Source organism: Trichosurus vulpecula, chromosome 1 (genome assembly GCF_011100635.1).
Source record: "Trichosurus vulpecula isolate mTriVul1 chromosome 1, mTriVul1.pri, whole genome shotgun sequence".
NCBI lineage: Eukaryota > Metazoa > Chordata > Mammalia > Diprotodontia > Phalangeridae > Trichosurus > Trichosurus vulpecula.
The window spans coordinates 55,753,584-56,038,612 of record NC_050573.1 but is presented as its reverse complement, the minus strand read 5'-3'; the positions used below and the strand labels follow the sequence as shown (position 1 = coordinate 56,038,612).

Sequence of the window (285,029 nt, the reverse complement as noted above, 5' to 3'; positions counted from 1 at the left end):
GAAGCACATGAGGTACCTCCCTTCCCCGTCCTCCTAATCCCACATACCTGGTTCCGGATGTGCTGGTCTGGCGCAGTCACGAGACTGGCACAGCTGAGCCACAGCATGACAAGCACAGAAAAGAGGAGGCAGGAGGCCAGGATCCACTTGGGCAGTCCAGAGCGCCTACATCACAGCCCCCCCCCAAAGAAGGCATGGACTCAGACAAGGCTGTGAGCAGGGGGAAGGGCCAGGCCCTTTTCTGTCACATCAACAACATGACAAAGGAAGAAAACCAAGCTGAGAGTCTGGGATAACTCTGTCCTCTTGGTGGGCTGGGGGCGGGGGGAGAGGGGGCCAAGGGTGAATCCTTTAAGGTAGTCTATAAACTTGGGGAAGAGATAACTGAGTATTAATCATGGAAGTAGGGCTGAAATAAGTCAGTTTCCAATTAATCATCGGGAGGGGGTGAAGACAAGTCAGGGACTAGGTCTAAGGGGAGAGGAGGGGCAAAATAATGACTCACTTTCCCCCCAACTCTGAGAGACAAGAGCAGCCCCATTTTACAGAGGAAAACCTTGAGGATCAGAGGTTAAATTATTTGTCCAAAGTCAAAGAGGTAGTAAATGGCAGAGACAGGATTTGAACTCTTGGCTCTTGGCTTCTTTCAGCTATAATGGTGCTGCCTGATACTGAGAAACACAGCTAGACAAGATTCAGTCCAGGAATCACAGGACCAGGGTATCTTAAATCCAGAACTGGAAGGAACCTCTGAGGTCATCTAGTGATGAGAATTTCTAGCCCAACCCCCTCATTTTACAGAGGAATAACCTGAGGCTCCACTGAAAAGTTGTACCTACTTGGACATGCAGCCCAGGAAGTTGTGCTCTGTCTGGGATCCGGTGGAGGTCTCCTGGGTCATTTTGCCTTTAGTCTTCACTTTTTTCTCTTTAGGACCTAGGAGAGCAAAAGGACAAGGTGCCACTGCTCAGTGGGCCCTTTGAAACACATTCCAATGCTCAGTCACACTGTAGGGTGACAGGGTTCTAGAACCCGAAGCTACTGGACCCTGAGACCCTCCTGGGTGATGAGGCTGGAGACTCTGGGACCCTGAATAATAGATGGTTGAGAGGTGAACAAGTGATTGTCTGGACAACAGCTGGGCCCCATGGCTTCTGCCTCTCTTGCTCTGGGAGGTGCGGAAAGAGGAACCCTGAAAATGCCCAGGGACATCTGCCCTTTATTTCTCACCTGAATGGAGATCCACTGAGGAGGTCATCTCAGCACGGTTTGGAGTTGCTTCTGGCATGGGTGCTTCCATCTCAGGCTGTGACTAGCCAGGAGGGAAAAGACAGGCCAGGAGTGCCCATCGGAGGGCACAGAGGGCCTGGGGCTACCCTCCCATGAACCAGCTGAACCCATACCCAGGCTCAGTGTCCTCAGGGTGAGGTGTCTTTCCTATCCCTCTCATCTCTCCCCACTCTAAAACCACAGGATCTAGGAGTCAGGAAGGACATTAAAGAGCATCTAGCCCAGAAACCCCCTCCTGCATCATCCACATTGTCTGTCCAGTCTTTAGATACCTCCTATGATGGGAAGCTCACCACCTACCTTCCCTCCACTCTCACCTGGAAAACTACCATTTTCCCATTGTCTGCCTGTAGATAATAGGTCCAAGTGGAGGAGATGAAGCTTTGGGCTGAGCTGATCAACTTATTACACAGATTGAATAAAACATCCATCACTGAAATGGCGTCAGGTGGACGCACTGGTCTCTGTCTCTGGATTGTAGGGGGGAGGGATGGGAGAGAGGAGGAAAAAGAGACCCAAGTCACCAGATTATCACGGTAGCAATCATGCAACCACTTAAATAGGACAGGCTTTTTATAGCAGAGACGACCTGAGACAGAGAAAAGGGAGAAAATGGTTTTCAGTGGGTAAGTATGGGGGCCAGTAAGGAGCCCAGCTAGGCTGGAACACTAGATGCATACAAGGGAGCTGGGAGAGAATAAAGGAGAGAGGAAGGTTGGACCAAACCACCAAAATGGGGACCATAAACCTTCTCCTGAAGTCCAGGGGAAGCCACAGAGAGTATTTGAGCAGGGCAGGGATGGTATCAAAGCTGGGCTTGGTAAAAATGACTGTAGCAACCTTTTCAGTAGGGTTGGAGGCAGAGAGGCCAATTAGAAGCCTATTACAATAGTGCAGGCCAGAGATGAGGAGGTCTAGACCAAAGTAGGAATCATTAGAGGAGAAATAGGGGAATAGATGGGAGAAATGCTACAAAAAAAAAAAAAGCCTGGCTGCCTGTGAAATTGAAGGGAGGGTGGGAGCATTGATCAAAGCTAGAAGAGGCATCATTTCTCTGCAATGTCAGAAATGAGAGACCTACTAGCTTCAACCCCCTCATTTTACAGATGGGGAAGCTGATGACTAGGGTAGGAAGTGGCTTGACCATGGTCACCAAGTCATTTATTAGCAGAAAGTGGGCTCCCTTCCCCTGTACCCTGCAGCAGAAATGAAGCAAATTTCCCAGGGACCTGTCTTCACACCTCATGGTACTCAGGTGGAGGTGAAGGTGAAGGTGTAGGTAGAGGTGGAAATGAAGGTCTCATCGATTCAGGCACCTGCCTCAAGCATCCTTCAGTGCATGCCCACTGTTCTAGAGCCTGGTCATAGGCCTGCAGACAGGCTTCGGGAGTGAATGGTGGAGGATTCTCAATGTCTGGCCAGGCTGCATGCTCCCAGCCTAAGGAAGGGCCAGGCTGCTCCCCAGTCTGGGGCTCACTTAGAAGATTTAGAGCTGAAAGGAAACTTGGAGATCGTCTATTCTAAACCCCTCTTTTGTTTCCAAAAATGAGGCCTCCAGAAAGGAAGTGAGTAGCCCGAGATCACACGAGTAGCAACTAACACCCCATCCCACAGGTAGTGGCCTCCCTCCATCCCTACTCCCCATCGCAGTCTGACCAGCTCCACTCCTTGCTTCTCTGCTTCGGGTATCCCCTCCTCCCCACCCCCGCCCCACTCCTCATCACCTGCTCTGCACTCGCCCAGGGTGACGTTGGCCTCGGAGCTGCCCGTCACAAAGCGACAGATGGCGAAGAGGCGGCAGCCCCGGGCGCAGGCGTCCCGCAGCTCCTCCTTTGGGCAACAAGAAAGGTGAAGGGGGAGCCCAGGCCCGCGGGGGCCGCAGGGGCCTGAATGGGCCCCCGACAAGCGCTAGTCCCCCCAGCTCCGCCCCGCCCTGGGCCCTCACCTCCCATCGCAAACACGCAGCTGGCGGAAAATGGGACGCTCTCTAGCCCCGGCCGACCGGGGCCTGAAATTCGCCCGGCCGCCGGCGGGCCCCCTGCCCTTATCCAAACCCGCGCCTCTCACCTGCACTGCCGCCCCCGCGTGAGGAATCCAGAGGCTGCACTGCAGCTGGCACGAGCTGGTGGGGCCCAGATGCTGAGCGAACGGGTCCCCACGGGCGGCCGTGGCAAGCGGCAACAGCCCGGGGTACAGCAGCAGGAGTAGCATCAGGACCTCGGCGCCAGCCATGGCGAGCGCGGGGATTGGGGTCCGGGGGCGCGTGGGGTCTGGCCAGAGACAGAAGCAGCAGCTCAGTGAGGGGCGCGCGGGGGGCTGGGGTGTGACGTCATCGTCCCTGAGCAAGGGAGCTTGGGAGACAGTGGGGGGGGGGGGAATAGGGAGAGATGGAGACCAGGAACCAAGAGGCAAAGAATTTGGAGAAAGCGAGGAGGCTAGAAAGGAGCTAGGGGACCCCTTGCGTCCACTGATCCCTGCCTAACTCCTCCGCTTGAAGCCGGGGGGTTTCCATCGCTGCCTGCAGAAGAGTTGAGAGACTCTAAGAGAAAAACGAAGGGACTTGGGCCCGAGGGCATCTCTCGGCTCTTCCTCGGATCCTTGAGTCAGATGGATGGGTGGGGAAATATGACAAATTAAGAGCAGGGAGAGATAGAAGCGAGGGACAGAGACATTCGCCCCAAACGAATTCTTCCTCTGCCCACCATGCCCGACAAGAGTATTTGTACCTCGCAATATGTCCTGATCTGGCCCTAGACGCTAGGAAGAGTACGGTCTTCCCTATCCCTAGCCCTGAGGAACCCTTCACTCTCTTTGCTTCTAGGGCGGCGGGAGACCTGGACCTCCCTGCCACCCCCCGCCCTAGGGAAAATGAAGCCCCTGGACGTTGTACGGCCTGCCATGGGAGCCGCAGAACTGGACAAGGTGGTCCCAGTTCTGCGCAGAACTGGGCAGGGGCTTCCCAGACCTTTTCAGGGCTGGCCTCAGGCTCCAAAGGGGTTCTACCGCCCGCCACGTGCGCAGGTGCCGCCCCTTGATCTTCGAGCCAAGACTTTTGACTCGGGACTCTGAAGGAGATGCCCCAGGTCAGAGGCCGCCAAAGGTGCCTCCGGCTGAAGGGAAAGCAGAGGAAAGGGGCAGACTCCGGGCGGGAGCCCAGGAGTACTACCCCCTCCCCCAGCCCAGCTCCCGCCTTTCATCTCCCCCCGCCCAGTCCCCAGATGGCTTAATCAGCCGCGGCTGTGTCGGGCGCAGCTGGAATGTAACCTGCAAGCCCGCACATCTGGCTTTGGTCTCCTGTCTCTCCCCAAAGCGGCGGGGAGCGGGAGTCAGGAGTTGCGTGGCCCTCGGCCTCCCCAGGGCTCGCGGCCTCCCCCTGCTCTTCTCATCATCAGCTCCGGGACCGTGGAGCAACTAAGAACGCTCCCTTCCAAGCACTCCCTCCCAGTTTCTGTGATTGGAGTCGAGCGCCTGGAGAAGGCATTGAAGAAGCGTTCCCTTGTTTCCTGCCTCAGTTTCCCTGGTTCACGGATTGGCCTAATGTGGATCAAAAGTGGGTGGAGAACTGCGAAAGGAAGGGACCCTAAATTCCGTGGTCCTGGGCTCAGGTGAGCTCTCCCTTCCCCCCAGGCAGCCGCAGCAGCTGCCTACCCTCTGGCCGGCAACAGCCTCCCTTTCCCAATTCACCGCTCCCCCCCCCACCCCCGAGAGCTAGTCCAGGTGAGGGGGGCAGGGGAGCGCTGCGCGGCCCCAGGGTCGGATTTCAGGAAATCCGCCGACATTCCTCAGGGGCTTAAGAGGGAAAGTTTCTTCTGCGCCTCCCCTCCCCCCACTTCCTACCCCCAGGGGCGCCTCGCCCGTTTCTGAGCTGAAGCAGGGTTGGGGGCCACTAGGTCCTTGGAGAGTGGAAGACCCTATCAACTTCTGGGCAAAGACCGTCTGCGACGGCTCTGGAACTCCAGAACCAAGGCTGCTTTTGGATCTCTTGCCACTGGGCTTTTTCCCAGGCAAGTAACCTCGGAGTCGTGCTTCCAGAGGAATATCTGTGGACAAAGTTGCACGTGTCCAGGCGTCTCCCTGGGGCCGCGTCGGGACGACACAGTCAAGTCATCCGGGAAAAACCCGGGTGTCTCCTTCCCGCCCCTTCCCCCACGGCTCCAGCCTAAAGTTGATGTCACCCTTTGGGAGGGCAAGCTCCAGGATCTGGACAAGCCACTCTTTGTCCAGCGCCCGCGTCCTGTCCTCCCTCACCCTCTCTCCTCCAGGCTAGAGTGCAGACAGCCCGGGGGCAGGGGTTGGAGGCCCGGAGCTTTGCCCTACCTCGGCGCCATTCACCCAGCCCTCGGACAGCCGGCTTAAGAAGTGAAAAGGAGTGGAGAGGTCAGAGAGGAGCGGTAGCCACCCTAGGACCCAGAGTAGGGGTGGGGGGAGGGGCGGGAGCAGAGGCAGACCGAAGTAGTCACTTCGACCTCACCTGCCCAGCTTGAGCTCTTCTCTCCAGGATCCCAGATGGGGCGCGGGGGGGGTGGGGGGAGAGAAGAACTCAGCCTCTACCCCCTGCTCGGGGCCTCCAGCAGCTTTGCGCCTCCCAAACGCACGTAGTCCCCGACGCTTCCCCCGCTTCCCCCCTGCTCCTCCGACCTCCTGCTTTCACCAGCCTCCACCGCCAGGCCCTCTGGCTGGCTCTCTCAATCAGCAAGAACCGCTGAAGAACCTAAATCGCTCCAAAACCTAGTCTCGGTCCTAACCCCATAATAGGAAGAGGCTCCACCCGGGAGAGCTCAAGGCCCCGCGGTATCTGCGGGGTCCCAAAGGCGATTTAAAGGCTCCAGGGGCCTGGCGGGACTTTCCCAAAGAAAGAAGCTGAAGATGGTGCCCTGCGGGCCCTCCCCTAGCCAGCCCAGTAGCGCTGGGCCCCTGCTGGCACAGCAACCATCTTATTTATAAAGAGACTTGGGGCGGGTGAGACTTACTTAAGGTCACTCGCGCAAGCCTGACCAGACCCAGGCCTAGGCTCTTTCCCCTACTGGCTCAGCTGAACCCTTGATTTGCGCTACCGGGAGAGAAACCTAGGAACCTGAGAAGAGGCATCTAGGAGTCCTGGTCCTTTACAGAAACCTCGCAGGTTCCTAGGTCCTCCGACCAGGATCTGGAGCCAGATATGACCTCTCTTGGGGGGAGGGCTGGCGAGAAATGGGCAGTGGCTCTGGGTCGGAGTGGGGGCGGTGAATTCCTCCTAACTAGGGACCAGGCTTCGAGGACTTGGGTCATTATTTGAGGAATTTCTCCTACTCCCTGGGTTCAGTGAGGAGGGAGGGGTTAAGCAACAGGCTCCAGAGGTCGAAAACTCAATCCACCCAGCCACCCCTCTAGTCCCAGACTAGTTTGAAATCCATGGCAAGAGGAAGAAACCCCGGAGCACAGCGAAAAGTCATAGCAGCGGCAGGTCGGGACAAGCCAGATTTGGTGAAAGAAAAGTAGCAAGACCCTCTACTAGGAGAGGATATTGACCATGGGTAATGATCAATTGCCTTACTCAAATGAGTCTAAGTCATGGGGGCGAGGATTGATGTTTTATCGGTTCAGAAACGACTTTTCCTGACCCCATTTGGCGTTTCTTGGCAAAGATACTGGAGTGGTTTGCCATTTCCCTGTCTAGCTCATTTTACACATGAGGAAACTGAGGCAACCAGGGTTAAGTGACTTGCCTAGGGTAACATAGCTAGTAAGCCTCTGAGGCAAATTTGAACTCAGATCTATCTTGGCTCCAAGCCCAGTGCTCTATCCACTGAGTCACCCAGCTCATTATCAGGATAATAAGCATTTGGGAAACCTTGCTGGCATTTAGCAGGCAGACCCTAGAACAAGTCACTTGAGAGACAGAAGGATCCCAGAGTGCCTAAATTTTGCCTCCTGTCTGAGGGGCAGGGGTGTGGCACAGCAGGACAGTGGGTGAAAGTGAGGTGGGAAGAGGCAGGAAGAGCTCTTGTTTCCTGGACTTTGGAGATGGCTGCCATAGTAGAAGAAAACTGAATTTGCAGAGAGAGGACCTCCAAATTTGGACTCTACCTTGGGCAAGTCACCAACCTCTCTGAGCCTCAGTTTCTTCATCAGTCAATGAGCATTTGTCAAGCACACTTATTAAGCACATGTGTCAAGCATTATAATGGCAGCTGGGGATACAAAGAAAGAAATGAAACTAAACATTCTTGCCCTCAAGAAGCCATCTATATAAAATGAGGGAATTAGGCCTAGGTGATCCCTAAGGTATCTGCCAGCTCTATTATCCCATAAAGCCTGAGGCTTATGAACATACAATCAGTCCAGCCTCTTTTTACACACATTTATAGTTGATTAATAAATGTTGTTGAATGGAACGTTCCTTGAAACAACATTTGCTTTTCAACAAGACCTTAAAAATCGACTATTGATCCTAGGTAGGCTCTTTGAACTTGGAATGTCAGATCCGGAAGAGTCCTCTGAACAAAATGTCAAAGTTGGAAGGGGCCTTAAAATAACAGGACACTGAGTGGCAGACCTGAAAAGGACTTCAGAACATAGACTGTCAGAGCTGGGAGGGCCCTTAGAATACAGGTCAGAGCTGGGAGGTTCCTTAGAATGCAGACTATGAGAACTGGGAGGAACCTTAGAATGCAGACTATGAGAACTGGAGAGACCTTGGAGATCATTCAGTTCAACCTCTTCCTTATACAGAGAAGGAAAAGCAAGTCAAACAATGAACTCCAGCATTTAAGTGCTTTCTCTAGGGCTTCAAGGATCACTCCTGTGACCACCTATTGGGTTAGGCCCAGCCACCACTGCGCTCCCTCCTTCACCTTCCTTGTGTTTCTCCTCAGTAGAACGTAAGCTCCTTAATGGCAGGAATCTCTTTGGCTTTCCTGTTTTTATCTTCAGAACCAGCACAAAGCGGTCACTTAATAAATGTTTGTCGAATTGAATGATCATTTCTCATTGTTTCAGCTTCACTTGATTTCAGGCTGGGGGGAAGGGGGGAGCGCCTCATTTTTCTCCTTCCCTTCTCGCTTTCTTAAAGATGATCCCGGACCCGGGAGTTTCGCTGACTCCAGTAGAGGGTGCTGTGTCCGCCCCGGTTTGCTGGTGGTCACCGCTGGATGGTGCTGGCAGTGGGATTCACGGAAACCTCGATTGGAGTCGTGGCTCTGCCTTTGACTCACAGTGTGACCGCTGGAAAGCCGCTTTCTTTCTCTAGACCTCAGCTTCTCTATCTGTGAAATGAAGACGTTGGACTAGGTGATCTCCAAGGTCTCTTCTAGCTTTATGAATGCATAGACAGGGTATTCTCCCCTAAGCTCTGGCCGCGGTTTCTAAACCCGAAGCGCTCCTAACCCTCGGACCTCTTGGTGTCCTGATTCTACAACCCCCCCGCACCCCCGCTCTCGCCTCCTCTGGGACCCCTGGCCGCCTCCATCTTCCGGCTCTTTCATAAGACACGGCTGCAGGGCAAGGTGCCCACGAGTCTTCACGTCAGCACCGCTGACCGGCCGGGACTAGCGCGCCCATAGTTCTCCACTGACCCTGATCTCCACTCTCCTGATCCACGAGGCTGGGAGAAAAAGAGGGGGAATCTGCAGGGTCTGAGCTGGGGAAATGGGGAAAGCCTTGAACGTCTGTACGATCTAGCCGTTTGGCGGGTGACTGACCGCACTCAAGTCTCCGAGTCCCTAGCTGCATCTAGCTCTCTCCGAGCTGAGAGGGAGGGGCTCAAAGTAAAACCTCTCTTCTAGTCTCCCCATCCCCACCCTAGGCGGCCAATCCTAAAACCTATGGCTCTAGGCTGTGGCAGGGGGCAGGTGCCCCAAGAGCGCGCTCACGAGTCTGCCTGTTCCCCCTCGCTTCCTCCCTCCCATCCTCCACACCCGGCTGGCTGGGGGTGCGCTCCAGGCGGGGCCCTGCTAGGACCCAGCCCGGGGGGCCGGGGCCGGGAGCAGCCACGTCAAACGGAGGGAAGCAAGCCTGCCTGGGTCGAGAACCTTTCCGGGGAACGGGCTAGATGCAACGGGCGTGTATTCCAGGGGAAGGCGTGGGCAGGCAGCCTTTGCGCCAAACCTCCCCCCACCACAAACACACACCCCGGAATGGGACTAACTGGGCAACTTGAGGGGGAGAACCCAGATGGAGCTGTGTTCCCATCGCCCCTTGGGGTCACTGCTCCGTGGAGCTTTGGACAGAACTGGAGGGGGTGTTATTAAAGGGCTGCAGGGACCCAGCTAAAGGCGAGGAGCGGCCGGGAAATCCCCCTCCCCCCTAATGTTTGTTTATTGCAGAGGATTTTGCCTCAGAGTCGGCATCCCAAGGGCCGGAGGACAAGCCGGGGTGTGGTGTATGCGTAACGGAGTAGAAGGGTATGGGGGTCCCGGACTCAGAGGAAGAGACCTCGGGCGGAGAGTAAAATCGGGCGGAGGTGGGGGCGGGGAGAAAGTAGAAACGAAAACTTTTAAAATTTTTAAGAGGGAAAAAAAACGTTGCTCTGGGCTGTCGGTGCTACCTGCAGTTAGGGTGTGGGTGCACCTCCTGACTATTACTCACCTGCGCGCCACCCCCGGCCCTGGCCCTTACCCGGCCCGGCCCTCAAGAACCTTGCTGAGTGGATTTTTCCGAGTGGGGAGGGAGGAGAACCAGAGCCCAAGCACAGAAAAGGAGAGGGCTGAGGGAGAGGGGAGAAGCTCGGCCCAGAGGACATCTTTCCTGCAGGAACCCCCCGCCCCAGCCTTGCTCCTTGGGCGGGCCCAGGGGTATGTGTGTGCATTGGGGTGTATATGTTTCGGACCTCTTCCCCGAAGGCAGCCGGACCTTAAAACCTCTAGCAGAGCCGTCTTTCGTCCGGGGCCTGCGTCACGTCGGGGCCGCTTGGACTGAGGTAACAAGAGAAGGAGCCACTCAGCTAATGTCACTAAGTGGGTTTGCACTTTTCTCCCTCCCTTCTTTTTTTCCCCCAAGTTTTGTATCTTTTTCTCCCCCCTCTCCAGTGAACACCCCCCCACACACACCCCATCAGAGCATGTCGCTGGGGGGAGGGAGGGCGCAGGGGGAGGCTGGGCTGGGGGTTGGGGGGAGGCTGAGGAAGGGGAGGAGGAGAGAAAGGAGGAGGAAAGCGGGAGGGGGCAGTGGAGAGAGGGGGACAGTGAGAGGAGTCTGGAGTCCCAGCAGTGGAGGGCTTGTTAATTTCAGGCCCCCCCGGGGGCGGGGCAGGGCGGGGCCAGAGGCGCATTAGCAGCTTGTCAATTTCGGTTGCTCAGACTTGCCCCGAACTCTCCGAAACTTGTTGCGGCTCCGCGCGCCCGTCTCCTGCTCCCCTGGCCACTCGCCGCCTCCCGCTCCCCCACTCCCTGTTCCCGACTCCCCGTGGACCTGCTTTTTCCCCAGAGCTCCGGGGCCGCCGGATGCTGAGGGCTCCGGGCGGAGGCTCGAGGCAGGGCGCTGCCCTCCCCACGGCGCGGACCATGCTAGCCTTGGCGCTGCTTGCCTTCGGAGCGCTGCGAGCCGGATCTGGAAGCTGTGAGTACCTACCCCAAACCGTCCCCTACCCCAGGCACTCACACTCACACTCCCCAGCTCCAGGAGGCGCTGGGGGATGCTCCGGGCCAGGCTGGAGCCCAGCCTTCTCTCCTCCGTCCCCCTCCCGGCCTGCGGCACCTGGCTGGCCCGGGAACAAAGGAAGGGGCCCCAGGGAGCCCCCGCTGGGCCCCGGGACAGGGGGGAGGGAGGAGGAGGAGGCGCCAGCCCAGGGCGAGGCGGGATGGGCAGGCCCGTAGCGCAGCGCGCCTCAGGCGAGCTCAGGGGGTCGTCTTCTGGCTAGGGTGGGAGGTTGCGCTTAGCCGGGTACCGGCAGGGCACGGCCCTGGGCCTGGGCGCAGAAGATAAGACCCTATCCCCCGGCATTTTTCCTCCTTCAGCGGGTCCGCACCACCTGCGAGGCGCGCTAGACTCGGGGAGCACCGACCGGGCGGGGTTAGGGGTACTGAATTGGAACGGGGCAGCGCCTGGGGCCCTTGAGACTTCACCTGGTCTGGCTTAGCTGAGCTGGCGAGTCACTTCTGTCTCCGAGAAACGGGCCTCTTCCCTGGGCAATCCCCACCCCGCGAATTCCCCCCTCTTTTCAGCTCGAGGGCAGTCTTTGAGCCTTCCGGGGCTCCCTCTGCTGCTCGCTGCGGGAGTAAGGGGTAGGGGAACGCATCGCATCACCCCTCTTTGTAGCCTAGGGTCTCGTTCCGGCCTTGGTCCCCGGGAGCCGGGCCAGACCCTTTATCGCTGCCTCTCCTTCTGTCCTGGGCTTGGAGTACACCCGCTCCTTAGTCCCCCCAACTCTCCGACACCCATACTCGAGGGATCGGATTGAGCCCTTAGTCTCCCGATCTAGAAGCAGGGAGTGGAAGGGTGGGGGAAGGGGACCCAGAAGTGAACCGCGCCATGGACCGAGAGCCTTGGAAGGGGGGTGGGGGAGGTAGGGTGATGCTCAGCCTGGTCTGCCCCCTCCCGGGCTGATGAGATGAGCTAGGGGAAGGGGCAAGACGGGACAGTGCTGGGGGCCCTCTCTGGGCTCCGACTCCTGCTCCGCCTGGCTCCAGGCCCAGGGTCCCTGGGGATGAGCCTCTCCAGAATAGGGCTGCTTCCCCCATTCCTCCTCTCTGCCCGCCTCTCAGCCTGGGCAGTTTTATTGCCCAGATGGTATAGTCCTGAACCAGCATTACCCAACCTCATCCTTTCCTTCATCTTGGGGTTGGGGCAACTCCAAGATCGGTGCATTTCTCCATGCTGAACCTGTGAGACTGAGTCTGGGGCTGGGTGGGCACATACCACACTCAGACTCTGCTCAGTCACACCTCAGCAAAGGCATCTCCGTCCAGATTCACAAATGAACATATATACAAACACTCATCTACACTCACACAAACACACTGTCACACACAGACCCACATACCCTCAGTCACACACAGTCACCAAACACAAACTGTATTTGGCTCATACACACTCTTGGGCCAACATAAACTTTTACACACACTCCCACAAAATCCCATTCAGATTCAAATGTTCAGATAAACACAAACTTGGACACACAAACCTAGACACACACATAGGCATACAAATCTAGGCACAAAAAGAAAAAAGAAAAAAAACCATTGCACCCTCTTAGACACATTCTCCATCACCACAAACCCATGTCCTCATTAGCACCCTGAAGGGCATCAGACATTCACACCCTTCAAAACCTTCCTCAGCCCTGTGCTCACACCCCACCCTTGACTTGGCTTGTTCTCAGTGCCCTTCCCTATACCACTAGTCTACACTGGACCAGGTCTCAGTGGGAAGCTGGGAGAGAGAGAATCTGGGGGATGGAGGGAGAGGTTGGGGTGGCCTGGCCCTGGTAAGTGTCAGAGAAGAAGTAAATGGTGCAGGCAGGAGGGTGGGGGGAGCTTGGCTAGGGTTGGAGCCTCAAGAGAACCCCCGTAATCCAAGAGACAGTTCAGCCTACCTTTGTTCCCCTTCCTCTGTAGAGGACCAGAGGGAGGAGGAGAAGGGGACTGTGTGTCTCTGCAGAGGGGGTTGTTGTGTGTTTTCTTTAAGAAAAAAATTAAATAAAAGATCCTCACACCTCTACAATGTGTTTCGACTTTATGATGTGACTTAGCACCTGATCAGCAATCTGGTTTTATAGTCCAGTCGTAAAGTGTCCAGCAGGTATGGACCCAAATTCTGGGCTTGCCCTGTCTGTCCTGGGCCTCGCCAGCCCCCCTCCACCCGCCTCCCTGGCCCCTTCCGCTCCAATCTGAAAACTTCACACTTTTCCCTTTTAAAACACATGTTCTTCCTTTTTAATAACGGGCCAGGCTGTGGATCGGAAAAACATTGTTAAAGTCGCTGGCCCCGGGAGCCAGCAGTCTGCACAGCTCCCTTGCTCCCTCGCTTGCTCAGCTCAGCTCCCATCACTCTGGGTGGAAGGCTGGGGCGGGTGGAGGAGGGGGGAGATGGAGAGAGAGGAGCCCAAGCCCGAGAGGAGGGGAGCTCCCTGCCAAGAGAAGGGGGGTTGCCTCAGCCCCTGGGCCAGAACGGGGCAGAGGGAGGCCGAAGGAGTCATTGGTCCGACTTCTGGCTGCATTGGGTTCAGCCAGGTCGGGCAGGCAGTGCCGTGGGCTCTATAAATTTGTGGTTCCCCACCCCACCCCCGGGCTCTCGGCCACCCAGCCTCGTGGAATGTCTCAGCCGCCTCCTTTCCACGTCGGGAAATATAGTTTTTATGCATTGTTTATGCTCGATCTTCCGTTTGTTCTTTCTGGGGGCTGCTCTCTCCCCACTCTCCTCTCCCCCCCCCTCCAGCAGCAGGCCACAGGCCAGCCTGGCCGCTCCCCTTCTGAGGGACCCCCAAGCCAGTGCCGGAAGGGGGTGTGGGACTAGGGAGGGCCCAGGAAGCACTGGGCCTGAAACCCTCCTTCCTCCCGCCAGCTGAAGGAAAACAAGAGACACCCCCCTTCCTCAGCAGGCTTCTGGCTGGCACTGCCCACTGGTGCCCACAGATCCACAAAGGGAGGCCAAGACCCCCGACGGCAGCTGTGGCATCTGGGAGAGGCGCCACGTTGGGGTTGGGATAAGACAGAGGAGAAGAGGAGCCAAAGCGGTGCTGGGGAGTGGGCAGGACTAGAGTTAGGGAGGGCTTTGGCACAAATAGGACCAGAGACACCCCCTCATACACACACACACCTCCCACCAAGAGGGTCTGGACCCCCCAGAGAGCCCCCTCCAGTCTGCCTCCAGAAGGCCTCTCTTCCGAACAGCTCCCTGGGTGCCCTTGACCCTGAGTGGGCCAGGGCAAGAGGGGTCCCCAGGCCAACCCCCCTGGGGTGCCCCCGCCCCTGCCCGAGAGGCAGGAAGCAGTGGGTGGGCTGGGCAGAGGCGCCGGCAGGCGGGAGGGCGAGGGGGCTTCCGCGTCAGAGTTTCATGCTGAAGGAATTCCGAATTAGCGAGGAGGCCGGCTCTCTCTCGGTAACGCTTCTCTCACTGTGACCTCCAAACCAGATTACTGGGGCGGGCTTGGCTGCACACGGCTTCCCAACATGTTTTTCTGCTGCTCTGTCAGAAACCTCCTGTGCAAGCTGCCCTCCTTAACCGGGAAACCCACCAGGGCCTCCCGGGCCCAGGACCCAGGAAGTGAAGCCCCTTGGGGAGTGCTGCAAGGACAGGGGATTCTGCCCTCACTGGAATAGGGCTCTGGCCCTCCTCCCTTCTGCTGCCCCTCCTCTGCTCCAGCCGCCAGCCAGCACATCCGTCTAGCGCACCACTCGCAGGGATGGCTCAGACTTCAGGCACTCCCTGGACAGAGCCCCAAATTCAATTTATATCTCACGCTCCAGGGAGACAAAGCCCACTGCCAAATCTGCCCATAGAAATCCCAGTCATCTCAGATGTTTTCGGCCAGAGGATTGGAAGGAGGAGGCAGCCGCATCAGCTGGCTTGTCCCCAGTCCACCCCCTTCCCAAGCTGAGGGAGGATAGTGAAAAGGACAGGATTCTGCCACCCCCCCGCCCTCCCCACACACAAGAGAACAAACAGTAGACTTTCAGTAAGGGCTTACTGTGTGTAGAGTCCAATAATTGGTGCCTAGAGGAAACAGAGGAAAGAGAAACAAAGTATAGCCAAGATAGGCTCCCTGGCTGTCCTCAAGAGGCCCTCAATCTAGCAGGCTAGATGTGACTCACACAGGGGATTGGAATGCCCAATATTACATAATAAGGTCATCAGAAAGGTACAAAATAAATCGACTCTTATGTGAGAATTGAGGAGGGAGAGGTTATGGCATTTGACTTGGGTTTCAGATACTGGTTCAATTCACTGAACATGCCTTGCCCCATGGAATCTAGAAATTAGTTTCGTTCTCTTCTGGTGGGGATGGGAGGTGTCAGCCATGTGAGAGACCATGCCTACTCGGAGGATGGGTGAACAAGCAAAAACCATCCAGCCAACCTGAAACATTCTTGAGCAAGGCTGAGCTGTTAGGGTCTGCTAGTGGATGAAGGAGGAGCTGGTGGAGCAGTGTAGACCATGGGGATCCTACTGTGCTGGTGTGTTACAGTATCATCCCGAGTGGAGACTTAAATGACCTGGAGTCATTGTATCTTGGACCTGCTAGAGATCAACTAGTCCAATGCCCACATTTTAGAGATGGAAAAACTAAGCCCAAGAGAGAAATGACTTATTCAAGGTCACCTAGGAAGTTAATGGCATAGCCTCCAGGACATGAACCCACAGCATCAAAGAATTTTGAGCTGGAGAGGGCTTTGAAGATCATTTAATCCAATTTTACAAGTAAGCAAACTGAGGCCCAGAGAGGAGGATTTACACAGGAAACACAGAGCTGGAACTCCTACACAAGTGTACTGACCTCCATCCCAAAGTTCTTTGTGCCTTACTAGGCATCTTCCCTTAATCTTTTTCCTTAAAGCCCAAGCCATCTCTGGACTGAGGCGGCCCTCAGAGGCCTTGGGTTGAGCCCTCTGTCCCCCAGACCCCCTGCACTCCTGGCAGCAGGCTCCTAGGCCCCTGGGGCTGATGGGCTGTTGTTTCTCTGACCCCAGACCTGGCTGTGATCGTCCCCCAGGACCCGACGCTGCTCATCGGCTCCTCCCTCCACGCTACCTGTTCAGTGAGCGTGAGCGGCAGTGATGCACCCACGGCTGAAGGGCTCTACTGGACCCTCAACGGCCGGCGGTTGGCCCCCGAGCTGTCCCAAGTCCTCAACGCCACCACCCTGGGTCTGGCACTGGCCAACCTCAACGGCTCCAAGCAGCAGTCAGGGGACAACCTAGTGTGCCACGCCCGGGATGGGAGCATCCTCGCTGGGTCCTGCCTCTATGTTGGCTGTATGTGCTCCTCTGCCTTTCACCTTTCCCACCCAACCATCAGGGATGTCCCTGGGCACCCCCACTAGTCCCTATCTCCCATCCCTTCTGACCCCATGGGGCTCAGGAGACTTTAGATGCCCTGTTCCCGAGATGGTTTGAAAGGACTTTTGAAGTCAACTCAACCCAAATACCCCATCTCTGGAGGCATCTGAGACTCCATGATGGGGAAAGGGGGTAGCTCAGACCTGATCTGGTCATTCTGAGGTCATAGGGAACCTAAGAGTCAGGCAACAAGAATGACATATTTCCATCCTCCCACAAGAAGGAATCTGAGCTGCATTAAAGACCAGACTGCTTGCGCTTTCTCCCCTTTTACTATAAGCATAAATACTTCTGTCTGAAGGAAATACATGCCTCAGTGCCTTGCTGGGAGCAAGAAAGGGCTTTACATATCCTCTGAGCCCTCAGGGAGTGGGAACTTGGTCTGGGAGGCAAGAGATGCTGGCCCTTGGTGAAGGGCCTCGGTGAGACTGAGAGCATGCACAGATAATAGGATCTCAGTCCTCCTCCTCTGCCTCTGTTCAGGCCCAGAGCCTCAGACTAGCCTTCGAATCAGAGCCCTGGACTAGACTCCTTGATAACACCAGGACAGCCCCCCAGTTCCTGCCAGCCCCCATCCATATCCAGAAAGAACTTGGGCTGGTTTATATTTGTCATGTCCCAGTGTCTTTCAGGGAAATGGTAATTTGCAAAGGAACGGACACTGGCCTCTTCCTCTTCCCTCCCAGGGAGCAAGCGCTCCAAGACCCCAGCACAGACCCCGACACTCCGTAATCGGATCCTAGGCAGGGTCCACGGCTGCAAACACGTTTCCTTGAAATAAAGGAGGAATAAATCAGGAGGCGTCGGCTACCCCGGTCTCAGGCCCAGCTCCTTGGGGAGCCTTGTTCCGCTTTTGCCCAAGCCCTTGGCCCCTCCTCTAGTCCTCCATTCCTAGCATGGGGGCCAGGCTAAGATGGGATTGGGGGCCTGCGCTCTGTGAGAGTTCCTCTCCACCTTGCTCACCTTCATTTCCCCACCCTACCCCTAGTGCCCCCTGAGAAGCCTGTTAATATCAGCTGTTGGTCTAAGAACATGAAGGATCTGACCTGCCGCTGGTTCCCAGGCACCCAGGGGGAAACCTTTCTCCATACCAACTATACCCTTAAATACAAGCTTCGGTAAGTATGTGTGAGAAGTAGGATTGGCATTTCCCAAGCTACAAGGGGGACTGGGCTGGGAAGTGAGGAGTATGCATGGAGCCGTGGCCATGGAGCCATTGCAACTGTGGGATCCCACAGGGAGGGGAAGCCCGTTAAGGGTGGAAGATATCTGGGATTCCCATGAGCCTAAGCAGGGGCACATGGAAAGGGGCCATCCAGGAGGAACGAGTAAGTCTAGCAGAGACAGGAGGCAAATCCCTGGAGGAGGGGAACATAGGAAGGGGCCCAGGGAAGGGATTTCCTGGCAATGGGAATCGAGGAAGGTGAGGGGATACCAAAGGTGGTAGGACAGCCTGGGCTTCAGGGTGTGTGTGTAGGGGGGTGTCATTTGTCTCCCTAAACCAGGTGGTACGGGCAAGATAACACATGCCAAGAATACCACACCGTGGGGCCCTATTCCTGCCACATTCCCAAGGACCTGGCACTATTCACGCCCTATGAGATCTGGGTGGAAGCCACCAACCGCCTGGGCTCGGCCAGGTCGGAGGTGGTCACATTGGACATCCTCGATGTGGGTGAGGCTTTCACTAGGCCCTAGCCCCCTCCCAGGCCCCTGTCTCTTCATTCCCTCTCCTCACCTTGAGAGGACTTTGCCAACAGGATTCTAGGCCTCTGAGGATGGAGGACCAAGATGAAGTGGGACCCGTTGCCTCAGCAAGGCCCTAACTGGAGCCAGTCTTTCTGACCATCTGCTCCACAGGCCCATTAGGACCGTGTCTCTGCTCCTTTGGCCTGGCTGTTTGCTCCTCTCTTCATACTCTGTCCCATGTCTGTCAGCTCCCGGCTCACCCCTGTGTTTTTCTATTGGCTTGGTCCCCCACCTGAATCACTCTCTGATTCCCAGAACCCATCTGCCCCACTCTACTACTCTCCCTGGTCCCCATCCATCTGTCTCTGTACTCCCCTAGTCCCTCAGCTTTTCTCCACCTCCACCGCTCTGCCTTTCTTCCCTCCCTCCCTGGGAGGCTAAGTTCTTGCTTGGCTGGAGGGGGGGTTGGGGGTGGGGGGGTTGGGGCGGGGCATCCTAGTCTCGATCCCTGTCCTGGGGCCCTGGACACCCCACGGAAAACACCTGGCTCTGGTTTGCCCTCGGGGTGGGGCCCAACTCCTTCCTCTGAAGCCCCAGGTCTCTGCCCTCCCCCTCCCCCCTCCCTCCCTGATGGGATGGGGCTATGGCTGGGGCTGGGATTGGGCTTGGTCTCTGGGCCCCTCCCCCTCAGCCCAGGTGTGGGGGGCCCTTTGGGAGTGGGGAGGGGAATGGGAACAGGAGCCTTCAGGTCAGGGAGGAGCTGGGGAGACCCAGCCCTGGCCCCCTCCCTGGGAAGCAGCCGGACCTGGTCTGAGGGCAGGGGGGAGGACCGGAAGGCAGGAAATAGATGATCTGTGAGCAGAATTGGTCCTAATCTAATTAGGATGTTTCTCAGCCTCCCTTTCCCCCAGGCAGCCCCCAGTCCTTAACCCTTTCAGTGCTGGGGGTCCCCCCAACACACACAAGGGGGCAATGTTGGCCTCAGCCCAGAGCTCCTGAAAGATGTGACTGTCGAAGGAGGAAGGGGGAAAAGGGGACGGAGAGATCACTCCTCCAGGTGCAGAGAGCCCTGGCATCACACCCCACCTTGCAACCTCCTTGTCGCTTGAGCCAGCCCCTCAGAGATGGTTTCCTTATCTGAAAATAGAGGCAGTTTTCTACTGTATCCTTCAAAGAATTACGGGGAAGAAAGCTCTTTGTAAACCTGTAGAAATCAAGGTTGTGATCATGCCAGTTCCCAATGTGGGGCCAAGAAGCGTTCAAGTCCCAAGGTCTCGGTTCCATCCAAGCTCCCGGGAGTCACCCCAGTCCACTGTGGGGCAGCAGTGGTCTGGAACTCCCTTACTGCTATCTTTGTTGATTCCCATTAGGGTACTCCCCCAAGCAATACCAAGGGTCCCAGCCTAAGGTCCCAGTATAGTGTCCAACTGGTCAGGGTGTGGCTAGGGGGAGACCCAGCCTGAAAGGGATTAATTCACCCAATTCCTCACCAGTAACAACAGACCCCCCACCAGATGTCCATGTGAGCCGAGTGGGGGGTTTGGAGGACCAACTGAGTGTCCACTGGAACTCCCCACCAGCACTCAAAGACTTCCTTTTCCAAGCTAAGTATCAGATCCGCTACCGGGTAGAGGACAGCGTGGAATGGAAGGTAAGATGACATTTCCCGTCTGACCTTCAACCCCATCCCTCTGGGGTCTGATTATCTTTTTCTGTACTTTCTACACAGATACCAATCTCACAGCTTCTCTCTTCCTTCTCCTCTCTACCCACTCTTCTCCTTCCCTCTCTCTTCCTCCCTTCCTCCCCTTTCTTATCCTTGTCGTCTTCTCTCTCTCTCCTCTGTTTCTGTGTCTCTCCTCTCTAAGTGTCTCTGCCTTTCATTTGTCTCTTTCCTGTTTCTCTCTGCCTCTGTTTCTGTGTCTATCTTTCACGTCTCTGTTTCTGTCTCTTTGCCACTGTCTCTCTGTCTCTGTCTGTCTCTGTGTCACTGTCCCCATCTCTCTCTTCTTTCACAGAAAGCAGAATAACAGAACTGGAAGAAATCTCATGAAAGAACAGGATTAGAGTTAGTCGAGACCTTAGAGACTAATCCAACGTCCTCGTTTTACAGATGAGGAAACTGAGTCCCTGAGAGACTTAGAACATAGAAAATTGCAGAACTTGAAAAAACCTTAGAAAAACAGCATGAGGGTAGGGACCATTTCATCTTTGCCTCTGATTCTCCAGCACCTAGAACAGAGCCCTTAATAAATGCTTCCTTATTTATGAATATGGAAGAGGGAGGGACCTCATAACATGGAATATCAGAGCTATAAAGGGCTATAGAGAGACTGCCTAGTTCAGTTAATCAACCACATAGTTCAATAAATCAATAAAGAAACATTTATTAAGTACTTACCATATGTCTGGTACTGGGCTGGGTGCTAGGGATAAAAGATATAAATGAAGCAGCTTTGCCTTCCAAAAGTTTACATTCTGTGGACAGGGAAGGGGAGGGAGAGATAGAGTGAATATATATATATATATGTAAGAGCATATGAAATAGACACAAGACAGTAGGGGGAGTCGATAGCAGCTGAGGGGGTCAGGAAACGCTTCCTGGAGAAGGGGGCACTGAGCAGAGTTTTGAAGGGAACGAGGGGATTCTAAGAGGCAGAGGTGAGATGGGCATCCAGGCATGGGGGACAGCAGTGCCAGTGCATGGATGTGGAAAATGGAGGGTCATGTGTGAGGCCAGTATGGCTGAATGTTGTAGGGTAAGAAGGGGTTTAATATGCAAAGTTAGAAAGGTAGGTTGGGGGCGGCTAGGTGGCGCAGTGGATAGAGCACTGACCCTGAAATCAGGAAGACTTGAGTTCAAATCCAGCCTCAGACAATGACTAGCTGTGTGACCCTGAGCAAGTCACTTAACCCTGATTGCCTTAAAAAAAAAAAAAAGGTAGGTTGGGCCAGGCTGTGAAGGGCTTTCAAAGCCAAACAGAGGAGCTCATAACTGATCCTATTGGAAATGGAGGCGGGGGGGGGGCAGGTGGGGAAGCGTGTCAATAGACAGAGGGGTGAGCTGCGAGCTGAGATGATGGACAGGTCCAGGGGGTATAAGCAGAGAATGAAGAGATGGGCAGATAGGCACTGGAGTTTATTGAATAGGAGAATGGCACGATCAAATCTGTGCTGTAGAAAGATCACTGTGATAGCTGTATGGAAGATGAACTGGAGTGTTGGGGAGACTTGAAGCAAGGAGGTGCAATAGCCCCGGTAAACCGTGATTCAAGGCCTGAACTAGGGTGGTGGTTCTGTGAGAAGCGAGAAGCGGGCAGATGCAAAAGATGTTTTGGAGGTCGAAATGAAGAGACTTGGAAATTGATTGGCTATATGGGATAAAGGAGAATGAAGAACTGAGGATGACATGAAGGTTGTGGACTTGGGTGACTGGAAGGATACACAGCAATGGGGAGATTCCAAAGAGGGGTGAGTCAGAGGAGGGAGATAATGACATCTGTCTGGGACATGGGATGTTTGAGATGCCTATAGGGCATCCAGTTCAAAACAGGCACTGAGTGGTTAGACGGGAGTGCAGGAAAGACCAGCTATATAGATCTAGGATTACCTATATGGAAGTGATCTTTGAATCCGTAGGAGCTGAGGACGGAGTAGAGAAGACCCGGGACGGAGCCTTGGTGGAGGGGAAGGTGGTTATGATTAAATGAGATAATCATTGGGAAGCATATCGCGCAGTACCTGACATATAGTAAGCACTGTATAAATATTAGTTGTTATTATTGTATTACAAATAAACAGCCCCTCTCTCAGTCAGTTTCCACATCTGTAAATTGGAAATACTAGCATCTGCCTCATAGGGTTGTACTTGTCCAGTGAGATACCACAGGCAAAGTACTTTGCAAACCTTAGATCATTCTAGCATTTGCTAATGAGTACAATGACGGGAGTTTGTGATCTGATAAAGGCATTTTGGAATTTTGGATCTTACAGGTAGGACATTGTGAGTGACGTAAAGATCGACAGTGTATAAGCATTTCTGGGTATAAGCTAAGATTGGGTGGAGGTGATGGGACCTGACGAATTGAGAATGTTTCAGGGGAGCAGGGAGCCAGAGGGGAGGGGAAACTGAGCCGACTGCTGAACTCCTTGAGAAAAGAGGGAGAATGACATGGGGGCTGGTAGATAACTGCCATTGGAATCTCTCTTGGGTGAGAAATCTTAATTGGAATGAACCTCAAAGGAGAGATTTGGGGGGGGGATTGTGGCAAACAGAGAGTGAAGTGGCAATGGGGAGCCAAAAAGTATTCTAACTCCTCCCCCAGTACCAGGGATATAAGGGGCAGGGGGGAAAGGAGGGTATGAGACCAAGTGCACAAAATGCTAGAAACGGTAGCTGACAATGCAATGCCATCGGAAGCCAGGTTTTTCTGCATGCCAGAAAATGGAAGGGGCAGGAGAGGAAAAAGTCTGAACTGGAGGGTATCTCATTAATTAAGAAACAAGAATTCCAGAAGGCACAGGGAAGGGGGCAGGAAGAAATGAAATAAGGCAATGGAAGAGTTTGGCTGAGGAATGAGAGAGCAGGATGGGTTGAGGCAGGGGATCTTCCAGATGGAGAAACTGAGGCCCAGAGAGGGGAAGAGAATCTTCCAAGAATATACAGGTAGCCCGGGATGGTGCCCAGAAGGCCACCGCCTTGACTCGTAACCATGACATGGAACGTTTGCCCATGGTCCATTCCCCCATTCTCTGATGAGCCCTGACCTGTTTCCACCCCGGCAGGGAGTCTGGCGTTTCCCTGACCATCTTCTTTTCCCACCTCCCCCCCCCGGTCGCAGGTGGTGGATGATGTGAGCAATCAGACCTCATGCCGCCTGGCTGGCCTCAAGCCGGGCACAGTCTATTTCGTGCAGGTGCGCTGTAATCCCTTCGGCATCTACGGGTCTAAGAAGGCAGGAATATGGAGCGAGTGGAGCCACCCCACGGCAGCCTCCACCCCCAGAAGTGGTGAGGGAACCCCACTCCAGATCCACCCCACACCCACGGAGAGGGCTAGCAGAACGACAGAGGCTTTGAATCAAAGAGGCCGGGGGCTTAAGAGGACCTTAGAACATCGAATGTGAGGGCTGGAAGGAACCTTAGAACGTAGAATGTGGAATGTTAGAGCTAGACAGACTTAGGACTTAGAATAGAAAATGTCAGAGGCCTTTAAAATGGAGAATGGCAGAACCTCTAGGGAGGACCCTTAGAACCCAGAATGTTAGGGCTGGGGTGGGGGGGGGGCAGGCCCTTAGAGCACAGCATAGCAGGACCCTCAGAACACAGAATGTCAGAGCTGGGGGGGATTTAGAACCCACAATGTCAGAGCTACGAGGGCCCTTAGAACCCAGGATGTTAAAACTGAGAGGGCCCTTAAAACCCAGAATGTCAGAGTGAGGAAGGGGGCCCTTAGAACTTAGAATATCAGAGTGAGGAGGGGGAGCCCTTAGAACCCAGAATGTCAGAGTGAGGAGGGAGCCCTTAGAACCCAGAATGTCAGAGTAAGAGGGGGCCGTTAGAACCCAGAATGTCAGAGTGAGGAGGGGGCCCTTAGGACACAGACTGCCAGAGAAGAGCCTCAGCTCTATCCTTCCTTAACACCTGGGAGGGGGACAGGAGGGAGCTGGGGGGTGGTTCGGACTGGGAGGTGGATGCACATGGCTGCAACTCCACTCCATTCTTCTAACTCTGTTCCTGAAAGGCCCTGGCTGGGTGGGGAGTGCTGTGGAGGGGGCCTGGGGGCTGGGGCTACAGCCTTGGCCCGCCGCGTGCCCAGCACCTGCGTTTCTTGCAAAGGAGCCAGCTGGAGGCTGATTTCCCGCCGGGGAGGGAAGGCCTCGGCCTCCCTCGGCCTCCCTGCTGCAGGCAATGCCAGCACTTGTCAGCAGGTCCCCCCTGTTATTTATGACGTGAGGCTGATGTCCTTATCCGTCCGAGCGGTCCCTGGCCCTAGCTCCCACCATAGTAACCCATGTAGCCCAACCCAGCTCAGCCTAGTCCAGTCAGGGGGAGGAGACCACCTGCCAACCAAACACCAGGCCTTCACTACAGGATGGACAGTGCTGGGGGGGCCTGCTGTGAGGGGATCCAGCTGAGTTTGGATGATGGGCAGGAAAAGGGCCAGATAGCTCCCCACTTCTCTCAGTCCCTGAAGAAACCCTTGAAGCTAGGCATGAAGCCACAGGGCCAACCAACATGTTGTCTGGAGGTCTCCCTTGCAATGGTCCGACTTCAGTCCTCCCTTATCCCCTACTCTCTATTCCCGTCTCTTTTCCTTTCACTTCTTCCCTCTTTTCCTATGCCTCCTATTTTTTTCATTCCCCTCTCCCTATATATCTCTCTGTCCTAGCATCTTTCCATGTCTTCCTTTCAAATCTCACTATTCATTTATTCCTGAGTCTCTTTTTCTGCCTGATTCCATCAGTCTCTTCCTCTCCTTTCCGGACTGGGGCCTGTTCCCCCCCATCCTCTCCTCTCTCCCTCTTCTCTTCCTCTCTCCCCCTCTCCTCTCCTCTCTCTCTCTCTCCCTCTCTCTCCTCTTCCTCTCTCTTCTCTCTCCTTCTCCTCTCTCTCTTTCTCTCTCTCTTCTCTCCCTCTCCTCTTCCCCCCCTTCTCTCTCTCACGTGTGCGCGCGCGCACACACACACACACACCTGGGCTCAGCCCAATAGGGACTTCTGTTCTTTCTTTGTGGAAAGCTTAAGAAAGAAATCCCTTCAGCTTTTCTCAAGCCCAATGAACAAGGGAGTGAGGGGGAGATGCATCCTGCCGTGCTCATTCATTCACTCACTGCCCCCCGCCTCCCCCCACCTCTGGGGAGTTGATGTACACACAGGAGCTTAGACTAATGTGGACATGTGTGTCCATGGATACCTAAGCATGGCGATCAATGTCTCTGCACATGGACGTGGACACACGTGCACAGGGATGGAAGGGCATAAATCCACAGGGTTGGTAGGCACAAACACAGGTAAACATGCCCATGTGTGGGTACCTAGCCATGCTGGCATGCTTCTCATCCGGAGATGGGTAAAGTGCTAGGTCATATCTCACCTCATGATGTCTGCCACCCTCTCTGACCCCGCCCCGAGGAAACTCATCTTTTTTCTCCCTCTTTTCCCCTCACCTCATCCTGCTCTGTCTCTCCTCCCTCCTCCCCAGGCTTAAGCCCAAAGCTTGGAGTCTAGATCCCAGACAGTGAGAGCCTACAGCCCACCACTTTACCTGGGGCCTGGGTGGTCCCCTAGCACAAAACCCATACAAGTTTTTGGTGTGGAACCCAGGATAACCCAGAGCCTACCACAGCCTAGCCCTAGAACAACAGCCAGACCCTGAGTCCATGGTCCAGATCCCAAGACATTGCACAGGCCAGGACAGAAGCCAACCTAGGCCCTCTCTACACAGTACCTTCTACCTGATATCTCCACCCCTTCTCCCCCATTCCCCAGAGCGGCAGGGCTCCAGTGGGGCCTGCGAGCCTCGGGGAGGGGAGCCCAGCTCCATGCCAGTGAGGCGGGAGCTGAAGCAGTTCCTCGGCTGGCTGAAGAAACATTCCTACTGCCCCAACCTTAGTTTCCGCCTCTATGACCAGTGGCGAGCCTGGATGCAGAAATCCCACAAGACTCGCAACCAAGTAAGTGTGGCCCAAGGCCTATCCCCTTCTCTAGAATATGCCCATTGCCCTGCCTCCTTGTAGTCTCAGGACCCTTCCCACTGTGCAGCCCTACCCTCTACCTCTCCCCTAGGTGAAGCCTTTAGAAACAATCTCAGATCTTAAGATATATAATAGTAGAGCTAGAAGGGATTTGGGAGATCACCTAGACCACCACCCTCCCCATTTCAGAGATGGAGGCCCAGAGACTGGAGATCACCAGCCCGAGGTCACACAGCAAATCCATTCTCTCTACTGTTCCTCAGCCCTGAAGAGAATCAGGACCTCAGAGGCTAAATACTGGGGCCAGCTGTGGAGAGGGGCACCAGACTATTGGCTTCTGGCCGCTATTTCTGTGCCAAGGGCCAGCACTGACCCCTCCTGCTTTAAGACAATCATTTCTGGACCCTGGGCATGGAAGCACAGTGATCTTGGAACACACCTCCTCAAACATCACTCATGTTCTTTCTAGGCACAGGACGAGGGGCTCCTGTCCTCGGGCAGACGGAGCACAGCAAGAGGTAAGCAGGACTCCGAATGGGTGAGAGGGCAGGAAGGAGCATGGGATCCACACATTTCCCCAAAACGTGACGTGCCCATAAACATGTGCTTCCTCCATGCAGCCCAGATTTGCCTATTGCCTCTAAGTCCTGGGGTTAATAACACTCTCATCATGGACCCTGAGGCTGGCGCCTACAAACCAGGGTGGGCACTCTGCCCCCACCCCCATGTTCATCCAGAGCTTCTTTCCCTCTCTGCCTGTAGGTCCTACCCGGAGATAAACTGTAGCCATCGTAGGTCCTGGGCCAGGAGGGCATCTGCCTACCCTAATGCCACCTCCAAAGAGTCTATGAAATATGGAGGGAGGACATCTGGTGCTCCTCTACTCTAACCTGGGGATCCCCCCCCAAGTTTGAATCCAGGACACAAGATGCCCACCTAAGCTACAGCCCCTGCTCCTTGCCTACCCCTATGTTGCCTGGGCCCCTGTTCCCAAAATGGGCAGCCCAGGTATCTGTGGAGCCACCAGGCATCTCCTGCTGTCTGGCAAGGAGCTGTCCTTAAGGGCAGTGCAGGAACAGAACAAAGCAGGGCTTGGGGGCTTGGGGGCGTGGGGGCGTGGAGAGTCCAGGCCCCTGCCTCTTGCAGTACCCACAGCCCCTCCTGCTTCTGCCCAATTCCCTGTCAAAAGATTCTTATAAATAAACGACTTATTTTTGGTGAAGCTGTTTGTGAGTGACAGGGGGTGGGAGAAGACGAGGCATCTGGGCCAAGGCTGCTCTAAAAGGAACTCGGAATGCTAAAATCTCTGGGTCAGCATCTCTGCTGCAAGCTCCCTGAAGGGGATTTGGCTGGCCACTGCCCGAAGGCCTACAGCGACTGAACGGGGCAGCAGGTTGCACCTGAGGACAAAACCTTCTCCATTCTTTCTGGCTCTGGGAGCCTCAGACTCTTCCAAGGTTAGGGTCATGGAGGAATGGAGGGCCTAGTAGCACAGCAAACCTCAGGGATCAGCCCTGCCCCAGCCCCCATCAGATTCATCCTAGAGAGCTCCCCCCACATGCAGGTCCAGCCTTACTGCCCATTGAGTCAGAACAGACTAAGCCACCCCATCCCACATCCCCAGGCCTGCCATCAAACAATGGGCTCTAAAACCCAATCCGGACACTCACCAGGTGATCTTGGGCCAGTCACCATCCTGCTTAGAGACCTATGATTTTCCTCCACTGTGAGGTGAAGGGCTTGGCTCCAAGAGCCTCCAAAGTGGAGTCTGTGTTCTAAATCTATGCTCTCTCTCCCCTCTACTATACTTGATGTGTGAGCTGAAGACCCCCACCTAGACTTGCAGCCAGATCCCAAGAAGAAGGAAAGAAAAGAGGGAGAGAAAAGAGAACACTTTATTGTGGCAAACAGATGGGACCAGTAGGAGCCCAATGGGGACGTTGCCCTAAGGGCCAGAAAGAGATGGCCTCCTCCCCCTGCAGGGCAAGGTCACATCCAGAGGGGGTGAGGGCCCCGAGCAGGCCCTCCCATCCCCCAGCCCGGAGCCCGGTGACCCCAGAGGAGGCTGAGGGGCGCCTCTCCTTCTAGCGTTTCCCATCTCCCTTGGGGCCAAACATCACTCAGCCTCTTCCGAATCATACTTCAGGTCCTGGACAATCTCACTGATTACCTCCATGGTTTTAATTATCCTACAAGAGCGGATGGAAACTATAAATAAGATCCAGATGGATCGAATTATCCCGACCGTGCAGCTCGAGAAGGCCTGTTTATGGAACGCTCGGCCCTGGAGAAGGCTATTGAGCCCTCTGCAGGGTGGTAGCGCTAAGCAGGCCTGCCCGCTGGCCCGCCCACACCACCCTGGAGCCATGTGGGCCTCCTTCAGCCCCTCATTAGGAGGGCATCCCAGCCCCGAGCTGGGTTCAGGGGGGCACAGAAGGGCCGTGGGCACGCAGGGGATGGGGGTGGTATGGAGCCGGGCCGGAGGAGGCAGCTGGCTTTCTAGCTCTGTGGAGGGTGAGAGAGCTGTGGCCCCAGCACCCGCCCTCCCTGGGCTGAGGGCGTTGCACAAATGGTGCCCCGGCCCCCAGCCCACCAAGTCAGTGGCATGTGAGATGCAAGGAGGAGGGAGACAGAGAAAAGACAGAGAGACACAGAGGGGGAGCAACACTGAGAAGAGGGAAGTAAAGAGAGAAGTGGGAGACAGAGTGGAGAAAGGCTAAGAGCCAGAGCCAGGAGAGAGATGGGAAAGAGATGAGACAAGGGTCTGAGGAAGGACAGCTACACACAGGGATGGAGGGAAGACCCACAGAAAGAAACAAATCCCCCAAGGCAGAGGAGAGTGGAAGACCCCCAGAGTGGGAGTGCCAGGGGCATTCAGGAGCAGGAGTGTAAGGACAGGATCCAGCACCCCCCACAGTCCCCCAAAGAAGGAAGGATGTGTGTGTGTGTGAGTGCGTGTGTGTGTGTGTGTGTGTGTGTGTGTGTGTGACAAGGACATGATGTTGTTAACTGTGTGTTTGGGGGGGAGGTTATGTACATGTGTGTGTACAGAGAAGTGTGTGTGTGTGACTGTGTCAGTCTCTATATGTATGAAGAGCACTCATGAAGGAGGTCGTGTGCATGTCTGTGTGTACGTGTGTGTGTGAGACAAGCACATGAATATTGGTGACTCAGAGTGTGATTGTGGGGGGGAGGTTGTGTATGTGTGTGCACAGAGAAGTATGTATGTGTGTGTGTGTCAGAGTTTACGGATGAAGGAGGTCGTGTGCATGTTTGTGTGTATGTATTCATAAGGGAGAGACAAAGGGAGGGGAGGAAGGAGGAAGAAAGAAGGGAATGGCCATGGACTTAGAACATGCCAGGCCTTTTTTGTTCCACCCCAGGCCTGGACCAGCTCAGTCCAGCCTCCCCAGTGCAGCAGGTCAGCCCCCACCTCTGGCGCAGCTCCTGAACCTCCTCTCTGGGGGCTGCAGCCCCTGGCTCCTCTTGGGCCTTCTGCCGGGCCAGCTGAAGAGCTGCTGTCTGGGGAGAGGAGGAAAGCTCCCTGAGTTTCTTCCCAAGGACACTGCCCCCATGCATACCCACCCCTGCCTGCCTGGCCCCTTGCCCACCCCAAGGGAGTCTAGGGAAGAACCTCAGGCCAGTCAATGCGAAGGGGCCCCTGGAGAATGAAAGACTACAAGTGAAGGCAGGGTTAGGCTGAGGTCAAGGGTATGAGGGTCCAGAGGGATGGAGCAGGGCTGAGCCAGAACTTTTGGACTTAGGGGCTGGAGAGGAGGCTGACCAGCTCCAGGCGCTGCTGTTCCTGGTCCTGCAGACGGGCCAGGTGCTGGGCGAGGTCAGGCCGCCCATGGGTGTCCCTGAGCTGCTCCTGGATGGCCAGCACTTCTCGGGAGATGCCGGCAAAGGCCTTGGTCACCTCGTGGACCAGCTGCCGGTAGCGAGGAAAGTCATAGTGTGGACCACTCCTCAAGTAGGCCTGGTGACCCCTGCAAGAAAGGGTGGGGAGGAAGTGGGTGAGGGGGAGTGACAGGGTCTAATCCAAGCCCCCTCATTTCACGCAGGGGGAAGCAGGGGCCCAGACAAGCTAGACCCCAGGCAACCACAGTCACAAGGCATCATCACTTCTGCTCTGCATTTCAGCCTCCAGTTCCCTGGCCCTGGCTCCCGCGGGTCAGTCCCAGGCCGCTCCCCCTCCCCAAAGACCCCTGACCCTGACTAACTGGTCCAGGAGTCCAAAGGCCTCGGAGCGCTCTGCCTGAAGGTCCTGAAGCTGCAGCAGCAGGTCCCGCACGCCGGCTTGGTTCTGGGGGTGGGGGGGAGAAGTGGGAGGGCTCTGACCAGCGCCCCTGGACCCATCTCACTGACGGTTAACCCCAGGGAGGCGCAGTGACCTTGGGAAGGCTCTGTCTCCTTCCCTCCCACATCCCATCAGAGACCTCAAGAACAGGGATCTGCGAAAGGAGTCAGCCCAGGGAGTCTGCAGTCCGTCCTTCCCCAGGACTGGGGACCCCTCCTCATCCCCGTTCCCAAGAGGCGCAGCCCCCGCCTGAGCACGGGGGACAAGGGCAGTGGGTGGGGGGAACCCCAAGGAAGCCCAGTTCTAGGCAGGATCCTTGAGAAAGAGGGGGTGGGATGCCCGTGGCATCTCGATGGCCTGAGTGGGGGCAGCCGACAGCAGGCTGGGGGGGGGGGCGAGGCGCTGCGGCCAGTTCGTAAGGTCAGAGATCTGGAGCAGAGGCACCTCGTCTAGTACCACCTCCTCATTTAGCTGAGAGGGAAACTGAGGCCCAGAGAAATCATTAACTTGGTCAAGGTCACGCAGTCGTCACAGATGGGGTTAATTGGTCCCGAGGCTGCGAGGCTCAGCACTCTTTCCACAGCAACCCCAGTGGGCAGGGGGAGCTGCAATGCCCACGAGGCAGGTGGGCTGGGAGCAGCGAAGGTAGGCACGCAACTTTGCTTGTAGCGGCCACTGGGGGCGCTAGAGAGAAAGGGCGAGCCGGTACTGAGCCAGAGGGAAGGGGCGCGCAGGGACTCGGAGGCACAGGAGAGCCAGAGGAAAGGGGCCGGAGGAAGAGCTCAAGCGACAGCCACTGCGGGGCGCCAGGGGGAAGGGGCCCTCGGGGTCTCTCGCACAGCGGCCACTCGGGGGCGCCAGAATGAGGCAGCGGGTGGGCGGGCCTGTCAGGCAGGGGCGCACCAGAGAGGAGCCGGAGGTGGATGTCAGGCGGCCGCCACTGGGAGGCGCAGGAGCCCGGGGGCGGCCGGGAGGGGTCTCAAGCAGGGGAGCGGGTGAGGAAGAGGCCCAGGCAGGCCATCCCCGAGCTGTGAGCGCGTCCCTTCCCCCCCCCCCGTGCCCCTTCTCGGCGGCGGATTTCCCCCTCCCCTCAGCCCGCTCCTCTACCCTGGCCTCCCCTCCCCTCCTCTTCGCCCCACCGGCTCACCCCGGCCTGGGCCGGCTCCTGGGGCCCCGGGCCGCCCGCCCCTCCGCCTGATGACGCCGGAGCCTCTGCCTCGGCGCTCGCTCCCGGCATGGCAGGCCCCATAGACGCCGCGGCTCGTCCCGGCCCGGACGGCCCTGGCAGACTCCGCCTGCGCCCTCTGCAGGGCGGGAGGACTCCCGACATGCTGGCACGGTTGGGGCCGGAGGTCATCTGGGCCAACCCCCTCCACCCCCAGCCAGAGCTTGATTACCCTGTATCCGCACGCACCTGGATAACCACGTGCTCGCTCTCCCCAGTGCAAGGATAACAAAAAGGCAGCCTTTACATTACGCTTTTAAGGTGTGCGAAGCACTGCACAGATATCAATGGATCCTCCCAACAAGTGGGCGGAGGGGGGTGTGTGAGGTGTCCGGTGCAATTTCAGTCGGGGAGGCAAAGTTAATTACTCAGGACTACGCTGCTATTAAGCGTCTGCGGGAGAATTTGAACTCAGGTCTTCATATATCCATTATCCACAACAGGTGGCAGTCCATTGTAATGTGTTGTCCCTTAAGAACACATTCTAATGCATACATGTGTTTTTCTTTGTACCCCCAGATTCTAACACTGCTTGGCCTATGTAAGGGCTTAATAAATACTCGACTGACCAATCAAGATAAGATACTCACCAATAAATGAAAGAACAGGGACGGAGGAAACAAACATTTATTAAAATGCCTACTGTTTGGTTATGCTAGGTATTTTGCAATTATCTCACAACATCCCTATGAGGTAGGTGGAATTATTATCCCCATTACAATTGGGGAAACTGAGGTAGACAGAGGTTAAGTGGCTTGCCTAGGGTTACATAGCTAGTGTTTGAGGCTGGAGATTCAGCTCTCCCATCCTCCAGGCCAGCACTAGCCAATCGACCAACATTTATTGAGCACCTACTATGTGCCAGGCACCGTACTAAAAGATACTATCCATTGAACCATCTATCTAGCTGCCTGCAACAGTAAATACTAAATCTGGAGTTTGAACTCGGGTTGTGCACTTTTCATGTCCTCCCTTCGCTCCTCCTCCCCACACACAATGGTGCTTTTTCTGATTCTTAGAAAACAAAGGTGTTTAGCCCCCTTACTTTATAGATGAAGAAACTGGGGAACAGATTTGACAGCACCCAGCGCTGTAATTGGGAAACCAAAACAAAAAAGAAAACGAAAAATACTAGAGGGCCTGAAGGCAAACAGGTAATTCACTGTTGGAGTTATGAACTGGGCCAGCCATCCTGAAAAGCAATTGTCTTGTATGAACAGATGCAAAGGGAGCAGCAGAAAATATACAGTAATACCACAGACAGCATTGCAGATATTTACAATAAAGACTTGAGAGCACTGATACAATTCCAGAGGACTCCTCATGAAACATGCTGTTCACCTTCTGACCAAGAGCTGAAGGACTCAATGCAGACTGAGGCTTTTTTTTTTTGGACATGGACAATACTGGAATTTGTTTTATTGATCATATGTATTTATTACTCATGTTTGTTTTTTTCTTTTGCAATGAGGGGGTGGGAGGTTGATATTTATTTGAGAATTTAATTTAAAAAATTTTAAACAGTGGATGGTTGATTGCCAAAGTTCAGCCATCTCTTCAGCTGGGCTGGGATAACGTCTCAGCTCTCAACTTGAGGAAACAAGTGGAGGAGGTAGGGCTCTGAACTTGGAATTGGGAAACCTGGTGTTTTATTTTGCACTCAATGTGTGACCTTGAACAAGTCACTTTCTGCACCTCTACAATCCAAATGATCTTACTCCTGAGCCTCTTTCACAGGACAGTTATGTGTAGATTAAATCAAACAAGCATTTATTCAGCACCTACTGTATACCAGAGACTGTGCTATGTGCTGAGGATACAAAGAAAGGTAAAGTCTCTGTCATCAAGGGGGGGAAACATAAATAAAGTTACCTCCAGATTAGTGAAAGATGCAGGATGGCCTAGTAGAATAAATAAGGATTGCATTGGGAGTTGGGACACCTGGCTTCACATTCTGGCTCCAATACATACTAGAGCTTTCTGACTGGGAGTAAGTCACACATAAAATTAACCGTTAGAAACCTTGTGTTTTCCTCAGCATGGGGAAAGTAGTGGAAGTTGAGCAACTTGCCCAGCAACTATTCTGTCAGAGGCAGAATTTGAACCCAGTTCTTCTTAACTTTAAACCCACCTCCTTTATCCACTAGGCCAGTGGTGTCAAACTCAAACAGAAAATGGGGGCTGCCAACCTGTACGAAAAGTGAAAGGCCACATGTTGACTTAGAAAACTACACATATGAACATGACCTGTGTTGTGTTTGTTCCACTTTAACCGGCTGTCCTGGGCTCAGGAAGCAGCAGTGGGCCATACGTCTGACATGCTAGTTAAGGATGGCACTACCAACTCCACAGATCCACCGTGACCAAAAGGCTCCATAGAGATCTTGGCACCCAATGGCTGTACAAGTGTCACCCAGGATGAGGCCACAGGTCAAGTTAGAGCAGTAGAGCTGGAGAGTCCCTTCAAGATCAAGTCCAACCCCTTCATGTCATAGCCGAGGGCAGTGACAGGCCTGGTGACACAGGACCAGGAACCAGGAGTTTCCTATTTCAATGGGAGCTGCTGGCCCCATCCCCTCAGTGTGCCTGCTGTACTTCACAGTGTGACTCAGATTGCAGAGCTGTCACTAAACATGGGATGGAGGCCAGAGCTCAGCCTGCCCTCTTGGCATTGAGAACCTAGGTCTCTAGAATGTTCAGCTGGGGGACTTTTTTTATCCGTGGGAATCTCCCCCAATGACCTATCCAGGGACCCCGGAAGCACATTCAAGCATGGAAGAGGCACCCCTGGAGAAGAGAGACTCTTGTAGTCACAAGGGCCCTAGCTGTCATTTTCAGTTCCTGATGATCAGAGCTGTCCCAAAGTGGAAAAGATGCTCTCAGGTGAAGACTTCTCCCCACCAATGGAGTCTTCAAAGTGGGACCTGAACAAAGGCCACTTGCTGCTTTTACATCAACATCACAGGAATCTTATTAAAGGGCTTTACAAACAAGTACCTGTGTACTCCCAAATGCTAGGTACTATGTCAGAGTCCAGCTTGTTTTATCCAATGCAAGGCTCATTTTCAAGCTTAACAGTGAAGTTTTTCTTCGGTTTGGGGAGATCAGAGGATGTTGAGCACATGGGGCCAGTGGAGAGGGGTCATTCAAACCAACCCCACCCACAAGAGAAATCCTCTTACTGTATTTCCCAGTCTGTTACTCAGTCTCTCTGCTGAAAGATCTTGAGATAGGCACTCATTCTAGCTGAAGGGGTGGGAGGGAATGCTTGGACCCGGCTCTCAGCCACTGCTCATACCTCCAATGGTAGGACCTGGTCACATAAAGGCCAGGCCTCCTACTTTAAGGAGCTCAAACCTGGGGAAGCTAGGTGGCGAAGTGAGTAGAGCACTGGCCCTGAAGTCAGGAGGTCCTGAGCTCAAATCAGGCCTCAGACACTTGGCACACTTACTAGCTGTGTGACCTTGGGCAAGTCACTTAACCCCAATGGCCCTGCCCTCCCCCTCCAAAAAACAAACAAAAAAAAGGCCCAACCCCACCTTAGAGTGAAGGAAATAATTTGGCCAAAGTAAGCAATGGTGGCACAACTGAGACTGTCACTAACTTGTGTTACCAACCCCTTTCCCATTTTACAAAGTAGTCAAAGCCAAAGGGTAAGTCGATCAGAGGCAGGGCTACAAGAGAGGCCTCCCAAGGGCACAGAACTCTTCCGGACAACCTGCAGCAGGAAGCCAGGGCTGGCTGTAGTGGTCTCTTTCCCAGTCACCCCTCCAGCACCTTCCCACTCCTCTTCCTCCCAGAGGCTCCATCCATCAAAAACTACAAGTACAGAATGAGTTGCACAGACACAAGAGCTCCTGCTTCTCAACTAAAAGGGGATTTTATTGATATCACAGCCCCATTAAACCCAGGAACAAGGCCTTGTTACAACAGACTACTCAAGAGCACTTCATCAGTCAGGGGAGCCAAACCAAAACTGGGTCCCGAGGCTGGTCTTTATTTGACCTTCTTCTTGGGGCGCAGATTGTTGGTGTGGCCGCACTTCTTCTTACGGCAGTTTACAGCGCGGGGGTGCAGGCGGGCATAACACCTGCAACAAGGAGAAGGACGTTCACTTTGAGGGCTTCCTTCCCACACCTGTATGGAGGACAAGCCATGCCAGGAAGCAGGACGAACCCTCCCAGCCCCGCCTAGTCCCAGGCATACTTGCGGCAGATCATCTTGTCACAGTTGTACTTCTGGGCCAGCTGGCGAAGGGAAGGCTCAATGATGCCCCCTCGAAGACGTAGCACCAAGTGCAGAGTGGACTCTGACAACAAACAGAAATGCTTGTAAGTACCAATGATGTGCACGGGACCAAAGGTGGGAAGACTGCTCTCAATCTGATGGGGGTGGGGGAGGGGAATGGGAATGAGAAGCATAACACCAATAATCGTAATCTATATCAGGAGACAAGCTCATAAGAGGATCCCCAGCACAAGAGCACACAAGTGGATGGAGCCCTGGGCCTGGAGCCGGGAAAGACACAAGTCTGGCCTCAGACACTAGTTTTGCTACACCAAACAAGTAAGTCACTTCACCTGCCTGCCTCCCTCAGGCTCCTCAACAGCAGAGCAAAATAATAACACCTTACCCCTTACCTCCTTCCCCGCCCCACCCCCAGCTATTTTAAGGAGCAAATAAGATATTTGCAAAGCACAGCACTTCACCGTACTTAAGTACTTCTTCTTTCCTAATAAGTACTTCCTGCATTTACAGAAAAAGGGATGAGAATTCACAGTATGTTTATTTGAGGGAGGGATCTCCCCTGCCCAGGATAATAAAGATATGCTACCTTTTCAGGATAAGTTTCAATTAAATCAGTGTGAGATCATTGACCTTGGGCCACCTACTATAGGAAATACAATAAAAACACAAACACTGTCCTTATAGAGTTCATAGTCTATTGGGAATTAAAGGAATAAAGATTTCTAGAAAATCTTTTTAACATGTTCTTTCATAATACCACAAGATTGTTCCCCAAACCATTAAAAATGTGTTCTACAGCTCCAAAAAGGCTTTTCTCCCAATAGCCTTGGTGAGGTAGATCAGCACAAGTGTTAGTGGCTCAGAGAAATGACTTGCCCAGGATCATGAAAGTATTTATTTAATAGGTGCTGCTGGCTACAGAGTTCTTTTTACTAAGACCATGCTGCCCCTGTTTCGTGATCCCGAGGATATTATAGGGCACAACCCCCACCCACTACCCTAGGCAAAGACATAGTACAACCTTTCTGGATGTTGTAGTCAGAAAGAGTTCGGCCATCTTCTAGCTGTTTTCCAGCAAAAATCAGACGTTGTTGATCTGGTGGGATACCTAGGACGAATACCAAAAGCATGCTGAGTAAAATGGATCGGATGGTCCATCTCAGACTAGAGCAATTCTGCTCTGAATGTCCTATAATGGGTCCACAAAGGACAGGTAGGAGGGGGAAGAAGGTCCAAGGGCCTGATCTTCTGGAAGCTACACAGATGGGACACCCAGAGCCAAAGCACACTCACCTTCCTTGTCCTGGATTTTGGCTTTGACATTCTCGATAGTATCACTTGGTTCGACCTCAAGTGTGATGGTCTTGCCCGTCAGGGTCTTCACAAAGATCTGCATCTCTGCAACGCTGTGCCCGCTGCAGGAAGGTTTGCACAGGACACAGTGAATGGCTGACAATTTTACCAGCTACCATTCTGAGCTGCCCCTGACGGAACCAGCCAACAGTTTATTCTCTACCCTGGTCTCTCAGTTTCCTCCCAAGTTTCACCTGGTGCAGCCTCTCACCAGGGACCCTCTCCCTACTTTGGCCCTAACCTGAGCTTCTTTTTGTTTCCTGGAAAGTCCCGGCCTCTCCTCATCTAGGTCCAGCTCCAACAGGTTTCTGTGCCTCTCCAACCCCAGGAACCAGACACCCCATAGCCTCTGTGACATTCCGTCCTCTAGTATTAGCCCTACCCAAGTTCCAGCTTTTTCCCAGAGATTTGCCTCGATCCCGGCTCTAACTAGCTTCTCTACATTTAAGGAGTTTAGGATTGTCCTTCACCTTCAACACCAAGTTTTTACCTATTTTAAATGAAATCATAATGAGAAAAGAGACAGAATGCTATCGTGGAAACTAAATGTGTTGTCAGATGACTTGAACTCAAATGTACCTGTGGTCTGGTAAGTGACTTAACCTCTCTGGTTTCCTTAGCTCTGTGAGTGAGTGGGGATGGGTTTCTAAGGTTCAACTCTAAATTTTCTTTATCCCCACCCCCACCACAGCTTTTCTACATTTACTGCCAGTGCCCCTCTTCCTCCACGGATAAGGAACGGGTTCCATTGGTTTCAGGGCCCTGGGAGGTCCTTTCCCAGCCCTCTCACCCCACCCTCGCTCCGGTCCAGCCTGGCTTGACCACAGTGGCACTGCTGAAAAGGGCCACCCCTCATTTTACAGAGAGGGGCCACACTGCTGGGGTCCCTCTCCCCTCCCAGACCTGGACCCGGCTTCTCCATCCTGCCTTCTAGGAGAGGGAGAAGCGTGGGTCTGGTGATTTCACCAGTGACTCATCCCAGGTGCTGGCAGGGACAGCAAGCCCGGCCGAGGGCCGAGAAGGCACGGCAACGGAGGCTCAATGCCGGCTGGAGCCGCCTTGGTCCTTCCGACCCACTGCTAAACCATCCCGATGAGATATCCCCAAGTGGAATGGACTGCCTTGGCAGGGAGTGAGCTCCTCGTCCCTGGAGGGCTCCGAGAAGAGGCCCCGAGTGCAGAGGTGAGGTCCCAGAGAAAGCACCCGGGCCTGTCCCTGCTCGCCTCCCCTGCCCCCGGGCCTACACGGGCCTTCGCGCCGCCTGCCCGGCGCGGCCTCAGTCTCAGCCTCCCCACCCGGGGAGGCTGCCTCCGCGTTTCCTCGGGCACGGCCCAAGTTCCCCGCGTCGCCGCCCTCCCCGGGGCCCGGTTCCTGGACCCGACTTCGTGTCCCCCGGCCCAGATGCCCACCCCGACCCCGGTTACCAACACGCACCCGCTTGGCCACCTCGCCGAAGAGAAAGAGGCCACCGGAAGCGGAAACCGCTCCTTCGCTGCCTCTCCACGCCTGCGCGCCCAAGCCCCACCCCGCCGCAGGGAGCCGCGCGTCACAATCCAGCCAAGCCCCGCCCTCTGGGCCTCATTTCCGCTCCCACCGCGGCCATCTTTGAGGCGGGCACGTGACGCCATCCCGCGTCCTGGAGGAGGACTTCCGGCCTGTAGAGCTGCGAGTTGAGCGCACGTGAGAAGCTTCCCAAAGCAGCGTGAGACCCTAGAATCTTAGATTTTAAAGCTGGAGGGAGCCTTACAACTCACCGGGTTTTACAGGTGATGAAACTGAGGCCCAGGGAATAAGTGACATGTCCCAGACTTTGGGGTTATATTCAAACCCAAGTCCAGCGGTCTGTTACAGTACACGACTTCTAATAGGTCATTCACTCCAACTCTCCTCATTTTACAAACGAGGAAACTGAGGCTGGGGTAAGGGACTTGACCAGGGCCGTATGTGGCAAAACAAAGATTCAGACCCAACACCTCTAAATGCAAATGTGACAAGTACCAATGCGTGCTTCCAACTCAGAGATCTCCCATTCTTAACGGGGGAACTTTTCTGGGGGTCCTTGATGATCAGTTCAACAAGCGTTTATTTGTCAAGCTACTGATATGTACAGGAAATCGTGTTTAGGAATACAAAGACAAAAGTGAACCTTAGTCCCTGCCTTCCATTAGCTTACAGGGAGAAAGTATAAATATATACAAGATAGAGGCAAAATTGGCATAATTTTATAGGGGTAGCAGGAGATGGCTAGATTTTCAGGGCGAGTATTTACACCTGAGAAATGCGCAAATACTACCAATCAGGGCTGCATTTTGTTGTTGGCTGGCTGTCTAGACTTCAGCAAGTGATGGAGAAAAGTGTGCAGTCCTTGTAGAGCTGGTTGTTAAAACAGTTACAATGTATCCATAGGGGGTAAACGCTAGTAAGTGGGGAGAATGTGTAGGTTCACCATAGGCTCAGTGTCGAAGGTAACATTCATGCTTAGCCTTGAAAGAAGCTAGTGGCTGCAGTGTATTGCAGGCACAGCTTGAAGATGGGGGGACATGGACTACTCTCCAGTCCCCAACAAGTAATGAGTTCTTAATACAGTAAGCAGCACTCTGCTAAGTCCTAAGGGGGAAGGGTGTGATACAAAGAAAGGCAAAGAATTAAAATTTAAAAAGAAATGGGTCCCTGGCTCTCACAGAGCTCACAATCTAATAGAAGAGATAACATGCAAATAATTACAAACATACAAATCAAATCAACATGTCTTGAGTTCTTACTACATACCAGGCACTTGTATATATACTATATAGTATAAATGAAAAAAAACAATTTTCCCATTTAAAATTTTTTAAATTTTATTTTATTTTGGGGTTCTCTTCTCCCTCCCACCTCTATCCCTCCAACTCCTCCCTTTGAGAAAGCAAGAAAAACAAAAGCCTCGATTATAAAGACATAATCAAGAAAGACAAATTCCCACATTGGTCGTTTCCAAAAAAAGTCTCAGTCTATACTCTTGAGTCCTTCTTCATCTCTCTGTCAGAAGATGGGTGGCTTGTTTCATCATGCATCCGGTCATTGGGTTAATCAGAGTTCCTAAGTCTTTCAAAATTGTTTGTCTTTATATTGTTGTTACTGCATAATTTGCTCTGATGGAGGGAGAAATTGTTCCATGGGGAGGGAAGAGGGAAAAGTATCCTGCAGAATGTAGGATTTCAGGTTAAGGGCCCCTCTATGAGGTCACTAAGGTGGCTAGTTTGGCCCGACTATACATACGAAGGGGAGTGGTGTGTCACGGGACTGGAAAGATAGATGAGCCACCCAATAGGGGAATGGCTACATGGGAATCAGCAGGGCACATGGCAAGATGCCTCTATTGGGTTAAGCCCTGGTTTCCAGGTGGATGGCTGAAAGGGTCATGAAACTCGGCCATGGGGTTAAAGAAGTCACTCACCCACTAATCAAGAGAGCTGAGCCCCAGCCTGCTAAACCTGCTCAGTCACACTGAAGGTGCCAGCTAATATTCCTAGGGTAGGAGGGCAGCCATAGGGCAGATAGCAAGATGCCCCTGCTCCAAGGCAGGCTGGGCTTCTAGGTGGCTAAATGGGAGATGAAGCGTAGTCTCCCCAGATCTCTGCTATCTCTGCCTAAGGGCAAGAGAAGGAGGGTGAAAGCAGCCACTCTGAGCCTATCCTTAACAATGAAGTGCTCTGACATCGCTTCCCCACCCCAAGCACGAACTGCTGCTCCTCTAAGCCCTTTAGCCACCGAGTCACTGGAACATCCCCCTGGTCTGAGCCTCAGTTTGCTCACCTGTAAAATGGGGGAGTTGGGGCTGGATGGCCAGCTCTCAAATTCTAGATGATGTCCTTCCTAACCCTCCAGTCATTCACTCCCGCCTCCCCTGGTCATCTCCCCAAAGCCCAGCTGTCATCGTGTCCTTCCGCTGTTCAGGAAATAATTACCAGGGGATAGGGTGGGGGTGGAGGGGAGGTCCAGACTGCTCATTCTGGTATTCAAACCCTGCAATGCCTTCCCTCATGACCCCTTCTTCCTGGACTCCCAGCTCTCCCCCTTCAAGGCTCACCTCAAGCTGTACCTCCTCCAAGAAGCCTCCTCCCTCCCCACGGTTATTGGTTCAAGAATTCCATTCACCTTGTGTATAGAGCCCTTATTTGATAATTATGAACATGTTGTATTCCCTCCCTTCCTCCCTTGCCGTAAGCTCTCTGAGGTTACGGACGGATTTTTGTCAGTCTAGCCTCCCACTGACACATCCTAGCTGTATGACCCTGGGTAAGTAACAGCCTCTCGGCACCCTCGGGCAATTCTCACAGGTTTAAGTTACAGAAAAGGTGAAGACCTGCTTCAGTAGAGGGGTTCTCTTCAAACCAGTGAAATCCCAGGTCCCAGTTCCTATTCCTTCTCCCTGTACAGAGCACAGTGCCAGGTACTTCATGTTGATAAAAGCCTCAGCTTACCTGTCCAGCCTAATTTCCCACAACAGTCCAGTAAAAGGCTTCTCTGGAGCAAACCATCACAGGGGCTGGAAGAATGGCCTCCTAACCCCAGCCTAACACTTGGTGCCTTGGCCCGATCACATACCGAGCACAGACACAGTGAAACCCATTCTGACAAAACCAGACTCCTTCCAGTTACCAGCTCTTCAGGCTTTAGAAGCTCAACCTTTGGGCTGCCTTCCATCTGCTGCTGCTGCTGTCCCCAGCACTTTACTGGCAGTTCCAAAGGTCCTTCTGGTTCCATTGTTCTGCCCACAGCCCAGAACCACCCCTTTGTACCCACTCCCCAACACCCATTTGCTCCATTCTTCCCTGGGGGCACAGTAAGGAAGCAGGATACATGGTTCGGACTGACCCTCGTAGTAACAGAAAATTTTATTTATTTCCCCCATAGGATTTGGAAACTTAGGGTACAAAAATAAGTCAATTCAACTTTTATTTCCAAAGATGTCCCTACCCGCTGGGCTGAGGGCCCTGAAAGGGGGGTGGAGAAGGAGGCAGCGGCTTGGTGGTACCTTCTCCTCTCTCGACAGGGAAATCTATGGTCGCTGCTCTCTGTTCAAACACTGTCCGTAAGAGTAAGCAACTTCCTTTGAATTCCATCTCAGAAATATTACTTGTTTCAAAAGAGCCCTAAGGGTACCAACAGAAGAAAATACTTGGTGTTCAATCTGTGTTAAGTGTTTGCGCCTGTGTGAGCATGAATACACATATGGATACACATGAATACACATCTGTGCATGTGCCCGATAATGTGTTCTATGTGCCTGGGAGTGAATATGTGGATGGATGGATGGGTGTGTGCACATGTGTGGATGTGTGTGTGCGGACGTACCGTGAAGGAGGAGGTTTAGTGTAAGCACAGTTACTGGGCCTCTCAGAGTCAGGCCTGGCTCTGGGTTTCCTAAAGGGAACTACTTCACAGAATTATTGAGAACCAGCCTGTGAGCCAGGGCTGGAAGGGGGCATAGGACATTGCCCAGTCAAGTCCATGAGCCTCCTTTCTCGCACAGGGCTCAGAATAAACCTATGGGATGCTAAAACCCAGAGATGTAGGTCTGGAAAAGCCCAGGCTTGGTTTCATATGTGCAGAAATACCAGGAACTGGGGGTGGGGGTCAGGGAGGAAAGGAATTTGGCGAGAAAGATACCAGCAGAAAAGCATTAGCCAAAAAAAAATCTGGGGAAACCCACACCATGACCGCTCCCCAATGAGTCTGGCCTACCCCCCCATGCCTGGCTTCGTGCCAGGACCGTGGCTCCACGGCCCCCAAAGGCCAGATGAGAATCTTTTCTGGAGCTGTCTCCCCCAGGTTTGTTGTTCTAAGCCAGGGGGCAACCAGCCAGGACCACATTTCCAAGACACTGGAAGGTGGGAAGGCCCTCCTGTGTACCCTATGGTGCATTGACTCCTTGGGACCTGCGGTAGAAGGTAGCCCTTCCTACTCCTGGGCCCTCTCACCACCACCATCATCATCTTCATCATCACCTGTGAGGCTCTCTCCATTCACAGCTGGAGAGTCCAGCCGGCCTTGGGATAAATCTTCAAAATCGGGGCTCAGGACTGGGGAGATGATGTCTGGGCTCGTGTCACACGACCCCGTACTCTGCTCTGAGGTAGCAATGGTGGTAGCTGAGCTGGCCAGGATGGGGTCCACATCATCATCTTCCTCCTCCAGAATGGGAGACTCATGGATATCTGTTGAGGGCAGAGTCATCAGAGGCAGGTAAGTCACACAGGGCTAGTGAGGAATTCCTGCTGGAGGAACTAGAAAAGTGGGTTCTGGCATAAGGCCAAAGCTAAGTTACCCCTTCCTAAAGTAGGAAAGAAGACACAGGATCCATCCAAAGAAGCCTCCTAACTCTTCCCAGCCAGGAGGGAAATCCCTCAGAAGGAAGCCAAGAGGGCAGCGCATCTGCATCCACAGACTCAGCGCTATACCAACTTGGGCCCTGCTCTGGAACCTTGTAAAGAATCTATTCAGGTTAGGACTCAGAGTAAGCTGGGCTAAGATAGGAACAGGTACACCTTGGAGGGCCTGATGATGGAAAGTCATAGAATTCTACAGTGGGAAATGACCTTTGAGATCTTCTCTCCCTATCATTTTACAAACAAGGTAATCAAGACTTGCCTGAAGTCACAGTGTAAACTGTAAGTAAGCTGGAATATAAAATACCAGAACTGGGAAAGCCCATAGTCTACAAGCTGTAGGATTTCAGAAGAGGAGAGGAAAATTCAGAAAGGAAATTTGGAACACGGAAAGTCAGAGCCAGGAGAGCCCTTAGAACAGGGCTGTCCAAAATGTGGCCCACAATGTGGTTTATGCGGCTTGCCAACAAGCATAGAAATATACATAAATGTTTCAGTAAACGAAGCCGAGCTACCGCAGAGCTCTCACTAAAATGGCAGATCAAAATATATTGTCTATTGTTTCAATAAAAACCTAAGGTTGGACAGCCCTGCCTTACAATATAGGGTGTCAAAGCTTGGAAGGGCCCTTAGAACACAAAGTGTCAGGGTTGGGGAGCTGGAACCAAGATCATAAAGGGTCAGAGTTGGTTGAGCCTTAGAGACACTTACGACTAAAAGCATCTGGGTATTGCTTTGACAGTTTCGTTTTCAGAGTCCTACAAGGAAAAGGAGAAAAAAAAGCAACAATTTAAATTCTCCATCAAAGTCACTCTGGCGTCCCCTGTAAGGAGAACGCTCTTCCTCGCCCAGCCTATACTGTCACAGGCTTCTACAGTCTTGGCTGGGAGTTGAGGCTCCCAGGGCCAAAGTCCCCCATCCCCTCTGGGAGGGCAGGGGGACGGGGCAGAGCTAGACACCAACCTGAGCCTTCGGAAGATACTGTCCAGATCCTTCTTCATCTCCATCAGTGTCCTGGTATGGTGTGTGAAGCGCTCACTCATCTGCTGCATGCGGACGTTGGAGAGGTTATTAAAGTTCAAGAGCATTTCATTGGTTTTCTCAAATCGGTCCAGCCTGAGGGTGGGAAGACCAGGGAAGAAGGGAACCAGATTAGCAGGCCCTGGACCCATCTGAGCAGCCTGGATGCCCGGGTGGGAGGCAAGGTGGAAGGGGCATGGGGGAGCTTGGAATCAGGACCACATTCTGATAAGACCTGCTCTCAGATCAGTCTCCTGGGCAGAGTGTGATTAAATGCCCAAGATAATTGTGAACTGATCTTTGAAATTCTGGGAAGGAGAGGTCACATAATTACTTGTTTCAGGACCCCAAGAAAATCCCTCAACCTCTCTAAGCCCCTGTTCCCTCAAGCTGTAAAATGCAACTACTTGCATGACCCAGGATTGCTATGAGAATCAAATAAGAGGAACAAAAATTTTAAAGCACGATAAAATGCTGGATATCATTACTGCTGTTACTATTACAAATTGTGATTATCTATATTTCTGTTTTTGTTATCACACACACAGAACATACCCTGCCTGCTTGTCACTTTGGGTAGTACAAATCTTGTCATTATTCCCTGTTTTACAGAGGAGGAAATGCAGATCACAGAGGTCAAGAGAGAGAACAGGCCCTGTTGTGCCTGAATCAAATCATCAGAAGCTGCTGGTTAGCAAAGTGGTTAGAGCGCTTACCCTGGAGTCAGGAAGATCTGACTCCAGACTCAGCTTCAAACACTCACTGGCTGTGTGACCCTGGGTGAGCCACTTGGCCTCTGCCTCAGTATCCTCAACCGTAACACGGGGGTAATAAAAGTAGCTACTTCCCAGCGCTGTGCGGATCAAATGAAACATTATTGTCAAAAGTGCCTACCCGCCTTTCTTCTTCTTTTTGTTGCGCCCTCCGCCAGGCTCTGTCTGCTCTCTCCTCCCACTCCCCAGATCCACTGGCTGAAATCCCACTCATCCCTCCTGGCTACTGTCACATCCTGTCCCCTTTTCTCCGCCTACTCCCAGTCAAAATAATTAATAATAATAATTAATAGTAATATAAGCAACTGACAAATTTTTATCAGATTTGAGTGTTTTGTAAAACACTTCTTCATTCGGGCCTCCCAACAACCCTGAGAGACAAGGTCAGGCCCATTTTACAGAGCAGACTGAGACTCTGAAGAAGGATATGACCTTGACCTTTCCTTCCCAGAATCTCAAAGAGCAGTTCACAGTTCTCTTGGGCATTTAATCACACTCTGCCCACAGCTGCAGGAGATGGATCTGAGAGCGGGTCTTATCTCCCCTACTCATGGGAGGTCAGCCCACACTTTTCCCAGGAAAATCAAGGTCCCTCACTGTGAGCCTCACTCCCTCACCTCACCAGCTGGGACGCCTTGCTTCCCTTTCCTCTAGTCCCTAAGAATGAGGTGTTGCTTCTCCTGGATGAAGCAAGGCCCTCCACACACTCCCTGCCTCCATCCCCTTCCCTCCAGCAGACTGCCCCCACCACCATTCTCCTCCTCTCTCTCATCTGCAGTCTCTGGCTATCTACTGGCTCTATCCTGTCTGTTTACAAACAGAGCCACGCTTTCCCCATCCAGCAGAATCATCAACATCAGTCGCTGAACGCTTCAAAGTTTGTAAAGTGTTTTACACTTAAAAGCCATCTCATTTAATCATCGTATCAGCTCTTGTGAGGTAGGTGTTATCATCAGCCCCATTTTACAGATGAGGAAACTGAGGCAAAAAAAGTTAAATGACTTACCCAGGGTCACACAGCTAGGAAGTACTGCAGGCATTAAGATGAGGCATGAGGATCAGAATTCAGGTCTTCCTGACTCCAGGGCCCACACCCTCCTTAAAAAATATTCCCTAGGAAATATGTTTAACATGACTGTACATGTATAGCTTATATCAGATTGCATGTCCTCTTGGGGAAGGAAGAAGGAAGGGAGAGGGAAAAATCTGGAACTCAAAGTCTTACAAAAGTGAATGTTGAAAACTAACTTTACATAGAATTGGAAAAAATAAAATACTGTTAGGTGAGGGAAAAAATTAAAAAAAAAATTCCCTAGGGGGCAGCTAGGTGGTGCAGTGGAGACAGCATGGGCCCCCTGGTCAGGAAGGCATGAGTTCAAGTCTGGCCTCTGACATTTACAAGCTGTGTGACCCTGGACAAGTCATTTAATCATGATTGTTCCTCCCCCCCCCCAAAAAAAATAAGAATACGTACGAGGCACTAATCTTTTTCCAGTCAAATTCCCTGAAAAAGTAGGGGCAGCTAGCTGTCTCAGTGAATAGAGCACCAGCCCTGGAGTCAGGAGGACCTGAGTTCAAATTTGGCCTCAGACACTTGACACTTACTAGCCATGTGACCTTGGGCAAGTCACTTAACCCCAATTGCCTTGCCTTCCCCCCCTCCAAAAATGAAAACAAAAACAAAGAAAAAGCTGTAGATACTCATTGGCTCCACTCCCTCTCCCCTCAATCACTCTTCCTGACTTTGCAACCCAGCTTCCAACCTTACCACTCAACTGAAAATGATTTCTATGAAGTTAACAATGAAAAAAAGCTGCACAACAGAATGGCCTTCCCTCCATCCTCATCTTTCCAAACCCTCCTTGCAGCATCCACACTGCTGACCATTCTCTCTTCCTGGCTATCATCTCCCCTCTGGGTCTTTTCGATGCCTCTCTCTCCTGAATCTTCTCCTCCAATTCCCCCAATTGTCACTGCTCAACCTCCCCATCTCATCTGGACTGTCCCAGACCCTCTTCTCTTTTCTCTCTATACTTGACCTCATTGCGCCCAAGGATGAGGTGTCCAATGAGCATCCCTATGCAGAAGACCTACCCATGCAGCCTCAGTCTCACTCTGAAGCTCCAAATGGCTACTGAACTTTTCCAAGTATTTATCCTACTGATATTTCAAATACATATATCCAAAACAGAAATCTTAGCTTTCCTGTCCCCTCCAACCCACCCTTCTTTCAAATTACCCTATTACTACTGATAAGGGTTCCTCATTCTTCCAGTCGTCTAGGTACCCAACCTCAGGGTTATCTCTGCCTTTTCCACTGTTACTTAACCTTGATAATTCACTCAGATACCAAACCTTGTCATTTTTCCCCCCACATCAAGTGGGTCTCAAATAAACCTCCCACTTACAGGGCTACCATTCAAGCATAGGCCTTCATCAACTCTCACCTGAACTACTGCAATACCATCTTTTGTCCATGTGACTTAACCTTTTTTTTTTCTTTTACATTATAGACCCATCTGGCAATCTGGTGAATTCAGCCTATGGACCCCTTCTCAGAATAACATCTGTTGCCTACATTTTATTGAAATAAATGCCATATTTCAATTAGAGGTTAGTGAAAATAAAAATGTAATTTTTTTCCATCCAAGTTCATGGATCCCCAGAAATCTAATACTATAAGGAGTTTGGTTTTTTTTTTTTATTTGACTATACATGTATTTTTTCTTACTTTTTCAATGGAGAGGGAGGAAGTGGTGAGAGGGAGAAGACACAGAGTAGCAAATAAAGTCAAACTGAATTTTGAAAAACCTATCCAATCTATCTACTGTTAATCTCAGGTTAATAAACTCAGATCTAGTCTCTCCCCATTCCAATTCCTCCTCTACTCAGCCAACAAGGTGATTTTCCCTAAGTACAGATCTGACTCCGGTGGGCCCCTACTTTCATTACTGTTCAGTTGTGTCTGATTCTTCATGAACGCATTTATACCAATATATGCATATGTTTTCTTCTCCATTAGCATGTAAACTCCTTGAGGGCAGGAACTGTTTCTTTTCTTTTTTTTTTTGTCTTTGTATCTCCGGTATCTAGCAAATTGACTGGCACACAGCAGGTAGGAGAAGGGGGAGATGGAGAAGGATAAGCATTTATATAGCATCTACTACCAGCACTGTTTTAAGTGCTTGTTTACAAATATCATCTCATTTGACTCTCACAACAACTCTGCTAGGTAGGTGAAGTTATTATCCAATTTTGCAGTTAAGGAAACTTGAGTCGAACAGAGGTTAAGTGATTTGCCCAGGGTCAAACAGACAGCAAGTGTCTGAGGCTGGAACTGAACTGTGGTCTTCAGGTGCTTACTAAGTGCTTCTTGGTGGGTGGATGGATGCATGGAAGGATGAACATGGATGGATGACTTGACTCACATGTTCTTCTGGGCCTGAATGATGGCATTTACATCCTCCGAATTCACCATGCTGAGGATCCGGTTGCAGAACACCTCTGAGGCAGAGTCGGGAGATTCCATCTCCTCCTCCTCCTCCTCCTCTGCGGCCTATAGACCAGCCAAAGGCAGAGGTTACTGGGACCGGCCAGGCAGACATGCATGCTCCTCGCTGACACTCTCACTCTTTCTCCTGACAGTGTCCTCAACCTGGAACTGTCTAGACTAGACTTTTGTTTTAGTAGCAGACTGCGTCCCCCAGATTCTGGGACTTCCCAACAGGCTGTGGCCCTGATAGGACCAGATGGTCCCCGCTGGGTTTTCTAGCCCTGCCAGCAGGCAGGCTGCCAGGAGGGGACTCTCTGAGCAAGGTCTTGACAGAGAAATCCCTGGGAGTGCCTGGAAACCCCAGGACTCCCCTAAAAAGACTTCCTCGGGACTTAGTATTCTTCTCTGTAAGTGGGGAGGAGGATGGGAAGTGAGTTTGCACTCGGGACACGCTCCATGCCGAGGACCCTCTTACCTCTGGCAGTTTCGGGGTCCTGCCAGCTCTGTCTTTCCCTGTTCCACGTCCCTTCCACCTCTGCCACTCTATGTTCTAGGGTCCCTCCTCGTCTGACACCGTATAAATGTTGGTTCTGAAGTCCCTTCGCCTTCTGCCAGTCTAGTCTAAGGGCCCTCTCGCCTGACCTCCCATATGTGCAAGTCCCTTCCCCGCAAAGACCCCACGCTCCATGTCCGGAGGTAGTCCGACCCCGACAGCCTAAGCCCACGTTTCAGAACTCTGTGACTCTTTCCAGGATCTCTCGGATCCTCAACGGACCAAGCACTTCCTATTATCCGGGGTCACAGCCCGCCCCGTACCGGCTCAGGAGGGAAAGGGCTGGGGACCGTCGCCAGATGTGTCCGGGCAGAGGTGCACAGCTGGGCGCCCCCACCCCCACTCCGCGCTGGGCCCCGGGAGGCAGCGAGCACTGTCCCCTCCCGGACCGCCTCCTGGCCTCCCCACTCCATCTCCCACCACCCCCGGACTCAGCTGCAAAGGCGGCGGCGGCGGCGGCTGTGGTGGCAGCAGCGGCACCTGCACATCTGGGAGCCTCGCACTTCCGGGATGGCGCTCACGCGCAGCAGCCTCGGCGCGGCCCCGGCGGACGTCACAAGCCGGGAGCCGGGCCCGGTGGAGGGGCGGAGCCGAGGGGGGGGGGGTCTAAAGGAGGAGTCAGGGGCGGAGACAATAGGAGGCGTGGCCCGTGGGAGGAGCCAGGGAGGCGGGTCCATGAAGGGGGAGGGCGAAGGAGGAGCCGGAGAGGGGCGGAGCCAGGAGGCGGAGGGGGTGGGGCTAGGGAGGTGCCAGGGGCGGGTCCTGGGAGGAGCCAGGACAGGAGGAGAGAGAGGAGGTGGAGCCGGAGCCAGGGAGGAGGGAAGGAAGGGCGCCGCAGAGGGGCCAGGAGGCCAAAAGGTGGGGAAGTGGCCTAATAGGATGCTTTTCTCCTAAGGAACTTGTGGCCAGTTCTTCCAGGAAACAGTTAGTCGTTCGTAGATGGCGTAGTGGAAAGAGTCGTGGGCCGGGAGCTGAGAAGAGTTGAGTTCAAAGCCAGCCTTAGGCACAGCTTAGTAGTTGTGTGACCTTGGGCACGTCACTTAATCTTTTTGTAAGGGTTAAATGAGGCAATGTTTATAAAGCTCTTAGTTGTTATTAGTATGATTAGATTATTTCCTTATCTATCAGATGAGAACATTGGTCTAGGTTTCATTGGTCTTGGTCCTTGTTTTATGTCATTCACCCCTTTGTCAATCAATCAGTAGACATTTATTGAGCTCCTACTGTGTGCCAGGCACCATACTAAGTGCTAGGGATGCAGAAAGGCAAAAGACAGTCCTTGCCTCAAGGAGCTTACAATCTAATGAAGGAGACAACATGCAAATAACTGTATCCAAAGCAATCTACAGACAAGATAAATAGGACATAATTAGCAGAGGGAAGGCATTAGAATTAAGAAGGATTGGGAAAGGCTTCCTGTAGAAGGTGGGGTTTTTGTTGGGACTTGAAGGGAGCCAGAAAAGCCAGGAGGCAGAGGTGAGGAGCAAGAACATTCCAGGGAAGGCAGACAGCCAGAGGAAATGCTCAGAGCCAATAGATGGTCTTGTTCGTGAACAGCCAGAGGTCCATGGAGTAAGGTGTAGGAAGACTAGAAAGGGAGCAGTCAGGTGAGACTCCCTTCTCAGCATAATGTTTCTAGGTCATTTAAATACATAGGATTACAAAGGAAGCCCTTTATATATATGCATATAGTTATATACAGTTATATATGTATATAAATATGTATATGTGTGTATATATGTATATACAATTATAAAAATGTTTAAAAATGTTACTGATCCCAGGTTAAGAATTTCTGGACTAGATGGTCTCTAAACTCCCTTCCAGCCCTGATATTTCATGTTCTTAGGGGGAAGAGAGAATAAGCATTTATTAAGCACCTACTATGTGCCAGGTACTGTGCTAAGTGTTTTAAAAATATCTCCTTACAGCAAACTTGGGAGATAGGTGTGCTACTATTATCTTCATTTGTAGTTAATGAAACTGAGGTTAAATGATTTGCTCAGGGTCAGACACCTTGGAAGTGTCTGAGACTAGATATAAATTCAACGCTCTATTGACTGTGCTCCCTAGCAACTCACCCTACCAGCTCACACATTGTCTTCCGGGTTCTAAGATCCTGATGTTCTGTGTTCTAAGGACCTTCTCAGCTATGAGCTTATCATTCTGCAAGATGAAATCGACTCTGAAGCTCATACCTCCTCAGCACCCTCTCTCCAAAAGTACCAATGATCTCTTAATTGCCAAAGTCAGTGGCCTTTTCTCTGTCCTTATTCTCATCGACCTCTCTGCAGTCTTTGGCCCTGTGGATCACTCTCTCCTCCTCAATACTCTTTTCTCTCTAGGTTTTCAGGACACTGCTCTCCTGGTTCTTCTCCTTCCTCTCTGACCACTCCTCCTCTGTCTTCTTTCCTGGATCCTCCTCCAGGTCATGCCCTCTAACCATAGACATCTCTCAGGCAATCCCTCAGTCCTGGGCCTTCTTCTCTTCTCCCTCTATACTACTTCACCTGGTGATCTCATCAGCTCCTATGGATTTAATTACCAGCTCTACACTGACGATTCTCATATCTACCTTTCCTGCCCCAGCCTCTCTGCTGACCTCCAATCTTATATCTCCAATTCCCTTTCAGACATCTTGAGCTGGATGTCCAGTAGAAATGTTCAATTCAACATATCTAAAATGAAACCCAGTCTTTCCCCCTAAACCCTCCCCACCTCCTACCTTCCCTATGACTGTGAAGGACAACACCATTCTCCTAATCCCTCAGGCTCACTACCTAGGAGTCATTCTGGTCTCCTCACTATATCTCACCCCCATATCCAAGTTGTTGCCAAGGCCTGTTGATTTCACCTTTGCAGCATCTGCTACCCCTCTAGTACAGCCCCTCATCATTCCACACCTGGATTATTGCAATAGCCTGCTTCGGGGTGGGGGTAGGAGTGGGATCTTACCTGCCTCAAGTCTCTCCCCACTCCAATCCATAGTCCATTCAACCACTAAAGTGATTTTCCTTTAGATCTAAACATATCACCGCTACCCCATTGCCCCAACTCAAAAAACTCCAGTGGCTTCCTCTTGCCTCTAGGATCAAATACAAAATTCTTCTTGGCCTTCAAAGCCCTTCATCACCTAGCCCCCTCCTACCTTTCCAATCTTCTTAAACCTGACTCTTGACAGGTACCCTTCAATCTAGTGACTAGGCTGTTCCACTGACAAGAGCTTCCATCTCTCAGCTCTGGGCATTCTCTCTGGCTCTCTCCAGTGCCTGGAATGGTCTCTCTCCTCCACTCTATCAACCTCCCTGGCTTCCTTTAAGTCCCAACTAAAATCCCACCTTCTACAGGAAGCCTTCCCAAACCCCTCTTCATTCCAGTGCCTTCCCTCTGTTAGTTATTTCCTATTTAGCCTGTATAGGGCTTGCTTTCTATATATATGTTTGCTTGTTGTCTCTCTTTGAGGATTAGATTAGGAGCTCTTTGTCCTTTGCTTCTTTTTGTATTCTCAAAGCTTAACAGGTCCCTGGCAGGTAGTAGGCACTTAACAAATGTTTTTTTTGTTAATTTATTTTTAGTTTTCAACATTCATTTCTACAAGATTTTGAGTTACAAATTTTCTCCCCATCTGTGTCCTCCCCCCACCTCAAGATGACATGTATTCTGATTGCCTCTTTCCCCAGTATGCAACCCTTCTATCACCCCACTTCCCTTTCCCCTTACTTTTTTGTAGGGCAAGATAGATTTCTATGCCCCATTGCTTGTATATCTTATTTCCCAGTTGCATGTAAAAACAATTTTTGACATTTTTTAGAACTTTGTGTTCCAAATTCTCTCCCTTCTTCCCTCCCCATCCACCCTCCTTGAGAAGGCAAGCAATTCAATGTAGGTTATACATGTATCATTATGCAAAACACTTCCATAATAGCCATGTTGCAAAAGACTAACTGTGTTTCCCTCCATCTTATCCCATCCCCCCTTATTCAGTTTTTTCCTTTGACCCTGTCCCTTTTCAAAAGTGTTTGCTTTTGATTACCTCTTCCCCCAATCTGCCCTCCCTTCTGTCATCCCCCCTCTTATCTCCTCCCCCCCTACTTTCCTGTGGGGTAAAATACCCAATTGAGTGTGTATATTATTCCCTCCTTAAGCCAAATCCAATGAGAGCAAGATTCACTCATTCTCTTTCACCTGCCCCCTCTTTCCTTCCAATAGAACTGCTTTTTATTGCCACATTTATGAGATAATTTACCCTATTCTGTCTTTCCCTTTCTCCTTCTCCCAATATATTCTTCTCTCACTCCTTAATTTTATTTTTTAGATATCATCCCTTCATATTCAACTCACCCTGTGCCCTTTGTCTATGTGTGTGTGTGTGTGTGTGTATACTTACAAATATCATCTTTCCAGTAAAAATGTAAACAAAACAGTTCAACTTTTGTAAGTCCCTCATGATTTCTCTTTCCTGTTTACCTTTTCAAGTTTCTCTTGATTCTTGTATTTGAAAGTCAAATTTTCTATTTATCTCCGGCTTTTTCATCAAGAATGCTTGAAAGTCCTCTATTCCATTGAAAATCCATATTTTGCCTTGGAGCATTATACTCAGTTTTTCTGGGTGGGTGATTCCTGGTTTTAATCCTAGCTCCTTTGACCTCCAGAGTATCGTATTCCAAACCATTCAATCCCTTAATGTAGCAGCTGCTAGATCTTCTGTTATCTTGATTGTGTTTCTACAATACTCAAATTGTTTCTTTCTGGCTGCTTGCAATATTTTCTCCTTGACCTGGGAACTCTGAGATTTGGCGACAATATTCCTAGGAGTTTTCTTTTTGGGATCTTTTTCAAGAGGTGATCAGTGGATTCTTTCAGTTTCTATTTTACCCTCTGGTTCTAGAATATCAGGGCAGTTTTCCTTGATAATTTCTTGAAAGATGATGTCTAGGCTCTTTTTTATCATGACTTTCAGGTAGTTCAATAATTTTTAAATTATCTCTCCTGGATCTATTCTGCAGGTCAGAGGTTTTTCCAATGAGATATTTCACATTGTCTTCCATTTTTTAATTCTTTTGGTTCTGTTTTATAATTTCTTAATTTCTCATAAAGTCACGAGCTGCCACTTGCTCCATTCTAATTTTTAAGGCAGTGTTTTCTTCAGTGGTCTTTTGGACCTCCTTTTCCATTTGGCTAATTCTGCCTTTTAAGGCATTCTTCTCCTCATTGGCTTTTTGGGGCTCTTTTGCCATTTGGGTTAGTCTAATTTTTAGGGTGTTATTTTCTTCAGTATTTTTTGGGTCTTCTTTAGCAATTCATTGACTCACTTTTCGTGATTTTCTTGCATCACTCTCATTTCTCTTCCTAATTTTTCTTCTACTTCTCTTACTTGATTTTCCAAATCCTTAAGCTCTTCCATGGCCTGAGAGCAATTCATATTTTTCTTGGAGGCTTTTGATGTAGGATCTTTGACCTTGTTGACTTCTTCTGGCTGTGTATTTTGATCTTCTTTGTCACCAAAGAAAGATTCTATAGTCTGAGTCCTTTTACACTGCCTGCTCATTTTCCCAGCCAATTGCTTGACTTTTGAGCTCTTTGTCAGGGTATGACTGCTTCCAGATTGGAGAGTGCTTTGTTCCCAGCTTCAGGGGTTTTGCACTGCTGTTTTCAGAGCTACTTCTATTCTGAGGTGGTATGATACTCCTCTCTTGGCCTGTGCTCTGGTCTGTGAGTGCGAGCACTCCTTTCTGCCATGTCACTACCAGGAGGATTCCCTCTCCACAACCACCACAAGCTCTGCCACACCAGTGCTCCTCTGCACCCAAGGACCACCAACCAGGACTGTGACCCAGATCCAAACAGGGCAAAGGAAGAGAATGCTGCCTCAGCACCAGCAAAGAGATCCCTGCATTCTGGCTTCTGATCAGCTGCCTGATTCTCCCCACTGTCTGTGGGCATGGAGCTCCAGAAGCAGCTGCTGCAGCTGTAGCCACCTCCACCCCCAAGGCTGGGGCCAGACTCTGCACTTCTCTCACCCAGGCCCAACAGTTTTCCCACTGACCTGCTCCTTTGTCTTTGGTGTTTGTGGGTTGAGAAATCTAGAAACTGCCACAGCTCAGTGATTCAGGGCCCCAATGCCTGGTCTTCTCTGGCCTGGTCTCTTCTGGCTCTGCTCCCAGCACAGTGCAACAGACCCTTCCCAGCAACCCTCCAAGCTGTCTTGGACTGGAGACTTGTTTCACTCTGTCATTTTGTGGGTTCTGTAGCTCTAGAATTTGTTTAGAGTCATTTTTTACAGGTGTTTGAAGGGATTTGCAGGAGAGCTCAAGCAAGTCCCTGTTTTCATGCAGCTGTCTTGGCCCCACCCCCCAACAAATTTGACTGACCGACTGACCAAAGGTCTGTCTTGTTTCTCAGGGCATTTAGATGCTCAACTGTTGTGAACAACCAGATGCCAAGTAGCCCTCTGGACCTTTCAAAGTCACAAGATGGCTGACTCCGCTTCCTTCACTGGTTACTTAGCAATCTGGAGTTCACTGTGGCAAAAAGAAAAAAGAAGGCGGAAGCTGGCAGGCCTTTTTGTTTGCTTGTTTACATTTAATTTTAATTTTTCTCAATTATATATAACATGTAAAATTATATGTTACATGGAAAAATTATACATTGTGTGTAAATTACATATTACACGTAAAATAACATGTGTTTTTATATAAAATCACATGTTTATATAAGCATATATGTATATATTCTATATAGTGTACACATATACATTTATATGTATACATATATGCATATATACATATAATTATATTAAAATTATATATTATGTGTTACATGTAAAAATGTAAACATTTTTAACATTCCTTTTTTTTTTATTTTGTGCTTAAGATTCTCTCTCTCCTTCCCTTCTTCCTACTTGAAAAGAGAAGCAATTTGATATAGATTAAACATGTGCAGTCATGCAAAGCAGTTCCATGTTAGCCATGTTGCAAAAGAAAATGTGGAGCAAAAAAAACCCCCAAGAATAATAAAGTTAGAAAAAAGTGTGCTTCAATATGGCAGGCCTTTTTGAATGTCTCCGTAACCAACCAAAGAGTTTGTTGTTCACCAAATGGTTAGCTGATCAGAACTAGTTACAGAATGTCTACACATGCCCCAATCTGTCCCTCCAAGGTGTTTCCCTTACTCATCATCACAGTTCAACCAGAGGTAGCTCCTTAGCATCCATGCATGGAGATACCATCTGAGACATCATGACACGATCACCAGGGCATGCACTAGCCTCCATTACACCTTACTCTCCATTTCCTCATTCTACTCAACTTCCATGACCTATCCCTTCATTGACAGCTCGGCTACACACAGAGATGGTCATACGTTGTACTTACCATCACCCACAAGCATTCCATTGCCATGCACAAGAACCCTGAAATTCCTTTATCTGATCATAATTTGAAAATTCACTCCGTCTCTCCCCAGTGCCTTAGTGCCTCCAACCCTACTCATTCTCACCATGATCTCCGGTCCCTCCACCCTCGGTACTTTTCCAGGACATCATCTCTGCCATCTGACTATATATACACTTTTCCTTTCCCAATCTAACCCATTGGTGAATTTGTTCAAAGATATGTTGTCTGCTACTTTTAATACTTTCTCCCTTGTCCTGTCATCATTCACACTTTGTCCAATCCCAATCCTGGATTGCACGCATGCATACATACACACACACACACACACACACACATACATACACACACACACACTCATTCCCCTATGTCCCATCAACTGTTTCCCTTCCTTCTACTTACATGCCACCGAGCCCAGTTGGAGGAAGTCTGGGTCCACCACAAATTTATTTCATCTAGTCTCAACAAGTCCTGCAGTCAAACAAAACAATCCTATTCATTAATTGACTTTCTATCCCATTTCCCACAACTATTGTTTCATAAATGTTCTTTCTTTATGCCTCTGACATTACACACTTCTGTCCCCCTCCCAGTTAAGTAAAGACCTGGCCTCATACTTCAATGAAAAACTGAGACTGTTGGCTGTGAGCTCCCTTTTTTCCCCTTCTCATCTTGTAAACCCCACCCCCCACCCTGCCAGCATTATCCTCCTTAACTATCTCCTCCTCAACTCCAGCCTTTGATGAAGGCCCCTCTCCTTCCCAAGGCCAAGCCTACTAACATGTGGTCTTGTTCCTATCCCTTCCTAACCCTGTCTTCTCCAGAAAATAACCTTGTTGTCAACTCGGTAATTTTCAGTCTCCATGTTTGGTTCCTTTCTTCCTCCCTACAAGCAGTCCCAAGTCTCTCCAACCCTTAAAAACCCTCTCACTAGACAAAAATCAAACCCACTCTCATCCCTATCTCTCCTTCCTTCCTTCCTCAGTCAAAATCCTTTAATAGGAGGGAATTGTATGGACAATGCAGAGCTGAGATGAAAGTGAAATTCAGGTCCATCGGTTTCACAAAATGTCTCATATTTTAATGCTTTAAATATAGGTTATGTGTTCCTCATTGGTTGTCTAGATGGGGCTCACAGGGAAGTGTACACACACACACACACACACACACACACACACAATCCCTACTTTTCTCCAAGGAAAATTTTGATTCTTTCCTGGAGGAAAGCAGAATATGCCAGTAGGCTGGCTGCTCTGCTTTCCTCAGAGAGTTGGTGTCAGACTAGGATTACATCTATCTTCTCCCAAATATTGCTAGTCTTGGAAATGATTCTTAGGTTTAAGCTGCTTCCCTATTTCTAGGTGGCAGTTGATGGATCACTGGACCCAGAGTCAAGAAGATCTGAGTTCAGATTCATCCTCAAACACTTACTGGCTCTGTGACTCTAAGTCACTTAACCACTGCTTGCCTCAGTTTTCTCATCTGTAAAATCTCCTTTCTCTCTTTTCTCTGTCTCTCTCCTCTCTCTCTTCTCTCTCTCTCTGTCTCTCTCTGTCTCTCTCTCTATCCTTTCTCCCTTTGTCTCTCTCCTCTCTCTCTTCTCTCTCTCTTTGTCTCTCTGTCTCTTTCTCCTTCTCTTTCTCTGTCTTTCTGTCTGTCTGTCTCACCTCTCTCAAGCTCTCCCACCAACTCTGATTCCTGTGCAGGTACCAAGTGTTCTCTCATTCTCCTCTCTACCAATGAGAAGCGTGTTACATAAACTTTCCAGACTTGAACCCCGGCTTACAAAAGTATCAAGGTCTCAGGAGAGCTTAATGCCACTTATGTAATTACTTCACGTTCAGGTTTTTATCAGTGTACTCTTGTGAGTCTTTTGTGTTTTTGGAATTTCTTCTTGGGCAGAGGAAATAAATAGCTGTCCTACATTTGATCTGCATGATACATTTGGACACCTTTCTAGTCCCTTTTTGGGGAAACCCTAGATATGAGTTAAAACTAAGCTTTAGGTGATTCTTTTCAGGCTGTGGGGGAAGGGAAGAGGAAGGTGTGTAACAACTCAGAGCGAAAAAAAGTCCCACCTCTCTCTTTAGTGGCTAGGCTCCCTCAGTCAGGGAGGGAAAGAAATAAGCATTTGTCAAGTGCCTGCTTTAGGCTAGGTACTATGCTTACCAATTTTACAAATACTATCTTGGTTTGATCCTCATAACATCCCTGGGAGATAAGTGTTATTAAAATCTTTATTTTACCAAGGAGGAAACTGAGGCAGGTGGCAGTACAGTGACTTGCCCAGGGTCATACAATATCTGAGATCAGATTTGAACTCGGGTCTTCCTGACTATAGGCTCAGTGCTCTTCCTCTGTGCCACCCTAGTCACTGAGGGGCCCCCCTCATCTTGGAGCTCATGCTCCCAGTCTTGCTGGACCCAAAATCAGGTACATCATGATCATTAGTCTCTGATCTATGTTCAGAAAAGGAAACAGAAAGACCAAAAATAAAGCATGCAGAAATTGGAGGTATAGAAACTCCCCTCTCAGGCTTGTCTGAGCAAGCTAAGCTGTTTGCCATATGTTTTTCCTGTAAGCAACAATTTTCTACTCATGTGGTTGTAGCTCATGCATGATATGAACCCTCTTATTTTCTGGGATGACTCTCTCACTTTAATTTGAACTTATTCTGGTATGTTTGAGGTTCCTAAAGAAGTAGTATTCCATGTCTACGTGGTCTTAGGGGTAACTGGGTTTGATGGGGATATAGGCCCACTACTTGTACCTGCAGCTCCTGAATCCCTACCTCAGCTCATGTATTTCCCATTTACATAAAATCAATCACTATAATACCATTAACTCTTAAACATGAAAATTTACTAAATAATAAGATAAAAGCAATAATAATCCTAACATTTATTCAACAGTAGAAGACTCAATGAAAATAATCATGGTCTGTGAACACACAAACCTGGGTTACATTCTACCACCAATTAATACTATCTAGGGGAGAGTGTACACACTTAATCATGTCTATAAGGAAAATTGGGCACACATAGAAACCTAACAGAAGCACCCAAGTGGAGAAACCCACACGCCTCGGAAAACTCACAGATCTGGTCTTGACGTTCTTGATCCTTTGATGAACAGTCTGTGCCACATGAATCCAGTTCTCTTCTAGGTGCTTCTCTTCTGGTCCTCACCATTCTCCTGCTGGATAAAACTACTCTTCTGCTCTCCAGCTGATGAAGTAAATGATGAGCTCTCTTCACTCATAGCCACCCTTAACAGGGCATTGATAAGAAGTTGTTATGCTCTTTCAGGAACATACAGTTTCCTTAAGCAAAAATACAGACTCCTAAGATATGAAAATAGTAAGGGATTCTGCTTTGTCCAATCAACTCCAAGCCTCCGTTCATAGCAAAACATAGCTCACAGATGAAAAACCTATCTTTCCTCTTCTGTTTCTCTCAAACCAGAGGGCACTAGAGGCAACAAGATGCAACACCATTGTCATCCCTGAATTTTATTCCTTTCTCTTGCATTTTAGGAACACCGTTCTTTACACAGCATCAGTATTTGACTCTCATCCAATGGGCATCCAGCAGCTGCTCTAGCCTGTCTCTAGACAATCAGCAAAGCAATGCTTTTCTTCCAATCAGCAAATTTCCAGCAAGGCAACTAAGGAGTCAGCTGTCACTGTTAGAAACCTTTTATATTTTCCTAGCTTCTGGTGTCCCTACCTGCACTCAACTCAGTCTTTGCCTCTTTTGTCTCTTCACATAGCTTCTTAATAGCTGAGAATGCCTCAGCTTAGAAACTTTTAGCAATCAGTGACTCATCTTTTCCTTATGAGATAAAACTCAAGGAACTCAGCTTTCTGTCAGGTCAATAGTCATTATGTAACATTTCCATTGTCCCCAAACAGTTCATTTTTTTTTAGTTGCCAACTTCAAAACCCTAAAAACTGTCACATGCAAACAACCTGATGGACCACAATGCCCTGGAACCATCACTGTTTCTGTCATCGTCTGACCTTCAAATAAGACTTCACAGTGCATTCATTTGAGGGGAAGTTTTCTTTTTGTTCCTCACAACAGTATGTGTCTCCTTCACAATTTAAATTTGGATTTCTTCACATTAGATTGTGAGCTCCTTGAGAGCAGGGATTATTTTGCCCCCTTTGGCAACCCCAGCACTTAGCACAGTGTAAGCCCATAGTAAGTCATTTTTTTAAACACTGAATTTTTATTTTATTTCTTCTCAATTACAGGCGAACAAAGAATTTTAGCATTCTTTTTTTTTTTAAATTTTGAATTCTACATTTTCTCCTTCCCTCCCCTCCCCCATCCTAAGTGCTCAATATTTATTGCCAACTGATTAAAGTTTATTTTTTATCGTTTTTCTTTACATAAATGTTCCTTTTCTGCCCCTTAGATGAAGGGAAGAATTCAACTCTTCCTCACACACACACACACACACACACACACACACACACACACACCCTTGGTATACCATGGTCTGGTCTATATGTCCAAGGAGGTATGGGGAAAAAAAGGATAAAATAGAGAGGGCAGATGCTCCCTATAAATAGTAAATATCTGTCCCTCTCAGTTGCCAAGCATCTTGTAGGTGGCTCCAGTCTCTAGGGACCAACCAAAAGAGTTCCCTATGTGCACTCAGTAAGGGACTAGGCTGTATGTCTACCTCCGTGGGAGGTGTCTTCCTTGACTCACTCTCACTCTCCACATCCAATCAGTTGTTGAGTTCAGTCATTTCTACCTTCATAACATCTCTCACCCATCACTGCTACCATTGTGGTACATAGCCTTCTTGACTCCAGGACCAGCTCCCTATCCATTGTGCCACGTAGCTGCCTCAATTCTAATTTGCCATAATTAGAGACTTCAGGAAATTTCTCTTTGGATGCAATGGTAGACTCTCTTGATTTAGCTGAGATATCTCACTCACAATGGGAGAGTTCATTCACTATGTGTATTTCCTGGCATATTCTAATCTGCATAAATTCTCTGATTTCCATTTGCCATTGGTTTAGATAAAAGGCTTTGCTCATCATTTATTACTTGTGATGGTCTTTTCTGTAACTAGCATTTGGTAGGAAGTGAGTCAAGCTTTCAGATACAACATAGGACGCTCCTTCCCCATTAAGGAATGGATTTAACTAGGAAAATCTGCTTGAATTTAAAAATGATTTCACCTAGATTAATCATATTTAGTGGGGCAAATAGATATAATACTAGATAGTATTTCCTGTCTGAGGAGAACATAGCAGATCAGCCTCCTCTCCTGTCCTCCTCCTGGTAGGAATCAGTCTCCTTTGGAGAGGAGTGCAAGAAACTCTGGAGATATCTATTCACACCTCCTAACACCTAACTCCCATTTAGACAGAACCATGTGGATATGCCGAACCTAAGTAGGCAATAGACACACACACACACACACACACACACACACACACATTTTACATTGGCATACTTTCAAAGAATATGGGAGGGGACAGGATTAAATCCATAAATCAAAAGGTTGGCTTCACTAAGGAAAATTGCCACCTTTTCCTTGGAAATGGAAGCAAAGACAAGGAATTTGAAGTATGGAACTGAGGAGGTGAGGCATAGCCTCTTTTCAGTGAAGTGTGAGGGTAAGGCTTCCACTGAGAGGTAAGGGGAAAGAGGGTTGACGAAAGGAAAGAAGTTTTGGAATAGGCGCTATGGGGAGTGGGGAAGAGTTAGTCAAGGAAGAGTAAAAGAATTAACATGAGGTATAACGGAACCAATAACATCCCCCATCTTGTTCAGGTGTTTCTGGAAGAGTAAAGAAAGTGAGTAGTCGGAGAAAACCTATTCATTTTGGGGAAAGGATGAACGGTGATAAGGCAAGGAGACAAATGACTCACAAATTCAAAGAAATATGGGAAGACTTATATGAAATGATGCTGGGTGAAGATAAAAGAAATAAAAAAAATATTGGCTCCAGCCTTAGGGCCAGGAGATACCTGTGAGGTCATCTAGTCCAACCCCCTCACTTTTGCCCCCAAAAGGAGAGATTCTAAGGTGAAATTGATCCTCTCAATAATGAACACAGAGGACTAGGTTAGAGCCAGGGAGAAGCTCAGGAATGCCCAGAAGCAGGAAAAAGGACCAGAGAAACGCCTGTAGAAAAAAATGTGACTCAAAGTGCCAACAATAAATAACTAGATTAGAGGCATGAATAGCAGCTAGGTGGCACAGTGAACCTGAGTCAGAAAGAATCATCTTCCTGAGTTCAAATCTAGCCTCCAACACTAGCTGTGTGACCCCAGACAAGTCATTTATTTAATCCTGTTTGCCTCAGTTTCCTCATTTGTAAAATGAGCTGCAGAAGGAAATAGCATTTTTCATCATGAGTCCTTTGGAGTTGTCTTGGATTGTCATTTTGCTGAGAACAACTGTTATTCACAATTCTTCATCATACAACATTGTCATTACTGTGTATAATCCGACTTCTTTATTTGGCACAACCTTAGTACCAGCAGAGATAAGATGATTTGTGGAAAGTCATATAAGTAGTAAGTTGAAAAGACAGCATTTGAAACCATGTTCTCTAACTTCACATCTGGTCCAGACGAATTCATACTATATCCTTGGTAAAGAAGGTCTAAAACTGGGGTGGGGAGCCTGCGGCCTGGAGGCCATATATGGCCCTCTAGGTCCTCAAGTGTGGCCCTTGGACAGTGCATATTTACTTTCCTCACTTTCTTTTCTTATGCTCTTTTGCTCCATGTAACTCATCAATTTGACCTATATGACATCTCTTGAATATGCTCCCATGTCTCCTCTGATGCTACCACCACCCTGGTCCAGGTCCTCATCCCTCTCATCTAGATTACTATAGTAATCTGCTGGTTGGTCAGCCTCCCTTAAGTCTCTCCCCACTCCAATCCACCTTCCACTCAGTTGTCAAATTGATCTTCCTAAACTGAGGGCCTGATTATCATTCTCTTACTCAATAAACTCCACTGGCTCCCTATCATCTGTGGGATCCAATCCAATAAATCCAATCCAATAAATATTTGTTAGCTGGGTGACAGGTAACATTTAATTTAATTTACATTACATTTACATTTAATACAAACTTGATGGGCTATCCAGATAGACCTGGATGGCTCTGCTATAGTTAGAATTGTGAATTCAAATGCGGTTTCAGATACTTACTAGCTGTGTGTGTTGGTAAGCAAAATGGCCTTTGCTTTCTTTGAGTAACTCAGTGTATTTCATTGAGCCTTGCTAGGTGCTAGGCCCCAGGCCCAGAGCCCCATTAGGTGTGGAACCTATGTGGGTGCAGATTGGTGACTGGGGTGGGGCCCAAGATGGGGCTAGCTAAGGGGAGGTGTTAACTCCAGAGCCATGCCCTACTGGGTGTTAACCTAATCTATGTGGATGTGAACCTCCCAGGGTCCTAAGGCCAACTCAAGAACCAATCACCAGAGCCTGGGCTCTGGTCATTCAGACGACCCTTGATGACGTCAAAAACTCTATAAAAGGAGAGAAGATAGCTTGAAGATCCCTTTTCTGTTGGAGCTCTTTGCGGCAGCAGTGGTGGCGCATGACTCTGGGCCAGCCCTTGTTCTGAGCTCTCGGGCTGAACCTAGATGTTGGTAACTATGAATTGTATTGGGTCTGTCTGTTGATGTTTGTAATCTGTTTCTATTTTGTTCTGAACTTCAGGGTGCCGGATTTTTCCCCTGAACTAAGTGAATGATATTTGTATGCTAAATTAAAGTAAGCTTGTCGTGGGAACTCTTTGCTGCAGCAGTGGTGGCATGTGACTCTGGGCCAGCCCTTGTTCTGAGCTCCCGGACTGAACCTAGATGTTGGTAACCATGAATTGCATTGGGTCTGTCTTGATATTTGTAATTTGTTTGTATTTTGTTCTGAAGTTCAGGGTGCTGGCTTTTTCCCCTGAACTAAGTGAATGCTGTCTGTATGCTGAATTAAAATAAGCTTGTCAACTCCTTCACCTTGCTTTCCTTATTAAGGCAGATCAAAAGAACCTGTGCTTTCCCAGCGTGCCAGCAGCTTTCTGGGTTCTGGCTGTGGGTGGATCTTACACCCCCACAGAAGCTGCTAGCCAGATTGTTGCAACACTGTGTGACCCTAAGCAAGTCATTTAACCCTGTCTGCCTTGGTTCCACATCTGTAAAATGAGCTGGAGAAGTGTAATGTTAATGGGATTTGAAGATCTTCCACACCCATTAATAGCCTTCAAGTGGAACCCATTGGGAGAGGGACTTGCCTTAGGGAGAAGCTTGCTTGTAGGAAGGCTCATACCTTTTGCTAATTTCAAATTAGGCACTGAGTAACAACAGTTGTGCTGCCCTCAGGCTCTGAGAAGGGTATATATACATGCTGAGGTGAGGTTTTGCTTTGGGGGCTCACTCATTGGAAGAATGTTTGTGTGATTTGGCAGGACAAGACTCTGGATAGCCATTCAGGAGCACACACCGCCCCCCCCCCCCCGCTTTGAAAACACAGATGTTGGTGCTTCTCTCTCTGGTAACTATGTATGTATTGCTTTGGTCAGACAGTTAGAAGCCCTGTCTGTTGCTCTGTGCTATTTTCTCTGCTTGTCTCTACATTCAGGGTGCTGACCTTTTCCCTGAATTAAGTGAATGATATATATGTTGGATTAAAGTAAGAGTGTTGACCTCTTTAAAAGCTATTTTTCCTTTAAAAGCAAATCAAAGAACCTGTGCTAGCAGGTTATACTAGGGTGCTTGCTATTACGAGAAGAAAATGGCAAACCATTCCAGTATCTGCCAAGAAGGGGTCACGAGGAGTTGGACACAACTGAAAAATTGACTGAACAATATACAGATACTGCGCTAAATACTAGAGATAAATTAATAAAAAGAAAGACAGTTCCTGTCTTCAAGGAGTTTACAATCTGAAGGGGAATATGATATACAAAAGGAGGCAGGAAGGGGGGTGGGGTGGGGCAGGATAGGACACCAGAGGGTACCCAGCCCAGGGCCCTCTTGTTCTGGGCAGTTGAAACCAAACAGAACTGAAGATGCAAAATGAGGTGGGGATCAAACACAAAAAAATCCTCTTTTTGACTGGCTGACTAAGATAGGCCTGTGTGTCCCATGAGGTAGGAATTTATAGACGCATCCAAAATGTCTTACCTTGCACCATGTTTCAGAAAAACACCTCCACCTTTGTAGAGATTAGGAAGACAGAAAAGCTGGTCATAAACACTCTTATTTTCAGGTCCTCCTGACTCCAGGGCCAGTGCTCTACTCACTGCTCCACCTAGCTGCCCCCTCACTCTTATTTTCAAAGCTGGTATGGGACTTGGAATTATAGTTATCAAACATCAGATGTTTGCAGTCTAGGGTACGATTTCTTGAGGGGTTTTCCTGGTTGAGGGGTTTTCCTGGGGAAGCAGGAGAAGGGGGAAGTAGTTCTACCACAGACCTAGAGGGTAACAGCTTAATTTGGGGCAGCTTAGCTTTCCCTCCTTATTATACTCTTATTACACAAAAGACAGTCCTGGATAGTGAATAGACATATTTATCAAGGCAAACAGCAAAACATTCCTGGGGAAGCCATACAGTTGTGAGGCCCGGGGCCTGCCACAAGTGGCACCCAACATGGGGCCCGAACCCACGACCCTGAGATTAAGAGTCTCATGCTCTACCGACTGAGCTAGCTGAGCAGAGAACCAGAAGTTCCATGTGCTCTGACAAGCCAGGCAGAGAACCGGAAGTTCCATATGCAACAAGGGCAAGACCCTTCCTCCTGGTCCCTTCCTGTTCCTTTCATATCGCAGGTCCCCAAGTTTACCTCGGCAGGCCCTGGACGCAGAGGTCCGAGGAGGGCAGGGGTCGGCTCTAACTCACCCCATTACACCATACAGACTAGTTTACCTGACAAAATATACAAGAGGAAAGGGGATTCTCTGACCTAAGAGGGAGGTGAAATATCAGCTCAAGTATGGAGAGAGATCTCATTGTAGTTGTCTACTCAGTCTCTGGGGGCACACTTCTAGAAGGCAAGAGATATGGGTGGTGGGTTACCGGTTAGACAGTCAACAAGCATCTAATGAGCACCTACAATGTACCAGGCCCTGTGCTAAATGCTAAGGACACAAAGAAAGGCAAAAACATGATCCCTACCTTTAAGGAGCTCACAGTCTAATGGGGACAACCTGCAAACAACATGTTCAAACAAGACGTTTGTATCTGTTTGTCATCAGATAGATTGGGGATAATCTTAGAGGAAAGGCACTAAAAATAAGGAAGACTTAGGGAAGACTTCTCACAGAAGGTGGTACTTTATTTTTCCCCTTATTTATTTAGTATTTTATTTTTCCCCAATCACACATAAAAACAATTTTCAATATTTGTTTTTAAATTGAGTTTCAAATTCTCTCCCTCCCTTCTTCCCCCCCCCATCAAGAAGGCAAGCAATCTGATATAGGTTATACATGTGTAGTCATGCAAAACATATTTCCGTATTAGTCATGTTGGTAAAAGAAAACATAAACCAAAATTAAAAACCCAAGAAAAATAAAATAAAAAAGTATGCTTCGATCTGTATTCAGACTCCATCTCAGTTCTTTCTCTGCATAGCGTGGATATAATTTTTCATCATAAGTCAGAAGGTGGCACTTTAGCAGAGACTTGAAAGAAGCCAGGGTAGCCAGGAGGTAGAGATGAGGAGGGAGAGAATTCCAGACATGGGGGGCAGCCAGGGCAAAGGTGCAGAGTCTGGAGATGGAGCATCTAGCACAGGAATCATTGGAGAGGCCATGTACCCTCATATCCTCCTCCCATCTACCTCTACTTCCAGGAGCCTACAATGTAACATCCAAAGTTCACACCTTGCCTCTCCTTCCCCATTTCCTTCCCTTCTTACTTTTGCTTCTTTCTCAGAAGCCCTTCCTCCAATAAGGAATCATGTCACTTTATACAGTGTCACTCAGCTTCAGAGGGACTGCTAGACAAACCTCTTACACTTATATTTGTATACCCAAATTTGTCTACACAAGTCAAAATAAATGTAGCAAGAGAGTGGGGGTTGGATTGGAGCATTTCCCATGGATCTGGGCCCTTTCTGCTGAGATATGTTCTCTGGTCCCTTACAAAAGGACATTCATAATCAGAGGCTCCTGGTTGGTCTCCGTGATGGGGGGCAGGGGGAGCTACATCAAAAACGAGCCAGGAAAATCTACCCCCTCAGGAGACCAGATAGAGGAGAGAAGAGAAAAAGCTTTCCTACTTTAAGGCTTTTACATTGGGATACAGTCAATGTCATCTTTTCCTTGGACTTCCCAATTTAGAGGAGGAAAGGATTTTTATTCCCTACCCACTCCCCAGTAGCAGCTACAGTGACTACAAGTTACCTGATGCGCAGAGCACTGCACTTGCCTGGATTAGCCTGGAACTGGACCCTAATTAAACACCTGGCTGCTGCTTCTGCTCTGCATTCTTCCCTGTAACATAGGGGACTAAATAGCTATTGTGAAAGATGGATGTCTGTTTCTAGCATTAGCTGCCATTCCATGAAAGGCCTATATTCATTGAATTGGTTGCCCATTGGGAGTGCTCCCTACAGCTTCTAAGAACATGACTGCCATGAGTTCTGGGACCTAAGTTGATGTTCAGACAATACAGAATATGTATTAACATATTCCCTCCCTCACTCCCCACCCCTCTCATTGAGAAGGCAAGCAATTTGATATAAGTTATACACATGTAGTCATGCAAAACATATTTCCGTATTAGTCATGTTGTGAAAGAAAACAGACTGAAATTAAAAACCCAAGAATATTCCATATACATTTGGCAGAAGAAAATGATGGCTCAGATTAAAGTCTTTCTGCTATTGTCCCTCCTATTTATCATCTTGATGTGACTTAAAAACTGTCAAAGGGAGTTTGACCAGATTGCTAATCTCCCAGGGAAACAAGCTCCCATTAGTCAGCTCCCTCCCCATTTTCCAGCCTCACACTTGTTACTGGATGGCACTTCCAACTTTCTCCTGATCGTTCAACATCCCAAACCCTACCAGTGAGGCTAACATCAAATACAAATCGGGGTTAATGTCTGCTAATAGAGGTTATATACACTCAACAGTGGCAAAGGAATGGACAAAAGTCAAAGGGAAGAAAGGGCAATCTTTGTGGGTGTATGTTGACTAGGCATAGCCAGCTGCCACAGAAACCAGAGCTTTCTTGAATTAACCCCTTCCATTCACAGAGTAGTGGAAACATTATCTTTATATAGTTTCTTTTATGTACATAGTCATAAATACTGGTCAGACTGTCCATGAGCATAAAATGTCATTATTTTATATTTAATCATTATATTAGTGTTTAATTTCTTGTGGTCATTGTTAATGTTTGTTAAATTTATTTAAATTTAATCTTTATTTTAATGAGGCACTAATTCTGGAAGAGTGTTACAAGTAAGGACAGCTGCCTTCTGGGCTCGGGAGAGTGGGAAGAAGAAATGGTCTTCAGGGGTAGCAGGATGATCATCTCACTCATCCTGGTCCAAAAGGCTTACCATTCTCTGGTCATAGCCATTCTCACCCATCTTAACTGGACTGTTCAGCCACAGACCGAGCAGCTACCCCTCTACTAATAAAACCACTTTTTTAGTCTTTGGAGAAAAAAGCCAAAATGCATAAATCCAATTCTAAGTACTTGTTTCTTCAAAGTCCACATGGCCTCAAGATAGAGGTGTCTATCAGCCTCCTCTGGGTCACAGATTGCTCCTGCTTGTTCTCGTGTCTTTCTTCCAGAACTCTCTGAGAACAATCCCAGAAGTCTTCCAACACAGTTCATGACCTCAGTGACCAGTGAAATTCTGGAAAAGTGTCTGAATCTTTTAAGTGTCAATACACACACATACACACACACACACACACACGTGTGTGTGTATATATATGAGATACCCTGTTTCCCAGAGCTAAGGCCCAGCAAGCAGGCTGTGCACTGAGCTTGGCATAACAATAATCCTTTGGGCTCTGGATGATCTCACCCTCTGGTAAAGCGTACTGCTTGGGCCAGTACCAGGTGTTCACTGAGGGATTTAGCTCCCCCAGTTTCCCAGGGTCATCTATCACATGTTCACAATCCCTGTTTCTTGTAATTGCCAGGCACTACACTCCTGTTCCCATCACAGAACTCTGGTTCTGTACTCTGTAGAGTAATTATGACCCCCGAGACTTAAGACAACAACTATTCCCAAGGGACCCGAGAATGCCTGCATTGTCCCAAGAAATGCCAACCATGAGAACTGTCTCAAGACCTAAGAATGATTGTGTTGTGGTCCAACCCCTTTCATGTATATAAGTGGCCCCAGCATTAGCAGCGTTAAACCCTCCTTCTTGGGGAGTGGAGAGATGGAGGGGTGGTCTGGCCCCACAGCCAGTATTCCCTGAGCCCAGCCACCTGGAACTACCAGCCACACCAGTCTCCCTCTGCCACACCCCCCAAAGCCCAGTCAGCTGGTGTCTCCAAGGTAACCTGTCTCTTGGCAGGTCCTGCCCAGCTGCTGCCTGGACGAGTCTGGATGTCCCTGCCAATGCCTAGATGGCAGTACAAAGTGGGGGAGCCAGACAGCCTCTGCCCTCAGTAAGACCACCCTTCTCTATTCTGGTTGCAGAAACTTATTAGCTATGCAATCTTAGACAAACTATCTTATCTCTGTTTGCCCCAGTCTCCTGATTTATAATTTTTATTATTTCTTTAATTGAATGTAATTGTTCCATGACTAATAACTCTGAAGTGGTTTAAAATATCAAAGGTAATAAGATTAATGATTTTTATATATGATAATTTGGAAATGTAATTGATATCATCTGAAGTTTATTGTCTGAGTTATTATTGTATTTCAAAATTGTATTGTATTTCTAAAAAAATTTGAGAGACCATTGCAAAACACATACGGCCGGACAAAAACTTCCCTTTTAATTTGGATGCTGTTACACGTGAACTGGGCTTTTAAAAGAATGTGATAAAAAGTGGCTATTTAAAAACTGTTAATTTAATTGGAATATAGTTATAAAACAGGTAATATTTATTATAGTTGCAGATTTTCATTTTAAAATCTTGGGTATTATGAAAGTGTATAAGGTGGTTTAAAGATGTAGCTTTAACATATTAATGATGAGTCGACTATTAGGTATTTGCAGTATGTCTGAAGCCCCAGAATACGGGTAGTTTTAATTTATAAGTAAAGGATTAGTGAAATGTTAACTGTTAGGAAAATATCAGGAAGATATTCAAGCCCTAAGCTGAGGTCAGTGGAATTTTGCTATTTAAGGTAAAAAATTCCTGGGACTATAATTTATTTTGAGCTTTGATTACTGGGATAGTTGTTTAAAATGTCATAAAGCCAATAGTAGAAAATGGCATGTGCTGCAGTGCTGCTTAAAGGTGGATGCCTGTGCCTGGGAAAGGTTGTGGCAACAACCTAGGACACGGCCTAGTAGGAGCCTTCTGACTCTGTTTCCCCATTGTGCTGTTTCTTTCTGGAAAGGAAAATTCCCACCTGGTTAATCCTAAGCCTTGCTTTTAACACTCTGTGACTCCGTGATTGGCTGTTAGATATGACTCACTCTCTCAGACCAAGGGCTGGCTGCATCTCGCCCTGAGGGTTCTAGGGGACCCTTTGAAGGGTCAGAGTATATCTGTTTTTAAAACTAAAGTCTTAAAGCCCCTATGCTGATGTATTCTACTGTTAGCCACTAGTTCATTTGATTAATTAATATTGATTAGCTTTTACAAAAGGATAATTACTTTGTACAAGGACAAAATTATAAACATTTTCCTAATACCTGATATGTGGGGCACACTCCTTTTACGTCTACCTAATCAATTCACTGGGGTGTTCAGGAGGACTAGCACCTCTGGTGTAAGGGCTTTCCTGAACCCTTTTCAAGGCTGCTTATCCACCTTTGGTCTCCTCCTTTCACCCAACTCTCTTACCTGTGGCTCCAAAAAGCACGCACAGCGGCCACACCCTGGTAAAACCATCTTGGCAGACAGGCTATACCAGGATGAGAGCAACCAACAGGCATCAAACCTGTCAGTGAGTTAGGGGGGTGTGAAGACTTCTGGAGGAATGGGCACATGAGAACAATTTATTTCTGCTAAGGTCATTCACTGCATCCTGGGACCTCACCAGTCCTCTTGACTTCTGTCCTGTTAGCGGACTTCAGTGACTCTGGAAGAGAGAATGAGGCTGATGACTTTGTGCAACTCTACCTCACTTAAATCCGAGTCATGCATGAGTCAGGACACCACCCCACAATGTCATTAGTCCTCTTGAAAAACGAAGGAAGAGCAACAATTATGTGCCTAGCACTGTGCTAGGTGATAGAAATACAAATACAAAAAAAAACAAAACGAAACAATCCCTGCCCTCAAGAAACTTCTATCTGAAGTAGCAGCACTGTGTGTCCATAGCCACGTGGAAACCGGCAATTTCTCTTCCTCCCTTAAAAGCCACCACGGAGAGAAAGAGATTCCATCTGTACGTGACTTCTACGTAGACATTTGGTGGTGGCTCAGCCGTCAATTAAAAGGCTTCTTGTTATCATACAGCAAGCGGACAGAAAACAGTCCAAGAATATTTGCACATGCTCTGAAAGACGAATGTTCCAGAAGAGGGTTTACAGAGGGTTCCAGAAGAGGGTTTACTAAGAGCCTTAACATGGGGGTTGATACCAAGGAATGTAGGTTGTGCCTTCCCAAGGGCTGTGCCCTCAAAAGTCAGTCTTCTCTCAGAATGTAATAAAAGAAAGGATAATACCAAGGCATGCATAAGTGTATTAGAGTAAGATATATATATATATATATATATATATATGTATGTATATATATACGTATTTATATCCATGCACATACATACATATGTCTATGTGCATGCATATATGTGTATATGTGTATATATAACAATTATATATATATAAACTATACATACACACACATATACGTTCAGCACTTTGTAAGCCTCAATGAATTATATAATGTCAGCCATCATTTTATCATCAGTGTTAAACAGGGAGAAGGGATGGGGAGGAAAAGCATTTCTATATCACCTATTACATACCAGGCATTATGCTAAGTGATTTTTTTTAAGAACGATAACAACAGCTCTTTTTATCATCTCATTTGGTCCTCACAACAACCCTGGGAGGGAGGTGCTACTATTATCCCCGTTTTACATTTTAGGAAACTGAGGTAAACAGAAGTTAGGTGACTTGCCCTGGGTCACACAGCTAGGAAGTGTCTGAGACCAGATCTGAATCCAGGCCTCCCTTTCTCCAGGCCCAGTGCTCTATCTACTGCACCATAAGCTACCTCTAACATCACCAAGCAGCGTTTGATGTCCAAGGGGAAAGGGTCTTGGAGGGTAGGTGGCAACAGACAGAGGGATTCTTTCGCTGGGAGGGAGCATTGTAGATATTAGGAGAGGTTGGTCCATGACAGAAATTGTGCATGGCCGTAGGATAATAGAATTCAGTGGTAGGAAGGACCATAGAAACAAGCAGGTTCAATTCACTCGTTTTACAAATGAGAAAATTCAGGCCCAGGAAGTAGAAGTGATTTGGGAAACCTCACAGGGCTAGCAAGTGGCAGAGCAGAGTCCAGTTTCTATATCCATTCTACCTTTCCAATGGAAAGAAGTTTGGATTTAGGAATACCTAGGTTTAAATCCAGGTTCTTCCATTTACTATCTGTGTGACTGCGGGCAAGTTCAGATACCTACAATCAGTGTGACCTTGGACAAGTCACTGATACCGGTTCCCCCCTCTTTGCCCCCCCCCCCAACTCTCCTAAATTTACGAATTACACACAGTGTTGAAGATTTGCATCACTGGAGAGAGCTTCCACGCTAGAAGTGCTCCCATACCAGTCCCAGGCAATTAGAGGTCTAGACCAAAAATAAAATAGGCCAGGCATGTTTTTAGGAGAGACAAAGGTGAAAAAGAACAGGTGTCCTCCTACCCTCAAGGAGCTTATATCCTAGTGGGTTGGGGAAGGGGTGTGGACCATAGCATATACAGACATTAACGATAGGAAGTAGAATGTGAGAGGGGCAAATCTAGGCCTCTAGGAGAAATCTGTGGACAAAGAGATCTTTCATCCTGGAGGGATTAAGTCTTTCTGTTCGGCTCCCAGATGGCAGAATCAGGAGCAGTGAGTCAGAGGCTGGAAAAAGGCAGACCTTGATAAGAGGAAAAACTTTCCAAAAGAACTGTCCAGAAGTGGAATGATTTGCCTGGAGATGTGGTGTGATCCTCTCCTTGGAGGTCTTTGAGCAGAAGCTGGAAGATCCCAGGTTATATATGTTATATAACCCCTCTTAATTCTAGTGCCTTCCCTCTCTTAATTATGTTCTATTTACATATGGCTTGTTTGTATCTATATTTGTTGGCTTGTTGCCTCCTCCATGAGATTGCAAGCTCCTCGAGGGCAGGGACTGTCTTTTGCTTTTTTTATATCCTTAACGCTTTATACAGTGTCTGGCATATAGTAGGTGCTTAATAAATGCTTATTGTGATGATCCTAGACAATTCTGAAGAACTTACAAGGAAAGGTGCTGTCCACCTCCAGAGAAAGAACTGGCGGAGTCTGAATGCAGACTGAAACATACTTTTTCTTTACTTTATTTTTCTTGGGTTTTTTTGGTCTGTTTTCTTTCACAGCATGACTTACATGGAAATATGTTTTGCTTGGTGACACATATATAACCTATGTCAAGTTGCTTGCCTTTTCAATGAGGGGGAAAGGGGAGGAGGAAGAGAATTTGGAACTCAAAATTTGAAAAAAAGGAAATTAAAATTGTTTTTACATGTAATTGGGGAAAAATAAAAGTAAATAAATACACATGGCCAACCATAAAAAAAAGTTTATTGATTGATTAATGAGAATTCCTTTTGAAGCATGGCTTGGTCCTGAGGGCCCTTCCAAGTCTAAAATCTGGTGCTTGTATAAGCAACAGTTCTGGAATCAGAGGGACTGCAATTAAATCTTTTGTGACATTTGGCAACTCATTTACCTCTGCTAGCCTCAGTTTCCAAATCTTGGCAAAGATACTGGAGTGGTTTGCCATTTCTTCTCCAGCTCATTTTACAGATTAGGAAACCGAGGTACACAGCGGTTACTTGCCCAGGGTCACACAGCTAGTTGGTTTCTGAGGTTGAATTTGAACTCAGGTCTTCCTGACTCCAGGTCCAGAGCTCTATCCATTGAACCACCTAGCTGCCCCCCTTTCCCTTACTTAGAGAGCCATCTCTTGTAGAAAAAAGTTAGAAAAGAAAGAGAAGTAGGTAACTCTAAGAATCTAAATGGCATAATAATTGCTAATCAGAGAGCGTTCTTTTCAGTAACATGATGAAATAAAATTTCTGGATTAAACAAAAATTGTTGTTATCTTGTTACTTTTTTTTTGGAGGGAGTTCGCGTTAAGTGACTTGCCTAGGGTCACACAGCTGGTAAGTGTCTGAGGTCGAATTTGAACTGGACCAGTGTTCTATCCTTAGGGCCACCTAGCTGCCACCTAGCTGCCCCTTACTTTTTTTTTTTTTCAAAATTTTCTTGTTACCTTTTTCAATATGGTTCAATGGTAAAAACCATTCATTTGGAACCAAGTCCTCATCTTGGTCTTCTTCCTTAATGTTTTCTGTCCCAAGGGCTGATCAAAACTCTTGGTTCCAGAGAAAAGAGGAAGAAACATACTTTTGTCTCTAGGTCAAGAAGAGGGGAATGCTGTATGTCCTTGTCAGCTGGGTTTTGCTCAAAATTCTCTTTCTTACAAAGGAGGAGACTGGGGGTGGGGCACAGGTGCAGCATGTTGGGAAATGATTCTGATATTTTAAAAAAGTATAAATGAACACTTTTATTGGAGGAAAAAGAAAAACAGAGTAGTCCTTGCCCTCATGGTGCACAAACACAGATAACTTCATTACATAAGTACATGGCAACCCTGATTAATCCATTTCATTCCTCTAGGGCTGTAAAAGGAGGAGGTTGGACTACATGGGGTCTAAAGTCCTTTCTGCCTCCAAATGTATGATCTTTAGGCAAGTGGAAGTGGGGGTGGGGGGGACGGACGGACTAGGAAGGGACCAGAAGGTTAAGTTATTTCCATTCCACTTATTCTAAATGTTGCTTGAGTATTCCACCGATTTCATTTAAAACAAAAAATGATATGAATATATTTTAAATATTTTCATGTTTCATATGTGTATATATTTCATATATTTATAGGTATATGTTTAATGTATTTTATGTGTTTGTTTCATACATGTATCATATAGACATATAATTAGATATATGAAATTATAAAATACCTATTATATGAAATTTTATATGTACATATATAATGTATGTCCTCGTCAGGTGAGTTTTGCAGATGGGGAAACTAAGGCACAGAAAGGATGGGTGTCAAAATAGAGCTCAACTTTGCCTCCAAGGAAGGACCCAGAAATCACTGATACTGACTACCTGGGGCCACACTGCTCCCGGAGGTTCACACCGGGTCAGGGATATGCAGGTAAATGTTTAACAAAGCACCCCACAGGGGTGGGGGTGGGGGCGGGAGGGAGGGGTGTAGAGGGGAGGAATTGCAGGACATCCTAAAGTTTGAGTTATTAACATGTTTTCCATCATTTTCTAGAATTAACATAATAAATCAAGCGCTGGCTTGCTGCGTTTGCCCACTTCCGAGGTGTGCACTTTTCCGCTGTAAATGTAACAACCGGCTCCCTGAGCCGGTGAGAGTTGACCCCAGCACAGCCCCGGATGATTCCTGGCCCCGCCCTCCAGGCCCTGGCCTTGGACTTGACCTCCGCACCCGCGCATTTAGCCTCTGTCCCTTTAAGAGCTTGAAAAACCTTGGAAACCAAAGCAGGAAGGAGGCGGGTCCTCGCGCCTAGAGCGATACTCGCTGCAACCAATCCGAGAAGCCTTCCTGGCCGGCCCAACCAATGAGCACCTTGGAGGGCGGGCCTAAAGCAGCTGATTTCCCGAGGCCCGGCAGCAGCTGCTGCTGCTGGGTGGTGGGGGGCCGACAGGACCCCGGGGGTCCCGAGTTGGTGCCACGTGTCCCCGGGGGAGCCAGGCTGGGACTTTGGTAACTCCCGGGGCCCGGGCTGGCGGAGAGGGCCGGAGTGGGATGACTGCTCGAGCCCGGAGAGAGTTGGGGGTTGGAAACGCGGCCTGGGAGCTGGGATGGGGGCGGGGGACCCCCGGGGAGACCCTGGCCCCGCCGTTGGGGCCACCCGTGGCCTCGCGGGCTGGGGTGGCCTAGATTTATCCCAGGGACCCAGGCGCCCTGGCCCTGCCTATACAGCTCGGGCTGGGCGGTAGGAGGGGTCCCAGGGGCTGGGGGGTAAAGGAGCCCTTTCGGGTGGGTAGGGGCGGGGGTGTGGGCAGAGCCCCAGACCTGGACAAGAGCGTAGATTTAGAGAGAGGAGGGCCCGAGGGCGTCACATCGTCCAGTCCCCCAACCCCCATTTCACAGAGGAGGAGACTGAGGCCCAGAGTGGGAACAAGGTCATCTGTGGGTTGGTTGTCAGTGGCAGAGCTGGGATTGGACCCCAGAACCCCTGATCCACGCCCCACACTAGATGGAGGTTCAGTGATCACCCCAATCCATAGAGCAGGGGTTTGGCCTCAGGCCTCTCATTTGAAGGCAAGGATTAGGGGCTTCTGGGTGTCCTCCATCCCACCCCCCACCTCCATACCTGCTGGCAATCCCCCCAGCCTCCCCAGCACAGTTGTTCGCAGAGGTCATCTCCTCTGGTAAATGTTTGACCTGTCAGATGCTGTCAGCAGGCATCCCAAAGGCCATATCCTGCTCCCCATCCCCTTCCCTTCCCCCAACACCACCCCCTCCTTGAGTGGGTAGGTGGCCTAATGGAAAGAGCCCTAGAAGGAGCATCTGTGGTCTGTTCCCAGCTCAGCCACAGACTGGCCAACTCTTTGGCTTTGGACAGATTCCTCTCCTCCTTTCCACCTCACTTTTTTTTTTTAATCTGCAGAATGGCAGGGATTCGGTGGTCACTGAAGGGTAGAGCTGAACTTGAGGGGCTATCTAATCCCAGTTCCTTCATTTTTACTGAGTCCCGGAGAGGTAGAGTAAGACCTGCCTAGGGTCAGATGACAGAGCTGGGCTTCATACCTGAGACCAAATACAGTGAACTGTCTGCCCCCTCTTAAGGTTTTTCCCAGCTCTGATACTGTATTCTAAAGCCCCTTCACCCCTTAGTATCAGGAACTTGATTCCACTACAGTACCCCCTGTCCCAGCCAGGGAAGGTACCAGGACAGAGACAGCCTTGGTGGGCTTTGTACTTGGTTACTTCTCTACCTAAGCTGTTTCTATTCCTTTGTTTCCCTTGGCCTACCCTTCTCTCTCTGTCTCTGTCTCTGTCTCTGTCTCTCTCTCTTCCTCTCTCTCTCTCTCTCTCTCTCTCTCTCTCTCTCTCTCTCTCTCTCTCTCTCTCTCCCCTCACCAGAAGCATCTCTCAAGAACCATGGCATCCAAAGCTGCACCCCCCACTGCAGACCCAGGCCCTGTTTCTCCACCACCTTCTGGGGCTGCCCAGCTAGATTCTGGTGAGGATTTTGAAGTTCTAGATGGAACTGACGAGGAAGAGGAGGAGGATGATGATGACCTGAGTGAGCTGCCCCCCCTGGAGGATCTGGGAGCAGCCCAAAATGAGGGACCCACTGAGCCTCAACCTTCAACATCTGAAGAGACAGGGCATTCAAGCCCCCTCCAGGAGGAATGGATGGATATCTTGGGTAAGGGAATTGGAGCTTCCAATCTTGGGGCTGGGTCCGAGGCTGGGCATGGGTCACTTCATTCATTTGTTCAACAGACGTCTCTTACGTGTTCACTGTCAGTCACTCAACAAACATTTATTAAGTGCCTGCTGTGTGCCAGGAACGGTATCAGGTGCTGAGTATCACAAAGACAAAAATAAAATGTTCCCTGCCCTTTTAGTAGCATATATATTATGTGCAGGACACAAATTGAGGCATTACTGGTTGGGGCCAGGTATGTGTGGTCCCTTGGTTGAAAGAGGAGAGTGGCAACTAGGATGATGATGACGATGATGATGATAATAACAGCTAGCACTTATCTAACGCTTTAAACATTTTACAGACCTCTCTTTTGATCCTCGTGACACCCTGGGAGGTAGATACTATCATTGCCTCCATTTTACAGATGAAGAAACAGAGGCAGGCAGAGGTTAAGTGACCTGTCTAACGTCACACAGCTAGTATGTGTCTGAGGCCAGATTGGAATTCACATCTTCCTGACTCCAGGCCTAGCACTTTAGCCATTGTGCCACTTTAGCTTGAGGGAGAGATAGTCTCCGTCACAGAGATTACAACAGATAAAAATACACATTAGAATGTGGTAAGTACAAAATAGCAGTGCATTGTCATTAGTTCAGTGAGGGTGAGAGGGAGGTGGGGTGCTGTCCTAGCAGTCTCCTCAAGAGCAGGGTCTGTCTTTGGCCTCTTTCTGTATCTCTGGTGCTTAGCACAGTGCCTGGCACATCATAGATGTTTAATGAATATTTATTGATTTATTGACTTGAGTTGAGAAAACTTGGGTTCAAGTTCTCTCTGTACTATTTGTGTGATCATGGGCAACGATCCAGTCTTCCTGACCCTGTGTTTTTTCTTCTGAATATTTCTATGACTTTAAAAAAAAAAAAAATATATATATATATATTTCAATCAGCAAAAATCTGCCTTCATTCCCACCTCCCTTTCCTCCAGGTTGAGAAACAAAGAAAAATAAAACTCTCGTTTACAAATGTGTTGTCAAGAAAAATGAATTTCTGTATTGGCCATGTCCAAAAAATATGCCTCATTCAGCATTCTGGGTTCCTCACCTCTAGATTTGGATGTGAGGAGTAAGTTTCATCATGATTTTTCTGGAATCTGGTCATTAGTCTGTTGATCAGAGTTCCTTAGTCCTTCAAAGCTGGTTATTTCTCACGATATTGTTATCATTATATGCATTGTTCTTCTGGTTCTGCTCACTTTACTTATCATCAACTCATACAAGTCTTCCCAGGTTTCTTTAAAACCATCCCTGTCATCTTTTCTTACAGCACAGTAATAGTCTATCACGTTCATATCCCTTGATTTGTTCAGGCAGTCTCCGAATTAATGGGCACCTCCCCCCAATTTCCAATTCTTTGTCACTGCAAAAAGAGGTTCTATAAATATTTTTGTATATCCCTAGTTAGAGTTTGTTTTACTTAGGGCTAATGCCTCTCTTAATTTACCCTTCCTCCTATTTACCCCTCTCCCTTCGTATGTATTGTATATACTTCTCTCCTTTAACCAGTTCAGATAAAAGTAAAGTTTAGGTGTCACTGGCTCCCCCTATCCCTTTCCTTCTTGTTTATATAGACCTCTACTTGTGTACCTTGAATATGTGTGAGTTAATGTTCCCTAACTTTTCTTTCCCTCCTAAGTGTACTCTTCCTTTCCCTTTCCATGCCTCTTTTAAGATCATTAAGACGTAAGAAAACCACTCCCAGGCCCTCTGTCTAATTAGATGCCCTCTCTGCCCCCAGATGATGATAGAGCTCTGAGGGGATATATCTAACATCTCCCCATGTTAGAATGTAAGCAATTTTTCCTTGTTTATTTCCTTATGATTGTTCATGTTTACCTTTTTGTGTTTCTTGACTCCTGTGTTTGTACTGAAGAGTTTCTACACAGCTGTGGTCTTTTCATCAGGAATGCTTGGAAGTCCTATATTTAATTCTAGGTCTACTTTTTCTCTCATAGAATTATTCTCAGTTTTTCTGGATAAGTTATTCTGGGCTCTAAACCCAGTTCCATGGCTTTCTAGAGTATTATATTCCATGATCTCTGTTTCTTTTTGTGGTGGCTGCTAAATCCTGTGTGATAGCTTCTCAATACTTAAATTCTTTCTTTCTGGTTGCTTGCAGTATTTTTGTCTACTATGGAAGCTCTGGATTTTGGCTGTGATGTTCCGGGAAGTTTTCATTTTGGGGTTTCTTTCAGAAGGTGACTGGTGGATTCTTTCTCTTTCAACTTTGCCCTCTGGTTCTAAGAGATCTAGGCAGTTCTCTTTTATGATTTCTTGAACTCTTTCTAGGCCCTTTTTTTGGTCATGGCTTTCAGGTAGTCCACTATTTCTTAAATTACCATATTTCCTACATCAATTTTTGAGGTGAGTTGTTTTTGTTATGAAACACCTTATATTTTCTGCTTTTTTTTTTCCAGCCTTTTGACTTTGTTTTAATATTTCTTGTTGTTTTCATGAAACTAGCTTTTCAGGGAGTTTGTTGCTTGGGCCAGGTTTTGACCTTTTGTGCCAATCTCCTAATTGCCTTTCCAATTCTTTCTAACATAGCTCTCATTTCTTTTCCAATTTTTTCCTTTAGTCCCTCTCATTTGATTTATAAAAGCATTTTAAAAATTCTTGCTCCATCTTTTCTAGGAATTCTAGTTGAATTTGTGCTTAAGCTACATTTTCCTTTGAGGCTTTACTTGTAGATGGTTCAGAGACATTGCCGTCTGGGTTTATGGCTTGAATGTGCTTGTCACCATGATAGCTTTCATGGTGGGATTCTTTTTTTGTTTGCTCATTTTTTCAGTCTGCTTCCTGATGTCAGACTTGATGTCAGGGCCAGACTCTGCTTTCTTAGAATATTGAGTGCTGTGTGATTCTAGGATTCCAGGGACAGCTTAGGCTGGTTATTCGTAAGTTTTCAAGGCTTCCAAAGTAATGTGTTCCAGGGCACAGTCTGGTCACCATCCCCTTGGTCTGAGCTCCACGGTTTCCTGACTTGGGTTTGGGTCTGAGCAACAGGTGGGTCGGCCTTGGGTTGGAGTTCGAGCAGACATGCTGCTGGGCTCAGTCACTGTCAGCCCAATGGACTTTGGTCTGGGATTCCTGCCCTGATTATTCTGTTACAGGTTTCAGAGTGGGCTGCAGGCTAGAACTGAGACCTTGAACCCCTCCTGGGGTCAAAGTCATATAGCTGCTGCTGCTGCTGCTTGCTTCACTAGGACCCATGACCATTCCTCACCCTGAAACGTCACCCCTATGCACAAGTCTCCTCAGTCCTAAATCTGTGACCCAGAGCTCAAGTGTTAGGGGTAAGTGCCCAGCAGAGCTGCCAGGTTGTCTGCTGGATCTCTGACATCTCCTTGTCCTGGTGCACACATTCTGCCTGTGATACCATGCTCTACGAGGCCCTTCCCGGCTAGACCTCATCCCCAGTATCCTTAGACCTCTCTGCCTGTCTTCCACCTGTCTCTGCTTGTGCTAACCTGGGCTGGAAAAATGACTTACTGTGATTTTTTTCCTTGTATTTCCCAATCAGGATTCCATCTGGCGTGTTTCCCAGATTTCTTTGGAAGAGTTATTGGGTGGGGCGGGGGGAGGGGAACTCATTGTACTGTAGATTTGTATCTACTCTGCAACCTGAAATCTTAGAAAATTTCTTGAGACACTGGGACTAAGTTATGTGTTCAGGGTCACCCAGCAGTAGGTTTTCAGAGTAAAATTTGTCATCTTGTTGACTCTGAGGCCGCTTCTCTGTACCTAACACCATACATGGCTTCCTTTTCTTTTTGATTGACAATAAATAAAAAGCCCAGTAGGATCTTGTGTTCTGTATGCCTTTTAGTCCATTCTATGATGGTAAAGATGTGGTCTGCTATAGAATATAGATTGGTGAAAGCCTGTCTGTTCCCTTTTAATACCTTTATCAATTATTCCTCTCTATGTGAAGATGAGTCTCATACGGATTTTATTATGGATAAGACAGTAGATATTTTTCAGTAAATTTTTTAAGATAAAAATAAGCCTGTGATTTTCCCCCCCAAACATTCATTAGATCTCTCATTCACTAACTCTCTTAATTATCTAAAGACTTGATTCCTCGACGTCCTGGAAGTCCCGTTGCGTCCAGCATTGACCTCTTCTCTGGATGCTTGGTCTAGTCCTTTGACACCGTTTTCCTCTTCTTCTCATAGTTCATAGAGTCCTGTGATATTAAGAGTCCGGTGGTGGAGGCTCCATCAAGAGTTTGTTAGAGAAAGTTTTAGAAATTGTTTTCCATTTTTCATCTGTTATTCTTTGTTTCATCCTAGAATGACATAGACATGATCTGTCTTAGATGGTTCTCACATCAAGTTTTCTGTAACCTTGGCTTTTTTTTCCTCCGCTACTTTTCCATGTCTTATGAGTCTTGTGCCATCCTCCTTCTTAAGTTTTTATAAAGAAGTTTACATTTTAAAACACTATGGCCCTTGCCCACATATCCCTCTAGTTGGCAAAGAGATCAAATTCTTACTGGCTGAGGTGCTTTTGAGGGTCCTTTAGTTTCCTTTTTGTGGTGGTAACCATTTACAGTGGTTAAATTTTCTTAAGAAATAGCCATAATCTGTGTCCATGTAAGTTTTATCCATTTCCCATTTTTTTGGCATCAGTAACTTGAGTCAGGTTGGAGTTGCCTCAGTCACATGTCATATCATTCCACTTTATTCCTTTTTTCTCTAATTTGGTACTGATTTTGGTCTTTCCTCTAACAAATCAGTGATCTGACTCTATTTAGACATCTGATTTAGAAACGGCTCCCAAAAATAGTAACTCGTTATTTGCTACCCCTTAATAATATATGCTCAATTTCATGTTTTGTGATGTCATTTGGTCCTTGCCACATCTAACGCCCCTCCAATTCCCTTTTTGAAAAAATCTGTCTAGTAAGTGTGAGGCTTCTCTGTAGTCTTCAGGCCTCTGGCTTGTTTATTACTCCTGAACCATGTTTTCCAATGTATTTTTCCTTTGCCCCTCCTATGCATTCCTTTGTATTGTTGTTGATAAGTATTAAGGTACCCATTTTTTTTTAGATAGTCTTAGCAAGTTTGGCATATGTTTTCTCTGTTGCTTTAACCTCTGCTCAAATATTGATACATATCTTGTGATTATCGTCATCGTGATATTTTTGTAAATGCTTGTCGTGAACACTGCAGGATGAGATGATCCAGGGAGATAGCCAGGCCATTTATTTGCCTCTTCAAGGCAGACGTTTCAGCTCTCCCTCCTGTTTAGCCGCAGCTTCCTTTTGTCTTCTGGGTTTATTTGTGTCAAGACTGTCCAGATTAACAGGGTTTAATGTCCCCAGTTCCTTGGTTAGTAGACAAGGATTTCATGTTTAATGTAGTGGTGTCAAAACTCAAACAGGAACGAATCCCCGCAGACTGCCTATTTAGAAAACCACAAAGTAGCATTCTGGTGTATTTATTATTTTGTTAAACATTTCCCAATTTCATTTTAATCTGGTTCAGGCAGGGAGTCCTGCTGAGACCAGACTCGAAGTTTTTCCAGTTTGATAGCACCTACCATAACTTAGTCTTCACAGGCAGAACCTCCGAGAACTCAGAAAGGAGTGGAGGGGAATCTCTTTTGTTTTATTTGTTTTGGGGGGGGGTTGGCACATTTTATTTATGAGCATTTATTATCACTCTCCCACTTGCCTTTCTCCTCAATTGAACAATAAAAAATTAAATCTTCATAACGAATAGGCATAGGCCAGTAAAATACATTCCATATTGCCCAGCTTCGTTCTACATTTTAAGTCCGTCCACTCACAGGCAGGAGGTAGGCAGTATGGTCCATCGCCAGTCCTCTGGATTCATGGTTGATCGTTGCATTGCCAGAGTTCTCAGATCTTTCATCTTTCAGGTGAGTTGCCTCATCCGTAAGACGGGGACAATAACAGGGCTTTCCCCACAAAGTTATTGGGCCAAATGAGATAATAATTGTATAGTGCTTAGCATGACGCAAGCGCTGTGTCAGTGTTAGCTGTTACTACTATTTCAAAGTTGGTTCTCTCTGTGGTGTCCGTCTATAAGTTATTCTCGTAATTCTGCTGAATTGACTCTACATCAGTTCATGGAGATCTCCCCAGCTGCCTTTTGAAGCTGTCTGTTTTGTCATTTCTTAGGCCACAAGAACATTCTTTTACCTTGACACACAATAATGAGTTTAGCCATTCCTCACGATGTGGGTACCCCGTCCCACCCCCCCCGCCCCACTGTTTCCAATTCTTTGCCACTACAAAAATGGTTATTATTAATCGTTTTGTACGTATGGACCTTTTTCCCAATGTTTTTCTTGGATCTCCTTTGAAGTATAGGCCTCTGAGTGGTATAGTGGGGTCAAAGGGCATGCCCAGTTTAGTGAGTTTGGGCAGAGTTCCCCACTACCTTTCAGAAAGGCTGAAGTAGCTCACAGCTCCCCCAGAAGGGAGGGAGGCTTTGTATAAGTTCTTGTGCATACTGGGGATAAAAATACTTGTATTCAAATAGTTAATGTAAAGCGCTTTGCAGACTTTAATAAACTCACTAAATTCAGGTGTTGATGATGATGATAACAACACCACTTCTCCTTGGGAGGTTGGAATTTATACTTCAGGAAAAAGGGAATTAAGGAGTCAGTCAATAGTAGGTTTATTAAGCACCTACTATGTGCCAGAGAGGGCAGCTAGGTGGCACAGTAGATAGAGCATCAGGCCTGGAGTCAGGAAGACCTGAGTTCAAATCCAGCCTCAGATACTTAATTAGCTTGGGCAAGTCATTTAACCTTGTTTGCCTCAGTTTTGTCATCTGTCAGATGAGCCAGAGAAGGAAATGGGAAATCACTCCAGTATCTTTGCCAAACCCCAAATGGGTTTTTTCGGACGCAACTGAGATGACACAACAACAAAATGTGTCAAGTATAATGCTAAGTGTTGAGAGACTTTGGGAGACTTTTGAGCAGAAGAGTGACCCTGGCCCAACCTATGCACAAGGAAGATTAGCTTGGCAGCCTTCGAAGGGGGGACAGAATAATAACATTCCTCTTTGTATATTGCTTTAAGATTCACAGTGGTTTTCTCACAAGGGTCTGGTGAGACGGGTCCCACTCTTCATTCCACAGAGGAAGAAGCTGCAGCTGACACGGAGCGACTTTCCCAGGCCTACACAGCCCAGCCCAGGAAGGTCTGAGATGGGGTTTGGACCTCCAAGTCAGGGCTACATTTGTAGGGGCACAGCTCCGAGGACTAGGGAGGTGACGGTTCCACTGTCCCCTGCACTTTGCCCTTGTCCAGCCTCATCTGGAGTATCATGTTCTGGTGTGGGAGCCACATTTTAAGAAAGATGTTGATAAGCTGCAGAGTGTCCAGAAGAGGGCAGCCAGGATGGCAAAGGACCTTGAGTTCAGGTCTTAGGCATAGGAAGATCTGGTGAGGGGAATGGGGATGTTTACCTTGGAAATGGGATGGGATCCTTGTTGTCAGGGATTTGAAGGGCCATCATGTGGAGGAGGGGGCAGATCCAGGAGCAGTGTGGGGAAGCTCAAAGAGGCAGATTTAGGCTGGATGTCAGGAAGCATCTTCCTCACACGAAGAGGTGTCCCATTGCCTCAAAAGACAGTAAGCTTCCTGTCCTTAAAGGTCTGCATGCCATGGATAGACGGCCCTTTGTTGGGTATATTGTAGCGAAGATTCCTTTTGGGTGTAGCACAGCCTGGATGGCTGTTGGGAGGCTCCCTCTGACCCTCACTTTTTGGGATTTGGTGAAGTCCCATGTTCTTGACCCTCTGTTCTGCATTGTGCATTGTTGAATTAATCATCTTTTCTCAGCCCTTCCTTCTGGCGGTGCTTACTTGGTCCCAGTCCAGTCTTGCCCCCAGTATCTCAGGCTCACACCTCAGCATCAGTCCTGACTCTGCCTTTTCCCGCACTCCCCAGTCCAGTCAGTCTCAGTGCTGGCTGTTTTACCCCCAAAACTTTTCCTCATGATCTCTTCCTCTCCAACTCCTCCCAGGCCCCATCCTCCTCTTTTCCCAGCAGCTTCTATGCTCTAGCCGTAGCTTTTAGCATGGCGTCCAGACATGGACTTTTACTTGGGTGAGGAAGGGGTGCAGGCTCGACTCACAGAATCGTAGAATGTATGGAGGGAAGTGAGGGATCCCAAGACTGGAAGGGTAGGAAGGTTGTGAAGAGCCTCAGAGGCCAAACAGAGGATTTTATATTTGATCTTGGGGCCAATAGGGAACCATTGCAGTTTATTGAATGGGAAGGTGGCATGGACTGACCTGTGCTTTGGGAAAATCACTTTAGTGGCTGAATGGAGGACAGATTGGAGTGGGGAGAGACTGGAGGCAGGGAGAGCAGCCAACAAACAGGCCATTGTGGTAGTCCAGACGAGATGTGAAAAGAGTGCGCACCAGGTAGTGGCTGTGTGAGTGTAGTGAAGGGGAGATATAGACGTGTGTGTGTGTGTGCGCACGTGCGTGCATTCATTGTTGTTCCATCCATCATGTCCAACCCTTTGTGACCCCATTTGGGGTTTTCTTGGCAGAGATACTAGACTGGTTTGCCATTTCTTTCTCCAGCTTTTTTTACAGGTGAGGAAACTAAGGCAAATGAGGTTAAATGACTTACCCAGGGTCACACAATTAGTAAGTTTGTGAGGCCAGATTTGAACTCAGGAAGATGAGTCTTCCTTTCTTCAGGCTTAGCATTATATCTACTGTGCCATCTAGCTGATATATATGTGTGTGTGTGTGTGTATAAAGACATCCATACACACATATATAGATATATGTGTATACATACATATATGAGAGATGTTATAAAGGTGTAAGTGACAAGATTTATCAACAGATTGGATATGTGGGCTGAACATGAGTGAGGAGTTGAGGTGGCACCCAGGTTGTGAACCTGTGTGACTGGGACAAAGATAGTGCCCTTGATAGTAACAGGAGAGTTGGGAGAAGGGGCAAAGGGGAAGGAGGGCCTAGGTGGAAAGAAAATGAGCTCTCTTTTGGATCTGTTGAGTTTGAGGAGCCTGTGGGATGTTCCAGTTGGAGATGTCCAGAAGGAATTGATGATACAGGACTAGAGCTCAGAACAAAGACTAAGGCTAGAGGTAGAGATATGTGAATCATCTGCATAGAAATAAGAAATACATTCATAGCAACTGGTGAGATGATCAAGTGAAATAACGTAGAGCAGGGATTCTTCACCGTCTTTGTGTCCTGGACCTTCCCTTGGGCAGTCTGGTGAAGCATATGGACCTCTCTTACAAATGAGATTTTTTTTTAAGCCTTCAGAATGAAAAGAAATGCTGGACTTTAGTTAAAGGTTAGTGAAAATGTAATTCTCCCCCCCCCCCGCCCAATTCATGGACTCCTTGAAATCTATCCATAGAACCTAGGTTAAGAACCCCCTGGTATAGAAGGAGAAGAAAAGGCCCAAGACAATGCTTTATGGTTGGAATATACTTTATTTTTCAACATTTTTATTATTAAATATTGCTTAAGGGACTCATGTAGGACCCCGCCCCCCATCAGTGTAATCCCAGTTGAATCCCCCCACAGTGTACTATTCCTGAAAATAATGTTAAGTGAAGCAACATCAAGACAGTAATGGAGGACCTGACAGTCCCAGATGCTCTGTCCCTCTGGGAAAACTGGTCATCATGGATGCAACAGTGGACACTATTAATTGACACTCAGAAGGATTTGATGGGAATCTCCTCCCTGGTTCTGTTTTTTAGTTCTCCATCAGGCAAGCCATGTAGAGACCTGGGATAGGTGAAAAGAGTGGCCATGATTTAAAAAAAAAAATCCAATTACATGTAAAAACAATTATTCCAAATTCTCTCCCTTCTTTCCTCCCTTCCTGTCTCCCAAAAATGGCAAGCAACCTGATATAGGTCATATATGTGCAGCCACGCAAAACATTCCTCCACAATAGATATGCCATAATATGAGAGAAAACACAGACCAAAAGAAAGGTAAAGAAAGCAAACCTCCCTTCCCCCCCAAAAAGTGTGCTTTAATCTGCATTCAGACTCCATCAGTTGTTTCTCTGGATTGGATACCATTTTTCATCATGAGTGCTTCAGAATTGCCTTAGATCTTTGTATTGCTGAGAATAGCTAAGTCATTCACAATTGATCATCAGTACAATATTGCTGTTACTGTGTACAGTGTTCTCCTGGTTCTGCCCATTTCACTTTGCATCAGTTCATGTAAGTCTTTCCAGGATTTTCTGAGAGAATCTTACTCATCATTTGTTGTAGCATAATAGTATTCCATCACAATATGCCACAACTTGTTCAGCCATTCCTCAATGGATGGACATCCCACAAAAAGAGCTGCTATAAATATTTTTGTATATATAGGTCCTTTTCTTTTTTGGGATACAGACCTAGTAGTGGTATTGCTGGGTCAAAGGATATGCACAGTTTTATAGCCCTTTGGGCATGGTTCCAAATTGTTCTCCAGAATGGTTGGATCCACCAGTAGTGGATTAGTGTCCCAATTTTCCCACATCCCCTTCAAAATTCTTTTTCTGTCATATTAGCCAATCTGACAGGTATGTGGTGGTACCTCAGAGTGGTTTTAAATTGCATTCCTCTAATCAATAGTGATTTAAAGCATTTTTTCATATGACTATAGATAGCTTTGATTTCTTCTTCTGAAAACTGCCTGTTCATATCCTTTGACCATTTATTGATTGGGGAATGTCTTGTATTCTTAGAAATCTGACTCAGTTTTTTGTATGTTTGAGAAATGAGGCCTTTACCAGAGAAAATTACTGTAAAATTTTTTTCACGGTTATGATTACTAATTGTGTCTTTCCCTCCATCCTATTTTCTCTCTGTTTTTCCTTTCTCTCTCTCTTTTCACCCAGTCTCTCTTCAAAAGTGTTTTCTTTCTGAACACTTCCTCCTTTCTGAACACTCTGTTCTTTTATCTGTCGTTCTTTCTAGTTTCCTGTGGGGTAAGATAAATTTCTATACCCATCTGAGTGGGTGTGTTATTCCCTCTTTCAGCCAATTCCAATGAGAGTAAGGTTCAAGCATTGTCTACCACCACCGCCTCCATCTTCCTTCCACTGTAAGAGCTTTTTTGAACCTCTTTTATATAATATGTTACCCCATTCTGCCTCTTCCTTCCCCAGTCTGTGAGTGCATCCCTCTTTCTCACCCCTTCATTTTATTTTTTTTAAATATCATATTATTATAGTCTACTCACACCCATGCCCTCTGTCTGCGTATACCCCTTCTAACTGCCCTAATAATGATAAAGTTTTTAGGAATTACAAGTATTATCTTCTCATGTAAGAATGTAAATAGTTTAACCTTATTAAATCTCTTTTACTTTCTCTTTCTTATTTATCTTTTTATGCTTCTTTTGTATATGAAAGTCAAATTTTCTATTTAGCTCTGGTCTTTTCATTAGGAATGCTTGAAAGTCTTCTATTTCATTGAATATCCATCTTTTCTCCTGAAGGATTATATTCAGTTTTGCTGGGTAATTGATTTCTGGTTGTAATCCTAGCTCCTTTGCCCTCTAGAATAGCATATTTCAAGCTTTCTGAATTTTTTTAATGTAGAAGCTACTAAATCTCATGTGATCCTGGCTGTTGCTCCATGAAATTTGAATTGTTTCTTTCTGGCTGCTTGCTGTATTTTCTCCTTCATGTCGGAGCTCTGGAATTTGGCTATAATATTCCTAGGAGTTTTCATTTTGGGATCTCTTTCAATAAGTGATTGGTGGATTCTTTAAATTTATATTTTACCCTCAGGTTCTGGGATATCAAGACAGTTTTCCTTGATAATTTCTTGAAACATGGCATCCAGGCTCTTTTTTTGATCATGGCTTTCAGGTAGTCCAGTAATACTTTAGGAATTATTATCTCTCCTGGATCTATTTTCCAGGTAGGTTGTTTTTCCAATGAGATATTTCATATTTTCTTCTGTTTTTTTTTATTCTTTTGATTTTATTTTATTGCAGAGTTCCCAAACTTACTTGGCCTACTGGCCTATTTAAAAAAAAATTACTCAGTGCTCCCCTGGAAATCTCCTTTTTTTAACCCTTTAATGGTTTTTTTTTTTAAATTTGCATCATTTCAAAAAACATATAATTTTTTTAAACGACACATCTTAAATTTAATAATTTATTTTAAATTTGTGGGGTTTTCTGGCATTGAAATTTTGATGACAAAATACTGTGTCATGTAACTGTATAGTGTCATGCTGTAAACAAGTCATTACATGCACATAGTCCTGCCTATGCATGCTGGACTTTCTGACGACACACTACATGCTTGCCTGCCAACACTTGCTTATTAAGATCTGTTGGTGGACTTGACCACTGATTGGTTAAAACTTGTATTTTGTGTGTTTATTTGGAAAATAATGTAATTACTATGACTTTAGCTCTGTCACACAACAGATGAAACATGTAAGAATGGTTTTTCAAAATTTTCTTAACTTTCCTTATGCTTCCACTGCCCCCTTATTTTTATTCAGTGCCCCCCAATTGCACCTGAGGATACCACTGGGCCCCCCACCACCATTGTTCCAGTGCTCCCTCCCCAGGAGCCAGTATCACCCACTTTGGGAACCTATGTTTATTGTTTCATTCTTTTGATTTTGTTTTATTGTTTCTTAACGTCTCATAGCGTCATTAGCTTCCACTTGCCCAGTTCTAATTTTTAAGGAATTATCTTCTTCAGTGAGCTTTTGTGTCTCTTTTTCGATTTGACCAATTCTGCTTCTTAAAGAGTTCTTCTCTTCAGTGAATTGTTGTGCTTCTTTTATCATTTGGAGTATTCTATTTTTAGGGTTTTATTTTCTTCAGTATTTTTTTTCTTTCTTTTTTGGCAGGGCAATTGGGGTTAAGTGACTTGCCCAAGGTCACACAGCTAGTGCATGTGTCAAGTGTCTGAGGCTGGATTTGAACTCAGGTCCTCCTGACTCCAGGGCCGGTGCTCTCCTCACTGTGCCACCTAGCTTACCTGCCCCTTCAGTATTTTTTTCTACCTTATTTATCAAGCTCTTGACTCTTTCGTGATTTTCTTGCATTGCTCTTACTTCTCTCCCTGATTTTTCCTCCACCTCTCTTATTTGATTTTTGAAATCCTTTTTGAGCTCTTCCAGAAATTTTTTTTGGTGGGGGGGAGCCCACGGGGGCTGAGACCAATTTACATTTTTCTTTGAGGCTTTGGATATAACAGTTTTGACTTTGTGGTCTTCTTCTGAGTTTATGTTTTGAACTTCCCTGTCATGATAGTAACTTTCTATGGTCAGGTTCTTTTGTTCTTGTTGTTTGCTACTTTTTTCCTGCCTATTTCTTGACTTTTATCTTTATGTTAAAGTTGAGCTCTGTTCCTGAGTGGAGGGAGCACTGTCCCAAGCTTCAGGTTTTTTGTGTAGCTGTTTTCAGAGCTAGTTCTGGGGGTCTGTAAGTTTAAGCTTTTTCCAGGGTGATGTGATCTAGGGAGAAGTGTGGTCATTACTCTGTGGGCCTGTGATCTGGTCTAGCAACCACAAGCACTTTTTTCCACCCTGGAATTATGACCAGGGTGCCCTCTCCTCTATGGCCATAAGCTCTGGTGTGCTAGTATTCCTCCTCCCCCTGGGATTCCAACCTGGAACCAGCAATATAATAGAGTCCTGCACTGGGTGCCCGCCAAGAGTCCCCTTTAATCTCCCTCTGATCAGTTGTCCAACCCCCTTATTGTCTGTAGACTGAGAACTCTGGAAGTCACAATTGCAAATTCGGTTGCCCCCATGCTGACCTTCTAAATTTTCTTGGGCTGGAAAGTTGTTTTACTCTGTCCTTTGGTTGGTCCTGCTGCTCCAGAATTCGTTTTTAAGGCATTAAAGTAACAAGGGAAGGTAGGAGAGCTCAGGGGAATCTTGGCCTTTACTCCAGCATCTTAGCTCTGCCCCTCCCATTTTCTGGGTTAATGGACCCAGAGCATCATTGCTGCTTTCACATGGTATCCATTGGCCTTGTGTTCCTGTGGCTAGTTTTTGACAGGTGTTATATCTCTTTAGAAGCTGCTGGGATAAGAAAGCAGTTCAGTTTATGTGTCCCAGAGAAGATTGCTGGGTCCATGACTGTCATATGCTTCTACCTACTTATACCAGCAGTCAGCAGAAAACAGAAAGCCAGCATTGTTACTCAGTGGAATGCAGGTGGTGACCATTTATAAAGAAGTGTGTGACATCCATTGCAGACTATTCTCCATATAATTGGGTCCTTCCTCAAGTGTTGAAGAGAGTCAATGCCTTTATGTTCTCTACTGGAAAAGAGGATCTAGCATTCCCAGTCGACCTCCTAATTTCTCATGACTTCACATCAACTGTTGCCTGGATCAGTTCCCAGCTATGGGCTCACAACTTCATTTACGTCCTCTTCACTACCGAATTTTAAGTTTCTTGGTGTAGAGTTAGCAGAATGGGTTGGGGTGCTCTTTCCATTTGTCTAGATAACAAGACAAACTGTAGCTGACTCTCTTGATCGTTGCATGGCTGGAGGAGTGATTCCAGCAATGGCCAAAGAGATTGTGGGCTATCGCGAATCATGTTGGGAATACTGTCGGTCCATACTGCCATACGTAGGGACAAACAGTCTTCAGGAAGCAGCTAACCTAAATCCAAGAAACTACCCTAAGTTAGCAACAGCAGTAAATTGCTGTGAAGAAGGAGAGTGCTCCCACATACACCTGCTTACAGGCATCTGAGAGGCCAGGCAGAGCAACTGTTAACGATCGCCTTGTTAAACATGGGCATCTCTGCAGGATCCATGGAGGGGTCGAAGAAGAAGTAACATGCTAAAACTGATTGCTCACATCCTGCTGAGCTCAGAGAAGAGTGACAGGGGCTGCTGGTGCCTGATAAGGCACCTTCAGCCTTTTCTTTTCGTTCAAAGCCAGGAGGAGCCTGTGCTTTATACTTTACTCACAGCAGCGTCCATTTTTTGTGATCAGTGGTTTTTTTTTTGTTTTTATTGAAACCTTTTGTTTTTTACATCTCAGAAATCTCCAAATACATCTCTCCTTCCCATATCCCCTACCTAGTAAGTGAGCCTTCCCTCATAATAAACATTTTCTAAGGAAAAAAAAAGTTCAGCCAAACCTTTGGGGTTTGTTCTGCGAAGTTTAGATTCAGTCAAAGGGCTGAACTTGAGGACCAAGAGGGCCACATGTGGCCATGAGACTGCAGGTTCCCCACCCCTGAACCAAACCAATGCCTCATTTGGATTGTTCCATACCCATAGTCTCCCACCTTTTCAGGGAATGGAGTGGATTACATTTTCCCAACTCTTCTCCGGAGTTAATCTTGACCACTATATTTACAGAACATTCCATCTCATTTCGTTGATGCTTCTATTTACATTGTGGTTGACATGTTCTCCTTCTACTTACTTCATTCTACATCAGTTTGTGTAAGTCTTCTCTTGTTTCTCTGAATTTTTCACATTCACATCATGTCTTACTGCTTGGCAATATTCTGTTGCTTTTCCGTCTGTTTAGTCATTTAACAGTTGAAGAGCATCTACTGTATTTTCAGTTCTTTACCACAGCAAAAACTGCAGTGTGGCATCTGGGGGTGATCTGAGGATGGGATTTTTTGCCAGTTTAAGTTGTATTCATTTCTGTAGCTGGATCACCACATGTGTTACTCTGTTGGTTCTGCTTCGTCAGCTCCACATCACTTCCTGCCAGTCCTCATTTGGAGGCTTGAGTTCATGTCCCACTCGTGGGGATTCTAACTGGATGTTGATTACCCCCTCTTGGTTTTTCTCACGGGTGCAAATGAATGCCGGAAGGAATTGGGGAAGTGTTGCTAAAAAGTATGTTGCCTTAGAGAAGAAGCAGAAGCTCTTGGGGCCACACATGATGTTTTCCACCACTGTTGACCATGGAAGGCAAGGGGTTCAGAAGAGGAAGGCAGATTTGGAAAGTGTTGAGCAAGTTAAGGAGGTGTTTTCCGGGAACAGGATTTGGATTTTTGTACCATGGCTTAAAATATAGAAATGACAGGTCCATTCCTGGCCAGATATGGAAGAAGGGCCGGCAAGAATGTTTTTATCTTAAGTCTTAAAATTCTAATCAAAAGGACTCTAAATTGAAAAGGAAAAGGAAAGCTCTTTGATAAGTATTGCTGGTACAGTTTGGCAGAAAATAGGTTTAGACCAACACTTTAACAACATATACTACAATAAACCCCAAATAGATATACAATCGCTACGTATAAATATATCATAAACAAATTAGAGGAGAATGGAAGGAGATACCTTTTGTAACTATGACCAAGGGAAGAACTTATAACTAAAGAAGGGATAGAGTTGATCATAAAAAGAAAAAAATAGAAGATTTCTATTATGTAAAATTTTTCACGCGATATTAACTAGAATAAAAAGAAAAACCAAACTTTGGGAAAAAATTCTCATCAAATTTCTCTGATGAAGGTCTGATGATATCCAAAATATACAGGGAATTTATGCAAACACTTAAGATTGAGTTATTTCCGATAAGTGGTCAAAAGATAAGAATAAATAGTTCTCAAAGGAAGAAATGAAAACTACCACTGAACATTTGAAAGACTACTACAAATCATCACTCATTTTAAAAATGCAAAATAAAACAGCTAGGAAGTTTCACTTGTACCCCAGATGAACAAATATTGCAGGGAGATATAATCAAGGTGGGGAAGCAGCAGGAAGACGTTCAGCCAGCCCTACCCCTTCCCCTCTTCAATTTTCTCTAAGCAGATCTAGAAAATGTACCAGGACTTGGTGCAGTCCTGATTAGGAAATCTTAAGGAAAAAAATCATGGTGAGTCATTTTTCTAGCTCAGATTGGTATAGGCTACTGAGGGACACAGTCTAGGCAGGAGTGGCCATGTGGAGCATTCCAGCGCAGAGGGGCCTAAGCTTGTGAAGGGCACAGGAATAGGTGCATACTGGCATGTCTGTGACTCATTGCCTAGTTCTGGGTCACAGGTCCAAAGTAGACTGAGGAGACCTGTGCCTAGGGGTGACATTTCAGGGTGGGGAAGCAAGCCGCAGCAGCAGCAGCTGTGTGACTTTGATCCCAGGAGGGGCTCAAGGTCTCAGTTCCAGCCTGCAGCCCACTCTGAAACCTGCAACAAAATAATCAGGGCAGGAATCCCAGACCAAAGTCCAGCAGCAGCCTGCTGGAACTCCAGCTTGAGGCAGACCTACAGGCCTGTTGCTCAGACCCAAATCCAAGTCAGGAATTGTGAAGCTCAGACCGAGAGAATGGTGATCAGACTTTGCCCTAAAACACATTACTCTGAGAGCCTAAGCTGATGTCCTGGAATCACGACAACACTCGGTGGTCTAAGAAAGCAGCAGCCGCAGGACCAGCGCAGACATTCCCTCCAGAAGCATGCACAGTCTAGCCCTGCATCAAGTCTGGAGCCAGAGAGCAGGCTGGAAGAATGAGCAAACAAAAAAAGAATCCCACCATAGAAAGTGATCGGGTGATAGGGGCATAAGCCTAGAGGAAAAGAAGGAATCTGGGAACTGACACGGCCAGTGTGGAAGTTTGTTTTACTTGATTTGATGTATTTGTAACAGGGTTAGGGTGGGGTGAGATGGGAAGGAGAGAAGGTGAATTTTTTTCTAATAAAAATTTTTTTAATTAAAAAAAAAAAGATGGCACCTATCAATGTTGCAGAGGTTTTGGGGAAATAAGCAGATGAATATACTCTTGGAACTTGTCCTGATCTAACTATTCTATAAAATCACTTAGAAGTAATTAAGAAAAGTCATTGACTGTTCATGTCCTTTGGCCCATCCATGCCACTAGTGGGCACATAGTACAAGGAGGTCATTGTCAAAAACAAAGTTGCCATATATAACAAAGTATTCAATGGCACTCAAATTTGCAACCATCACACGACAGCCAGACAAATCGTGTATATGAACATAGTAGTAAAAAAGGAATTCAGAGAAGTCAGTCATCAAATTTATTAAGCACCTGCTGTATATCAAGCACTAGGCTAGGCTCTAGGGCTACAAATAAGAAAAAGAAATAGTTACTGCCCTTGGGTTGCTGGGAGGATCAGATGAGCCAAAATTTGTAGAAAAAAAATCAATCAAGGCCTAATTTGTAGAGTACACTGACTTCTGAAGAGTAAATGCTCCTGAAAATTTCACCATTGACTCAAGCCATTGGGATCTGGTTCCAGCCCAGCCCTGGCTATAGAGATCTGTGCTTGCTCTTGGGCCTCTTTAACTGTTTGACCAGTGACTTGGATAAAGGCCTAGGCGGCATCAGAGAATTCACTAGGCATGCCACAGAGCCCAGGGGGATAGCTCACATCCCAAGTGGCAAAATCAGGGACCCCAAAGGTCTGGCCAGGCTAGAATGTTGGGTGAAACCAAGAAGGCGGGGTTTAAGAGGAATAAATGTGGATCTTTCAGCTAAGACTGAACTTGGGCTTCTAGATGCTTAAAGGCTTATATGAGTAAGACAAGATTCATGACCTTGAAGATGACCATGAACATGCCTGTATAGTTTGGAATCGCAGAGTGTAAGGGATTCTCTAGGTAGAAGGCAGAGAAAGCATAACATATTTAGACATCAGAGGATCAAACCCCCAAACCAATAACTCCAACCCAATGTAGCAGTAATTGTATTCCAAAACCAGTAAGTCCACCTCAGTGTAACAATAAGGAGATTATAACACAGTATTACAGCAAGGAACCAAATCATCCTGTAACCTTCTCCCTTGCTGGGGCCTTCCCGTAAACACTCGAGAACCCCAACTGTCTGCTTGCCTTTGTTCTCTCCCCCCTCAGTTCTCTGGTCTCTACAGCTCCCTGGTTTCCACTCTCTGCTTTGTACTCTCTCTACAGCTGTGTCATCTTGGAGTTCTTCTCCTCCTTGGGCCGAATTCTGAATTCTCACTTTATAATGCTACCTTCTGGGACTCTTTTTAGGGCCGAGGACTTCACACCCAATCAGCAAAAGGGTATAGGCCCAGGGTTTAGTAGTAAGTACAGAGTGTAGGCCCACCCACAAACAAACCTCTAATACAGCTTCCCTTAATTGGCCCCACCTGAGGCCTATTGAATGGGCGGCAAAGAGCTTTAATCACTGATTAGTATCACAAGGCTTCCTCTTCATGAGTCAGCAGCGTACAGTGGGAGCCCCTCCCCCCCCCCCCCCTCCCCCCGAGGTCTGAGACTGTAGAAGGAGAAGCCTGGTGTCCAGGATGAGGGGACAAGGGTCCCTCTTTTTTTTTTTTCTGGGTGGATAGGAAACAGTTTATTACCCATATGAACACAGATACTGCGGCGCACTGATGTACCGTTTGGATATTGTGAGACCCTGGAATCCACCCACTCATCCCGCACCCCAAGCGCCTCTGCCTTTGTGTTTCCAGGTGGGGCCCCGCTCATGACAACTGTCCTCTTACTGTTGGCAGATGCTCCTCAGCTGCTGATGGCTGGGCCCAGGGCCGTTCTGTCACCTAGGAAGCAATCAGCTCCTGATGTCCTCTCTACCACTAAAAAGAAATATCCTACACGTAGATAAGCAAATACAAAATACAAAAAAGGCAACAAACAACCGAATGGGCAGTGTCAGGTGGGCTTGAGAAAATCCAGGAATTTCAAATCCTTTTTTTTTTTTAATTTTTTTTTCCTTTAGGTTAAGACTTTTTAAATGAAGTGAATCTCAGACAGCAAAGCTTCACCATGTGCTGAGTCTGCTAATAAAAAGGGATTCTGGACCAAGGAGTAGAGGGTGGGGTGGGGTGAGGGGGTGGGGTGGGAAGTGCCCTTGGAGCACCTTGGTGCCCTGTGAGATGATTCAGTCTTCCTAGAGTCCTGGGCCAGGCTGGAAACCCCGGGCCAGTTCGAGGCTGGCCCATCACTATGTCGTGCTGATCCGGCTCAGCTCCTGCCGGATTGCTGAGGCCCAATTTCTATTCAGTAGGACCTGCCTGGGGTCCTTACCATCAATGATTTCCTCTTTGACTTTGTGTAGCTCTCTGACCACTTCTTCCAGTATTTCCTGTTTCATCCGGTCAAAATCTAAGGCATCTAAAGCACCTTCGTTGCCACTACCAGCAGGCTTCATCCTAGTGTGTGGCTGTGACTGAACGGGACTCTTAGCTTCGGGGCTCCTCTGGACCCAGACTGGGCACTTCATTGGGTGAAGAGCATCAGTAATCCAGAGGAGCATCCAGGACTGGTTAAAAGAACTCGGGATGTTTAAGCTGGAGAACTGACCAGGGCATGACAGCTGTATTCAGGTGGCTGAAGGCAAGAGGTGTCGCAGCTGGGGGAGGTTTCCATAAAGGGCATCCAGCTTCCCCAGCACCAGGAGGTGGCAGGGACATTCTCTGGCCATCCACATGCTACCATTTGTTCAGCCATTCCCGTTATTGCACATGGAGTTTTTTTCCAGTTTTTTTTTGGGGGGGGCAGGGCAATTGGGGTTAAGTGACTTGCCCAAGGTCACAAGCTAGTAAGCGTGTCAAGTGTCTGAGGCCAAATTTGAACTCAGGTCCTCCTGACTCCAGGGCTGGTACTCTACTCACTGCGCCACCTAGCTGCCCCTGTTTCCAGTTTTTTGCCATCACACCTAGTGCTGATGTGAAAGGCTTTTTCTGGTTGTTGGAAGGTATTTTGTGGACAGTCTGATCTAATGTCCTTGGCCACCCCCCATCTTTTTGACTGATGAAAATAATGAAACCCAGAGAAAAAAAGTGATTTGGCCAGAGTGGCCAGATGTGATGCCAAATCCCCTTCCTTCTAGTGTGGTTCTAGATCATAATTGCCCTCCTACCTCCCCTTTGTACCTTCCTGCATCACACTTGCTCTGCAGACACGAATGTAGTTCTCTAGCATTCAGCACCGTGCATGACACATAGTAGGAGTTTATTACACGAGGGCTTGATTGATTTGGGATTTCAGTATTTCAGTAAGGTGAGTATTTCTTCCAGTGATACCGATGACAGCCTGTTCTGTGGTATTCTGGTCTGCACCTTCCTGTGGATTCATCCCTAGGGAGCCCCCCAATGCTGGGAGGCTCCCTTGGGCTCTTGACATCCAGAGGAGACCAAAGGAGTATACAAGCTTGAATTGAAAATTGATGTGATGTCTCCTGGCCCTTCATCTCCCTCCTAGGTAATGGACTGCTTAGAAAGAAGATCCTCGTGGCTGGCCCACCTGGGGCCAAGCGGCCCAGCAAGGGCCAGGATGTGACAGTGCAGCTGAAGGTCTCGCTTGAGGACGATGGAACACAGGTGGAAGACCAGCCCAGCCTCACCTTCACCCTGGGAGACTGTGACTTTCTCCAGGTGCTGTGGAGCAGGGGAGGCGGGTGATGGTGCTTAGGGCCCTGATCACAGAGAGCAAAGCCTGCCTTTGGGGGTGTGGGACCGTCCCTTCGAGGCAGCTGGTGGCACAGTGGACAGAACACAGCCTGGAGCTAGGAAGACCAGGCTTAGATGCTTACTGCCCATGTGACCCTGGGGAAGTCACTTCCCCCGTTTGCCTCACTTTCCTTAGCGTTACGATGGAGATAACAAGAGCGCCTACCTCTCCCATGGTGGTTGTGAGGGTCAAGTGAGATAATGTTTGTCAAATGCTTGACACGGCGCTGGCTTAAAGTAGACCCGAGATGTGCTTCTCTCCCTCCCCACCCCACTTGGTTACTCATCCTCTGGGATCTGGGTTGCTTCTTCTTTGTCTCTGAAGGCTTTGGATCTGAGCGTGCAGCTCATGAATGTGGGTGAGACAGCCCTGATCATCGCAGATGCCAAATATTGCTACGGATCTCACGGCAGGTGAGGTGGGGGAGAGGAGGTCTGAGCACTGACCTGCCTGGGACAGCAACTGGTGCCCAGAGTGCAGAGGATATGGAATCTAAAGAGCTGCAAGGGATTTTTAAATAGAGAGTGTCAGAGCTGGGAGGGCCCTTGGGACCCAGGATGTCAGAGCTGGGAGGGCCTTGGGACCCAGGATGTCAGAGCTGGGAGGGCCCTTGGGACCCAGGATGTCAGAGCTGGGAGGGCCTTGGGACCCAGGATGTCAGAGCTGGGAGGGCCTTGGGACCCAGGATGTCAGAGCTGGGAGGGCCCTTGGGACCCAGGATGTCAGAGCTGGGAGGGCCCTTGGGACCCAGGATGTCAGAGCTGGGAGGGCCTTGGGACCCAGGATGTCAGAGCTGGGAGGGCCCTTGGGACCCAGGGTGTCAGAGCTGGGAGGGCCCTTGGGACCCAGGGTGTCAGAGCTGGGAGGGCCCTTGGGACCCAGGGTGTCAGAGCTGGGAGGGCCCTTGGGACCCAGGATGTCAGAGCTGGGAGGGCCCTTGGGACCCAGGATGTCAGCTGGGAGGGCCCTTGGGACCCAGGGTGTCAGAGCTGGGAGGGCCCTTGGGACCCAGGGTGTCAGAGCTGGGAGGGCCCTTGGGACCCAGGATGTCAGCTGGGAGGGCCCTTGGGACCCAGGGTGTCAGAGCAGGGAGGGCCCTTGGGACCCAGGGTGTCAGAGCGGGGAGGGCCCTTGGGACCCAGGGTGTCAGAGCTGGGAGGGCCCTTGGGACTCAGGGTGTCAGAGCTGGGAGGGCCCTTGGGACTCAGGGTGTCAGTGCTGGGAGGGCCTTGGGACACAGGATGTCAGAGCTGGGAGGACCCTCGGAACCCAGGCTGTCAGAGCTGGGAGGGCCCCTAACAAACATCTAGTTTACTTAGCAGGTTGGATAACTAAAATCCAGAGAGGGACACCATCCAGTTCATATAGAGAATTGAAGACAGAGGAGCTCATGGGCGTCCTGCCTCCCTCACTAGGGCTCTTTTCCCTCTCCCTTGCCGGGGGCATCCTACTAGGACCTCCTGAGAAATTGAACGTTCCCTGGCAGGCTCTGGACAACTCCTCAGATGGGCGGGGCAGGTTCTCCCAGCTGCAACAACCAGGGTCACTGTGCATCTCCTTCCTGAAAAGTGTCCATGAGGCCAGGAGCTCTGCCCTTCCTGTTCCTTTATTCTTTCTCCCCTTTAGTAACTGGATGATAGAGGAAAGCTGATGCTGCCTGTCCCTCATCAGACAGTGAGAGTCTCTCTAACAGGGCAAGCTGCCCAATGAGCAAACACTGTCTTGGTCAGGAATCACTCAGTGTCCCAACTGGAAGGGACCTCAGAGACCTGATCTCATCCCCTTTTTCCAGATAAGGAAACCAAGGCCTGGGGAGGGAAAGTGGGTCACCTAGAGTCAGAGCTGGAGTTTAGACAGGACCTGGAAGCCTGTCCCTCCCCTGCTTCCATTGGGGCAATCTGTGGAGGGGCTCCCTGAGCTGGGTGGAGAGGTTGTATCAAATGCCCTCTAAGATGCCTGGATTTCCTGGCCCCTGGGGCCTCATAGGAGTCCTGCCATCCCTCCCAACTCAACCCTTCGCCTTGAGGTGGCTCTGCTGACAGCTGTGGATGGGCCTGACCTGGAGCTGCTGAGTGGACAAGAGCGAGTCGCCCTTGCTGATCATAAGCGAGAGTGTGGAAATGCTCACTACCAGAGGGCCGACTTTGTCCTGGCTGCCAACTCCTATGACTTGGCGCTCAAGGCCATCAGTGCCAGCTCCAAAGGTGCCATTGGGTTCTGTCCCTGCTTCCCCAAGGGATTGAGCATTCAGGGAGTTTCCATGTCCATGGAGACCTTCATGGCCTGGATCTTGGAGCCCTTTCGGTGGTTCCAGTAGCACCCCCCCCCATTCCTGATGCCAATCTATCTTGCCAAGGCTGGGCCCTCTACCTTTCCAAGGGCTGGGGTGGGCTGCGTAAAGGGTCATGTCCCCTTACACTCCTTTGCACCCCCATGCCAGTTGATGTGAGCCCAGAGGAGGAAGCAGAATTGTTAGAACTGAAGGTGAAATGTCTGAACAACCTGGCTGCCTCACAGCTCAAGCTGGACCACTACAGTGCAGCCTTGAACTCCTGCAGCCTGGCACTCAGCCACCAGCCAGATAACATCAAGGCCCTGTTCCGGAAGGGCAAGGTGAGCCCAAGGTGGCCAGCAGATGCCTTGGCCAGCCCTGCCCCAAGTCAACCTCTAGCTTCCTCAGGGCAGCCCAGGGCACACAGATCACATATTCTGTGTCCTTTGGAGTACCTACACACTTATTACGGGAATGAGAGTCACAGACTAGCAGGTGTCAGGATTGGGAGGACCCTTAGAACATGGGATGTCAGAGCTGGAAAGGCCCTTAGAATAGAGAATATCAGAGCTGAGAGGGCCCTTAGAATATGGGATTTCAGAGCTGGGAGAGAGCTTAGAATGGAGAATGTCAGAGCTGAGAGGGCCCTTAGAACAGAGAACCTTCGAACACAGGGGGTCAGAGTTGGGAGGGTCCTTAGAGGTGTAGTCTGGTTCTTTCATTTTACAGATGAGGAAGCTGAAGTCTAGAACCTTGTCTCCCCAGTGAAAGGCTCCATTCCTTTGGGGAAGGGGAGGGACAAAGCCCTTTCTTTCTCTTGCCTGAGCAAGGCTTGGGGCCCAGTAGATGTGGGGTTTCAGTATGTCCTTGAGGACTGATCAATCCTACCCTGCCCTCCTGTAGGTGCTGGCACAGCAAGGTGAGTATGCTGAGGCCATCCCCATCCTGAGAGCTGCCCTCAAACTGGAACCTTCCAACAAGGTAAGTTCTTAAGCGTTTTGGAGAGAGCCAGGGACAGGTGGGAGACGGGTGGGTCTCAGACCTGGAGATGCCTCGTCTTCCAGCCTTTTCCATAGCCTCTGCCTGGCCTCATGGAGAGGACTGCCTTAGAGGTGTTGCTTCCCTTTACCTAGCCCAGCCCAGGGACCAGGATGTCTCAGATGAGTTGTGAGGTCCCTGTGCTCTGACAGTCTAATCCTGAGAGGGGACTCTTACCCCCAGGGCTAGCCATTGTTTGGGGATGGGCCAGATCCCCTGCCTTTCCTTCTTTGCCCCCATGGCAGCAGCTCCTCTCTTCTGGGAGGCACTGGGCAGTCGCAGAAGGAGCTCTGCGTGTGAAGTTAGGGGCCTGAGTTCGGATCCTGCCTTCGCTTACGTGCTCCTGTGACTGTGGGCAAATCACTTGTCCTCCCTGGGCCTTGGGTTGGATGACTTGTAAGGTCCCTCTCAGTTCCATCTCTCAGTGAATCTGCCCAGCAAGCTGAGGTTCAGGGGGAGCCCTTGTCCTTCTGCACCAGACCAAATCATCCCTGGGTCTTCCTGCTGTGCCCCTCCATTGCCTCTTGTCCGGTGCTGGCCAGCATGGGACCTTGACCTTTTGTCCAGGCTGCAGAATGCTGTGCCACCATGCTGCAGGGGGTATGGCTGGGCCTTGGCTGGGGTGAGCTCCCCCTGGGCCTCTTGCCACGTGAGCCCTCCTCCTTGGCCAAGCACTAACTGCTCTCTGTGTCAGCCATGCCTTGGATATTTAATGGCCCAGGACCAGGACCTAAGAGTCTGCAATCAGTCCTGTGAAGACCCAATGGGCACCAGTTTTTTTCTTATTAGGAAATAAGTCCCTAAGGCATTAGAAAAATTCAGTGCAGTGATGGGAAAGGAGGATTTGGAGCCAGAGCACCTGGGTTTGAATCTGGCCTCTGCCGCCTACTTCCTGAGTGACTCTGGGCAGGGCAAGTTGTCTCTTGAGCCTCCATGTTCTTCATCCATGACATGAGGGGTGTTGGACTAGACAGCCTTGAAGGACCATTCTGTCTCTAAGTTTGTGAGTGAAGGCGCCTTAGACCGGTGGTATCAAACTCACATAGAAACAGATCCACAAAGTACCATTATCTAGGTTGGATTACATTTTATTTATTTTGTTAAACATTCCCAATTACATTTCAGTCTGATTCAGAACAAACTTGAGAGTCCAAGAGGCTGACTTTGCTACTCTGCCTTAGAACCCAGAATGTCAGAGCTGGGAGGATCCCCAGAACCCAGGATGTTGGGACTGGGAGGGCCCTCAGGACTCACAGTATCAGAGGTGCCAGAGATCTTTGAACACTTTAAATCTGATCCTTCACTTTATAGGAAATTAAATTGGTCCAGGTAGCTTCCTTTTAGTCCTTTTTCCCAGGGCTCTCAGGACTAGGAAGATATTGGGGGGCTTGGGGGAGGCAGAGTAGCTTTCTTTATCTCCTCCTGGAAATCCAGAAACACTTTTCTCCTTATTCTGACCTTCACAGATTTTACCGTTGCCCCCATTGTTTATTATGCCAAGGGGGGAGGAGTCCATGAGGCAACAGGAGGCATCTGGGGTGTGATTAAGCCAAGCCAGGACATTTGTCTTGTCCTTAGTTGTTTCTTAGGAAGCCAGTGGCTAGCTCCTGCATCCTCATTTCTCATTACTGGCAGACTGAGACTCTACTTCTCCAAGGGCTTGGGATCTGCTTCCCTCCTACCTGCCTCTCTCTCCAACACTCCTTGGGGTGGTCCTCTCTGTCTCTCCTCTGTTCCCCTTACAGACTATTCATTCAGAGCTCTCAAAGCTGGTGAAAAAGCATGCTGCCCAGAGGCACACAGAGACTGCCATGTATAAGAAGATGCTTGGCACTGCTGGTGCCAGTGGACTGCCCACCAAGGGCCCTGCCAAGGGACCCCGGGTAAGGGACTTGGGGGGGTGGGAAGGGCCAAGGAGTCCAAGGGCCTTTCCCAGTATTTAGCCTCTAGTCTATCTAGGCCTTAATAGGAAAGGTGAGGGGGCCCTTTGTGCTATTGGCAAGCATTAATATCTCTGGCAGTGCCAGGGGGTGGGGCCACACAAGCTGAATTTCAGTAGCTCTGCCAGTTCAGAGCCAAGTCACTGGTTGGCATCACAGTCATAGAATTTTAGGATTGGGAGGGACTTTAGTTTGCCAGTAGTAGAAGAAACCAGACTGTCAGAGCTGTGAGGCTCCTTAGAATACAGAATGTCAGAGCTGGGAGAGGCTTTAGAACACAGAATGTCAGAGCTGGGAGGGCCCTTAGAACATGGAATATTAGAGCTGGGAGGGCCCTTAGAACATGGAATATTAGAGCTGGGAGGGCCCTTAGAACACAGAATGTCTGAGCTGGGAGGGCCCTTAGAACACAGAATGTCTGAGCTGGGAGGGCCCTTAGAACACAGAATGTTAGAGCTGGGAGGGCCCTTAGAACACTGGATGTCAGAGCTGGGAGGGCCCTTAGAACACAGAATGTCTGAGCTGGGAGGGCCCTTAGAACACAGAATGTCAGAGGTGGGAGGGCCCTTAGAACCCATTATGTCAGAGCTGGGAGGGCCCTTAGAACACAGAATGTCTGAGCTGGGAGGGCCCTTAGAACACAGAATGTTAGAGCTAGGTAGGACTTTTTAATGGAGAGGGAGCTTTGGAACCAGCTGTAATCATCCCAAATCAGAGCTAGGAATGGAGACCTAAGTTAGGGAAGGGACTTATCAGAGGTCATCTGTCAGGTTAATGGCTGAGTTGGAACCCAGATCTCCTGGCCCTGGGCAGAGGATCCTTGGCTCACTTCTGTTGTAGAATTTTTTGCCTTTGTTCTCATCCTGGGGTAGACAGGAAAGGCTTGAAGGGGAGAACCTTCCTTAGGGGTCTTTAGGGGAAATCCCAGGACAGAATGAAGACCAGGCCTGGTCCTGTAAGTCCCTGCCCCTCAGCACCTATGGAGGGCTTCCTTTGTGACTGGTTTTCTTTGGGGCTGGTCTGGGCTCTGGAGAAAGGGAAAAATGGAAAAGCTAGCCCCTACAGCACCCTCAGGGAGCTTCTCTTCTAGTTAAGAAGGCAGGGCCACATATACAGGAAAAAGCAAATCTAGGCCCCAAATGGCAATTGCCAAGTGCGCTAGGAGCCCAGAGGAGCTTAATGCTTCCGGTGATCTGGGGTAGTCATGAGAGGCTTCCTGGAAGACATGAGCTTTGAGCTGGCCCCCTAAGGAGAGGGGGAAGGATTTGGAGAGGCAGAAAAAAGGGGAAAGAGAGGCACCTGTGGATGTTCTGGGGATTGGTTGGTAAGCAGCCTGGCTAGAGGAGAAGGTGAAGCAGTGAGCTGGGGCCTGGCCATGCAGGCCTTGGATGCTGGGCCAAGGATTTTGGCCTTTTCCCTCTAGCTAGGGGCATGGCTGGGTCCTGGGACATCAGCGGGGCTCTTGATGGACTTGGGGAGGTGGTGGGTTGCTCAGGGCAGGCAGGCGATGAGCAGCACCTAAACATTTTCCTTTCCCTTTATTGTTTTTTTTTCCTACAGTCCATTCCATGGAAATGGCTCTTTGGGGCAACTGCTGTAGCCCTTGGGGGTGTGGCTCTGTCTGTGGTCATCGCTGCCAGAAATTGAAAGCCTGGACAGACGGATGTCTGTACTGCCTGCCTGGGCTCCCCTGAACCTTCCAGCCCCAGGCCTGCATCTTCCCTGTCCCTTTCCTGTCCCAAAGCCTGACATGCCCCAGCTCATATACCACCTGGGCCATGACCTAGAATTAGGTCAGTCCCTATGAATGAATGAAGAGTATGGACCACCCAGTCAGGGGGCACCTGTCTCCCTCCCTCTTCAGTCCTCCCCACCAGAGCTGGGCAGATACCTGGGGGCCTGATCTGTCTGGCAAGGGCCAGCTAAAAGATCTCATGTAGCCTCAGCAGGCAAGGGGATGGTAGACCAATGGAAGCAGGTCGAAGGCACCCCAGCACCACCCCAACTCTCTCGAGAATGTCGTGATGGAGATAGTGGGGATGGGCCTTAGAAGTGGGTATTTTCACATTGCCCATAAGGAAGGCGAACTGCTAGTGTGCTCAGGCCCTGGTCTGTTGGCCAGGTTCAGAGACTTTGAGCTGGTTTATGCCCTGAAAGTTCTCTGACAGGAGCCCAAAGGCCCAGTGCAGACCTGAAGCACTTTCTGCCCCACTCTGGGGGGATTTCCCCTCATTCCCTAGGCTCAGCCTCAGGATTGCCTGGCATGGGACTGGGGCACATCTGTGGACAGGGAATTGGCTTTTTTAAGTGGGAGAAGAATGTGCCCCCTTGCCTTGGCAGAAGCATCTTTGTGTGCCCATTCCCTCTGCCCAATGCGCGCTGCCCCCTGCCTTCAGTGAGCGCAGCCCTCTTCTCACCCCCCACGTTTGAGTTTACTGGACCTAGGTATGGAGCCTCCTGTTGTCTGATGGGAAAGCCTAGGAAATAAAGTGCCCAACCTGGTCGATTTGCCTGGGGCCCTCAGCTTCTTCTGCCGGCTCTGGGAAGGGGGTGTGAGTGTTCCTTTGTGTGTGTAGGGGTGTGGGTGTGTCTGCATATGTGTGTCTAATCTGTGTGCCTGCCTACATGCATGCATGCACACACTGTCTTTATGTGTGTGAACATGTCTGCACTGTGCATGTTTGCATGTGTCTGCTGGTGTGTGCATGTTTGTGTGGTCCTTTGCCTGTGTGTGTGTGGTGGAGGGGGCCAGGGAGTAGGTTAAGTTGACTTAACCTGCTGTTAGGCTCTCTGCTCTCAGGACACTGCACCTCCAGCTCCAGGATTCTGGATCCCATTAGATTGGACCCATTCAGGCTGTCTCCCAGCAATCCAAGCAGCCAGCATGACCTAAAGCCTCCTCACCTCTAGTCTCCCTCCTTCTGCTCAACTCTGCAGACCATCACCCTCCTCCCTTTCTCCTAGAGAAGCTCACAAGTTGAACTGACTTAACCCAAGTTCTGCTACCTGCTCATCTACAGCTCATTGGATAGATGCATCCCCAAGGGAGTTCTCTGGGTGGGGGAGAAAGAGCCCTAACTAGGAAAACAGAAGGCTGGGCTCTTCTACTAACAAACTGTGAGCCTGGGAGCCACTTACTTCCTTCTCTGGGCTTTACTTGCCCCTCTGTTACCTGAATGGATTGGATCTCTAAGGGTCTGACCTGTGTTCCAAGGGCCCTCCCAGCTCTGACCTTCTGGTTCTAAGGTTTCTCCCAGCTCTGACCTGCTGGGTTCCAAGGTTCCTCCCAGCTCTGACGCTGTGTTCTGAGGTTTATCCCAGCTCTTATATTCTGTGTTCAAAAGTCCTTCCTAGCTCTGAAATTCTGTGTTCATTCTGTGTTCTAAGGGCCCTTCCAGCTCTGACCTGCTGTGTTCTAAGGTTTCTCCCAGCTCTGATCTGCTGTGTTCTAAGGGCCCTTCTATCTCTGACATCCTGTGTTCCAAGGGCCCTCTCAGCTCTGACCTTCTGGGTTCTAAGGTTCCTCCCAGCTCTGAGACTCTTTTGAGGTTCATCCCAGCTCTTACATTCTGTGTTAAAAAGTCCTTCCTAGCTCTGAAATTCTGTGTTCATTCTGGGTCCTAAGAGCCCTCCCAGCTCTGACCTGCTGGGTTCTAAGGTTCCTCCTAGCTCTGGTAGTTTGTGTTTAAAAGTCCGTACTAGCTTTGACCTTCTGGGTTCTAAGAGCCTTCGCAGCCCTGACGTCCTGTATTCCAAGGGTCCTCCTGGTTCTGATATCTGATCTAAGGTTCCTCCCAGCTTTTGACATTCTCTGTCCCAAGGGCCCTCCCAGCTCTGACTGTGATCCTGGGCAAGTTGCCTCTCTTGGCCTCAGTTTTCTCGTCTGTAAAAAGGATATAATAATAAGCATCTGCCTCGCAGGGTTGTTGTGAGATAACTTGTGAAGTGCTTTGTAAGCCTAAGGACCAACACCCCCAGCTCTGGCATTCCTTGTTTTGAGCACCGTTCTAGGCCAGACAGCTTTACTTCTGGCCTTCCCTGCCCCAACATTCTCTGTTCTATGGTTCCTATAGCCCAGGATTGTTTGTGAAGCATTTTCCTCACCTTCAGCCTTTGTGGGCCTTCTTGTTCCCAGTTGACAGCTGAGGAGATTGAGCCAGAACTCTCAGAGGTCACCTGGCCCAAAGATCCCCGAGAGCTGAGCCCAGATCCCACATCTCCTGAAAGCCAAGTCCACCACTCTTCCCACTGGGCTGCTCTGCCTTCTCCTGGGCACTCTGGAAACTCCCAAAAGACCAAATGATGGGATTTTGTGCAGGAAGGGGCCTTAGAGATCATCTTTTCCAACCCCCTCATTTCTTGGAGAGTGGGTGTCTTTTTGGCTACATGACAGGCAGGTGTGAGAGACTTTGGGGGCTGGGGTGGGGGAGGGAAGGAAGGGCCTGTCAGTGCCTTCTTAGTTGGCAGTGCTCAGAGTCTGGGAGGATGAGTCACTTCCCTGGGAGCTAATGCCCCTGTTCTTACCCTAGGGCCCAGGGCCAGGGCCTCTCTGGGCCATCCCCTGGACTCTCCCTCCTGCTGGCAGCTGTTCCAGGGGCCGTCCCACATCCCCTTTCTGGTTTGGACCTCAAGCCCGTCTGTAATCTATCCTGGTGCGGCTTCGTGGAAGAGGATCTGAGTATTCGAGATGAGCTCGGTCTCTGTCTTCTCCCCCCACTTCTGGTTTGCTTTGGGGGCCTAGTCTTCAGTCCCTTATGGGATTGTCCCCTTCCCCCTTTCTGTTCCCAAAGCAAGGACTCCCCTCTGCCTCTGGTCTCCTAATTCCTGTCCCAGCATTTAGGGGAAATGGGGCTGGTGTTTCCAGCTAGGCTGATCCTGTCTATACAGGGTCCCCTGACTGGCTTCCCCAGTCACCTCCTCCACCTCTTGCTTCCTGTCAGCACCACTTCCCTCCTTCCCTGAAACAGCTCCCTGGGCTGACTTGGCCTGCTGACTAATCTCTGCTCCACCCCAGCTGTGCTGGCCACTAGGAGCTTCCTGGAAGGGACTGTAGGGGCCCAGGGCCCTCTGGCTGTGGGACCCCAGGGAGGTGCCAGACACTGGCCTTGAAAGCACTCAGTGCGCAGGGGAATCCTTATAAACAGCTTATATTTTCAGTATCACTCTAGGGTTTAGGAAGCAAATTTTTTTTATAACTACTAGCTGATGAATGAGGAAACCAAGTCTGAGAGAGGATAAGCAAAGTCCATGTTCACATAGTCTGAGTCAGAGATGGAACTCTCACCCAGATCTGGTTTGAATTCCGGCTCTTCAGACCCCAGGTCCAGGGTTCTCCATCCACTGTACCAGATCAGCACTTAAATCTGCTGATCTGGCTGGGGAATCCCTAGAGGGGCTTGTGGGCACCACTTGAGCTTCCGATGGGGGTTAAGGGATGGGGGTGTGGTTTCTCAGTTTGGAGCTCTGTCTTCTGTTGCCCAGAGGAATGGTGGGCCGGAAGGTGGCCGAGCGCCAGCTCCTGGCCTGAAAGAGGAAAGGTCCCAGGGGCCCAGGCCAGATGTGGGCGGCCAAGAATGGTAGGGGCATTAAGGCACCGCACCACTATGCCTCTACCCCAAACCTTCCACCAGGGTCTGTTTGTTTGTCTTCTGTAAAGTCCAAGTTGATCTCTGTCTTTATATCTTTAGCCTCTACCATATGCCCTTGTTCCCATCTTGCTCATGTCCAGGGAAGAGGTGGCATCCAGAAGCCTTAATCTGCTTTACCCATGTGCCTCAGGGGCTCAGGAAGCCAGTTTGGATCCTCTTTATTCCTTGGACCACCAATTGCTGGATGGGAACTTGGATCCCTGGGGGCTTAGCCAAGAGGAAGGACTCTAAGCAATTCCTTCATTTGTGGTACTTGGCCCACTCCTGGTCAAGTGCTGGTGCTGAAAGTCCAAGGGGCTGCCCGTGTGTGTGACCGTCAGTGTGAGCATGGCAGTGTGTCACTAAGGAGGCACCCTGAGAGTGGCAGAGGTTGGCATTGTGCCACTGGGCATGTGGCCATCCACTAAGGCCAGGTGCCCTGTTAACATCACTAGAGTGTCCACTTCCCGGGGGTGCATGATGGGACCAGTGAAGACAAGGGCGGCATAACCAGCTCAAACCTATCTGGAGGATATGACAGAGGGAGCCTTTACTCTGCTCCAGGGAGTCTAGGTTAGGGGGTGCTGAGCTGGTGACCTCCAGCGGTCTGAGAGGCAGAAAGAGCAAGGAGGCCAAAGAAAAGGAAGAACGGGGGAACGGTGAAGGAGCTGGGGGAGTCTGATAGACACTGTGACTCCCCCACATGCCACAGACCTGCAGGGTTTGATTATATTGTTTTTAATCCTACCTCAGACACTGACTTAGCAAGGCGACCAAGGGCAAACCACTTAACGTCTGTCAGCTGTAAAGTGGGCATAGTAAAAGCTACTACCTCACGGTATGAGAGTCCAATGAGATCATAGGTGCGAAGTGTAAAATTTGAAGTGCTACATCCGTGCTAGTTATTGTAGAGTACACACATGTGCATGTATATATAAAGCTATTTACTGATCATGTTTATACAAATTATTTATATATAACAAGGATCCCCTACAAATATAAATAATATATTTATGTAGTACATAACATTTTAGTATATAGAAACATAGTTTGCATGTTTAATATATAACTAAATCTATTGCACATAAGTATATATTTATATACTATAATTTATATCTATTGTGTACATATTTGTAGAAGCCTGAGAAATGTTTTCTTTCCACCTTGGCTAGTTAAAAAGAAGGTGCCTGAGATCCCAGGTGGACCCTGGAGGAGTTAGGAAAGACTTTTCCAAACTTAACCAGCCTAGGTCCCTGACCATTTGCTGAGCACTTGAACCTTGATTGACATTTTTTTAGAGGGAATGTGGAACCAGAATGGAGGAGTTGAGAGAAATCTGGTTCTACTGGCTTCTCTACTGGCAAATCTACTCTCTGAGCCTCAGTGACTCAGTAAAGGATTAGACTAGTCTTGGGGGTGAGAGCACTGGAGTTTTAGACAAAACATAGGTACAAAGCCTGATCTCCAATTCATCCTTCATGAAGCTGCCTTTCCTGAAGGCACAAAGCTGGCCACTGATCAGCTCTGAACTCATCCAGGGCTCCCCAGGGCATGCAGGAGAAAATAAAAATGCCACAGCCTGGCATTTTAAGCCCTCCTTCTGGCTCCAACCTACCTTTCCAGATTTATTTCCTTTGATTTTTTCTTCACATTCTAAGCTTTAACCAAATTAGATCAAATGAAATGATACATATATAAAGTGTAAAACTGAAAGCTCTCCATAAGTATTTGTTAAATATTATTATCTCAATTGGATGATTCCTTGCTCTTCCCATAAGGTCTCTGGCCTCACTCCTTCAGTATCCTCACTCCTTCAGTATCTTCCAGGTGCCACCTCTTCTGAAGCCTTTCCTGATTCCCCCCTCACATAAAAGGGCTCTCTTCCTTCTCAAATCCAAATTGGCCCTTGCCACACTATGCCTCGGGTTCTTTGGATATCTGTTCATCTGTCCATGCTGTCTCTCTGTCCATACAGTTGCATGGAAGGCAATGTCGGAGGGGAGCAATCTTGGCTCTGCCACTTACTGGCTGTGTGAGCTTGGGCATTCACACCTTCTCAGCACCCCATTTCCTCATCTGTAAAACAAAGGGGTTGCTGTTCCAATCTGTGATGCTATACTCTTAGTAGGGGCTTAATAAATAATAAATGCTTCTTGAATGAATTGTGTGAGTGTTAATTTGGAGACCCAGACATTCCCTGGCCAATGACCTGGCTATCCACCCTGGTTGACCTCTGAAGGGGGAATGGATTGTTCTCCCCCTAAAGGTTAAGACTGATTTCCTTCCTTTCTTGCTTTGATAAGGGTATTTGGTAGACATACTCTCCTAATTTTCTTGGAGGTATCTGCCTGACATTCAGAAGTAAGGCCCTAGGGTTGACTCATCTAGTTGTCTGATCTTAGACACTGAAGCCCCAAACAGGAAAATGAAGTTTGTGTAGTTACAGTAGTTACCGGAAGGGCTGGGACTTGAACCCAGGACTCCTGACTTCCAGGCTTTTTCCATTCCCCACCCTACCCCTGCCTTCCCCTGCCCAAGTTTCTCTTGGACCCTTGAATCTTGTCTCCCAACTGGTGCTTTACTCAACACATCTGTCTATGGGGTCCTCGGGTCCTGCTGCCTCTCCCTTACTGTGTACCAGGCACTATACTTAGTGTTGGGGATAAAATGACAAATGTGAAATGGTCCCTGTTCTCAAAGATTTTAAACCTAATTTTAAATCTTTCTAGGCTCTGGGCCAATGGGAATTTGAACAGGTGTGCAAGATAGTTTTTCTCTTCTGTCTTATAATGTGCATGTAGCACATGATAATATTTTTAATTGAATTACTGATTTGGCCTGAATTCCACTCAGAAATCTTTGCCTGTGTAGCTAAGAAGTCTGGCCCAGGTTCTGGCTGTGGCTCTCTGCACTCCACAGGTGCCATCCTAACAAAAAACTTTAATTAGGTACCCTTACAGAAAATGAAGTCTGTACCTACTCCTAAAGGCTGCCAATGTTCCCTTTAAGTCATAGTTATGATGTAGGGAAGGTTTTTGGAACTGTTAGGAACCTCAAGGAATCATCTGGCCTAGATCTCTGGCTTTAAGCAGGTAAGGTGAGCCCCAGGCCAAACAGCTGGAGAGTATGGAAAGGTCTTTTCCCACCCCTAACACACACTGTACGCTATCCCCAAAAATGACCTGGTGTATTTTCTCCAGACCATTGTCTTAGCCAGGGGTGGGGAACCTGCCTTAGACTCTGCCTCCATCCTTTTTCTCCTCTGTCCTTGCCATCCACGTGTCTTCCTTTATTTCTCATACATACTCTAGTAGAAAAAGTGCTAGACTTAAAGTCAGAAAGCTTGGGTTTTGTTCCTTTGTACTTCTGTGACCACAGGCAAATCATTTCCCCCTCTGGTCTTTATTTTCCTCATTTGTAAAATGAGAAGTAGCATGGGATAGTGGAGGACTTGGTGTTAGGAAGACCTGGATTCTGACTCAGACACTGATTGGCTGCGTGCTTTTGTGTAAGTCACACAAGTCACTCAACCTCTTGGTTTAATCATCTGTAAAATAAAGAATTTGACTGAAAACATAAATTATCTCAGACAGAACTATTTGCCAAAAATTGCTGGGAAAACTGGAAAGCAGCCTGGCAGAAAATAGGGTTAGACCAACATCTTATACCATATACCAGAATAGCCTCAAAATGGATGTGACTTGAATATTAAAGGACACACCATTAAAAAAAAAAACCAGAAGAAAATCGGATCAGGTACCTTTCACAACTATTGCTAGGAAGGTAATTGTTAATCAAATGAGAGTTAGCAGCAATTACAAAAGATAACAGTTTTGATTACAGGAAATCAAAAAGCATTTGCATGAACAAAATTAATGCAAGTAGGATAAGAAGGGAAGGGAAGGACTGAGGAAAAATCTTTCTATTAAATATCTCTCATAAGGGCCTGATAGATATTTAGGCAAGTAGCAGAAATATATTAAGACCCAAATAGATAAGTGCTCAAAGGATGTGGACAAACACTTCTCAAAAGAACTTCAAACTATCTATTTTGCTTAGTTGTGTTTGACTCTTCATGACCCCATTTGGAGTTTTCTTGGCAAAGATGCTGGAGTGGTTTGCCATTTCCTTCTCCAATTCATTTTACAGAGGAGGGAACTGAGGCAAACAGGGTTAAGTGAATTGCCCGGGGTCACATAGCTAGTACGGTAAATGTCTGAGGTCTGGTTTGAACTCAGAAAGATGAGTCTTTCTTACTTCAAGTCACCTAGCTGTCCCAAACTGTCAACTACTGTTCTTCAAATCACTGATAGAAATATAAATCACAATAAATCTGGAGGGCTGGAGGGTGGAGCAATAAACTCCTTTAGAAGCCTTCCTTTGTAGAGGGCTCACAGCTTTCTAGGTAATTCTCCATTTTTCTTCAGCAGCCTCACTTGGTTCAATTCCAGGGAACAATGTAGTACGCTGCCTTTCCCCTTTCCTACCCTCTTCTTTTTCAGCTTTGTTTTGTGGACTATCTTCTCCCATTAAATTGCAAGCTCCTTGAGGCAGAGACTGTCTTTCTTTTTCTTATTCGTATGCCAAGCTCTGTTCCTGGCACTTACCAGGAGCTTAATGTGTATTGAGTTGAATTGATGGGAGGGAAATTAATGGTCTCTAGAATATCTCTAAATCAACCCTAGGATCTCAAGGCTTGTGTGAACTCTACCAGAACAAAGTCAGCTGGAACGAGGAAAACTGCAGTCCTCTGTGCCTACAGCTATGTAAACAGGAAGAACAAAGTCAACAACTCAATGTGATAATGACCGAGCTTGGAAAGATAAGAGGTTCTTCGCAGAGGTGGAAGATTCTGCATGTGGGACTTGCTATGTAATGGCAGATGTTCTGCCGTTCATTTTTCTTTTGTTATTTTTTGTTATAAAGGATGAGTCTCTGAGAGGGAGTGGGAAGGGATGCATTGGGAAGTGTAGGTTATGGAAAAATTAAAGATATCAATAAAATTTATTTTAAATAAATGGAGGGGCACTCGATTCCTAAAATCCTTTCTAGCTGTAATTCTAGGATCTTATGACTCATTGAACTCTAAGGTTCCTTACAAAACTCAAATTCTCTGTTTTTGCCTTTGATTCTCTGTTGTCTGACCCTTTCTGGTGGGCTTTTGTTAGTCAATAAATATTCATTAAGCACCTACTAGGTACCCAGCTCCATGCCACGTGCTGGGGATTACAAATACAAGTTAAAAGAAAAAAAAAGACACCCTTCCCTTCAAGCAGTTTACTAGAATACAATGCACATAAGGAAGCTGAAAAGTGGGGGGGTGAGGGGAAGGGGAGAGAAAGTACCCAGTGGGTAGCTAGCTGATGGAGAAGTCCAACAGCATTGTAGATGGGAAATGGGGTGAAGACTTTGTGGAGCCCCTTTCTCGAAGAGAAACCTTGGAACTCAGGGCCCTGCTCTCCAGACAGAGGGTCCAATCAGAGGAAGCAGATGAGCATTTTGTGATAAGCATCGGGGGTACTGAGAAAGGCAAAAGACAGTGCACTGGAGGAGCTGACAGTCTAATAGAGAGAAAAGACCATATGCTGACAGCTATGCACAAACAAGCCATATAAAAGGTCAGTAAGAAATCCATAGGGAAAGACCCTAGAATTAAGAGGAGTTGGGAGAGGCTTCCTGCAGAAGGTGGGATTTTAAAGAGAATGTGAAGGAAGCCATGGAACCCAGGAGGTGGAGATGAGGAGGGAGAGCATTCTGGGCATGGGAGACAGCCAGAGAAAACATCCTGAGTCCAGTGATGGAGGGTCTTTGTTCTGGGAACCTCAAGGAGGCCAAGTGTCATTGAATGGCAGAATGCGTGTGTGTGTGGGGGGGTGGGGGTGGGGGTGGGGGTGTGTGTGTGTGGGTGTGTGCGTGGGTGTGAGGTAGGGTATAAAAAGACCAGAAAGGAAGAGGCCGTAGGTTATGAAGGGCTTTGAATGCCAAACAGAGGATTTTGCATTTGATGCTTGAAGTGCTGGAGGAGATGGGATAGAATGGTATTGCTTATGCTGACCGGGAGGTTAGCCTTAGCAGGGAGTGAAGGGCCACTTCTTCATGTGAGACAATGGTGAAGGAGCCAATGGCACATTTGAGTGGTGTGTGTGTGTGTGTGTGTGTGTGTGTGTGTGTGTGTGTAATCAAAATGGGCTTTTAGCACTCAGTTCAACCAAGTGCCTTTGAAGAGTTTGGCCTTTGTTTCCTTGATTAGATTGGGAGTCCTTGGTGACCTCCTTGCCTCAGGGGAGGGCCTAGTTTACACGGGTTTGAGTGGCATGTTTGGGACATCAGAGGCTTTTAGACCACGTGGGTTTAAGTTGCCTCTTTGTGATGATTTCAGGTCAGGTGGGTGAGTCAAATGTGTGACTCACCCTTGACCCTGAAAAGGATATAAAACCAGAGGTAGGCTTTCTCTTTTTTGGAGCTCTTACCCACAGCCATGATGGCGCCCATGACTCTGGGCCAGCCCTTGTTACGAGCTCCCGGGCTGCACTTAGATGTTGGTAACTATGAATTGTATTTGGTCTATCTGTCGATGTTTGTAATTTGTTTGTATTTACTCTGAAGTTCAGGGTGCTGGCTTTTCCCCCTGAACTAATTGAATGATATTTGTATGCTGGATTAAAGTAAGCTTGTTAATCCCTTAATGTTGCTTTCCTTAGTAAAGCAGATCAAAAGAACCTGGGCTTGCAGCATTCTGTGAGCTGGTTGTTGTTGGTTTTACACCCCCACAGCAGCTGCTAGCCTGATTGTTGAAACAGTGTGATAAGGAAGAGGGGAGAGAGCAGAAGGGGCTCACTCATGAATGACCTCCATTTTTCCTCAGTAAAAGATGAAGCAAGGTTCTCAAGCCTCAGGGAGGTTTGAGGACAGGTGACGAGGTTGGAAGAGGTGGAGAGAGGGAGAGCGAGTTGGTTGGTAAGGTAGTATTGCCCAACAGCAGTGAAGGCCATTTGAGGTTGTGTAAATTTGTAGTGGATCCAGACAGTGATTGTGTGATTTTCTCTTCCTGTTGTCTCTTGGTTACCAAATGTTATGACCTCATTATGAACCCATTGATATCCCAACAGGGCCTTACCCAAGGGCCACATTTCTATGCTCTTCCCAGAGTGACCCACCTATCTCTCAGACAGTTTATGCTCATTGGTGATAACATGCTCCCCTCCTCTCCACTCTCCCCGCCCTCATTGATGATGACAGACATATTTATCAAAGGGATAAACAGTGAAGTACAAACTCCTCTGTCTGACATTCCAGGCCCTCTCCAACCTGGCACCATCCTGTCTTTCCAGGCTTGTCATTCTCCTTTCCTTGCTCTGTATTATGGTCATACTGGACAATTTCCCCCTGCCCTTCCTGCCCTCTCCTCCATCATCACGCCTGGGGTCCTCCTGCCTCTTATCTCTCTGCTGGGCCAGTTTTCTGTGCTTCAAATGCCTTTCTTCTGTTTACCTGTTGAATTCTTATTCATCCTTTAGAGCTCATCTCAAATTCCACTTCTTCCAGGATTCATCCCTGGTTCCTGACCTCCCTTGGACTTCATGTAAACATAATTTGGTGTTGTCTATTGTTATGTGTGCTGGTGGTGTATCCTTCAATTTGTCTGCGAGCTCCGAGAGAGCAAGGGGTCATGTCTTATCTTAACTTTGTCTCTCATCTAGTACAGGGCACTGCATACTAATAGTTTTGTTGATGGGATGAATGAATCAGCTGCATAAAGTCTTAGCTCTGCCCCTGACTCATGGGGTGACTTCAGTCAGATCACTTCTCCCAGTCTGGGCCTGAGGGTTAGTTTTGAATAACAACCTCTGAGCCCCCTTCTCTTTCTAAATCCTATGATCTCCTTATTTTACAGAGTAGAAAACAGAGGGTGAATGAATGATAAAGCACTTTCTGAATACTTGCTATGGGCAAAGTAGTGTGCTAAGCACTGGGGAGGGAGAAGCAATAGTCCCTGTACACAAAAAAAACTCCGATCCTAATAGAGCAGAGCTTCTTAACCTGTGGTCTGCAGATTCCCAGGGGCTCTGTGGTTCAACTTCAGGTCCATTAACTTGGATGGAGGAAAAATCACGCCTTTTTTTTTTTTTTCATTAGCTTCTAACTAAAATCTGGTATTTCTTTCATAATTTAAAAACATTCTGAGAAAGGGTCTCTAGGCTTTCCCAGATTGCCAGAGGGGCCAGGCACACAGAAAAGTCAGGAACCTTTGTCAAAGAGGGACAACACATAGATAGTAGCTCCATTCACCCAGGTTTGCAAAGTAGGAGTCATACTATGTTCTACACTCCTCCTAATCTCCCCTATCCAGGCAGTTACCATTTTTTGCTGGTTCTGTCTCCCCCACACCTCTTAGGGAGATCCAGCCAGTTTGCACCCCAATCACTTTTTATGCCAGAGTTGACACATTGCTGCCTCAATGCTTCCCAGTGCAGGCTGAACCTGATTAAAATGTAAGTGGGAAATATTTAACAAAATAAGAATATAATAGAACATAGATAATGTGTGTGTGTGTGTGTGTGTGTGTGTCTTGGGGTGACTCTACGCTCTCTACAGATGGACAACCATGTCCTATTCCTCCTTGGCTCTGCCTGCAGGAACTTCTACCTTACATGAAAGCCCAGGTCTAACATTTATAACTCGCTTTTGCCTCTTTTTATATCTCCAGCGCTTAGCACAGTGCCTGACACATAGTGGGTGTTTAATATATACTTGTTGACTGAGAAGCTGCCCTACAGAAAAGGTGCTGAATTTGGCGTTAGAGGACCTGGGTTCCAATTCTTTTGAATCTATTTACTTAATCTCTAATAATAGCTAACATATATCAAACACCTCCTATGTGCCAGGCACTGTGCTAAGTGCTTTACAAGTATTGTCTCATCTGAGCTTCACAACAACCCTGAGAGGTACGTGGTACTATCCCCATTTTACAGCTGAGAAAACAGAAAGCTTAAGTGACTCATATCCAGGGTCATAACCGCTCAACAACAAAGCTCTAAGCCCTTGAGGTCGCATTTGAACTCAGGTCTTCCTGATTCCAGGTTGCCCCTCCCCCTACCCACTACCGCTTCCTAGCCGTTCTAATAAGCTATGCACGAGAGCAGGCGCTTCCTTTTTTGTATCCCCAGCACTTAAAGGTTCGATGGCTGGCACACAGCACGCTTAATAAACGTTTATTGATCGATGATTGACATCCTAGCTCCCTCAGTAACTTTCCTCCAGTCACTTGCCCTCGGTGGGTCGGTCGGACAGTCAAGGAGCATTTAATAAGTGCTTCCTAGGGCAGACGCAGCCCCTGCCCTCAAAGCGCTTCCAATCTATAGGGAAGGGCGAGTGGCGCTAGAATCGCATTCTTCCTGGGGTCTGCAGCGGCTCCCGGCTTGGCAAGATGCCCGGCCAGCAGGGTTGTCATGGCCACGCCCCCTCGAGAGGTGCCGCCCCCTCCTCCCCGCCCGTCCCGGCTGTCAGAATGCCCCGCCCCCTTCTCCTGTTGCCTCCTCCCCTCCACGAGCCGAGCAGCCCAGCCGAGGACCTCGGCGCCGGCCGTGCCTCCTGAATAATGAATCACGCTGCCCCCGGGAAGGGGCGGGGCCGAGGCGAGGCGGCTACGACGCAGGCGCACGGCCCGGCCCGGGGGAGAGGGTCGCAAGATGGCGGCGCTGAAGGAAGCTCGGGGCTACGGGCTGTCTTGCGGGCGGGTGAGCGACGGCAGCAAGGTGTCGGTATTCCACGTGAAGCTCACGGACAGCGCTCTAAGGGCCTTCGAGAGCTACCGCGGCGGCCAGGTGAGGGCTCCGGCTCGGGGCACCAGCATTCCCCCGGCTCCCGTCCTCCCCTCCCCTGGGCTCCGCTCTCCCGGGCTCCCCGCGCCCCGGGGCGCCTCAGCCGGACCGAGCGGAGCCCGGCGCGCGCCGGGGCCGAGGCGACGCGGGGCCCCCTGCCCCCTCTCCCCTCGCCCCGTGACGGGCAGTAGCGCCAGCGCGCGCCGGGTCCCGCTCCCCCCGCCCCCCTAGCCGGGCGGGCGCCCCTTCCGGGCCCCCGTAGTCTCGGGCTGCCCCCCTCCCCCCCTTTCCCTGTGGTGCTGTCCGGGCTGATGGAGTCCTGCCGGGGGAAGGCAAGCAGGTGATCTCCTTTCCCGTCTCCTCCATATGCTTATCCGTGAAGTTTCCTTTCCCATCACCGCTCAGCTTTGGGGGGCTGCCGCGGCATGTGGGGGTGCCCGTCTGGACCCCGCCTCAGCCCCCTTGGTTGCGTGGCTCCTTGTCTGCGTGGCTCGGCCCCCCCCCCCAGCTTAGAGGCCACAGGTTTTCTTGGCCTCCCGGGGTTGTCCCCTGCTCGCTCCTGAAGATTTTGGGGTTCTGTCTTACGGAAGGGAACTACAGGGACGCTTGTGGTCGGTGTTCGTCACCCTCGGGGCTATCCTGACTCCCCAAATTAGCTCAGTTCCGGGACAGAGTGGCTGGAGGAGGGGGCTCCCCTTCCTCGCTTCTAACCCCACTTTCAGCCATATGTTTCTCAGGGACCCGGCCCTTCAGGGCTGCAGTGCCCAGCTGAGCAGAGGTGGGGTGCGGGTAGGTGGGGTCAGTGGGGTGTGTGGATCGCTTCTCTTCCATTCCATCGAACCCGGTTCTCATCCTTGTGGTTCCCCCAAGATTCCTAGGGTGAAGGGGGTGCCATTTCCTCTTGGTTGCTCTCAGAGGTGCCTCGCTCCCCCTTTTAGGCATTTAAGGGAAGCCAAGTGAAGGCTAGTTTCCCTTTGGGTTGTCCTAAACCCCAGGTTCCCAATCCCTGCCCTTTGCTGACCCGATTTTCCATCCCTGTTTATTTATTTGCTCTTCCTGTTTTAAAAGTCCTTCACTTAAGTAAAGGATCAGAAGTCCTCTTCTCTGTATTTCCAGATTTTCCAGGACCTTTTCTGCTCCTGCCCAGAATTTGAGGCTGTGGTTCGGGCTTCAGGTTGTTTGTAGGCTCGTTAAGTAGGCCTCCTTGTCTTTGTGCCTCCCTCCAGTAGAAATTCACAGGGTTAATTCTGTACCTCCCTTCCACCCCCAGCTTCCTTCCTAGGGAATTTCAGGTTCTTCTTCACTGAGGGAGGCCAGGTAGGCTTTGGCTTCCAGGGGTCCCATGCTTTTCGGGAAGAAAGGTGTAGGGCTAGAGGACGTTCTTCCAGATTCTTAGGTGGGATTCCTACCTTCCTTCCTACCTTCTCTTTCAGGGTACCTCACATATTCAAGGGAGGTTTGGCTGCCTGTCCAGAAAGGGCATACTTAGCTTTTGCCTTTGGGGTGATGGTGGAGGGGGTGGGGAGAGTGTGAGCAGAGACTAACTAGGAAGGAATGCTGCTTTCTTTCCTGCTGGAGACTTGTTTAGCACCATCAGGTAAGCTGGGAAATTTCATTGCCCTTATTTGTGCTGCCTGCCTTCCTCCAACCGTCTGCTAGTCCCCCCCCCCTTCCCTAGGAAGCAGGTTTTTGCCCCACTAAGTGGTTCTCCAGAATGACAGCAGGCCACTCTGTAGATGAGGTGTCGAAATCTTATCTGTGTTTTGGTGGTGTCCTAGGTATTTCTAACTAGTCAGCAGTTAAGGCAACTTTCCTAGAAACAGATGTAGAGAATTCATTAGTGATGTAAATAAAACTGTGGACTTAGTACCCTGTGAGGCTTATTAAAAGGGTTCTGTAGCCTTGTGAAACTAGGAAGACCTAGCTTTATCTAACAAACTGTACATCATTGTCTTAACCTGGCTGTACGGGTGAGGCTGCTGCCTGGCCACCTAACCTGTTTCACTCATCAGAAATGGCCAGCTTGTGTATGTATATACCATATGTTGTCATGCTACTATTTTTAATTTAGGGTGTGGGTTTTACTCCGTAACTTAAGTTGGATCATCCGGATCATCTTAATCGGAGGGTTAAGGTAATCTTTTAGGTTTATCATATTTTATCATGACTTTATTTAAATGTGTTTATCAGCTTTGTATCAAATAGTTGCTAGGGTCAGAAATGGTTTTAAAGTTTTCTTTAAAATACTCATTCTGCCTAAAGTGATTCTGTGTAACAGGTTGTGTTGAATTTTGAATTTATTTTGTTTTATTCCTTAGATGAAATTTTCTTGGGGTTTTAAAAAATGTCATTATCTTTTATATTACTCACTTCCCAGTAACTCTTTTCCCCTTCTCCATCTTTTAACAGAAGTCCAGTTAGGCAAAGCAGATAAACACATTGGCCTTGCCTGATAACCCTTATTCTTTTCTTATAGTCTACAGTCTTTCTCTGCCAAGAGGAGGCAAACCTCATTGTCAGTCTTCTGAAGTCTTGATTGGGCACTGTCTTTTAGTCCAAATTTGAATTCAGCTTTCTCCCAGAAATTGTAGTATTTGTTCTTTAAAATATTTTTTGGACACATTTTGTCTTCACATCACTTTTATTTTCAAAAATGTCTAAAAGATTAAAAAAAAAGTAGCTCAGCAAAACTGACAGTTCATCAGCTGAATCTGACATCAGTATCATGTATTGTATGTGATACTTCACATAGTCCCTGACCACTGCAGATAAGGGAGGGAAATATTCTTATTTTTATACCTTCTCTGGTATAAAAGATGATGATGAGCTTTGCCACAGAATTGAGTTTAGCAAACATTCAGTAATAAGGAAAGAAGGAAACAAACATTATTAAGCACCTATTATGTGCTCCAGGGACTGTGTAAGTGCTTTACAGATATTATCTCATTCTGTCCTCACACCATACTTGGGGGGAGGTACTGTTGTACTATGTACTATGGTAGTATTACTAGGTACCATTTTACAGATGAGGAAACTGAGGCAGAAAGGTTAAACGACTTGCCCAGGGGAACACAGCTGGTAAAGGATCTGAATCCAGATTTGGATTTAATCTTTCTGACTTCAGGCCCAGCACTCTATCCACTGGGTGACCTAGCTACTTCTAAGCCTTTTTCCTTAGGAAAAAGGAAAAAGTAAAGCACAGGCTCTACCCTCAAGTTTGCAGTCAAGTGTGGAAGATCACATTTAGACAACTAAATGAAAAGTTGTGATAGTAGAACTTGATTTTGGATATTGATCTAAATGAAGTTGTAGGAGAAATCTAGGGGTGGAGAATTCTGTGCCTTGCGTATAGTAGGCCCTTAATTGATATTGAACTGAGTTTGTTGTTATATCTTTTCTTTTTAAGAGCATTCAGAGGATGCTGCCTGAAGGAGGGTGCTATCTAAGCTTGGGCTTTAGAAAATCTCATTTACTAATGGGTTGTAGGTGAATGAAGTTGAAAAGAGACTTGAAGACTTGGCGTATGTAACCAGGTAACAGTTATGAAAAACCACACATATAGGTCTGTAAACAAATTCCAGCAGGCCTTGGTCTTCAGGTTCTCCATAACAAAAGGAAAACCAGGAAATAATTTACTTATTATTGAGGTAAACTTTTTTTTAAAAAAACTTGGCATATATGAGAGGGAGGTTCATTGTCCTTTGAATTTCATTTTAAAATATTTTTGTGGATATGAATTGCAATCTTAACCATTTGAAAAGCAAGTAGGAATTTTATACTGGTCACTTAAAAAGTTTGGTATCTGCACTGCTTTTTTACCCAGGCAGAGTGCAGTGGATCGAGCCCTGTGAAAAGATAAGCATGTATTTATCTGCAGTTGTTGACTGTTTGGTCCTTTGCTTGATTCTCTGCGTGCTTGGACTGTAAGTCAGTCATTGAATAGTTCATATAGACATCACTACCAGCTTTAGATAGGGGAGATGATCTATAAAGGTTTCTTCAGTTCAGGGCCCAGTTTAAATGCTGCCTCCTCTATGAAACCTTTCCTATTTACCTCAGTAAGAAAAGGTCTCTCTTCCTAGTCTTAACTCCTTTTATATCTCTATTTATAATTCCATTTATCTCTCTCTCATGGCAAAATCCTGCCCTAGATTGTGGTTATTTGTATACCATTTTTTAAGAAAAGAGGACCCTGTAGTCTGACTAAGATGGGGCAGTTACAGTTTCCTGCATGGATTGGTTTCTTTACAAGTCTTTCTCCCTTACTAGATTTTAAGCACCTTGAGGACTGTGTTAGCTCATCTTTGTATTTCCCCCTCCCTAACAAAACCAAACTAAAAAAAACAAAACAAACCAAAAACCAGCTGATGTGTTACCCATAAAAGGCACTCAGTAAATATTTGTAGAATGAATGTTCTAGGAATTAGCTTGGTTAGTGGTTTCAGATCTGTTCTCCTAAAGTGTGTGGGCCTGCTGCATAAGTCAGCTAGGGCACAGGCAGGGAAATCCTAAATTAGCTTCCATTTGTCTCCCACTCATTGATATCCCAGTAAGCTTGGTTAGCATTTTCGATCTTCTTCATCACACATTATTATGCATACCTTTAACCTTATGAATGTTGTTGCCAATGAAATGAGGGACTAAGTCTGGCAATGATGGTACAGTCGAGTTTTTACTTCCTGAGTACTCTTTACTTGGAAAGTTGAGTGTGCTCCCTACTTTTTTAGATGATTGATATTTTTTGAGCCAAAATATATGGGGGCTTCAGATGCATCTGTGACAGCCTATACTACAGAGCTATGTGACATGCTGTGGTGGCCTCCCACTTAAAAAGTTGGAGAATCCAGTCCTGTTGACATAGCACAGTTTACAGGTTTCAGGATCTCCCAGCTGTAGAAATCATCCATTCTTATTTTTGTTCTTTAAGATCAAGGAATGTAGCTGAAGGGCACATGTTAATGGCTACATCCTGTTTCTTAATTCTTTAGTGGAATGTTTTATTTGATTTGGGCACTTCAGCAGTGGTGATTGCCATCTCTTCGCTCCTAAGTAGATGGTCTTCATAAGGTGCTGTGGTTCCACTACCATTTGGCGGCTAACTCCTCTGATGATGAACTTTCCTGGACCTGGCTTGTCTTCTGATGACAGACGCAGACATTTGTCTGTGGTTACTCACAGCCTTTCTAGCTTGGATAGGACCTTCCCAAGCTTTCATTCTGTTGGCATGACCTTTGAGAGCTCAGAATCTACTCCATGCCATGCTGAGACAGTGGCAGAAGACTGAAGTGGAAGATGTTTCTTGAAATCAAGGAAGATCTCCAGTATGTTGGTTGGATTCCCTGTGGCATGGGATTCGGAATAACATAACAGAAGTCTGGTAGGCTATATAGTAAGGCATAGATGGGTTTCAGTCTTCACAAGTTGGATGGAACTCCCAAGTTGATGAGATCACAGATCCATTTGAGAGTATATTGATTGAAATAAAACTCACATTTATTCAGTGTTTTCAGTTCTTTCCCTTTTACATCTTTGTGCAAGTATTATCTGAGGCAAAGGCTAGAAGATCATGTTGCTAGAAAGTGGAGGAATCCAGTCTTGGACCCAGGACTCTCCTCTTAGTTTAGTTTTCTTTCTACTGCACCACAGTCTGTCTTTGAATTAAGCTGATACTTTCCAATTATTTGGTATAAAGGACATTGTTTTCCAGTTTAGCTGTTCCAGAGTATTCTGAAAACTGATTATATGTTTCAGAGTGGGTATTTGAAAGCAATGTGCTGTAGTCGTGTAGCGGATTAAATACCTGTAAGTTCTGGGTCCAATGGTTTCAGGAAGGTGAGCTCTGTGAGAGAGAAATACTGATTAAGTCACTGTGATCCTAGAGGAGAGTTTGCAGCAGAGTTGATTATTTAGGCACTTGTGTGTAATCAGCTTTCTCTGAGCTTTGTCTCTCTTTTTGATTCATTAGGCCTGCCATAGTTCATCGTACTGGAAGCAGTTTGGATATCACTACAGGTTGTGACATTGGTGAATGATTCTTTGGGGTAGAGCAACCTAGTTTGTACATTGAGTGAATAAATATCTTCTGTGTTGTCTGCTGCTTTTTTCCTTTGAATTCAGTAGCATCAGAAAATACTTGATTGCTAAAATTCAGTTCCATTAAGTATTGAGGGAAAAATTGGCTTGAATGTGGCAGTTCTTGCAAAGTTCCTTTCCGTTATTTAATATTGTGCCTTAAGAACGTTGAGGACTGTTCTTTCATTATTAAAAGAATATTATTTCTACCATATCTTAATGTAATTAAAATTTGCACAAGTTATTGATAGTTTTCTCTGAAAATTGTATGAGAAGAAACTGACTATAATTTACATCTAAAGTGATTTATGGTTGTGTTGGGAGTAGACTACCAATCACAAAACAACATTTTAAGAGAGAAAAATATGTGTATGTGGCTCTATATATTTTATTTGGTGGCCTGACAGTGCAATTAAGAATTTGGTTATTTTATCATTTTACCTTTAAAAAATATCTGGATTTGTCTGCTTCTTTACTGAATACAAATATCAGAGAAACCCTGTGTCTTAAATGGTGTGGAACACACTTTGCTCTGCTGCTAATTATATCTTAAATGGCTTGCCCCATCTCCAGCCAAGTTGAAATTTAGCTTGCCATTGACTGATTCATCGTCATAATGGGCAGCCCATTTCAAGCACTTTTGAAAGAACAGTGCCTTCTTATTTCAAGAAAGTTTGTAAAGACAGGAAAGGTATCAGCAGCTTGTAACGTGCTTCCAATAGTCATAATTCTAATTTCTATAGTGTTTTAAGGTTTCCAAAACACTTGCCTCACAACACCTTTATGTGGTAGGTGATGTAAGTAGTATTATCCCCATTTTACAGATGAGGAAATTGTGGCTCTTGGAGGTGTATAGATTGACAGGTTGCATGACTAATAGGAGGTGGAATCTCAAACCTGGGTCTTCTGACTCCCAGTCCAGGGCTGTTCCTCTCTTCCTTGTTTGTGGGGAAGTAGAGTTTATGCTACAATTGAGTTTCTTTTAATAGGAGAAGCAATGTGATGTAATTAAAAGAGAAATCAGAAGACCTGGAACTCCACTCCCAATTCTGGCCATGTGAGCTTGGTCTGATCAGTTTATTTATGCCTTTGAAAAGTGATTATTATAGTACTTATACTCTGTCTCACAGGGTTGTTGTGAAGAAATACTTTGTTAAACCGGAAGGCATGATATAAATGTGAGCTGTTATTAAAGAATCCTTCATTCAGCAAACGTTTATATGCCTTCACTGTGTTAGGTGCAGGAAAGATAGAATTTATGTAAGACCCAGTCTCTTCCATGATGAAAGTTAAAGTCTAGTAGGAGTGTAAAACAAACGCCCAGATAACTTTCATAAATATTCCTTGATAAGGGTGTTCAGAGGTTACCAAAGTGTGGAATGTGAGGCTGGATTTTAAATGCTGGATCCTTTGTGCATCCAAACTTTATTTGTTAGAGTAGGAGGTCTGAGATTTTTTTTGGTGTCCTGGCCTTGTTAACAGTCTGATGAAGCCTGTGGACCTAGACTCCTCACACTCCTGTTTTTAAATGCATCAAATACAAAACATAGGATTACAAAGGAAACTAATTTTATTGGAAATACAATTATCAAAATATTTTTAAAAACCAAGTTCATCCAAGGGTGGAAAAGCTGTGGCCCTCGAGGTCCTCAAGGGAGGCCCTTTGACTAAATCCAAACTTTGCAGAACAGATCCCCTTAATAAAAGGATTTGTTGTGTAAAACTTGGACTCAGTCAAAAGGCTGAACCCAGGGACCTAGAAGGCTATGTGTGGCCTGAGGCTGCAGGGTCCCCACCTTTGTAGTAATAGATACTCTCCCTCCAACCAGCTACCCCTGTGTTGGAGGGAAGAGATGAACCAGCAATCCAATAGTTCAGAAAACTTATCTTAAAATCTTTACTGTTTGTTGGTGCACATTTGTAAAAGGGGAAGGAAAAAAGATTTTATGCGTCACTGTAATATCAGTCTGTGCCAGCTGATCCATGGGAGAGATACATTTTGGCTAGCTTTCTGGTTCTGCTAGCTAATCAGACACAAGAGGAAACAAGGAGAGCACAGCTGGGCAAGCCCAGGTAAAGCTTGGATTCACACCAGCTGCTCAGTCTGGCCAGAGCTAGACCCAGAGGACTGTTAAGAGGTCTTTTGGTAGGTGTGTTCATATTCATGGGGGCTGGGTTGAAATAACAACCTCCATTTAACTGTGAGTTTTAATTTTTCATTCAGTTTTTGCTTTTTCCATTAACAAGTAGAATGAATACAGACTTTTAAAATGAACGTTGAATTAAACTATGACATTTAGAGTTGTAGACTCTTAACGAGTTGGGAATAACCTCTGGGGTGTTCTAGTCCAGCCTCAGCTTGAAGCATGAATCTTCTCTACAACATAGCTGACATTTTACATAGCTTTTAAATATTTACAGAAAGCTTTATCTTATTTGCTCCTCATAACAGTGTCATTTGATCCTCAGAACAACCCTGTTAGGGTAGGTACACGAATTTTAATGTGGTTTTATAGATAAGAAAACCGAAGCCCAAGAGATTGTGACTTGCCAATGGGTCACACAGCTAGTAATTTTGGGAAGCAAGATTAGACTTTAGATCTCTGCTTACTCCACGTTCAGCTCTTTGCATCATTCTATATTTCCTTTCCTTGACATTATGATTATTGACCCTCTACTTAGAGATGACCAGTGATTGGGAAATTAATAAAATAAGCAGCTTGTTTTATGAATTTCCTTCTCAGGTGCCTTCTTATCTTCATTTTTGTCACTCTTGCTCACTCTTTCTGGTTCTTACCTTTGAAACCAGAGTAAAAAGTTACTTTCTTCTCTCTGATTATCCCATAGGTGTTTGAAGACAGAGTTCATATTCTTGGGTCTGGAAGTTCTCTCATGTCCCCCCACTCCCCTTCCCTATTTTCTCCAGCAGGCTAAATATCACCAATTCCTTTAACTGATCACCTTCTGGCATTATTCTCAACACCCTCTATAGGTCATCTTTTTCTGAATGAAGCACCTTGTCCATATCTCTTCCAAAATGAGCCTAGAACTGAACATACTACACTGCCTTGGTCCCTGGTACCCATTTGGAGTTTTTGTGACCATCTTAATTATGGTTGGTTTTAGAATCACATTTTGTTTTGTTAAAATCTTTGAAGACAGACAACGTTGTTATAACCCTCAGATTAAGTTTTACATTAATGCATAGATTTTTCCTTCAAGAAGGTTTAGGAAGACCCCCTGACAACACAGTATGTGATACTTTTTTTTTTTTAAGAAGAGAAATACTTTTCTGATAGTGACTATTTTGTTCTGAGGCATTGCACATCTATTGGGCCTCATATATCATTTCAGAGCATGGCGAGTACTTTAATTCAGTGGTACCCTGGTCTGTTAAAGAGCCTTATTATGGGACTTCAGATTTAATATAAGTCAAGTTGTTTTCCTGAAACATAATATGGTAAATAATCATTTGTGTCTCACTTTAGGTGTCATATTCTTGATGTCAGCTTTTCTTGGTCTGCTCTAGTTGTTACCATTTCTCTCCCCCAAATTTGATTTGTATTTTTATATATTATCTTCCTTCAGTAGAAGATAAGTTCCTTGAGGGTGAGGACTTTTCATTTTTTTTTCTTTTTTGGGTATCACCAGCGCGTAGCACAGTGCCTGACACATAATAAGTAGGTACTTAATAAATGCTTTTTTGTGAGAGAATTGAAGAGCCTTGGACTGGGAATCAGATATTACTTTTAATTCTGATTCTTCCACTAAATTTTTGTGTGACTCTGGCAAGAACTTGTGGGTCAAGGAGAAAATACTGCAAGCATGCAGAAAGAAAGAATTCAAAATTGACCATGGAAGCACAGTCAGGATCATACAAGATTTAGCAGCTACCACTATTAGGAAGTAGAGGACTTAGAATATAGTCTATTTTTAAAATGTTGTAATTTTTTTTTAGTCTTTTGCCTTTATTTCTTGATTTCTCTTAGAGTCATATGGCTAGTTCTAGTCTTTAAGGAGTTATCTTTAGAAATGTTTTGTACCCTTTTACAAAGGTATTATTACTTTTGCTTTTCATAACTTTCTTGCGTAACATTTCTTTTTCAATTTTTTTCCTTTACTGCTCTTATTTGGTTTAAATTTTTTTTTTGCTCCCCCTTTGTCTTGACTGCTTTAACTCTTCTAAGTATTCTTATGCTTGTGTCTAATCTACATTTTTCTTTGAGGCATTGTTTGTAGTTGTTTTCAAGAATTACCTTATTCTGTGTTTGTGTCTTGAGCTTCTGTGTCACCCTAGTAGCTCTTTATGGTTGGGTTATTTTTTTATTTGTTCTGTTTTCCAGCCTCCTTCTTGTCTTTAGACTTTATGTTAGTGTTGAGTTTTGCTCAATTCTAGGGGATAATACCTAGTTTGAGCATCTGTCTTTTTGTGACCTCCTGCTGTTTCCATAGTTCAGTCTGGACTGAAAGTCCCTCCCCAAAATGGTAACTTCAGGAGGAACTCAGCAGTGGGAGAAGGCAGCTGAGGCATGGATGATGAAGTCTGGAGAGTCAGTAGATAGAGCCAGGAGAAGAATGAAATACAGATGTATTAAGTATCTGAGGCAGGATTTGAACTCTGGTTTTCCTGATTCCAAGTTCAGCACTCTGCACTGTACCACCTGGCTGCCATACTAGAGTTATGAAAAGTATTTCCATAAGCAATTCTAATGCTTTCTGGTATGTGTCCAGATAATAAGCTTCATGAAGTAGAAAATCACACTCTAATAGACAAAATTATGCATTATTGCACATTTTATATACATATTACTTAATAGACATGAACTGGACCTCTATGACATGAAAATATAGATTCTGGCCTTGCATTCATGAACCTGGTAGGGGATTTAACACATACAAAATTGTTCATGATTAGTATAGTATGGAGAAGTGCAGGCAAAATGCTAAGTGATGTTTCAGGGAGAAAATCCCATTACCTGGACGGGGCTGGGAAGACCCTATGGAGGAGGTGACATTTGAATGGGTATTTTCAAAGGATTTCGGCAAGAGGCCCTTGTTAGGAAGAGTGAGTGCCTTCTGGCCTGGGGGGGGCAGGGCGAGTTAAAGGAAAGGTGGAGAACAGCTCTCTGGAAGGGTGGCTGAGTGAGAAGAGAGGGTCAGAATGTGGGAGGGCATTGAAGGCCAGGCAGAAGTGCTTGGATTTCATTTTGAGCTTGAGGGAATCGTGGATAAATGGAGGATAAAGTCGATAGATCATGAAAGATGTACTGGGACCCTTCATACATGGTATTTTATGGGTGTAAAATTCTTGAGTTACGTTTTCTCTTCTGAGCCTCATGATTAGCTTATAAGAGATAGGTTTTAGTCCTTTTCCCTTTCTGACACGAGCTGTTACTCCAGCAGCTAGGTAGCACAGTGGATAGGGTGCTGGTTTTGGAGTCAGGATAACCTGCGTTCGAATCTGGCCTCCAACACTTCCTAGCTGCGTGACCCTGGGCAAGTCACTTCACCTCTGTCTGCCTGAGTTTCCTCAACTATAAAATGAGCATAATAATAGCACCTCTCTCCTAGGGTTGTTGTGAAGATCAAATGAGATTAACAACCCCTGGCACATAGTGAGCTCTATGTTATCATTGGCTATTATTACCATGGAATATGCTAGAAACCAGTTTATTTTTGACTTTTTTTCCCACAAATGTTTTCAGTAAATTATTTCAGAAAAGGAGACCCCCCCACCTCACCTATGATATGCTTTTTTCCCCAGCCCCACTGTGAGACAGTTTTTATTTTATTTTATATTTTTAGGAGCTAATTTTTTCTATTGTTTTCTAACATTCTTATTTTCTATTTAATATTTTATTTTTCCCCAATAACATGTAAAAACAATTTTTAACATTTATTTTTTAAAATTTTGAGTTCCAAAATCTCTTCCTTTTTCCTTCCTTCCCCCCCATGCCCATTGAGAAGGCAAGCAATTTGATATAGGTTATATGTGTGCAGTCATGCAAAACATATTTCCGTATTAGTCATATGGTGAAAGAAAATACAGACCAAAAAAACCCAAGAAAAATGAAGTAAAAAAAAATGCTTCAATCTGTACTCCGATTCCATCAGTTCTTTCTTTGGAGATGGATAGCATTTTTCATTGTAAGAAAGAATTGTCTTGGTTCATTGTATTGCTGAGTCTTTCCCAGTTGATCATTGTTACAGTACTGTTGTCACTGTGTACAATATTCTCCTGGTTCTACTCATTTCAGTTTTCATCAGCTCATGCTAGTCTTTCCAGGTTTTTCTGAGAGCAACCTCCTCATGATTTCTTATAGCACAATAGTATTCCATCACAACCATATACCCCAACTTCTTCAGACATTCTCCAAAGGATGGACATTCCTTCAATCTCCAGTTCTTTGCCACCACAAAAAGAGCTACTCTAAATAATTTTGTGTATATAGCACCTTTTCCTTTTCCTTTGATCTCTTTGGGATGCAAATCTTATACTGGTATTACTGGGTCAAAGGGTATGTACAGTTTTATGGCCCTTTGGGAATGGAGAAACTAATTTTTGAAGATGCATTTATGCTATCTTTGCCTTGGACAAGTGCCTTGCCCGTGCAACTGTAACTGCCTGTCGTGCAGGAGGCAGTTTGGGCTTTTTGAGCATCTAAATTTTCTGTATAAAGCAATGAGTGTTCTCACCTCCTTGTTGCCCTCTTGTTTTTCTCTGCCCTTTGCTGGCCCAGGAGCACTGTTATCTGATCCCTGTTGGCCTTTCCTCTGATGGTAGGGGAGTAATTTCCTTTTGAAATGTCATTTCATTTTGGAGGATAGGGATCAGTATAGATTAGTATCCCATCCTTCTGCTGAGGTCTGATATTACTCTGGGGTGGATTCCGACACCACAGTTTTTATACAAATAGAGTTGTTCTTTCTTTCCAGGTTTGCTCAGTGGCTTCCCTTTTTGGCTTTTGGAGGAAAAATGTCTGGCTATAAGAGGAATTTCTCTAATTATCATATGCCTCTGTCTTCCTGTCTTGTCCATGAAGCTCCAGCTGCTTACCAACCATGCTTTTGAATTTCTTCTCTGGTTTGTAGGAATTTGGAAATGATGAGATTGCTACAACCTAAAGTAGTTTACCCATTGCCATATTAAGAGCAAAGATACTTTCTGGTGAGAAGTTGTTGTGTTTGTTTTTTCTTACCAGTTCTGCTTGGAAAAGTAGGTTCTAAGAAATTTCAATAGTCAACAAGTCAGCCAACAAGTATTTATCAATTTTTTAAAATTACGTTTTATTTTTGTTCAATCAGCAGTAATCCACCTTTGTTCCCTCTTACCACAGCCTTCCATTCCTCAAATGAAAATGAGATAAAAACAGAAACCCTATTGCTATATATAGTACATATATTGCCATGTATGTAGTACGTCAAGGCATTTAGGTGGTGGAGTGCCTGGAGTCAGGAAGGTTCATCTTCCTGAATTCACATATGGCCTCAGATACTAGCTGTGTGACTCTGGGCAAATAACTTAACCCCGTTTGCCTCAGTTTCCTTATCTGTCAAACTGGAGAAGGAAGCGGCAAACCACTCAAGGAAACTCCAGATGGGGTCATGAAGAATCGGGCATGACATGACTGAAACAACTTGACGACAGTCAAGCAAAACCAATTTCCGTATTAGTTGTGTCCAATAAAAAGATCTCATTTGGCCCTCTGCTTCTCTATCAGGAGGTGTGGGTATCCTGTTTCGTTATTAATCCTTTGAAGTGGAGGCTGATCATTATGCTGTGTGTTTTTACCATATGGCTGTCATTGCTTACTTCACTCTGTTTCAGTTCACATAAATCTTTCCAAGTTTCTCTGAAACTATCCCCTTTCATCATTTCTTAGAGCACAGTAATATTCCATCACATATACCATAGCTTTCAAAAAACATTTATTAAGGGCTTACTGTGTGCCAGTTATTCTGCTAAGTTCTAGGGATACAAAGAAAGGCAAAAACTCAATTCCTTCTTTCTAGTTCACATTCTAATGGCAGAGACAATATACAATAATTATATACATACAAGATAGATACAGTGTAAATGGAAGGTAATACTGGAGGGCAATTGCTATGTGAGATGGAACTGACAAAGGTCATAGCAGAAGGTGGGATTTAAACTGAGCCCTGAAGGAAGCCAGGGAAACTAGTGGCTGAAGATAAAGAAGTGAGTAAAGTGTAAGAAGACTGAAAAGGTAAGGTAGGAAGGGTCCAGGTTGTGATGGGCTTTAAATGCCAACTAGAGGATTTTTTTATTTAAAAAGTTTTTTTATTGCTGTCTTTTGTTTTCACATGGCCCCAGATTTCCCCTGTATACCTTTCTCTCTAGTTTTCCAGAGAGTTGTCTCTTATAACAAAGACTTATTTTAGAAATAAAAAAAGCAAGAGAAAAAAAATTCAGCAAAATCAACCTATACATCTAAAACATAGATTCCACACCTGTATACTCTCCCCCACATTCCTGTAAAGAGTTGAGGAGAAATGTTTTTTCATATCTCCTTTGGGGCCAAATTTGTTCTTTGTAACTTTTCAATTTTCATTTTTAATTATTTTGTGGTAGGTTTTTTCCCTCCTTTTACCTTGTTGTGGATGCTGAATATCGTATCCTTGGCTGTGCTTCATTCTATATCAGTTCATGTAGTTGCCATGAGTCTCTATATTCATTATGCTCATGATCTCTTACAACACAATATTCCATTACATTCATGTATCACAATTCATTTAGCCATTCCACAGTTTATGGGCATCTACTTTGTTTCTAGTTCTTTGCTATCACAAAAAGTGCTGCTGGGAATATTTTGGTGTGTCTTGATGGAACCTTTCTTTTTTGTCATTGACTTCCTTGGAGTATATGCCAAGCAGAAGATTCTCTGGATCAAAGGGTATGGACATTTCAATCACATTTTTTGCATAATTTCAAATTTCTTTTTACAATGTACTAGTTGTACCATTTCTCAATTCCACCAACAATGCACTAGTGTTCTTGACTTTTTATAGTCCTTCTGACATTGACTATTTCCATCTTTGCCACTTTGCTGGGTATGAATTGAAAGCCTAGGGTTGTTTTGATTTGCATTTCTCTTATTAGATATTTGGACATTCTTTCATATGATTGTTAATAGTTTGCAGTTCTTCCTTTGAGAACTCAGAGGATTTTATATTTGATCCTGCAAGTAATAAGGAGCCACTTTAATTTATTCAGTAGAGGGGTGGTGTGGTCAGACTAGTCCTTTAGGAAAATATTCTTGTTTTGATGAAATAATTGAATAAAATGTGGTAGCCTTTGTGTTGTAAAGAGCGTTGGATCTAAATCAGAAGGATAATGGTTTGAAGTCATGGCCCTGTTAGCCTTGTAACCTTGTATAATTTGCTTTATCTCTCTGAATCTGTATTCTTAATTTCCAAGTGGGAATAATAATCTCTGCTTCACTTCCTTGAGGGGAGTTTGTGAAGATCTAATGAAATAATGAATGCAAGATGCTTTGTAAACTAGCCTCTTTTGACTATAGTGTCTACATTAAGTGGATCAAGAACAGCCATGCTCTTGACATTTATTAGCTACGTGACACTAAGAAGTAATTTTTCTTTTGCAGGCCTTAGTTTATGTGTCTGTAAAATGGGATTACTAAGGAAAGATTTGTAAAATTATTATTGATTGAAACATAATACAGACAAGTTACAGTATTTTCGGAAAAGTTGCTGTATCAAAGCTGTTAAGTTAGAAGGCATTTGTTCATTTACAGAAGAATTTGGTAGAGGGTTTCTTTAAGGATCTCCCAAAATGCATTTTAAAATGTGATTCAATTTACACAAATTCCATTTGTATAAAATCACTTATTTTAAGCTAGAAGTAACCTCAAGGTCACCTCTTGAAAAAAACTGAGGTTCAGAGTTTATAACTTGCCCAAGGTGATATAAGTAGCTGAAGTGGCCTCTGACTTGAGTATTTATTTTCCTCTCTTGGTCAGCCTCTTCGAAAGAGTGCATCTATCATGTCAAATGAGGTATATCTGTCCAGGAGGACCCCAGGGGAGGTCCCTGGGAGCACAAAGTAGGCATAGCCTAGCTTAGCATAAACAAACATAGAAGTAGTTCTTCTGCATAGTTCTTCTAATGTTGGACCTAGGAGAGCCAATTCACTCAGTTCAATTCAACAAACATTTATTAAGCTCCTGGTATGTGCCAGGCACAGGGCTAGGCTCTGGGGATACCAATAGGAAAAAGAAAGACAGTCATTGCCCTCAAGAAGCTTACAATCTAATGGGAGGAAGTCCACATGCAAAAGGAAGCTGATAAGCTGCTGTGGGGCTGAGGGAAATCAGGGAGTACCCAGAGCTGGGGCCATCATATTTCTGGGATAGGAAACCAAGCCAAGCTGCTGATGGAAAATGGAGTTACTTACCAAGTTGTGAGCCCTCTACAAAGGAAGGCGTTGGAAAGAGTGTATTGCTGGGCTCTCTAGGCAGTGGGGAGAGGGTACTGAGAGATCTGAGAAGGTGCTGAGTCAGTCTGCATGATGATAAGGTTTCAGGTGATCAGCTCCTCCTGGGAGAAGAGAAGAATAATCTAAATTTAAATCATAATCTAAATGAAAATTTTTGTGTTTTAAATCCATTTAAAAATCCATAAAGGATGATGAAAAGAAAGTTTAGATGAAAAGACAATTTTGACTTAGATAACTTGAAAGGCTTGATTTTACTTCTCATAAATAAAAGAGAGCAGAGGCCACAGCCAGAACTCATAATTTAAATTTTGACTGTTTTTTGGTTTTTGTGGGGAACCTTTTTTGATTTTGGAATTTGAGATGTTTCTGCTGTCGATTTTAAATAATTGGATGCTTAATCTGAAAAAAATGTGAAGTTTTAAATCAGAAAGAAGGCATGGTGACATGCTGGCCAGGTTGTACTTTCTGACAATTGACTCCCTGGCTGCTGCATGTGTTTTTCCAAGCACACTATAACCTAATTATAATACTGTCTTCAGGGTTTGTGCTTTGGGGTCACTTCATGATGCACAGAATCTTTTTAGGACTAAATGAGCTAAAACAGTAGAGGGTAGTGGAAAAGGTAGTGGGCCAGGGGTTGGAAGTACTGGATTTGGGTTCTGGCTTAATCTGAGCTATATGTTCAAAATAGGTCAGATAACCTAACCTCTCCAACTTAAGAGTTTTCTTATCTGAAAAATGGAGATGATAATACCTTCCCTACCTACCTCACAGAGATGCTATGTGGATCAAATGAGGCAAAATATGTGAATGTACTTTATAAATGATAATTATTGAGATTACTCTTTGTTTTCACATTTTTGGGAGGAAAATGGACAAATTAGAAAGATTCTGGGGGAAAGTGATTAGGAGAGGGAACTTGAAACCATGTCATGTGAAGATCAGTTGAAGGAACTGGGAAGGTTAGCCTGGAAAAGAAGTCTTAAGGGAATATGATGTTTCAAATATTTAAAAGGCTGCTTTCTGAGAAAGGAATTAATCATGTCCTCCATTCCTCTAGAGAGCAGAATTTAGAAGCAATGGGTGAGTGTTACAGAGAGATAGGTTACTTCTCAGTAAAAGGAAAAAACATTTTAACAGTTTTAGATTCCCCAAAGTAAAGGGAACTGAGGGAAGGTGCCTTAGGAAATAATCCTCCATCATTCTAGTTCTGAGATTCTGTAATTCTCTGTCTCTATTAATAATCCATATTATTAAACTAACTTTAGAGCTCATTTTATTAGAAGTTATGCTTTTGGAGCAAATGGCGTGAAGATCCACGGTATTTATATACCACGTATGAAGAAGTCAGAATGGTCGCTGTGATCCAAGAACTCAGTTTGGTTCCATAGTAATCCTACATGGCCTTAATTTAGGGCTATCTTTCCACTTGCATACAGAAGAAGTGAAATCAGTTCCAGATAAAATTAGTTGGTCATATTTAAGAGTAGTTTTAGGGAAGTAAAACTTCCTGCATGCCATCTTGAGCTTCATATCACTCCCACCCTCACCAAGGATTTATTTAGTAGTGCATCTTTTGCACCCCAAATTCAGTATGTCTAAAACTGAACTCAGCCTCCCTTGTTCCCCAAACCTGTTTCCTTCGCTCCCATTTTTGTTAATGGTATCCCCTCCACCTCTTGTCGCCCCCCTCTGAGTCATCTTTACTTCCATATCCATCACATCCAGTGAGTCAGCAAGACCCGTCTATTCAGCTTTTGCAAACTCCCTTGCATTCATTCCCTTCTTTTAGTCCTCCTTGTGCGCTCTCTCCTAATATCTTCCCTTGGCTTCCATCTCTCTATTCCAATCTATCCTATAAACTCTTACTTTTTTCCTTGAGTAATCTTCTTATTCTATTTGTTTCTTTGTTGACTCTTTCCTGCTCAAAGAACAACTTCTGTTGTCTATACAGTAAAGATCAAGTTACTTAGCCCAGAACGCTCTGACTCTTAGCTTAACCTTTCTAGGCGTATTTCTCACTACTATTCCCCTTCATATGATCTAAGCTTCCATTCAGGTGGCCTATTCACTCTTTTCTAAACATTCTCTGTGCTTCCTCACCCCTCTGTCCTTGCTCAGTCTTTTCCCTCTGCCTGGAATGTCTTCCCTTCTCTTCCACATGTCTACCTAAATCCTACATACCATTTGACCTCATCTTTTTCTCCAAATCCTCCTTCCTTCCACACTATTGAGGCTACAGATATGCTCCTAGTCATCCAGACTTGCAGTCTAGCTGTCATCCTCGACTCCTTACTCTTTCATACCCTCCTCCCCCACATCCAATTAGTTGCCAAGTCCTATTGTGTTACCTTTGTGACATCTCATTATACACCCCCTTGTCCTCCTCTGACATTGCTTCTACCCTGATGCGGGCCTTCATCACCTTGTGCTTGGCCTATTGCAATAGCCTGCTGGTGGGACTGCCTGCCACAAATTTCAGTCCATTCCAGTCCATCTCTGCAGTCAAATTAATCTTCTTAAAGTGCAGATTTGAACATGTTAACCTCTTCCCTCTTTTAATAAACTTCAGTGTCTCCCTGTTACCTCCAGGATCAAATACAAAATGTTCTTTTTTCCATTCCAAGTACTTCATAACCTAGTCGTTTCCTGCTTATCCAGTCTTCTTACACCTTACATCCTGGTCTTCTGGCTGTTCCTGCAAAAGACACTCCATCTCTTGGCTCTGGGCATCTTCTCTGGCTCTCCTCCATGTATGATAGGCTCTCCTTCCCATATTCTGTCTCCCAGCTTCCTTCAAGTCCCAGCAAAAATCCCACCTTCTTCTTGAAGTCTTTTCTTATCCCCCTCAATACTAGTGCCTTCCTTCTGTTGATTATCTCCAGTTTATTCTGTCTATAGTTTCTTTGTTTTATGTTTACATGTTGTCTCTTCCATTAGATGGTGAGCTCCTTGAGAATTGGAACTGTCTTCAGCCTTTCTTTGTATCCACATGCTTATCACAGTGATTGGCATATAGTAGGAGCTTAGTAAACTCTTCTTGACTATCTGAAGTCACTTCTTCGTGGGCCTTAGGTTCTTCTTCTGTAAAATTCTAACATTTATCAAGTTACTATTAAGGGCAAGGTACTAATGATTCAAAAACTAACAAAATAGTTTGACCTCAAGGAGATAACATTCTACTGGGGGATTCAACAAAATATATATTTATATAGGGTTTTAAGGTTTGCAGAGACCTTGATTTGTAATCTGAGTTTATTCTACACATGGCCCTGTGAGGTAAGTACCACTGGTGGTAGTATCCTTATTTTGCAGATGTCAAGTGATTTGCTCAGAGAGACTCAGCCAGTGAGCTGAAATGGGATTCAAACTTGGGTTTTCTTGACTCCAAGTTCACCTTACCATGCTTCCTTAACATAGGGACTGACAACCATATTCAAGATACTTTGAGCAGAAAGAGAGTACTGAGAACCAAGGGATCAAGAAAGGACCGGGACGGTAGCAGGTGGTAGTGGAGCTGATCTTTGAAGGAAGGTAAGGATTTTGGAATGTAGAGGTGTAGGTGTAGAGTTCATTCCAGGCACAGGAAATAACTGGGTGAAAGAAGGGATGTAGAGATGTGTGGTTATTTTAGGAAATGTTTCAGTTTGGTTGGAATGTAGAGTTAATGAAGTGGGTGGGTAATGTGAGACAAGTCTAAAAGGTAGGCTGGAGAAGTTTCTGGAGGTCTTTAAATATTGAAGCAGCAGTGTGAAAAAGAGCTGGGGGTTTCAGTGGACTTGCACCCTCAGTATGAGTCTGTAATTTGAAGTATGACAGCCAAAAAGCCCCTGATATAATTTTGAGCTTCATCGAAAGGTATAGATTCCTGGAATAAGGAGGCGATAGTACCACAGTACTCTGTTCTCATCAGGCCTCATATGGAGTACAGAGTTCACTTCTAAGCACCATGATTTAAGATAGCTGGAGAGTTTCTAGAGGAGGGTGACCAAAGATGAATCTTGAGTCCATATTATAGGATGATCATTTGAAGGAACTGGGAATGTTTAGCTTTGGAGAAGAGAAGATTTGGGGGGGACATAATAACTATTTTCAAGTATTTGAACAGCTATCATGTGGAAGAACGATTAAACCTGTTCTCCTTGGCCCCAGAGAGTAGAATCAGGAACAAGGGGTGGAAGTTACAAAGAGGCCTAGTTAAGCTTGATGTGGGGGTCACAAGATGTTAATGCCTAACAACCAGAGCTGTCCACAAATGGAATGGGCTGCTTGGGGAGGTGGTGGGTTGTAGGTCTTCAAGGAGAGGCTGGATAACCACTTGTTGAGTCGTTTATAGTGGGGATTCATTTTGCGTTTAGAATTGGCCTATGTGTCCATTCAGGTCCCTTCCAGTTTCCAAATTCTCTAATGCTGTGAAATGCTGTGCTAAGAAGTTTGTATTTTATTTTACTGGAAAGTGGAAACCACTGAAGAAATCCTGTGTTTTCCACTATTACCTGTGAGTTCCTTGAGGAATAGAACATCAAGTTCTCAATAGTCCTTTGCCCATTGCCTTTAATAAATGTATGTTGATTTAAAAAGTCGAACATAAGCTGTAAGCTAAGCTAAAGATGCCAGAATTTAGTGCTAGCAGGGTCTCATAGAGATCCTCATGTAGAGACAGCTAGGCATATAGTTAATAGAATGATGGGGTTGGTGTACAGAAGATCTGAGTTCAGATCCTGCTTTGAGATACTAGCTTTGTGATCCTGGCTGGGTAAGTCAGTTAACCTCTCTCAGCCTCAGTTTGCTCATCTGTAAAATGAGCGGGTTGGATTTGATGACATCTCAGGTCCCTGAGCTCTGTAGCTATGGTCCTATGATTTAGCTCAACCCCTGCATTTTATTTTTAATCTTTACCTTCCAGCTCTGTATTTATGATCCGATGCTCTAGCTCAACCTCATCTTATTTGAAAAATTTTATTGATATCTGTTTTTATATCACCTTAATTTCCAAAAGTATTACTCTTCCCTCCCCAGCCAGATTAAACAAAAGATTAAAAAAGAGAATGGAAAAAACGTAGTTTAGACAATCTAAGCAACACATCAACTGAACCTCACATTAAATGCAATATTCCCATATATGGTCTCCTACCTCTGCAAATGAACAGATGAAAAACCATTTATTGGGTGCTTACACTGTCCTACAGGAGACAGCCCCAACTCTTAAGGAGTTCAACATTCTATTGAGAAAACATAAGAGGTTTCATTTGTAAATTTAGATGGAAGGTCTCAGGATGTCTCTAAAAGGCCAAGCTTGGTCAGTCATTCAGTACCACTCTTCTCTATTTTATAGACAAGGAAACATGAACCCAGGGGAGATTATGCAGATGGTAGAACAAGGACCTGAACCCAGGATTTCTTTGCTCTAAATCCATCTGCTAATTACATTAACATTAACAAAATTAAGGATCACAGTTCAACAGGCAGAGAAAAATATGAAAGTTTTTAAAATGAACAAAGACTTGACTATACATTGATGGCAGAATTCTTTGTTATGAAAGAAGCCATGCTCAAAGTGGCATATCTTTCAGTTTGACTGACCTTTTATTCCATTACCTTCTTCCTGCTTTTGGAATTTAAAATATTTCTTTGTATTTTTGAGAGAGTCAATGCAGTCTGGCAGCTAAATGACAGACAGCACGAAGAATCCCAGTGCTGTGCTGTACAGAAAAGAGCATTTAGTGGTGAATACTCTGGTTTTGAAAGTGGGGTTTGCCTTTTAAGATCTTAAAGAAGCACTGAGATGGAAGGAAATGTGTAGCGTAAAATTATTGAGGACATTTACTGGTTCTTGAAGAGGTAGGTGGTGCGAAGGCTTGGGATACGCTTGTGCCTGGCTTTGAGCCCCTCCTTCACCATCTGCTTAGTTGTTGGAGGACATTTGCCAGCAGTGGCTCTGCATGGTCTTGACTCTACCACCATCATCGTCCTCATCACGCTCTCTCCTCTGCTCCCCATGAGCTCACCACTAGGACATATATTATCATGGAAGTTGCTTCAGCTTTGGTACTCACTCCATCAATACATTCACTTACTTCTGCCCCTCTGATTGGAGGATGGAAAAAAAAAAAACTCCTCTCATAGCTTCCCTTTATAGAGGGCTCAAAATGTCAGTTTTCATTTGCTACCAGTTGCTCTTCTTGGTTTTGACTCCTCTGCCTTCATCATCATCATCATCGTCATCATCATCATGATGCCCCTGGGCCAGGTACCTTGTGATGCCTGTCTCTCTTCAACTTCCTTTTGTGTCCTGTCTTCCTCCATTAAAGGGTAAGCTCCTTGAGGGCAGGGCCTGCCTTTCTTTCTTATTTGTATCCCCAGTGTTTAGCACAGTGCCTGACATGTAGTAGGAGCTTAATAAATATTTGTCATATTATATTATCTATTGCATGTTTTGAGTTGTTTGAGCCACAATTTCTTCATCTATAAAATGGAAATAATCTTAATTACTTCAGAGATTTTGTGAAGAAAGTGCTTTGTAAGCTGTAGTGCTAGAGAAATGTGAGCTGCTAATGTCTAAACTTTAAACTCTATTTTTGGAGTTAATAATACTGTGACAACAGTGATTAGGTACTAACTGGACATTTTTAATACTAAAAACAGTTTAGGAATGAAGATGCTTATGTTTAGTGGAGTATTTTGAGGTAGTTAACATTTACCTGCTTTGGTTAGAGGTTAGTTTTATGTTGGAAGGGATCTGAGAGGTTAAGTTGAAACCTTTCATTTTATAGATAGGGAAACTGAGGCTTACATAGGGAAGGTACTTAGCCTGTTAGGGGCAGAGCTGGGACCACAGTATTGGCCTTCTGACTCTTAGTCCAGTGTTCTTTCCATCATACACAGTTTCTCTAAGTGGGAGCTATGATTCTGGGAAGAGTGGGATTTTAACAACCCTTGATTATATCTCATTATAACCTTTTCTTTGTTCCATTTTCCCATTTCTCTTTCCACCCTCAGCATCAAGCTTTATTTTCCTTAGAGCAGTGGGTTCTAGTTTGGGGGTGTTGAGTGGCATAAGTCAGAGGTTCTTAACTTTTTTTGTTATGGGCCTTTTTGTCAGTCCGATGAGGTCTGTGGACCCCTTCTTAGAATAATATTTTTAGATGCATAAAATAGAATACGTAGAGTTACAAAAGAAACCAGTCATACCGAAATACAGCAGAAGTAGTCTAGTGCGGAGTCCAAATGGGAGGAGGGATTCCCTTCTGGTGAGGTCCATAAGGTGCTCCTGTTTGTGAATGATATTATGCTGGTTTCATCAAGCCTCAGAACATTGTAGAACCTCTAACATGTGGTCTGTACTTAGGAGTATGGCCTAAGCATTCACGAAAAAAAACAAATGGATGAAAATGCCTGTTGTGCCTATGTGATAAATAGTTGTACAACTCATAGAGTTGGCCTGTTAGTACAGGTGTCCAAGAGGATAGATATTGTGGATAGATGACAACTTGTACCCAGAATCAGACATGAGGAGATGAACTGGTTGGATCGTTTTTAGGAAATGGCAATTTTTTTTTTTAAATGACCCAAGCTTCTTGAAATGAAGGCTCTTTTTTGGGGGGGAGGGGTGCTCCATGAGTCATAGAATAGTACCACTGTGTCTGAAGAGGTTACAGGTCACCCAAAGGACAGTGAAGAAATGTGTGGTAGCCATGAAGAAACTGTAGTCTATTACTAGGGAAGTATTGCACAGGAGGAATAGCATGGAGAATGTTTATTGTCAGAGACGTATGCCTGGAAAAGGACTTACACTGATAAACAGCCAGAGAGAGTGAGGGCCTGCGTGCTCCATTGGTAAATAGGAAATATCAATGGATCTCAAGTAGGGATTCATCCTCTGGGGGTCCACAGACCCCCACAGCATTCATGGAAAGATTGCTGGGTATCTGATCTTGGATGGGGAAAAGCATTACATCTTTAATTTTCACTATTCTTTAACTTAAATTTACCATTTCCTTTTATTATAAATGGGGAAAAAACCCCCAGCTTTCTGACAAAGGAGTCCATAGGCTTCACTAGACTTCTAAGAGAGGTCTGTGACACAAAGAAGGTTTAGAACGTTTAATCATTAAGAAGTTCCCCCTGCTCCCGAAGCATGTTGGATGGTTTCTCTTGGAAGATTTATGAGAAAGCATGCATGAGGGGTCACAAGATAAGAAGATATTGATGAATTGTGATCTTCACTTGCACTGATATAATGGGAGAGCCATTTTGGAGTATCGAGCATTAGAGTAAATATTCCCATAGTGTCTTTTCATGTGGGGCCTCTCACATGAAAAAGATAAGAGATCACTTATGGAGAAAATCTGATTATTCTGAAAAGAAAAGCCCTGAGAAACTTCTGCCATAGTTTTGTGTGTTTTTAATTAGAAGGGTTCAAAGTAGATTCCTTATAGGAAGGGATGCTATTCCTAGAGGTAGGATTTGAACTCAGGCCCTCTGAATCCAGAGCCAGTGCTGAGATGGGGTATTGACTTTAGATTGATATTCAGACCTAGGTTCTAATCTCAGATTTGACACTAATTGTATAAACGCTAGGGCAAATCACTTCTTTCTAGGCATCTGTGTGTTTATTTCTAAATGGGGAGATTGGACTAGAGGTTTCTTCCTGATTGAATATTTTATTTTTTAATGTTACTTTTGGCTCTTAAAACTTTATATTCTGTGGTCCCTTCCAAGTCTTATGATCTTTGATTCTGTAATCCTAAATTTGAGTGCTGCTGACCTATGTACTTTTTAAGCATGAGGAAATCTGCCTGAAGTTTGTGATTTTAAGGACCTTCTGTCATTTAAAAATGTGTTCTCATTAACATGGAGCATAATAGTTGATTTTATGCAGTATCCAGGCAGATTTTTTTTTTAAGGATTCATTTGTAAGGCTCATTGTACCAGGCAGTAGCTGCTTTCTTTGGTGATGTTTTGGAGCTATTTGTAGAGAAGTATACCTGTGTGGAAGAGGTTGCTTATCATGGAATGCTTTCTTGTCTTTTAGTTAACATACACTTGTCCAGATATTTGACTTACTTTCTTCATTTAAACATTGCTATTGAATAGGGGTCCCTGAATTATGACAGGTCAACTCCTATATCTAGGTGACATAATAGATAGAACACTGGACCTGGAGTTAGGAAATTTAAATCCCATCTTCATCACATACCAGCTGTATGACCCTAGGCAAGTCATTTAACCTGTCTCCCTCAATTTCCTCATCTGTCAAATGGAGATAGTCATAGGACTTATCTCCCAGGGTTGATGCGAGGACAAAATGAGATAATATTTGTAAAGTGCTTTTTGAACCATAAAATGCTATGTAAATGCTGTTATTATATACTACTAATAAACTAATTCTCTGAATTTTTGGCTTGCTCTTCATCATACATAGAACTTTATTCTTAGAGTAACTGTGTTTTAGGTGTGTCTGAACTTTGTGTTTGAATTAATAATGTTGCTCATGAATTTGGAGAATGGTCTTAAAATTGGTCCAGTTTTCCAGATCAGGTCTAGAATTAAGTGGTTATGCTTAGCAGGTCTCAGGCTTGAAAGGGCTTCAGGAGGCAAGTCCTTTTATTGCCAAAGACTGTTAACAGTGTGGGTTGTTGTTTTTTTTAACTGTTTTGTCATCAGAGGCAGCATTTCTGCTGTTGTGTAGAAGTTTGGGCCTCACTTTTCAGTCTCTCATAGCCATTAAACTGCCACAGGCTGCTTGGTGTGCATTCTAGAAGCTTCTGGTTTCAGGGACCAGTTTGCAAAGTTAGAAGAGCCTGTTCTTTCTTCCACTGTTTATCACTTTATTTTTAGAAAGTGTTTGTTGGGAATGTCTGGTTGTACAAATAAAATGAGTTTAGCTCAGGGCCCTTGTTTCCCTTGTCAAAGTCTGTTTGGCAATAGAAGAGGGTGAAGGGCCTCATCTTCTTCCTCTCCCTTCCAGGTTTTGAAGGGATTGGTAGTCCGGTGGTAAAACTAAAGAAGATAGTTGAAGGAAAGTGGGGTACTTGACAAATGAAGTTGACTAAAGTCAGCTGTTGTGACCAGCCTCCGTTCGACTTTTCTGTGATCTATATAAAAATTGTACATTTAACTTTAAATAAACACAAAATCAGTTAAATATGTTTGCAATTATATTAACATAAAAATGAATTTCTTTGTATTGTATTAAGTTACTCTCTTGGCATTCCCTTATTTCTGCTTCTCCATTCATTTGTTTTTGTTGTACATGTATTTCCTTTTATGTTGTCATAGCTACTTTTGCTTTTGTATTTAAGGTTACTTTGTGTCTATACTCAGTATCTTGTATATATACCTATTTATGTAACTGTTGTCTTTCCCCTTAAAATGTAAGTGCCTTAAGGACAGGGACTATTTTTGCTTTTTCTTCGTGTCTCCAGTGCATAATAAATGTGTTTTGATTAAGATTCCTTTAATTAACCTTTTTTTGGGCATTTTATCCATTAATTTACTTAATTGTTTTTGAAATTCTTTGTTTTCTTTTGTTTTTCCTCTTCATGGAGTTTATAGTTTGCATAAATTGATCTTATTAGTAAAGTAGTTTTGTATGAGTGGTAATCTCAAATGAAGTAGGAAAGGGCTTTTTGAAAATTGAGAAGGTTCTGGACTTGGGCACATAATTGAACTGGAGGAAAAGAGCAGTTTGAGTTGCCTTTGGAAAATTGCAAAGTTCTCTTAATGACCCTAAACTTCCTCCTGTAACAAAGGCCCATCTTTTTTAATACCAATATTCTTCCAGTGATGTTACGTGACTGTGAGTCATGGAATGTTATAGTGTCTGAAGAATTAAAATGAGAGATTACCCAAAGGGCATCGGAGAGATGTGGTGTATGGTGGGCTGTGAACATACAGATAAGGAATTGTTATCCATGTTAAGGATATCATAGAAGAAATGCATCATTGAAAAAGACTATGGGTTGGTCACATGGCTGAAGTGGGGGATAACTGATGGTCAGCCTAGGTGCCCTATTGGTATTCTTACAGTGTTGGAGGACCTCAAGAAGGCCCCCAGCACATTGATGAGAACACATATCCTTGGAGTTTGAGAGGATGAGACTTTGAGAAGATGGAATTTTGTCTTCCCCAAGTGAAAGTGATCTGAACTACATCACATTTTTCATAGCACTGGTCTCTTTGCACTTCTCATTCTCCCTTGTATGATAATTGAATTAGTTTGGATGTTCACAAGGATTTAGAGGATGAGAAAAGGTAATTTTAGGATCATAAATGGAGAACTAAAAGGTCTTTTAGGGGCTAGGCTACCAAGTCCATTGGGGCCCCTCCCCCCATTTTTACAGATGAGGAAACTGAGGTGTAGAGAGGTTAAATGACTTGCCCAGGTCACATAGCTAGTATATGTCAGGTGGATTTTGAACCCAGCAATTACTGATTCCAGGTTCAGTAACCTCTCAGCTATACTGCGCTGTCTCACAGGCTCATCTGTCCACTTTTTCCACCATTTAGTGACAAATTTTGCTCTTGAAATTGGTGATTTTGTGGTTAGCCAGCAGCAGCACTGGAGAAATGAAAATGACAATCTTTGCTTAAAACTTAAGCTTCTGGAGCCAAATATATACAAAGATATTTGGATTAACAGACAACTTGGCCGTGGGTGGTAAGGCTTCTGGATGGGAGTAGCATACTAAGTGGTATCACAGAACGGGGTGGTTGCAGAAAGATAGTCATCAGAGAAAGATTGAATAGTTGCTCAGATAGATCCAGATAGACTTCAGGTAGGAGTTGGAACTCAGTAGTAGCCTACCTCAGCTTGGTTAGGTTCTGAAGAAACTGATTCCTAATTGGTGGAACATAGAGCGCTGGATCTGGAGTCAGAAAGACTCATCTTCCCCAGTTCACATCTGGCCTCAGGCACTTACTACTCTGGGAAGTCACTTAACCCAGTTTACCTCAGTTTCCTCATCTGTAAAATGAGCTGGAGAAGGAAATGACAAACTACTCCAGTATCTTTGCCCCTAAGAAAACCCCAAATGGGGACATGGAGAGGCTAGCACAACTGAAAAATGACTAAACAACAGCAAGGTTTAAGCCAACATCTTTCTAGGCTGATGCACATTATTCCTCCTCACTCTTTTACATATTTGGCCTACTTTCTGTTCTCTGTACTTGACATTCCGTCTCTGACCTTTGCACAGGTGTCTTCCAGTTCCTGAAAAGCTACATTTTTTTTAAAGCCCATGTGGCATCTTTGTTTAAAAAAAGGAATCATTAAAACTTATAAAAATGCTTTTTATGAAGGGCGCTATATTAAGCAGTGGGTTAAAAATCTAGTAGTGGTGGGTATGACCAATACACAAATAATTATGATACGTAAGAGACCAAAAGTATATGAAGGAGGTAAAGTAGAAGTGTTATATGGGGTCCAGGGGTATTGAGAAGATAATTCTCCTGTTGCAAAGATTAGGAGGGCTCCATGGAAGAGGTGGCATTTGAATTGGGTCTTGAAATATGGATAGAATTTTGACCAGTATAAATGGTGGTGAGGGATGAGGATCATAACTTACAGGTCATCTAGAGTCTCAGGCCTTCTTAAACTTTTTTCATTCTTAAACAGTTTAAGAAGCCTAGATAGACCAGCCTTCTAATTTGAATGACTTTTAATCCATTATGATATGAATAAATCATTTATGTCCTTCACTTTAGACTTAGAGGAGATCAGTCAGATTTGCTTAGTATATTCTCTTGTATTGATTAACAACTTGTTTTAGCTCCAAGTTGATTTTTAAACCCTGATTGATTTCACGCCAAGGCATATCTCTTCACATCCTAAACCATTAACATAAGATTACAAGTAGAGCTTTTGTAACTTCTCTGAATTAGAGAGATTGCAAAGAAATTTCATTCTGAAATTGTAATATTCATCATGGTTTGGTATTTCTAAAGCACCTTTTAACTAGAAGGGTTGTAAACTCAACATTGCAAGTTAAATATTGGGTTTATAACTTTCCTTGCATTGGGAGCAAATCCTGTGGTTTGATTTCCATTTCCTTAAATGTGGTAATTAGCATTTTAAAAAGTTTCATTTTAAAGGGCCATCTTTCTTTTGGCCTAATTGATCATCATGGAATTTGAACACTGGAATAGTTTTTTTTGGAGGGGGTTGTAATATTAGCTAGTGCTTTAAAGGGGACATGCTAACACAGATATATGGTATAAGTGCAAGAAACCCTGGGTTGGTATTCAGGAAACTGATGTTTATTATATATTATGTTAGTGCTCTTTCAACCCTCCTCACCCCCCAAAAAAACAACAACCACCCAACTTATTTTTGTACACATTGTCTTTTCCCTGGTGTAATGTAATCATCTCCTTAAGAATAGGAGTTTCTTCATTTTTGTCTTTCTTCCTGTGATACTGTAGATGTTTATTCAATAAATGGTTGTTCATTATTTGTAGTGAGGTCTCTTATTGCTAGAGGTGTCCAAGCAGAGATTTGATGACCATGTGTTAGGAATCCCTACATTCTTTGATATTCACACTATGGAAATATGATGACTTCAAGGCTTCAGCCCTCAGCCTGGCTTCATTTCAGTTCAGAACCCTTTACTAAGTGCTAGGGATACAGAAAAGAAATAAAAAGACAATCTCTGCTCTCAAGGAGCTTATAGTTTCCACATACAAATGCTCTAAGAGACAGAGGCAACATTGTAGTGTAGTGAGGTATATAAGCACTGGAGTGGTGTCAGGGCTTTCCAAGTTTGATCTTGGATAAGTGCTTTAAGTGCTCTGGGCCTCACTTTTCTCACTTATAAATTGCTGGGGTGGTTACATGACTTAAAAATCCCCTATAGTCTAAAATCTACCATCTTGTAATCCTAGTAGTAGCTGAGAATTGATTTTTGTAAACATGCCCAGTAGAATGCAAAAATCTTTAGGCAAGGGCTATTTTTCTGGCTTAGTATTATCAGAATCAAGCTTAATAAAAGTTGAATTGAGTCTTTAGAGGGCATTTATTCATTGGGCAGGGCTCAGACTAAATGAAGATCCAGGTCCCTTCCAATTCTAGTATTATACATAGAACATTCTAGGTAGGGCTTGGGCCCAAATTCCGGACTGTTAAATTGAATTCTCTTTCCATTATACCATTCTACTTCTTCCAATTATATCATTCCAATGACCATTCTGAGGTCTGAGATGGATTTTTGTCGTGCTGAACATTTTAGGAAGAAGAGCATCAAGTTGCTTAATCTAAACTCTTTTGCATGGGGGATATAGTAAAACTTCAGATTATTTTGTGCAATTAACAGGCTGGTCTTTCATTTTGCATTGATTTAACTTCTTCCTCTAGTGAGTTCAGAAGGGAAAAGAGATACGATACCTAATTTCTTAGCAGAACATTAAATTTAGAACAAAAAAAGTCAATTTTCCCTTTTTTCTCTTTTGTAGCTTTTGACTACTCTGTGGTCCTTAAAGTTTTCTCTGTCTTCCTCCTTGACCTCTCTGCTTCACTTGCTGGTGTTAATCTCACCGCTCCTTGCTGTTCTTTCCTTTCTGGGTTTTCTTGGCACTACAATTCTCTTGGCATTTCTGATTCTCTTCCTCCTGTCTGATCTCTGCCTTAAGTCTCCTTTCCTGGGAGAAATTTGGCCACAGTAAAAGGTTTCTGACCATTCAGGGACCAAAAATTAATTCATAATCAAATGTATCATGAGACTGAGATGTTTCTGGCAGCGCTTGCCTATGTTGCATCTCAAAACTTCCCTGCAGCCTTGCATGGGCTTGGATACTTTGCACTGCTCATGTCCTCAGGCCATGCAATGCCCAACAAATGCCTGAAATGGTAGAGAGTGGAAAAAGTTTAAGAAGTTCACACCCCTAACTGAGGTTGTTCCCCATGTCCCTGCCCTAGGGCATCTCCTCTTTCAGTTCTCCCTCATTTGGTGGCAGCTAGGTGGCACAGTAGATAGAGCACTGGGCAAGAATTAGGAAGACTTATCTTCATGAGTTCAAATCTGGCCTCTGATTTTAGTAGCCGTGTGACCCTGGACAAGTCATTTTACCTTGTTTTCCTCAGTTCCTCATCTGTAAAATGAGCTGCAGAAGAAATGGCCAACTACTCCGGTATCTTTGCCAAGAAGCCTTTCTTGTTTTCCCCAGTTACTTGTTTCCTTACTCCCTACCTATATATTTTTTATCTTATATTTTAATTACCTTGTATTTATTCTGTATATGCTCATATATGTATATCTAGATGTTTTTTCCCCTGATAACATGTAAACTCCTTGAGAATAAAGAGTTCGGTCTTTGTATTTGTAACCCACTGCCTAGCACAGTTTTTGGTTTTTAGGTGCTTAGTAAATGCTTGCTTGCTTCATTAAAATCCACTGGCATTATAGTTGTGAATATACTACTCCATGACTGCCTTAGGTGATTACCTGCTAATAAGAGGCAGTAGTGAAAAACAGATTAGTTTATTTGAATGGACTGCCATTTCAAAACCTTTTTTCTATCTTTATATACAGTGCAATCACTCTAACCCTTATTTCTTAAAGAAATTGGTTTTGGCAAATTCCTAATTCAAAGAACTAGTAACTGTTTTTTAGTTATATTAAATCAGTGTTTAAACTTAATATTCACTTAGTTAAATTTCTAAGATCTTTTGATTCTAAAATAATCATTGTAAAAATAGCCAGTATTTTTATAGTGTTTTAAGGTTTTCAAGGCAGTTAGGTGGCACAGTGGATAGTGCTGGGCTGAGAGTCAGGAAGACCTGAATTCAAATGTGTCCTCAGACACTTACTAGCTGTGTGCCCCTGGGCAAGTCACTTTACCTTGTTTGCCTCAGTTTCCTCATCTGAAAAATGAGCTGGAGAAGGAAATGGCAAACCACTCCAGTATCTTTGCCAAGAAAACCACAGATGGGTTGGACTGGAATAGGTAGGACTGGAAATGACTAAACAACAAAATTCAGGTTTGCAAAGTACTTTAAAAATATCGTATTGTTTGTTCCTCATCACCACCCTGTGAAGTGCATGCTGTTGCTGAAGAAATGGAGGATGAGAGGTGGGGAACACAGCTAGTAAGTGTCTAAGGTAGTATTTGAACCTGGTTCTTCCTGACTGCTCAGCTTTCCACACCACTTAGCTGCTTAAAATACTGGGAAGACCTTTATATAAAGTGTTCCTTAAGCAGTCCAGTTCTTTTTTGTATAGAAGTCTACTGTCCAGGCCAAGGAAGGTGATAGTTCCCTGTTCTGAGATTAGACCTCACTTGGCATATAGTGTCCACTTCTGATCACTATTTTTCACTGTGACAAGCTGGAGTATCTAGCTGACATGATAAAAGTATCTAGAAACTATTTCATGTTGATTGGTTCAGGGGAGACAGAGTTCTAGTGGAAAGAGCACCAGGTTGTGCTCAGGTCTGAGTTCAAGTTCTGACTGTTTACCAGCATATAATCCTGGACAAATCCATTTACCTCTCTGAGCCTTTGTAAAATTGAGATACTACTTCAATCAATCAATAAACATTTCTTAAGCTCCTACTAGTCCCAGGCACTGTGCTAATAACCATTGGGGATACAAAAAGATGCAAAAGATAGTCCCTGCCCTCACATATCTATACAGAGCAAGCTCTATATAGGATAAATAAGAGATGATTAACACATGGAAGGCACTGGAATTAAGATGGGCTGGAGAAGGCTTCCTGTAGAAGATGGGAGTTTAATTGAAACTTAGAGGAAGTAGCTACTTCAGCTACTACATCCCTTATTTTTTTGAATCCAGCCTATGATTTCATTGCTGTAGGGAGTTCAAGATGAGTCAGCTGCCTTTACCACAGCAAATCCAGACCTATTGAGTAATTTGCAGTCTTAGTGCATAGGGCACTGAGAGGTTAAATGTCTTGCTTAGGGGTTTTAGTCACTGTGTATCAAACAAGACATGAAACCCCTGGTCATACTGACTCTGAAGCTGGACCCCTTTCCTCTGTGCCTCTCACCTACCTTAATTCAGCAATTACTGATGAGTACCTACTATGTGCCAGGCAGTGTGCTGGGTCCTGGACGTACAGAGGCAGATAGGAAACTGCTGCTAATGTTCCAGCCAACTTATGTTTTGAGGGGGAGGAAGAGAAGGGGAGACAACTTGAACACAGACAAGACAATACAAAGTAATCCTTCTTTGGGGTGGGGGGAACACTAAGAGGGAGAGGGGAGGAAAGAAGATTCTCAGTGGTGATCAGTAGAGAGTAGCAGGGATTGACATTTACTGAGCTTCAAATGGTGATCTAAGGATTCTGGGGAGGGGAGATGAGGAGGGAGACTATTCATTACACAAATGGGGATCAGCCAGTCTTTTTGAAAGCATAAATCTCTTCTTTGACTAACACTGGAAGGCCTGGTATGTGGAAGGGGAACTTAGACTTATTTTGCTTGGTTCCTTAGAGCAAAATTGGATCAGAGAGGAAGTTATCAGGAGGCAGATTTCAGTTTAAAATTATAGGGTTTTCCCCCTTCTTTGGAGAGTTTGGTTGCAGGTACAGAAGTCCTGGCTCTGCTGCTCCCTGAGTAATCACAGGCAAAGGGGCTCCTCCCTATTAAGCTTCAGTTTAGTTAGATATAAAAAAGTGGCAGTTTGGCTCTCTAAATTCTAACATTCTGTGACTCCATTTTAGAGGTCATTGGGTTAAATTGGCAAAGGTCCATCTGGGGTTTTGAAATGTGAATGAACTGAAATTTATTTTGACTAATAGAAAAATACACAGAAAAAAACAACTACCAGTTCAGGGTCTCCTTCATTTTTGTTAAGATACAATTTAATTGGAGACTGTGGTGAATTCTTTATTAGCTGATAAACAGGTCTTTTAACCCTCAAAATATTATAGTCTGATGCTTTAAGTGATTTTATGGCATATTGGTATCGAGTATGAAATTATAGTATTTAAATACATTCCTATTGTTATGTTAATTGATAAGGAAAAGCATTTAAGGGCTTACTGTGTGCCCAAGCATTGTGCTCAATAATTAAATAGAAAACAATAGAGCAGCAGCTAGGACAGCTAGCTGGCACAGTGGATAGGATGCCAGGCTTGGAGTCAGGAAGGCTCATCTTCTGGAATTCAAATCTGGCCTCAGACACTTAGTAGCTGTGTGACCCTGGACAAGTCACTTAACACTGTCTGCCTCGGTTTCCTCATCTGTAAAATGAGCTGGAGAGGGAAATGGCAAACCACTCTAGCATCTTTGCCAAGAAAAAGCCCCAGATGAAGTGATGAAAAGTTAGATATGACAGAAAACAACTGAACAACAAGGAATACCAACAAGGAAGCAACACAGTGCTTGCTCTTAAGAAATGCTCTTAAGGAATTCTAATTCTACTTAGGGGAGACTACCCAGCTGCAGGACTCAAGGGCTCGCCAGTCCACTGGTCCTTTATGTGTAACAGCTTAGCCAATAGCAGTTGCCAGGCGGCTAGAGGGCAAAGTGGCAGAGCATGTGTGACTTAGTAATAAAACTAAAATATATTTATGATAGCTTATGTTTATATGATAGACTCCATATGATGCTTTACAGTTTAACACACAGCTGTTTTCTTGCCTATGAGATAGTAAATGAAATAGTGCCAGAATTTTCATCCCCATTTCACAAATTAAGAAACTGAGGCTTAGGTTAAATAACTTACCCAAGTTCATATAGCTGGTAAGTAGTATATTTAGTAGTAGTATAGTACTATATTTGAACTTGCGCCTTTTGATTCCCAGTCAGGTTCTTTTCCCATTATATTCTGCTGCTTTTTTATCGTGTCATATGTTATATTCTGAATTTGTGATTGGATATTGTCCTGAATCTCATGCTGAGTGCGGGTTGCAGAATTCTGTTATGCCCAGTGTTATAATTAGTTGTGTTTTTTTTTTTTTGGTAAAATTTATTAGCAAAAGCATCATCATACTGGGGAATTGGTAGATCAGGAAACCTGGGTTCTAGCTCTGCCACGAACTGTGTATGTGCAAGTCACAACTTCTCTGATTTTTATTTCTTCAGTTGTAAAAATGAGATAATTGGATTAGGTGTCACTGAGGCCTCTTTCAGCTATAACTCCTAAGCTTTTGTGAATTGAGTCAAGAACTTTACTTGGAATCTTTGCTCATTATTTAGCTTATATTAGCCTACTTCTAAACAGAATGTTACAAACGCCAAGAAATTGTAAAGAAAATTTTAATTAAGAAAGTAAATATTGGCAGAATATTGTTGGTCTATTACAGTTCCTTAAAGATGATGTTTCATTTTTTTTATTCTAGTTAACTCTGGAACCAAGCACTTTTTAGCCTTCTTAAGTCATCAAGAAATTGATGGCAAAATTTTCTGAGTTGATAGTGTAGATTATAAGTCATTTTTTAGTCTGATTGGGATTTAATCTGATTTGATTTTTAATGTAAGGCATATGTATCTCCCCTACCATTTGAGGATAAGAAAAAGAAACTGGCACTGAATGAGTTCAGTCATATCCCCAGGAACCTGAACATGATTTGCGTATAGACACAAATGTCTCATCTGATCTTTTTTAACCTAGTTCTAGAGAGAGAGAGAAATGACATCCTTCTCAGGGGAGGGCTGGAAGCTCAGTCAAATAGTGATACTTACCTCTCCGATGGCTAGCAAATTTCTGCCTTCTAATCCCTGTGATTCAGATGTCTCAGAAGCCATTCCAGTAGCTCCCTCTCCCCCCCCATTCTTACCCTCCCAAGCTGGTCAAAAAAAAGAGAAAATAAACAAACCCAACCTAAATTCCCTGATTTCTCATCAGCCCCTACCCTGCTGTATCCTTTCCCATTGTGTTCTCTGGAACAAACTTCCCTTGTCTTAGACTTTTCGAATTCCTTTCATCTTCTTGTACTGGTAGAAATTTAATTCTCCTAGATGAACATGCATCCAGATGCATGTCAAAATCTGGGCAGTAGTCATTCATCATCCATTTTGGGTTTTTTGTGTGAATGGACAGACAGCCCAAACTTGTTCCAAGTGATTACAGATCTCTTGTTGATTGCTCTGTGATGTTCTGGGACTTGATGCAATTAGCACAAAGTCAGTTACAAACAGGGACACCTAGATGACCTTACCTTCCACAGATAATCTTCAACTTGGCCTCTGTACTAGATCTAAAGAAAAAAAAATGGGAAAAACAACTGGGTTTGAACCAAGTGTATGAAGAAGAGATCTGTGCTGGAGGGTGATATATTTGTAAGGGTGGTTAAGGGGCCCGTATACAAAGTATCTGAAGTAGGTCAAGATACCCAAAATGAGGAAAGTATGTCAGACCTTTATTAATACTGCCAAGAAAAGTGACCAAAAAGAACATCAGTAACTGCTGACCTATATGCTTACTTTCCTGTCTATACAGAATATTTGAGTCATCTGCACATACATTGAGAGCATCTTTGGAGTATTAGTAGAGAGCAGGCAGGCTTTTGCAAAGTGATGTTAATAATAACGAACATTTGTGTAGTGTGTTAAGATTTGCAAAGTGCTTTGCAAATATCTCACTTGATCCCTACAACAGCCTTCTCTGGCAGGTGCTATCATTTCCCGTTTTACAAGTGAGGAAGCTGAGATAGACAGACGTTAAGTGACTTGCCCAAGATAATAGGTCTAGGAAGTGTTTGGAGGCAAGATTTGCCCTCAGGTCTTTCTAACACCAGGATTAGCTCTCTATCCGTGGTGCCACTTAGCTGCCTTAGGCAATGGTAGACTGTTCCCTGGTTATTGTTGTTTTTTTAGATTAAGTGCTGCCTTAATGTTTTTGTACACATTGGTCTTGTTGATTTCTTTGGGGTTTTCTTGGGTCAAAGTGTTTGTAGTTTAGTGGTTCTTTTTTCTTCCTTTTAAAAAATAATCATGAATATAACAAATGTCAAAATGAACATTGCTGCATACATAGAGAAAGAGGATCGTGTTTGAAACTGCAGCTCTTTATTATATGTGGCTTGCTTGTCTTTTTAAGTTCAGCCTTTCCAGTAGCATTCAAAACTGTCCTGTTTCTTTGTGCTTCTTTCTCACTTTTCTTCTGTTAGTTTAGTTACTTTTTGTGACAGTTTGTGTTTTAAATCCTAGCAATGTACTTATGTTTCTGATAAGTCATTTCTTGTGCCAAATATTATGTAAAATATTCATTCAGCCATTTTTTGTGTATGTAAAGCATAGCATTGTATACTTGAGGTTGATGATGACACAAAGATAAATAAAGTAGAGTTTTAAGGAGCTTACAGTCTAGTGATGGAGGTAAGATCAGGTATACAACGTGATTCTGATTGGGAACATTGTGGAAGGTTTCAAGGAGGAGAGGTGGGTTTGAAGTATCAACCACTGACAAATGGAAGAGTGGCCTGAGAATAGTGTGAATCAAGTCACAAAATCAGAAAAAAGATTCCCAGTACAGAGAATAGTCTCGTTTAACTGCACAAATCTCTCCCCTCTCCAGTCCATTTTTGTCTTGTTGGTCGAAGTAATTTTTCAAAGATGCAGTTTTGGCCTTCTCACCTTTCTGCTCAATAGATTCTAGTGGCTCCTTGTCACCTCCAGGGTTAAACACAAAATTTTCCTTTTGGTGCTCAGGGCCTTTCATAACCTAGCCACCCCCACCCCCATTTCTGCTTGCAGTCTTCTTATACCTTATGCCCCACCTAAGACCTGCCTTTTATAGATGAAGAAACAAATTGTAGAATTTATTGTAATTTGTACAACAAATAATAAATTCTGCATTAAATTGTACAGTTTATTTGTTGAAAGTCATGGCAGGTAATGAATGGCAGACATAGGATTTGAACCCCAAACCTTTGATTCCAAATCCAGCATTCTTTCTACTCTCCTCAGCACCAGATAGCTAGATTTTAGAACAGAGATGAACCTGGAAGCCTCTGTGGAATGGATTGAATAGTGACTGGGGCCTGGGAGACAATACTAAGAGATTAGTGCGGTATTCCAGTCGAGTAGTGATGTGGGTCTTTTCCTGAGGCCTACTGCTATTTATTGTCAGCCTAACAGGAAATACTGAATTTATGACATTTATAGTATTCTAGTATTTTGTCTTGTTGGTGAGTAAGAAGTATGATGTTTAGTGTGTCTGCATTATTAGGTAACCTTTTAAGAATGTATTGCAGTTTGTATTTACTACTATATTTGGAAGTTTATATCACTGCATGGTGATGTGAGGTTAGAAAGTACTCTAGATTTTTCATTCTGAAATTTGTGGCTAGCACCATACGTAAATTTATTTGGGCAAAATGAATATTTGGCTACTTTTGCTACAGGAAAGACCTTCAAATAAAAAGCCATAGTTCTTTTCCTTGAAGAGCTAATGGTCTAATGCTTCTAGTACTAAAACAAAACCAAAACTTTCTGTTATTAAGGCTCCTTAGAGTCCTTTCTTCCCCAGGCTAAAACATCCTTAGTTCTTTCAGTTATTCCTTAGATAGCAGTGTTTATATACCTTCACTACCTTGGTTTCTATCTTCTTGACAGTGTCTAGTTTGTTGATGTCACTTTTAATGTATGCTTAACAAATACAAGAGAGAGTTTGAGTCTTTGAAAGAATGTTCTGAGTAAAACATTGGTTTAGAGTTTTGGAGATCTGCCTTCTGGCCCCAGCTTTGTCACCACCTAACTGTGTGACCTTGGATCAGCTGCTTCTCTAGGCCTCAGTTTCCCTATCTGTGAAAGGAAGGGGTTGGACCCAGATGATAATAGTAATGCTAATGTCTTGCATTTACATGAGGCTTTGACATACATTATTTCATATGATCTTGAGATCCTTCTGAGAGTAGATATGAGAAGGATCCAAGGTAGAAGTAAGACCATCTAAGACATTGAGGACAAACTTTTTGGCACCAGGAAAGATGGCGGCAAAGATAATGTGGACAATAAGAAAAGAAAGTCAAATTTTTCTGTTACTTTTATAATTAACCAGAATGAAAACAAGTAGAGATAGTACTCTAGTCAAGCAACATAGATCAGAAGGTTTGGGTAAATATTGTTAATATTGGATGAATATTCCAACTTTTCAGGTAAATTGTGGCCTACTTGTAGTCCATAGACTGATCTTTGGTGGTGAGCCTTGTGGAACTTCTAGCCTTGGACTAGGACATCTTCAGTACTTAAAAAGATCTATGATTTTGCTTCCAATGTAGATGGCAGTCCCTTTGTAATGGTCTGAGCACTGCCCCCTACATTGATAACTTTTGCTTTTGGTGGCTTGGAGAACCCTATCGTGCTGAATCTTCATACCGATGCAGTCTGCCAGGGTTTCTTGTAGGCCTCTGGTCCAGCTCAGGGCTGAAGCTGACTTCCTGGTATTCCCCTTTCTATTGCTTGTGGGCTTCCTGTTGACTCTTGATTCGGTTCTGGGGTGGAAGAAGTTATTTATGGAAATTTTTCATTTGATTTCTTGATTGTTACTTAGTCTGGTCCAAATTTCAGATTTTTGCTGGAGTTGGAACTAGGTATTCTGCCTCTTGACCTGATTAATTGCTAGTCTTGTTACATTTTACTCCTTTCCTTCCTTGTACTTTATGATCCTTCTCAGACATGACTCGGTATATCTCCTGTTCAGGAATGCTCTCTCTCCTAACCACCACTTTAGTTTTCCTAGCTTTTTTCAAGATTCAGCTCAAATCCAGGATGATTTTAATAAAACCTAGGAAGACTTACACAAACTCATGCGAAGTGAAGTGAGTAGAACCAAGGGAACATTGTACTCAGTAGCAACAATATTGTGTGATGATCAGCTGTGAATGACTTAGGTATTCTCAGTGATACAATGATCTAAGACAGTTCTAAAGGGCTCATGATGAAAAATGCTGTCCACATTCAGAGAAAGAATTGATGGAGTCTGAATGAAGAATGAAGCATACTATTTTTTGCCTTATCTTTTCATGCTTTTTTTGGGGGGGGTGGTGTATGTCTTCTTTCAAAATATGACTAATGGAAGTATGTTTTGCACGATTGAATGTGTATAACCTCTATCAAATGGTGTGCCTTCTCAATGAGATGGGGAAGGGAGGAAAGGAGGGAGAGAATTTGGGAGTAAAATTGTTTTGTTTGTAATTATGAGATAAAAAAAAACATTAAAAAAAGTTCAGTTAAAAAAAAGGTAAAGGGGGGGGCGGAGCCAAGATGGCCGCGTGAAGGCAGCGTCTTGCTGGAGCTCTCTCACAAGGTCTGTCAGATTCCTATAAAAAAGTGAATTTGAGCAGATTTGAGAGAGTCAGAGACCGCGAGCAGTCTGCGTGGGGCAAATTTCCGAGCCGGGAGAGTCTGAGGGGCCGGAGGCACGAACCTGTGGGCTCGGAGAGTGCTCTGTGCGGAGCTGCTCCAGACCAAGGCGGAAGCGGCTGGCCGGGAGATCCACGTGGGAGACGGGCTGAGAGAAAGCTGGGCGCCCGAAACCGGCGGAGATCCCCAGGACTCCCAACACAGGACGGCAGTCTGTGGAAGCGACGAGAGGCAGCGCAACGCCACCCATGAAACACCGTCTCCAGAAGTTTGCTGCCCAAACATATTCAACGCCGCTTCCTGAACTTCCGGGAGTTCTTAATGTCCAGGTAAACAGCTCTAATCCCTCCCCTCGCCACCCAGAGAATCCCTCGGGAAAAAAAAAAGAACACTGGAACTGAGCAGAAAGTAGTGGGGCTTCAGTGGTTAAATAGCAGAAGTTCATTAGTCCCAGAGGGGCAGAGTCGGCAGGGGTCAACGCCAGGAGCCCAGACGTAACCTTGCTCCCCCAGGGGAAGTGCCAGACATCAGCTCAAACAACAAACAGCTGAGACCATTGCTGAAAAGCAAGTGCTGGAGAGCACCCACAGGGAGTGAGACGCCAGGGAGCCAGACCCCTCCCCCACACCTCAGGAAACTGAAGGTTATAATTCTAGACTCACAACCCCCAGAATAAGAAAGCTGGAACAGAAAGCCCTGAGACCCACAGATAGAAATTCGTTGTAGAGCCAGCAAAAGGCAAACCAACATGAAGAAGAACACAAAAAAACCGAGGACAATAGATTCTTTTTATGGAGACAGGCAGGATCAAAATATCAACATAGAAGAGGATAGCAATGACATGGTAGATACATCAGATACCTCAAAAGCTAATATGAACTGGTCTCCAGCCCAAAAAGCACTGCTGGAAGAGCTAAAGGAGGATTTTAAAAACCAAATTAGGGAGCTAAAAGAAAATATGGAAAAAATGGAAAAAAAATTCACTGATGAAATCAAGTCCCTAAAGAATAAGATTGGCGAAAAGGATACGGAGATTCAGAATCTAGAGAGAGAAAAGGACATCCTGAGAGGAGAAATCAACCAAGTGAAAATGGAGACTCACAAGCAAAATGTAAACACTAACTCATTCAAAATTAGACTTGAGCAAGTGGAAGGTAATGAATCTATGAGGCATCAAGAAGTAATAAAACAAAACGTAAAGAATGAAAAAATAGAAAAAAATGTGAAATATCTGATTGGCAAAACAACTGACCTGGAAAATAGATCCAGGAGAGACAATTTGAGAGTTATTGGTCTACCGGAAATCCACGATGAAAAAAGGAGCCTTGACAGTATCTTCGAAGAAATTATCAAAGACAACTGCCCAGAGGTCCTAGAACCAGAGGGCAAAATAGTCATTGAAAGAATTCACCGATCACCCCCTGAAAGAGATCCCAAACTGAAAACACCAAGAAATATTATAGCCAAATTTCAGAGCTATAAACTCAAGGAGAAAATACTGCAAGCAGCCAAAAAGAAGCAATTCAAATATCGTGGAACTACAGTCAGGATCACGCAGGATCTCTCAGCTTCCACATTAAAAGACAGGAGAAATTGGAATATGATATTCCGAAGGGCAAAGGAGCTGGGACTACAACCAAGGATCAACTACCCAGCAAAACTAAGCATAATTTTCCAGGCAAGGCGATGGACATTCAATGAAATAGGGGAATTCCAGACCTTCCTGATGAAAAGGCCAGAACTCAATGGAAAATTTGATCTCCAAATACAAACCGCAAGAGAGACATAAAAAGGTAACCAGGGGGAAAAACCCCACAAACTTCATTAACCAATAAGGTTAGGTTGTTTACATCTTTATATGGGATTATATCATCTTATGTATGTTTTTTATGTATATGTATATATGTATATATACATATATATGTGTATGTGTATACATATGTATATATACATATACATATATAAGTCATTCTTGTGAATGGTACAACTATTATGACAAATGAAAGGGAAATACGTAGGTTGTGAATGCCTGTATAAATTAACTGATGTAAAGATATAAAATAAAAGTAAGAGATATAAAGGGAGGGCTATGAGGGAAGTGGTAAGGAGGTAGTAGAAAAGGGTAAATTACACCAAAGGAAGTGGCACAAAAACATATTATAGTAGAGGGAAAGAAGGGAGGGAGAAGAGCAGTATTTGAGCTTTACTGTCATCTGATCTAGTTCAAGAAGGGAATAACATACTCTGATAAGTTTAGAAATCTAACTTGTCCTACGGGAAGTGGGAGGGTAAGGGGGGAAAAAGGGAGGGGGGTGGGCAGAAGGGAGAGGAGAAGTAGCAAGTGGGTAACGGTAAGACAAGGGAGGGGAATAAAGAGGGAGGGTTAACTGAGGAAAGCGGCGGTCAAAAGCAAAACTTTGCTGAGGAGGAGAAGGGGAAAGGGAGAAATAAAAGCATAAACAGGGGGAATTAGGATGGAGAAAAAGACACAGATAGAAATCATAACCCTGAACGTGCAGGGGATGAACATTCTCACAAAACAGAAGCAGATAGCAGAATGGATTAAAAACCATAATCCTACAATATGCTGTTTACAAGAAACGCATCTGAAACAGGGGGATACACATAGGGTTAAGGTAAAAGGCTGGAGTAAAATATATTATGCCTCAGCTAAAGTAAAAAAAGCAGGTGTAGCAATCCTGATCTCAGACAAAGCAAAAGTAAAGATAGATCTAATTAAAAGAGATAAGGAAGGACATTATATCCTGCTAAAAGGCACCATAAACAATGAAGCAATATCATTGCTTAACATATATGCACCAAGTGGTAAGGCATGCAGATTCTTAGAGGAGAGGTTAAGGGAGTTACAGGAAGAAATAGACAGCAAAACCATAATATTGGGAGACCTCAACCTCCCCCTTTCTGAACTTGATAAATCTAACCTCAAAATAAATAAGAAAAAAGTTAAGGAGGTAAACAGAATTTTAGAAAAGGCACATATGATAGACCTCTGGAGAAAACTGAATGGGGATAAAAGGGAATATACTTTCTTCTCAAAAGTACATGGCACATACTCAAAAATTGACCATGTACTAGGGCATAAAAACCTCACAATCCAGTGCAGAAAAGCAGAAGTAGTCAATGCATCCTTTTCAGATCATGATGCAATAAGAATCATTTTTAATAAAGTACCATGGAAAAATAAGCTAAAAACTAATTGGAAACTAAATAATTTAATTCTAAAGAATGAGTGGGCCAAAGAACAAATCAGAGAAACAATTAATAATTTCATTCAAGAGAACGACAATAATGAAACAACATACCAAAACTTATGGGATGCAGCAGAAGCAGTTCTTAGGGGAAGTTTTATATCTCTAAATGCCTACATGAATAAAATAGAGAAAGAGGAGATCAATGATCTGGGCATACAGCTGAAAAAGCTAGAAAAAGAGCAAATTGAAAACCCCCAATTAAATACCAAATTAGAAATACTGAAAATCAAAGGAGAGATTAATAAAATTGAAACCAAGAAAACTATTGAATTAATAAATAAAACAAAGAGCTGGTTTTATGAAAAAACCAATAAAATTGACAAACCTTTGGCCAATTTGATTAAAAAAAAGAAAGAAGAAAATCAAATTACTAGTATCAAAAATGAAAAGGGTGAGGTCACCTCTAATGAAGAGGAAATCAAAACAATAATTAGGAATTATTTTGCCCAACTGTATGCCCATAAATTTGACAACCTTAGAGATATGGATGAATATCTACAAAAACATAAACTGCCCAAGCTAACAGAGAAGGAAGTGAAATTTCTTAATGACCCGATATCAGAAAAAGAAATTGAGCAGGCCATCAACGAACTCCCTAGGAAAAAATCTCCAGGGCCAGATGGTTTTACATGTGAATTCTATCAAACATTTAAAGAACAACTAATTCCAATACTTTGTAGACTATTTGGGAAAATAGGTGAAGAAGGAGTCCTACCAAATTCTTTTTATGACACAAATATGGTACTAATACCCAAACCAGGTAGAGTTAAAACAGAGAGAAAATTATAGACCAATTTCTCTAATGAATATTGATGCAAAAATTTTAAATAAAATATTAGCAAAAAGATTGCAGCAACTCATTACGAGAATAATACACTATGACCAGGTAGGATTTATTCCAGGAATGCAAGGCTGGTTCAATATTAGGAAAACTATTAGCATAATTGACCATATCAACAACAAAACTAGCAGAAACCATATGATCATCTCAATAGATGCAGAAAAAGCCTTTGACAAAGTACAACACCCATTCCTATTAAAAACACTAGAAAGCATAGGAATAAGTGGAATCTTCCTCAAAATTATAAATAGCATCTACCTAAAACCATCGACAAGCGTTATTTGTAATGGGGATAAACTAGATGCATTCCCAATAAGATCAGGGGTGAAACAAGGATGTCCATTATCACCCCTATTATTCAATTTGGTACTAGAAACATTAGCTGTAGCAATAAGAGAAGAAAAAGAAATTGAAGGAATTAGAATAGGAAAAGAAGAAACTAAATTATCACTTTTTGCAGATGATATGATAATTTATCTAGAGAATCCTAGAGAATCAAGTAAAAAACTACTTGAAATAATAAACAACTTTAGCAAAGTTGCAGGATATAAAATAAACCCACATAAATCCTCAGCATTCCTATACATTACTGATAAAGCCCAACAGCAAGAGATAGAAAGAGAAATTCCATTCAGTTACTGAAGGCACTATAAAATATTTGGGAGTCTATTTGCCAAGACAAACCCAGGGCCTATATGAACATAACTATGAAACACTTTTCACGCGAATAAAATCAGATCTAAATAAATGGAGAAATATCAGTTGCTCATGGTTAGGCCGAGCTAATATAATAAAAATGACAATTTTACCTAAATTAATCTATCTATTCAGTGCCATACCAATCGAACTACCAAAAAATTTTTTTACTGAGCTGGACAAAATAATAACAAAATTCATTTGGAAAAACAAGAGGTCTAGAGTATCTAGGATATTAATGAAAAGACATGCTAGAGATGGTGGCTTAGCCACACCAGATATTAAACTGTACTACACAGCAGCAGTCATCAAAACTGCCTGGTACTGGTTAAGAAACAGGGGTGTGGATCAGTGGAATAGGATAGGTACACAAGTAGGTGAAATCAACAAGTTTAGCAATCTACTCTTTGATAAACCCAAAGAGGCCAGCTTCTGGGCTAATAATTCACTATTTCACAAAAACTGTTGGGAAAATTGGAAAATGGTAGGGCAAAAACTGGGCATAGACCAATATCTTACACCATATACCAAAATAAAGTCAAAATGGGTTCATGATTTAGGAATAAAAGTTGATACTCTAAGGAATTTGGGAAAGCAAGGAATAGTTTACTTATCAGATTTGTGGAAAAGTAAAGAATTCATGACCCAACAAGAGATAGAGAGCATTACAAAATGCAAAATGGATAATTTTGATTATGTCAAATTGAAATGTTTTTGTACAAAAAAAGCCAATGCAACAAGAATTAGGAGGGAAGCAGAAAATTGGGAGAAAATCTTTGCAACTAGTATCTCTGATAAAGGCCTCATCTCTAAACTATACAGGGAGCTGAGCCAAATATATAGGAATACAAGCCATTCCCCAATTGAGAAATGGTCAAAGAATATGAACAGGCAGTTTTCAGAGGAAGAAATTAAAGCTATCTACAGGCATATGAAAAAATGCTCTGGATTACTACTGATTAGAGAAATGCAAATCAAAACAACTCTTAGATACCACATCTCTCCTGTCAGATTGGCTAATATAACAAAACAGGAAAATGATAAATGCTGGAAAGGATGTGGGGAAATTGGAACATTGTTGCATTGCTGGTGGAGTTGTGAGCTGATCCAGCCATTTTGGAGAGCAGTTTGGAACTATGCCCAAAGGGCTATAGAAATGTTCATACCCTTTGACCCAGCAATACCACTTCTAGGGTTGTATCCCAAAGAAATCACACAAGCGGGAAAAGGACCCATATGTACAAAAATATTTATAGCAGCTCTTTTTGTGGTAGCTAAGAATTGGAAATCAAAGGGATGCCCATCAATAGGGGAATGGCTGAACAAGCTGTGGTATATGAAGGTGATGGAATACTATTGTGCCATAAGAAATGGGGATGATGCAGACTTCATAACAACCTGGAAAAACCTACACGACATAATGCTGAGTGAGCGGAGCAGAGCCAGGAGAACGTTGTGCACAGCCACAGATATATGGATTCCGTGAGGACCAACCCTGACATACTGCGCTTTTCTCAGCAACCTAAGGGGCAAGGACAACTCCAGGGGACTCACGATGGAGAATGCTATCTTCATCCAGAGAAAGAACTGCGAAGTTTGAATATAGATCGAGGCGCACTAAATGCTCGCCTTTTTTGCTTCTTTTTTGTTTTTGTTTTTGGGTTTTTTTTTTTTGGTTCTGTTTCTTCTTTCTCATGATTCATTCCATTGGTCAAAATTCTTCTCCACGACTTGACTAGTGCATAAATTAATTCAATGCGAAGTTATACATGACAGTTATATGAGATTCCATGCCGTCTTGGGGAGGGAGGGGGGAGGGAGGGGAGAAAAACTGGAACTCAAAACTATGTAGAACTGTGTGTGGTAAACTAAAAATAAATAAAGAAATTCAAAAAAAAAAAAAAGAAATGATGAAAGGGACAGTTTCAGAGAAACCTATGAAGACTTACAGGAATTGATGCAGAATGGACTGAACAAAACCAGAAGAACCATTTAGACAATTATGACCACAATGCAAAGGCAAACAACTTTGAAAGATTTGTGAACTCTGATTCATTCAATTATCCACCATGATTCCAGAGGGCCCATGATGAAGCAGGCTACCTCTAACCCCCTGATAGAGAAGTGATCGACTTAGAATATAAAATGAAACCTAGTTTCCAGACATGACCAATGTGAGGATTTCTTTTGCTTGAGTATGTTTACTTTTTATCAAGAATTGGTTTTCTGGGGGTTTTTCCCCAATGGGGTGGGGGAGGTGGACAAGAGAGCAAATAGATTTTTAATTGAAAAAATAAAATAAAAATGTAAAAAGTTAAAAAAAAAAGGTGAAGATCAAGCCTCACTTTCTACAAGAGACCTTTCCCTCTCCACCCAGCTGCTGTTGCTTTCCTTTCTGAGATTATCTTGCCTCCATTATCATATACTCAGTTATCTTCATGTCCTATTAGAATATGAGGATAGGGACAGTACTTTGCATCTAGTGGATAAAATGCCTGGCCTGGAGTCAATGCCTGTTGAATGACTGCCTGGATATATAGATCTGGAAATCAAGCCAAGCACCCTACAAAGGCTCTATTAGGTAGCTCTGTTAGCCTTTATCATCTTGAATTTGTAGTCTTTGGGATAAAGGCTCCACAGTTTTTGGAGATACATCTGCTTTCTGTTTGAGTGACCTAATAATGCCCCTGGGAGTCCTGAGAATAATGTGTGTGATGTGTTTTGTACTCTTGGAATTACCATAGAGATTTCTTGCCTTCTTGGGAGGTCCCTTCTTTGTAAATGCATGTTGATGATTTTCCTTCTTATTGATAAAGTTAATTAGTGGTGTAGGAGAACACAGGATCAGATTATTTTAGTTCTGGGTAGTGGTCCCATCTCTGCCAGTAACTCTGTAGCTTGGATTTCTTCCTTTGAAAAATTCCTGTTCATATCCCTTTGGCCATTTATCTACTGGAAAATGGCCCTTGTTTCTATAAATTCCTGACCCTGAAATGATACCTTTATTAGAGAAACTTGCTGCAAAAATGTTTTCCTAGTTTTCCCTTTTTAGGTTTGCCTGCATTGGTTTTGTTTGTTGGAAAAAAACTTAAAGTTTTGTCTAACCAAAATTGTCCACTTTATATCCTTTATGATCTTCTCTATTCCTTGTTTGGTTATGAACTATACCCTACTCAAAAGTTCCTGAAAGGTAATTTCTTCTTTCATCTTCTCTTTGTTTGTGATATTCCATATGAACATGTGGAACTATTTGTGCCTGACCTGTGGTAGAGTTCGGAGCTCATATTGGTCTGTCAGCCACAGTCAGACACCTTTACTCCAACATAGTGATGATTCTCTTTGAGCACGAAGGACAACATCCAACCACTTTTTATCCCTAAGTCACTATCTGTTTGCTGATCCTCTTGGTATGTGGTGTGAGATCCTGGTCTGCACCTCATTTCTACCAGACTACTTTAGTTTTTCCAGTTTTCCCAATAATTTTATTCAGATACTGGGACCTTCAGTTCCTTAAGCCTTGGGGTTTATTGAACACTGTATTACTAGATTTGTTTGCTTTTGTGTGCCATATACCTAAAATGTACCTAAACTGACTAATCTCTCTAATTTTTAACAATACTAAATAGTTTGGATGAATCTTGCTTTGTAGTACATTTTAAGGTACTACTTGACACTTTCTTTTTTTTTCCCTCTTCACTTTTTCCCACTTTGAGATTCTTGCCCTTTTTAACGCTCTAGATGAATTTTGTTATTGTTTTGTCTAGTTCTGTTAAGTGATACTTCAGTAGTTTGGTATGGCACTTAATTTAGGTAGTATTGTCATTTTTATCATATTGGCTTAGTATTCCATGAGCAATTAATATTTCTCTAATTATTTAGGCCCATCCATTTCTATAAAGAGTATTTTATGGTTATATTCATGTAATTTCACCTGCCAGTAACTTTCTGTGTAGTCTTTGGCAAGTAATTTCTCTGAATCTCAAATTTCCTTATTCAGTTCAATTTAGTAAACATTTATCAAGTATCTGATATATGCCAGACATTATTTGGCACTTCTTGCATGAAGACCATCACAGTCATTGATCTCAGAGGAGTCAGATGAAATTGAATTCAAAAAGTATTTATTAAATATCTAATATGAACTAAGGGGGTGTTGAAGAAAGAGGATGAAGTTAAATATCTTAATTAAATATTAATAAAATTAATAAATTAACCCTGCCCTTGAGGTGTTTACATTGTGAGGAGAGAGTTATAACATGTTGAGAAATAAGTAGGTAAAAAGTAATATGAGGTGAGAGTATTCCTAATTGGTCAGCAACAGAGGTGACAACTGAACTGAACCTCAAAGGATGATGGGGATTCTGAAAGGCAGAGGTCAGGAGGCATGTGGGACATGTGCAGTTCTGATGACAGGAGATGGAATGTTTTCAGAACAGATGGTAGTCCAGTTTGGCTAGAACATTAAGTGTGGGAATGGGATTAATGTGAAATGAAGTTGCAAAAAGTAGTTGGGAGCCAGATTTTGGAGATCTATCAATGCCAGGCTGAGGAATTTGTATTTTAACTTACAGGGATCAATTGAAGGATGGTAAGTCTTATACTTTTGGAAGATTATTTTGCTAGGTGTGGGGAGGACTAATTAGAGAGAAGAGAGATTGGGAGTCCAATTAAGACTTTATGCAATACCTTTGGGACATTCAGGTGGACATGTCCAGCAGGCATTTCAGCACATCGGACTGCAGGAGAGCAATTAGGTCTGGCTGTATGGATATGGCTGTCATCTGCATCAAGATAATTGAGCCCATGGGAGCAGATGACATCACCTAGAAGGTTTAGAGAGAGAAGAAAAGAGGTCCATGGTCAGGTACAGGAGTTAAATAGTGATAAAGCAAAGGAGACTGAGATGGAGCAGTCAGGCAGGTAGGAGAGCAAGAGAGAAGCCAATGTCACAGACACTGAATCATAGAGAGAATGGGTGTATATGGGAGGAGAGGAGGAAAAGAGTTGATTAGAAGCTGCAGAGAAATTAACAAGTTTAAGATAGTTGAGAGCCTTGAAGAGAGCAGTTTCATAAAGTAGAACATATTTGAAATGAGTTTTGGGAGAGATCTCTGAAGGTCTGTTTTAACTCTAACAATGTGTGCACACACACATTCACACACACTCTCTCTCTCTCTCTCTCTCTCTCTCTCTCTCTCTCTCTCTCTCTCTCTCTCTCTCTCTCTCTCTCTTTCCCCCTCTCTTTCCCCCCCTAAGGTCCTTTTCAGTTTAATTAACAATACAGGGATAGACATGTAATTGGAACCTCAGGTTCAACCATCCTTCTATAATTTTTGGACTTGTTTCTTCCAAGGCCCAGATTCTAGATCTGCAACTTGCCCCTTGACTTCTGTTTTCTTCAGAGACATTTAGGAATGGAGGCAAGTTCTTACCTTGTAGGCTGACTTTCCCCAGTATCTTCTTATAACTAAACAGTTTTTCAGACAATGTGATTTAAAGGAATAGTGTAGTTTAAGAATAGTTTAATCTGGACTTTTCAGAATCTTTTTCCCACTTGTGAAAAGTAGGACATGATTCTTTCTACCTTCACTCTTAGCATCATTCTAACATCTAGTTTCTAGCATAACTCCTACTAGTTCTTCTGAGTTCCTAGTCCGGGACTCTTTCCATCCTGCGTGTTTCTGTTTTATAGCACACCTCTAAAGCATCAACAAATTGTGATATTCCCAGAAGAATCAATCCAGTATTCACCAATTCCAGTAGTGGCTGATTTTGCTAAAATGTGGATAACAGTTCCTTTTTCCATGGTGCCTCTGAGGTATGTAGTGCAAGGATTACTATCCCCATTTTAAAGATGAGGAAACTGAGGCTTAAAGAGACTGGTCCACTGGCCTAAGATCATATAGCTAATAGGTATCTAGAGTAAGAATTTTATTTTACTTTTAGCTGTGACTTCAGCTCCTTCAAGTATACCATGCTGATTTTCGGTTTTCAGTGCTTCGGAACTTCATGAAAAAACTGATAAATCTGTGAACCTACAGTCTTCTTTTACTCATGTTAACTTTAGTGAGTTTCTTCAGTAGGCTAACTTTTTGTGGGGAGTACCAGTGAACTTAAAAGCAATAAAAAAAAACAAACCACCTGTGGTGGATCTCACACTATTTGATTGCTTAAATTTACACCTGCACTGAATGAAACAGGCAAAAACTGGTCAAGCAGTAAAAGCTAGTTGGACTGCCTGGTAAAAGGGATATCGTATAAGGAAGGAGTGAAATGAATGAGAACCTGGTGTTTAAAGTTGAAGACTACGTCTCTTATACATCTGACTTTCATGCACTGACATGGATCTAGTTTTTCCCCCTGATCTTGGAGAAGGCAGTTATTTCTGAGAGCAGCATTAAAGATCTAACTCTCAATTAAAGAGCAGATAGGTTTACCCATTACACATTCATTTAGCCATAATGGATTGAAGAATAATACCAGCTTATGTTTCTAGGACAATTCAGGGTTTATAAAGTATTTTGTTTAGGAAACTGTTGGGCTACTTTTGTGTCTTCTTATATACATGGTAGATACTTAAAATTGCCCAATGAATGAATCTTGAGAGAGTACTGAGAGTCCAAAGCTTGAAAGGATCACTTAGTCTCACCCCCTCATTTTATTTTATTTTAAATTTAATTTTTTATCTGTTTTTAGTTTTCAGCATTCACTTCTATAAGATTTTGAGTTCTAAATTTTCTCCTCCTCCCTCTATTTTCCCTTCCCCCGGATGGCTTGCAATCTGGTATAGGCTACACATGCACAATCATATTAAACATATTTCCACATTAGTAATGTTGTAAAGAAGAATTATAATCAAAAGGAAAAACCATGATAAAGAAGAAACAAAAAAAAGAGAAAATAGTATGCTTTGATTTGCATTCTTTCCCTGGATGTGGATAGCCTTTTCCATCACGAGTCTTTGGGAATTGTCTTGTCCTTATATTGCTGAGAAGAGTTGTCTGTTAAAGTTGGTCATTGCATAGTGTTGCAGGTACTGTGTACAATGTTCTCCTGATTCTGCTCACTTCACTCAGCATCAGTCCATGTAAGTCTTTCCAAGTTTTTCTGAAGTCTACCTGCTCATCATTACTTGTGGAACAATAGTATTCCATTACATTCATATGCCACAACTTGTTCAGCCATTCCCCAGTTGATGGGCATTCTCTCAGTTTCCATTTCTTGGCCACCACAAAAAGACCTGCTATAAATATTTTTGTACATGTGTGTCCTTTTCCCATTTTTATGATCTCTTTGGGTTACAGACCTAGAGATGGTATTGCTTGGTCAAAGTGTATGCACAGTTTGATTGCCCTTTGGGCGTAGTTCCAAATTGCTCACCAGAATTGTTGGATCAGTTCACAACTCCACCAACAATACATTAGTGTTCCAATTTTCCAACATCTCCTCCAACATGTATCATTTTCTTGTTGTGTCGTCTTAGCCAATCTGATAGGTGTGATGTGGTACCTCAGAGTTGTTTTAATTTGCATTTCTGTAATAAGTAGTGATTTAGAGCATTTTCATATGATTAAAGATAGCTTTAATTTCTTCTCTGAAAACTGCCTGTTCATATCCTTTGACTATTTATCAATTGGGGAATGACTTTTATTCTTATAAATTTGACTCAGTTCTCTACATATTTTAGAAATGAAGCCTTTATTGGACACACTGGCTGTAAAAATTGTTTCGCAAACTTTTGTTATTATTGTGTAGTGTATGTATGTGTATTAGGTATGCTATGTATACATCTTTGGAAAGTGTTCTTTGGCCCATGATTTTGGGCACTGATGAAGTCTCTTTAACAAAATAAAAAGTCCTCGATGTCTCACTGAAAAAAATTTTTAAAAAATTGTTTCTCAGCTTTTGCTTTCCTTTTAATCTTGGTTTCATTGTCTTTGTGCAAAAAGCTTTTTAATTTAATGTAGTTGAAATTATCCATTTTGCATTTCATAATTTTCTCTATCTCTTGTTTGGTCATAAATTCTTCCATTCTCCATAGACTTGACAGGTAAACTATTTCTTGCTCTCCTAATGTGCCTATAGTCTCACCTTTTATGTCTAAATCATGTACCCATTTTGACCTTATCTTGGTATACAGTGTAAGATGTTTCACCCCCTCATTTTAAAGAAACAAGTTGAGGCCTAGAGGGATTCATGACTGCTCCACTGTAACATAGGCAGTTCTAGAACCGAGATTCTAATCTATGTCCCGTCTTTAAATCTTGTTTGTTTTACATTATACTGTGATGTTTCTCTATTCCCTTTTCATGTGGAAGCTGATGAATATGTTATTAGATAGCACGGAATTGTTGAGTTTTGCATGTCTTTTCTATTTCCCCTAATCTCTTTATGTGCAGGTGTTGGCATATTTTTGCATAGTACCTGTGTGCAGCAGAAACTGCCTTGTCACATGAAATTGTAGCCTAGTACACAAATGAAAATAACACAAAGGGAGCCAGATGGTAGCTAGTAACTTTGTAATTTTCCCCACGAAAATGCAAAAAGGAAAATATAGTGATGACAAGGAAGAAGAAAATTAAACTCTTTGGGCCTTTTTGTGACCATTCAGTATTTGACGATTGTGGAATGAGATAGTGGTTCTCTTGGGTTCCTGGAGAACTCACAGCATCTGAGTTAGGATATCTACTCAACTCCATTTGAAATGGTGAAGCAGTTCCTATCTAATGCTCAAACATTGTCATTTTGACCTCTTGCTCAACGTTGTTGCTTTTTGACTTTTAAGGCTTGCTCTGAGTGTTTTGAGAAAGCTGTGGAAAATGGTGAGAAAGCATGCTGATTTTAGATGGCTTAGATTTTAAGTGGGCCTGAGGAATTTATATGCATGTCTGGTGTGTACTGGCTAGCAAAATAACAGAAAATTAAGATAAGAATATTAAAGTGTAGTTGGACAATGTAGCATTATTTAATTTTTTGACATATAAAGTGAGTTTACCCAAATGAGGACATCCATTTCATCATGTTGACTATCAACATAAGATGGTTGTAAATATTTGTATTGTGATTTATTTTATTTAGTTATTTCCCCAATAAGTTAAACTTTATGGATCTGAATAGTCAAATTTCATGAGGGACCATGGTTTCTAAAGAACTCATTTGGGGACCTGAATTTACAAATCTTTATTTTCTGTACAAGATAAAGGATATATCAGAGATTAAATAAGAATCAAGAAAAAAAGTGTAAAATGTTGAAAAGAGAGCTTGATCCAAAGGTGGGTTTTATGGCTTCAGAGCAATTTGCTCCTTTTCTTGAAATACGTTTTTATATGAATTGAAATTATTCAAAGGTATATGTTATTATAGGGAAGATCAGGTTTTACAAACCCTAAGAGAGAGGACTGATGAGATTCCAGAGTTGAGTCTTGGATCTTTTCCAAAAATAGTTAAACTAAAGAGAAACACCTTCCAGAATAGAATTAACTAATTTAATACTAGGGATTATTTCAGACTTGATATCTGGCCTATGATAATGAGAAATATTTTGTTTCATAAGAGATTTGAAAGGATTGAGATCTTTTTCTTTTTAAGAATGAAAATTGTTGTTGAGTTATTCATTCATTACCACGTAAGTATACATTTAGTTATTAGATTTTTTTCCCCCTGCAGTCTTTTTTTTAAGTGTTGATTTTGATATTATGTTGTTGACTGACAGCATGGTAATGTAGACAGACCAGACTTGGCACATGTGACTATAAATCACCACAGAAGGCTGGTCTGTGTGGTTTCTTTTTTGTTTTTTTGTTTATTTTTCTATTCCTATGGTTTTATTTTTGTAGAGGACTACGAATGAAGAATCTCCCCTGTCAATACAGATCTTAAAAAGTTCTGCAAATTAGAGTTGGAAAGGAGTTGCTCTGGACACTAAAAGATTGGCTAGGTGTTTTCTAAAATCTTTAAGGCTCCAATATTTTCATGGAGTAGGAGGAGGAGTCTTGTCTCCACAACTGGATTTTAGGTTTCTTGAGCCTCAGGGATTGTGTCTTTTGCTTCTTTATGCATCCCTTGCAATGTGTATCACAGTCCTGAACACATTGAAGGCAGTCATTAACTTGTTCTATAGAGCACATACATGCATTGAACTCCTAAACCACCTGATCCAGACAGTTTAAATATATGGCTAGAGATAGAATCACAGACAAGCAGGACAGCTTTGAAAGTTGCTTGTTGAATTTACACTTCTTAGCCTCTCAAGGGGAAGATCAGAGATCAAGTGTATACTTGAACAGCAAGATCCGCATGATAGAGATGAGCAGTTTTAGGTATAATTCCCTCCTGTTCTGCAGTATATATGGGAATGCTCATTTTATGTGGTATTTCCTAAGTTCAGAATAAAAAAAATACTTAAACCAAACAACCCCAACAAAAAATGAATCTGAGAGGGATTTCTAAATTTGACTGTTGGTTTTGATAAACTTTGGATGAGCTGCATACACAATGTATGGGAGAGGTCTCTAGGTTTTGAAGGACTTTTGGACTTTTAACACCAGAGGATTTTATATTTGAGTCTGGAGGTAATAGGGAATGCCTGTAGTTTTTTGAGTGGAACATTGCTTTGACAGCTGAGTGGAGGAAGGAATCGAGTGGGGAGATCTTTGAGGCAGGCAGGACCACGCCACCCCCTTGCCCCAAGCAGGCCATTGCAATAATCGAGGCATGAGGTGATGAGGACTTTTAACAGGATGGTGGCAGTATCCGAGGAAAGAAAGGGGAATAGCTGAGAGCTGCTACAAAGGTGAAATCAATAAGACTCGTCAACAGCTTGGATATGGGGGGGGGTGGTGAGAGATAGTGAGGAATCCAGGATGACTTCTGGGTTGTGGGCCTGGATGACTGCGAGGTTGCCCTCAACAGTAATAGGGAAGTTTGGAAGAAGGGAGAATTGGGGGTGCTGGGTGGGGGGTAGATAATGAGTTCAATTTTGGACATGTCGTGTTTAAAATGTTTACAGGACATCCAATTCAAGATGTCCAAAAGGAAGTTGGAGAGACTGGAGGTTAGTGGAGAAGTTAGAACTGGCTAAGTACATTTGTTGAATACAGTCTTCTCAGGTAGTTTTATCCACAAAAGGCAGGAGAGATACAGAATTGTAGTTACTGGGGATAGATGGATCAAGTGAGGGTTTTATGAGGTAGGGGCCGTAGGTTGGTCATTAGTTTTTGTAGTTGAAGGACAACAATGGTTTTTCATGCCATGGGACAGATACATGTTTATAGGCAGAAGGGAAGCAGCTAGTAGATTGGGAGAAATTTAAGATTAGTGAGAAAATGAGGATGAGAGAAGAAGCAATCTGCTGAAGAGTACAGGATGGGATGTGATCACTGGTGCATTCAGAGAGATGTGCCTTGTTAAAGAGAAAGGCCACCTTACCATGTGAGATGGATGAAGGAGGAAATGGTGGCAGCAGGCATTTGGATGATATGAGATGAGGAAGGGAGAAGAGGGAGCTCTCAGCCAATGGCCTCAATTTTTTCATTGGAATATGAGGCAAAGTTCTTAGCTGAGAGGGTAGGGGATTGGGGAAGCCATCAGAGATTTGAAGAAGGATGAACAGGTTTGGAAAAACCACTGTGGGGAGTGGGATGAGTTTATTAAGGAAGTGTAAAAGAATTGCTTTGCAGCAGTGGGGCCCAGTTGAGGTTATGTACATAAATTTGTAGTGGACCCAGTCAACATGGGTTTTATGATTTTCTCCACCTTCATTCACCAGCATGTAGATGGTTGGAGTGATCCTATCAGGGCTGAAACATAGCAAGGTAAGATCCTTGGTGATAAAGGGCTAGAGACTTGAGAAGACAGTATAGAGTTGACCTTGCTCAGCAAGGGTTTAAGATGGGGAAAGAAGGAGCATAGCTAGGAGTGGTGAACTGGGAGAGAACTGAGGAGTCGGGATTGGAGGTCATTGATGATGTGGACAGAGAATGGGGTTTGGTTTTGGAAGGTGCAGTGCCAATGGATTGTGATCAGATAAGGGTATTTTAGATTTCATGCATCTGGAAATATGTTCTCCCTTTGTCTCTTAGCATTCTAAAGTTTTCAATATTCATATCAAGTGCCGTCTTCTACATGAAGCTTTTTCTCATGCATTCAATTACTAATGCCTACAAATTGCATTGTGTCTTCTTTTTAAAATATGTACGTTGTCTCCCCTTGCTTGGTTTTAAGCTTCTTGAGAGCAGGGATTGTTACGCTTTTGTTTTTCTTTTCTCTGTACCCAGCATAGTGCCTGGCACATAGTAGGCACTTAATAAGTGCTTTTTGATTGATTGCTTTGGTTTTCTTGTGTACTAAAGCAAAAATATTATCTACCTTTTTGTCTTAAGGAATTATTTTCAGATTAGTTGTTATACATAAAATACACATATAACTATAAAAAGTGTAATAATAAGTAAATTATCACTTGCTTCCTTCTGTCATCCACAGTAGTGGAATTGATTGGCCTACTGTTTTTTGGTTGACTTTATAGCTCCTGTGGAGTGGAATTGTGGTTACTTGATATAATATTCATCATAATTCATTATTTCTTGCAGCTCAGTAGTATTCATGTACCACAATTTGTTTAGCCATTCCCCAATTGATGGACCTCTACTTTGATTTCAAATAGGAAATTCTTTTCTAAGTAATCTGTTTTCGGGTTTGTGGAATACTGGGTTATTTGTTGGGGCAGTTAGGTGGCTCATTGGATAGAGTACTCATTGGATAGAGTCAGGAAGACTCCTCTTCCTGAGTTCAAATCTGTCCTTAGACATATATTAGCTATGTGACCTTGGGTAAGTCACTTAACCTTGTTTGCCTCAGTTTCCTCATCTGTCAAATGAGCTGGGGAAGGAAATGGCAAACCGCCCCAGTATCTCTGCCACGAAAACCCCAAATGGGGTCACAAAGAGTCAGATAGAACTGAAAAATGGCCCAACAAGAATTACTTGTTTAATCTATTCCATCGAGCTGCTTCTCTGTTTTTAACCAATATCAAATGATTTTGATGACTACTGCTTTATAATACAATTTGGGGTCTGGAAGGGGGTTTTTTTTTTTTTTTTTTTTTTTTTTTACAGTAAGCCTTAATTTGCTTCTTTGCAACTTCTACCCCTTATTCCTCACTATGTAGACTTAGTTAAATTCCTCTTCCTTATAACCCTTGATATAATTAAAGATGGCTGTCACATTCTTTCTAAGTTATCTCTTGAGCCTAACCATCCCTAGTTCCATCAAGTAATCTTTTTTTTTTTTTGGAGGGGGGGAAGGCATGGCAGTTGGGGTTAAGTGACTTGCCCAAGGTCACACAGCTAGTAAATATGTCAAGTATCTGAGGCCTGGTTTGAACTCAGGCCCTCCTGACTCCAGGGCCGGTGCTCTACTCACTGCACCACCTAGCTGCCCCAAGTAATTTTTATATTGCATGTTCCCAAGGCCCTTCAGCATTCTGATTGCTTTCCTTTGAGTCCTTTCTAATTTATCAATGTCCTTGTCAAAATGTGGTACCTAGACTATGTAAAATATTTCGGGTGTCATTGGACCAGAGTAGAATAGGATCACTTTTCTCGGCCTGAACACCAAGTTTTTCTTAATGTAACCCAAGATTGCTTTAGCTTTTGTGACTACCATATCATGCCATTGACCCACACTTACACTTGGATGTTTTTTCAGAGGAACTGCTGTCTAGCCATGTCTCCTTTGTCTTATGTTTTTGAAGTTGATTTTAAAAAAAACTCAAATATAAGATTTTGTACTTTTCCTTATTATATTTATTTACATGTGTATGTGTGTATATATATCTATTGATATTTTTTGTTTTTATATCACTTGCATTTCCCATTGTATCCCTTCTCTTCTCCCCTTCCAATCATGTCTTATAACAAATAATTAAAAAAAAAGAAAATTCAGCAAAACCAATCAACTCATTGAAAAAAATCTAATGTTAGATGTCATGGAAGTTGGCTAGCAGACTCTTCTTCTTTGGAGGTATTCAAGCAGAGGCCAGAAGACCATTTGTTAAGTATGCTAGTTAGAGGACTCCTTTAAGGCATGAGTTGGACTGGATTGTTGTATCATAGCTTTATCCATTCTCCCACTGATGGACATCTACTTTACGTTCCGTTCTTTGCTACGCTAAAGATTTTGGTGGAACTGCATGACTGGGGACCACTTTATAGACTTCACTACTATATAATGTCACCTATTCAGCAGGATATATAATATAAGGGCTTTATTTTTATCACTGACTTTCTTGGGCTATATTTTGAGGAGTGAAATCTCCGGAGCAAAGGGTGTCTGGTCATTTTAGTCACTTTCCAGAATGACTGTAGCAGTTCACAGCCCTGCCCATACCACTTCAGTATTTCAGCCCCTCCAACATTGACTATTCCCATCTTCTGTTGTTTTTGGCAGATTGCTGGCTGTGATTTTCGTTGTTTTGACTTATATTTCTCCTAATGCTCAAGAGAGTTCTTTGATGTGGTGTGTAATAGTTTGAACATTTTCTTTTGAGAACTGTTTGTCCTTTGACTGCTTATCTACTGTGGAATGACTTATATATTTATCTTCGTTCCATATGTAACTTAGAGATTAAACCCTAGTCAGAGAGATTTGGTGCAGATTTTAAAAGATATTTGATTTGATTATGTCTGTTCTTAGATTTATTGAACCCTGGGTTATTATGTTATTCTATATTTAACCAATACTAAATGTTTTTAATGATTACTGCTTTGTAAGATGATTTGAAGCTTGGAAGTGCTATTCCCCCTTAATTCCTACTTTTTTGATTATTTCCCTCGAGATTCTAGATCTTTTCTTCTTTGTCTAGTTTTGTGTAAACTGTCCTTCAGTAGTTTGGTATAACACTAAATCTGTAAATTAAATTTGATGGTATGTTAATTGACCTGGCCCAAACATGAGCAATGAATATCCCTCCGGTTATTTAAGTTGCTCTTTAAAGGATGTTTTGCAAATTTTATTTATATAAGCCTTGAATAGTGTGACTTGGTAGATCAGATGAGATTTCCCTTTGTGTTATTTCCTCCCGGATATTGTTTTTGCTACGTAGAAATACTGTTGGTTTTTGTAGGAGCTTATATTCTAAAGGGGCAGGGGAAAGAATCAGGGAAATATAGAGCCTGTGCATGGAGGCAGAGTCAGTGGGAAGGTGTTCACCCTAGAGTATGTCCTGGGTGCATTGATGGTTGGACAGGATGTCAAACATGGTCTGGGACAGTAGAGAAGGTTGTGAGTCCCTCTACTTATGCTAGATTTTTTAAAATGTGCAAGACTGTGGGATAGGCAACCTGATGTAGTGAATGGAAGGAGTCTCTCCTTAGAGTCAGATATCTTGCTCTGACACAAACTCTGCGACCTGTTTACCTCTCAGTGCCCTAGGCAACTCTCAAGAAGATGGTAGCAGGTGAGTGGTTGATTTGCATTGGTAAAGAATTTCCTTTCTGGGAATTTCCTCCCTCTGCCATAAAATCAGCAAAGATAGCTTTCTGCCAGTCACTTCTTTTCATAGCTTGGGTATCTTCACCCTGTAAAATGAAGGCATTAGAGTTGTGTTCTGTGTTTTCACATCTTCTGCTGTGTGTTCTTGTTAAAATACAGCAACTGTGGAGCTATTTTAAATTGAGCAAGTTGTCCAGGTTTATCCGAGAGATGACGTATACATTTTCACGTGTGTGTTATGTTCAAACATTCAGAGAGCCTGAGTATCTTTTCAAGCCTTTCAGACTTGCTTTAACACATTTTCTTACTCTGATTTATACTGCAGAATTTTGTTCAGTCACAGTGGTATTATGATGGGATTCGCAGTGAAATGCTGTCTTGGGAAATGTTGGCTTTTAGTTTAGCATCATGAGTATGAGTACTAGAGTTCTTTATGTGACCAAACTTGAAACAAAACAGCAAAAACCTTTATTGACTAAGGTTGCTTCCCCTCCCTAGGACTAAGTTTCTACCTTTGTAAAATATGTGGTTTGGATTTATCATCACCTTTTATTTATTTATTTTTTAAAATTCAGTTTTGTTTTATTTTCAGTTGAAATTCCCTCCCTCTTTTCACCCCCCCCCCCCCATCCATTGAGAAGGCAAGGAATAGACTGTGATATATATGAAATCATTGAAAACATATTTCTACATTAGCCATCTAAGGTTCCTTTTAGCTTTAACATTCTGTGATTCTATAAAACCACTGAGCCTTGCAGGTAGTAGGGGCTTCATAAATTTATGTAGAATTAAATTGACCATGATGCCTTATTCAAGGGAAAAATAATTTTCAAGTGCTTTTCAGTCATTCATTTACTTTTCAAGTATGTGATTTTTACCTAGAATCTGAAAGAGCACAATACAAATACTTTCCACAGTTTAAGTGCCCTTGTGTCAAACTTTCCAGTAAATAAATAAAGGAATTCTTGAAACATGTTTCTCAATCATTTGTACTTACTGGAATGGAGAGGAAAATTGCCAGGAAGTCTCCAGCCAGAGACTTTTTTAAGTCTTTTAAGGGCTTAAAAGTTCTTCCTCCTTTTCTACAGACTTGCTGGCTTAAAAGATTGGTGTTAGCTTCATGAATTATAAAGTCAATTGTAACAACCCTTCAGTCCCTGTTGGAATTTCTCTTGCTGTCTAGCTATTTCATGTTCATAGGTGGGGTGCACTTAGGTAAGTCATGTCCTTTCTTTGAGTCCTATTTCCTGATCTATAAGTAGGAGATGGAATAGATCAATCAAGCATTTATTAAGCTCCTACTCTACAATCCTGCCCAAAAAGAGCTAAAGTGATGTCTAAGGTCACCTTCAAATCTGGCATTCCATTTTCTCAGGTCCCTCCCATGTTTGATGTGTCTACTCTAACGGACCTTCCAGCTCTGATATTGTATATTCTAAAAATAACTGTGCTGTAGCTTTCCTTAGAGTATGGATCCAGTGGTGACATAATAAACCCTGTCATTCAGTAGAGAAGTAGCTTAAGATTTCTTCAAACTAGAGGAGTTTGTAGTCAGCATTTTTTTTTTAATGAAATACCTTCAATGGGCCTGGTGCTGTGCAAGACACAAAGATTTCTTTCTTGCTCTGTGAAAGAGAGATGAGAATAGACAAACAGTTGCAATGCACAGTAGAGCCTGAGGGGATAAAAAGATCCAAACAAAATTATTTATGACATCTGAGGAATGAAAAGTAAGTTCTGACTAGAGGGGTAGAAGAATAGGCGTAGTATCTTAAATAGTAACAGCTGGCGTTTCTGTGGGGCAGCTAGTGGCATTGTGAGTAGAGCTGTGGACCTTGAGTGAAAAAGGCGCTCCGCTTCCTGAGTTCAAATGTGGCCTCACACATTTATAGCCGGGTGACCCTGGGCAAGTCGCTTAGCCTTGTTTGCCTCAGTTTCCTCATCTGTCACATGAACTAGAGGAGGAAATGGCAAACCGCTCCAGAATCTTTGCCAGGAAAACCCCAAATGGGGTCATTCACAATTGGACACGACTGAGATGATGGAACAACAGTGAAGCATTCCTGTAACATTCTAAGGTTTGCAGAACTCTTCACCTGTGCTCCCAGGTGATCCCACAGCAACCCTGGGAAGTAGGTGCTGTTGTTATCTTCATTTTACAGATGAGGAGACTGAGACAGAGAGAGTTGTTAAGTGACTTGCTCAGGGTCACCTAGTAAATATCTGAGGCAGGATTTGAACTCAGGTCTTTCTGACTCCAAATCCAAGACTATTTGCATATTTTACCGTGCTGCCTCCATGCTTCATGGATGAGGTGGCATTCGAGCTGGAACTTAAAGGATTGTTAGGATTTTAAATGGCAGCAGTGTGGGAGTTGGTCTTTTTAGTGGGACACACACACACATGCATGTGGATATATGTTCATTTAAAAGGAATCATTGTGTTATAGCATAGAGCAGAATGATGCTCAAAGTTATTACGTAGAATGTTGGATCTAATCAGATGCTTCCTGAACATTCCAAGTATGTCTCTTTGGTAAATACATGTTGGTTTTAAAGTTAGCGTCGACAGACTCTAAACATAGCATCAAAGTAATAACGTTTGTACTATGAACACCTCTTTGATGTATTCTGGGCTGTCATTAATGAGATCTTTTGTGGCAGAGAGTGTTAATAGGAAGAAAGGTGCCATTTCCCCTATACTGGCCCTTTGTTGGCTCTCATCACAAAGGAGAATTCTTTTTTGACCCCAATGGCCAGCAGGCTTCCAGGCTTTCCAAAGAAATAGTTCCAGGATTTTTGGCTTAAAGAAAAGGGCACTTTCCCTTGAAGGTCCTCAGGGAGATCAGACATGCTGTAATAGAAGTCCATGCTAATTAAATACTAAAGTGCCAAAAGGCATTTCAAGGCAGAGAGGAGGGGAACTCTTTACCAGAAGGTTTGATGCATGTGGCCCCAAGGGTAGATTTTAGGAAGAACTAGCCCCTAACACTTGCTGACTGTGTGACCTGGGGTAAGTCATTTTAACCTCTCTGAGCTTCACTTTTCCTCATCTGTAAAACAAGGCAGTTGGACTAGATGGCCTTAAAGTGCCCTTCCAGCCCAAAATGTATGAGTCTGTCAGTCTTGTGGTGCTTGGTTAAAACAAAGAGATTCTCATTAGTTGCTCTTTGAGGCCCTTTTCAGTTCTAATGTTCTATGTACTATGTTAATTAATAGCTTTAAACAATTCTTATTTATGTGTTGCTTTAAGGTTTTACAAAGGCTTTTGGGTTTATAGTTTTAAGCTTACAAAGATTTTAAAGTTTTCTCACTTTGGCCACCTGAAGGTACCTGGTGTTGAGTACTCTTAGGGGTGTTGAGGTCTTTCAGCTTATGATCACCAGTTGCCTTGGTGGTTGATCTCACTTGTGGAGAAACTGGGTCTTTGTGGGAGTTTTCTTTTTCCCTTACATCCTTTCCACTTGACACATAGCACTTTTATTTGTAAGCTCTCTAAGCACTAATTAAATTCATAGCACACTGATGTTGTAAGTATTACACCTACTTTATGGGTGGGGACCTAGGCACAAGGGTGAGGTGAACTGCTTTTAAATTTCTAGGCCTAGATGAAAGAGCCCTGGCCTCAAGCTGGATCACTGGGTTCTGATCCCATTTCTGCCTTTGACTCACTGGCTAGGTGACCTGGGGCAGGTCTTTTCATCTCTTTAGGCCTCCATTTCCTCATTTGTAAAATGAAAGAGTTGGATTGGATTATTTTAATATTTTATTTATTCTCAATTACAAGTAAAAACAATGTTTAGTTTCTTTTTAAATTTTGAGTTCCAAATTCTAACCTTTCCTCCCTCTCTCCCCCCCACCCCACCTCGAAGGCAAACAGTATGATATAGCTTACATATGTGCAGTTATGCAAAATATATTTCCCTATTAGTCATGTTGTGAAAGATAACATAGATCAAAAAACACAAACAAGTAAAATAAAGTTTTTAAAAGTAGGCTTCTATATGCATTCAGATTCCATTAATTCTTTCTCTGGAGGTGGATAACATTTTTCATCCTGAGTCCTTTGGAATTGTGTTGGATCATTGTATTGTTGAGAATAGCTAAGTCATTCACAGTTGATGATGATGAGAATGTGACTGTTTCTGTGTACACTGTTCTCCTGGTTCTGTTTACTTCACTTTGCATCAGTTCATGTAAGTCTTTCCAGGTATTTCTGAGAGTATCCCGCTTATCATTTCTTATAGTACAGTAGTATTTCATCACAATCATATACCACAACTTGTTCAGCCATTCCTCAGTTGATAGGCATCCCCTCAATTCCCAATTCTTTGCCATGACAAAAAGAGCTGATAAATATATATATATATGTTTGTACACACAGACACATGTATCCTTTTCCTATGTGTGTGTGTGGTTTTTTTTGGGGTACATCCCAAAGTAGACCTAGTACTGGTATGGCTGGGTCAAAGGGTATGCACAGATTTGCAGCCCTTGGGATATAGTTCCAGATTGTTCTCTAGAATGTTTGGATCAGTTTACAACTCTACCAACAATGCATTAGAGTATCCCAGTATTCCAACATCTCCTTTAACATTTTGTCATTTTCCTTTTTTTTTTAAAGTCACTTCTTTTTATTTTTATTAAATTTATTTTTTGTTTTTAGTTTACAACACTCAGTTCCACAAGTTTTTGGGTTCCAAATCCCCCCCCCCCCGCCCACAACATGTAATCCAGTGTAGGTTCTACATGTACTTTCACATTGAACTTATTTACATAATAGTCCAGTTGTAAAGAAGAATTATAACCAATGGAATGAATTATGAGAAAGAAGAAACAAAAACAAAAAAGAAGGAAAAAAAGAGAGCAAATAGTTTGCCTCCATCTGTAATCAGACTCCATAATTATTTCTCTGGATGTGCATAGCTTTTTCCATCATGAGTCTTTTGGAGCTGTCTTTGAACTTTACATTGATGAGAGGAGCCAAGTCTATCAAAGTTAGTCCTTACAGATACTGTGTGTCTGTAATCGTGTATAATGGTCTCCTGGTTCTGCTCCCCTCACTCAGCATCAATTCCTATAAGTCTTTCCAGGTTGTAATGAAGTCCGTCTGCTCCCCATTTTTATAGCACAATAGTATTCCATTATGTTCATATACCACAATTTGTTTAAACATTCCCCAACTGATGGGCATCCCCTTGATTTCTAATTCTTTGCCACCACAAAAAGAGCTGCTATAAATATTTTTGTACATATTGGTCCATTTCCCACTTGTGTGATATCTTTGGGATACAGCCTTAGAAAGTGGTATTGCTGGGTCAAAGGGTGTATGCACAGTTTAATAGCCCTTTGGGCATAGTTCCAAATTGCTCTCCAGAATGGCTGGGTCAGTTCACAGCTCCACCAACAATGTAACAATGTTCCAATTTTCCTACACCCTCTCCAGAGTTTATAATTTTCCTGTTTTGTCATCTTAGCCAGTCTGACAGGAGAGATGTGGTACCTAGGAGTTGTTTTGATTTGTATTTCTGTAATCAGTAGTGATTTAGAGCATTTTTTATATGACTATAGATATTTTTAATTTCTTCCTCTGAAAACTGCCTATTCATATCCTCTGACCATTTCTCAATTGGGGAATGACTTGTATTCCTATAAATTTGGCTCAGTTCCCTGTGTATTTTAGAGATGAGGCCTTTATCAGAGACACTGGTTGTAAAGATTCTTTAGCAATTTTCTGCTTCCCTCCTAATCTTTGTTGCATTGGCTTTCTTTGTACAAAAAGTTTCCAATTTAACATAATCAAAATTAACCATTTTGCATTTTGTACTGCTCTCTATCTCTTGTTGGGTCATGAATTCTTCCCTTCTCCATAAATCTGACAGGTAAACTATTCCTTGCTCTCCCAAATTGCTTATAGTATCAGCCTCTATTCCTAAATCATGAACCCATTTTGACTTTATTTTGGTAAACGATGTGAGATATTGGTCTATGCCCAGTTTTTGCAATACAGTTTTCCAATTTTCCCAGCAGTTTTTGTGAAATGGTGAATTCTTAACCCAGCAGAAGCAAAGAGTAGATTGCCGTAGTCATTGACTGCTGCATCTTGTGTACCTAACCTATGTCATTTTCCTTTTCTGTCATGTTAGCCAACCTGATAGGTGTGAGGTGGTGTCTCAGAGTTGTTTTAAATTGCATTTCTTTAATCAATAATGATTTAGAGCATTTTTTCCCATGACTATTGGAAAGCTTTGCTTTCTTCTTCTGAAAACTGTCTGTTCATATCCTTTGACCATTTATCAATTGGGGAATGACTTGTATTCTTATAAATTTGACTCTGTTCTCTATATGTTTGGGAAAGAGGTCTTTATCAAAGAATCTTGTTGCAAAATTTTTTCTCAGTTAAGATTATTGTGTTCCTTCTATCCTGTTTAGCCCCTTGCTTATCCTTCTCTTTCCTTTCACTCTGTCCATCTTTACATGTTTGCTTCTGACTGCTCCTTCCCTCAACCTGCCCTCCCTTCTATCAGCTTGCCCTGCCCCCTGCCCCATTTTATCCTCTTCCCCTCCTACTTTCCTGTAGGGTAAGAGAAATTCCTGTACCCAATTGAGTGTGTATGTATTCTTTGATCTAATTCCAATGAGAGTGACGTGTCTGCTATACCACCCCCTTCTTTCCCTGTACAGTAAAGGCTCTTTTGTACCTTTTTTATGTGAGATAATTTGCCATATTTTACCTCTCTCTTCTCCCAGGGCATTCTTCTTTCTCACCCCTTAATTTTATTTTTTTAGATATTATCCCATCATATTCAGCTTATACCCATGCCCTCTCTCTATGTATGCTCCTTCTCAGTGCCATAATAATGAGAGTTCTTAGGAGTTACAGGTATCTTCAAGTCAGATTTTCTGTTTAGCTCTGGTCTGTTCATCGGGAATGCTTGAAAGTCCTCTATTTCATTAAATATCCATTTTTCCCCTGTAGGATTATACTCAGTTTTGCTGGGTTGGTGATTGCTGTTTGTAATCCTAACTCCTTTGCCCTCCAAAATACCCATATTCCAAGCCCTCCAATGCTTTAATATAGAAGCTGCTAAATCTTCTGTGATCCTGATTGTAGCTCCATGATACTTGAATTGTTTCTTTCTAGCTGCTTGCAGTACTTTCTCCTTGACCTTGAAGCTCTGGAATTCAGCTATAACATTCCTAGGAGTTTTAATTTTGGGATCTCTTTCAGGAGATGATGGGTGAATTATTTCAATTTCTATTTTACCCTCTGGTTCTAGGATATTGGGGCAGTTTTCTTTCATTATTTCTTAAAATATAATGTCTAGGATCTTTTTTTGATTATGGCTTTCAGGTAGTCTAGTAATTATTAAATTATCTCTCCTGGATCTATTTTCCAGCTCATTTGTTTTTTTCCACGAGATATTTCATATTTTCTTCTATTTTTCTTTCTTTTGATTTTGTTTATTGCTTCTTGATATTTCATGGAATCATTAACTTCCACTTTTTCAATTCTGATTTTTAAGGAATTATTTTCTTTAGTGAGATTTTGTGCCTCCTTTTCCATTTGACTAGTTCTGCTTTTTAAGAAGTTCTCTTCAGGATATATTTGTGCTTCTGTTTTTATCATTTGGCCTATTCTGTTTTTTTTTTAAATTTTATTTTACCAGAATACGAATACAAAATAGAGAAAAGAAACAAAAACATATCATAAACTTAAATATTGAAACTTAAATATAAAGTAAGAAAGAAAAAAAGTGTGTCATGTGCACAGCAGAACATAGAAGATTCAAAATATGTAACAATAAATTTTCATTTCAAGAAAGCCTGTATGATAAATGATACACCTTGTGTTGAGAATTGTTCATCTTTTCTTTGCTTCCTTGTGTTTTCTTTTGTTCTCTGTTGTGCACTTTTTAACTTTGTTCTTTTTCCCCCTCCCCTCCCCTCCAGAAGGCTACAATATAATTTAGATATGTTTCTTGATATATACATACACATACAGATATATATACACACACACACTTATACATGTATACATGCATATATAGACTTATCCTTTCCCAAACATACTCTACTCCTGCTCTTTGTTTTTTAATATTTGTACATATCTTTTGTTTCCTATCCCTCCTGCCTCCTCTACTTTACCTCTACCCGCTACATCGCCTTCCTATTACTTGCCTTCCCCCCCCCCTTCTACCAACCACCCTGCCCTCCTGTTACTTGCCTTCTCCCCTCTAAGGATCCCTCCCATATCCTCCCATTCCCATCCTCCACCAACTACCCTGCCCTCCTAATACTTGCCTTCCCCCCTCCAAGGATCCCTTCCCTATTCTCCCATTCCCATTGATCTGAACTCCCTTTACCTATTCCCTCTTTCTCCCCTCTAAAAATCCCTCCCTTGTCCTCTCCCCCCTCATTGTACCCCTACCATTTTATTTCTTCTAAATTTAGAAGACTTTTATACTCTTGTAAATATATTTGTATTATTCCCTCTTAAACCCATTCCCGATGAAAGTAGGTTACCAGAACTACCAGCATTCCTCCTCCATCTAAATCCTCTGTATCGTTTCTTCTTCTTGCACCTCTTTTGTATAAAATAGTTACTGTTTTTAGCTGTTTCTAAATGGTTTTACTTTCTAAATTCATTTCATGCTCAGGTTTATCCATCTCTTTCTTATGAGATTGACAATTATTAATAAGAACGTTAGACATACATTTTACATTTTATGTTATATAAAAGGTAAGCAGTCTATTCTTATGACACCCTTATAGTCAGTCTTTGGTCTGTACCTTATGTTTCTCTTGGTTCTTGCATATTGAATCTTCTATTAAGTTGGGGATTCTTTTTAACAACGTCTTGAAAGTCTGAGGCTTTGCGAATGTCCATTTTTTTTTGCATTCAAGATAGTACTGAAATTTGTAGGGTATGATATTTTCGGCTGAAGCCCCAGGTCTTTTGCTCTTTGATATTGTGTTCCAAGACCAGCGGTCCATTAATGTCTCTGCGTCTAGGTCTTGTGTAATTCTAATTGTGGCACCATCATATTTAAATTGTTTTAATCTTGATGCATTTAATATTTTATCCTTGAGCTGGGGGTTTGGGAATTTGACTATATTCCTATGAGTTGCCCTCATAGGATCTCTTTTTAAGTGGCGTGTGATGGATTTTCTCTATTTCTACTTCCCTGCCTTGTTCTAATGCTTCAGGACAATTTTCTTTAATTATTTCTTATATTATTCTATCAAGATTCTTTTTTTGATCATAACTTTCAGTTACTCTGATTATTTTTATATTTTCTCTTCTTGGTCTATTCTCCAGATCTGCTGTTTTTCTTAAAAGGTGTTTCACTTTCTCTTCTATTTTTTCATTATTCATGTTTTGTTTAATTATTTCTTGATCTCTTTTAATTTCACTGGCTTCACTTTGCCCGATTCTAATTTTCAAGGTGTCATTTTCCTCCTTGATATTCTGGATCTCCTTTTCTAATTGGTTGACCTTCCTTTCATAACTTTCTTGTTTTTCTTGGATTATTTTTATTTTTTATTTTTTTAGCTTTTCCTCCATCTCTGTCTTTTTTAAGATCTTCTATAAATTCTTTTTGGGCAAGTGATCATTTGACGTTGCTCTTTGGGGGTTTCTTTACTTCAATATCCTCCTCGGAAGATGAATCCTGGTCATCTCTATTCCCATAATAGGGGTCTCTACGGTTGGATTCTTTCTCCTTTGCCTGTGCTTTTTTTTTTTTTTTTGCGTGGTTTTTGTAATACCTCTAGCACTGAGGTATGGGAAATGGTGCCTCTTGCCCCAAATCTTCAGTTCTCTCCTCTAGCCTGGAACCAAAGACAAACCTCCAACCTCCTGTAAGTGCCCATAGCCAGGGGCTTTCTGCCCCACTGCTTATGCACTCACCAGGTGTGTTCTAGTTCCTTCTCGCCCCCACTGCTCCTCGGAGCGCAGCTGGGTCTGGCGTTCCTCGTCAGCAGAGGTTCCCGCAGTCTTCCTAGGCTCAAACGCACGACTCCCCTTTCTATTCCGGGGTGAAAAGTTCCAGTGCCTGGGACCGAGGCAGCCTCTCAAAACAACTAACCCAGGGGCTTGCTGCTAGTTATTTAAGCAGCTTGCCACTGTGTGTTGTTAAAATGGAACCTAGCCTGGAGGTGTTTATTGCTTGCAGGGACCAAACCTGGTCCTGGGGTTTTTCTTCAGATCTTCTCAAACTGTCGGAGGAAGACTCCGGTTGTACCCCTATTTTTCTTTGTCTCCACCTATACTTTGTTTGCCCTAAGGTGCCATTTTAACTCTTTTGTGGGGGGAAAATTCTTGAGAGCTTGGAATTTTCTGACCTACTCTACCATCTTCCCAGAATCCTCTCCCCTATTCTATTTTTTAATGTGTTATTTTCTTCAATGTTTTTTGGTGGCTTCTTTACCAAGCTGTTGACTCTTTTTTCATGACTTTCTTACATCATCTCCCCCCCCCCCCGTTTTTCTTCTATCTCTCTCATTTGATTTTTGATTTTTAAAATACTTAATGAGATCTTCCAGGAAATCTTTTTTGGGCTTGAGACCAATTCATATTTTTTCTTTGCAGTTTTGGATGTAGCAGTTTTGACTTTGTTGTCTTCTCCTGAATTTGTGTTTGCTCTTCCCTGTCACCATAGTAACTTTCTACAGTCAGGTTCTTTTTTATTGTTTGCTTATTTTTCCCAGGGCAGCTAGGTGGAGCAGTAGATAGAATGTGGGGCCTGAAGTCAGGAAAACTCATTTTCTTGTGTTTAAATCTGGTCTTAGACTCTTACTAGCTGCGTGACCCTGGACAAGTCACAACCCTGTTTGCCTCACTTTCTTCATCTGTAAAATGAGCTGGAGAAGGATATGGCAAATCACTCTAGTATCTTTGCCAAGAAAACCCCAAATGGGTTATGAAGAGTCAGATACAACTGAAAAATGGCTGAACAACAACAAACATTTTTCCAGCCTATTTCTTAACTTTCAGATTTATGTTAAAGTTGGGCTCTGCTCCAAGGGTGAAATGAACACTATCCCAAGCCTTAGAGTTTTTGTGCAGCCTTTTTTGAAAGCTAATTCTGGAGATCTATAAGTTTTCAATTTTTCCAAGTGGTATGATATAAGGAGAGGTGTGTTTACTACTCTCCTGGCCTGTGCTCTGATCTGTGAGTGACCACAGGCACTCTTTTCTGCTGTAGAACTGTGATCAGGTTACCTTCTCCCCTGGGCCGCAAGCTCTGGTGTGCTAGTGCTCCTCCTTATTCTGGGACTGTGACCTGGATTCACATCTGGGCAGTGCCACAGTCCTGCACTCAGAGCCAGCAGAGAGATCCCTCTAATCTCCTACTGACCAGTGGTCCAACCCCCTTACCACCCATGGCTGACAATTCCAGAAACCACTGCTGCTTGATTCAGTTGCCCCCAGTGCATACTGTTGGCTTGTGCTCTTCTCTCACCCCAGCGCAACAGACCTTTCCTGCCCACCTTCTAAGTTGTCTTGGGCTGGAAAATTGTTTCACTCTACCCTCTATTTTAGTTCTCCTACTCCAGAATTCGTTTTGAAGAGTTATTTTTAACTCTTTTATATTATTTGGAGAAGAATTTGGGAGAGCTCAGGTGAGTCCTCACCTTTTCTCTCCCATTTTGTCTCTGTCTCTGGACTAGATTTTGATAAGGGCTTCCACTGCGAGAGGCAGCACTGATGGGGTAGACGTCCTGACCGAACCGACCTGGACATTGTTAGTTCCTTTCTTTGTCTTTGGGATTTATGGATGGCCCTGTTAGTTGCTTGGTCTTGTGTAGTATCCGTGTCCTTATTTTTCTCACAATCATAATAGCCAACATTTTATATCTGTCCCACTCCCTGTACCAGATGTTCAAACCTCCTCCTAAAACATCCCACACCACTCCTCATCCCCACCCTTATGGCTGAAAAACTTACCTCATGTCCCCTTCTTTTCGCCTCATAACCTCCACTTTCCTCCTCCCCCACCCCTCTTTCTGCACAGTCTCTGATAAAGAGGTGGCTTTTCTTGTCGGGGTTAACTCTGTTACCTGTACCCTTGATCCCATCCCCTGGTGGCCTTTGCTGAAGAATGTCCCCACTGTCATCTACCCTCCCTCTTGTCCTCTTCTAGCTTTCTTCTTCTTCCTCTTCCCCTTTATCTTTCTCCTAATAGCTGACTAAAACCACCCTTTGCAAAGTCAGAGGAGACAATACGATACTATAGAAAGTGTGCTGGCTTTGGAGTTAAATGACCTGTGTTCAAATCCTGCCTCTGTCATTTGATACCTCAGTAAGTCACTTAACCTCGCCTGGTCTCATGTTTTCAGCTACAAAATGACCGAGATGACCTCTGAGGTCCCTCCCAGCTCTAAATCTGCGCTTCTGTGACCAGTGATCTCTTAACTGCCAGATCCAGTGGCCCTTTAAAAACCGTCCTTCTCCAGCTCTTCTCTGCATCTGACATGGTTGTCCGCGCTCTCTCCCTGCAGACGCTCTGTCTCATTGCTCCTGTGGTTGTCCGTGCTGGACCGTCATCTCTAGCAGGCCCCCTGTGGTCGTACCCCAGGCTCTACTCTGGGTGCTTTTCTTTTCATCTCTATTCACACAACTCCCTGAACTGTATTGTCAGTCCCAGTCTCTCTCCTAAACAATTGGAAGGAATTTCCAAAGAGGAAGAACATACCAGGCAACTCCTTCTACTTTGGATATTCTCACTGTTGGGAAGTTTCTCTTGACATCAGATCTCCCATTACTCCTGCTTTGCCCTCTGTGACCAAGCCAAACAAGTCTGATTCCTTCTTCACGTGTGAGTCCTTCAGATACTTGAAAAATATTATGATCTCTCCCTGGTGTTTGTTTCTTTAAGCTAAACAACCTCAGTTCTGTCAGCTCGTCCTCGTGTGACATCAGTGCAAGGCCTTTCACAAACATCCTGGAAAGTCTCCCATTTGTCAATATCCTTCTTGTACATTCATGCCCAGAACCGAGCCCCGTACTCCAGATGAGGGCTAAGGAAGGTAGTGTCCACAGTGTCCACTGTACTGTCACCTTCCTCTTATTAGGATCTGTGGCTGCCTTCATGTAGCCCAGGTTTGCATTAGCTTCTTTGACTGTCGTTTCATACTGCTGACTCATTGGTGAACTTGCAGGCCACTAAGGCCCCTGTATCTTTTTCAGAATAGCTGCTGCCTATCGATGCCTCCTTTATTTTACACCAGTAAAGCTGATTTTGTATACTCAAGTGTAGGACTTTACCTTTATCTCTACTGAATTTCATCTTACTAGATTCAGACTCTAGCCTTTCAGGATCATTTTGGATCCTAATTCTGTCATCCTTCAAGTCTCTCCCAGCTTTTTGTCTTTTGAAAATTGGATGAGAATAGCATCTATGCCTTCATTCAAGCCCTTTATCCAAATGGTAGACAGATCCCTGGGTCACTCCACTGGAGGCCTCTTGCTGTGTGGCCTTGAAGCATCTCAATTTCTCTTTTGAGTATAGCCATCTAACCAGTTCTGAGTCTATCTGACTGTATGATTGGCTAATCCTGACCTTCCCATCTTCTAATCTAGGTAAACTGTGTCTGTAGTATGTTCCCATTTCTGTTATCTACTGGTTTAGTGGGGGGAGTTGTTTGGTACAGTGGAAGGAGCACTGGCTTTGGAGTCAGAGGACTTGGTAATTGCCAGTGTAACATAGGACAAGCCACTTAACTTCTTAACTTGTGGTTCTTCATCTGTAAATTGGGGAGCTCAGGCTCCAGTAGCTCCTTCTTACCCCCAGGATCAAATATAGGTTGCTTTGACATTTAAAATTCTTCCCAGCCTCCTTCCCAGCCTGCCTTTCTGGTATGTACATTACTTTACCCTCAGTATGCCTTTGGGCTGTTCCTCACACCTGGGCTGTCTCCCGCCCCCCCCAACCTCGTCCCCCCCAATCTATTATTTCCTCATTTCGGAGAAGCATTAGGTGGTGTGGTTGAGAATGCCGGGCCTGGAGGCAGGAAGATGGGAGTTCAAATTTGGCTTCACATACTTTCTAGCTGGGTGACCCAGGGCAAGTCTTACTTGATCTCTGTTTGCCTCAGTTTCCTCAACTGTTAGGTTATTTGTGAGGAGCAAATGAGATATTTGTAAAGTGCTTGGCACATAGTAAGCACTGTATAAATGCTAATTTTCCTCCCTTCCATCTTTCAGATTCTCTAGTTATGTTACCTTTGGCTCAGCTCAAGTGCTGCCTTCCATATGATATGCCTTTTCTAATCCCCCTCACCCCAGTAGTTAGTACTCAGGTGCCCTGCCCCCCATGTCACCTTGTATCTATCTTTTATCTCTCTTGTATTTTTTTCTCTTCCCCTGGTAAAGTGTAGGATCCTGGAGGGCAGGAGTTCTTTTCATTTTCTCTCAGCTGACAGCATAGATTTATACAAATTAAAAACTGTGCTTAGGTATCTGTTATTGCAAAAGATGTGCTTTTAGCCTGCTGCTCTAGGGGGTCATTAAATGTGCACGTATGATTCTACATGTTGCTCTGTTGCTAAAATGAGTGTCCAGGCTTAGCATTGAACTTAGGACCCATAGTAGCCTTTGTTGTGAGTGAGCATAGTGTTTTTAGTGTAGCTGTAGAAAGCTGAGCTACGTCGGGGCTGGGTTAGGGTTTAACTGATGTGAACATTTGAGTACTGAAGTATTTATTTAAAGGTGCTGTGATTTTGTTGTTGTGAACCTTAGTACTCATGAATTTCTGTGTCTGAACAAACCATCACCCAGTGGCTTCTCAGGTTTTCATTACTTTCTGGATGCTGCCAGATGAGAGACCTCTAAATAAGTAAAGTGTAACTTCAGTGAGCTAATTTGACTCATTCGTTTCCCTTTATAGTTAACACTATGAAATGTGAATATTTCGTGGAATAATAGTTTGGAAGGGACTTTAGAGGTCTAGTCCGTCCCCTGATTTTAAAATAAGGAAACCAGACACTTGCCTAGATGTGAGTTGGAATTTGAATTCAAGTCTTCTGACTCCAAATCCATTGCTTTTCCTACTATACCACATTAGCCTTTTATTTGCTTGGATTGAATAAACAAAACTAAATCTTTGAAATTTGTAATACCAGTCTTTGGTTTTGGGCAGTAATATTATTCTGAATGACATCCCCTTAATTATGCCAGGATAAAATCATTTGAGGTTGAGAACATACTTATTTTAATTTCTCTTATTTCTAAAATGCAAAATATCCTTCCCTCCTTTCTCGAATAAAGTTTAATAGTAATAACATTACATTCATATAGAATAAGCTTAGTGTTTTTTTTTTCATTTTTAGTAAACATTTTATTTACTGACCAACACAGCAGTTCTAAAACTGTAGCTTCTGGAAGAACCACTTGTTTTTGCCTGTCTTGTACCTTTCCTCAAACTTGACCTTGGCCTCCCTCCTTGCCTTATGTTTTAGTGCAGGGTCACGGAACACATTGCTGTTGACAACTCTTTTGTCCGGTGGGATATCCACAGAGTATCTGGTGGGCATGAGGTGGTAGTAGTTATAAACTTCCATGAAGGACTTGATTTTCGATCTCTTGGCAATCTTCTTTTTGCCCATTGCTGCAGTCACTTTTCGAGGGTAACGGTCGATACCTGCTACCAAGGCGTGGCTGCAGGGCCTGTTGGAGGTCCCATCATCAATATTCTTGATGATGACAGCTTTGTGTCTGGAGTACTGACTGGCCAGGACCAGCACCACCTTCCCGGGTTTCACGTACTTGCCCATTTCGACAAGAAGCAGGTTGCTCCTAGAGCCAAAGGTGAATAAGCTTAGTATTACAAAGTACTTCATGGTTCAGTGGAATGAATGTTCAGTTGGGAGTCAGGAGACTCGGAGTTGTAGTCTGAGCTCTCTAGGTACTAGCTATTTGTGCAATATTGAGGAAGCTGGCGAGTTATCCTCTCTGGGTCTAAGCTTCCTCGTTTGTAAAACAGATAGGAAGACCTCAAAGTGATACTGATAAACATGCTAGCTATTCTGTTCTGCACCTGGATGATTTCTTAGGACCATGTTCCAAAGTGCTCATTCTACTCTTTACGTCTTTAAACACACACACACACACACACACACACACACACACACACACACACACGTGCGCGCGCAACTATGAATGTCATTTATAGTTTGAATCTCCTTCCCAATACCAAAAAACTCATCAGCATTGCAGCTGAATCTGACATTGTATACAGAATTACACAGCCATTCTCTATCGCCTCTCTACAGAAGGGAGACGGGTATGTTTTTTCATCTGTTCTCTTGGACTAAGATTACCAGAAGAGTTTGACTAGCTTTCATTATTGTTTTCATTTACACGACAGTCATTGTTTTCCTGGTTCTGTTTACTTCACCCTGCATCACATCATAGGATTTTTCCCATGCTTCTCTGAATTCCTCATAGCTCATATTTCTTAGGATACAGTCTCTCTATCTTAACGAATATGGGCCATGTTTCTCAAAAGCTTCCATCCTATTTGACTTATAACAAAATTTCAGTCACAAGCAACTTTAAAACTTGCATATTACAATTATTTTTTAAGTCCTGTGTAGAGCCTGCATAATGAATCTTTTATTGAATCAACAAGTATTTACTAAGCACCTGTGTTTTGCTAGGCATTAGGTGCTGGGGTACAAAGACAGAAGTGGGAAGCTATTACTATAAATACCAATAACCTATGATTTAGTTAAGCAGAATAGGCAAGAGTCAGCAAGAACTTTGATATTTTTCCAAAACTAATCATTTTATCATGGATAAAAAAACCCCAGTGATAATAGTGATTTAATGGTTTGGAAGGAAGCTAGGGATTCTAAGAAATAGAAGAGAAGCAACTGTGTAGATTAAATTATCAACTGTGTTGATAATAATTTTGATAAGGATGATTCCCAAAGCTGTATTTCCAGTTCTGTTCTTTTCTTCTAAGCTTCAGTTCCACATCACCAAATGCCTTCTGGACTCATAAAACTGAATGTTTTATAAATGACTCCCATTTAGCATGTCCAAAACAGAACTTGTTGTCTTTTTCTTCCCCCTCCTCACAAACCCATCACTCTTCCTGATTTTTTTCAGGCATACCACCATGTTTCCAGTCACTCAAGTTCACAACCTCAAAGTTATCCTTTCTCTACTCTTCACATTTCACCTCCTAGATCTAACAAGTTGCCATGTCTCATTAATTCTACATGCATTACATTTCTGGAATATATCTCCTAAGTGGTACAGTAGAAGGAGTGCTTTACCTGGAGTCAGAAAAACCTCAGTTCAAATCTGGCGCTAGCTAGGTGATCTTGGGCAAATCACATCTGTTTGCCTCAGTTTCCTCAGCTGTAAGATGAAGATAATAATAGTTATCCTACTTCACAGAATTGTTGTGAGGATCAAATGAGTTAATATTTGTAAAGTGCTCATTACAGTACTTGACATGTAGTAGGCACTCTGTAAATGCTGGCTATTATTTCTGTTATTAATATTTATTACCTACAAAACCAGCAGCCCAAGTCAATCCCTCATCACTTCTGACTTGGGCTACTGCAACAGACTAACTGATATCTCTGCCAGTCTTTTCCTCCATATATCTGACTAAGTGATGTTCCTAAAGTACAAGTAAGACTAATGTCCTTTCATTGTTCAAAAAGCTCTAGTGGGGGGAGCGTGGGAAGAAAGGAGAAGAGCTATAGTGGCTCTCACTTGATGCTAGGATAAAATAAAAATACCTGTTTGGCATTTAAAGCAGCTTCCAGTCTGGCTCTGGTCTGCCTTTCCAGGTATGCTACCCCAAAGGTTTCATAATTAAACAAGTAACACAATACTTCTTCCCCCCATCTCCTCCCAAAACACAGACACACACAGAGAGAGAGAGAGAGAGAGAGAGAGAGAGAGAGAGAGAGAGAGAGAGAGAGAGAGAGAGAGAAACTTTTTAACAAAAAAAAAACAGCGAGGAATTCATGGACTCTGTTGTCCAGCCAAACTGTTTTACTCACTGCTCTTCACACAAGATGTTCTGTCTTCCATTTTTGTACATTTAAAAAGCTATCCCTCATTTTGGAATGCACCCCGTCCTCTCCACTGTCTCAAGGATGATCTCCCACAAGAGACCTTTCCTGACCCTTCCCATAGTTGCTAGTGTCTCTCTTGTCATGCCCCCAGAACTTTGTATTTACTTATTTGTGTACATGTCATTACCTCCAATAGAATTTAAGCTCCTTGAAGTCAAGGACTGTTTCTTTGGTCTTTGTATCCCCCACATTTCCTTGGAAATATACCAGTTGATTTTCACAGCATCTAAAATACTATTTCCTCCAGCAGTGCTGAGCACAACGTGATTCATGCTGGTCTAGCCTGGGTAACTTCTATCCATGTCATCAATGAAAGTCTGGCAAGGTTGTTTCCTCATGTTGTCTTTACGTTGTGTAGATCTGGAGGTTGGCCTCCCGTCTTGTAGGGGACCAGCCAGTCTTCTTTTCTGGTCATATATGCCTCTGAAGACATCTTTTACACCACTCTTCTTTGTAATCCCTCATTTGTTGTTCCTAAAAGGAACTGTGCCAGTGAGGTACCTCTCGTATTGATTGTGAATTTAGGTTTGAATTTTAGAATTTCTAGACTTACATAGTGGGAAGGAATGAATTCCAGACTCCTAAAATGTTAGAGCTGAAGTATACTTCAGCAGTCTCTCTCTGCATACTCCCCACCCCCCAATGTTACTAATGAAAAAACGGACCATTTGATTTACTCAAAGAGACTCAGAAAACTGAGGCAAGAATTTGGTCTTCTTGACTCCCTGTCTAATATGCTTCCTGGTGAAGCTCCCACATTGACAGGCAGGATTCAAATCCACACCTTCTGACTTTCAGTTTTATGCCCTTGGCTTCTTTTAGAGTAACCAGCCCTGCAGATATTCTTAGACCCCACAGTGAGCTCTTAGACCATGGTGAGCTAGTAGAAGAATAGCTTCCTTGTCCTGGGGAAAGTCTATGGCCTCAGGGGCTGCTCAGTCTGTAAGACTCCCCTCCCAAGCTGTACCACTAGGGTTCTTCATTGGCTGTTTCTTTTTCACTATTTGCCCTGCTTATTCCACCCTCTGTCTTCCATCTCCTCTCTGCTTCTCTTCTTTCTTGTATTTCCTGGCACATTTTCATTCTCCCGTGCCACTTGGCTTTTCCTGGAAAAACTAAGGACTTGTTTTTAGTCTTTTATGGTTTATAAAATGCTTCCCCTAAAACATGGGTTAGATAGGTATTGCAAATATTTCTGTCCCCACTTTCTACATGAGGAAACTGAGGCTTAGAGGAAAAATAAGGCTCAGCTCTGGTTATCTAGTAACAGGATCATGGGATTTAGCAGTAGAAAGTACCCAAGAGAGCGTGTAATCTAATCCAGTCATTTTGCAGAGGAGAAAATGGAGACTCAGAGATGTGGTGAATTGCCCAAGATCACACATGTGCTTAGTAGCAGAGCTGAGATTCCAGAGCAGGCTCGGGGCTTTTTCCATTACACCATCCTGCTTACAAATTGTGCAACCTTGAGCTAGTTCACTTCCCTTTTCTGGGCCTTAGTTTCTTTTTTGTAAAATGAACAAGACATTCGGTCCTCACTCTCTGCATTTGCATTGGCTGCCCCCTGTCTGGAATATTCTCCCTCCTTGTTTCTACTTCATTAAAACTCAGCTAAACACCCCCCTTTCTTCAAGAAGCCTCTGCCAGTTCCTCTTAATGCCAGTGCCTTCTCTGTGTTGATTACTTCCAGTTTACATGTTGTGTCCCCTGTTACAAGGTGGGCTCCTTGGAGGTGTGGACCATTTTTGCCTTTCTTTGTATTCTTTGCCTGGAACACAGTGCCTGGAACATACCAAGTGCTTAACAAATGTTTGTTGACTCACTTACTGAAGGGACTGCATTTAAATCATCTCTATACTCCCTTCTAGTTAGGATTTTCTATGATCCAGCATGGTTGGTTCTGACCTTAAATCCATTACTCTTTCTAATACACCATGCTGCTTGACTATTTTTGGTCAAAACATGTTTTCCTCTCCAGGGGTGAAGTAGTCTGCTAAAGCTATATAGGGTTTAATCTTTGGATCTGTGGCTGGAATTGGCAGTACATGTCTTTATTGCTGAATGCCCAAAGTGCAGCACTCATGTTCTAGGGAACCTGAAATTTGTAAAAGCGAGTGCATAGTCACCGTTTGTATACATTTTATCTTTGTAATGTAATTGTACTTGAATTTGGGTGTGTCTGGTGTAGGAGCAGTTAAAGTAGTTGAAGATCATTACTTTGTTTGAAGACTTGGCCAAGTGTAACTCCCCCATTCTGTCCCATCAGCTTATCTTCCTGTGTCTGCTCTATGCTTAGAGGTCAACATCTCCTGCTGCTACTATCGTTTTATCCCTAACCTTGCTATCTCCTTGGTTCATACCTTCTCCATGGTTAAGACAGTATAAGTAAATAGTAGAACCGGGCAAACTGAACCACTCTGTGTCTCCCAAACACCCTCTGTACGTTTCTCCCTCAATACTTTTACTCACTGCCTTTCTTGTCCCTAAAATGTTCTTCTTCTCCACTTGTTGGATTCTTCACCCATCCTTTTGACCAAAAGAAACGCCACCTTCTTCATGAAGGTTTTCCAGATCACTTCAAGGCAGTAAAGAAAAAAAAAACCTTTCACCTTACGCTTCGTATAGTGCTTTGTTTTGCCCACTTAATTACAATTAGCCATGACATTGATATCAGTTAGTTTTGCATGTGTCACACACACTCATGGATGGTAAAGGGAGGGTGTCTGGTCTTAATTTTTTATATTTGCACAGTACTTTGTTTACTCTTGGTGCTCAGTAAGGATTATCAAACTGATTTGAAATAGAGCCTGAAGTTATACATAGTGTGGAATATTGGCAAGAGCCCTAGACTTAGAGTTAGGAGAATTTGGTCTATAAAATAAATAGCTTGGACTCTTAATTCTTGAAGATCCCTTTCTAGCTGGCTACCAGCACCTGTTAATGAAATCTACACCTTTGTTAAGTCACTTCCTTTCTCTGGCCTCAGTTTCCTCATCTGTAAAGTGCCAGTATCTATACTCCCTACATCAGTGGGTTGTGAGGAAAGCCTTTGGTAAACTGGAAAGCACCACAGAAATGGGGAGCTATTATAAATACCAATAACCCATGATTTAGTTAGCAGGGCAGGCAGTTGTCAGCAGGAATTTTGATGTTTTTCCAGAACTAATCATGTTATGTGTATAAACACATGTGATAATAGAATAGTGATTTAATACTTTTTTTGTTAGATATAGAGATCCAATATTATCTTCTGCCATGTGTCGCATAATTATTAATGATTCAGAAGAAAAACTTGATTCTTGGATAATGAGTCATCATGATTACCTCATAGTAAGTCTGCTATGCAAATTAAAAATGTCATTGGGCTGCTTAAACAACTTGTTGAAATAATCTTTTTCTTTAAGAATTCAAAAATTTCAACAAACCTTGACTGATCTAGAAAGTTAAATAAAAGAATTTTAGAGCTGGAAGCAACTTTTAGTCATCTGGTCTAACCTCCTTATTTTAAATAAAGGAACTCCCAGAGGAGCAAAATGATTTGCCTTGAAGCAAGTGTATTTTAGGTGCTAAATAAACAACTTTCTTAACATGCCATGGGTCTCTCAAGCAGAGTTAAAGGTATAATTACAAAGTTAAAACTTTTAAAAAATCAGGCAAAATCTCTCTAAAATGGTGTTATTCCTGATATAACATTAATCAATCTTAAAATTTCTGCATGCTTTTACCAATGCATATTTTCCCCCTGTCTTGTAGGAATCTGTTGCTTTGAGACCATCGATCCGATTTCAAGGAAGCCAAGGGGTAAGTTCTTTTTTATTTGGGTAAAGAGAGAGAACTTTCTACAGTATCTCTGATAAGGGGTCATCTGGCAACTGTGAAAACTACAGGTTGATTGTATTATATACTTAAAAACAAAAGCAAGCTGTGCATAACTGAGACCTGTGGTTTCATTTCATGTACAATCCTCTTTTTCTGTTCTCTTGTGTCTCTGCAGGTACCCATTTTATTTGGTGTTTTAAGTTTAGAATTAAAAATAAAAACTAAAAAAACAAAACAAGTATGCCTCCAGCCTCTGCTTGAATACTTTCATTGACAAATCAGGCCATTTATAGTGTGTCCTTTTTTTTTGTTAGTTGTAGATGTTAGAAAGTTCTTGAAATTGTGTGTCCATCTGGCTCTAACTGCTCAACCCATTGATCTTAGTTAGTTCTGTCCTGTGGAGTCATAAATTTAATAATTCCCATTTAACATCACTGCCCTTTAGATATCTAACAACAAATAGATATGTGTGTGTGCCTTGAGTTTTCTCCATCCCACTAACTATCCCCAGCTTTTCTTTCAGCCTTTCCTTGTGTCATGGTTTCCAGATCTCTCACCTTCTTCTGGTACCTTCCTTGCTATGTTCCATTTTGCCTAGACTAGTGGAGAGAGTGTTGTACTAGAAGCCAGAGACCTGGGTTTGAATCCAGGCTCTGTCATTTAACCAACTGTGTGACTTCACCTGATCTGACCCCCAGTTTCTTCATCTGTAATTCAGTTCAAACATGTGTTAAGTGACTGCTGCTTTTATGGAAGGCATTGTACCAGGCTCTGAAAAATGAAGGTGATGATAATGTCGCTGTCTCCCATTTCAGATTTACAAAGCATTTTACAGATTATTGCCTTTGATTCTAGTACCAGCCTTAAAAAAGAAGTATTATTTATAAAATATTACGTGTCAGATTATGCCTCTATAACTAACTATGGGCAAATAACTTAACCTCTCTGTGTTTCAGTTTTTTCATTTGTAAAATGTGAATAATACCTGTGGTGTCTATCTCTTGGGGGTGGTTGTGAGGATGGAGAAGGAGGAGGAAGGGAACAAGCGTTTATATAGCACCAGAAACTCTGCTAGACACTTTATAAATATTATCTCATTTGAGCCTCATAGTAACCCTTTGAGGGTTATATGCATATCCATTTCACAGGTGAGGAAAATGAGTCAAACAGAAGTGAAGTATCTTACCCCGGGTCACACAACTACTAAATATCTGAGGCCAGATTTGAATCCAGGTCCTCCTGACACCAGGCTCAGCGCTTGAACCATTGTACCCTCTAGCTGCCCCGCGATTACATGAGATCATGTATTTAAAGCACAATTATAAACCTTCAGCACTATAAACATGTTTGTTCCTATTATCATGCCCAGTTTATAAATGAGGAAGCAGGCCCAGAAAAGTGAAATGACTCACCCCAGAATCCCCAGTGAATCAAATGTGTGAGCTGAGACTTTTAGCCCCAAGTGCAGGCAGGACTCTTCATTGTGGCCTTCCAGTGCTTTAATCACCAGTGACCTCAGTTTATATAGAATGTTAACAGAAGATCAAGGAGTGGAAAGCTTAGCAAATGACCGGTGATGAATAATTATAGACAGTGGTGCCAATAGAAAAAAAAAACAAAGGAAATTGTTCTTATTAGTCTGTGAGAGTAAGGGGAAGACTGAAGGTAGCAGTCATGGCACCCTACCTAGTGCTGTTAGTGAAAACTCATTAGCTTCATGCTGCTTTGGGGGTGAGATTTTACAGAGGACAAGTCTGGAACTATGCCTCAGTGGTGTGGGAGCTTGTTTAGTGCCTGCATCTACAGAAATCATTATATAGACCATAGAGGCCCACCAGGCGATGCAATATATTTGTTACATGTACTGATGGGTGAAAGGGTCTTGCCGTATAATAATACTGAAGGGCTTTTGGTTACCTCTATGATTGTACAAATAATACTTTAATGCATTTTAACAGTCATTATATCAATGAATAGCTCCCAGAAAGTGTTTTAAAATACTATTGAGATCCTGCTTAAGGAGGAATAAAATAATGTATTTCAAAAAGACTACTTAGGGGCAGCTAGGTGGAGCAGTGAATAGAACACTGGCCCTGAAATCAGGAAGATCTGAGTTCAAATCCAGCCTTAGACACTTGACATTAGCTGTGTGACCTTGGGCAAGTCACTTAACCCCAACTGCCTTGCCTTCCCCCCCTCCAAAAACCAAAACCAAAAAGATTCCTTCTTTGTGTTTTATACTAATGTTGAATCAAAAAATTCTGCAATTGGAGGGGACTTTAACACAGCATTTCAGAGGTAGCAGAGACCCAAGGTATCCGTGTTAGCCCAACAACTTTATTTTTACAGATGAAGAAACTGAGGCCCAGTAAGGAGAAATACCGTTTAGGCACACAAAGAAGCAGGGCTTGGACTAGAGCTTAAACCTCCTAGTTGCCTAGGGTCCTTTCCCATATACTGTTGTACTATACTCCCTTTCCCATATTTTCCCATGCCATGTGGCATGTTTTATTGCCTACCTTTTTGTTTTTGTGGAATTCTCTAGCCCTGACCAGCACTGGGAAAGAAGCATAACTCTTCTTGATGCTCTTTCAGATAGCTTCTTCTTCAGTAATAAAAAATTCTTGAATCTGGCATTCCTGTGAATACCAGTATCAGAATCAGCATCTCAAAGTTGAGAGAATTTGAGACTATCTCATCCAGCCCCCCCTCCCCAGGGCACAGAGCTTTTCTTTAGTGTAGGGGTCATTCTGCCTTTGCTTGAAGGCCTTGAAGGATAGGCAGTGAGGTGTCTCAGAATTTAGATTACATCAAATTAAAACTTTTTACACAAACAAAACCAATGTAGCTAAAATCAGAATAAAAGCAAGTAAATGGGAGGAAAATCTTTGCAGCAAGTTTCTCTTATAAAGATCTCATTTCTGAAATACATAGGTAACTAGAACTCTGATAAGTGGTCAGTTGTCAGTTTTCAGAAGAAAAAAATCCAAGCTATCAAAAGTAATAGGAAAAAAATTGTTCTTAATCACTAATAATTAGAGAAATGCACATTAATGCAGTTTCGAGGTACCACCTCACATCCATCAGATTGGTAGAGTTGACCAGAAAAGGGAAAATGAAAAGTGATGGAGGGCCTATAGGAAAACAGGCACAATTGGTCCAGCCATTCTTGGAAAACAATTTGGAGTTATGACCCAAAAGCTATACAGCTGTGCCTACCCTTTGACCCTGCTACTAGGCCATTACCCTCAAAGAGATCAAAGAAAGAGGAAAAGGACACATATGTACAAAAATATTTATAGCAGCCCTTTTTGTGGTGGCAAAGAATTGAGAGGCTGCCCATTATTTGGGAAATGGCTGAATAAAGTTGTGGCAAATGAAAGCAATACTATTATACTGTAAGAAATGATGGAAAGGATGGTTTCGGAGAAACCTGGGAAGACTTGTATGAACTGATGCAGAGTGATGTCAACAGAACTAGGAAAATAGTTTCTCCACTAACAATATTGTAAAGACAAGCAACTTTGAAAGAATTAGGAACTCTGATTAGCATAGTGGCCCACCTCTGTTCCAAAGGACTTACAACGAAACATGCTGCCCGTCTCCAGATAGAGAGCTGATGGACTCAGTGCAGATCAGGGCATTTTTTGGGAGATGGCCCTTGTAGCTATTTGTTTTGCTTGATTATACACATTTGTAATGGGCTTTGTTTTTCTTGCTTTCTCAGTGAGGGGAGGAGGAGATGGAAGGGAGAGATTTCAGAACAAAAAAAGAAAGTAAAATTGGTTGAAAAAAAAAAAGAAAAGGAAATTGGTCATCTCATGAAGCAGCCTATCTCACTGTTGGTTGCATAACTTGTGTCTTTAGAAGTTCTTTATTGACCTGCACTCTACCTGCATATATTTTGTACCCATTTGTTCAAATTCTCCTTGCTGAGCCACATATAACATAATATCCCTCTTTTTCATGAGTTCTTCTGATATTTGAAGGTGGCTGTCATTTTTTTCTCAAGGGATATTTTTCTAGGCTACAAATCACCATTTGTTTCAACCTCTTCTTGTGATGTCAATCAATATGTATTTATCAAGCTCCTCTGGTGTGCCAGGTACCGTACACTTGCCAGAAAGAGGCAAGAAACAGTCCTTGCTCTCAAGGAGCTCATAATCTAATGGGGGAGGCAACATCAAACAAATATATACAAAGCAATCTATAGACAGGATAAATAGGAAATGATTAACAGAGGGAAGGCACTAGAATTGAGGGGTTGGGGAAGGCTTCCTGTAGGAGGGCTGTCAATTGTGACTTAAAGGAAGCCCAGGAAAATAGTAGGCAGAGATGAGGAGGGAAAGTATTCCAGGCATGAGAGACAGTTAAAGAAAATGTCCAGAGACATGATTTAGAATCCCCCTTCTCTATCCTAGTCACCCATGGCAAGCCCTTTCCATATCTCATGGAATTACAGAATTTTAGGGCCTGATGGGGTCTTAGTGATAAAAACTTGTCCTGTCTTTTTAAGGATGAAGAGCATGAAACATGGAGAAATTGTGTCATGACCAAAGCCTCACTTCTGATACTTAAAAAAAAACAAAACCAAAAAACCACTCACTTTTCTATACCCTGTGTGTCAGTAAAGTGTCTGTTCATAGACTAGACATGATTTAGAGTTTGCCTGAGTTTGCCCACTGCTTTGTCCTTTCAGGCCAGGGTAACATAAGATTTTTTCCCTTAGCACCATAAAATTATATTGCTTGTGCTTACTGTAGAAGACAAATAGGCACTCTTAACCAGTATATGAGCCAGGAGTGGGGGTGGGGGGAAGAACACGGTATTAAACGCTTAATAAATGTTTGTTGACATTTTGATTTGAAGATTTATTTTCACATTATAGAATGACAATTGAATGATGTCAGAGAAAATTATAAATGTCTTAATTTATGAAAATAACATGGTTATCCATTAAACATAATGGACACACTGTATGACCCTGGATAGGTCACACCTTCTGTCTCAGTTTTCCCATATCTCATATGGGGATAATAGCACCTTCCTCCCAGAGTTGTTGTTAGGATAAGATCAGATAACATTTGTAAAGCACTTTGGAAACCTGCACTATATAAAAGCTAGCTATCATTACTATTATTAGTGGTGCACTGGATAGAGAGCTGGGCCTGCAGTCAAGAAGACCTGAATTCAAACCAACCCTCAGACATTTACTAGTTGCATGACCTTAAGCAAGTCCCTTAACCACTCTCTGCCTCAGTTTCCTCTCCTGTAAAATGGGAATAATAATAACTTCTACCTCAGAGTTGTGAGGAAAACTTGAGATATTTGTAAAGTGCTTATATAGTGCTTGGCACACAGTAGGTGCTATGTAATGCTCACTGCTGTGATTTTTATTATTTCTGTTGTTGTTATTAAAGGTTCTAAGACTACCTATGGGTCAAGCATTAGTGAAGGCAGTCTCTATTTTTCTTCCTCCTAGGCCGGGGTGGGGAACCTTCGGCCTTGAGACCCACATGTGGCCCTCTAGGTTCTCAAGTACAGCCCTTTGACTGAATCCAAACTTCATAGAACAAATCCTCCCCTTAATAAGAGGATTTGTTCACTAAATGAAGGATGGCTAGAAATGGGAGGCAAAGTGTCTCATGTGAGGAATAGCAAGGAAGCCACTGTTACTGGATTGCAGAATATGTGGAGAAGCATAAGATGTACAAAGACTGGAAAGGTGGAGCAGGGGAGGGAAGGTGTTGTGAAAGACTTTGAATGCCAAATAGAAGATTTTATGTTTGATTCTGGAGGTAATAGGGAGCCACTGGAGTTTATTGAGTAGGGAATGGCATGGTCAGATATGTCTTTAGGAAAAGTCGTTGATGGCTTATTAGAGGTTAGTGAAGAATAGACTGGAGTGTGGAGAGACTTGTGGCAGGGAGATCAACTAGCAGGCTACTGCAGTAATTTGGGCTTGGGGAGATGGAGGCCTGCACCAGAGTCAGTAGCAGTATCAGAGGAGAGAAGGGAGAGTTTTTGAGAAATGTTATAAAGGTAAAATCCACAAGCCTTGGCAACAGATGGAATATGGGGTCTGGGAAAGAGCAAGGCATTAAGGATGACACCTAGATTTCAAGCCTGGGTGACTCGGAGGATGATAGAATCCTTAATATTAATGGGGAAGTTTGGAAGGGGGTAAGATGTGGAGGAAAAGATAATTTGTTCAGTTTTGGACTTGTTGAGTTTAAGATGTCTTTGAGACATCCAGTTTGAAATGTCTAATGGGCAGTTAGAGATCCAAGTCTAAAAGTCAGCAGAAAGGTTAGGGCTGGATAACTCGTCTGAAAATCATTAGCATCCAGATGATAATTCAAACCATGAAAGCTGATGAGATGACCAAGGAAATATACAGGGAGAAGAAAAGAGGACCCAGGACAGAGCTCTGGGGGACAGCTATGGTTAGTGGATGTGACCTGGGTGAAGATCCAACAAAGGAGACTGAGGAATGGCCCAATAGGTAGGCAAAGAACCAGGATAGAGTATTGTCCAGAAAACTTAGAGAGAAGAGAGCAGGGGTGGGGAACATGTGGCTCTCTACATCCTCAAGTAGGGTCTTTGACTGAATCTAAACTTCACAGAACAAATCCTCTTAATAAAAGGATTTATTCTGTTAAATTTGGACTCAGTCAAAAGGCCGCAACCAAAGAAAGGAAGTAGAAGCAGCCATTGTAGATGGTCTTCTCAGAGAGTTAGCCACGAAAGGGAGAAGTGATATGGGATAATATGGTGATGGATGAATTAAATGAGGGTTTTTTGAGAATGGGAGGAACATGGACATGTTTGTAGATAGTAGGGAAGTAGCCAGTAGAAAAGGAGAGTTTGAAGATAAATGAGAAGGTAGGGATAATGGAGGGTGCAACCTTCTGGAGAAGAAAGGATGGAATGAGATCACTTGTACATGTAAGAGAGCTTTGCCTTAGTAAGAAGAAAAGCTGTCTCTTCATGTGAGACAGGTAAAGGAGGAGATAGTTGCAGAAGGCATCTGGGTGATGTGAGGTGAGCTGGGAAGAAGAGGGAGCTCAGTTTTATCAGTGGAATATGAAGCAAAGTTCTTGGCTGAGAGGGTTAGGGATAGGGGAAACCATGAAAGGTTTGGAGGGGTGGAGAGGTTTGGAAGAACTGCTGTGGTGAGTGGGATGAGGCAGTTGGGGAAGTGTAAAAGGATGACCGTGCAGCAGTGAGGGTCCAGTTTAGGCTATGCAGCATAAATTTGTAGCGGACTCTAGGCATGATTTTATGATTTTTTTTACTCCCTTACCACTTTATTGTCCATCTTGTCTTGCTAAACCTTGGATAACTCCCATCTGCTGCCTTTGATCTAATACATATACTATGGGATGAACCTGGAGGACAGTGTTGAGGTGACTTGGTTCACCAAGGGGTTAAGATGGGGAAGGGGTGATGGTGTACCTAATACAGGATTGTTGGCCTGGGAAGGACTTGATGGATAGGTTGAAGGATTGGAGGTTACCGGTTAATGAGGAGTAGTTTGTGGTTGCAAAGGGAAGATGGAATGACAGTAGATTGTAATCTCATAAGGGAATTAGGGAGTTCATGACCACGGACATAGTGCATTTGTGGGTGATGGCAAGATTAGGGGTGTTACCATTCTGGCTGAAGTGGAGGGCAGACATAGGCCATGAGTAAATTGAGGAGCTGTGAGGGGAGTATCAGGGTATGTGAGGGCAGGGGCTGGGCAAAGAGCATGTGAGCTGGATCCCAGGAGACCTCTTTTAATTCTTGCTGTGCCACTGACTTGTGGTAAGTCATTGAACTAGCATTTGGAGCCCAGCTTTCCTAATTTTATGGTCAGGAGCAGTGTAAAACAACCTTCATCTTAGATACTAAGACATGTCTATGACCTCGTTCCTTCTTTTACAATGCTTATAGATTATTAGGGGAGAAAAGACATGTACTAGTAACTATAACACAAGGCAGAATGTGATAGTGCAGGAAGGGAAATAAAAGTTTTTTGGGAGTTCGAAGGAGAGAGTAATTATTTCAGTCTGTGAGTAATATAGGGAAGAAAGTGGCTTCTAAGCTGGCCAATTCATGGACAGGAGTAGCTGGATGGGAAAAGGCAAGAGCTATACTCAAGGAGCATTAATGAGTCAGGCACTGTGCATTTGTATTTGGGAAGACAAATACGAGTAGAAAGGGAGACAGCCCCTGCCATGAAGGAGATTATGTTCTTATGAGGAAAGAAGACCAAGGTACTTGAGAGACATGGTAGAGAAAGTCCTAAGTGAGAGCCCAGAGAGGATTGGAATGTGGCTGGCCTGGGTGCCTCCTTGAATGGATGTTCTGGAGGAGCTCTCCACCATTGGGAGGCTGTAGTGAGCCTCCAGGTCTGCTGTGGAGGCAGAGAGAACAGCATCAGAATAGGGATTAACAAAGGACAAAGGATAGCAGGTAGTGAGATCAGTTCTCCTGGAGGGCTTCTGGCAGAGCATCAGTTAACACAAGAAGAGCTTGGTATGTGTCAAATGACACAAAAATCTTCCCTGGTCCTTTAGGGTCTTTTTAAATACCAGACCTTTAACCATCTGTGTTGTGGAGCGCATCCCTCCTCTGGGAGTGGTTATAAGGAAGGACAGCGGAGGTCTTTTCGAGCTTCGAGTCTCTTATTCTGCCTGGAATTGAGGAAAGGCTGCAAAGGTAGGAAGCAGCCAGATGGTGTAGGGTCTTGAATTAGGACTTACGCTGCCTGGGAAACAAGGGCTCCTAAAGGTTTCTGAGTCACGCGATTTAATCTGACAGCGGTGTATTTCAAAAGAAATCTACATGTTATTATTTGAGGATTTTATTGTGTGGTTGGTTAGGGAAAAAAAACCTTACTATATAGCCAGATGGGCTTTTGTAGAAATGCTTGAAGTCAGGTACCTCCTAACCCAGAGTAAAACTCTTGGTTTCATTTCCATTTGCCAGGCAAAAGGGTTTTGAAAGATCAGCTGCAATTTTAAGATCTTACTCTCCTCAGATGTGAGTTAATTTTGTGGGGTCTAAATTGACCCACAGCAGTTTTGGAATTACTTTATAGGTGAATCAGCCCTGAGAAGCAACGGACATCTGGCATTTTGAGCCCCTGATGCTTCACACCTCAAAAAGAAGAGAAAGATTGGGCTGCCCCACCCCCTCCTGAAACTTGTTAGCAAAAACTTGTTCTTTATAAAACACACAAGTTTTTCAGTTGAGGCTTATCCACCTGTGTTCACTGAAAGTCCCCAACAGTGTCCAGAGCTCAGTATTTCTGTATGTGTAAAAGCTGGCATCAGCTGCAAACTACAGGCTTGCTGCCTGTTTTTTTTTTTTTTATGGCTCATGAGTTAAGAATGGTTTTTACATTTTCAAAGGAAATTTGACTGTATTTTAAAAATGTAAAAAACATTAGGATTTGATCCTTGGGCCACAGGAGGAAGAAGCACAGGACTCCTGAGTTCTGGATCTTGGACAAACCAGATTTGGATAAGTAGGTGGTGTAGTATGTAGAGTAGTGTTAGATTTGAAGTCAAGAAAGGCTGAGTCAAGTATGGCCTCAGATCCTTACAATCTGTGTTACCCTAGGCAAGTCACTTCTTCTATCTGCCTCTATTTCCTCATCTGAAAATTAGAAATAATAACAGCATCTATTTCCCGGGTTGTTGTGAGGATCAAATAAGATAATATTTGTAAAGTGCTTTGCAAACTTTAAAGCACTATGTAAATGCTAGCAATTATTAAGTCACTTCATCATTCTGAGCCTCAGTTTCCTCATTTATCAAGTGGCGATAATACCTGCCTCATCTCCCTCACTGGACTCTAGTTGTTAATTGACTGACTTGGGTTCTTGTCCAAACACTATCCCTGCTTAGCTTTGTGACCTTTGAGGCTTTACTACCTTCATTTGTACAAAGAATGGTAAGAACAAATTATTATTGTGAAGATAAGTAGCTCATTTACATGACACATTACAGTTTTATAAAGGTCAAACTGGCAAATCAGGGTCTTGAGCACCAAGTCACAATAGGAAAGTGCCTTAACATTAACTGATAATGGCAGCTCACATTTACACTTTAGTAATAATGATAATTGTCATTTATGTAACACTTTTAAGATTTACTTGCATTGTCTCACTTAACATAATAACACTATGAGGTATTTATAGGTATTATAGCCCCCCAATTTTAGAATGAGGAGACTGAGGCCCAAAGTGGTTAAATGACTTGACCTTAGCTTAGTGTCTCATGCAGAATTCTAACCTAGGCTTCTCATTGCAAGCCCATTGCTTTTTCTAATACCCATGCAGCCTCCCACTAGAAGGTTTACCAAGTGCTTTCCTCAGAATAACTCTGGAAGGTAGGTTGTATTCAGTTTTTCCCCTGTTTTTCTGATAATTGAGGATAGACTCTAGAAATGACTGTCTGAGGCTGTAAAGTAGAGCTTGTAAATGAGAGAGCAGGGACTTAGACCTGAAAGGGCTCAGTAGTCTAGTGCTCTTTCTGCTGTGCTGAATTAAGGATTCTAAAAGCCGGTGTATTTGAAATGAAGGAAACGAAAATCAAAACAATTTCTAAGTTAGCATGTGGTAATGTAGAACTGCTTAAGAGAGAAATAGGACATCTCACTCTGCTCATTCTGTTTAGTCAAAAGCTTAAAATCTAAACTTGAGCTTGCAGCAGTAAGGCCTTTCTTTCACTGATGTCTAATCGTCCATCATAGGGACTGAATGAAAAAGAGATCAAAGAAGGGAGATTTCATATGGCAATGTGATTTAACAAGCGACACATTGAAATGTGTGATTCTAAACAGCGCTGAGGTATCCTGGGAGGCAGAAGTGGCATTGTATGAGCGGCCGCAAGATCGCCTCTCTGTCACCTTCTTAGGCCAGTTCAGTTAATTACCCAGTCAGTGAAGGCCAGAGGAACAGCTCTGAAAAGTCAAGAGCTAGTTTAACTGACGTAGACAGAAAGAGCTTTTTGTCTTTTTAAATTATGTTCTGTTATGGGGTGGGACAGATTGTGTGATAGCCTGCTTTTGAGTGTTGCTCCCAGAATTAACTGTTTGGCTTGAAAAACTTTTTGACTTCAGAAAAGCAAATCACAGTGATTATGAGGGGAAATGTTGAAGAGAGACGTTCTGTCATTCAGCCTGCTTCAGCTCCAAACAACCCCATTCAGGACTGTTTGTGACCCTTGAAGTTAACCTGCTTCCCATGTTGTGCTGTAATCCTTTCCCTGAATATGCCCCGCAGCTCCTCTGACTTAATTTGTCACTTCAAAGACTGTGCTTTTTGCTGCAGACATCATTCTGTAAATCACCAGGGAGAGCCACAAGTCTTAAATTTGGGACTGATTTCAAAGAGAAAAAGTTTAAAGAAGTATTGTGCAGGAATTGCATGACTTTAAATTTAAGCCGAGGCCGCCACTCCCCCCCCCCCCCCCATATGTGTGTCAGATCAGAGAGGGGAAGGAACTGGGGTTTCCTTGGAATTCTTTGAAGGCTAGAGAGCGCCCAGCCCCTTCAGGCTGCCATTATGTTAAACTATGAGGTTGACTCTGTCAGCAGTTGTTCAGAATCTTGAAAATGCACGTAAATCAACTGCTTACTTCTTGACAGTATAACCTATTTTTTGCATTGTTAATATTGTAAATTCTGAGTTGGGAGAGATCTCAGAGGGCAGGCCAGCCTCCATCCAGAATCTAAGCTTCTCCAAAAAGGAATCCATCGCCTGTCTGCAGGAGTAGATCTCCCTGCCTACTAGGCATTTTCTGACAACTCTAATTGTTAGGGATATTTTCTTTATGTTAAACCAAGATTCTCTAGTTCTGCCTTGTGGAGCCAAGCAAAAGAAACCTAAACCCTTTTCTACATGACTGCCATTCAGATAATTGAAGGCATCCCTTGAATCCCCCTCTAAGTTTCCTTTTCTCTAAGGTAAATAACATTTAACACCAATGTTTTTGATGGATTGATTTCCAGTTCTCCTCAACATCCTGGTTTCCCTCTGCTGGCTGTGTTCCATGTTGTCAGTTTCCTTCCTAAAGGAGATACCCAGAACAATTCTGTGGTTGGGAGTCCAACCTGGGCAGAGGATAGATAAGACAATTCCTTCCCTCATTCCAAATACTGCACCACTAGGAAAAGGAACTAAGATCCATTTTTTTTTAAACTCTGAAGATTCTCTAAATAATGATAGTAGCAGACGTTATATAGAGTTTTAAGGTTTCCCAAACCAAAAAAAAAATGACCTCATATTTATTTGGCATATTTTTTTTTGTATCTGCTTGTGTGTACTTGTTTTCCTTAGCCTATAAGCTCCTTGAGGGCTGGGTTGTTTGGTTTGTCTTTATGCCCATAGTTCCTAGCATGGTGTCTGGAACATAGTTAGCACTTGGTAATTACAATGTTGGTTGATTTGATTCTCACAAAATCTCTGTGATAAGGACCCCAGGAGCTCCTCCTGGGCCCTCCATGGGCCAAGTGATGGTGCCTGGTTGCCAGGGCAGCTGCCCCCTGCATCTCTTCCAGCACTGGTGCCTCTCAGAAGAGCAGAAGCAATGGAAATGCACCTCTAGGGCAGGGGTTCTCAAACTTTGTAGTGCTTTGCTGTGAGGAATTGACTCCCATCTAGGGGAGTCTATGATGCTTTCAGAGGGCTGGGGGACCAATACATGTGTTGTTTCCCTTCAGTACACGCAGCTAGTTTTGTTGAGTTGTTTCTTTTGGAGTTTATAGCCAGCTATTATGTCACTTTGAGGTTTGCAAAATGCCTTACATATGTTAATTTATTTGATCCTCACACTTTGACTCTTAGTTCTGTTGTCTGTCCACTAGCTGGGCTGCTTGGGGCACCAAGAACACAGGACCTTTAATCAGAAAGATACCTAATCCTAACCCTAAACCTAAATGCACTCTGCCTAGACCCTTTCAATCCAACCATAGATACTTAACCAGCTGTGCAACCCTGAGCAAGTCAGTTAGCCTCTGTTTGCTTTAATTTCTTCACCAGTAAAATGGGATGATAATAGCACCTACCTCACAGGGTTGTTGTGAGGATCAGATAAGATAATAATTGTAAAGTGCTTAGCATGGTGCCTGGCACATAGTAGGTACTATATAATTGCTTATTCGCTTCTCCCTTTGTTCCCACCTTCGAGGTTCAAGGTCTGGCATGTTTTGAGGGGTGTGTGTGTGTCTGTGTCTGTGTGTCTGTGTAATGGGCATGTTTTGTGTATTTTGTTAATCTTATACTTAACCACATTACATATCTGGGCAAGGAAAATATCTAAACAAAATTATTATTTATGTTTTCTTTAGTCTGCAATAATGTAACATCCAACATTGTACAGTCCTTTGAGAGTCCTTGTCTCTAGGCGTTTCTGTTTTGCATCACCATTCATCCAAGTCTGCCCTATGTTTGTACTTGTGTAGTTAATTTTTTAAACCCACTTTATAATTGTCCCTATTATATTTTATTTTGTTAGATCTGCTTCATACTCCTGGTCTACCAAGCCTCCTTTGGGCCCAAGTTCTGTGATGGAGGTTGGCCTTTCTCACTTCATATCATCCATCAGTTTGAAAACATGCCATCACTGTCTTTGTCTTGACACAGTTAGCGTCAGGGCTGAGAAGGAGAAACCTGAGCCTGCCTGCCACCAAGTACTTACTGCCTGTGGAGTTAGCTTGAAAGTGGTGCATATTTTGAATGCTGGAAGTTCAAAATTCAGAATAACACTTAGGTGCCAAGAGGCAGTAAAATATGACCCAGAGGACATTGAAGCAGAAGTAGAGAGAACAAGATTCCTGCATAGCCTCATTTATGTGTGTGTGACACTGGCTGACTGTCGTGTTCACTGAAGGGCCCTTCCAGAGCTGGACATTTTCATCCCAATTTTATTTTTCTTGGCAAGAATTTGAGAACAGAGATAGGTGGGGGGCTCTGTGGATAGAGTTCTGAGCCTGGAGTCCGGAAGACCTGAGTTCAGATTTGGCCTCAGATGCTTACCTGGCTGGATGACTCGAGCAAGCCACTTCCCCTCTGCCTCTGTTTTCCAAACTGAGGAACAATGACAACTATAATAACATTTGTATGGTATTTACTGTGTGCCAGGCACTGTGCCAAGGGCTTTACAAATATTACCTCATTTGATCCTCAGAACAACCCTGGGAGGGAAGGTGCTGTTGATTTCCCCCATTTTACAGGTGAGAAGCTCTGTGACTTGCCCAGGGTCACATAGCTAGTAGGTGTCTGAAGCTGAATTTGAACTCAGGTGTTCCTGGCTTCAGACCCACTGCTCTGTCCTCTGTGCCACCTAGCTGCCCCCAAGAATGGGGTCTTTAAAAGCACCTACCTCACCAGGGTTATTGTGAGGATCATTGGAGATAATATTTGTAAAGCATTTAATATAGCACCTGACATTATAGCAGGTGCTAAATAAATGCTTGTTCTCTTCCACTTGTTCCCAACTGAAAAGTTGGCTGAGTTTCTTGCAGTCTGGAATATTTGAACAGAATGCTTAGTTTCCAGAGTATTTTGAGTTAGTCTTCAAATGCTACTGAGAGAGATTCAATCCTTTGCTCGAATTATTATTCAACCACGTCTCACTGGTTTGTGGTTTCCTGTTGGTTCTCATTTTTTTTTATATTTTAAAAAATTCTGTTAATATAAAGTTTGGCTACTAGTCTTCTAGAAAGTGCCATACACATGGAGGTAACAGGCCTTGAATCGCAACCATTTTTTATGTGTATATAGGATATCAAGGGAAGTTAGACACTAGATCTAAAACAGAAACTTCCTAAAATTGAACCCTTCTCTCAAAATAGGTCATATTAAGAGGCTCCAAGGAACTTTACCTGTCAGAGCTCCTTGGAGAGATCCTGTCTTTTAATGGAACATAACCCAAACCTCTTTATAGTCCTTAGTTCTCCCTCAGAAAGAAACATACTGCCATTTTGACTTGCTCCCCCCCCCCCCCAGCTGTGATCTTGTGCTTTCCAGCTGAGGGAACAAAGCATTGTTAGGGATTTAGCTTTGATTTTTTTTTAACCTCATTAAATAATGCAACATAAAGATACCTTCTGTCTTTGCCTTCATATACCTTTGGTTAAGGAAAACCAAAGGTATATGGTTAATCTTTCGGTTAAAAGGATCTAGTTCAACCCTTACACTTAACAAACATGCCTTCCCCTTCCTACTACAGTATGCAGTAGGTAATTTAGTTTAATGCCTCTGTTATACAGAAAATGAACTGAAGTGGGCCCTTTGGAGAGGTACGATTTAGCCAGCTTTACACAGCGTAGTCCTTAGCTACAGCAACAATCTCCTGTACACACTGTCTCCAACAAGTCATCTTCTCTTCTCTCCGTGAATGTTTCCAGTGATGTAGAACTTACTGTCATGTCATGTTTAGACAGCGCTGATGATTAGGAAGTCCCTGCTTGCTTTTGAGCTGAAATTTGTGCCCTTGCAACTTCCACCCACTGCTTTGGGTTCTGTTGTTCTTACCTATTTCCCCCATGACAGGTCCCTCCTTGAGGGTTTAAAGACAACAATAATATGACCCCTAAGACTCTGCCAGTCTAAATTGTAGTGATAGAATTCTGTAGCCGAATCCATACTATTCACCATCCATTTTGCTGTGGTACAAGACTTAGAATCTTAGGATTTCAAATCAGAACCCCTCGTACAAATCCTGGCTCCACCTTTTTCGTAGCTGTGTGGCCGTGGGCAGCCTCCATTTCCTCTTTTGCCAAATGTGTGACCTTTTCCTCTTGTGGTGGTTGTGAGGAAAGTATTTTAAAAGTTGCAAATCACTATAGAAATGGGAGTTTTAATTAGTATTAAAAAGGCTAAAAGAGCTCTGTCTTAGCAAAGACATTGTGTTTTATTTGCAGGTGGTAAAAAGAAAGAGGATCAAAGAGAGTGGTTGAAAAAGTAGTTCATATGAGTGGTTTCAGTTTCAATCAGGAGTTGCTTTTGATTTTTTCCCCCAATTTTATGATTTCTTAGAATTTGCTTCCAGTTAATGTATTTGGGGTAATTATGAGTAAAAGTCAAACTAGAAACACACCGTGGTTTTCTGATGCTTTTCATGAACCCCTGATTGGCAATGATTTTCAGAAACTTGAAACTCAGTCATCTGTGTAGTATGTTTCGAATGACTTGTTGTAATTGAGAACAAAAGTCACATCTGTAAATGGGTTATTTTAAGTCTGCTCTGGGTGGTTACATGTGTTCAGTGAGTAGTGTATCAGCAGCAGGAGCTCTAGTGAAATACTTGGTGCATAAATAAGGTAGGTACAGAATCTTAGCTTTGGAGGGGAGAAGAGATCCAGGCTGTGTCAGAGCTAGAATGTATTCTAGAATATAGAATACAGTGTCAAAATGGGAACTCCTTCCCTTCTTTACAGTGATAAAGTGTCTTGCCCATTACTCATGGGAAGTGAATGATAGAACTGGGCCTAGAACCCTTAGGCATCTTGTGTTGTCATAGGACAGTGTTCTTGGTTTTATATCCTGTTGCCTCCTAGCTCAAGTATGTTTTTTGACAACAGAACAGTTAATTATTTGGTTTCAATTCCCCTTGACATCCAGTAAATACTTTTTAGGTCAGTGTGTCTTTAAAATGTAGGATTAAATTCATATGCACTCCTTTGGCTAGCTTTTTTAAAAAAATAAAATAAAACCAAAAAAACCCTGCCACCATTAAGATCCCAAATCAAAGCAATATGTTTAACCTCTTGCTTTTAGGTAAGACAGGAAGAAGAAATTTTGGTGACCTTTTTCCCCTTAAGTGCAAGTGATATTTTTTTAATTTGACGTTTTAAGAGACCTAGGGATATAATGATGATTTTACAATGGAAAGCCAGTAGCTAAAGAGAAGAACAAACTCTCTTTCTCTATCCCAACCATCTTCCTTCTAGTCTGGAATGTGCTAGACATAATTACTTGTCAACAGCATCACATATGGTGTTTCCATATCCAAGTCATCTTGCCCTTGAAACTGTCATCATTCATTTACCAAGCATTTATTAAAGGCCCACTCTCCACTAGGTTCTGGGTGAGATGTGAAAATCGAGAATGAGAGGAATAGAAGTATCTAAAAGGGGTGAGGAAGAGGAACTTTGGGTGCTCTGAGAGTTCAAAGAAAGAAGAATCCCTTTTGTCTGGGAAAGGAGAACAGGGAAAGATTCATGGAAGAGAGAGCATGTGAGTGAGGCATCTAAAAATCTAGGTAGAATGTGAACAGATAAGGGATTCCGAGCAGGGGTACAGGTGGGAGAACAGTCTGAGTAAAGAACAGAAAAGCAGAGCTGCAGGGGCCAAAGTGGGGACTTACGTAGGATTTATCTTATGATCTTGGTAAAGCTTGATAGCTATTTGTGCAGATATTATGACAAAAAGAGAAATTTAAAGATGGATGAGAAATGAAATTACTCTTTGTAATGATTCTTGTGGATTGAGTAATTTATTAATTCATAAGGTCAGGCAGTTAGTTGGCATAGTGAATAAAGTGCTGAATGTAGAGTTGGGAAGAGTCAAATTTGAATTCTGACTCTGACACTTAGCTATCTGTGTGACTTTGGGCAAGACACCAAATGTCTCTCAGTTTCAGTTTTCTCAAGTGTAAAATGGGGGTGGTAGTGGCACCTACATCCCAGGGTTGTTGTGAGGGTCAAATGAGACAATAATGCGAAACGATTTGCAAACCTTAAGGTGCTATATTATAAATACTAGTTCTTGTCATTATTAAGGTTGGTCTTGGCTTATGATGATAATGATGGTTTAACCAATGGTTTTTTGGTTAACCTAAGTAAAGGTCACACAGTGCCACTTTCCAAGTGACTGACACTTTTCCCCTTCCCTTTCCAAACAGCACATCACAATTCCCCGGCCTGGTTATCCAACAGAAGTACGAACTTTCACATTTTATCTTTCAAATATTGGCAGGGATAGCCCCCAAGGGAGCTTTGATTGCATCCAGCAATATGTGTCCAGGTGAGTGATGTTATGGAATAATTAGTGTTAATGCAAATATGCATTGACATGGTGTTACCTGTCCTTTTGAAAGTTGTGTCTCTCCCTACAGTTAAACCAAATTTTGTTTTTAAAACATGTACTCCAGGGTTGCAGAATCGTGGAATTTTCAAGCTAAGCGCAACTTCGAAACTCATAATATGGAATATCAGAGGTTGAAGGACCTTAGAGACCATCTAGTCCTCTCATTTTTACAGATGAAAAAAATTGGGGCCCAGAGAGGGGAAATAAGTTGATTTGCCCAAAGCCAGTGGATCAGTAGCATTGCTGGCACTAGAACCCAGGTCTCCTTGAGCTGTCTAGTCAGGGGTGTATGTAACCCGGAATGTTTTTCAGTGTTCTAGTCTGGGGTAACATGCTGGAGAGTAACCTTAATAGGCTCTTTGGTGGTTGAATTACTGTTCTTCTATTTGAAATGAATTTGTAGGAGGGAGACGTTTGAGGGCAAGTGTCAACTTCCAGGAAATGATCAAGTCTTGGAGTTTCTTCATAGGTTTCTTGCCTTTCAATTATTTGCTAATAAAGTGCAGTACTCAGTCTCTTATTTGTATTTCAGCAATGGAAATGTCCATCTGGACTGCCTGGGCAGTATACAGGACAAGATTACTGTGTGTGCCACCGATGATTCTTACCAAAAAGCCCGGCAGAGTATGGCCCAAGCTGAGGAAGAGACCCGCAGCCGCAGTGCCATTGTCATTAAACCAGGAGTTCGTTATATCGGTAAGGAGCATGATCATCTGAGGGCTACATGTGGATTCATCAGATGTTAAATGCCTCCAAAATAAAGTTAAACTCTATAACCTGACATGCCACACCACTTTGCCCATCTTCATTGGGCAGTGAATGCTCTTGCCAAACTATTACTTTCTGGGTCCAGAACTTATTACACTCTTGCACACCTCAGCAGGCAGGCTTTCACTCAGAACCCCCTCCATTTCCGCATCTTGAAATCCTTGCCTTCTTCCAAGACCCAGGTCACATGCCATTTCCTGGAAGCCTTTCCTTAATCACCCTTTATGAAAGAGACCTTACCCTCTTAACTTCATGATGCACAGTGTTCATTTTATGCTATTGATAGTAATCTTAGTAAAATCTATTTCTGTAGTCCTTTAACGTTTACAAAAATCTTTCCTTATAACAACCTTGTGAGATTGGTAGTAGCATTACCCCAGTTTTACTTACAAGGAAACCAAGATTTGTACAGTTAACGTTTTTCAATTTGTGTTTTTCACTTGTTCACCTTGACTCAAGTCTTTGAATGGCAGGTGACCCTGATTCTGAAAGATGACGTCAGCAAGCACAAGCTCTGACAGCTCCTTCCGACCTGGGGTGGCTGGTCACTAGATTTCTGTAGCAATCGTAACACAAGGAGAAGGCAGTAGAGAGAGAAAGTCATTACCAAAGATGACTTGGTGATGGAAAGGCCATATGCAGTGCTGTTGACAATGGATTGATAATACAGTGTCTCAGCAATGAATTTTCATGGATACACCAACCAAAGAAGAGGAATTATGATCTATGTCAGTGAGGGAGTACCTGTACTGATGATATTACAGCTTCTGGTAGTACACACCCTATTGCATATTTAAATAAAGGTAAATGATGTACAACCCTGACTATTAAGGACTTAACTTGCTAGTAGTTGAAATAAAACATTTACAGAGATGAATATAAATTAAACTATTCTCGATGTATAAGAAGAGTAAAAGGCTGTGAGATCAGATGATAAAGAGCAATATCAGCTAGGAACGTCAAGGAGGAATCATGGGGAAAAAGTAGGCCTCAAATGTTTCAGTAGAAGTCCTAGAACAGAGAATGTCCAGAAAGGGTGAGTTGCATTTTGCTTAGAGTAAGGCATTTTAACTTTAACAGGGGAGGGGTAGGACAGAAGCTAGCAAGGGAGGTTAGAGTCAGATCAGAGAGAGTCTTGAATACTAGGCTCCACCATGGTCAATGATAGAGAGCCATTGAAGGATTTTGAGTGGAGGTACTGTGGTCAGATTAACTTGGTGGCAATGAAGGATGGATTGGAGGGAAGAGAGATGGATTCAGAGGTGGGTTAGGAAGCTATTACAGTTGTCCAGACAAAGGTTTGTACTGCAGGTGTTCATGGCAATAGAAAGTAGAGGAGGGAAGGAATACTAGAGATGTTGTACTAGTAATTACTTCTTAGAAGTAATTTTTTGAACATTTTTATTCTGAACATCCTTCCAACATTTGAGTGTACACTATAGTGCTAAGCTATGGGGGATGACGAATACCTTACAAAGAGATGCCTTTCTTAAGGAGCTAGCAGTCTTCTGGGGAGATGGCACATGTACAGAGCTGAAGATCTTTGCCCATATACATGGTGCAGCAGGTTCTGTAGGTACCCTAAAGGGGAAGACAATCGTTAGACTGTCCTGATTAGGAAGGCTTTGTAGAGTTCATGAAGTTAGCTTGGTTGTGAAGGAAGGGGGAGATGGGGCCTGCAGGGTTAGTCCTAGACTAGCCTGGCAGAGGGGGTGGCTGTGAGGTTGTCGACATGACCACTGGACATGGAGTCAGAGAGTCCAAGAGTGAATCCCAGCTTTATCGCTTCTACTATCTGTGTGCCCTTGAGCTCTCTGAGCCTTGGCTACCTCATCTGTAAAATGGCAGGGTTTGACAAGAAGGCCTTTAGGGTCCTTTCTGGTACTCAGCTGAGGAAGCTGTAATCCCAGTGCGCTCTGAGAGGATGCTTGCATTGCTTCTCTGCCACAGCTCTGTGGTGGCCACCTGCATCTGCCCTGTTCCATCAGCCCAACTTGCTTATTCCCTGTTCTGGTGCAGCTGGGTCTCATAACTCTTCCAGTTTTCTTAAGGAACTTCATGAAATATTGAAAATGACATTTTCATTTATTTGAATTATTAGTGGGGGAAAGGTAGCATATAAAGGTGTAGAGGCAAAACCATATAGAAGAACTGAAATCCTGATGTTAACTTTTTAAAAACTTTGTTGCCTTGGAAAAATCACCTCTCAGGTCTCAACTTCCTCTATAGCTGTCAGTCAGCTAACGTTTATTAAGGGACTACTCCAAGCACACAAATGAGACAACAAAGAGACACCTATGTGTGTACATACGTGCATGCACATACATACACCCATGCCCACAGAATAAGTATAAAGAGAATAAATCTGAAGAAGTTAAATGAAAAGTAGCTTGAGAGGTAGCAGTTAAGGAGATCACAAAAAGCTTCATGTAACAGGTGGTACTTGGGCCTCATGTATAAGGAAGAGAGAAATTCTACTAGGTGGAGATAGAGAGTACATTCCAGGCATGGGGAATGGCTAATGTCAAGTCATGGAGACAGGAAATAGAGTGTGGCACCATAGGAGAGTGATGTGGTCAGATTTGTACCTCACAAAAATCCCTTTGACATCTGTGTGTAAGATAGACTAGAGACTTGAGTCAAGGAGACCAATCAGGAGGGCTTTGCAAGAGTCTTGAGCCAAGGTGGTAGATGTTTGAATAGAGAGAATAGGTCATGTGTTGTGGAGATAGAAACAGCGAGATTTGCCAGCTGATTGAATGTAAGGGGTGAAGAAGTGTGAGGGGTCAAGGATAGCACTGGGAGACTGGGAGAGTGATGACATATTTGACAGTAGTTGTTTGGTTGGGGGAGGGAAGAGAAAGTTTTGAACATGTTGAGTTTGAGCTGTCTCTGGAACTAACCATTTGAAATGTGCAATGGACAGTTGGTATAGTGCTGAATATACAGACCTGTGACATTTGAGGAAAGGCCATGGGAGGTAGGTGGTGTTATATTCCCCATTTTATAGTTGAGGAAGCTGAGGCAGACAGAGGTTAAATGACTTGCTCAAGGCCACACAGCTAGTAAATATCTAAGTCCAGATTTGAATTAGGGTCTTCCTGATTCCAACCCAGTATTCTCTCCACTATGGCATAAACCATGAAGCCACTGCTTAAATGTGCATTATTTATTTTAGCTGATACAGAAGGAGAGCCCTGGGGATTGCAGTATATTATTCAAAGAGGAAAATAAATTGGAAAAGGGACAAAAATGACTTGTGACTTTAGATGTCTTCTGTAAAGTCTGGATAGTGAACAAAGTGAACTTGATATCTGAGTATGTGGAGGTGAAAGTAACTGATATTCCCTAACTAGAAAGTATCAGTCAGACCGTGAACCCAGGTCTTCTGACTCCAGGTGTGGCAGTTTAGAGGATCAGATTAGTTAGACACCTTGGAGTAGTCCTGTGTTTCAGAAAAATAGCCACTGTGTGGGAATTCATGAAACCCAAGGAAAGAGGCATTCTAGAGAGCATTTGGATGAGTGTGAAAGGAAGGGGTCACTTCTTTAGGCCTGGGAATGCTCAGGCACAGAAGCTTTATGACCACTTGTGAGGGTTATCAAATCTTGGAGTTGGAAAGGATCTCAGAGGTCATAGCCAGTAAAACCGATTTCAGAGTAGGAGTACCTTCTTCAACATCCCTGACAAGTGGTCATTGAACCTCGGCTTAGATCAGTCAGTCAACAAGCATTCATTCAGCACTTGGTATGTATGAGGGAGGCTCTGTGCTAAGATCGGGGAATACAGAGGTCTCCAGGAATGAGGACATTGTAACCTTCTGAGGCAACCTATTCCTACTTTTGAACAACCAAAATTAGTAGGAAGTTTTTTCCTTACATCAGGCCAAATTTTTTTGTTGCAGTTCAGTGTTGGCCACTGCTTCTGGGGTCAAGGATTCAGGTCTTAAATCCTTGTGCACATGATTCAGATGTAGATTCTTGAGGGAGGTTTGAGATTCCCTTACTCCATTGGTCGTACCCTCCTTCGGATGTGTTGCAGCATGTTAATGTCCAACTTAAAATATGGCCCTGGTGCATTCTGCAATACTCCAGATGTTATTTGATCAGGACAGAGTGCATATGGTAAGACCATGTATAACATTTAATGTTTTTAACACTAATGGCTGATCTGTCACACCACTGACTCATGTCGACTTTGTAGTTCATTAAAATCCATGTTTTTTTTTCCGCGTGTTATTTTTTGATAGTTAAATTTACCCCATCCTATACTTGCGTAGTTGATTTTTTTTGTACCCAAATTTTTAATACTTATTGCTGTTATATTTTATCTGATTGGATTTAGCCTATTGTTCTATCTTGCCAGTCTTTTTGAATCTAGTTCTGTCATCCAGCATGTTAGTTATTCCTCACATCTTACTCTAAATCTCCATTTGAGAACTATGCCAACTACACTGTCATCTGACCACTGGGTGGCTACTTCCATGAATTCGTCATTGTAGAGACTTCCTCCACTGGTTCAGAATGTGACTTTTTACCTTATCAACTGGTCCTTTAGGCAGGAGTTGGACTATATAACCATGACGGTACTTAGTAATTTTAAAAAATATTTTTGTCTATCTATTTTATCTTTAACCTCATCTTCATTTCTAAATGTATCTCTCCCCAATACCTCTCCTATTCAGAAGTATCCCTTGTAATAAAGAACATAAAAGAAGGGAGGGAAAAAGAATTTCAGCCATATTAAATGTGTGCATCACCCAAGTCCAACGTTGTATGTGTATGTACCTGTAGTTCTCCACTTGTACAAAGAAAGGAGAGAAGTTCACTGTCTTCTCTCTTTTTTGTGGAGCCGTGTTGGGTCATTGTAATGACAGTGTGTTGGGGATTTTGTTGGTATTCTTTCCCTTGATGCTATTGTGGGCCATGTAGATTGTTTCACTTGTTCTGTTTACTCTACTTTGCGTCAGTCTTTTGCTTCCCTGTATTCTTCATATTCATTGTCACAGGAACGTTCTATTGCATTCATGCTATCCCTTCTGATTCTGATAGTGTCAGATTTGTTTATTATTGGAGGCCAGTGTATTATAGTGGAAAAATGCTGAGCTGGGAGTCCATATTTCACTCCTTAGTAGTATTCAGAGATGTTTCATTTTATTTAAGAAACATCTGTTTACTGCTGTGGTTTAAATTATGTCTGTCTCAGAAGAGGCTAACTTTATCTACCTTTTTTGAACAAGAAGGTAGAGCAAAGAAAGGAGGGGCCAGAAATCAATAGACTGCAGGACAGTGGGCCCTTTTCCCAGCCCCATATCTTTAGGGACTTTTCGTATGTCAAGAAGAAAAATGTTTACCCAGGAAGGTCAAGTATCTCAGATGTTTATAAGCCAGCTGGTTTTTCTTCTCCCCAGTCACATGACCCATATATATTTCCTTTCCTCCCAAAGGCCATGATGAACAGAGTGGTGAGTTGCTAAATGTGAAACTGACCCTGGCTTATTGTTTTGTAAGCCAAACAGTGGAAGCTGAGAAGTCAGATAGTAATCAGGAAGGAAATGCATTGATTTCCTGTATGCTGGAAACTTTTTTGCTGTGTAGCTGTTTCATGTTTAGAAAATGTGTCAATAAATTGGCAGAATTGTGAGAAAAGAGGCTTCAGAAAGTAGGAATGAAGGTATTAATTTAGAACAAAACATTTCTAGAGCACTTCAGAGTTTATAAAGTATTTTTGCTCTATAAGAATTCCATGAGGTAATCAAGTATTAGTGTCCCTATTTTACAGAAAAGGAATCTGAGATGTAAGTGACTTGCTCAAAGTCACATGAATAAGTGTTGTATCAAGTTTTAACACCCAAGTCTTTTGGTTCCAAATTGTTCTACTTGACTATGTGCAAAAAACCAGAATGGAATAGTGAAGAAAGTCCTGAGCCAAGGAGCCTTGAAGACCTGGGCTCACATCCCTCCTATGATAGTGGCTTTGTGATCAGGGAAGGAAGGAAGGAAGAAATAAGCACTTATTAAGTGCCTAGAATGTGCCAGGCATTGTGGTAGGCACTTGACAAACATGATCTTACTTGATGGGCAAGTCACTTAACGTCTCTGAGCCTCCATTTCCTGATTTATGAAATGAAGGGAATCCCTGTAGTGTCTCTCACAGGGTTGCTCTGAGTCCCAGGCATGATAACGTATTTAAAGACTTTGTAAACCTCAAGAGGCTGTGGAAATGGGGTGGAGGAAGATGGAGAGCTATGATTTCATGTTTTTGGAAATTCCCCCTGCTGATAGACATCAGCAACTTGTTTCAGACTTCTTCTGTCTCTTCAGTCTCTCCCTAACTATTTCCATCCTGCTACCTACAAATAACACCTATGTCTCTTCCATCATTAAAACCCCTTACTTGCTCCTACCCCTCACTTGGTCCTATCGTTCCCACCTGACGTATCTGTCCTTCTCTTCTCATCCACACTAGGTGCCTCCACTTCTTCTCCTCTCACCCTCTTCTTAGCTCTCTACCGTCTGCCTTCTGACCTCATCATTTAGCTGAAACTGCCCTCTCCACAATTGCCAGTGATCTCTTCATTACCAAATCGAATTTTCTTCCTCCTCATCCTTTTTATCTTTCTGCAGCATTTCACACCGTTGATCACCTTCTCTCTTCTTTAAGCTTTCATGACACTGCTCTCTCCTGATTTTTCTCCTATATGTCTGGCCATTCCTCACTCAACTTTACTGCTTCTTCATCCAAGTCACGCCCAGTAACTGGGTGTCTTCCAGAGCTGTGCTTGGGCCCTCTTGTCCTTTTGCTTAATGATCTTAATGATCTTCAGTTATCATCTCTCTGCAGATGATTCCTAGTCTTTGTTTGAGCTCCAGTTCCACATCAATACTAACTCTTTGACATCTCGAGGGCCAGGCCCTGTGCTAAGGAGCTCACATTCTGAAAGGGGGCACATGGTGAAAAAAACTTGTGCATAAAAGATCATCTCAGAGGCAGGAAGGGACTGGCAATTGAGGGGTGGGTGGTGGGACTGGGACAAAGGAGGATTTAAAATGAATCTTTGTCCAAAACAGCAGAATGAATTTTCTTTCCCCCAAAATTCTTCCTCCTTCTGAGGAACCATTTACTCCAGCTCAGAACGTTGGTGTCATCCTCGACTCCTCGATCAAACTTACCTCACATATCTAGTCAGTGGCCAAATCTGTCTCCATCTAGCTCACGGTATTTCTGGTTTACCTTCCTTTCTCACCACTTGTATCACCACAACCCTGGTTTAAGCCCTGAATTGTTACAGTAGCCTTCTAACTGCTCTCCTGGCCTCGAGTCCCTCCTCAAACCAGGCCATCCTTTTTCACTCAGCTGTGATTTTCCTAAATTATGGATCTGCTCATTGAACTCAAGGGAATCCCCACTGTATCCAGGATCAACTATAAACTCCTCTGGTGGATATTTAAAGCTCTTCGTCGCCTAGCCCATTCCTGACTTTCTAGGGTTCTTAATTTTTTTTTTACATATAATTTTTATATATGATGCTCCATGCTTTGGCACTTGCTGTCTCCCATTCCTGGAACACTCTGCCTCCTCATTTCCACCCCTTTGTTTCCCTGGCTTCCTTTAAGACAAAGCGCCAATGCTTTCTTCTTGAGGAAGCCCTTCCCTGTGCTCCCGGCTGCTGGTGCCTCGATCTTTATCTGCCCTGTGGGTATGCTCCTAGTTATTTTTGTGTTAGTCTCCATCAGGCTGTGAGTTCTTTGAAAGCAGCAGCTGTTTTTACTTTTCCTTGTGTCCTCAGCACCTAGCCCAGTGCCTGGCCCATAGGAAGGGCTGATGATGGATGCTTGTTTGCTGTCCAGGGTATCACTGTCCTCCCAGCCCCTCAGGTACACAGCCTGGCTTCTTACTGTGACTCACTGCATAGATCCAGTTTGTTGTCTCCAGATCTTAGTGACTCTTCTAGAGTTGCCTAGGGCCTTAAGTTTAATAACTTGCCTAAAGTCATCCACGTCGTTATCTGTCGAAGGTAGGACTTTAACTCAAGTCTTCCTGACCCAAGGGTGGCCCTTAACCACTACGTAGCTGTTATTGCACTACCTCTAGAACAAGAAGACTTTCTAAGCTCTCTTTTTTCCCCCAAAGACTTGCACTATTTTAGTGTTGAAAGAAATCTTCGAAATCATTGAACGCATTTTACTAGGTGATTCTGCTGTGCTTACTGCTGGAAACTGAGGATGACAGCATGTAAAAGAAGACTATTTGGGGTGTCAGTGAAGAAGAATGAAGTAGATAACTAAAACAGGAAACTTCTGGGCATGAAAAAGGAAAAAATCATGGGATTATTTTTTCTTAGTCACAGAACTTCCCTTTCCAGAACTAACCAACAAAGAGAGAAAAGCCCTGGCCCAGCACATCCCAGTGGTGTGTGTGAGAGTTCATACAAGGCAGCGCAGGGTGTTCTTCAGGGTTTGGCTGGAGCCTCTTGCTTTGGCCAATTTTGTGTATAGATATGGAGTTTTCTCTAGGACCTGTAGTGAGAAGAGAAGAAAACAGCTGCCAAGAAGAAGCCTTGGGAAACCAAGGACCTGCTGGGGGGAGGCTGTTGGTCTTTGGGAGGATCCAGGGGCGGCCTAAAACCCAGGGGAGATAAGACACATGTGAAGGCCAACTGGATGTTTGCAGGGATGTGCATGGATTTGTCCAGGCCTATGATAAGCATCAGAGCAGGGGGCTCCCTGGAAGAACATGCCTTCTGAAATGCAGATAGTCGACTGCTTTTGAGCTTACTATTAACGAAGTTGCCCGGCTGACTTGCCATCTGTATCATAAATGGGACAAGATGACAAAGGTGATTTGCATTTATCTGATGCTTTGAGGATTACAGTGGGCTATCGTTTCATCTCACAGAAACACAGGTTTTCAAGCATTGGAAGGAACCTCAATAGCCATCTAGTCGACCCCACATATGAAAGGAATCCCCACTATGGATAACCTAGATGACCAGTGGCTGTCCAGCCTCTTCTTTATGTGACCCAGGAAGGGGGAGCCCACTTCATTTGGGGACAGCTCTGAATGTCAGGAAGACCTTGACATCAAGCCTAATTTGGCCTCTTTGCAGCTTTTACCATCAGTTCTGGTTCTGCTCTCTGGAGCCATACAGAAGCAATCTAATCACTTTCCACATGACAGCTTTTCAGATACTTGATCGTTGCCATCCCTCTTCAATCTTCTGTTTTCTAGTAGCCACTCAATAAGCATTCATTAAGTGTCTGCTATATGCCAGGTACTGTGCTAAATGCTGGGAATTAAAGAGGCAAAAGATAGTCCTTGCCCTAGAAGAGTCTAAAATCTAGTGGGGGAGATGATGCAAACAAGCTACATACCAGATAAATCGGAAATAATCAACAGAGGGAAGGCAAATGCTCCACATGCCCAGTTCTGTCAGCTCCTCTTCTGTGACCTGGACCTAGGGCCCTTCAACACTGTGATTTCTCTTCTTTGAACGCCCTCTAATAGATTGAGATCCTCTCAAATGATAGTTCCTCAAACCAGAGACAGTGCCCACGGTCTGCCAGTGCTTCTTTGGACCTTCTTGGTTTTTAAAGGAGACTAGGATCTGAGTTTGACGATCGGCAGACTTTTAAAAGAAATAAACATAAAATTATTGCTGAGCTTCTGGGCCTGTGGTCTCCTTGCTGACCTAGTCCCTCCTCACCTGATCTCATAAGCACTTGGTGATTGTTGTGTGTGCTGATTCTCCTTTCTGTGGTAATTTACCAATGTCTACATTCTGTGTTAAGTTCCTCTAGGGACCATGTCTTGTCACCTCCGCCTCTCCTGTAGAGGCCCCAAGCATTGGACCCTGCCCACAGACATGGAAGATTTATCGAGGAACAAAAGAGCAGCTTGACAACAGGCTGCACTCAGGGCCCCAGAATGTCAGCTCTTTATACTCAGATGGAATCTGCCAGTTGTATGACAGTGTTTATAGGCTCATTGGCGTTGTCACAGAGACCATTTAGTAGTTCTTCTTCCTTTCTTCCTCACTGTCATCAGACTGCCAAGGATGGGGACTGGAGATTTCTTTTACCATTGTTGGTGAACTCAAATTCTAGAAGGGACTTTTAGGGAAAGAAGTCAAGTCATAAAGCGATCACATACAGGCATCCCTGAATCTCTGGGGAGCAGATTCCACATGATTCCTGTGTGTTCTTATATGTTCATTTGAAAAAGAAAAGACACCATTCAAAAGAAAATAGATATGAAAGAACAAGGACTTTGGGGATTTAAAAGAAAACTTTGAGATCACCTTTCCCAGCTCCTGGGTTTTACAGATAAGGAAACTGAGCCAAGTTCATATCTAGTCTCAGATACTTGTAGGCTCTGGGCAAGTCACTTAATTTCTGTTTACCTCAGTTTACCCATCGAGGATCAAATGAGATATTTGTAAAAATACTTAGCACGGTGCCTGGCACAAAATGGGTACTTAATAAATGCTTCTTTCTAACCCTTCTCCCTTAGTGAAATATGGGGTGGTCAAGACCACAGATCTTCTGATATCTGGACCAGTGTTCTTTCCACTGCATTTCACTGCCTCCTTACTCAAGTGGAGTTGTTCACAACATTATAAGTAATTGCTTAAATTGCCCTCACTTCAAAATCACAATTTTGTTAACTAGTAAGATGGAAGAAATCAAACCTGCCTAATTCCCCTTGTTCTGAGCAGAGCAGCATCTGTGGGGGCAGCAGCTTGTCTGGAATCAGTAGCCAGCGAACTTGGGAAACCCTTGAGGCTTCCTAGCAGTCATCTGGAATTGTTCTGGCACTTTTATTCACTCCTCTTTTTTCTTGAAAGAAGCACAACTTATCCCATAGGACAGGTGTAAAGCTGGTAAATGAAGGTGAGCTGGGGCAGCAATCACTGCTCTTAATAGTTACTGGAAATTTCATCTTGTTCCATTCAACAAGCACTGATCACTGTGTGTAATTTAGAGTGCTTGGCACCGAAGGAGGGGGAGAGTGGGAATTAAAAGACACTCAGGCCTTGCCTTCCTCCTGAAGTTCACATCAGAAAGTGACTATGAGGTAGTTTAGACTTTAAGTTCATGAGGGGACTCCAGAATGCTCTGAGGTCAGAGGAGGGAGAGATCACATCTTGTTGGGGGGGGATCTAGGAAAGCTTCATTAAGAAGGTGTTGGAAAAGAGGGTAAGGGAAGATACAGATGGAGCTTGGAAACCTATGGGTGTTTTGGCTTGTTAAGTAGTCCAAAATGATTGGGTTGTGGAGGCCGCTAGGTGGTATAGTGGCTTTATTCCTGGACTTGGGGTTAGGAAGGACCTAAGTTCAAATCCAGCCTCAGACACTTAATTGTGTGACCCTGGGCATGTCACTTGACTTCTGCCTGCTTTGGTGGGAATAATAGCACCTACCTCACAGGGTGGTTGTGAGGATCGAATCAGTTAACATGTGTCAGGGTGTTTTGTGAACCTTAGAAGTGCTCTATAATAGTAATAGCTACTGTCCTATTCTAGAACTCATAGTGGGAAGTAGTGTGAGAAAAGGTGGAAAACGTTCATGTGAATGGTGCGATTTGGCTGTGTTTGTTGCTAATAGGTATGTGAGTAATTTCAAACGACGTCTCCTGCTAACACCATTTCTTTTTCTTAATCTAATGCCGAAAAACTAGTATTTCTCCAAGCTATCAAAACATCAGACTTTTTAGTGCTAATAATCACCTCTTCTTCCTTCACCCTCTTTACTGGCGAGATTCAGAGTTGGGAGGAACTTTAGATCAGCTGACTTGGCTCCTTTACGTTAACAATGAGAAACCTGACTTGACAGTTTGTGTTCTTTATCCTATCTGCATTAGACCTCAAAACCAGTGCTCTTTCAACTACCCCCAAATGCCGCTGAATTTAACTGAGTTTAATCTCATTTTAGGCAAAAAGGTTCAGTTCCGGAAGCCAGCCCCAGCCGCTGCAGACACCGTTCCCTCGAGGAAGCGCTCGACGCCAATCAATGTCGCCAATGCCATCAAGAAGAGCAATAGTGGAATTTCTCAGCAGCCATTCAGAGACAGGGTCATTCATTTACTGGCACTTAAGCCTTACAAGAAACCCGAGCTGATCCTGAGGTTGCAAAAGGATGGCCTTTCGCAGCAGGACAAGGACATGCTGGATAGCCTCTTACAGCAGGTGTGTGTTCTGCGGAGCAGGGCTATCCAATCTATAGACGGCTATAGTGTCACTGGACTTCTGTGCAGATGGCCTGACTGGCCAGGTGACTCACCGTTTTGTGTGATTGGGATAACAAATGAGTTTCTGGGGTACAGAGTTAGTGTTGGCAGGATCATTCTGGTCGGGATGGGAAAGGGATGGTGGAACAGACTTTTCTCAGTGTTTTGAATCTGAGATTTACAAGTCACTTGAAAGTTCAATCCTTATGGATTAAAACATTTAAGAAGTCAGTTAACCTATCTTTGGATTCATTAGGATCAGTATGAAGCAGGTTGGATGGTGATTTTTTCATGGTGTACTAACAGGATTTTTGTCACATGTCTAGAACGTGTGTTAACTCCCGCAGTTCAGAGAAAAAGCCGTCTCTGACAATTAGGGCTGCCTCCCTAGTTTGGATGCTAAAGAAAGTGAATATGTTTCCTGGCTTGAGGCCCTCCACGTATCCAGTAAGGAGAAGAACAGTATTTGGCATGTGTTTTGTAGGATGGTATTTGTCCCACCTTTTATTTCTTACCTTGGGCGTTTCAGTTGAGGGGGTGGTAGTTGTTTTAGCTTCCTACTCTTCCCTTTGGTAAGGTGTACAGTTATTAAAATTCCACATCTAACTTGGTTCCCCTTTCCCTGAGCTTCAGTTTGCATTTGATGTGTACCATGGTTATTTCCCTTCTGTACTCCCTTTACAAGACTTGAATTCTTTCAAAGGAGAGCACTTCCGTCAGCATCTTTCTGTCATTCCCAGTTGCCTCATTCACTGTGCGGTGCACGCGTCATTCCATTGAGAACCTGGGGGACTGTGTTGTCTGATGTAGAGCCTCAGAGGTCACACATACAGAGCATGGAGGAGACAGGATTTGAACCCAGGTCCTTCTGCCTCTTGTGGCCTTTAAGAGACAGTCCAGTACACTATAAAGAGCATGGGTTCCCCAGTCACAAGACCTGGGTCCAAACCTTGCCTCTTGTGCTTTCCTACCTGAACTTTTCTGGGCCTCAGTTTCCTCCTCTGTAAAATGCGGCAGCTGTACTAGTTGATAGCTTCAGTGGTTCCTGCCAACTCTTGGTTATTCACCAAGGGTGTCGTATTTTCCTTAAAGGTGCCATTTGATTGCCGCTTATTTTAACAGTGGCTCTATAGAGAAGGTAGAAGGTAAAAGGGCATTGGGTCTGAAATCAGAGCTCCCCTGGACATCTGGGGTTCCTTTTAGTTACAAACTTTTCTTGTGCTGCTGCTGTTGCTGTGTGCTGCAGGCCAGTTTGGTGGGAATCCAAGGAATAAAGAAGACACACTCCCTCATCCAATGGGTACAATACATAATATTAATTAATTATTTTGATATGAAATAGAATCGAAGTAGATAAGAGAAAGAGAGACAGTGTGGCTGGAGTTGTGATGCCAGGCGTGGGGGTGGGGGAGGGGATCTGTAAGGAGAGAGGAGCAGCGGGAGAAGGGATGATGAGGCTCTCTCAAAGAGGGCAGGAAGGAGGAGCCTGTTCTGAGCAGGAATGGAGAGGACATGGGAGGGGATGATAAAAAGGAAGAAAGGCAGATGTTACCCATCATGGAGAGCAGTGACTCTCATTCCTGAGGGATCAGGTTTTGTTTGGTGGACATTGGAGAGAGAGGGGCATGACTGGAGCCACACATGCCCCTCTGGAGAAGTTCCTGGAACACCAAGAGGTCAGGTGACTGCCAGTCACCTGTAAAGATGTGCCAGAGGTGTGATTTGAACCCAGTTCTCTGCCTACTGTACCACACTGCCTCTCCAGGTAGAACTAAAGTAGGTGAATTACTCTGGCATGCCTCTTTTTATCTGTTAATAGAAAATAATCTTTTAGCTGATTGGACTTCACTTGGTAAAATAAGTCATCTTTTTAAAAATATGTTTTTATTTGGAACTTAAACACCAAATAAAATAATTTCTTAATTTTTTTTGCAACTCTATTGCAAGCCCCTTTCTCTCACTTCTCACCCCAAAATTTAAAAAAGAAAAAACCTTGCAACATGTCTAGTGAGGCAAAACAAATCCAGCATTGCTTTGGCTCATTTTGTGTGTTGTAAAATATTCTTAAAATAAGAATTTAGTTGTTTAAGATTTTAAGGCATGTTTGCATTATATCTTCCATAGCCAAAATGCCTTTGTTGGGGTTATTTTCCAAGGAATCCCAAATTGTCAGATCTGTAACACTTTCCTGAAAGGTAGATGCACGTATAAATATGTGGTATCTGTTTTCAAGGGTCTTATCTATATGGGAATCAATACAACATTATTACCTTAAATTATCTAGAATCTCCTGAAAGATGTGACAGAGAGGGAATGTCATAGAGATTCAGAAAAAAGCGGGGATCTGCATGGGTTGTAGTCGTGTGGGAAGGTTTCTTGGAAGAGCCTGAAGGGACTTAGGACCTGGGTTGTGAGAGCTGGAAATAATTCAGAGGCCTCTCTGCTCCTTCCTGAGCCTCTTTGGGCCTGTGTTTCCTTCTGGAAAAGGAGGGGTTACACGACATGGTCTCTGAACCCACTTACCTTCTGGGTAAGGAAGTTGGGGCCACACCAGCAGAGCTGTGATGGGGGAGGCGGTGAGGAGGCCCTGTTCTAGTAGCTAGAAACCTCAATGAAAGCTGCCTCCTTAATCAGTGTCCCTCGAACCCTGGCAGTCTTTGGAAGAGCCTCTTTAAGAGGGATCATTTATCATAGGAAAAACTTTGCTGGCTGGCTGACACTGAAGTAGCTACTGTTAAAAATAAATGTCAGATCCTAACTCTGCCCTCTATCAGCTATCTGGTCCTGGTTGAACCACTTCTTTGCTTGCAGCCTCAGTTTCTTCTCTCAAAATGAGCATAGATTTAGTATACTCATTTCTGAATCCCATTCCAGCCGGAATTCTGCTTTTCCTATGACAGAAAGAGCACAATATTGGAGATACAACAGAAAAAGGGTCTCTTTGAATTGGGGCATCTCTCTGTTACTGATTAAATTCTCAGTCTTGGGGTGCCCCTGGCCTTTCTTTTTTCTCCACAATAGCTATGGTGGCAGTACTTTGTTTGCCTTTGCATCAGTCAGGAAGGCAAATGCCTTGTACCTTCTTTGTCTGAATCAATGATACCAAAATATTCGATTAAGTAGAAATGTCCCCCAGAGACTTCTATGCATTTGTTTGTCTTTCGTGGATTCTCAGATTAATATCAGGGAGAAAGTGGGTCTTCTGGCGTCGTGGTCTCTTTTCTTGTTGCTGCTATAGGGCAGCCAGATCTACCTGGACATTGGACAGCCTTGATCAGAGCGGTTCACTTGTCTCTCCCAGAATGTTTAATTTAAGATGCTTGCTTGAATTCTGAATGGGACAGCCCTTTCTGTCCATAGGCCTCTTCTCTGAGAAACCGTACTGGTACAAAAGCCAGTCACTGAAAAGGCAGGGCATGTCCTTCAGAAACAGGAGACGAAGCCCCGGACATCCTCGCGGACTCTGCCTTCCCATTGCCTCGCCTGAGAACTTCATGCAAACCACTTAACATCTGTAGGCCTCATTTCTTCATCTTTATAATGTGCTCCTTGCCTTCTGGAATTATGAGGAAAGTGTATTGACAACTGAAAATCAGTAAGCATTGAGTAAGCACCTACTGTGTGTACCAGGAACTGTGCTAAGTACTAAGGATGCAGAGAAAGGCCAAACAGTTTGTGCTCTGCAAGTCTGACCATGTCATTTCTACCCCACTCAGTAAACTCCAGTATCAGATACAAAATGCTCCTTCTGGCGTTCAGAGCCTTCCCAGTCTTCTGACACCTTACTCCCCACATGTATTGTTTGATCCAGTAACACTGGTCTCCTGACTGCTCCACAAACAAGACCTTCCATCTCTTGGCCCTCATGCCTGGAACACGCTCCCTCCGGGCTTCCCTGGCTTCTTTTAAGTCCCAACTAAAATTCCATTTCCTTCCCCAGCCCCTCTTTAGTCTAGCAGTACCTTCTCTCTTTTATCTCCTGTTTTGCTGGTAATAATAATAGTTAACAATTAAATAGTTAAATGATGATAATACTTACTGTGCCAAGCACTTCACAAAGATTGTCTTATTTCATCTTTACGACAGCCCTGGGAGATGGGTACCATTACCATACCCATTTTACAGATGGTAAAACCGAGGCAAACAGGCCAAATGACTTGTCTAAGGTTATACAGGCTAGATTTGAACTCAGTGCTCTGTGCACTGTGGTGCCAACTACTCAACAGTTTATCTTGAGGGTAGGAACTGTCTTTTGGTCTTTTTGCCTAGCACATACACACTAATTACTTAATAAATGCTTATCAAATGACTGAGTGCTCTCAAGGAGCTCCCAGGCTAATGGAGACAGCATACAAAAAGCTATGTATAAACAAGCTACATACAGAATAAAGAGGGAAGAAAGACACTAATTAAAGGGGATTGGGAAAAAGTTCTTATAGAAAATGGAATTTTGAGGCAGCTAGGTGGCGCAATGAGTAGAGCACTGGCCTGGGAGTCAGGAGGACCTGAGTTCAAATCTGACCTCAGGCACTTGACACACTTACTAGCTGTGTGACCTTGGGCAAGTCACTTAACCCCAATTGCCCTGCTTCCCCCCCCCCTTCCCCCAAAAAAGTGGAATTTTGACTGGGACTTGAATAAAGCCAAGGAAGGCAGGAGGAGAAGATGAGAGAAAGAGACAGCCAGCAGAAATGCCCAGAGTCACGAGATAGGCTTGTGTGAAGAGCTTCCTGGGGGCCAGCGTCCTTGGGTTGCAGTCATTAGGAGGTGGAAAGCGACAACTGGAAAAACACTGGGGGGGGGGGGGCGGGGAGAGGGTGGAATACAGGTTACGAAAGCCTTCAAAAAGTGGAGTATATCCTGTTAGATTCCAGAGGTGATAGGGAACCAGTGGAATTTATTGAATTGGGGGGAGGGAGGGGAGTGTGTGTGATGTGGTGAGATACTTTATGAAAATTACTTTGGCAACTGAATGGAGGATGGGAGAAGGTTGAGACAGGAAGACTCATCAGCCAGGCAAGAGTCCAGGTGTGAGCTGATGAGGGCCTGCGCTAGAGTGGCATCGGTCAGGAGAGAGAAGGGAGTATGTGAGAGATGTTAAGATAGCAAGGTCCTGTACTGGATGGGGGGGGGGGGTGTTGAGGATGATGCCCTGAGTTGTGAGCCTGCATGGCTGGCCTGCCTTCTACAGTAATAGGGAAGTTTGGAAAGAGGGGTTTGGGGGGAAGATAATGATTCAGTTTTGAACACGTGGAGTTTCAGATATCCACTGGCTTCCAGTTTGAGATGTCTGAAAGGCAGTTGGAGGCATGAGACTGGGGATCGGCAGAGAGGTTGGCGCAGGACAGGTAGATTTGAGAATCATCAGTATAGCAATTGTTAATTAACTCCATGGGAGCTGATGAAATCACCAAGTGAAGTGGCAGAGCAGGAGAAAAGGGCCCAGGACAGAGCCCTCTAAAAGTATTTTATAATTTTGAAATATCATTATCAGTGTTCATACCATTAGATAGAAGGGGATGCTATCCCAGAGTTTGGAGCTGTGTGCTTCCACTTCTGAGGAAGTGAGTTTTTGGTTGTTTGCCTGCTTCTTTCCTTTCTTAAAAGGATAGTGTTTAACAAATCTTGAGGGCACGTGTTTTTATCTTCAGCTTTTTTAAGGGTTGCTGCTAAATATGAGAGTTGTGAAGAATCAGGACCAATAATGAAGAAGTTACAGAGAGACAGAGTTCTGTTCAGTGTAAGGAACTTACTTGACATTTGATCTTGAGGGATGGAGAGAGTAATAGCAATGGGAGAAAAGGTCTCCCTGAAATAGGAGATGCTTGAAGGTAAGGGGATGATATGGGAAAGTACAGAACCTGTTCTAGAGCAGTGAATGGACTGCATTGGTATGGAGATTGAGTCAGCAAGCATTTATTAAGTTCCTACTATATGCCAGGTACTGTGCTAAACACTGAGGATACAAAAACAAAAAGTGACCCTTGCCGTCAAGGCACTCAAAAATTTAATGGGGGAGAGGACATGCTAACAACTATGCACAAATAGGATGGTACATACATGATAAATTGGAGATGATCGGCAAAAGAAAGTCACTGGCATTAAAGGGGATTGGGAAGAACTCACAGAAAGTTGGATTTTAGTTGGAACTTTGAAGGAAGCCAAGTTGACCAGAAGGCAAAGATGAGGAGGAAGAGTATTCAGGTGTGAGGGACAGCAAGTGAAAATGGGAGATGGTGTGTCTTATCAGAGGAACAACATGGAAGCCATTGTCCCTGGATTCCAGAGGTATGGGGGTGAGTAAGGTATAGAAAGCTTGGAAAGGGGGGGGGCACCAAATTCTGAAGGGCTTTAAGCATAAAACCCAGAGGATTTTATATTTGAGCTTGGAGATGATAGGGAACCCACTGGAGGAAGCGTGTATGGCATGTTAAGGAAGATCACTTTGATGGCTGGGTGGAGGATGGACTGGAGGCCAGTGTAACAGTGCAGGTGTGAGGCGCCTGAACCTAGGTGGTGGCAGTGTCAAAGGACTGGGGTGGTGGCGGGGGGCGGGGGCGGTATGTGAGAGCTTTCACAAAGGACCTGACCGCTAATAGGATATGGATAATGGAGCAGAGGGTGTGGGAGAGAATGAGGAATGGAGAGTGACACTGTAGAGACTTGCTCTGGGTGATGTATGTCTCTTTCCTTTTCTAGAGAATGAGGTGGGACTAGATGATCCCCGAGATTTTGTAATTCCCTATTGAGGTTTCCCCTCCTCCCTCCATGCCTCTCATTCATCTGACTGAGTCCTTCTGTTTTTCCTAGGTTGCCAACTTGAGTGCCAAGGACAGCACATACACATTAAAAGATTGCATGTACAAGGATGTTCAGAAGGACTGGCGTGGATACTCAGAAGGAGATCAGCAGTTACTAAAAAGAATTCTTGTTAGGTAACTCAAATAATGTGTCATCATCCCTTGACTATGTAGGCTTACTCCTACCTCCTCAACCCTCACAGTGCTATCATGTGAACTGTGCCCTCGCTGGATTCTGCATGTGCTCCTCAGCTACCTGCACGTCTCTGTGTAGCAGAATCTGAAATGCATAGGCCATGTGCTGGCTGTGTAAATAAGATTTTATTTAATTCTGGTCTGAGGAAAGTAGAAAAAATGCTGGCTTAGAGGCTTGGGCCTAGGCTGTGATGTTTGCACTCATGTCAGAAGCCAACAGAAAGTTACTGAGCCTGCAGAATTTGAGGAGGGCGCCTTCCATTGCTCCCTTGAGGCTGCTGCCCCTGCTAGCTGCACAAAGGGAAACAGGACTGCCTGAGGGTAGTAATGACCCGGGCATTGCCTGGATAGGGCCAGCCCCGCCAGTCTGAAACGACTGAAGCTTACCATCCTCTTTCATCCCGTCCTTTGTGTGAGCAGGTGTATCTCTAGTGATACCTCAGAGTTCACAGAGAGATTTCCTTCCAAGCACCTACTGAGGTCAAGAGTGTAAGTATTACTGTCCCCATTTTACCAGCAGAGGGTTAGAGGAGGAAGGTAATTTGGCAGCCTTTCTCACTATTTCAGGCAGTACTTGTTTTTAATGGAAGTTAATGGGGTAGCTAACAGGAATGTTGAGCGTGGACAGTTCTCACTGTACGTAAGTAGACCTTTAGTAATGTGAATTTGCCTGAAAAGGAGCTAGGAAAAGGGTTGGCACATGGCTCAAGAACACTTGGGTGGGGCTGGGGACAGAGAAGCAAGAGCCTGGCCAGAACCAAGAGAAAGAACCCACAGAAGGCAGACGTTTTGGGGCCAGACACAGACACAGGAGAGGGTGGGGGACCTGTGGGGCCTGGAGATAGACACACAGACAGAGGGAAGATGGACATGAGGGTGGATAGGTCTGTCTCCTCTCTCCTCCCTGGAGGTCTCAAGCCAAGATTCAGCGGTAGCGATGGTCTCTCCCCCTGTCTGTTCTTCTGTTTTCACTTGGAAGGTTTTGGGGTTTTGTTTTGTTTTTTTTTTTGGTTGGGGGTTAAAAGGTCATGAAGTGCTGAGCCGAGGGGTAGTAGGGGGAGAGAGAGCATAGTACTGTACAGTAAAGGGTGAACGTAGGTGGTTTTTTTTTGGAATGCAGATTTCTTTCAGAAATCCTTATGTAAAGTTGAATTTGCATAAAGTGAGAACTATGTATTCATAAACATCTTCGTACCTCCACAACACCTCCCCCCCCCCGCCCCCCAACACGCACACACTCTGCAACGAAGAAGAGCTGGTCAAGTAGGAGGAGCCCTGCTTTAGAAGACACAGATTTGACTTCCATACTCACTGGATGTGTAGCCTTGGATAAGTCATGTCCCTTTTAAGCTTCACTTTCCCCATTTGTAGAATGGGGAATTGTCCCATCGAGTTGTTGTCAGGATCATATGAGATCTATGTGAAAATGCATCTGGTGGTTCAGTGGAGAGTGCCCCACACCTGGAGTTAGCTCGGCCTCAGGCACTCGCTGTCCTTGGGACCCTGAGCAGGTCATTTAACCTCTCTGTGCCTTTGTTTCTTCATCTGCAAAATGAGGATAATAAGAGCACCTTCTTCCCGAGGTTTGGTCAAGACCAGATGAGATGATAATTATAAAACTCTTCGCCCCGTGCCTGACCTGGAACGGCGCTCTGTAAGCGCTTATTCCCTCCCTCTCCTCCTGGGCTCTTTTACCGTCTCAGCCTCAGTAGGTGCTTGGCAGTCATGCCTGAGATCTTTAAGTGAAGTGAAATTTCTCAAGTGGTATGAGATTGCCTGGTATTTTCAAATAGGAGTAAAATGACCCGGCAGAACCAGAACTTGGAGTGGCCTCTCTTATTCAAATGAGATCCAGGCCTCGTTTTTGCCGTCCTTTCCATTTGAATTCTGTATCACAAGGCAGATCATTTATTTAGACATTTGCTTTGTTACCAAATTGGGGGGGAGGGGGTGTCAGCTTACAAACGATAGAGAACAGTGGGCAGGACAGGAAGGCAAGTTTTGGCTCATTCTGAGAAAGTAGTTCTTAACAAACAGCTGTCCTAATGTGGGGGCAGGGGATAAGAGCCCAGAAACAGCCTGGAGGACTGTCTGCTACGGAGATGTAAACAAGAGATCCACTAGACTGAGATCCTGGGCTGTGGACATAATGGTTTCCTCAGGTTTTCCTTACAAAGGATCCTACTCTGCTGCAGAGCCTCCCTCTGGTTACAAAATACCTCAGATTTGTGCCCAAGAACTTCAGACAAGTGTAGTCAGTGCAAAGGCTTCTGGGAATCTGCAGCCACAAGGGCAGTATTTTCTCTCTCAATCCCGGCAAGAACCAGTTTAAAGTGTCTATGTTAGACAGGTGGAAATTTGACTTTTTACTTTCTCCAGGCTCACTTTTCTCGTGATTTTTGGCCAACTCAGAATGTTGTTCTTTGTATTTGAACAATTTCCATGATCTGAAAGCACAGTTTGGCTTGGAGATGAGACACTGTTATAGACCAGCGTCATTTGCAGTATTAGAGTCTCTTTGGCAGTCCTTAGGAAAATGAAAACTGGGCTGTTGTAACTAATTTAAACATACTTGGTGCCTTGAATTATAACCTAACTGGAAAATTACAACTGTCCACACAGTCTGTCTGGTTAAAAAAAAGAAAATGGAGAAGTTGATTCTTCCATGTTTACTGTGTCGTCTGAAATCATGACATTTACTTAGGGCAGCAAATCCAAAATAGGGCCCTGAAAGGATATCGTTCTGCTGTGCAAATACAGACTTGCTTCAGAAGTAGGGAAGGGGCTTCGCTGTTCTTCCCGAAGCTGGCCTGTTCATCTGGTCCTTGCTGCATAACTTTTTTCCTGTTTCAGAGCCCTCAGTGTACAGAACGAGTAACAGAGCCAGAAGGGACTTTGTTGACATTTAGTCTAGTCCCTTTATTTTACAGTTGATGAACAGGCTGAGGTGAAGCCACTTATAGACCACTAGAAAAAACCCGAGGTCCTTTTCTTCTGCCACCCTGCCTCTCTTATACCTGTTCCTCTTACTTCTTAAGGAAGCATAGGAAAGAGAATAGAATGTTAGGCTTGGGTCAGGGAGCTCTAGATTTGAATCCAGCATCAGACTCATCGTCTATGAAATGGTTAAAACAGTACCAGTAGCCTTTAACCTCAGGCAGTGTGGATGAAATGATGAGAAGATGTATATAAAGCTTACAGACCTTAAAGCTCTATTTTAAAATATTTAAATTCAAAATTAAATAAAATTTAAATATTAAATATTTGAAGTGCCTTATTATAGGAGTAATACCATTATTTCTCTCAAGAATTTATATTCCCAGTGTAATACAGAGATAAGCACCCTCCCTTTTCTTTAGTCTCTCATTGTCTCTTTTTGGGCACCCCCAGGACCAAGATCAATTATTGTGAAGTTCCCTTGAATTTTCTTTTACATATTCTCACAGCCTGTGATATTATCATATCCTAGAGATGGAAATGAGCTTAGGAACCAACTAGTCTAAGCTCTTCATTTTACCAAAGAGGCACCTGTCACTCAGACAAAATGTCTAAGGAGAGTGTAGCATATTGTCAACCATGAGGAGAGGTTTAAAAACCACCATCTAGGGTATAATTGGCCAGGAAGGAAATTGAGCCATCATGGGAAGAATGAACACGTACTGGTGGTACTCAAAAAGAATAATAATAAAAGATAGAGAATAAATTAAAAGAACCAAAGGAAGGCTTCCAATACATCAAGTTGGTCCTCTGTGAAGGGATTTCTACAATGATGTGGACAAAAATATTACAAGTTGACAGGGCATGGGCAGATTTTGATTGGTATAGTGGAAAGTGAGTCAGATCATGGCTCCATTGAGGTACAAGCTCAGAGCTGGCAGGACTTAAGGACCTGGAATGTTAGAACTGGGAGAGGCAGCAGCAGTCCTCATCCTTGGAGGGAGGTTAAAGGCTTTGTCACTTTTTGTAATAAGATGCATGTCTGTTATTGGCCATCTTTATTGCTAACTTTAAAATTTTTCTTGATGCATCCTGTAATTTGAAGAGATGTAGAAATCATTGTAATGATTACCTGATTTTTTTTCCCCCACATAAGGGTTTTAGTAGATTGAGGAAGTCTTTTTGCTATGGTTAGCATGATGGGAGAAGAGAACTAACCTGTCCCCCTGTCACTGGACCTTCTCCTTTTAAGACCCCTCCATGATCCTTCAGGAAAAAGCCTAGATAGTTAGACTAGAGGAATGAGGAAGTGAATTTATTAATCTGGTTGTATTGGGTTAGTTAATGTTAATTAAATGATGTGTGAGTTCAGTGTTAGTTCACGCAATTCTGGAGAGCGGCAGTGTGTCATGGTGGCTAGAGAGCTGCGCCCAGAGCCAGGAAGACAACCCGGGTGGTGACACACACTGGCCGTAACGCTCTGACAGATCCTTTAACCTGTCCTGAGATTGGTAAGGTGCAGAGAAAGTGTTGGTCTTGGGGATCTCTAGACCTGAGCAGTCCCTGTGTCAGTGACATCACAGACCCAGGTCTGGTGTCGAGAGGACCCCCATAAACCAGAGGCTTTTCATCTTCTCTTGTGCTTCAAAAACCCACCTGCTCCCAATGTCCGATTTCTCCTTTGGCCACACTGAATTAAAAATAGTTAGCCAGAGTCCAGAGGCATATGGTTTTTCCCTTCATAACCATTCAGAAAAATTATTCAGGAAAATTAGACTTAAGAGATAGACAATCAGCTGATGCACTCAGAAAGCCTCAGCTTTCGGCATGTGTCAAGGCCAGGCTCACATGGGCCTATAAACAAACAAACCAACCTCAGCTCATCTTACCTTTGACAAAGGATGCTTTCTTGAAACCATGTATAACTTTGCTTTTCAGGAAAGTCTGTCAGCCACAGAATGCAGGTAGTGTTCCAGGAGACACACCTTCCTCAAGTCCGCCACCAAAAGACCCTTCGAATTCCTCATCACCCCCTCAAGTAAGTGACCTGAAGGGCTAGAGAAAAATGTTGCTTTAGGGAGACTGCCTGGAGTAGTGGAAGGAAGACTGAATTAGGAGTCAGGTTCAGAAAGAGCCGTTAACTCCAGAGCGGGGGGGGGGGGGGGGGGGGGGAGGGATGGATGGGGGGGAGGTGACATGATCACTAGTCTTTTCTGGGTCCAAAGCCTAACCACCCTCTGAGATGTATTGTATGTAAAGTGCTTCATAAGCTTTCAGGCACTGAATTATAAGTATAAGTAGTTTTGGTAAAGAGCACTGGATTTGGAACTAGGTAACCTGAGATGCATGACTTTGAACAAATTGTCATTTAATCTCTCCAAGATGCAGTTTCCTTATCTAAAATAGTAAGGATATTTCCTGTAATATAGATCTCATAGGATTGTTAGAATCACAAAAAATAATGTATATAAGCCACTTTAAAAAAAAAAAACAACTAAAGTTCTGTATGCATCTGAGCTATTATTTCTGGCGTAGGGTTTCCCATGGACCTTTGAAATCTTTGTACTTTCCTTAATTAATACCTTTTGAAAAAAAAGTAACCTTGTCAGGTCATGTCAGAAAGAGAAATCTGAGCTCGTTTCTAGCAGTCTGTGCTAACTGAACTGTTACTGTAGTTTGAGTGACTGTAATCCAACATAGTTGCAGACTGGTCATATAAATAATTACCAGTTTTCAGAGATTATGACCACAACGGCAATGAAATGCTTAAGCAATAATAAATGCAGTTGGATGTTTGAAACAGAGAACACTGAGGGATCAGCAGAATCCTATGGTGACCAAATTATCCCTTCAGCACTGATGTGTTAAGCCCTCAATGTGCCTGGATCCTTTATAGGGGCTGGGAGTGATGCACAGTTAGAGAAGACTGCGTCTCTCAAGAAGTTCATAGATCAGTGGGTAGGGGAAGTAACAGACTTGGTGGTTTCTAGAGCTTCTTGTTGGGACTTAAAGAGTAAATGCTTACAGTGAATAGGACCCTGCTAATTAAGTTCGTTGAAGTATGTACATTTTTTCCCCATCTGGACTTAAAATTTCATAGGCTTAGGAGACTCCCTTTATGGAAATTATCTACACCAATTTTATCTGTGACTTAAGAGTCTTGGAGAGTTTCCTTTGGTACAACTCGCAAGTTAAGCCTGGAGACTCTGAAGGGCTGTGATCACCAAACAGAGCATTTTAAATGTGATCCATGGGGTGACAGGGAGCCACGAGAGTTTAATGAATAGTGGGGTGATGTGACACGCTTTTCTATTAAAGATGAATTTGCCAAGAGAGTGGAGAATGTTTTGGAGTGGGGAGAGATTTGAGGCAAGACAGACCCTCCAGCAGAGTATTTCAGTAATCCAGGAGCGAGATGATGAGAGTCTGCACTAGAGGGGAGACAGTGTCAGAGAGAAGGGGGCATATTGAAGAGATGCTGCAAAGGTGAAATCGACTGGCCTTGGCTACAGATTGGATATAGGGGGTGTGAGAAAGAATGTTTGCAAAGGACCTCACAGCTAGGATGTTTCAGACAGGACTTTAATTTTTGTTTTGTTTTGGGTTTTTTTGGAGGGGGGAAGGCAGGGCAATTGGGGTTAAGTGACTTGCCCAAGGTCACACAGCTAGTAAGTGTGTCAAGTGTCTGAGGTCTGATTTGAACTCGGGTCGTCCTGACTCCAGGGCTGGTGCTCTACTCACTGCGCCACTTAGCTGCCCCTCAGACAAGACTTTAACCCACAGTTCCTACCCTTTATCCAGCCCACTATTCTGTTCTGTTTCCTTTGCACAAGGGTAGGTATTTAATGAATTGAACTCTTGAAACTTCATCACTGCACAAGTCTCAGCAAATCAGGCCCATTTTTGACCACAGAACCCAGCAGAACCAACATTCATGTAACTTTAGATATTCGTTTATTAAGTAATCACTGTGTATGAGATAAAGAGCTTGGAAGTTGAGAAGAGACAGAAGTGAAAAAATGAGAAATGGTCCTTGGGCTCAAAGAACTTCGTTTAATAGTTTCTTTAGCACAAGGCTAACCAGGTCACTCCCCTACTCTCTCCTTGTTACCTCCATGATCAGATATGAACTGCTCTAGACTGATGGAGGATAAAGACTTCACAGCCAGCACCAGGTTACCTTTCTAGCCTCATTACACGTTACTTCACCAACTATGAAGTCTAGCCAAACTGACTGCCTTGCTGCTCCTCACATACAGCACCACTGTGCCTTAGTAACAACTCTCCTTAGAGCCAGGCTTCTTTCACTCCTTACCTTGCTTCTTAAAATCCCTGATTTCCTTCAAGACTCAGTTTAAGCACTCTGCTTAGCTTTTAGTACCTTTCTCCCTCCGAGCCAGAGGTTTAGCTTATGTTTATTTGGCATTATTTTTATATATCTGTTTGTGTATTCTGAATATGTCATCTCCCCCAACAGAATATCAGCATGCTTCTGGAATTCAGGGGCTTTGTGGCCCCCATTTCTAACACAGGGCCTGGCATGGAGTAGGCACTTAATATATGTTTGTTCATTGATAGATGTGAAAGTTTACAAAGTTCATTTTACCCAACAGGTCTGTGAGCCAGACATTTGTCAGTAGTGTTGTCATTTGACCGTGTCACCACCATGTTTAACAATCTGCAATGTTGCCAAGGTTTCTCCTGGAGAGGTAGCACCATTCAAGCCTCCATAGCCCGGCTCCAACTTCATTTCATAGAACTTCCTTTTAGACCTTCTGTTCTGGCCATCTTAGACTGTTAGCTGTTCCATCTCCATGCACAAGCGGTCCCACACTCTCCAAATGCATTCTCTTTCTCTTTATCTCTGCCTTTTAGAACTAGCTCTGTTGCCACTTACTCTGTGTAGTAATGGCCCACCCCCCAGTTCTCTCCCTTGCAAAAAAATTTCCTTTATTATATAAGTACCTTGATGGTAAGAATGGAGTTACTTTTGTTCTCTTTACCTCTCCTGTTGTGTTTTGTCCTTCATTCTCAAAGAGGACCATGACATCAGGGAAATGATGACATGACTTGCAGTTGACTTGGATTTGAGTGAGGGACGGCTGTACAAGGTCACCAGCCTCACTTTCTCCTCCAGAGCCGTCTGGATCCAGTGACCTGATATTCAACAGGATGACTGGAGATGACCCAGCATGCAATGGGAGACCCTGGCCCTTTTAGGCTCAGGCCTTTTCATGTACTTTTGTCAAAACCATTGCATATAAAAAGCCCTTGAATGTTTGCTGAATAGAATTCAGTCCTCATAGAGATGAAGAAAGTGAGTTTTAAAAAGGCTAAGTGGCTGTGATGGTCACATAGTTGTTGAATGGCGTGCTCTGGATTTGATTCTTGGTTTTCCAAGTTCACTGTTCTTCTCATGACATTTTCTTCTCATGACTGTTTCCCAGTAGAGTGGGAATAAAGGGATAGGAACACAAGAGAGGAAGGTAGAGTGCTGTGAGAAACTGGAGAAGAAATTAGCTGAATCAGAAACTGCTTTTATCTGGGTAGGCCAGGGAAGGCGTCAAAGGCAGCGTCCAGATTGAATCTTGAAGGAAAGGATGCATGTACTTAAGCCAGTGATGATGGGATAGACAGTTCATTCCAAGCAGATGCATGAGCCAAAGGCATAAATGCTTTTTAGAGAGGGCAGAATGGAAAGCAGGGAGTGTAGTGAGTCATGTAGTTTGGCAAAAGCTTAGACTAGATGAAGCAAAGGGAAGAATTGGAATGAATGTCAGCCCAGTGGTAGTACCGTATTTCCTTGGTCATGAATTTGACTTACTTTCTCAGTAGAAGGTCCCCATCCAAAGAATGGAAACCAGGAGTGATGTGGTGACACTGGTTCTCTCCTGAGCACCCATTGTTGCTACACTCTTGGGTCAGAGGATCTGAGGAAGTCTTGCAAAAACTATAGATATACCACCGGAACCATAGATAATCTTCTTCCCTTTTTTTAGCCGGAAGTGCAGACGTCTGTCCTTGAGGTTTAAGTTTTGTGTTAATAGTTTGTTGATGTTGTTATAAAGATCTGGGCTGGGATTCTGGAACAGTTCAGTTCTAATTACACTAACTTGTGACCTTAGCTTCTCAGGCCCTCAGTTTATATCTAAAATGGTGATAATTCCTTCCAGCTCCCAGAATCATGAACACAAAACATTTTAGAAAAGTAATACTATTCCAGTCAATTTTGCATTTATTGCTAGGGGACAACAGAAGAGGAGGAAAAGAAATTTTGCTGTTCCCAAATCTGAACTTGAAGTTAGGAGACATGGGACTAGAACCTCCTCCTAACTGACTTTGTACTTTTAGCAAGTCTCTTCTCCTCTCTAGGCTTCAGTTCCCCTCCTTGTAAAATTAAGGGGTGGACTAGAGTATCCCAAAGACCCTTTATAGCTATAAAATATACATCATTTCTGTGGTGCTTGCTAAACTGCCAGGAAGGAATCCCTTGGCATCTGTATCTCTTCACACACAGAAAGACAGAATTTTAAATAATAGAGTTTTTGGATTAGAGTTGACCTTCTGTTGAACACCAGATATTACCTTCCCCAACCCTCCTTGATAAGGGTTGTTTTTGTTTTTAACACATACTACTAATGGTGTGTGAGTTGTGATGCAAGATCACTGTACCAGGGTCAGATGACACTTGATATGAATAATTAGTCTTTTGTTCGAGTCATGTCACGGTCCTAGCTGACTAGAACTTTCCCATTAGTACTTGTATATATGGCCCTGAAATGATGCAGACATTGTCTAGTGGGTTTTCCTTTCCTTGGTTAGCATTTTCTGGGGTCTTTCCTGTCTTTTCATATAGACAGAAGACCCTGGATAACTAATTTCAGGCCCTTTCCTTTCTGTCCTTGGCATCCCCAAACTGTACAAAGACATTCATTTCCCATGGTCTAACATGATCCTTTTTTGGGAGGAGCAGGTAATTAGCCTTCTGTGTACCATTGCTTGCTGTCTTCCACATTGGTTCCATTTAGTACGTTTGTCCCAACTCATCTCATGCAAAATTTGGGTCTTGTCCGGCTAGGAATTTACCCTTCATCCATAAGGGTGTGGCAGTGCTGGCCAGTCAGGTAGAACACATTGCCCTTCAAAGTCTGTATAAATGGATGCGAATTGTAGAAGGGTGCTCCAGACCTTTGGTCCCGCTGCTCTTCTTGACATCTCATAGAGCAGTGTTTGAAGGCTCCTTCTGGTAAAAGTGAAGAAGTGGGCCTGTTGCGATGATTGAGACTAGCTCTGAGTTACAACTTGGGGCCTATGCCAAGGACTGAGGTGCCCTTGGTTGATTTGAGGCCACTTCTGAAGCCTTGATGCCAGTCTAGATAGAGCTCAGACATGCTAAGAACCATCATGGTGTGCTCTTCCCATCAGAGCCCAGAATAAGGCAGTGCCATGGTATTGTTGGTTTCCTTCCCACCACCTCCATTTGACATGGGAGTGCTTGTCAGTCAGACTAGTGGTATAATCAGAGATAAATGAGCTTTGTCCTTGTGATCACTCCTTATCCCTGGGGGCCAGCAATAGGGAAAACATTGTCCTGGAAATGAGGACTTACTGGCATTGATTGCTTTTGCCTTGAAATAGATTTCTTAAATCCAGATGTGCTTTGTGAAGTGTCAAACTTGGACACTTGGGAAGGTTCTTTTTTTAAGGTCTAAGAGAAACAATTAAAGATTCTTTCATTTTCCATTCATAGTGCATCTTCCTTGTACCAACCTCACGCCCCACAGCAAGGCTGCTTGTTAATGACAAGGGGCTGTGCCCTTAGAGGTCTCTGCTGTGGGGTAAGTGGCTCTCCAAAGACAGGGCAGAGCTTGCTCTTCCTTTTTGGGTGATCTCGTGTCCCAGGCTGTGAGAGCACCCGTCACCCCCTCCCCCCCATGCTATACATTTGCTAAGCAGATATTTTCTTTGAGCAGTTATTTTTATGAACAGGTATGTGCGTGTGTGTGCGCATGCGTGCGTGTGTTGTGTGTACCGCCATCCCCTCTCCCTTTTTCACCAGTAGCTCATCGGCCATTGCCCAGATCAGAGAAGGCCTCAGCCTGCTCTCCCCATCTGAGCTGCACTCAGCAGCAGCATTTCAGGACACGATGCCCTCCTGCTCACTGGTGACCTTTCCTTAGATTGTGGACAGAATCTGGAGGGAAGAAAGACAAGGGCAGATGGGGAAAGGGTGACGCCTGGCTTCTGTCCAAATGGTCCTGCCAGTGTTTTTTCAAAAACCAGTCCTGATTTCTCTGTGTGCTCTGAGAGCCGGTGTGTTTCTGTGGCCGTGGTGATAGGGTGACAGTGTTCAGTGAGGATGGAGTAGAATTCTGTGACAGTTTTGCTACAGGCTGAGCTGACTCATCTGTGCTGAGCACCTGTTGAATCCTCCCTAAGTCTCTCCTGTTTCCTAAGCTACACCAGCACTGTGTCACAGTACCACCTTGTGGCTCTTTGGAGACTTGCAAGCAGGGATTCTCCAAAATAATAGTAAGGAGTGGCTTCTGCTTTTAATCCTTAGATGAGGAGGAAGACTCCAGACTGGGGCCACCAAGGGATCCATCTCATTAAGTAACTCAGTATTATAAATAAACAGATTTACCTCTGGCAGCCCAAATAACATGTTGCATATGTATATTACTACTTTTCAAACGTATACTATTATTAAAATGCAAGTTCACTTAAAAATGTTACTGACATTCACAGCAGTTTTTTGTCATCGTGCATTTTCTCAGTCAACAAATGAACAACAACTGCTCTCATGGTGGATGGTCCACAGAATCTTTTGACAGTTTAAAAAATACTTCAAAAAGTTGGGAACTACTAGATTAGATCTCCCTGAGGTTCATTTCCAGGGCCAACATTCTGTGAACTTATAAGAACCTGTTGGGATCCTTTTGGAGCATTATCCACAAGGTCTACTACTCCACTAACTCCTCTATTTTTTTTTTAAAAAGAAACTTTCTTTGTTCTCAGAAACGATCTCAGCCACTGGATTTCATTGACCCACTAGCAAATAAGAAGCCGAGGATATCTCATTGTACTCAAAGAACTCAGCCCACTTTCAATGGGAAACTGAACTCTTCTAATGGGAAAGAAGTCCCTTCTGCTCCTGGCCCAGCTTCTGTGGCCAATTCAGTCAGCTCTAGCTCCCACCTCCCCGACCTGGAGCTCCCCCGGCCTCACGACCCCCTCACTGATGTCAGCAATGACATATGTCACAATGGCAGAGACTGTGAGAATGCTGAGGCCTCCGAGAGCCTCAGTCTCCCTCTGCTGACAGACTGTCCCCAGACCAGCAAACACAGTTGTGCCTCATGGCATATGAAAACCAAGAAGAAATCCAAAAAGCACAAAGAAAAGGAGAGGCGAAGTGAGGAGAAACATAGAGAAGAGAAGCAGGATTGTGAACTCATGAAGAACTCCGAAACTAAGATGAGTGGGGCTGTGCAGGAAGGCACAGGTAGGTGTCCAGTGGGCAGGCTGTTGGTCTTGGGGTGGCAGACAGGAAGACCACTGGGGAGGAGGGCTCCGTCACTGTGAAACGTAATCATATCATGTATAGACACATCGTGTCATTCCCCCCCCCCCCAACCTTTCTGTGCCCACACTGGCCACAGGTAACACTTCTCTTGAGAGCCTGGATCAGGATATACAACTGACAGGGCTCCTTGGTAATCTAAAAGATTTGATGGAAAACTGGAAGCTGTAGCACACAGTATAGTAGAAAAGGGCACCGGGTATGTTTTTGGAAGAAAGGTCTTGGTTTCAAGTCTGACTCTGGGATATCCATTTTGTGACCCTAGGCAAATGATTTCACTTTTCTGGGCATCAGCTCCCTTCTCTATAAAATGAGAGAGTCTTATGAGATATTCTGTAAGGTTCTTTCTAGTTCTAAATCCTATGATCCTATAACCAGAGTTGCTAATGTTTTAGCTTCCTGGAACAAATTAGAATGGCTGTTCTCTCCCATCATCTGGGGATATGGGGAGAGGGACAATAACCTTTGCCAGGTCTGTTGGGAAGAAGAGAAGATGAGGAATGAATCAGCATCTTGGGCTTGGATGGGGACCTTGAAAACATTTAATCCAACCCTAAAACGTGAATCCATTTTTCAGGTGGTTCCCTGGCAAGTGTTTATTCAGCCTTCACTTGAAGACCACTGGTGCCTGAGGACTTGTTATCTATCTCACCCAAGGCAGCCCAGTTTGTTGTTGGATGGATTTAGTTACTAGTGTTTCCTCTGTGTTTGTAAATGCCCCCAGGTTGTGTAGTCTGAACTGGGAGGCTAATGTGTGCAATGACAAGAACCAGAAAAGGTCACAGGAGGCATAGGAAGTTCTGCCCTAGGACTCAGAAAGTCACCTGTAAAAGCATCAAGGGTGGCTGGGTAACAAGTGGGCTGCAGGCCTGATGTGTGAGTCAGCAGTGTCACGTGGTCCTTCCAAAAACTGTAGGGATCTTAGACCCAGAACCTGGGAGGGAATCGCTTGGCTACCCTCTGCCTGGTCAGAACTGACCTCTAGTATCAGGTCCTTCTCAGAGGCTAGAACAGGATGAACCAAGATGGTAAGACTAGAAACCAGGCCATGCAGGGGCAGGACAGAAGGGATGTTTAGCTTGAAGAGAAGATATTGTGTGTGTGTTTTACATAATCACTGTCTTCAAGGATCTGATGTGGGAGGGCTTATTAATTTTCTGTTGCTCCAGAGGGCTGAATTAGGAGCAGTGTAGGGACAAGTAGATTCCAGATCCCCTTAAGAAAAAGATTCTGAATGTTCAGAGCTGCCTGAAAGTGGAATGGGGGGCCTTTAGGAGGTGGTGTGGTCGCTGTCAGTGGATTATGTTAAGAATATTTTAGAGAGACATTGGCTTAGTTATGTGTTGAATTTGATTCCCTTCAAGCTCTGAGATTCTCTGAATCTGTGAAGGAAATGGGTTCTAAAGGATACAGACATTGGGCTGTCCAAAGAAGCTGTTAAGTTTTGGGGAGAGAGGGCCTCTGTGTGCCAGAGGTTGGGCCGAGCTGTGCTGATGTATCTGCTGCTTCTCTTCCTTTGCCCTTTTCACAATTTAGTCCCCTAGAGTCCAGCATACCTTTCCCAACTTCACCATTCCGGGATCCAGCCATATTGGCCTGCTTGCTACTGATCACCTCTGACATTTCATCCCTAGTCTTTCTCTGTGCCTTTGTACAGGATACCCCCAGCCTAGAATCTTCTCCGTCCTCTTAAAATCCTCCAACTCCTCTTTGGGATCAGCTCCAGGGCCACATCCTATAGAAGGCCTTTCTTGACCTCTTCCTCCCCCTTTCTTGACCTCTTCCTCTCCCCTTACCTTGTATTTCCTTTGTATAGATTTCTATATTTACTTATATGTGTACATAGAAGCTTCTGGAGACCATCAGTTGAGTGCTATTATCTCAGTATTAGCTCAGGGCTTGGCATATAATAAGTACTTAATAAATGTTTGTTGATTGAATCATTTTCCTCTTCCTAAAGATACAGCTATATATATATATATATATATATATATATATATTCTCATGCATTTGGCACAGACAAGTGTAGGAAGACTTAAACTTTTCAGTGAGCACTGGCATCTCAAAAGAATAGCTTGTTTGCCCAAATGAATCTGCAATTGATAGAATGTGTGGGAGGAGAGTTTTTGAGGTAGAGGCCTCCTGGCAAACATTGTAAAAGTAGGAGCCCTGGGAGAGTTGGAAGACTTTGGTTCTGGTCCCAGCTGTGAAATTAACTCACTAGGTGATCCTGCAAGGACAAGGCCTTCGTGAGCCTCCGTTGCTTCATTTGTAAAATGAGATGATTAAATGAGTTGATCTCTGTGGTCCCAGTTCTAATAGTGTTTTAAATCTATGGTGCTAAAACTGGTACTCCAAGACTGGTGCCATTCCCATCTAAGTAAAATGCTGTCACCTTCTTTATGAAAAGCAGTTATCAAGCAGTAGTGTATCATAGAACACTGGATTCGGAGTCAAAAGACCTGGGCATGATCCTGTGTCTCTGTTCCTTGTGTAATATGTTTGATCTTGGGCAGGGCAAGTCTTTTCCTCACTCTGGATCTGTTTCCCCCTATAAAATGAGGTGAGTGGGTAAGATTATCACTGAGATCCCTTCCAACCATACGTCCTGCGTTCCTATGAAATGCCTTTTGATTTAGCCCTTCACCTCTCTAGTTTATATAAGGGAAGCATATTTCTCCACATTGCAGAGCAAATTGGAGTTCTTGGTGGTTCCTGGTGACTACTTCCTTATTAGTTGCCTTCCAGGGGGTGCACACACACTCACTGTGTATATAGCAATGCGTGTAAATGTCAGTTATTATCAATGGTATCATACCAGCTGAGGAGAACTTGTAATCTCTAAGAATTGATACGTGACTGTGTGTGACAGAATGGAAAACTTTGTAGCCACAGAAAGAGAAAGAAGCATTAGATTTTTCTAACAAATTGATGCCTTCCTTCACCTTCACCTTCACCTTCACCTTCACCAATTACAACCAAGAGAGTTTCCATGTCTTGGCTGCACTAATCATGAAACCAAATGACAGGCCCATAGTTGTCATAGAAACTTAGAGCTCAGCCCCCATTGGTGTGTTGTGTTTTAGTTTAGAAGCAGTAATGTGTAGTCTCTACTGATGGGCTAATTCCCATAAGATGAAATATCAGTTGGGTTCAGAAATTAAACTACACGAGTACACAGTAGAGGATATGGTGGCGATGATAATTAGCATTTGTGTCACCATTCATGTGAAACATCCCAGTGATTCTAAGCCCCTGTGGGTCCTCTACAAGCCTCGTTCCCTAGCCTCTGATTTCTTACTGTATCCCCTTCAACTCTTTCACTCCAAAGTTTAAACCAGATGCCACTTGTCCCTTCCGGAATCCCTGTTCCTTATGTAACAAACTTCCCTTCATCCTAAATCTTGTCTTCTCCCATTCCTTTATCTTCTGAAACCTGTCTTTCTGCCCATTCCCCTCATCCCTGCCCGCCCTTTCCAGTGCTGGCGGTACCTTCACTTATTCCCTGTGTTCACTGGTCAAGGTGGGGGAGTTGGAATACTCCTTTGCTCCCTATTGCCAGGTTTTCGTCTTACCTTCATCACTATATAACCTCTCCTCCTTTGCAGTCCATATTGTTCACACCTACTACCCAGCTGGAATCCTGGTAGCTGTTGCCTACAGACCTCTGTGTCACTCTCCTTCCTTCTTCAGTTTTAATACCTGGCTCACAGTTTTTCTCTCCTCCCCAAGTCCCTGCCCAGGGACTTCAACATACGTCTTGATTCTACATCAAACACCGTGACCACTCAACTTTTTCAAAAAAGAGGTCACTTCTCATGGACTTACTCCTCCACCCCACCCCCCACACAAAGATGGTCATACCTCTGTTCTTGCCCCATCACTCACAGATGCATCACCTGCATGTTGAAGAATTCTGAAATCCCCTTATCTGATCGTAACTTATTGGCTTCCCACCTTTCTCTCTGCCTTCCCTTACGAGACCCTCCTCTTCAGCCACACTGTGACCTGCAGTACCTTGACCCCTCAGTTCTCTAATTGAACACTACACCGTCCTCTTCTCCCCCTTGTGTCACTAATTGTGCCAGCCAAGCCTCAGCCTTGGGTCGCTTCCACCGTTCACGCCACACACGTGCTTTAGGATGTAAATGGAGAAGATGGCGCAACTGTTCTGACTGGGTCTGCTACAGTTTTATGTTATACAACCTCAGCTGGGCCCTCACCATGTCAGCTCCCTCTCCACTCTTTCCACAGTGCCTCTTCCAGAGCTCGCCATCCCTCCTCAAACCTCCCATGGTCCCCCCTCCCCCAGCCATCTCAGCTGAGAACCTCTCATTTCACAGAAAAAATAGTCTGTTCACCCAGGAGCTCCCGCTTCTCCCCTTTTCATCTCACCTCACTCCAGTGCCTTCTGCTACCTTCTCCCCCACCCCTGCCTCACATGATAAGGTAGCTTTCCTCCTTACCAAGGCTAACCCTTCTACCTGCCCAAGGTAGAGCTCATTCCTTCCCATCTCCCATAGTTTACCCCTCCATCCCCCATTATCTAGGCTCTATCCCTTATTCTCAGTCTTTCCCACTCTACCGGCTTGTTTCCCACAGCCTACACACATGTCCACATCAGCCCCATCCTCAGAAAACCCTTGCTTGATCTTTCCATCCTCTGTGCTTAAGCACAGAACTGTCTTCTTAAATCTCTTCTACCTTTTGTGGCTAAATCCCTCAAAAAAGGCCATCTACAATAGATGCCTCCACATTCCCTCCTCTCACTCTCTTCTTAGCTCCTTACAGTCTGGCTTCCGACCTTATCATCTGCCAAAACTGCTCTGTCCAAGTTGCCAAACCCAGGACTTTTCTCTGTCCTCATTCTCGTTGACCTCTCTGTAGCCTTTGGCCCTGTGGATCACTCTCTCCTCCTTGATACTCCCTTCTCTCTAGGTTTTCAGGACACTGTGCTCTCCCGGTTCTCCTCCTTCCCCTCTGACAGCTCCTTCTCTGTCTCCTTTGCAAGAATAGAGGCAGCTAAGTGGCACAGTGGATAGAGTTGTGGAGTCAGTAAATTGTGGGGACCCCATTTGGAGTTTTCTTGGCAAAGATACAGGAGAGTTTTGCCATTTCCTTCTCCAGCTCGTTTTACGGATGAGGAAACTGAGGCAAACAAAGTGAAGTGACTTGCCTAGGGTCACACAGCAAGTAAGTGTCTGAGGCCAAATTTGAACTCATGAGTCTTCCTGATTTCAAGCTCAGTGTCCTTATCCACTTCACCACCTGTTGTCCAGAGTCAGGAAGACCTGAGTTCAAATCCAGCTTCAGACACTTAATAGCCTAACCTCTGTGCCCCTTGGTTTTCTCATCTGCAAAATGGACATAATTACAGCACTTCCCTCCTGTGGTTGTAAGGCACAAATGAGGTAATAATTGTAAAGCCCTTCGCACGGTGTGTTGTTGTGTGTATTGTCATTACTTCCTGCTCCAGATCCTGCCCTCTCAGGGCTCTCTCTTGGGACCTCCTCTCTCCTCGGTGATCTCATCACTTCTCGTAGATGATCATTTTTACGCTGGTGATTCTCCAGTCTACCTGCCCTGCCCTAGCCTCTGCTGTCAGTTTCACATTTCCAACTGCCTCAGCTGTTCATGGTCTCTCACCTCCCATTTCCAGTCTGTCGCCAAGGCCTGTCAATTCCACTCCTGCACCAGTGTGCCCCCTTCTCTCCTCAGACCCTGCCACCCCTCTGGTACAGGGCCTCATCACCTCAACCCTAGATCATTGCAGTAGCCTGCAGGTGGGTCTGCCTGCCTCAGGTCTCTCCTCACTCCTGTCCATTCTCCATTCAGCCCCAAATTATTTTCCTAAAGGTCAGGTCTGACTGTCTCACTTCCCCCCCTCCTCCAACTTCAGTAAACTCCAGTGGTTCCCTCTTGCTTCCAGGATCAAATATAAAATCCTTTGACATTCATTGCCCTTCATAACCAGCTCCCCTCCTACCTTTCCTGTCTTCTTATTCCTTATTCAGTCCCATGTACTTTTTGATTCAGTGATCCTTGCTGTTCCACAAACAAGATACTCCATGTCTCATCTCTGGGCATTTTCTCTGTCTCCCATACCTTAGAATGCTTTCCCTCCTCATTTAGAATGACTGACCTCCCTGGCTCCCTTTAAGTTCCAACTAAAATCCCACCTCCTACAGGAAGCCTTCCCTAACCCTTCTTAATTCTGTTGCCTTTCCTCTGTTAATTATTTCCTATTTATTCTGTAAATAGCTTTTTAATACATATTTGTTCATTTGTCTCCTATTAGATTGTGAGCACCTTGAAGGCAGGGACTGTCTTTTACCTCTGTTTGTGTCCCCAGTGCTTAAACAGTGCTTGACCTGCTTAATAAATGTTTATGACGGGTGAAATTCAAGGCCCGCATGAGTCAGTAACTTGACATGTTATTCAAAAATTTTCAGACACTCTTAGATTGCATTAAGAGGCATGTCTGTAGCAAGTTAGGTGATCATCCTGCTGTATTCTGCTTTTCTTAAACCATAGCTGGAGTATAGTGTTCACTTCTTGGACCAGATTTTAGAAAACAGTTCGGCAAACCAGAATTAGTCAGAAGGGATCAACTGTAGGAAGGACCCATCCTTATGGTAGGATTGGTTAAAGAGACTACTGGGGATATTTACGCTAAAGAAGAGAAAGCTCCAGGAGAAGAGGAGCATTGCGGTTCTTAGCAACTCTCTGAGGAGTTGGCACAGGGAAGTTGGAACAGAATTGTTCTGTGTGGTCCCAGAAGACAATGCTAGAATTAATGGGAGGAAATTGCAGAGAAACAGATTTCAACTGAATATGGAAAAGAGTTGCCTAACAATCAAAGATCTCTAAAAGTGGAGCAGGTTGCCTGCTTCATGGGGATAGTGAATTTCTTGTCACTGGAAGTGTTCGAGAAAAGGTTGGCTCTCTATTTGTGGGCAGTGTTATAGAAAGAATGTCTGTTTCAGGTAGTAGGAGAGATCTAGATGTAGAATAAGGAAGAGCTGGGTTCAGATTCTTGCCCGAGTGACACAAACTTTATGTCCCTGGGCAAGTTGTTGTTGGGGTCAAATGCTCTGCAAACCTAAAGCACTATTATAAATATAATTTATTATGGCCTGCAAAGTCTCTTTCGGCGCTGATCAAGGTGTTTAAGAGCATCTGTGTAAGTGCCTGTGCTGGAGTCAACAGACTTTACTTACATCGCCTTTACTCCTAACATGCCTTCAGTCCATTGTGGGCTCACATTGCATTTTACTGGTTCTCCAAATGACAGAACAGGATCACCTGTCTACTGGGAGAAGCAAGAACAGGGTGATATCCCCTAAGCACCAATGGGGAAAGAAATTGTCACTACACGTGGTTAGGATGCACTCAGTGATACCTTTTAAAAGCAAGTGCGAACTGCAGCAGTGACTTTGTTTCAGTTCTGAATGCGTAGTTCATGTTTCCTATGGCTAATAAGAGTGGCCTTCTCCCTGAACACTGAAAAAATGACAGCCAGAAATGGGATGAAACATCATTTAGCAATCGTCGTTTGTACTGTTACTATGGCTCTTCATCTGGGGCAGTCACACATTATTCCCTTTGCCTATCTGGAGTCTATTCATTTATTTTGCAGTCACTAGGAGTGGGCTTTTTTTAAAATCACTGCTATAGACATCTACCAGTATTCTGAACCAGCGAAAAAAATAGGAGAGAGTGTTTTCTATTGCATTAATTGCAAATCACTTCTTCAAGCAGCTTTTCCCAGTCCTTTTTAATTTCAGTGCCTGTCGTCTGAGATTATCTCCAGTTTAACCTTGTTTTTACATAGTTGCTTGCATTTTGTTTCCCCAGAGCTTAACATAGAAGGAGCTTAGCAAATGGTTGCTGACTTAACTTGACTCTTGGTCTGTTTTCTCTTCTCCAAAATTGAAGAGGTTGAATTAGATCATCTACAAGGCCCCCAGTCCTGACAGTCTCTGCTCTCCCAGCTGCATGTTCTAAGCAGCCTTCCAGTTCTGACATGTTAGGATTCTAAGGTGGATGACAGTGGAATGCATCAAATAATTTCTATATCTGCTAGTTTAGTGACCTTTAGCCAGGTCTCTCAGTTTCAGGTGCCCCAGTCCTAGATCCTATGCCTGTGCATTTTGCAAGTCACAAAATATAAAAACGTTCCTTCATATGGTTCTGGATTGTTAATGGTCCTTGCACATACACTTCTGAAGGTACAGTTCTGATAGTGCTTTGTAGGCTGTTGTTTTCATGAAGTGTTCTTATTCTTTGTAGGTTTAAATGGAACATGCAATAATTCTAGCGTTCCAACATCAACTTCAGAAATGCCGGATTATCTCTTGTGAGTAACTTCCATTGTTATTTTCAGATCTGAGAATGTGAGACCTATTAGAGCCTGACACGTACAGACTGTCCATTTGGTTACGTAAGCTAGGTCATACTTGTGGGGGCTTCTTGTTACAGAACAGTTTCTCTATTCACCCCAAGACCAAATTTGGTTTTAAAAAAAATTCCCCTATGAAATAATGGCATAGGAAACTTAAGATGTCACGTTTTTCTCCTATTTTTGCTTGTTCAGATGCATATGTTGTAGTCATGCATAGCAGGAGAGAGAAAAATGTAAAATTCTATCTATTCCCAATAGAATTGGCAAGTTTTTGAAGAAGGAAATGTCATAAAATGCGTACGTGTATGAATTTCAGGCAGTTCAACCTGTTCTGCATTTGTCTCCTATTTAAAAGAGGAAATTGACTATATGAGATTAATTGGATGTTTCAAGTCACAGCTTAAAGCCACCAGGGTTTGTGTGGGGGTGTTAGAGCCACAGAATCATGGTGTAGGGGAAAGAGCTCTGGATTGGAAATCAGAAGCCTTGGGTCAAGTCCTGGCTCTGCTGGTTTCTTTCCATGTGCTACTGGACAAATCACATTCCCTTTCTTAACTTGTCTCTTCCTCTCTGAACACAATACTCGTACATCCTCACTAACTCACAGGAATGGGAATCGATAAGCTTATTGAAGTGAGGTTCCTCTCTAGCTAATGCAGTCTGTGCTCAACTCCTTCTGTCTCTGCCTTTCTCAGAAAATATGCTGCCATTTCCTCCTCGGAACAACGTCAAAGTTATAAGAATGATTTTAACGCTGAATACAACGAGTACCGCGATCTGCATGCACGGATAGAGAGAATAACTCGACGGTTTACACAGCTGGATGCTGAGCTCAAACAGCTTTCCCAAGGTTCAGAGGAGTATGAGGTATCACTGACTGTCCAAGCTCCAGATCTGTTTACCATGTATTTGCTACTGCTCCGTCCATTTAATTTGGGTCATTTAGACATTTAGAGAACTAGCTTATTAACAGTAGGTGCTGGCCCACTGCTCAGTTGACTAAGCTCTCTTGGTGTTCCTGAGGGAAGAACAATTAGCGATTTGTCCAGTAGTGCTTCTGCTTAGACTTCTTGCCCAGAGTCGGTTACCTTGATTGGAGGCTTTAATATTTGCCAAGTGTTGTTGAACCTGGCTCTTTTGCATGAACCACAAGTCTTGTTTAAGTCAGACAACCTGTGAAAATTCTAGCTGTGCTAAATGCTTATTTTCCAGGGGCCCTAGTGACTTCATAGCTTCAATAAATACTGGTTGTGTGCAAGGCCCCGTTGTTGGCATGGAGTGAAGACCAAAATTGAATAAGACAGTGGCCCCAGGGAGCTTATGGCACAGTGGGGGTGATAAGACATCACTAGAAGCAAATTAGAAGGTGAGGCGCTATCTGATCAGAAGAGGAAGGGATTCTTGCTAGTTAAGAGGGATAGAGGAAGAGCATGGAGTGGGTTTGTCATCTGAATTGGAGTTTGAAGAAAATTTAGCAGGCAGAGATGGAAAAGAGTCAGCCATTTTAGGTATTGGGAATGATGATGTAAGGCAAAGGTGTGAAGAGAAGAAATTCAGGGCATGGAGAACCAATAGAGTAGAACTCACTTTTTTCTCCCCAATCCAACACACGCTGAATTTCTGGCCAGATGTCCATCTGTTGATGGAATTGTGAATAGCAGTACGAGCTCCCCTGGTTTTGCCTCTCCCCTTTCTCCAGCTGCCATTTACTTTTCCTCCTTTAAATTCCTTTTCTTGGACTCCTGGGTTTGACTTTATGTGACTGGTCTTTCTGGATTGGAAACTGGTCATCTGCGCATAGGGTACCCTTTAAAGTGGAAACAGTGGGTCAGCCTCGGGGATTACTTTTTTGCCAGGGGTCCCAGACTGAGGCCATTCGTGGACAGGGGGCTGAAGGGAACCATCGTGTAGCTATAGCAATAGCTCACACTTCTTTTGGGTTTCTTTCTTCCTGCAGACTACCCGCGGTCAGATTTTACAAGAATATTGGAAAATCAAAAAGGTGAGTAAAAACCATTTGTGTTCCCTTTAGCAGGCGCACTCCTTCCTGTGTGTGCACTCGGTACATCCAGAGATGAGGATGCCCAAAGATGATGATTTGCACAGGGCTCTCGTATACATGATTAGGACCCCTCATTTTACAGATGAGGAAACTGACGTGCAAAGAGGTGAAGGGACCTGCCTGACCTCAGGGGCACCCCAGAAGTGCAGACCCCGACCTGCAGCCCAGTAGTCTGTACCTGCCTTGGCTTTCTCAGTGTGCTGGTGGTGGTGATAGGGAGGAAAAGAGATGGTTACATAAGGGAATAATCTCAATACAGACCAGAACATAAGCACAGAAGAGAGGTTCGAAGTGCTGCATAACTTCCAAGAAAAGATTGTGTCATGGGGAGGAAGAGATCAGAGAGAGCTTTACAGAGGTCTTGTGGTGGTGCTCAAGTCCCACGGTTGCTGTTCCAAGCTATGTGACCTTGACCTTTTTTCATGACTTCAGTATCCCCATCTGTGAAATGGGGATAATCATCCTGTTCTTGCTTTCCTCTTGGGATTATTGTGAGGATCTGTGATGCCTTAAATGATAGTGCATGAAAGCGCTTTGGGTAACAGAAGGGTAAGCCCAGTTTTTTGCTTACTGACATACTCTTAGAAGCAAGAGGTGGTAAATATGTTCTGGGTCAGAAGGCACAGTGAGCAAGCGTGAGACTGAACTCTTCATCCCTCCCCACTGCCCTCTGCTGTCTACTCTCTTACCTCCCCCACCACACACATCTGTAGCCCTCCCCGCACAGACTTACCCCCCAGTCTCCCACCATGCAGGAGGCTCTTAAATAGTTTAACAACTCTCTTTCAGTATACTTGGTTTCCTTTATAATCTAAAATGTTTTATTTTTATTCATTTAAAAACTTTATTTGGAGAAAAGGGTCTGTGACACAAAAAAGGTTTAAGAATCCTACCCTTAGCTCTCTTTTTCAATATGACATTTCCCTAATAACAGGTCACTCACATTTATATGACATGTTAAGGTTTATAAATACTTTGCTAATATCACCCCTGTTAGATAGTACAAATATCATTATCTCCATTTTACAGATAGAGAAACTGAGGCTCAGAGAGGGGAAGTGTTTTACTCAAGGTCCCACAGCTATTAAATGGCACAGCTGAGAATCTAATCTAGGTGGTCTGACCTCCAGTCTTTCCACTGCATGACACTCTCTGTAATGGGCTTCTGTAAAGTGTCACAGAAAGGTAAACTGGGGGCAGCTAGGTGGCGCGGTGAGTAGAGCACCGGCCCTGGAGTCAGGAGGACCTGAGTTCAAATCCAGCCTCAGACACTTGACACACTTACTGGCTGTGTGTCCTTGGGCAAGTCACTTAACCCCAATTGCCCTGCTTTCCCCCCTCAAAAAAGAAAGGTAAACTGTCATTTTATTGATTTCCCCATAATACACACCCACCCACACACACACACACACAGTCTCACACACTCTCTCTCACACTCTCACTCTGCCCTATTGCAATATTTTGAGACTGTTCTTTATACCTACCCCTTCCCTCTGCTCCACCTCCCCCAAATCCTGATCTCTATGATCTCATTGGATGTGTAGGTGCCCAAAGCATCTCTCGTTCTGGCCCTATTCCTATATGTGAGCCAGTCCTCCCAAAACTGTGACATTCCTCCAATTTTAACAATTCACCTTAACTCTTAGATTTGTTAAAAAAAAATAAGCTTTCTCTGGAATTTATATATTTCAAAGATGAAATTTTGCAGTGTTTTGTAAATCCCATATAAAAATATTCTTGAGTTTTTTTTTTTCCCACACTTTCCCCATGATTTTCTAAGGAAACTAGGCTTTCTCTGGTTTAAAAAAAAAAAAAGGGCTCCCTCTGCTGTCTGAAGGTCTGTTTTATGTAAAGACCCAGACTTGTAAGGGAATAGCAGGAAAATGAAGGCAAAGTTCAGTGGGATCTCTTCTAGATGTCCAGGCCTTCTGAAGGGAGGTATGAGAGACAGTCCTTGTTGATAGGAGCAGATGTGAAAGACAGTGGTAAGAATAGCGTCTACTGACCGGCACACTGGTGGATGGGGAATGCCCATTCCAGGTTGTAGGGCTTAGCCTCTGATATGGTGACTATGGCCTTGGCCATTGTGTTCCTCTTCTGCCATAAAGAATACTACTGCCTGCCCTGACAAAAGAAGGAAAAGATGACATATTTGTGCCTCTGAGATCCTGCCTCAGAGCTGGGGAGTCTCCTTCACCAGAAGTCTTCAGGCAGGGACTGGATCATACACCCTTGTCAGGTGTCAGTGGGTATAAAGGGGCCTCACGTTAGGACCTCCTCTGAGCCCCTTTCCAACCCCAAGATTCCAGGCCTATCTGTTTTCAAGGGGCCTTTAAAGCACAGCTCACAGGTGGAGCTGGGAGGAGAAGGTTACTCATCTCTGTTTCCACAGGACCTTAGGGCTTGCTGTGGCCTTTAAGCTTTTTAAAAATTTTACTTTAATAAATGCATTATCCATTTTTAATACTCATTTTTAGAAAATGTTCAGTTCTGAATTCTCTTCCCTCCTTCACCCTTTGAGAAGAAAAGCAATGTGATGTTGATTATACATGGAAAGTCACACAAAATGGATTTTCCTGTGGCCTTTAAATTCACCAACTTTGGGTAGCTACCGTGTACATGCGCTATCCTCACAGCAGCCTGATGAGGTGGGGAGTGTCCATGTTATCCTGATTGGTTCACGGATGACCATGCTGGACTTGGTGTCAGGGAAACAAGACCGCTGTTCACACTTAGTGCCTTTGTGACCCTGGGCAGCTCATTTAGTGCCTCAGTTTCCCCATTTGTGAAGTGGGAATAATAAGAGGATGAAATGAGATGACTCATGTAAAGTGCTTCTCAAACTTTCAAAGCTCACTCTACAAATGCTAGCTGTCATCATCATCATCATCATCGTCTGTTTTAGAGGAGACTTGGTGACTCGGCATAATCCCAGAGCCAGCAGGGCTTTTCAGAAGCCTTCTCCCTCATTTAACAAAGAGGACCTGAGGCCCAGAAAGGGTGAAGGGCTTGTCCAGGGCTTTCTGCTAGCTTGTTGTTCTCCCTGCTCCTGGGCCCAGACTGCTCTGTGGCCAGGGACTTCCCTCTGGGACCATCACTGAGATCTTCTTAGTATTTTCTCCCTAATCTCTTTCAGACTAATACTAACTACAGCCAAGAAAAGTATCGTTGTGAATATCTGCACAACAAACTGGCTCACATCAAGAAACTGATAGCAGAGTATGACCAGCGGCAGCTCCAGCCTTGGCAGTGACCTGTGCCCCGGGGAGCACCGGGGCCTGGGGCGGACTTGTGGCTGGCCGTGGCTCTGGAGCCGCCACCGTGCTGAACTGGCTCCTGCAGGGCCGCAGGCATTTCAAGTTTCACCCTCTTGGTGTGTGTGGGGAACAGGGGAAAGTTTAAAGAAAAGAAAATGCATCTATTTAAGAAAAAGTAGATAAATAAAAGGAAAACTCACTCATTAACTTCCAGGGGAAAACATGCAGGGGAAATCCTTGGTTTCCGTAGGTTTGAGTGAGCAGCAGGTTGTCAGCCCCTGGTTGGGCTGCTTTTGGTTCTCTGGTTCTTCTCCTGCTCTGTCCCCCAGGTAATGGGGGCGCCACTGGGGGGGGGCACATTTTTGGAGCCCAGTCACCAGCCTAAAAAGCATCTTCTTTATATGCAAGCTGTCTGGGCGCCTTGCACAGGATCAGCTCCTGAGCCTCCATGGGTCAAGCAGGCGTCTCTCTAGCCATCTCACTGGGTGGCTTCTCAGAGGGCCCAAGCCCAGGGCTCAGCTTCATGTTTACTATTGAAAATGCTCCTGCCGGCCCTGGGCCCTGGGAGACCAGTCCCTGAAACGCCTCTCCTTTGGTGACCGGCACCTGTCTTCAGCCTGCATCACGCGCGCTGTCTCCACTGTCCCGGAGGACTCTGAGATGTCTGTCCAACTTTTCTAGTTTTATATGAAGATGGCCAATTTTATTCCTTGCTAATGAGACGATGGTCTATTTTTGTATGAGAGAAAATGCATCTTTTCTAAATCCGTGCCTCTCCTCCCTTTTGGGCCAATAGTCTGGATCCCTTTCCTTTGTTCTAATTGCAGTATTACTAAATCGATAGAGGCATTATTACTATTATCATTTGGTGATGCCCTGTAAAAAGAAATGGAAGCAGCTGGAGGTATATTTAGAGTTGGGGGCTTTGGTTTGGACCCCTTCCAAAGAAGTGGCAGGCCCTCAGCTCTTGGAACAGAATGAGATCTGGCTGAGATCGATTGAGTTGTCCATCTCCCTAGATCCTCGTTCCGGACTCTGAGCCCTGCCTTCCAGGTCTTCAGGGAACCGCTGTGAGCTCAGCCCTGGGGGCAGGGCCCCCATCGTGTGAGTCTCTGGACTTACCTCCTTAATCCCTTCCCTCTCTCTTTCTTTGAATACCCCAAAGTATTTCTCCTTTCAGTCTTTCACCTGCTTGGTGAGGGTTTCTTTGCACTAGAAAGTTCCTTCTCTAGGGGAGTCTGTTGCCTGGAAATAGCCCTTCCTTTTCCTTCATATCCAACTCAGTTCCCCCAACTACCCTCCCTCCCCGACCTGGCATTGTACCAGATGGCCAACTGAGAAGCAGCTCCCTCCCTCTTCCCATATCCTCAGGCGTGCCTGCTTTCTGGCTAGCCTGGAGTGGGGCTGCCCTTCACTGGGGATGGCTGCTTGGTTATTTTGTTGACCCTGCTATTGGGATTCATTCAGAATGGCAATCTGGATTCTCTAGTTTCCCCAGACAGAAAATCTGCATTAGCAGGAGCACACCCTTCACATTGTATGCAGTCAAAATTGACAACATATTTTTGCCTAGCCCTCTGGTTTTCTGAGCATTAAAAGACCGAGTGAACCTTTTCACAGTAAGCTCAACTCAACGGAACCAGCCTTTACTGTCGAGATTTGGCCTGGATCTGATTGAGAGGAAGGAGATGCTCAAGTATCCAGCATCTTTGAGCTGACACTTGTCAGTGGAAGAGGCTCCTGCATCTACCCACCAATACCCTAGCCAAATAAGCTTGCAAACAGTATGCCAAAACAGGTGGCAGGCCACAGGGAACCAGCTAGGCAGAGGCATCCTGAAGTTGGAGAAGGATGTCTTTTCCCCCAGATGGGCCTGCATTTAGGTTTGCTCCGTGGCAGATGGCTCTGCTTAGAGGACTTTAGACTGTTATTTTAGCACAAATGAATAGAATTCTTTGAAGAGTGAGGGAACTTTCCCAGACAGGCATGGTGGTGTTGAGAGGCCTTGTTTGAAAATGTCACGATCCCCATGCTGTGGGCAGACCCTGATCCAGGGTAGGTTGAACCGGAGTGGTGTGGTAACTTAATGATTTTCTTTGGCAAGGTCTGCCTGGTAGCACCAGTGGTGTCCAGGTTCATCCCCTGGAGCAGAGCCTTCCAGGGCCAGGTGGGCCTTGCCCACTGGGCACTGTGGTCAAAGATGACACCTGTATTGGGGTTTAGGGTAGGGTGTCCAAAGGGCACATCCCAGGCTTTAAGAAAGATTCATGTTCAGGTACCCAGCCAAGGTCAGGGTGTGTCCAGCCATAGGCATTTGGGAGGTTGCTGCCAAAACAAGTTGTAGAGACAGGTGGTTCCTAGACAGCTGCTACTGACCTTGTTAGGGAAGAGTCAGAGGCGGGGAGGATCTTTTCCAACTACTGCTTCCAAAGAGCTTGTGTCATTTGGGGGAAACAGGTTGACCTGAGTGTTCCTATAGCCTTCCCTCTCCCCCCCCCCTTTCCTGAGACTGCCCAGGTCACTTAAGAGCCAGCACCATATGGCTCTGGATTCTTCCATGGAAGCACACTGACCAGCATTCAGATGCTCCCACTCACTTCGACAGGCTTTGGAATTTGGATTTGCTGTTGGGGTTGGGGGGTGGGGGTGGGTAACATATATGAAGAGACCTTAGTCCTCATACATCTGCTATGAGGATATTTTTGCAGACAGAGTTGTATACAGAGATTTGTCATATACATTTACATGTATATTCTGGAACTTAGAGAATTGGAATATAAAACAGAGAAATATTTAATGATTTCAAAACTGTGAGACCCAATTAGCCTTTCAGACTGTCACAAGACATTGTAGTCAGACCTGCCTTTTTATGTTTTTTTCTCTTTTAAGGGATTATGAAGCTAAGTAAATCTGTGCTATTTGGGTTAATATGAACCAGTTCTAGGTGATTCCGTATGATCTAACTTATTGATACTGTGTTTCTACTTTGTAATATTGTACTGTGGAGAAAAACCGATTTTGAGCCATGGAGTTGGAGTTTACAAAAGCTTTCAAGTTTGCCAAAATGTTACAATTGAAAGGCTGCCTAGTCTTCAGCTTTCCTAATGTTTTCTTAAAGAGCTAGTGTCCTTTTTGTACACTGAAAAGGTGAATGCTGGTTTTGCAACATACAATAAAATTCACTGTATTGGAAGAGAAAAAGTTGTGGTTTTGTTTCTTTCTTAAAACTCTGTAGGGAAATCTGCCAACTCTTCCCTAAGCACCCTTCTGGAGCCAAAAGCAGTTGGTCTTTTGCCTCTTAAAAGGACATAAACTCCTTTCTTTCTTTCTCAACCTGAGAAGGACTCTGAGCCCAAACTGACCATTCAGAAGGTCTAAGAACAGAGGGGAATGAATGTATGCAACATATCAGATCTAGAATGTATGCAACATTTGAACATGATGTCAGCAGCAGAAGTTTAGAAAGCATCCAATCCAACCTCATCTTATAGATAAGGAAACTGAGGCCCAGAAAACAAGTAACTTACCTAAGATCATAGGGCAAATTATTGGATTTGCTGTTGGGGGTGGGAGGGGTGGGTAACGTGTATGAAGAGACCTTCGTCTTTATACGTCTGCTATGAGGTCACCTGACCCCACAGCCTGTCCTGCTTTCCTAGCAGGGGCTTCCAAGTCTCCTCTTTCTTAGGATGGGACAAAGCTTCCTTCTTTCGGCCCTAGTTCCTTCAACTTTTCCTGTTATTCCTGCAAGTCTTGCCACCAGAGTAAATCACATCTGCCTTCTAGCACCCCTCAGCTCAGTAATTCCTTGTTGCTGAGGGCTCAGTGTGGGGCTCCCTCCTGCCAAGGCCCGAGGTCACAAAGAAACCAGCTAGAGGGAGTTCTAAGAAAAGCCACAGGAATGATTTGTTGGGCTAGGAGTGGATAAGAGCAGCCAGAGATGAAAAACTGAATTACCAGTGCTGGGGTGGGGGGTGGTTCTGAAGACTTTTGGGGGGTGGGGAAGGTTACCAGAGAGCCAGGATGAAATTTCCAGAAATAGCTACCATTTTCCAGCACTTGACTGCTTACTAAGTGATTTCCTCATAAGGACCCTTGAGGGGAAAGCCTTGCAGGAATTTTTACATAGAAGCAAACAGGTTTAGAAAAATGCAGTAACTTGGAGCTAGTGTCACTGTTTCTGCACCTGGAAAAAAACAGACCAGTGGCTGGAGGCTTGAACTAGGACTCATATCTTCATGCACTAACCCTGCCTCCATAAACCTTAACCTTTGCCCTTGCTATCTGCCTGGGCCCCCAGAGTCCCATTGTCAGTGAGCACAGCACAACCAAATTGCTCATCACCCTGATATACCATGGTTTCCCTGCCTGCTCCCACCACCATTGTATTACCTTTGCTTTAGGGATTGGTGGTCTTAAATGGAGGTAGAGTGCAGGGTGAACCTTAGGGAAAACTTGGGAATCAGCACTTCTTGGCCCCTGAAGAAATCATGGCTCTCCTTTCTTTCCTAGCCCCAATTCTGGGGTCCTCCAGAAACCCTTAGAAAAGGAAGTGTTTAGTTTATGAAACTCCTACTTGACCCCAGACAGCAGAGCTGGGACCTAGGGGTGGACATTACTGAGAGGCAGATTGAGGGCCCAGTTATAAATAATTATATTTTAATATATTAACTACACATTTATAAATATATATATTCAGGGCCCACTTAGAAATATGTTATCAAATAAATGCAGTAAGTATGTTAAAATAAATAGATACTTATATGTATTCAGGGCCCACCTTCTTAAACAGCTATTGGAAAGTGGGATAGGCTTTTGTGGGGGGAGAGGATTGAATTCCCTTTATTTGGAGGTATTTAAGTTGGGAATGGATACCATCGCCCTTCCCCTTCTTTTCCCCAAGCTATGTAACATTCCTGCACCAGTGAGAAGTCCCTGTAGATGACATCTGTGAGCCCTTTCAATTCTTTAGGAATCATGGCATATTCATGTTAGAAGGGGACAGCCAAGCTAGATGTGTGGCCTGGGCAAATGTCTGTAGGCCTCAGTTTCATCTATCAAAAAGGTTAGCCTGATCTCTGAAGTCCATTGAGTTTTTGGTATTCTATGATCTTCACGTTAGTGTCAGGGAATCGGGAGACCTTTTTGGAAGTGGTGGCTGTCAAAGCTGAACTTTGAAGCATGGGGAGGATTTGGTCCGTCCAAGATGACGGGTGGGGTGGGTCATTTCAGGCAAAGGAAACAAAAGAAGCAAAACTGTGCAGGAGAGAAAGCATGGAGATGTTTCCAGGGGACACGGAGTTTTGTCTGATTTGTCCTGAGCCACAGCTCAGAGGAGGAGAGGCTGAGGGAGATAAGGCTGGAAAGGTAGGTGGTCAAAGTTCTCAAAAGTCAGGCTTTGAGGCATTTGGACTTAATTCAATCCGAATGCCATTCCAGGGGTGTTTCTATTTCCCACTGAGTTGGGCTTATTCAGACATGTCCCTTGGAGATATTGACTTTGTGCTGATCCCTAGCGTCTCCAAGGGAGGGCTGGAGTGGTCTTGGCTATTGGGTTTTAGCCTTTCCTTACAGGAATGAGTTTGGGCTTCACCTTTTTTAAAACCTCCATAGGCCCAGAGGGAAGCTGAGCTAGTTTAGGCCAGGAGTGGGTCTGAAGTCCCTGATCCCTGGAGGCTCAGCTCCCTTACACTTATGGGGCTGAACTCCCCACAAGGTCAGGAAGAGGGGACAGATTAGCAAGCAGCTGGAGAAGGAGGAAAGATCTGTCAGTGGAAATTTACCAACTTCCTGCCTAGCCCCTGAGCTACCATCCCATCCTGGGTGGTGAGGAATGGGCCGGAAATCAAAGGGGCTCCCTGCCCCTGAGCCTGACCACTGAATGCCTAAATCAGTATGAGAACTGGAGATCTCCCCTTTCCCGGATTTGTCCTTCTCTCACTTCGGCCTTTGCCCACTGTTGGAGGGTCCCAAAGGCCAGAGATAAGCCTGACTCCTAGAACCAGCTTGGTCCTGTCCAATTCTAGTCTATGGATAACACCTATGCTTTGGCTATGTGGCCTCAAGCAAGTCACTTCCTTTTGGGGGTTCCAGTTTTCTCACCTATAAAAAATGCTGGGCTAGTTTTCTAAGGTATCTCTTTGACCCTAATAGGCTTGATTCTTTTTCTGTTTTTTTTTCCTTTACAATTCTGATTTCCTGGGTTCTAAGGTCCCTTTTAGCTCTGATATTTTGCGTTCTATGTTCTAAGATCCCTTCTGCCTCTTAAATCTGGTTTTCTAAGGTCCTTCCCAGCTGACATTCTACATTTTAAGGTCCTTTTCAGGTCTGATGTGTATTCTAAGATTCCCTCCCAGCTCACTGATGAATGAGCCTCGAGGAAGCCAATCTTATTCGAGGCACTCCTGCAATTATGGAGAAGTTGGCACAAGTGTATCCTGAGGAGGAGTTGGGTCTTCTGCCTGCTGAAGAAGGCTCAGCTGCTTTAGTTGGTTCCACCGTCCCTCTCCCCCAGGCTCAATGGAGATAAAGTCTCACTGGGAGCCAAGCCCAAGAGATGTTTCCACCACGGCAGCTGAAGAACCCTTCTCACGGATGCTGCCTCCCTCTTTCTCTTCTCTGGCAATCCCGTGTTCTGTTAAGGCCGAAGCTGGCACCTAGAACATATATAGTTGGTGCTTAATAAGTGTTTGTTGGATTGGAATGCAACGTCGAATTACATCCCCTCCCTCCGCAAGCTCTCTGACTTTCCAAAATAATCCACCTTTTGGGCCCAGGGCCAGCATGGAAAGTTTTAGCCCCAAAGGCCATTTGTTTTCCGAAGTTCTCCGGAAAGATGGGTGGTGTATGGCTCCAAGAAGCAAGCCCCCACCCCCTGTTTCTGTGAGAGCGTCCGTTGTTGCTGCTGCCTGTGAGTGCCTGGTTCTCACGCCTGTTATCAGCTGCTGATACAGCACAGCTGAGGGGGCTGATAGTCCTTCCCCTCCCCTCCAGCACTAGGCAGACTGCAGGCTCTTTGGTCTCGGACTGTCTGTCCGTCCGCCCCTGTCCTACCTGCAATCTCTTTTGTACCCCAAAACAACTCTGGGAGGTAGGTGATATTCTCCTCATTTTGCACATGGGGAACCAGGCCCAGGAAATGACTTAGATGTCCAATGTAAGGCTAAGAGGACCTCTGGGGCCCATAGGTGTCCGGCTCTCCGGGTTTTGGATCTGGGGACACCGTAGACCCGAATTTCCCTCCCAGGCTCACACAGTGAGTCGCTAGCACGACTGGGCCGAGAGCCGAGGTTTTCCGGGGTCACCCCCTCATTTGGGGACGCATTCAACATAGTTTAGTTGGGCTCGACCCCCGATGAGACGTCTTGCCATCTCTGGGCCGCCTCCTCCCCAGTTGCGAAATGGGGGCAGTTTCTTTCGCTCGGGGTTCTCTGCTCTAACCTTCCTCCCTGCCACGAGGTTTTGTGTTGTTTTCTTTGTTAGCCGTGAGGTCCAATCTTCATCTGCCCCATCCCCCCCCCCAAATCTAAGGTTCGGGGGATTTAGAGAGCCCCTAACTGCGTGGGGGGGGGCAGAGGGGGCTCGGTGGTGGTGTTAGGAATCGGGCCTATTCCAGAGTAGGCACTGGAAATTCGGGGGCGCGTGTGCATCTGCGGGGGGAAGCAAGAGCTCCTGGGGGGCTGGCGGGCCCTGGGAGCTGCTTGCTGATGGAAAGTTTCGGCCGGAGGGGGTTGGGGGCGGGGCGGAGCGGGCCGGGGCGGGGCTGGCCGCCTTTTTCCCCTGGGCCCCGAGCCCGAGCCGCCCCCGCGCGCCCGCTCACCCGCCAGCCGGACCCCAGAGACCCGCGCGTCCCATGTCCCCAGCTCGGCCAGCTGCCCCCAGCCAGGCCCCCGCCACCGCCGCTGCCGCCGCCACCGCGCCAGCCCCCCGGTGAGTGGGAGCCGCCGCGGGCAGGCAGGGGAGACCTTTCCCCAGCCACCTGGGGGACCCCGGGGTCCGGAACCCCGGCCGCCCGGCAGTCCCCGTTCCGCCACCTCCTCTTTCTTTCCCTCCGTGCTCTCCTCTCTCCTCCTCTTCCTTTTCTTCTTTCCCTCCTCTTTCTCCCCTTCTCCTCCTTCTCTCCCTCCTCCTCTTCCACATTCCTCTCATCCTACTTCCTTCCTTTTTCTTCCTTTTCCCTCCTCTCCTTCCTCCCTCCTCTTTCTCCAGTTCCCTCCTGTTCCCTCCTCCCCACTCTTCTTTCCCCTTCTAGCTCGTTTTCCTCCCATTTCTCTGCTCCCTCCCCTTCTCCCCCAAACCTGTGGGGGGTGTGGCCTGACAGCTTTTTCCTCTCCCAAACCCCACCCCCAAGCACCGAACTCTGTGTTCTGCTCTAGGATACCCCAGAAGGAACATCCTGTGCGAGCCCTTTTACCTTGTAGAGGGGTGGTGCTGGGCTGAGCCAAGTCGAGAGGCTCCATCCCGCTCACCCAACCAGCTCCCTTTGTCCCAGTGTACCCAAGACAGGGTCACCCTGTCCCATCCATTGCAGGAAGGGGCAGGGGTGGGGCTGGGAGGGAGGCTGGGCTCCTCGTGGAATTGAGGCCAGTTTCATCCCCCCCTTACAGGTTCCAGTCTCCCTGATCTCCCAGGTAGCTCCCAGAACCCCAGAGACCAAAGTGGAGATGGAAAAGACCTTTGTGGTGGAGAGCCCAGATGTCACCTATGGGCCTGACTTCATCCAGGCCCGCTACATGTACCAGACAACCCGAGTCAGCCAGGATGGAGGCAATATTAAGGTACCCCGAGTCCCTCGCCTCCCACCTGCCGTGTTCCCGACAAAGCAGTCAGTCCCAGAGTTCCCTTGGGAGGGGCTATGGGAAAGCAGGGACAGTGAGGAGCACCCTGGGATGAACTGGGAGAAAAGATAGGATCCCAAAGGGATGGGGAGGTGGGGCAGTTTCCAGGCCTGAAGCCAAGAAGTTATAGGCTGGGTCGTAGAGGGTGGGGGAGGCTTGGGGGAATCCTGGGATGGGTTGACAAGATATCTTAGATCTTTGGAGGGATATAGAAATATATGGAGTTGTGGGGGAGGGAGGTGGCCCAGGTCAGGATGGGGCAGAGCCCTAAGACAGGTTAAAGATGTTCAGTTCTCCCTGTTTTACCCCTCCTCCCCCACACAATAGGTGCACCCCATTTCTACCCACTTTACATTCCGTACTGAGCTGAGAGTGCCCCGACTGGGGGTCATGCTAGTGGGATGGGGAGGAAACAACGGTTCCACGGTGACAGCGGCTGTGTTGGCCAACCGGCTTAATCTGTCCTGGATGACCAAGACTGGTAAGAAGGTAAGAACTTTAGCTGGTGGGGGACAAGGGGGTGGGGACCTGGCACTTGGGGGGGGCCTGGGCTCTAAGGCACCCCTCCCCCTTCCCCCCCTCTGCCAATAGGAAGCCAACTATTACGGTTCCCTGCTGCAAGCTGCCACGGTAAGCCTGGGCAGTGATGACCATGGCCAAGACATCCACGTCCCCTTCCGGGCCCTGCTGCCCATGGTCTCGCCCAATGATATTGTCTTCGATGGTGAGCAAAGAGGGGGATGGGACTAGGAGGAGCAGGCGGGTCTGGGAAACACTGGGGCCCGGGGATGACTGACGTGTCAGCAGGAGTCTGGAGCCAGTCCCAGTGTAGGGGAAAGAGCACGGGAGGGGAAATCAGGAGGCCTGGATTCTAGCCCAGGCTCTGCCCCCAAGTTATCACTGCGACCTTGGAAAGGGTCGCTTATGAACTCCTCTAGGTGGAGGGGCTGGATGCACTGGTCCTTTCTATGTCCTGGGCCACTGGTGTCCGTCTCCTGCAGGAGGTGGCCTGGTGAGCTGTAATGGCTTTGGAATTGGAGACCGAGGACCCAGGCTTAGATTCCCCTCTCTCTGCCGCTTGTTACCCAGGTGACCTTGCACAAGTCACCACTTCTCTGGACCTGAGTGCTCCTGTCTATAAAATGATGGGGTTGACCAGGTTTCTTTTGGCTCTGAATCGTGATCCAGTGGTTCATTTATCCAAGTGCATCAGAACCAACAACCCGGAGGCTTCCCAAATCCCCCTTCTCTTACTGAGAGATTCGAGGGCCATGGGTAACCTAGTTGGGGGCTGAGATTACAGAACCCAGAACCAGAGCTGGAAGAGGCTTGAGAACAGAGAACATTAAGAGCTGGGAGGAACACTAGAGATCCTAGGACCATAGATGGAGAGCTAGAAGAGACCATGGAGGCCAACACTTCCAACCCCCTCATTTTACAGATGAGCAAATTGAAGCCCAGAGAGGTTAAGTGACTTAAGGTTAAAGTGACCCTGGGGTCATTAAGCTAGTAAGTGTCAGAGGTGGCATTCAAACTCAGGTCCATCCCATCTCCAATTCCAGTGTCCTCTTTGTTATGCCTAAATTCAAACCCCTCATTTGTGTAAGCCCCTGCCCCAGCCCTGACATTCTGTGTTCTAAGGGCCCTCCCAGCTCTGACATTCTGTGCTCCAAGAACCCTCCCATCTTTGACATTCTACGTTCTAAGGTCCTTTCCCTATGAGCCTGGTTTGGGGGTGGGGTGGGGAGAGAATGACCCCACTGAACAGTGACAACATGGTGCCCCCTCAGGCTGGGACATCTCTTCCCTGAACCTGGCAGAGGCCATGAAGCGGGCACAGGTGCTAGACTGGGCACTGCAGGAACAGCTGCGGCCCCATATGGAACAGCTGCGTCCCCGGCCCTCCGTCTACATCCCCAAGTTCATCGCAGCAAATCAGGAGAGCCGAGCGGACAACCTCATTCCTGGCTCTCGGGCCCAGCAGGTGGGTGCCTGTCCCTGGGGAGGGGCACGGGGGAGCATCGAGGGGGCAGTGGTACTGGCGGGGACCCTGGGAGACACCCGGCTGTTACACTCTTCCCCACAGCTGGAGCAGATTCGCAGGGACATCCGTGAGTTCCAGGCCAGCAGTGGGGTGGACAAGGTCATCGTCTTGTGGACAGCCAACACCGAGTGCTTCTGTGATGTGGTGCCTGGGCTCAATGACACGGCTGAAAACCTGCTTCAGGCCATTGAGGTGCGGGCATGGTGGTGAGAGATCCTGGGGGCCGGGGGTGCCTGGGGTGAGGGCAGCTTGGCCTAGGCTTCTTGTAGGACAGAAAGGCCTCTGGGCCGAGGATCTGGAGAACTGGCTTCTAGTCCCATGTTCCCCAGCTTTATCAGCTTACTGTCTGGCCTTGGGTAGGGATTTTTCCCTTTTTTAACCTCATTTCTTTCTGCAAAATAGAGAGGTTGAATCCAGTGTCTCAGATATCCCTTCCAGCTCTGACACTCCACATTCATCCATTTGACAAATGTTCACTGAGCGTTCACTCTGTACAGAGCCCCACACTCAGGTCTTAGGGGGATAAGACATGGCCCCTGCCCTCATGAGGCACACGCTCTAGCAAGGGGGTAAGACACCAGAATGGAAAATCAGGATGCATAGTAACCATGTGCGTTAGAGTGGGGAGGGAAAAATATGTATCAGAGAAAACTTCCTGAAGGGTGTTGGGTTTGAGGTATAGTTTTCCAGGAGTAGTGAACCATCATGAGAGTTCTTCCCAGCTCTGACATCCTGTGTCCTAAGGCCCCTCCCATCCCTGACATCCCATGTTCTCAGGGCCCTCCCAGCTCTAACATTCCCTCTTCCAAGGTCCCTCCCAGCCCTGACATTCCATGTTCTAAGGTCCCTCCCAGCCCTGACATCCTATGTTCTAGGGTCCCTCCCAGCTCTGACATCCTATGTTCTAAGGCCCCTCCCATCCCTGACATCCCATGTTCTCAAGACCCTCCCAGTCCTGACATTCCATGTTCTAAGGTCCCTCCCAGCCCTGACATTCCATGTTCTAAGGTCCCTCCCAGCCCTGACATTCCATGTCAGGAGGACCCTGTCCATTCTGACATTCTGATGTTTTCTCTGTTTTTTTCTCCCACCCCCAACAGCGGGACCTGGAAGTGTCCCCTTCCACCCTGTTTGCGGTAGCCAGCATCCTAGAAGGCTGCGCCTACCTCAATGGTGCTCCTCAGAACACCTTTGTGCCAGGTGCCATAGAGCTAGCCATGCAGAGACGGGTCTTCATTGGAGGAGATGACTTCAAGTCTGGCCAAACCAAGATCAAATCTGTGCTTGTCGACTTCCTCATTAGTGCTGGCCTGAAGGTAAGAGGGTTTGGCAAAGCCTTGCTGGAATGCAGAATGTCACCGCTGAACCCTAGACTTGACTCTTAGCACAGAGAACATAGAGCTGGAAGGGACCTTAGAACATAAAGTGGATACAGACTCTTAGAGGTGAGAGGGTCTTTCACCCAGCCCTAGTTTATAGTTGAAGGAATACACCCAGAAAAGGAGAAGTTACTCACCCTCCCTGCAAGGTCAGTAGCAGAGCCACAGCTTTAATTCGGGCTGCCCACATCGAAGCTCTTTCTACTTCCTTGAATGATGGAGGGTGGTGATGGGGTGGGGAACCAAGCCAAAGATCACATTCATTTCCAGAGGGATGTTGGGGATGGTGGTGAGGGAGGACAATTGGAATGCAGTGAGAAGAGGTTTACAGAGCCCTCTCCTTAGGCACCCCCCCCCCACCTCTTTCTTGCAGACCGTGTCCATTGTTAGCTACAACCACCTGGGTAACAATGACGGCCGGAATCTGTCAGCCCCAAAGCAGTTCCATTCCAAGGAGGTCTCTAAGAGCAATGTTGTGGATGACATGGTGCAGAGCAACCCACTGCTGTATGGCCCTGGGGAGGAGCCCGACCACTGTGTGCGTATGAGCAGAAATTGTGTGGCAGAATGATCCATGTGGGCTGGTGTGGGGCAGGGGGGAACTGAGGGACTGGGGCTCTGCTGCGGACAGGTGTGTGTGTGTGCATGCATGCACATGTAAAACCTGGGACATGTGTGTGTGTGCATGAATATGAGAGAACTGAGATGTATGTGTGCATGCACATGTAAAACCTGGGACCTGTGTGTGCGTGTGTGTGCATCAGTATGCGAGAACTGAGATGTGTGTGTGCGTGCACATGTAAGACCTGGCTCCTGTGTGTGTGCATCAATATGTGATGCCTGGGATGTGTGTGTACATGAGCTCACATGGATATACTGACCAAGCACAACCCAGTCGAGGTAACTTCATAGTTGTGACTGGTAGTATCAGTTTAATCAGTCAAGAAGTATGAACTCCCCACGGTGTACCAGGCCCTTGGAATATAAGACCAAAGAATGAAACAAGGCCTACTTTTGAGGAGTATACATCCTAATTGGGACCAGGGCTGGGCAGGGGTGGGGGGTATGCACAACTGCATATGAAAATACATGTACAACATAAATATAAAGTGATAAATACAGACATATACCGAAGAGTTCATTGGGGAGGGAGGGAGAGAGGGCATTTGCATCGGTGGGATGGGAAAGGCTTCGTGCAGAAGGTGGTGCTTGACTGTTCCATGGAGGTAAGGATGGAATGCCTTCCAGGGATGGGGGCAGCCAGTGAGTCCAAAGGCATGGAGGTGGGAGATAAGGAGTGCCTTGTATGAAAAAGAAGAAAAGATTAACCTGACTGGATCACTGAGGGTCTGCTTAGGCTGTAAAGGTGGTGGAGGTCTTCAAAAGCTAAGCAGCATTTAAATCTGATCCCAGAGGTGCTAGGGAGCCATCGGAGTTGGTGGAGGAGGAGAGACACATAGATCTGAGTTGAAGGAAAACTGGGTTAGCAGCTGTGTGGAGCATGAACCAGAGTAGGGAGAAGTTTGAGGGAGGGAGACCAGTTAAGAGCCTCTTGTGAATAACTAATAATAATATCATAGTTGGCATTTATATAGTACCTACTGTGTTCCAGGCACTGTGCTAGGTGCTTTACAGATACTAACTTATTAGGTCCTTATAACAATCTTTTACAGTTGGGCAAAAGCCAAGTGACTTGCCCAAGGTCACACAATTAGTACATATCTGAAGCTAGACTGGAACTCGGGTCTTCAGACTCCAGGCCCAGCATCATAGCCGCCATAATACCTAGCTGCTTCAGTAATCTAGGGGGCAGGTGAGGAGGACCTGAATTTTAGGCAGTAGCTGCAAGAGTGGAGGAGAAAGGATTGGATACAAATGGCCAGATTTGGGAGCAGATTGGGTGTGGAGTGAGGAGTCAGGGATTAATGCCAAGGTTATATGCTTGGGAGACAAAAAAACAAATAGGAAAATTTAGAAGCGGGGAGGACAAAGGGGAAAGAGGAGTTGTTCTGTTGTGGACACACTGAGTTTAAGATGCTTCTGACAATTGGCGGCGTAGGACTGAAGCTCAGGAGAGAGAGTGGGGCTGGGTGTAGACGAGGTCTGCACAAAGCTAAGAGGCAGACTCCTGGGAGTGGAAGAAGTCCCTGAGGCGTGTAAAAGGAACAGAGGAGGGGGCCCAGGACAGAGCCTTGGGAGAAACACATCTAGGGGGTTAATATGGAAAGGGGACTGAGGAGTGGCCAGATAGGTCGGAGGCAAACCAGGAGAGAGCCAGAGAGGAGACTGTACAGTAAGAGAGGGCGTTCACCAGTGTCCAGTGCAGCCCCCCTCGGAGCAGCTTCAGGCCAGTGAGGTCAGCAGCCAGTCTAGAAAGGGCTGAGAAGAGAGCAGGGCAATCACCAATTTACTTACTCAAGTTGCTTAGAGAAGAGATGGGGGTGGGGAGCAGTGCTTTAAGAGAACGGTAGGATTTAGTGAAGGTTTCTACGGAGACTAGGGCACATTTCAAGGCTATGGGGAAGGAACCATTTGATGGGCAGAGATTGAAGATTGAGGGTGTGGTCTAATGGCAAGAATGCAGGCAATGGTTCTGGAGCGCACGCACGTGTCAGGAGGGGTTGGCCTTGGCGAGAAGGAGGAGAGGGTGAAAGATTAGGGGACGAGGCCGGAGAGAAGCAAGTGGTTTCAGTTTTCCCGGTAAAGAGGCAAAGTTATAAGAGATAGAGAGAAGGGGGAGATATGGGAGGCTTGAGAAAAGAAATAGATTCTGTGAGGAGTGAGATAGGGAAATCAGCTAGGCAGGAATAAAAAGATTGCCTTGCTGCAGCGAGGGCCTGGTTGACGTTGAATAATGTTCATTTTGTAAGGTACCAGGAGGAGGTGGATAGTGGACCCAGGGCTGAGGTTTAACAAGAGAAGACCATCGATAAGAGTAGGGGGGCAGAGAATTCAGGAGTAGAAGACAACGTAGAGCTGAAAATAGTGGCTAGAACGCCCAACCTGACGTCAGGAAGACCTAGGCTCCAAATGATCAATCCGTCATTAAGCATTTAGTAAGCGTGCCAGGCACCGTTCAAAGGATACCAAGACAAATGTGAAACACTCCCTCCCTCACCTAGTCAATGGGTGTGTGACCCTGGGCAAGTCATTTAACTTTCCCTCAGCCTCAGTTTCTTTATCTGTAAAATGAGGAAAATAGCATCCATCTCCCAGGGTTATTGTGAATAGAAATGAGATCTTATATGTAAAGCTCTTTGCAAACCTTAAAAGTGCTATATATAGATCTAAATATCTATATAGAGATACCTATCTATCTATAGCTGTACCTCTTTCTATCAGTCAATCTATCTGTCTGTCTGTCCATCCATCCATCCATCTATCCATCTATGTCAAATCAGCCAACACCGATTTAATTGCCTGCTGTGTGCCGGGCACGGTGCTGTTGGGTCACACAGCCAGTGTGTGTCAGAGAGGAGATTTGAACCCAAGTCCTCCTGGCTTCCCCCCAGAACCACATATGTTGATGGAGCTGGCCCTCTAACCATTACAGCACACTGTCTCTCCCATTGTAAGTGACGTGATGATGATGTCTATGTCCCCTCTCCCACAAAACCAGACAGGCCAAGATACCATTCCTCTTCCCGTTTCTCCCCAGGTCGTGATCAAATATGTCCCTTATGTGGGGGACAGTAAGCGTGCCCTGGATGAATACACGTCAGAGATCATGCTTGGGGGCACCAACACTATTGTCCTGCATAACACATGCGAGGTACAGGGTGGGAAGAATTGGCTCTGTGGGTGGGCAGTGCTTGAGGGGCCCCTGGGAGGTGGGGCCCTTCCTCCCCATGCCCAGCTATGCCACCCCTCCTTTGCTTCCTTCATGTGCCCAGTGGTTCCTTTGCCCCGTGCCCCCAGGACTCCCTCCTGGCCAGCCCCATCATCCTGGACCTAGTGATCCTCACGGAACTGTGCCAGCGTATCACCTTCTGCACTGACAGCGACCCCCACTTCCAGAACTTCCACTCCGTGCTGTCCATTCTTAGTTTCCTCTGCAAGGCCCCGATGGTGCCCCCCGGTACCCCCGTGGTCAATGCCCTCTTCCGGCAGAGAAGCTGCATCGAGAACATTCTCAGGTGAGAGCCCACAGGGGTGTGTGGGGAAGGGACTGCTCTGGGCACTGGGCTACAGGAGTGGGAGGAGGCTCTCTTCTTAGCCAGGGCTGATGGCGTCCCTTCTGTCCTGCCAGGGCCTGCGTGGGTCTTGCTCCCCAAAACCACATGTTGCTGGAGCACAAGATGGAGCGTGTGAGCAGTGAGTTTCGACGTGAAGGTGCTGAAGCCCCTGCCTACCCTGTGCCCAGGAAGAAGGGGGCGGCAGCTTCTCCCCACAATGGTTATGTGGGTGGCACCAATGGGCATTCACCACACATGAGTGCCCAGCATGCCCCTACCTCCTAGCAGCCTTGGCATCTTCACCAGTGATCCCTGCCAGTCTTACCCCTTAGCATGGTGCCCACCATGGCGACTGAATCTAGCCTCTCCAAAAACAATAAATCTGGCATGAGAATGGTGTCTGCCTTAAGCCCAGGGGTGATTCTTTTCCTGGAAGCCACCTTGGGTGGCCGGACAGGCAGCCTCACCCTGCCCCTGTCATTCTGTGAACTACGCCAGGGAGGTCATGTCCAGCTCTTAGATTATGTGATTCCATCAGGGTGGTACCAAGAAGGACAGACGGGGACACACACACACTCACGCTCACACTCTCTCCCAGGGTCTCGCTTTCACTCCTGTCTCTTATACTTAGTCTCTATGTGACCTTGGCTGAGTCATGTCACCTCAGTTTCCCCATCTGTCAAATGAGGGGTTTGGACTCAATCCTTTCTGAGGTCCCTTCTAACTGATCTCACCCCCAGATAACTTCATCTCATGCAGTCTCACTCGGCAGCCTCAGCCCTGTCCTAGACAATCTTCCAGGACCCTGAACCCATCTCTTTAGAGGTTCGTTTCATTCACCTCCAAAGACTCCATTAGGCCCAGGATGG

At 44.7% G+C, this 285,029-nt stretch overlaps 9 protein-coding genes and 1 non-coding gene across 14 annotated transcripts in view; 4 read left to right on the top strand and 6 right to left on the bottom strand.

The window, feature by feature from the left end:
- The window catches only part of TMEM59L (transmembrane protein 59 like), a 5,754-nt gene extending 1,184 nt beyond the window's left edge, over nt 1-4,570 (bottom strand). The window contains 10 exon segments of the mRNA XM_036736631.1: nt 48-165; nt 840-936; nt 1,231-1,312; nt 1,608-1,760; nt 2,532-2,671; nt 3,015-3,120; nt 3,358-3,560; nt 3,769-3,793; nt 3,795-3,829; nt 4,555-4,570. Coding sequence (XP_036592526.1) covers nt 48-165; nt 840-936; nt 1,231-1,312; nt 1,608-1,760; nt 2,532-2,671; nt 3,015-3,120; nt 3,358-3,560; nt 3,769-3,793; nt 3,795-3,829; nt 4,555-4,570 — 975 coding nt within the window.
- Nucleotides 4,571-10,213: 5,643 nt separating this feature from the next.
- Nucleotides 10,214-26,433, top strand: CRLF1 (cytokine receptor like factor 1). Its single transcript, XM_036741743.1, is given in 11 exon segments — nt 10,214-10,223; nt 10,566-10,681; nt 10,683-10,824; nt 15,894-16,178; nt 17,251-17,380; nt 17,768-17,937; nt 19,445-19,602; nt 22,793-22,961; nt 25,442-25,625; nt 26,117-26,165; nt 26,410-26,433. Coding segments are annotated over 11 exon segments (1,437 nt in total).
- A 1,087-nt stretch (nt 26,434-27,520) lies between these two features.
- On the bottom strand, nt 27,521-31,229 carry REX1BD (required for excision 1-B domain containing). The gene is made up of 5 exons (XM_036735678.1): nt 31,095-31,229; nt 29,871-29,953; nt 29,432-29,636; nt 29,081-29,169; nt 27,521-27,836 (listed from the first exon to the last, which is right to left on the bottom strand). Exons 1-5 carry the CDS (start codon nt 31,194-31,196, stop codon nt 27,764-27,766), a joined length of 552 nt encoding a protein of 183 aa, XP_036591573.1. The 5' UTR covers nt 31,197-31,229; the 3' UTR covers nt 27,521-27,763.
- A 3,798-nt stretch (nt 31,230-35,027) lies between these two features.
- UBA52 (ubiquitin A-52 residue ribosomal protein fusion product 1) lies at nt 35,028-38,288 on the bottom strand. Its single transcript, XM_036742171.1, has 5 exons — nt 38,208-38,288; nt 36,714-36,835; nt 36,442-36,528; nt 35,379-35,481; nt 35,028-35,262 (listed from the first exon to the last, which is right to left on the bottom strand). Exons 2-5 carry the CDS (start codon nt 36,814-36,816, stop codon nt 35,169-35,171), a joined length of 387 nt encoding a protein of 128 aa, XP_036598066.1. The 5' UTR covers nt 36,817-36,835; nt 38,208-38,288; the 3' UTR covers nt 35,028-35,168.
- A 3,331-nt stretch (nt 38,289-41,619) lies between these two features.
- Nucleotides 41,620-49,558, bottom strand: KXD1 (KxDL motif containing 1). 3 transcript variants are annotated; one of them, XM_036742416.1, is made up of 6 exons: nt 49,247-49,527; nt 48,366-48,493; nt 44,108-44,260; nt 43,856-43,902; nt 42,764-42,973; nt 41,620-41,908 (listed from the first exon to the last, which is right to left on the bottom strand). In XM_036742416.1, the coding sequence occupies exons 1-6, from the start codon at nt 49,394-49,396 to the stop codon at nt 41,898-41,900; spliced, it is 699 nt and encodes a 232-aa protein (XP_036598311.1). In that variant the 5' UTR covers nt 49,397-49,527; the 3' UTR covers nt 41,620-41,897. The 3 variants fall into 3 exon arrangements, with proteins under 3 accessions (XP_036598311.1, XP_036598312.1, XP_036598310.1); XM_036742417.1 differs by having other exon boundaries at nt 41,620-42,973; nt 49,420-49,558; XM_036742415.1 differs by having other exon boundaries at nt 41,620-42,973; nt 49,247-49,529.
- Nucleotides 49,559-66,003: 16,445 nt separating this feature from the next.
- Nucleotides 66,004-66,076, bottom strand: TRNAK-CUU. The gene has a single exon. It is a non-coding gene; the product is annotated as a tRNA-Lys (tRNA).
- Nucleotides 66,077-76,383: 10,307 nt separating this feature from the next.
- On the top strand, nt 76,384-107,427 carry FKBP8 (FKBP prolyl isomerase 8). Of its 2 annotated transcripts, none has more exons than XM_036763464.1 (9): nt 76,384-76,514; nt 77,904-78,189; nt 99,419-99,591; nt 99,992-100,080; nt 101,654-101,871; nt 102,108-102,280; nt 102,843-102,920; nt 104,723-104,860; nt 106,478-107,427. In XM_036763464.1, the coding sequence occupies exons 2-9, from the start codon at nt 77,919-77,921 to the stop codon at nt 106,562-106,564; spliced, it is 1,227 nt and encodes a 408-aa protein (XP_036619359.1). In that variant the 5' UTR covers nt 76,384-76,514; nt 77,904-77,918; the 3' UTR covers nt 106,565-107,427. The 2 variants fall into 2 exon arrangements, with proteins under 2 accessions (XP_036619359.1, XP_036619350.1); XM_036763455.1 differs by having other exon boundaries at nt 77,901-78,189.
- A 12,776-nt stretch (nt 107,428-120,203) lies between these two features.
- Nucleotides 120,204-270,926, top strand: ELL (elongation factor for RNA polymerase II). Its single transcript, XM_036763604.1, has 12 exons — nt 120,204-120,368; nt 203,338-203,385; nt 221,307-221,428; nt 222,024-222,187; nt 234,193-234,446; nt 241,298-241,422; nt 246,358-246,457; nt 253,438-253,924; nt 262,295-262,361; nt 263,102-263,273; nt 264,364-264,408; nt 267,605-270,926. The coding sequence occupies exons 1-12, from the start codon at nt 120,234-120,236 to the stop codon at nt 267,719-267,721; spliced, it is 1,836 nt and encodes a 611-aa protein (XP_036619499.1). The 5' UTR covers nt 120,204-120,233; the 3' UTR covers nt 267,722-270,926.
- On the bottom strand, nt 196,849-197,265 carry LOC118853496 (60S ribosomal protein L27-like). Its single transcript, XM_036763618.1, has one exon. The coding sequence runs from the start codon at nt 197,257-197,259 to the stop codon at nt 196,849-196,851; it is 411 nt and encodes a 136-aa protein (XP_036619513.1). The 5' UTR covers nt 197,260-197,265.
- A 3,695-nt stretch (nt 270,927-274,621) lies between the features above and the next one.
- Nucleotides 274,622-284,569, top strand: ISYNA1 (inositol-3-phosphate synthase 1). 2 transcript variants are annotated; one of them, XM_036742423.1, is made up of 11 exons: nt 274,622-274,815; nt 276,332-276,502; nt 276,890-277,051; nt 277,154-277,286; nt 278,353-278,546; nt 278,649-278,798; nt 279,707-279,922; nt 280,359-280,523; nt 283,644-283,757; nt 283,904-284,121; nt 284,235-284,569. In XM_036742423.1, the coding sequence occupies exons 2-11, from the start codon at nt 276,389-276,391 to the stop codon at nt 284,443-284,445; spliced, it is 1,677 nt and encodes a 558-aa protein (XP_036598318.1). In that variant the 5' UTR covers nt 274,622-274,815; nt 276,332-276,388; the 3' UTR covers nt 284,446-284,569. The 2 variants fall into 2 exon arrangements, with proteins under 2 accessions (XP_036598318.1, XP_036598335.1); XM_036742440.1 differs by lacking the exon at nt 274,622-274,815 and adding an exon at nt 275,533-275,654.
- Nucleotides 284,570-285,029: the final 460 nt, after the last annotated feature.

Excerpts from the sequence above, each read along its gene's own strand:
- REX1BD (XM_036735678.1), bottom strand. The coding sequence starts at position 31,196 with ATGGGGCCTGCCATGCCGGGAGCGAGCGCCGAGGCAGAGGCTCCGGCG. Across the intron at positions 29,637-29,870 it reads GCCTTTGGACTCCTGGACCA|GGGTCACCAGGCCTACTTGA; the intron begins GTTAGTCAGGGT and ends CCTTTCTTGCAG. Across the intron at positions 27,837-29,080 it reads GTTCAGGAGCTGCGCCAGAG|GATAATTAAAACCATGGAGG; the intron begins GTGGGGGCTGAC and ends CCGCTCTTGTAG.
- UBA52 (XM_036742171.1), bottom strand. The coding sequence starts at position 36,816 with ATGCAGATCTTTGTGAAGACCCTGACGGGCAAGACCATCACACTTGAG. Across the intron at positions 36,529-36,713 it reads CAAAATCCAGGACAAGGAAG|GTATCCCACCAGATCAACAA; the intron begins GTGAGTGTGCTT and ends TATTCGTCCTAG. Across the intron at positions 35,263-35,378 it reads GACAAGATGATCTGCCGCAA|GTGTTATGCCCGCCTGCACC; the intron begins GTATGCCTGGGA and ends TCCTTGTTGCAG.
- KXD1 (XM_036742415.1), bottom strand. The coding sequence starts at position 49,396 with ATGGAGTGGGGAGGCCAGGAGGCGGTCCGGGAGGGGACAGTGCTCGCT. Across the intron at positions 48,494-49,246 it reads GCCCTTTCCCTCCTGAGCCG|GCCGCAGAGGAGGAGGAGGA; the intron begins GTACGGGGCGGG and ends GCTGGTCTATAG. Across the intron at positions 44,261-48,365 it reads ATTCAGGCCCAGAAGAACAT|GCTGGACCGATTTGAGAAAA; the intron begins GTGAGTCAAGTC and ends TCCCACCCTCAG.
- FKBP8 (XM_036763464.1), top strand. The coding sequence starts at position 77,919 with ATGGCATCCAAAGCTGCACCCCCCACTGCAGACCCAGGCCCTGTTTCT. Across the intron at positions 99,592-99,991 it reads GAGACTGTGACTTTCTCCAG|GCTTTGGATCTGAGCGTGCA; the intron begins GTGCTGTGGAGC and ends TTGTCTCTGAAG. Across the intron at positions 104,861-106,477 it reads GCCCTGCCAAGGGACCCCGG|TCCATTCCATGGAAATGGCT; the intron begins GTAAGGGACTTG and ends TTTTTCCTACAG.
- ELL (XM_036763604.1), top strand. The coding sequence starts at position 120,234 with ATGGCGGCGCTGAAGGAAGCTCGGGGCTACGGGCTGTCTTGCGGGCGG. Across the intron at positions 241,423-246,357 it reads CTAAAAAGAATTCTTGTTAG|GAAAGTCTGTCAGCCACAGA; the intron begins GTAACTCAAATA and ends TTTGCTTTTCAG. Across the intron at positions 246,458-253,437 it reads ATTCCTCATCACCCCCTCAA|AAACGATCTCAGCCACTGGA; the intron begins GTAAGTGACCTG and ends CTTTGTTCTCAG.
- LOC118853496 (XM_036763618.1), bottom strand. The coding sequence starts at position 197,259 with ATGGGCAAGTACGTGAAACCCGGGAAGGTGGTGCTGGTCCTGGCCAGT.
- ISYNA1 (XM_036742423.1), top strand. The coding sequence starts at position 276,389 with ATGGAAAAGACCTTTGTGGTGGAGAGCCCAGATGTCACCTATGGGCCT. Across the intron at positions 278,547-278,648 it reads CTGGCTCTCGGGCCCAGCAG|CTGGAGCAGATTCGCAGGGA; the intron begins GTGGGTGCCTGT and ends TCTTCCCCACAG. Across the intron at positions 283,758-283,903 it reads TCCTGCATAACACATGCGAG|GACTCCCTCCTGGCCAGCCC; the intron begins GTACAGGGTGGG and ends CCGTGCCCCCAG.